We start from the raw sequence: 288,358 nt of genomic DNA on the forward strand, positions 1-288,358 counted from the left end.
CAGAGTCTCTTGGGATCTGCCAGTGACTGCCTGCATGGTCCTGGGAAAAATCACATTATTCTTCTGGGCCAAGCTGAACTGTGGTAATACCTCATCTGCAGCAGAGGATCTCCAAGCTGGCAGGAGAAAAGTCCTGTAATGAAACTCCATGTTTAAGCCACAACAAACAGCAAATCAGATTAACATGCCAGGGCACATTAGCACTGGACAAGCTTCGCTAGTTGCACTAGTTTATGTAAGTGCACAAGCACTTGTCAAGGGGCCCTGTTTCCTGGGGACATTTTAAAGTAGTCTGGAGAATTCAAGGGGCAAAGCAGAGTACGTGGCTCGGAAAGCACCTCTGCAGCCTTCTCTGGGGCAACTTTCTTTGGCCTTACTGGTTGTTGAGAAAGATTCTGCTTCTGCAGCTCGTTTCTCTGTCAGTTCCTCCTAGATGTTCCTCATTCAGCTGCTTGGCAGCTCCCTGCTTGAGCCTGTCATGATTTTTATTTGTCTGCATAGCTTCTTTCACTTTTTTCCTTTCACCTGGCCTTTATTTTCCTCTTGTGCAGGTTTTTAAAATCTGATTTTTGGTTCTGTCACTCTTTCTCCTCCTCTCTGTCACAGGCAGATGTGGTTTGAGGACAGGAGTGTCTTACAGACCCTCAGGCTGTGTGAGTTTGGAGTTCCTTCGAGTTTCCCACACTGCTCTCTTATTCACTACATTCAGGCAGAGGATAAAGGAAGTGTGCCATGCTACAAGCTGAATTAGAAATGGTGTTTGACTTCCCTTTGTACTTCATAGAAACCTTGCTCCGGGTAGACCATCTGCATAGCACTAACTGTGGCAAAAAACATTGATCAAGGCCTGTCCGCCCAGCTGGGGGAACTTGGGAAAGTAATTCCTTGTGCCACTTCAGTTCTTTAGGGCTTAACATCTGGCTGGAGGGGGAGGGGACAGCTGATGGTTTAACAATCTTGCTTCCTTTCAAGTTTGGGATGCTGTTTTGATCCCCTATAAGCCTTTCTGAAATCCTGATTTTAATAATGTGGAAAGCATCCAGAGGACCAGGAATAATACACTGGCTTTGCATTTTCAAAGTGCTTTACAAATACCAGCTAATGAATTCTCAGCGACCTCCTCTGTGAGATAACGGTATGATTATCAATGTTTTACAGAGGAAGAGGATGAGGCAGAGAGGAAAAAACCAAAATATTTCAAATGGCCTGTTGGTTGCAGTGCTCCTATTTCCAAGTGGCCCATTTGAAATATCTGGTTTGCAAAGATTCTCAGCACCCACTTTGGTTTTAATTAACTTTGTCATCTCCGAAAAGGAGCCAGCTCCCTAGCTTGTGGGAGAATTCAGAGTACCTGCCATTACACTTGCAGCCAGGCACCATTTAGATAAGCAGATGCAAAAGTAAAGCAAAGGCTTTATTCGTGCTCCTGGAGACCCACTAAGACCTCAGTCTTAAGCTGCAGCTGTCCTCRGTCCTCGTGCAGATCTGTCGGCACCATCTCATTTCGATCAGCTGCCTCGCAGCAGTTCCGGTTATTCTAAACCTGGAACTCCTCCGAGGAGAAGGTGCAGTGTGCCCTGAAGACATGAACTCTCTGTCAGAAACTGCTCTGAGATTACGAGGCAATTTCTGGCCCTAGAGACCTGGCCTGGATAAAACGAGTGACTTAGAAATGTAAGGATCTGTGTTGCTTTAGTTACCAAATCCAGTGCTATCTGCAGCCACAGAGTTGGGGGCTGATTGTTGGCTGTATGCAAAAGGTGTCTGCACAGTTTCCTGATGGCAGCTCCTGGGGACTTTGTGCCTGATTCCCAGTATCTGGTGTTGCAAAAGATTATAGGGCACCGTTTATGCTATCAACTATTAGGTGATGTTCTGGGGGTCCTGGTCCCACTCTTAATCTTCTCCTAGACTGTTTTCTTTAAAGAGTCTGTCTCCGCTTCTTGCATTAGATTCCCTCAATTCTGACATCTGACAATGTGCCAGATGCTACCCTATGGCATAGTGGTGAGGGATCCAGCTCTGCCTTGTATGCCATGTGTGGACCAAAGCTTTCAGTTCACTGTATGCGTCCTTGTGCTAGTCCTTTGCCTGGCTCAGGGTTATGTTATCTAGCTTTTGAAAAACCCTTTTGGCAAGGCAGCTGCCTGCTTTTAGCAGACATGATATCTTCATTCTTGTGCCAGTTGAACATGTCAAAGATGTTCCTCCACCCTGCAAAACCCACCTGTCCAGCAGGGTGGGATCTGACACTGAGCCCCAAGACACTTTCAGCAGACACACGTCCATTGTGCTCCCCAGCATGGTGACTGACAGCCACCGAGCATGAGAAAGCACAGGSAGCCAGGAGCTCACATCCCAAAACTCAGCCTGGGCTCAAGGGAGGGGGGAAGTCATGCCGGGGGGGCGTGTGGGGAAGGTGGGGGGAATTCATTGAGGCATAGGGAAGAATCAGCTTCAGGTTACAAACAAACTTGTTCCCAAGGTCAGAAACAATCAAATCAGGCTCACAGGATGCCAGGAAGGTCTGGGACTATCATCCCCCACCCCAGCTAAGGCTGAGTAATTTAATATCTGATACATTCACTGTTGCTCCTGTAAGGGGGGAGATGGCTACCTTCCTATCTGTCATGAACGTCTCATTCCCATCTTGGCAGCAAGCTGTTGTTGGGCACCAGCCTTAGCAATAGCCCTTCTGATTCTAAACCTGGTCATCTGAAATATTCTCTCTGAAGGATAACTTCTTCTCAAAATGCTTGCCAACACTGTTTGGTAAGTCTTGTGATTTTTATCATGAGACTTGCAATACTTACAGCCTTCAATAAGACCACCTCCAAGCAGCATGATTTTAAAAAGACAAAATTAATAGTGTGATCCAAACATAGTCCAAATGCTCAACAATCAAAAAACAAATAAAATATCTGTCAGAATACTTTTCTTTTGATAAGAAACATCAAAATGTTTTTCATAAATGTCTATGACTCTCAGCCCATTTCATGGTTTCTTGAAGCTGAAATTTTGACATTTGAAAGGCTGGCAATGATGCCAGATCCTCAGAGATGCTGAGCCCATTGTAAAAACTGAGTATCCCCAGCTTCCAAAAAAATGATGAAGGAAGTGCATGAACTTAGCAGGCTCTCTGCTCCATCCAGTCGTAGTCAAAAGCCGTTCTCCTTCCTTGGCCAGGGCTGAGAAGGTGATCGACTGATAGGGTCTGGGTATTTCAAAGTGCTTTTTGGGAGTTTGTGCTCCCACTGAAGTCATCACTATCTGGGGTGCTTTAGAGTCTCAAAACTGTTTGGTGGCATATGCAAGACAAATGCTGGGGTCTCAGCCCTGTTGCTGAGATGGGGAATACTTACGTTACTGAGACCACAGCTAACAGGGCACTGATTAACATAAATGTAGAGCAAGATGTAGCTGAGTTCCCTGACAGAGGCARGAGGATAGGTGTCATGCACAAAATATGCAAGAGTGGCCTTGCCCGCATAATCCTTGCATTAAACTTGGGCAGAACATGCACTCACATGCTCCATATGCGACCCTTTGCCAGCCTGGAGGCTGGAGGAAAATTTACCCTGCTGCTGCCTACGTGTCTATGGATGCCTACAGGAATTCAGTCCTTGGGGCTGGCAGTACGGCCCTGTCATGCAAACCACTTAAAAGTGCCGGAGAAAAAGGATATTTTCTGTGACTGTCTTTTTGGGGTTTTTGAAGGGGTACGGTGGTAAACACATTAACATGGTGGCTCTGGCAAACCCCTGCTCCCAGGGCAATGTGTTCCTTTGAGTCATAATTGATTCCTGCCATCAGGCACCAGCCTGCTCTCTCCCAGGGTCAGCACTTTCCCACATCCAACCCCATTATCCCACAGACCATGTCTTTTGTACAACACACTCCAGCTATTCATGTGCAAAGCAGCTGTAATCCCCAGACCTTTCAGAGTCAATATTCCAGGAAATAATAAATCCCTCTTGTGCACCCTGGAATATGCTGAGAGGTGACTTGTGGGAATTTCAGCTAGGCAGAAAAATAATAAATTCTTTTTAATTTTTAATTATTTGTAACACTTGCTGTAGGAAGACTGTGTCACTGGTGCATGACTATTTCAGGGTCACCCATGCAAGCAGCTACAGAAATTGCTTTTGCCTCTAACAGCCCTGAAAAGGAGGATCATAGTGTCTCGTATGTCCCTTAATAATCAAAGTCTGCTTTCCTTCCCTTAAGCACCTGGGAATGACAATGTATTAAGGATTCTGGATCTAAAGAAAACCTAAATGAAACAAAGTTAAACTTGTAAATAATGTACTTTACAGTAATAAAAGGTCTTTTTTGCCAGGGTTCTAATGTCTAAAGAAGGCAAAATAGTGCTATGCTAATGATAATTCATGAAATATTTTACATAATAGGTCTAATAACAACACAACCTTTTCCTCTGAAAGGGGCAGATTTCACTATACTTTCACTCTGTTGGTTCAGAGAGCAGAATTAAACTTGGCTTGTGAGAGTGGAAGAAGTAGCAAGTTTTGCAAGAGAAATCTGCAAAGTCTTTTTAAGTCTGTATATATTGTCTTCCATGCCAGACCATTTTTAAACTGTCATCTACTGTGTAGAATGTCGTATCACTGAAATGCCCTGAGCAGAATACAAAGGCAGGGTTATATGCACCTGCAGGCTTTGGGAGGAAGGATCTTCATCTATGACACCAAAGTAAGCAGTTGTCATAAATAAAAAAGTGTCAAAGGGTCATTGTGTCACCTCAAATAGACAGCACCCTGTCTCTTCATACCTTCTCCAAGAAACCTCCACAGAGTGAACCACATGATTCTTGAGAAGAGCAAGTGATGTGGTAATACTGCAGGGATTTGAACCTGTAGTGCTAAAATCTAGGGAGCTTAAACATTAGGATGTGTCCAGCCAGTAACAGTAAGTTGTGAGTGCAGCACAACAGACAGACCCAATAGTTTCATCCAGCATTCAGGGATAACAATTTTACCAAAGATGTATCAGCATAGCTCATTGCAACAAAAGCCTGCTTGAGATGTTGTGTTCTCATTGCTACTGTCTTCCTCGATGATACTGCCACTAGCACATTGCCTGTACAGATTAGATCAAAGCCAGCTTGGTCCTAGAAACCCTTTCATTTTTCCTGTGTAAACAAGCCTTCCCAAGGATGCTAACCATGGGCTGGCCTGAGGAAGAAACCAAAGCCCACTAAAGGTCAGGTTGCACATGGGACAGGTCCTGCCAGCTCCCTGCTTCCCAGGCAGCTGTGATGACAGAGGGGTATCCCCAGGGAAGAAGCATCTCTGACAGACTCACAGATTGCTGTAGATGACTCTCCTCCTCCCCAAGACAGTGAGAAGAGGCCACCCTTAGCATTTCCACCTGCAGAGAAGTACTATCCCCAGAGCTGTTCCTTCTCCACTTCTTCTCAGAGATGTTCAGCAGGATCTCCAAGTGGCGCCTCTTCCACCAATGCCAGAAAGACACGAGAGCCACATCAGCCCCGTCCCTACCCCATGCCAAAGGCACAGGCTCAGCTCTTGATTCTAGCAGGGGTCCATGAGAGAGTTTATCAGTACCACTCTCATTTCCCAGAAGAGCAAACTGAGACACAGCAAAACAAATAGACTAGCCAGCAGTCCCTAAGTCAGCCAGTGGTGCAGCCGAGCTCAGTATTCCCCATATCTCTTCCCCCTTGCCCCGCAATGCCCCTTTCCCTTAGTAAACACAGATCTCTGAAAAACTCCTTGCTGCATGGTAAACCAAGCGCCTCTCAGTTTCACTCGGTGAAAAAGCCAGTGAGTTCATGGTGCCTTGACAGAAGTGCAGGCTACACAAAGGAGTTATTAGCAGCAGGCTGTGTGGGTTTGAATTTCTCTGAGTTTCCCATACTTTTCCCCTATTGATAACATTTCTTGTTGGGACAATAGAAGTGTGCCTTGCAGCTACTCACAACATTAGTGACGGTGCTTGAACCTGAATGAATTAAAGGGAAAGAATCCAACTCCCAAAAGACCATCTGGCTAGCTGTTATAATACAGCAATAAAGGTCAGGGCTACTTCTCAGAAGTTGGGAAAAAGATGCTCTCTGACACCCAAGAGTCTCTTTAACCAGCTTGGTACATGTCTACCTGTCAGCTCCTAGCTTCAAGTTCTGCCATCACCACTCCCTTGCAAGGAAAGAGACTTATCTGCTGGTTTTCCCATAGCACAGGGAATAAAGGGCTCTGAAAACAACATCTGCCCTTAACAAAAAGCTAAGTCCATTTAGGCCCACATAATGAAAACCATGAAGCTGGCTATTTTAGTGAAACCTCCCTTCTTCCCGTCAATTGCCCATTAAACTCAGGCTTCACTTCAGGATTTCAAAGAAAGAAATGGTCTTTGGCTTTCTTACCTCACTGCACACTTCCCTCCACCATCTCCATTTCCAGCTCCTTAGCCATGCTTCCATGCACCAAGAGCACCCTGGGAGAAAACAAGGAAGCCTCTGCTTAAGAAACACTTACATCTGTTAAGATCTGTTGATCTGCTAAGAAATAGGCCAGACTTTCAGAAGGCAGGAAGCAGCACATTTTTTTCTGAGATAGATTCTGGGTTATTTTCAGTGCTGCCTTAAGGACTGAATCTGGACAGACATTTTTCCAGTCAGACAAAATCAGAACAGATCTGAAGTGTCCACACAGCTTCATTCTTTTTCCTTCCTTTAACACAAAAGAAATAACATTTTAAGTGAAATTTTCATGCAAATACAGGCAAGCATCATTACCCCCCATTTTCCAGATGAGGAAACTGAGTGGGGATGACATGCTAATGGTTGCACAGAGAGGTAATGATAGGGTCTCCTACATCTTATGTTCTGCAAACTACCTACCAGAAAGTCCAGTCTGCAGTGGGACAGTGTGATTCCCCTAGGTCAGATGAGAACAGGGTGTGCTGGAAATCTCGGGAGAGAAGCAGAACTAACTTCCTTGCTGAGGTATGATGATGGGCCTCAGCTGCTAAATCCCTTTCCTGACCTGCCTCTGGCCTTCCCAATGCCTGGGACTGCTGAGTTGAATCTGGTGCTATTCTTCAGGCCATCTCAACCACCACACTTGAAAATTTCTGTATGAAAGAGAGAGGGTAGAAAACAGAAAAGAAAGATCCACAGGGGTGACTTGGCATGGGCCCAGTTCTTCTGGCAGGTACATATGTGTCCTGAATGAAGGCAGCGGGACAGCACTGGTGCAACTGGCTCACGGATCCCAGTGTGTTTAGTGTAAACAGGAAAGAGGCAAGCTGAGGTTACAATTTCCATTTACTTCCCATTCCCTGCTTGTGAATCAAAGCCCACAGGGGTAGGTCTTTGGCTGGCCCAAACCAGAATGGCTATCCACCATCCTGCAGCTCTGACTGTAGATTTTCCACAGCATTTAGAATTGACATGCAAACCAACCTGCCATTTCACACTGATAACTCTTTGGCTCACCCATTATTGCTGGGAAAACTGTAAGAACTGTATGAACAAGCACAAACACACACACACACACACACACACACACACACACACACGTGCCATGGTAAAGTGGAGCTGGGAGGCTGGCTGTAAAGTGCCCGCTCTAGAAAGAGTAGAGAGATGTCCCTGATGCTATTGATTTTAACCCTTACAATGTTCCCCTCCTTCTTTTCCCACCTTCCCCCAAAAGTGTGCCTCCTCTGCACCACAAATGTGATCCAGACAGACAACCAGCTGTAGGGTCAGTGTTTTCCCAGATCCCTGGGCAGCCCTGCAGAGCCACACTGCACACTCCACCAGTTGGTTTGGGCAGAAGGTCATTCTCTCCAGGGCATTTGCAATCAATGTACCATGCACTAATAGATGCTTCCCCTATTGTTCAAGTGTGTGCCTGGATTGGCTGGACGACTGTGGGAAACACCAGCAATCCTGAGACTCACATATCTTATGAAACTCTGTGACGTATAAGTAGAGGCTGTCAGTAACAGTCAGAGCATAGTCTTATACTCAGCATAGGATCCCAGCCTGGAGGTCTGTGCCCAGGATTGAGAGCACTAAGAATGGCTCCCAGCAACACTCTCATGATCTACATGGAGGAGAAACTGCTGCCAAAAGAAAAGAATAAAGTAAGTAGAGCCCTTGTCAGAAAAGGCTGAAAGGCTGGTCTGGGCTCTATGCAATAAGCCTCCTAGTACACCTGATACAAAAATGTCAGTTGTCTGCCTCTACCAAACACATATTACACAGAAAAAATTGAGAGAAGGGAAAAAGTGATCTGGGAGAAGACAAATAGATTAAAGAGAGATAAAGGAGAATACATAGATTTAAAAAAATGAAGTTGGGTGGGCAGTATCTCAAAGCTCTCCTATCAAAGGAAAGCATCTTTGAACATCTGCGTGTATAGGGGCATGTGTCAGAATGGGAGAGTAGGTCAGCTCTCCACACATCCCTAACAAACTGCTATGTCTCTTTTACAGCTCAGGAAGCCAGTGGTGGAAAAGATGCGCCGTGATCGGATTAACAGCAGCATCGAGCAGCTGAAACTGCTCTTGGAGAAGGAGTTCCAGAGACTCCAGCCCAACTCCAAGCTGGAGAAAGCCGACATCCTGGAAGTGACTGTCAGCTACCTGAAACAGCAGAGCCAGCTGCAGGACCAAAGTGAGTGCAGAGCATGAGTACACACCATTAAGAGCCTGTTCCCGCATGCCTTTGCTCTCCTGCATAGCCCTGGCCCTTGAGGGATGCAAGGGATATAACACACCAGGTCTAAGCAAGGCTCTACTGGATCAGGCTCTTGAAAGAAACCTTACACACAAATTCTCACAGCCCCACGATTTGGTCATGACATTAACCCATTGGATTTGCTTCCTTCTTTCCTGTCTAGCATTCATTCACAAGAATCCAGAGCAGGACTTTAACAGTGGATACCTGAGGTGTCTCAAGGAAGCTCTGCATTTTCTGTCCTACTATGAACCTAAGAAGGAAACTCAGGCCCAGCTAATCAAGCATTTCTGCAAAGTTCAGATGGGTCCAGAYGTCATGTACTCTTCTGCTCCACGTAGTCTACCTCTGTCGCCCTGTCTGTTTGCCAGAAAGCACCCTGCCCAGAAAACTGTGGCTGCTGCTCCTACCATCTGGAGACCATGGTAGACCTGCTAATGGACTTTGCTTTATTACTGTGTGTTTTGCTACAAAAACTAGAGGGACCTCTGATATACTAGTTCCTCTTTAAAGTAGGAAACATAGCTTTCCAAAGGTGGGAGGGGGGAGGTTATTGTTTTTCTGTCATGAGAAATGAGGGTCACTAATTAGTTTCCCTTCATAGTGAAGGATTTCGTTTGTATCTTGCAGCAAAGTTGCTGCTCTTATGGGTGGCTCCTAGCCAAAGGGAGGACCAAGTCCTGTGGGGATTTAGAAAGCAAATGTCCTTTGGCTTCCATCACACTTTTGCTTGACAAGGCTGTCGAGCCTGTGGCTGTGGCTGTCAATGGAAAACTTTCAACTGACTCCCTGGGTCACTGCTTCAAGTGCTCTTTTGTCTCTAGATAATGTATTGACCTTTCTAAAGAAGGGGCATTTTGGAGGATGTATTTTGTATCATAAAGAGAGCATTGAGCCTTTTACCTTTTAAGTGAAAGATGTTATTCGGAAATGCTGATTCTTCTAAAGTTCCTGTCCTATTTTTAGTATACCTTCTTACAGAAAGTTATTATGATAACAGATTACTGTAGGAAAATTCTCTTAATGTCCAGCATGTGCTGCTCTCAGTTGAGGGATAACTGATGCCTTTTGTAAAGGAAGTACTTTTGATACATCTTAAGGAAAAGGGAGAGGAGGGGAGGCAATGAGTACTGTACAGTCATTCACTAAACATGCTGAAGAGCTTAAAAAGCTTTTATAAAGTTGCGATGTATCCATCCTGCGTGATGTTCAACTTTGGCTTCTTCACCGTACGAGTCCATAAAAATGTTCTTAGTCATTAATGCTTTTGTATGAAATGAATAAAATGAATAATACTTCTGGGTTAAGTGTTGCATGTGGACTTCTGCAGTGGGGAAGCTATCAAGAGATGTCATGTTTCTGAGCCTTCATCCCAGTGCATAGTTTCATATTTGTGAATTCCATTTGGCAGAATGGGATTTGAGATACTGCAAAATAGTAACCCTTGGAAAAGCTACCAAAAGTAAAAATAGGGGTGAAATTAAGAGAAATACTGAGTGGTGTGACCCCAGATATTTAACAGCAACCTATTCGGACTTCAGCAAATCACCAGTTTCACAGCCAGTTTATTTCCCTCTCTCCCCCGTTAATTTGCCCGACAACTACTATTTCTCAATTATCTTCTTTTCTTGGAATTTTTTATTCTCTCTCTCTGACATCCACCTAAGTGTCCAAAACACAAAGATGATCACCAGTGAATACAGCTTGCACCTTGGAACTGTCTGTTCCTAACTCTGCTACCAGTCTGCTGAGTGATGCAAAGCAGATCTCTCCCCCATCTGTAAGAGCTGGATAGTAATATTGCCTTACCCTTTGTAAAGCTCTTTTGCCTATATATAAAAAGATGCTAAATGCCAGATAGTAGGAGTGTTATGCCTTCACAGCACGTCAGATATTTCTACCTGTGGCTAATTTTCCTCAGAGATGTTCAGCCACACTCCACCAGGCTTTAGAGTTTTTTCTACCCAGCCTGTTGCAGAGATGGTCTTGCTGTCAGGTATCTTTTAAACAACTCTCCCTTGATTTTTTTGCACCATTTCAACTTAGAAAACAAATCCAACATATCCTCTTAAATGGAGATTTATAGCAGCCTGCCTACCGTGCTTGCCCTGGCTGAGTGGCACAAGCGAAGCAAATGCTGGCCTTCCYGCGATTCGCAACGAGAGGCATTGAAGCACCCGTGTGCAGTCTCAGCCCTAGCCCTGTTAGGCTGCTTGCCAGTTCTCTACCATACAGGCCCCATGTTGCCCTCTCCTGAGGATTAAGTCAGCCACACTCCGACGATGTGAGGAAAATTAGCAGCTGCAGTAGAGGAACATGCTTGTCCTTCTACTGCCCAGCTACACACAGAGAGCTTGCAAAGAAATAAACAGAGAAAAAAGGATTCAGAAGGCATTTTTGGAGGCAGGAAGAAGAGCACAAAAGGGGAATCCTAAAGCCAGCCTTGGAGCACCTTAATCACCAACAGTCTCTCCAAAACACAGCATTTTCCACAATCAATCATACTCACTCAGTTTTCCCTTGAAGAGTTCCCATTCCTTGGTCCGTGAGGATGATTCACCTTTTACTCTCCCTTCTTTTCAAAGTAAAATAAATCTGCACAATCAGTTCACAATATTATTATTATCTAACCACAATAACACATTGATTTGCATATATGACAGAGACACCTCTCATTCTTTCAGAGATATATTAATAGCATGAAACACCTCTGATCAGCCACCCCCCTTCCCTTCAGATTCCCTAGGAGAAGTACACTTGAAAAACTTCATTTCTAGCATATGCTTTTTCCCTTAAACCCAAAGAAACCTAATACATCCGGTCCTGTCAAACAGCTCCTTAGCTAAGCACTAAACAAACTCAGATCTGCTTAGCTGGCAAGAACAAACTTGATTCAAACGGTCCTGGCTGCTCCTGGCCAATCTTCACGTGACTTATGGTGAAATCCTTTGTTATACATATGGAAAGGACCAAAAAGCCAGCCAGCCAGCTGGCTCAAGAACCTTATGCTCTACCTCACTGAGGTTACATGGATCCCTTTGGTTATTATAGCACCCTGAATGCACAAGCTGTTTGAGTGCTCTTCATCTGACTGGGAATGCAATACATTTAAGATTTTGTACAGTTCTGCAATTCGCCAGGGGCTGATCCCAATGCTGCAGATAGATTAGCTCTTCCTAACTTCCTACTAAATAATTCAGAGGAGATATCTGTAGATTTAGTGGTTGCTTAGCGATCAGGAAAAAGCCACTCCACCTTGCTGCACTCAACTTGTCTTTGTCAACTAGTGCACGCTTCTGAATTCTAGTGAAATTCAAGCTGTTCATCCATGTCTATGTATTTTTAACTCAAACCTAATTAATGTAGTATACAGATGGGGGGAACAAATTCTTTTGGGGCAGTTCAGACTCAGTAGAAATGCAGTCTGCCCCAAAGCACACTTTCTTCTGACTATACACCACAGAGACAAGGAGTAGAGCCATGCACTGCATAATGGCATGGGGAAGTCTGCTGCTATTACGAGGGCAGGTATCTTATGCACCTAGTGTATTACAGCCGATGTAAACTATGCTGCAGAACCTTGCTAATATTATAATTGCAGCATCAGCAGTTTGTTTAAAATTCACCAAGTAAAAGGAAAAGAGGAAAGGAACCCAAAGAAGAGCCCCACACACTTCGAAGACAGTTAGATCTGAAGCCAGTCCCCCTAGTTCTAAGCTAAAAGAGGAACAAGGCAAAAAAAAAGACAACTCATGCGAGATCACAGTCAGGCCGTAAAGCCCAGGACCCCTGCCAGCCATTTTTGGCATAAATCCAGACAGACACTGCTGCTGACATTCAAACCTCAGGGTCTGATTCTTGTTTACACTGGGGCCATGTTACATTACTCTGGTTATAGTGGGGGAGTTGATTATGCTTAGCTGTTAGCGTACATGAGATTCAGACCTACTGTTTGCAGAATTGGTGTAAGGGAGAGAAACAGTAAGGTCCTGCTTTCTTGATGGAGAGGAGAATCCAGATCCCACTAGAAAGCCTCCCATTTGCTCCAGGCAGTCAGATCCATGGCTGGTGCAAGTGCAGCACTTCTGGTTTGGGCCAGCCAAAGACCTACCCCTGTGGGTTTTGACTCACCAATTACTTGTGAGCTAAAATCCAGACCTCCAGTTTCACCAGTCTTAGCAAAGCAAAGGTTATGTTTACAATTTATTAATTATTATCACTTATAATAATTGGATGCAAAGCTTCCTATGCTGCTCTCTCCCTTGGGGTGACTCTCCCCTGCTCCATCACATTCCCACCCTTAGGGAAGATGATGTTTATTATGCTGATCCCACAGCCCAGGAATACTCTCCTGACAAAGCCCCTATTAACCTCAGAGTGTGGGCCTGAGTTTCTCAGAGTTTCCCACACTTTCTTCCCTATTTATGACATTCAAATGGAGCACAAAGGAAGTGTGCCTCACAACAACCCACATTAGTGACGCTCTTTGGCTCCACATTGTGATGTCCAGCAATTCCTGTCCCGATAGACCATCTGGAGAGCTATTTTCCCAAGGAGCACATTGATCAATCAGTATTATCTGAGGCCTTTTAAAACTTGGGAATGCTATGGTCTTTGACACTAAATAGGTGTCCCAAGAGAGGTTGTCAGATAGATTTTAAACCATTTAAGGAAGGCAGAGAAAAAATAAAATCATAATTATTTCTTTAAAAACACCATCCAGAGTATTTGCAAGACAGGCTGAAATAAATGTAGGAAATGGTCTAAAATAAAAATGTTTTCAAAGTGACATAGAAAGGAAAGCTTTAAGCCATCAAATTGTGTGCAGCCCTAGATGCATATGAGCGCTGTTTTTTAAGTCTACAGAACTGAGACAGCGAAATGCTGGTTTCCTGTACTCTATCTGACAGTCCACCTTCCTCCAGACCCATTAGCCACATCACAACACACTGGGTCCACGTCCACAGAAAGCTAAGTATCAGATGGGTGAAGAAAGCTGCCAATTAGTATTACCAGTAGCAATAGCTTTTGTGATAGCAGCGTGTGCAGTAAGTCTGTACCTGGACTGAGACCACCACCTACAATCCACAGGCAGAGAGCTCCACAGCTCAGTATCAATTTCCAAGGCTAGAGTTCTTCCAGCTGTTTTGATTTATGGACTATAATGAATGCAAGCCTGCTGGTTACAGTCTTGGGGTTGGTTAGTTACCTTTACCGGATCCTTTGAGGTCACCCCTCAACTCAAAGCAAATGTTTGTGACACATCATGTAGTCAACTCTAAATGTTTGGCAAATTTAGTGACTTGCTTCTTTTAATACTTCATTCCAGAAACAAGGAAACCACCAATTCAGAGCCTCAGACAATCAGTCTTTCCTCTGGCACTGTAGGACAGTCAGTGAGAGTCACAAACTCCTCCCACAAATGTGAAGGACAGTGACAAGGATTGGATTTGGATCAGAAACGTGTTTCAGTGGGACAGACTATTGCTCTGACAGCTCTATTTCAAAAGAGCCAAAACTGAACAAACTAGTTACAGACTTTTTAATAAGGCGCAACAGAATTGCCTACAGCACAGGGTTGTTTTCCCTCACTGAAGTTCTTACAGAGAATGCATACTGCACCCACTTCCATAAAGACTGCATTCTAGGGGCAGCCTTAACCTCGAGAATTCAGTATCCTGAAACATTAGTTGAGAAATATCTTGTTGCCATTATGTTTTTAGGCCTCAATAAGGCAGTCGAAGCAAACTGGAAAATAATGATTTGTTTCTCTTTTATTCATTAACAGTATAGAGAGCGTAGGTGAAGCGGGCAAGGGAGGAGCTGAAGATTTGCTATCTTTTCAACTGGTGAGACAGAGGAAGAGAAGCTGGGAGTTTGTAAGCCCAGACGGCTGTTGTTTTGTGCACACACTGCAAGGCAGCTTGCCTGGTTTACTATTCACATCAGATGGTGTGAGTCCACAGTTCTGAGGGTTTCCCACACATCATCCCATTCACAGTGTTAAACTGTTGACAAAAGAAGTGTGCCTCTGCGGCTCCTCAGCAGAAAGCTAATGCCTGCTGCACCATCTGCCCAGCACTTGAAGGAAGGGATAATGCTTTAATCAGGGAGAGCGGGTTTAGCCCTTCGGAGTCCAGGAACATTGTGCCGGCGATGGGATGGCAGTGTTTAAAACCACTCATGTTGTATTTCCAGAACTGAAAATTGGGTTAAAGCTTTTCTCCCACTTCACCATGCCCTTTGCTGCTGCAGACATATCTCTTCCCATCCGGTGAGTGGCAGGACTTGCTGTCCGTTTCATCTGATGTGCTCCCTGAGACAGATGCACAAGTCCTGTGCTTGACTTCAAGGTCCAATAAAGTACCAGTATGTGCAGCCAGGGACTGCCTGGGATGCAAGTAATACTGCCAATTCCAAGCTGACAAAATAATTCAGGGAACAGTTTTTCAATAGGACTCATGCACTCTGCTCAGTTATAGGTTTTTGACAACCATTAACAGTTAAAATTGTTACACCCTAAATGAGCCATCTAAATGTAAAATGTCTTTGGGCTGGAAAAGAAGGAGGGGAGAATGGCTGACCTATGAAACTCACTGCCAGGAGTTAAAAAGGGCTTTGTAAGCTCCATTTTAATAACTAGTTATAAACTTTGCAGAATCATATCCTTTCATGCAACATATTGTCCTTGCAACAACCCGGTGGGCCCGGAACATGTTGCTATCCATGAACCCACAGATAAAGGCTTTGGCCTTGGCTTATAGAGAGGGATGCTGAGGGCAGGTGAGACAAGCTGATCCCAGCTGACACAGTGAAATGAAAGATTTCCTTTTCATTTTTGAAAGGCTGTCACAGGAACTAGGTAGGGCTTTCATAAATATAGTACTGAGAAACAGATACTCAAAAAACTAACATCCCCAACATGCCAGCCTGTTAGTGGTGATCTAGATTTACTCCCTGTCCTTGGAGCTAGCTTCTGACCATAGAAAATGTATTAAGGAAAAAAGAAAGTTATGTTTGTCCAGGACTCCCCTTAAGCCAATAGTGCTCTATAAACTACAGTTCAGACACATGTACCATAAAGCGTAACTGGGAAATTTGTCAATACAAGGCCTCACATTCCTGACTGACGGATCCTAAAGGAGACCAGCTAAGTACTGGATCGTGTTTGGGGGGCAGTAGACTTGAGTAGGCAACCTAGAACAGCCTGGAAAAACATCTCCAAAAATTAGCATTAGCCCTGAATCCAAACTGCTCCTTTCTACTTTATTACCTGCATTCAGTGCAATACACGTCAAATATACAGAGAAAGGCCCAGATAGAATGGAGTCACAGGATATCCTAGCACCTGTATTCCCATTCTACAAATGGGATAATGCAAGCAAAGTAATAGATAGGAACCACCTTCTCACTGGCTTTCAGTTGTCTGTTTGTAAAGGGAGAATATATCCAGGTGTTTTACTTGGATGCTCAGGACCAAGAGAACAGTGAGGTGTTGTTTGCAATGGCTTGGAAAGTGGCATGAGATTAAATAGAGAAAGTTTGGGAAAGGCATCATAATCAATACACATCACAGGCTGACATCAGAGGGCCTAGATGACCCAGACGAAAGCAAAAAAGAGTCACGTAAGTATTTAAACAAATGGAGAGGAAAATATTTCAAGCTACATCTCAGAGCAGATTGTTTTAAGGGTTTTTCCTCTTGATTTTAATCACTAGTTGCCTGAAAATTATCTGATGCTGTATTCATCTAAGCATGGCTTAATGTCAGTGAAAGGGTTTAGTCCCTCTCATTCTGCATCTTTTCCTTTTCACACTCTTTTCTGGTCATGGGGACAGACAATTTCTCTTCCTGAGATCTGTCTTCTGTGCTTAATTTCCCCACAGCCTGGGAAAAGGCAGCATATTGAGATGTTGACGTTCCCAGCTTCAGGCAGAAGTTTGATTATAATGATGGCAAACACTTTCCCACGTTCTTACCCCAGCACCATGAGACCAAGCCCTATTGTGTCACACACTCTCCAGTCCACCTGCTCCTTTGGGAGCAGGGCATTATCCCCAGGCAATTCACAGTCAATTTACCATGCTGTAATAGATGCTTTCTCTATTGTCCCAGGGCATGCAYGGATTGGCTATCAGCTGTGGGAAACTCCAAGTAGCTCAGGACCCATACATTTCTATGCAGCTACTGTGTATAAATAGAGGAGCTCTCAGCTCTCTTCACCAGCGGCTAACTTGCAAGCTCTGAATCAACACCAGCACTGAACACGTGGATAATGGCACCCAATGCTCTCTCCCTGGAAATCCTAACACCCAAAGAAAAGAACAGAGTAAGTATCCATCACTCCCTGTGACTGCAAGGGCAAATAGCTGAGGAGGGCTGAGTCTCTTTAGCAGAAGGTTAATAGAGATGGGAAGGAGAATGTCCTGTTCCTAACTGTCCTCTTCCTGCTTTGTGTTACAGCTCAGGAAGCCGATCGTAGAGAAACTGCGTCGTGACCGGATTAACAGCAGCATCGAGCAGCTGAAACTGCTCTTGGAGAAGGAGTTCCAGAGACACCAGCCCAACTCCAAGCTGGAGAAAGCTGACATCCTGGAAATGACTGTCAGCTACCTGAAATACAGCCAAGGTGAGTACAACCCCCTCGGGATCTGAGTAATTCACGTTTGCTGCCATTACTGTTAGGCTGTTACTCCAGCCTGGGTCTGCCTAACACTTCTCTTTTGCTCTTTCAGCATCTTCCAAAAGCCTACAGCAGGATTATAGCGAGGGCTATGCCTGGTGCCTCAAAGAAGCTCTGCAATTCCTGTCTCTTCATTCAGCAAACACAGAAACTCAAATGAAACTGCTCTGCCATTTCCAGAGGTCACAAGCAATACCCAAGGACTCTGGTTCACCTTCTGTGCTCACTTCCACCCACCAGCCCTCTGCAAAACAAGCAGCACTGAAACCCTCCTGCAACCTCTGGAGGCCTTGGTAGGCCAGGAGTACTCTTGCTGTGTTTCTGCACATATGCTTGTATTCCAGAGGAGCTTGTGACTTTCTGTAGAAGTCCCCTCACTCCTCTCACGAGTAGGGAAGAATGTTTTCCTTTTACAGAGAATCATTTTGCTTGGATGTCTGTGTCCCTTCTTCCAGGAGAGAAATGTTCCTACCACATGGAGAGAAAGTTATTCTTTTAGAATGTGTGACATAATCCTCTTGCTAGGCTGACTGAGAGTTGTTCAGAGAGGAACACTGATTGTTCTTAACCTTGGTGAGGTTGTATATGTACRTCTGTTTAGAAAGCAGTGACTTCTAAGATGTTCAGACTAGCATTTTCAAAGGTGTCCATTCAGTAGGAGCCCTTTCGTCTGGCCTGCCCCACTTGAGACTCCTGACTGTCCTAAACTATCCACACCTGTACTGCAAGGTTGCAGCTGTAGCCACAGGGGCCCAAGGTGTCTCAAGCAGAGCAGCCAGTCTAACTGGACACATTTGGGAATCTAGCTCTTCTATGGGTGCCATAGTGGGTTCTATAATATTTGTAGATTGTACTGAATGTGCTCAGAAAAAGGTTAAACTGTAACCCAAACTATGTAGAGGAAATTCCTCAGGATGTCTTGCTCGCAAAAGCTGAGTGTTGTTTGTGAGGTTCAGGATGTGTATGCCTTTTATAAAGGCAACAGCTCATTTTATATCCTTATAGGAAAGAAAGTTACGGCCTGTGCTGTTGATTTTACAAGAAATATTTATCAAAGTCTTTTATGAAAGGCAGGTGTACAAATTATATTTATTGTTTTGGTACCCCACCACTAGGGAAGAATGTAAATTCACTATTGTCCTTGGAGGATGCTGTGACATGTTATATGTGAGCTGCACCTATTGTATAACCTATGTCAGAAATTATCTTGAACTTCAGAAGTTGCAGAAACTTTTAACAGAACAAAATAAATAAAAATATAGTTAATAAATCCAGCAAGTTATTCTTTCTTGAGTAGTTTGCATAGCTGATGTCCCTGGGGTGCACGGTTTGCCCTCATCTTGTGGACTAGAGGACATAAGACAGAGATTGCAGTAAAAGAAAAAAGGTATTCAGAATTAGTGTCTAATTGCCTCATCTGTTTTTTGCCCAGTTTGAAATCCCTGCAACAGTGTTCTCCGAAGCAGAGAATTACACAGCTCAAAATATCACACCCTAGCTCTCTCCACACGAGATAAAACTTGTGGCACCTCAAACCACAAATTCTTTGGAAATTTAGAGCCAAGGAACTTGCCAAGAAAGGCCACAGCAAAGGTGAACTCAGGAAATTTTATGGCTCAGTCCCAAACACAGAAAACACTTTGGTTAATAGATGAAGTTTGTTAAGGCACTTCATGCTATATTTCATGTTCCCACGACATGCAGCTGAGCCACTAAAATGCCTGAAATGCAGAGAATTTAAATCTACAGTTTTCCATCTAAAGGGGAGATATTTATAGCTGCTCAGTGCACTTGTGTGTGTGTATATATATATGCATATGCATATATGGGACATGAGACAACACAACAGATGTTAAAAGCAGTGTTGCCCTTGGTAGTTGCAGGAATAACAGAAAGACTCTTAGGGGATCACAGACTTTAAAGCCTCTTGGCAGGTGGGATGCAGTCCAACTGCTAGAGCACGGAACTATAAAACAGTTCTCTTGCTGCCTCTGTCAGGTATTGTATAACTTTGGCAACGTCTTTTCACCCATCTGGGTCTCATTTCTCCACGTGTGACATGTTGAGTGACCTCTGCCTACAGAGTTCTATAAAACGCACTGATGGGAAAAATAAACCCTACGCATGCAGTACGTATTTTTAATCAAAAGGTAATGCTTTGCTCAGCAGTAGGTTGACACCTGTGAGCTCCTAGATCTGACAACACTTCTTCTATCGCCTGTATTTATTTTTGCTCCACACAAACCTGCTGCTGCTCCTTCTCATTGAAGTGCTGCGTATCCGAGATGCAGAATGACAAAAGGAGCTAAGCAGGAAGCTAGGCTTGCAGGATTGCACCACGGGCAGAGACACAAGACCGTCGGTCAGCCCTCATCAGCGAGCACCCAAGTGCTACTCGAACTCTCTGCACTGCATTTCTGGGGTGACTTGCAGCCAACCTCTTTTTTTCCCACTTGGAAATACCATTCACATTTCCAGTCATATTTGTGGTGTGACATTCAGCTGTGCACCCTGCTGCTGCAGCAGCGAGCCGCGCTGTGCTGCCTGGTGGGCCCCAAGAAGTCACGGAAGCATGCAAAAAGAAGAACCAAGGAAGGGCTTTGCGCTCTCGCACACTCACACATGCACACGCACAGGCACTCACACACACCCTCACATGCTCACACGGTCACACACACACACAGACTCACAAATGCACTCACACACAAACATGCACTTGCAGTCACATACACACCCCCATTCACACAGTCTCACACAGACACACTCACACACCCTCACCGAGGCACTTGTAAATGCACTCACAGTCGCACTCAGATACACACACAAATGCGCGCGCACACACACACGCCCTCACCTACTCCCACGAACACACACACGTGCGCGCACACTCACCTCCTCGCGCGCGCGCGCGCGCGCGCACGCGCACACAAGCGCGCACGCGCACTCACCTACTCACGCCCCCGCGCGCGCGCACACACGCGCACTCCCCACAGGAGTTTCCCTCACCTGCCCGGCGGCCACCGCCCCCTGCTCCCGCCTCATTCGCATAATCTATGCGCTGGCCTTATTAGTATGTAAATATATGCGCATACATTTGCATGCCGATGAGGCCAAGCAAAGAGTGGGTTGCGATCAAAATGGCGGAGCGGGGCGGGCGAGGTAGCGGCGGTCACGGCAGCCTGGACAAGAGCATCACCCTTCCGCCTGACGAAATCTTTCGCAATCTGGAGAACGCCAAGCGTTTCGCCATAGACATCGGTAACCGGGCGTGAATCGCGGGGCGGAGGAGGCAAGGAGGGAGGGGGCGACGGCCGAGGGACGGGCGGCGGCGGCTCTCGCCCGCTGAGGGGACTCGTCGGGGACTGGCAGCCTGCTGGAGTGCGGGGCACGCTGGGAAATGCAGTCCCTTGGGGCGCCTCGACCCTGCGCGGGGTGCTAGAGACTCACTACAGCTCCCGGCAGGCGCCGCGGCGGAATAGCGGCGCGGGGCACGGCGGGACTGGAAGTCCCGCAACCCTGCGGTGGCAAGGCGGAGGCGGGGAGCGGCACTACAAGCCCCAACATGCCGCTCGCGGCTGTTAACGGGCCGCTGAGGTAAGTAGATTAGAAACAGCCCGGGGCTGCCCTTGGCGGCGACGAGGGGAGAGAAAATCCCATGGGGCCGAGGCGGCCGCAGGGAGAGCGAGGCGGTGGGGTAGAGGGCTGCCATGCCCGCGAGGGGCTGCTGCTAGAGAAGACGCAGTGCCCGCGAGCAGGGGCGGCTCCCCTCTCAGTGGGGCCTTGAGGCGGCAGCCGCGCCTCCCCGGAGCTGGACAGCGCCCCGGGCGAGAGGGCGACGCCGCGGGGCTAGGCCCAGCCGGGGAGGAGCCCCGCGGAGCCCCCGGCCCCGCGGCTGAGCCTTGTTGCTGGCCGCGGTGAGGGCCTGGGGCGCAGGAGAGCGGTGTGCGGCGTGGGCTCCTCCGTGCCCCTGAAGCAGGCCTCAGAGAAGAAACGGGGCTAGGGCAAGGCTGCTGCTTGCCCTGCTCTGGCAGAGCAGAGTGGCTGCAGAGGAGAGGAGTGGGTTTGAGCTGGGTGGGGGGGCTATAGCAGCAGCAAGCTAGGCTTGCTTGCTGCAGTCATGTGCAGAAAGACCCTGTGTCCTATGCCTGGACCTGAGAATGTGGCAGACCTGGGGGGCCAACGGCCTGCACTAAGGGGTGGATACAGTAATGCACATCAGAAAGTGAGAGCTGAGTGCCACGGCCCCCCAGCAGAGAGTTATGCTCGTCTAGTGAGCCGTTTTAGGATGCGACTGAATGTGTTCCCATATCTGAGCAAAGCCAGTTGATGATACTTCAAGCTGTGCAAAGATGAGCGCTCATTCTGCTAGGGGGATCAGTGAAACCAAAAATGGCAGTTCACACATTTTGCTCCTGTTTTGCAATTAGTAGGTCAGTGAAACTACTTGGTAAGAACCCAGATCAACAGTTCTTTGCATTCAACACTGGCTGCTATATTGGCACATCACTGTGCCATATGATCATCCCGGTGCAAGCTTCCTTTAGTCCTCTGGTCCAGTTTGCTCTGTTGGGTGGTATGGACTTACTGTGTGTAAGGAGGACTATATGCACCATAATATATAACCTTGTTATTATATCACAAGTATACTTAGCTCCTTCAGAAGGTAGTCGCTTATTTCATGTTTGTGAAAATGAGAGTTAGACTTAGTCCTTTCAGTGGGTCAGAGTGGAATTAGAGCTGTAGGATTAATTATAAACCTTGGTTATATGTCTCAGCTGGTGTCCTGAATGGACTTTTAAGTCAAAAAACTGGGGGAGGGAGTGGAGAAAGTGTAAAGCGTAGCTAAATGGATGCATACTTTACATACCATTTATCTGATGATAAATTAACTGCTGAAGCACCTGCATTTAGTATTATAGGTGTTGTACAAACACTATTACATTTCAGGACAAGTTTGGCGATTCCTCTACTTAGAGGTTTGGAAAGAAGCTTTTAAAAAAAAAAATCTTTAAACAATGAACCAGCAGAACRTAGCAGAGTTTGAATTTTGTTTACTAGAAACTTTAATGTATTGGCTGGTGCACTGAAACAAATATCTGAGGTGAGGAATACTTTATTGCTTTTGTTTCTATAAATGTCTGTCAGTGATCATTTGCAACCAGCCTCAGGCAGATTTAGCTTAAAATTCCTGATGGAAGCCTCATATTTCTCCCCTAAACATTGCAAAAATTTTCATCTTTATTTGAGCATTATTGAAGAGATGACAGTACTGTTATATATATAAAATTATCTGGTGCCTATTGCTTTACTTTTCACTTGCCTACACTGCGTTTCTGGATTACACTTGTCTGTAAGGCAGCAGAGTTTAGAACCACTGAGCTTAGGTAGTATGTTATGACTTTGCCAACTTTTTACTTACTGTTGGGACTTTGGTTTTAACTGAGTAGCTGGTCATAATTGCATCCTGTTTTATATGCTGCATGTTCTGCGAGATGCATTGCAAATTTACTGAAAGGAGGTAATACGCCAAATCTTTGGCAAGAGGCAATTAATGCATGCAGATTTGAATTCAACTATATAGTAGAACTGAAGCACAGAAAGATATGGACCTTCTGACTGCCTTGTATTCATGTTCTGAGAAGGCAACATATGGATGCAAAGTTAAAGGTAACTTTTCTTATATGGATAAGGTTGTAGTTTGTAGCCCAAATTACTTTTTAATATGACTTAAAATAGATTCCTGTTTTCTATTTCTTAAGATTTTCTCTAACAGCCGAAGCAGCTTAGAGTTTTATGAACCAAACTGATACTTTAGAACAGGAGACATTGAAGTGTTCTTCAGAGATTGGAGGAAAAAAAAACAAAACTAGTTTTACAAAATAAAAAGCAGGGTCTTTGACAGTCCCCTGCTTTCAGAATCAAATCTCTACTTGATTCAAGATATCAAAGGTACCAAATGTGCCAGCAGATTTATTTCCTAAGGAAAATAAGTTAGTGAAATTAGTCTAGCTTCCTAAATTCACTTTTGCAGATCAGGTGCAAAGATAGCATATTTAGGGCAAGTGACTATGTACTGTTTCAAGATGAGTATTGAAAGCTTTGTCTTGACATAAGCATACTCATAGCCTGAAGAGAAGAGGCTGATGGGGTTGGTCTGCTGGGACTTGGGTGTTGGTAATTTTTGCTAACTGGTATGTTTAAGGAAGTCTTAGTTAAATCAAGTTCTTCTCAGTTCACATACAGGCAAAATTAAATCCTATGGTCAAAGTTGGTGTCATCATTTGCTTTTTTTGTTATCTGTTAAAGGATCTTAGTTTAGCCTTTGAAGAATTTGTGAAAATGTATACGTGTCTTAAGTTTTCTGCTGGAAGCTTAATTTTAAATGTTGTTTGCCCTAAAGCGAAGCATAATTTTGTAGTAGAGTTACTCAGTACTTAAATTCATCCTTTAAGGAGCTTTGAATTTGTAGCTTGTCCTTGAAACTGAGTTAGGAATATATTTACTTAAGTGTTCCTGGTGAAACACTTGTTGATTGTGCATAGGGCATGCCTTGCTCAATCACGGCAAACCTACTCATAAAATCCTTTTATAAGCATCAGATTTGGGGTTTTCCATAAAAAATTTTCAAACAAGATAACTAGCAGTGGCTGGCGTAAGCACTACACTAATGCACATTCTTTCCCTCCAGTCCTTCAACTCTTAGTTACCTATAGAGTGGGTAAACACATTAGTGGACTAGCTGACTAAGAACTCTTGTTTCTTTCACTTCTGCTTGTCTTCAGTCATCCCCACATCACTTGGGCATAAGTTCATCTTTAGTGCATTTGGAGTTAGCCATGTCAAATCAGTTTCCTGACAAGGGTTCTTTGGGTCACTGCTTTACGTGCTTAGCTTAATTATATTTGTCTTTAGCTGAGAAGGTCTTAAAACCAAGAACTGTGTTAGATTGTTTGCCCTAACTATGTTTTACATAAGTTAAGGTGAGGCATGAATCATAACTTGTGATCTTTTTGTTAATAGGTGGCTCATTAACCAAGTTGGCTTATTATTCAACTGTACAGCATAAAGTAGCAAGAGTGAGATCCTTTGATCATTCTGGAAAGGTAAGAATTGCATTATATGATGTATCAGTTGCATACGAATGACTTTGAGCAAAGATACAGCCAAACCCAGAAAGTCTGAATTACTGGACTGGCTTTTCACAGCTACCAAATAAAACTTCCATTATACTATTATAGTACCCTGCTCTTTATAGAACTTTGGCTACAACTTGCTCATAGTTTAAATATGACCTTCTGTAACATCTATGATTCTGAAATAAGTTGTCACAACTAAAATGTTTATTTTAAACACACATTCTAATACATACTGACATACTTAAGACTATCCCAAAGCATTTATACTGCAGCTTGGAAGAGTGTTTGGCTCCTGTTAATAACCTTTTGGTGTATTCCAGGGGAAACTAATCTTCACCTTGGGTCTGGCAATTGCTTTTGCTTTGCAAGCTTTATATAGCTCTAGATCCAAATTCACATGATATATGCATCATAGGTGTTCTCTTCACTGAAAGACTAGTAGCAAGATTTCTAAGTTGTGCAGTCCATACATGGGAAAACTCAGTTATGTTCCTCACCTCCTCCTATAGGTTCTGGGTGTTCAAATTGCCTGGATTGCTACAGCTGATGTTTGAAATAGTTATTTTATAGACAGATTGGTATGACACTTAGGTTTAAAAAACATAAATAACCACCCTCCTGTGTAAGCATAACTTTGTTTCACACATTGACATTTCTCACATATGTCTAATGCATGGGAGGGAATTGATTATATTCTTGGCTTCTTAAGGAATATTAGGATTTATTGGAATGGCATTCTTCTTTGAAAGCAGCTTGGGATGTTATGCTGTGGTAGCCTTAACACAGTTTCAAGGCAAAGGAAGCACAAGTATTCAGTTGTTTAGCATATACCCTTATTTCTCAGGGAAGGATTTTAAATAATGAAATCTATACTTTTTTTTTTTTTTTTTTAAGGACATAGAACATGAACCTTTATATGAAATATCAGTTCAGGAGGAGATTACAGCTCGACTTCACTTCATTAAATTTGAAAACACTTATATTGAAACCTGCCTAGATTTCATCAAAGACCATCTAGTCAATACAGAGACAAAAGTAATCAAAGCTACAGGTGGTGGCGCCTATAAATTTAAAGATCTTATTGAGAAGAAGTTGGGGTTGAAGTAAGTGGAACTGTTAAAACTTAATTATGGGAGTGTATTTCTTCTTTGTAAAAGTGATTCTTCATCATAGTCAGTTTTTATAGATTAACTTAATGTTAACCTTGTTTTCCACTTCGTTCTTCTGCCAGCAGTAGCCACCTACATAGCAAAAATGGAGCCAGAGAATGTGTACATTCATCTGGGTCAGATCAGGCTGGACTGTCTTGTTAGTGAACATAAGTTGCACAAAGATTATGAACTAGCATAGTAGAGGTCCGGGAGCAGAGCCAATGGAAAGGAATGCAGGTTCCAGCAGAAAGGCAGTAATAGAAAAAGTATGGTATTATCACAGCTTTTTCTATGAAAGGTTTAACTTGCACCCACTTCTTTTTAGCTTAAACTGCTGTGCATCATGATTATGATAAACCTTTTCACTTTTCACCTCACAAGCTACAGCATTTCAGCAGTGGTATCCCAGTTGTCAGTAATGTGCTTTGGACATGCTGTTGAACCACAAGGGCAGAGGTGCCACTAGGCAAAACCTACAGTGGTTATAAAGTGCAGTAATATTTGAACTACAGTAATTAGTAAATTCATTACTAACAGGGATTTTAACTGAGAAATTTTAATTCGGTTACTGTAATCAGGCATTTCTTTTATGAGACTTGATCTGTCTACTTAAAAGTCTAGGATTAAGTTCATGAAAGGAAGACTTTAGTATTAAAAAACAAAATCCTGTTGGTAAACAATTTTTATCCTGGATGTACTTAATATCTACAGTTGCCCAGCTTCTCAAGTTACAGTTCTAAAAGCTCCTGATGCTTTTCCGTGCATGTCCAGAAATGAGTAATTGATATGATACAGTAATTCATTGCATAGCTCCTGCCTAAACCTCATGTAGAAACATAGCCTTGCAGGAGAATGAAGGGACAGTCCCGTGAATTTACAGCCTAATTTTTTTACCATTCAAGCACCTATATCAAAAGGCGTGTGCCAAAAAGCTACTGTAAGTTTAGATAAACATATCTCTCATTTACACCAAAATAAAACACTACCTGATATCGTTGGCAAAAACTTCAAGACTTCTCGTGTGCTGTAATTCTAAAGAGCACCATCCTCAGTTTTTAAAGTACTATGGCCATCTCCCTTTATATTGCCTTTTCAAATTACTCTCTTTTTCTGATAGGTAGGGTTCTATTAACTTTTTTTTTTTTTTTTTTTCCAAACCAGCCTACATCACTGCCTTATTGGCTCTTACTAAGTTTTTGTTAATCAAGACCAGGAGGCATTTCTCCCCTTACTCTTGTGGTGCATCTGTTTTTTAATGGGTAAAGAATTTCGTACTTAATAGATCCACAGGCCCAGAAAGAAGCAGCAGCTTCTCCTCCCTGACATCTTAGTGTTCTGTGTTAATCGAGATGTACATTTGTACTTTGCTTATGTGTTTTCAAAAGGGCTTCTACTTCTGATATTTCATTCAAGAAATTTAGCATACATAATTTCAGTAACAATACATAAGATACAGAAGTTTACAGAAGCCATAAAGTGTTCGCTGACTGAACTACAGCTTGCATCTTACATGGGCTATGTATCATGTCCCTAGCCTCCCTACTCAGGATATGTACTGTTGTGAATTCTATTATTCTTATGAGGTGTCTCCTTTTCTCCTGTGTTTGGTAATCTCAGCAGTAGGCTCCTTGCAGTCATTTTAATCTGTCATAAATGAGTGCTGAAATGTTGAGATGGCCTTTTTGGAGGAGAGAAGGGAAGAGCGATAGAACACTGTTTTGTTCAGTTAATTTCCAGATAAGTTTCCTTTCCTACTGATTTATATATGTGTGGGTGCATATATACTGGTGCTGGCACTAGGGAGGCAGTGGAAACAAGCAAACTGGGGAGCACAATTATTTTTAATGACAGCATGATTAATGTAGATCAAAGTTACTGTGCAAGTACAGTCTGACTTTCGACCGTCTGTTCTGGCATGGAAATTGGACATCGGAACATATGCAGATCTGGGCCTCATCGTTTAAGAGATCTGGACTTTTGCCATGTGGTGTGGCTTACTAGCTCTTGTTTGTGAAGTTTTTAAAAACTAATGTCTAAAAGTACAGTTACTCATCCCTAGGACTGTGAATTTTATTTTATTTTTTTCTCTTTCACCTCTCTTCAGAGTAGATAAAGAAGATGTAATGACCTGCCTAATTAAAGGATGCAACTTTGTGCTAAAGAACATACCACATGAAGTGTTTGCATACCAGAAAGATTCAGATACAGAATTTCGATTTCAGACAAACCACCCAAATATTTTCCCGTATTTACTAGTCAATATTGGCTCTGGGGTTTCTATAGTGAAGGTGAGTGGTTGCTAAAATGTTTTCTCATCAAATTTGATAAAGGTGATCTGAAACATCTTACTATTTTAGGTTTATAATTGCTTTTTCTCAAGGGACATACAAAGTTTAGAAAAGGAAATCATGATTTTTTTTTTTGATCAGTTTTTTAATGAGTTAAATGCTTTTCCATTGACTCCTACAATCTCACTTCAATCGGATTTAATTCAGTGTTTAGAGAAGTTGCTGCATTAACTGCAGAGGACAAAGGCTCTCAGAGCAGAGTGGGGGTTTTTGCTATACTGTTTAGGGGATCAGATTTAATGTCCATATTTAAGATGTTGGCCTAGAAATAAATACAGAGATTTTGAAAGCTATTTGTGGTGTTCAGTTGAAAATTAAGCTTTAGCCATTAGTGACAAAAGCTTGGAGCAGCTAAACCTAACAGAACTTTGCCATAGAGGTTGCTATTTCTGTGTTGGAGAGTAGCAGCACTGCACATATGTTTATTTGATATGAATGGAAGGGAATGGGAAGTATTGTCTTGGACCTGTAAGCAAATCTCTCTCCTCACGGCAGATGCTGGGAAAGTGATTTCTACATAGAGCAGAAAGCTCTTAGGATTTTAAGTTTGTGGAATACCTCTGGAGAACTTCTCACCTGCTGTTTACACAGTTAAATAGTTCTGCCTGCACCAATCCCCCTGCTTAAAAAAAAAGTGTTGTCATGTTTAACTGTGTGTTTATAGTTACAATAGGACTTTCTAAGCAAAATCTGCCTTTATTGACAGGTAGAAACAGAAGACAAATTTGAATGGATTGGAGGGAGCTCAATTGGAGGCGGAACCTTCTGGGGTCTTGGAGCACTGCTCACAAAAACAAAGGTATCTTTCAAGGGGAATGAGAATAAATGAGATGCTGAGAGGAAGCTCAAAATGGTGCAATACCATACCCTTTCAATAGGGAGAAATAATGATTTTAAGTGATGTTTGTATGGGAGACCAGGAAGCTAAATTAGGCTGCTTGAAGATGAACAAAACTGTGTCCATCTCCTGTGGGTTTTTTATCTTGTATTTGAAGAACTGCTGCCCTTGTGCAAAAACAAACCAGGCAGTTTTGTGATGTTTGGGGTGGTTTTAGTACTCTCCACTAAGTGCTTATGCTCCTAGACTGTTAGATAACTAGGCTGAGTCCCTGAGTTATGCTCATATTTTCTATGGTATTAATGCATAAAGGCAAGCAAATTTGAAATGCAAAAAGACACTACTAGAATACATGGACAAAAAAAAGATGCTTGTCAGTGGCAAAATACTAATCCTACTTGGAGTTGTGGAGGTGGTCATCAAGGACAAGCTTATAGGAAGAGATGAACTCTTTTTTTCTCTCTTAAAACTGGATATAATTCAGAGAACAGCTTGCTCCAAGTGGCCTGTTAATTTTCTGTGCTGTTTCAACATGAATTGCCCACCTAATTCCTGCTGTAGTACCTGCAGAAGCAAAACAGAGAGAGACCAATTATTAGTCAGTATTGGGAGAATGCAGGTTACGTGCAAGTTTATTTTCAGTGACATTAATGCATTTCTACAGCTTAGTCTGTTGAATTTTGGACACTTTTTTCATATGCCTCAAGACATAGTTCTACTTGTTCTTAGTTACTGTGTTTCTTACTTCATTCCAAGAGGTGCATAAGGCTCCTGACTAGAATTCTGTATGTGCTAATCTGTATGAGAAGAAATATAACTAGGAGTACTTTTTGAAGTATTATGAAATCCAAGCTTTTTGGTGATGTTGGATCAACTTCTTTTTATTTATGCCTCTATAACCTAATTTCATGTTCTAACTTTTCACTGGGGTTGTATGCAGGGCAGAACTTGGTGAATTTTGTCTTATTTTATGCTCTGCTAGTCTTGGATAGCTGCATTCTGCCAGATGGTTTTCAGTTCTCCAAAGTACTGCAAAAGAGACAAGAAGATCAGTCTTGTGCTCCATCTCTAGTTTTCTGGGGAAATTTAGAAAACTGTTTGCAGATAACTATATGAGGTCTAGTTTTTAGAGCACTGGCTGTGCATTTCGTGGTTAAAGGAGCTCCAAGATCAGTCCATCTGATTAAGATACGGACTCCGGGTAAGTCTTTGTCACTAGAAATAATATGTCTTTTGCTGGTGAGGATGTTTCTAAAACAAGCCAAACCCCTCATTTATTATCAATAAAGATGCTGCAGAAGTCTGGGTTTATGGACAAAGTTCTCTGGCCATCCAGAAAACTTGGAGTAACACTGTTTGCTTCTCTTCCTCAGAAATTTGATGAATTGCTGCAGCTTGCTTCAAAGGGACAGCACACAAATGTAGACATGCTGGTGAAAGATGTGTATGGAGGGGCCTACCAGACCCTGGGGCTAAGCGGCAATCTAATAGCTAGCAGCTTCGGGAAATCTACTACAGCAGATAAAGGTACCAGTACAGAAAAGATCTACTCGAGATTTACTATACAGTTAATACTTTTTATTGCCGGTCAGCAGGGATTTCCTTCTTTTGAGAGCTTCCTGCTAACACTTAAAGGATGGAAATGTAGTTGCCAACTTCATCAGCATAAACATATCTTGCCATACCCATTTCCCTGTGTTATGTATGTTGGACTGGGAGGGAACATGAAGCACTGCCTGAGTTGCTCTGKTTATTTAGAGTTCTGCTTTGAAGCTAATGGGGAGAAGAAATGCAACCATCTCCTCTGACCCTTGGAAATCAAAGGTTGGTAATGGTCTCCAAGCAGCTAGAGTTGACAAATAACCACCAAATCTAATATTGCCTTGAAACTACCATAATCTGTTTTTCATGATCTTGCCTGCACGTGTTTTATCTGCACAGTAGTTTATTGATCTTGCCCATACAATATTTTATTGATTTAAAAATATTTATATAATACTGTCTTACAAGCAGGCATTCAAATTTTCAGTTTGGGATTATGTAAACCTAGGGAAAGTGAAATAGCTACCTAGTTAAGCCAACGTTAATTCATTCATGTGGGAAATAATGTGGCTTTCTTTGGTCCAGGAAAGGACATATGGCATGCTGGATACTTGGTGTAGTGATTTTGTTTGTTTGTTTGTTTGTTTTTATTATAATATTGCAAATAATAAAATTCCAAATTATTAAAGTGCTTGAAGTGCATCTCAGGTCAAGATGACTTGTCATCCATGGTTCCTAGAGAGAAGAAAAGGAGTTCATGCGAGGTTGGCCTTTCAACAAGGTTTTTCTCTAGCATTCTTTCACAGARGCTCAGTGCATTTTTTTTTCCACGGTACCTTCAGTCAAATAGATTTTCGCCTTGCTTGTTATTTGAAGGGTGTTTTTTGGTTTGTGTGTTTTTAATAAAAGATCTTTGGGGTAACACTTCTTACATGTATAAAGAAACTGGTCAAGCATAAAGAGCTCTCTCCATCCTTTTCCTGTGATGCTTTAGAATTCCTACTAATTATGAAGCATCACAGGAAAAAAATTTATATATTTGTATATATAAAAGCTGTCTGACTTTATCATAAAGCCAGGTAGACTGATCCCTAGAGCAGAGAGCTAGTAGTAAAAGGGAGGGCTGAATTTTTTGTTCTCTTAAGTTGTGTAATTGAATTCATCCCTTTTATTGCTAGTTGAAGAAATCGTTGAATCTACTCAAGGTATTTTTTTGCCAGCTGTAGGCCACCTGTTAGAAAAATATTGTCTCTTTGAGCATTCTTCAACTGTATTTAATTTCGCTTACTATTTCCTTTGTTTAAGAATTTTCCAAAGAAGATATGGCAAAAAGTTTACTACATATGATCAGCAACGACATTGGCCAACTTGCCTGCCTCTATGCCAAACTCCATAACTTAGATAAAATATATTTTGGAGGATTCTTTATTCGGGGTCACCCTGTTACCATGCGCACAATAACCTACAGCATCAACTTCTTCTCCAAGGTAAAGAAAGCAGAGAATTTCCTAATAGCAAAGTCATGCATTTAGGTATCTTTTCGTTGGCAATTCAGAGACTAAAATAAATGGATTAGCAAATTAAGTAAGCTTAAAGGGCTGCTGTTTACATAGGCACAGCTACAAAGATTGATTGCGGGAGGGATAAAATAAATATGAATGGCCTGGGAGTTCTGCCTCTCGCTTGCCTGTGCCCTCCCTGCCTCTCTCTCCCTCTCCCTCTCTCTCTCACACACACACACGCATGCACCCACCCTACCTCTCGCTCTCTCTCTTGCTCTCTATTGCTCTCACACGTGTGCCCACCCTGCTCCTCTCTCTCTCTCTTGCGCCCTCTCGCCCGCCCGCCTGCCCTGCCTGCCCCTCTTGCGCCCTCTCGCCCGCCCGCCTGCCCTGCCTGCCCCTCTTGCGCCCTCTCGCCCGCCCGCCTGCACTGCCTGCCCCTCTTGCGCCCTCTCACCCGCCCACCTGCCCTGCCTGCCCTGCCCGCCCCCTCTCTCCCACGCACGCACCTGTCCTGTCTCTCTCTCTCTCCATTCCTTTTTTGTTGTTTTTTTTTTGATTGACAGGCTCTCCTTTAGCTGTCATATAATGAATTTTCACTATCTTCCTAGATAGCTTCCATTGTTATTCAATTCCTCTTGCTGACTCTCATCTATTTCTTTCCTCCCCCAGGCTGTGCAATGTGGGATTGTTCTGCTGAGATAGTTAGCAGTTAATATCAGTGTTTAAAAACAAAACAAAACAAAAAATGCAAACTGTAATTCTTTCTTGGTTTTGAAGCTGTGGCAAAAATTAAAGTTTTTTCGGTAGAAATGTCATCAAGCCCAAAAGCTCACTTAGTGCTTGTTAGAGGTAGGTTAGTTCCTGCACCTTTACAATTTATATTGTAGTCTTACAGAACTGATGGTATATGGATATCTAGATGATTTTTTTTCATCTCAGTGCTTCAGCCAGGAGACTTCTGTATGCTGCTTTTATTTTCCTTTGTCTCACCATTGCAGTCCCTTTCTTTAAAACTTGGCTGGGTTTCAAGAAAACTATTACAAAACTACAGCTTTAGATTCTTGTAAGCACAGCTTTATCAGTGGTTCAGTCTATGCAAAATTTCTGAGAGCTCTAGTTGATCTTTTACTTTAGGTAACCCGAGCATTAAGTTTTCTTACATTTACTGTTCTAGACATAGCTGACTTTTCTTTAGAAAAGACAGTGTCTCGCCCAGCCTTGCCTAGGCAAGCTAAAGGACCCCGCTGCTAGGATGGGGGATGTTTCTGTTCTCCCTAGCTTTCTTGTATTTTATTAGCAATTTGATGGGGGGAATGCTTGCCTATGGATAATATACAGGGTGTCTGTATATTGTTGAATGTTAAATAGCAGTGTAATGAGATAAAGGAAATGACTAATGGCTTGAATGTGTTGGATGCACAGTGGCACACATTTATGTTGAAGACCTAGAAATCAGATGACCTTGTATTTCCAGCCATTTCAAGCAAGAGGAGTTGAATATTCATGGAATGATGTGGTGGTCTTTCTAGTGAAGTACTGGCTTCCTTATGCTTCTGTGGCTGCACAGGCTTAGAATACGCACCACTTCTGCATGTGTTTTTTCCCAGCTGTCTTATAACTGTGCAGTGATGTGTGTAAGCAGTACGTCCTGAAGTTGTGTTTCAGGAACACCATTTTTGCTGCATCACTGAAGTTACTGAATGTGTTAGAATGTAGCACAAATGAATACTACTATATTCTAGTCTTTTCTATTAAATTTAAGTGTAAAACTAGTGACAAAGAAGTGCATGTTAGCCATCAGGGACCATCCAATTGCAATGTTTCATATTGTGGCAGGGAGAGGTTCAGGCATTGTTCCTGAGACATGAAGGCTACCTGGGAGCCATTGGGGCATTTTTAAAAGGAGCTGAACAAGACAGTAAGTACAGCATTGCTATGTTCTGTATATGCTGTGTTCTGAAATGTCAGTGTAATGTCCAAGCTTCTCTTAAGAGGCTGCATGTGAATTGTTGCCTAAATAAATACATTTGGCACTAAAAACACAAATGCTGGGCTTTGCTTTTATATATTCTGGCAAGGACATCTTAATTTCTCACTGTTCTCCTGCTCTCCTTTGATAAGCCTGGAGGATTTGGCTATTTTCTTTTCCGCATTTTTGCAAAGAGCAGCTGTACCTCTAAATTTGGGGTTCTGAAAACTTTCTTCTTCAAAGAGGCCAGCTTCTGAATTCAGTTAATGTGCTTAAGAAGAATGGTATCTCAAAACTATATTGATTTGAGAGTGGAAAGCCTCACAGGTATTTATGAACAATGAGACACTTCTTTCTAGCATTTTGTGGGTATAGGTTGCTTTGGTTGAATTCTGCCTTTTATATAACTTTTTTTGTCTTGTTGCTATACAAGCAAGCCATTCAGTGCATTAGTTACAGCGGAACCAATAGTGAGATTTATTAATGCTACTTAATTTTAGTAAATATCAAATGCACTTCAGAACAATGGATTTAATTTCATACCCAATTTAGGGATTTTGGCAAGGAACCAGTTACTAAGGAATTAATCCAGTGCCCCTGAAGGCATGTTGCTTTTGTAGCATGTACTGTACATCAGGAAATTGACTGACATTCTTTCAAATGAAAGAAATTTCTAGAAGTAACTCTAGTGTTTATACAAAACATATCATGTACTTTGATTAAGATTTTTGTAGTGTATTGTGTTAATAATGGATCTAGATTTGGAAATAAGAAATGGTCTCTATGATAGTGATAGAAAAACTAACCAGCTGTAGTGCTTTGAAGACATCCTGCTCTTTATAGCACTTAATAATAAGGAAAGGGGGTAAAAAATAGAATGATTTTAGAACTTTAATTGTCTTGTGTCTCATTCAGTTTAGTATGAAGCTCTTTTGAGCTAGGTAATCTACTGAGTAGTAAAAACACTGCTGTGGAGGGTAGAGGGAAAAGTAGTCTTTATTTATAAAGACACAAGGAAAAATGGCTTTTGCAGTGAAGCAGCTTCTCTGAAGGGATGCTGTCTCTAGAATCACTCATGGGAGTATTTCCGGTTGTATTTTCAGATTATGTCTCTCTCTCTCTCTCTCTTTCCTAGATCCAAATCAGTATAGCTGGGGAGAGAATTATGCTGGGAGTTCTGGTCTTATGAGTACATCGCCTGATGTTTTCCCCATGCAGAGAACAAGGAGTGGTACGGTACGTTGTTGTATTTTCTAGAATTAAGTGCCCTCCCTTAGTGATGAAGATAGGAACCTAGATGATTATTCTCAAGCTAGTTGCGTCTTGCCCCGGGACTATGCTACTTACCAAAAGGAATGACTAATATGGTGTCTTAGGTTGTGTGTGAAGGTTTGATAATTTCATATAAGTCATCCCACGTTCTTAAAATGTGGATCAGTTCTTTTTTTGGTGTCTCATAAATAGAGATTGTGGCTTCTGCTTTGTCTTGTTTTGCCTCACAAAAGGAGGAAATGTTCTTCTCCTACCCTTTCTCTGAAATATCTGGGTTTTGCTACAGCTGAAATTTTGTGCCACAGAATTCTGAATCTGATCTTCCTCTGTCTTTAAGTAGTATTTATTTATCTTCTGTGAGGGGAGAACTATAAAACTGAACAGAGCATGAGCGCATCCATCTCAGATATACTGGCAGTACAGTAATTCCAATTTCACAGTGAAACTAGCATACAACAGACAATCAGAAAATACATTAAGGTTCATAAAATATTCCAATACTGCATCTCCTGAAGTGCTTTCGAAAAAAAGCTAGAATAGTGGCGCTCAGTGTCTTCATTTCACTATTGTTTTTGCTGGGCAGTGTTTTTCACGTCAAGTATGTTTGGGGAGTTTTTTTCTGTTTTATTTTATTTTATTTTTAATTTCTTCCATCACTGGTTTATCTGCTCACAGATTTCAGTGAGTAAAGTTCACAGTTTTCAGTGTTTTCAGTGAGTTGTTTTCTGTTGGTTACTAGAACTCTTACTGAATGTTTTCCTAGACCAACCGATTAATCACTCTGACGTGCAAATAATGAAATTTGTGAGTTTTGTCTATATACGAAAAAATCTAATTTTAAGGTTTGCTGTAACTTAAATGAATTATTGTAATGAAATTGTGGATTACAAGTATGACCAAAAAAATAATACTGTGATCTTTAGTTCTTACTCATAAAATAGGACAGATAAAAAAAAAAAGTGCAAATGTAATGATCTCCTCTTGTTTGTCAACACTTTAATCTGTGAAAAGATTTTTCATGTAGGCATTTGTACAGGCATCTTAAACCAGATGTAGCATACTGTCCACAGCTGCTTCATTTTGAATTCTTACATTGCTTGGCACTCACTTTATTTGTATAAAGTGAAATCTCTTTGCAGAAATCATAGTTTAGAAAAGTCCAGTCTTCAGCACTGAAATTAATACTGAAGGCTATCTTTATTTAGCAACTGCTTTGGTTTATTTACACAAGGTTTTGTCACACTGTAGGTTTTGATCTTTACTTAGTCTGAACTTTACTGGAACATTCTGTGTTTACAAATGCCATGTGAGCAAATAACTGTATAACATATAAAGATATACATGCACAATTTTTTTTGAAGAGATGCAGGAAATAAGGCACATCATATATACAGAGCTGTGTAACTATGCATATTTTGCATCCATTTAGTCTTTATCCTTAGAAATTTGGTCCTAAAGCTTGTTTTCACGAGGTACAAGCAAAATTTTGGAGACATAATCAGGAGCACAAAATGAAGCTGTAAAGCAGTGTAGCAACATTCCTTTCTGAACAAAGCCTGTGCTCAGCTCTTTCACTCCTGTCTTTGAACCTGATAACAGCAGATTCTGCACTAGAGGGGAGGCAGGGAAGGAAGATAATGAAAGCTTGCTATGAGGCAGTGATAACCTCTGTGAGGTGGGCAGGATAAATAATCCGTGCAGGGGAGTGTGTTATTTATAATAGCATAAACTCTAATGCAGTTGTCTACAAATCCATCAGTTTTAGTTATGGGTGGACTTCAGCAGACCTTTTACTAGTTTAATTTGCAATGGATCAATTTCTGAATAAATTCTAACAAACTCTTCTTCCAATTTTTCATCTAGTTTGACATGTTCGAAATGGATAGGTTGGAGAGACCACTTGTTAACCTGCCACTGCTGAAGGACCCATCCACCTATATTCCAGATACTGTTGACCTCACAGATGATGCCATGGCCAGAAAATACTGGCTAACTTGCTTTGAAGAGGCTTTGGATGGGGTAAGTTGTTGCAATGCAGTCATGTGTTTGAATGATGCAAAGATTTAGTGAATAAGTTTTCTGTGAACTGATGTGTTTAGCCTGCAAAATATACCTGCATGTGTCAAACCTATTGTATGCAAGTACAGTTCATCTTCCCCTTTTAACAGAGGCATCTGAATTTATCCAAGTCTCCTAGATCTGTGGTATCTTCAGAGACAGAAATGCTCTTCTCTTGTGGCTTGTTTTTGAGGTGTTTCCAAAGCATCTCTTAAACACCACATGTCATTTCTCTTTGCAGAGCTGGTGAGCATGATGATTACACAATGAAAGGCCAAAAAGGCAATGGTCAAAGATACTTCTATTGTTTTCTGCTCTTGGGAACAGTCTTGCTGACCTAGAGACACTTTTGCATCCAAAAAGCATGATTTAATCAGACCTGAATTATTTCTTTTTTACACTAAGTAACTGATTGTGTTTTCCCAAGTCAGACAGTGCATGCTAGCACTTAAGAGCTATGTATACTTAGTAAGCAAATCCAAATCAGAAAATCCATGACTTTGTGTGGGGGRAGGAGAAGGGCTGGGAAAAACACAGGGGCAACCTATTAACTTGACCTTACCATAATAAAGAAAAAAAAGAAACAAGGGTTTAATGTGGACTGTTTTAATTTGTTATGTAAACTTTCTCCTTTTTTCTTTCTTTTTTAATTTTTTCTGCTTTTCTTCCCCTCTCTCCCTCCAAGTAGTTAGAACTTGTGCTTCATTTCTGAAAGCACAGTGTTGAAAATAAACTTCAAATCTTTTGGGAGGGGAGGAGATACTTAGAATTGTTCTTTGGTGGCTAGAGAAGAGGAAAGATGGAAGATACTGTGTAGAAAGGACTAGCTAGTATGCAGACACTGAACAATATAGCAGATATTTTTCAGACTGAACTTCCAATTAGTTACATGGAGGAAGAATTCATTTAGTAATTTCAGTCTTGCCTCATTTCTCTACCAGGTAGCAAAGCGTGCTGCAGCCAGTCAACCAGACTCTATTGATGCGTCTGAGAGAGCTGAAAAGTTCCGACAGAAATACTGGAATAAGCTCCAGACACTCAGGCAGCAGCCTTTGTAAGGGTCTTTATTTTCCTGTTTTCAGCACTGGCTGCTTTTACTGAGCAGAGCAAACTGAAAGATAACTAAAAGCTAACTAGCCTGGAGGCTACAGCAAGTTGATGGTCCAAATATCAGGTCCTCTATGAACAGAACTTTGGGATCTCCTATATTAGAATTTAACTAAAAAAAAATTCCATCTCAACAGAAAAATGATCAATAGCCTACAATTTTTAAAAATGGTAACATACTAATTCAAGTATCTAGCATCTTTGGTGCTCCGAACATTTGCCCTCTCTCTATTTAAATAACCTGTTTAGTATGTTTACCACTTAAAACCAGTATTAAGTGCATGTGGCGTATAAAGACTTTTATCTAATGTGCATAAGTGACATGCTATGGCTTGTTGGAACTCATCCTAAGTTGGGAGAAAAGAGGGGGGAAAATAATTTTTCTCTGTTGTCTGAAGTAGTTAACCTTCTTTTTCCCTCTCCCTTTTTAAAGTGCATATGGTACCTTAACAGTTAGAAGTCTCTTGGATACAAGGGAACACTGTTTAAATGAATTCAATTTTCCAGATCCCTACTCAAAGGTAAGTTGTTCTTGCTTTACAGGGTGGACAACATGTAAGTTCAAGACTTTTTTTTTTTTTTTCTTAATACTCTGAAACTTTGTATAAGTAATGGCTTATGGGGGGGAGATAAGTAACTGGCTGTCTTGCAACATTATTACTCAGTTGGTGGTTGCTGCTCTGAGGAGGAACAGCAATAGCTAATGGGATATGGAGCCTTTGACCTCTGAAATGCTCGTCCCCCTCGAGGTGAGGATAGTGCTAACCTTTTGGGAACTTTTCAGAAGTGAATTGATGCTGCCAGTCCCTTTCCTGATGAGTGTCTCATGTCTGTCACCAGATACTATTGTAACTTGCTCCTTCAGTGAGGAGGTGCTTCCTTCCGTTTATAGCAGAGAAGGCTACATGGAGAAGCCTGTGCTTCTCCTGGGCAAGGAGTACCTTACCAGTGACCTGAGAATTTCTGTCTTGAGGACTGTCAGTCTACTTCCCCTATACCTAGGCTACTACTGCAGTCTGGCAGATTTTTAAGAATGTTTTTTTCGCTCTCTTTCTTGTAATTGTTTTCATGGGGTAGAAGCCGTTTTCAAATTTAAAGAAAGCTATGTGTAGCTACTTATGTACTTTCCAGTAAGCATGTAAGTGCAGACAATTGCAAAAAACACTTAGAGCAGTTAACAGTCTCAACAGCAGCAAGCAAAAGTCACCAATGCTGTGAACTTGCATTTCCGTACTTTTAATTACCTTGAAGTGCGTCCGTGGTGGGGTAGGGTGGTTGTTTTTGTTTTTAAAGGAAGGGGGGAGGCTCATGCATAGCGTGTTTGTGTTCTTTCCCCTTTACCCCTCCAAAAGGCCCGAAAAAAACCCTCCTCCACCCCTTCTGTTTCTTGCTGAGGCAGTCTCTCCTTAAACTAGCTATTGTCTCTGGATTAATTTCCTGCTGTGCTAAGAAAGGATTCTTGATTGCTTTTGTAATCATTCACATACTTAGCTAAGTTGGGTTGAGGTGTATGTAAATACATAATGTCTAACTTTTATTTTTAAAAATGTTTCTTGCTGTTGTGCAGCTGTTTACTCCTCCCTGTGGTTTATATGTAGCAGGGTTGGGGGAGAGGGTATTTGAAGTCAATAGTTCTCAAAAATAACTTCCTGTAGGCCTGATCCTTGCCACTTTTCAGTGTGAACATGCAAATGATAACTGCCAGCGTCTGGTTGGAGACTTTTTTTTGACTATTAACATATTTTGAAAAATACATAGAAGCTTCTCCCTGCTGTTTTGGATCTGTGGTGTCAAATGTTACATTCACTTCTAAGAACAAGACAAAAAAATGGGTGAGAGGTGGGTTTTATTTGTGTTTGCTTTTTTATAATTCAAACAAGATATTGCCAAGATAAGGTCTTGGTAATCATATTGAGTACCACCTTTACATCATCTTTAAATTTTTCAATGGACTAGTTATGTAGTATTGATCTTACTGGAGGTAGAAGGGGAGGAAAAAACTGAAAGATTTTAAGTTTCTGGGATGATGAACCTCTTGATGGCACAAAAAGAAAACCCACTGCCCCAAAACAACAAAAAAAACCCAACCCACCCTTCTCCAGTTTTTGCACAATGCTAGTGGTAAGCCTCCTCATGCTAATTATCTGCTTTTTGATAGATCGTGTTACTACTGAAGTTGTTTTTCTTGGGTCCACTCCCCGTTTTCCAGGCTGCCCAAAATCTGTTGCACCTCTGATTTATTTAGAAAAGTAATTCTTAAGCTATAGAATATATCCTATTAATAATGAAGCTTTCTGTTAGAATCCCAGGGAAAAAAAAAATTCTTGTTGATCCTAAGCATGCTGATAACAGTAACTTGTTGGTCCATTAGAGGCCATGAACCTAGAGGAGAATGCTTGGAGGTGGTCTTGGGACTGAGACAACCAATGATGGGTAAGAATTTTTCATCTGTAAATCCAATGTTTCGTGTCTTTTTTACAGGTAAAGCAGAAAGAAAATGGCATAGCCTTAAAATGTTTTCAAAGCGTAATCGAATCTTTGGATTCATTAGGCTGGGAGGAGAGACAGTTTGCTCTGGTGAAAGGACTTCTTGCGGGGAATGTCTTTGACTGGGGAGCAAAAGCGGTCTCAGAGTAGGTGTTAAATGTTTTAAAAGCACCCTTTTTAAGACACAGAATATCCCATTGTTTTTAAAAAAAATAAATAAGTGCACCAATCTAACTTTAATTGTAGTTTGTATTTCACCTTCATCCATTGCTGGTTGTCTATTTACAAGCATTGTTGTGGTGCAGCAAATTTCATATTTCCACCCTTTAAACTTGGAAAACATGTTAATGTGAATGTTTGAATTAAGTGGCACAGCATTTAATATTCAACAGTTTGGCTGCTTTGCTTGTAGCAGACATTGTTATTAGCACTGCTTTTGGGTATGTGTTCTATTTAATCTGATACTATGTTCCTGTAATATAGAAAATATGCTACTCTTTGTAACCCACAGTTGTCTTGATAACTTAAACCCCCTGAATATGTAATGTGGTAAGTTGGGTGGTCTCCTATAATGACTAAATATTGCTTTTGATTAACATACTTTTTTTTTTATTACCATTTGGAGAATTTTTTTTCCTTATAGATCCTGTCAGCAGTCATGAATTTATTTAAGGATATGAATACCAATAGTCTTGAAATATTTTTGATTTTTCAGCTCTAGAACTCCCACTTTCTTTTTTGCAGGCTGCTAATATAGATCCAAGGGTGTGGGGGAGGGGTGCTGTTTTGAAGCTGACATTCAGCACTTTCCCTTTCTATGCTTTTATTTGAGGCGTTTTCCTTCTGATTAAATCAACAAAGGTCCATTCAACATGAGATGATTGAAGGTTAGACGGGCATTTTTAAACTTGCATTGCTTCTGATGTTGCCCACAACCACAGAACCTTGAACTGACAGCAGTAAGGGTAGTTAGCGTAGTTGCCGCTCTTGGAAAGTGTGTCTCTCCCTCCCTTCAAGGAGGAGCTAAGAGATACAGCCTAAGTGAAATGTCACTTAATAGTAGGTCCAGGAAACTTTATCTTTTATGGGACTTGATTGGCAAGCGTTGTTCACAGAATGCAAGAGGAATAGTCTATTTATTTCATGAAGCAAAACAGCATGGTGTAATATTTTAACTGACAGCTAAGAATCCAGCCATCTCCTTATGTCTTCCTGCATTACCACCTAACTGTTCGAGGCTACTTTGTAATACATGTTGCCAGTAGCAGTACCTTTTAACATCCATATCTAGTTATTTTAATACCTTTTTTTCCCCCCACATAGGTACAGCTTTAAAAAAACTTCTATAGTCCAGTCTTCAAATTAGACTTTGTAAAGCACTGTTTTACCATGCAGATATTTCAGACCATGACTACATTTATGGTGGCCTGCAGATCAAAAAGGTTTCTTTTTTTGCCTACCGTTTAGTGCCTGCAAACAGTTGTATGTTGAAACTTTTTTATTTTGGCATAAAAACTCTCTGGTTCAATGTACATCTGAGCCTTTTCTTTTTAACATAAACATAAAAAGTATCGTGTGTTCAGTCATTGGGCTTATCCACACTCTGCACTACACCTGATGCAATAAAATTGCTGGCCATCTGCTAAAGAAATGATTGAATGATACATTTATATGCGATAAAGCTGCCTTAACTGTGTACTGTTTATTTCTCTTCTGATACAGTGTTCTGGAATCTGAGCCACAGTTTGGATTTGAAGAAGCCAAGTCAAAACTGCAAGGTATAGGGAAATATATTTGTTATTAGTACTTGCTAGGGTCACCTGAAATAAAGGTTGCAGAGTTTCACTGAAATGTTGCTCTTTGTGTTCCAAAAGAACTGAAATCTGAAAATCACTCTCCTAAGTCTTAGCCACCCAGATACTCAAAATATCTTGCCATGCTTGCTATTTTTAATAATTGTGCTAATCCTGTCAAGGAGATAATGTCCCCTGAGGTACAACATCAGCCCTCCTAGGATCAGTTATGATAAGTATCTTACATGATTCCATTACTTTATTATAAAAATTTCACTTCAAGACTGCTGTAACTGAGCTATTCCCGTAATTAGGAGCTTAGGACATCTTTGAATATGCAGGTTTAGCATTCGGAACCTGAGCTCAGATGCTTTAATGCTTAAGCATCTATAAAAAACAAAAAATACCCTCCCCATGCTTTTTTTCCCCATAGTGTACAGAATGACTGTTTGTCTAAAAAATAATGCTAACACAGTTTTGTCTGTGACACAGAACGTCCGTGGTTAGAAGATTCCTACAGTCAATGGCTAGAGCGACTGAAGGTACGGCTGTACTATTTTTACTAACCATTGAATAATTAAAGACATAATACATTACTTTTTTAAAAAAAAGAGTGCAAGATTAATAATGTTGTTTTATGACTAATGTATTTAACCGTTAGAACTTTGTTCAGGCAATTCAAAATGAATTCTAGTAACACACTACCAATAATTCAGCAGCCATACCAGAATGAAAGGAATAAAAGGAATTAGTCCAGCATTTCATTACTTGCTAAGCTCCTCAGCTCAATTCCCTCAGGAACTGCAGCATTTGGAACTGGGCTGCTTTCAAAGCTCTTCCAACATAACCATATTGTGTCCCTTCTTTATAAGGGCACTTATTTCTATGCAATTAGACCCACAATTCTGACAGCTTGGGCGCAAATGTATTTTTTAGGTTGTTCCTCCATCTGCGTAGCCAATCTCAAAACTACATTAATTTAGGAGCTTCCTGAAGATAATTAACTTGTCAATTAGCAAAGCTTTTTTTGGTCTGTGAGATGTCTATTACTATTTAATCAAGGTTCATAGAAAAGGTTAAAGCTTTTGATTGTTTTATAGGTCTGAAAATTTGTAGGAAATGGTACTGAAAAAGCTTGGTATGCTTTAATAATTTCTTTTTCTTTAAGATGTAATACTTGTAATGATTTTTATCAGCTAATTTCTAGTCAAATGCATCTTGTGTACCAGTGGTAATTAAGGAGGTTCAAGCACTATCCTGACGGGAATTTTTGATAGGAACTAAGCCCTGTTCACTATGAATATGCTTCTGCTAGTAGTGAACTGAGTTTCATAGCATCAGATTTGGAACAAATTAAAAGGTGAATGGAGAATAGAAACTGCCTTGTCATTTTAGGATGTCACTGCCCCCAGCAGTCCATCCTGCCTTTTCCTGGTAGAAGGCGCAATCCCTTTCACCATACAGCATGCTACCTTGACCCAGCCACAAAGGTAGACTTACCCTGATAACCAACCAGTTCATGTAAGACCTAGACAGCTGTCCCCTGCTGCTGCTGCTGCTGCTGCTGCTGCTGCTGCTGCTGCTGCTTCTATTTTAGAGAACTTCAGCTTCTTCAGCTAACAGCTGCATAGAGTAACAAGATGCTAGCCATAATCTAGCCCCCAAACAGTAGGAATATAGGCCTAGCTACCTGCTATTCAGAAGCCTCTGAAGTAAGTTCCTGTTCACAGCTGGTGGAATTTGGCATGTTGTTAGTTGGCAGTTTTAGGTTTAATTTAGCAATGTAGTTTGAAAGATCTTTCTCAAATGGAGGAAAGTAATTAAAGGCTTTAGACAACACAAATTATTCACTGAAATGAACTGTGAACTTAATCCTGAATGCACTGGTTTTCTCTTACAGGAGGGGCCTCCTCATAAATGTGCCTTAATTTTCGCAGATAACAGTGGCATAGACATAATTTTAGGAGTCTTTCCCTTTGTCAGAGAGCTCCTCTCTAGAGGGACAGAGGTAAGTGATTTCCATTGTGCATGCAATATGTAATAGATCTTTTGTAATTGGTGAAGGGTTTGCTAAATACCTATCAGCAATTCACTTGGCCAGTCTAGCATCTAATTTGGAAATAATCCCATTTAAGTCAATGAGCTTCAGGGTTTGGCCCCAAATCCTTGGGACTCCACAGTCTAATTTTGAGTAGTCCGTGAAAGCTAACAAGAAAAGGGAGCCTTTGTAAGACTTAAACTTGCTAAACAAAGGCCTATAATTTCAAAAGATATGAAATAACTGGTTAACTCAGGGAAAATGTGGTTTGGGCCTCCAGCCTTTCTCTTCTCTTGTCTGCTCATGTAAAATAAATCAGGAAATAAAGATGGTGATTTTAAACAAGCAGCTCTAATGCCATACTTGGCCTGCATTAATCAGGGGAATATTTTGACATTTTGCTTCAGGTTATATTGGCTTGTAACTCTGGCCCTGCCCTAAATGATGTTACCTACAGTGAATCCCTGATTGTTACTGAGAGAATAGCAGCAATGGATCCTGTCATTCAGTAAGTATATAACTGGTCTTCATTGTGTATCATACATAGACAGAAAAAGCAAGTTCCTTGTTACATATGTAGTTTGTATTTAATTGTTTGTGTCTGAAATACACAACCTGAAAGTAAGATCTGCGGGCTGATTTACTGTTGTTTTCATTAAGGTGAAACATTTAGAAATCAACTCTTTCTTGAACTTTCATAATTAGAAGCATATTATTTTTCTTGACTTTGCTTTCCCTGGTAACCTCTATATCCTGTAGAGGATAAGTAGCTGACTAAATCCTGTTACTCAAGAAAACACTAAATGTTTCTGGGAGAAGTCCTGGCAGGAAAAGACGACTTTGCAAGAACACTTAAATATTCACTGTCTGAACTGTCTGGCTTGTTACCAGATTTCCATGACCCTGTTGGGGTAGCAATGTAACTGTTGTTGTTTGTTTGTTTGTTTGTTTGTTTAAATAAAGATCTGCCTTGAGGGAAGAGAAGCTGCTGTTGGTCCAGACAGGTTCAAGTTCTCCATGTCTAGATCTAAGGTATATTGGCAAAGTACCAATTTGTTATTTGTCTCCATCAGATAAAGGTTGCCCAGGTACTCTGGAGTATCTCGGCTGCCCTTCCTGATATGTCCTGGTATGAATCACTTCCACAAAACTATTAGAGTTGCTCAGTCTGCAGTTACAGAATTGTAATATTGATCAAGCTTTACTGGTTGTTCTACATCTTACTTCTTATAATTTTGGTTTTCAGCAATTGCACATTGTCACTTTCATGAGCAGCTTAGTTATGATGAGGTGAAATCCTGCACGAGACCAAGAACTCAACTATAAAGAGTGTTTCATGTTGTTAGCCTATTTAGTTTTATTTAAGTTTCTCTACTGAAAGCAAAACTTACCTGTGTTTTGTGGGAAATCCCATTTCTGCATACATTTAATGAAGGTTTTTAAAGTTACATTTGAAGCCTGTTTTCTTCAGTTTAAGTGCTGCTGTTACATCAGTAATTCCATCAGAAATTCCATATTCCACCACATTTTCTATAAATGATAAAGCCCTTAGAACAGCCTGTCTTTCATTTTCACGTGTAAAAGGATGACTATTTCTAAGTCAAACCTCTCATTTCAGCCGCCTGGATAAAGGTTTGGCTGTGCTGGTCAGAGAACGGGAGACGGACTTGGTTATCATTGAAGGCATGGGTCGTGCTATCCACACAAATTATTATGCGGCATTGAAGTGCGAGAGCCTCAAGCTTGCTGTTATCAAAAACTCCTGGCTTGCTGATCGTCTTGGAGGGAAAATTTTCAGTGTCATTTTTAAGTATGAAGTGCCATGTAAATGATACAGTTCTGGCAAACTGTGTGAACAGGAGCAGCAGAATGGACTTGCACTAGTTTTACTTTAACTGTAAAGAATGTATTTTTATTACAACAGGGAAAAGAGTTCACAGGAAATTCCGTATTTATATTGTGCTTTTGTGACTTAAAAAGCAACAATATGATTCATTATATAGTATACACATTCAAATATATATATGTATATCACTCATTGTTTATTTTGGTAAGTGTTTATTTTAATGCTGCAGTATTTGTGATGAAAATACTTTATTTTTTGTTCTGTGAGACATTCATATAGAAATATATTTAAATGTCAATGAAACCTTTTATACATCTCTGCCTACTCTGCCAGCAATGACATGGCCTGTACCAAATAGTTTTTAAAGTGCTGAAAGAATTTGATGTTGCATTTGCCATGTTAGCTTTTAAAGCTATCTATCTAAATTGTTTCATACTCTTTGCAGTTAATTCGGTTAAAGGATTGGTCCACTTTCTAACCTAACAAATGTTGCTTAAGCTGTATTTAAAATAGAACTGTCATGATCTGAGAGCATGGTAGATATCTGAACAATGCTAGTTTACCAACATTTGGAAGAACTCCTAACTTTTACTACTTCCACTGTTTATTAACAATCAATCAAGGGTGGGGGGAGGAAAGCATTCTGCACCTAGACCCTCTTAAGTTCTAATCACTGCCGAGTAATTTAGTATATCTAAATTACCCTCAAAGTGAATCTGTACTGCTTTATTTAGGAATACCTAGCTATTTTGCTGTCACAGGCAAGTTAGTTTCTGTTACCTGCAGCTATTTAATGGTGGGACTGGTAGGAATTTTTTTGTTCATGCACTGCAGTTAAAACCACTTCTAAATAATTTGCCTTTTTTTTTTTTTTCCTCTCCCTTCCATCAGATGTAGAATACATAAATGCAGTGATTTAACTGTTAATTTGCAAACCAGCATGTGCATGCATCAGTCATTCCAGCTCTGGCATGATTTATTCCAAATGAAAAACAGCTTAATTGAAGAACTGTGTAATATGCAGTTGAGAGAACTGTTCTCCCTGATTTTCAAAGATTCTTCTTTGACAGCAAGAGAAGAATAATCCAAAGTGCTCATTGCTTCTCTTGCTGGTGGACTTGTATTTTTTTTTTTTTTTTTAATCAACAAATTACTAAACTTCATGCTCCAGTGCTGTTGGATTTTAACTATGACTCTCTTTTTCCTAAGTTACTGATCAGCTTAATTAGGACAAACTATCCTTTATAGCTAAACAGGGGAACTTCTCATCTTATGATCATAAATTGACAAAGGCTAAATGGCTTGCCTACTCAGAAAGGAGGTCCAGGTCTTGCATCTCTAAGTCCAGTACCTTGGACCATGTTCTCCTTTTCTCTGGTTTTAGGTGATTGAAGAGAGTGCAGTTAAGTCCCGCATTCTGGGCGTTTATGCAACTGCTATGTAACTATCTCTTCTGATTCAGAAGTGGCCTTCACAATGACCAGCGTGTTCCCCCAGGAGAAGGGAAGAGTACAGTCTGTTTGTAACTAAAACATTTAAGAGGCAGTTCTTGTTTAGAACAGTCAGGTGAGAGCTTTAATTTTCAGAATGTACCTCATACTGTAATCAGTAAGCAGAGGCTTCATATTAACCTATTCCAAGTCACTTCTACAGGCATTCATGTACTTATATAGTAAACTCTACACTAAATATGGATCCAGCACCTTAGCCATCTCAACTTTATTTTCTCTAGGTGTTAACTTCCATTAATTTTAACTATTGCACTCAGATTACCTTCTATCCCTTATCAATTTAGATTCCTCCAAGCCCCTAAATTCTGATCAAAAGTGGTGTGGGTGTGGGGGGGGTGTAGTTARGAAACTAACATTCTAGACTTGCAGAAAAACATCTTTCTATGGTGATGTAGTTCCTATAAAATATATAGGATAGAAAACTAATACATGCCCATTCCTTAAACAAAAAAACTTTAAGCATTTGCCTTCCCTGAAGTCTCTTGGCTTTGTCTTGTATTTTCTTTTATACGTAAACGAGTGCACATTTCTTCTGTGAAAATGGAGCAACAAGATTTCTGAAAAACAAAAGGGGAGGAACACAGAGATGAATTGTTCTGTATGATAGAATCTACATTTCAAACCCATGCACAAACACTTAAGAATAGCCATACTTGAGAATAAAGTTGTTATTGATGATTTACTCTCCTCTGTACATACTCAGCCTACATGCTCATACTTGGTGCTGCCTAGGAATTACAGTAAATGTTTCTACTTAATACTTCATTTGGGGGGATTTTTTTTTTTTTAAACCCTGTTCGCTATCACACATTCTAAACTATGAAATTTCAGCGCTTTAACAAATAAATACATGGCAGTTTTCCTGCCCCTCACCCTCCTTTTCCTTAGGAAAAGCAGGATCACTATGGTCAGAAGTCCAACATTTTCCACAGGGACACTGATGCCTAGCTTGCCTATGGTAAGCAGAAGGGATGCAAGGAGCAGGATAGAAGCTAATGACTGTCACCTACCTTTATGTGTCCAGCAGTATGTCTGCTCTTATTTGATAGCTCCACCACAGCTGCAATCACTCCCAATGCAAGGCCAATTGCAAGAGTAAGAAAGAGCCCGCCTAGAGCTTGGGGTTGCAGAGGACTCCATCTGTCTCGACTTTTGTGAAGGCAGCTGCTCTCCCACCACTTGTTACGCAGGTAGTCAAGATCACCTGATTCACGCAGTTTGAGGACAGCAATGGAAAGCTTCTTAGTCCATAGGGATGCTGGAAGCAGTAGAATGAAACAGAGTGAAGAATATAGGACAGGCCACATCTGCTTTAATGTTTTTAGCAATCTGCCTGCTACACTACCAGGCAGGATGCAGCTTCTCACCTTTCAGGTGGTCATTCTGCAAACGGAATGCCATGAAATAAGGGAAGTGCCTTTCTTATGTAGCAACCATTTCTATCCTATCCTATCCATATAAGTATGATAATGCTTGCAAAATAATGACAGAGTGACATGTCTATGAAAAAGACAAGCAGTCAGGCTCACAACAAAACAAAACAGTCTGCCCTGCTAAATACATTTGGAGCTCTTCTGCATTACTGGGACCCAGGGGGGGAAAATTACAGGAACCAATGATGCCAATGGTAGTTGGAATTTTTTGCATCTATTATAGTTCAAAGTACGAGTCAGTGAGCACTAGTGATAATTCATCCATCGAATGAAAACATTGGATAGCAGGGTTACAGATATGCTCATACTCTATTGTCTCAATGCATAGAAAAAATATCCTGAGTTTCATGACTTATCCATGCCAGGAATTTGTGTCTCTTTGCTCTGTCAATCTGCTACTACAAGGCCATGAAATCTAAGTGAAGAAGTGGGACAGAAGTTGTGCACAATGACTAACCCTTTGTAGTGGCAATGCCAAATCCTCTGGCTCCAATAACTTCAGGGGCCCTGATCAAATTGCAGTGCCTGGCTGCTGCAAGGTCTTGAGAGATTGATTCACCAATGAAGGCATAGTTTGATTCCATCACACGTTGAACTGCTTCCTGGTAGGTTTTGACTAAAACATAGTCTCGTCTCTTGTCCATATATTCATAGATCAGCTGATGGATAGGATTCTTGGAGTTCTGCAGCCCAAAAATGCAAGTGTCAAACTGAAGTGTAAAATAATATCTGAAAAATGCATGTATGCGCAATGAGTGCAAACCAGTTTTGAGAACAAGAGAGCTTAAACCATTTCCCTTTGAGCCCTTTCTACTGAAGACTAGCATCTAGCTAGCACAAATTTCCTCTATAATACAGTGTTATAGTGATATAAATATTAAATATTGCCCCCTCCCCCCCCCAAAAAAAAAACTTTACAGGCATCCAGTTAATGTGTCCAGAAATCATCTTTTTGTGCAAGGTACACAAGGCTCACAGTAAAGCCCTGAAGACTAGCACCATTGTCTTAAAATAAAATGCACTATAAAAATACAGCCCTCTGCATGCTTTTCTCTCTGAGAAAAGGTGAAAGAAAGTAAACAAAACAGCAGATACCAATCATGTTATTTAAAATATAATAGGAAATGGATGCTGTCTACAGTGATGAGGGCAGTAAAAGAACCAATAAAGGTAAACTAAACAAGTTGGGTGCAGTTTAGCAGTTGTAAGGCATGTGTGTATGTTCACAATTAGATTCTCCGCACCTTGAAGAAGTAGAAGGTGGAGGAGCCATCCAGTGTCCCAAACTCAAGCTCCCTTTGCTTCACAAGATCTTCAAAAGTCTGGATTGGGAGCTGTTCGCTGCCAGAGCTCAGCAGAGCGGTGAAGTTGGCAATGTAAGCAGCCAGCAAGGCTATGGTGAACAGCCACCAGATGGCAGCAATGACCCGCACAGAGAGCGCTTTGGGCCGAGGGGTGATACCTGCACGACCAGAGGAGTCGATAAAAAGTGTAGGAGGTGATGCACAGTAAGAGAGAGCCCGAAAACTTTAGCTCCATGAGCCTGACTTCAGCCTTTTATGTAAGGGCCAAACTGCAAAACTTGCCCCGCAGATATTTAGGCAGTACACAAGCCTGAAAAGACCTACTGTGGCTGGTTGGAACAGCATCAATACTGCATGCAGAGTTGAAGCAACATCAGTGGCCAGAAACAAAGAGTCTGCTCTCTCAAGCACCAGTGCAATGGTTATCTTGACACCCACTAGAGCAATTGTTACAGCAAAAAATATCCAGCCCTCAGCTGAAGCCAGCCATCTGTACGCATCTAGCAAGCTCTAATCAAAAGACTCCCCAAACTGAGAGTTTTGGTGCTGCCAAGTGTCCCAATTAGAATGTCTTCTTCTTCAAAAGGACCCCAGCTCGACAGCACAGCATGCCAGTGTTACAAATGAGAGCTGGATATGCAATCATCTCACAGAAACGTACCACTCCCAGTGCCCATCTATTGCAGTCCTCCCAGCTCACCTTGCAACGCAAGTGCTCCTGCTCCAAACCAGAAGCTATTTAGGAAGGTGAAGTGGTTTTCTTCATTCTTTGGTTCATTCCACTCACAGGGGCTCAGTCTGTGGGAAAATGACAGGATAAAACCAGACACACAGGGAAAAAAAAAAAAATCCTGCAGTGTGACTGCAACAGTACAGATAGCCTGGAAATACCCTTTCCTTCCCTGGTAGGTCCTCCTTTGCCTGCGTTCCAGTTTAAGCAATGCAAAGTGTTCCTGCTCAATGGCTTAAGTACTTCACAACAGCTAAGGCTCAGGGGGCTCCTGTCACAGGTTTGCCAGATGCCTTTTTTCTGAACCATTGCATAATATGGCTCTGCTCCTTCATAACAGGCTGAAGATGGCTCCTTAGAGCAAATCTGTATACTATTATGACTGTGCCTAAAGCTAGAAAAGCAGCAACAGAGCATCTGTTCAAGGTTGTAGCTGCAGTGAGCTGCAATACAGCCTGATCAAGACAGGAGGAGAAGGCTGATTCTCCTCTTCCCTGCTCCATGGGAGGAGAGAGGGGAGGAGAGAGAATTTCTTCCATGAAAGTCAGTGCAGGATAGAGTGCATAAAAACACACCAGGAGGGAAAAACCACACATAGAAACACGGTCATACTTCAAGGCAAAGAAATTGACTCTAATGATGGTGAGAAAGAACAGTCAAAGTGTGAACACACAGCCCTTTTAGCAACCCTGGATATAATGCACATCAAGAGATTATGGTCCCACTTCTTTACTGTAAGAGGGGTTGATCACTGAACATTGGAACAGGTTGCCCAGAGAGGCTGTGGAGTCTCCATCTTTGGAGATATTCAAAACCTGACTGGATATGGTCCTGGGCAACCTGCTGTAAATGACTCTGCTTGAGCAGATGGAGTTGGATCAGATGATCTCCAGAGGTCCCTGCCAACTCCAACTGTTCTGTGATTCTGTGGTGCTCTCCATGGGGGAATCCTGCTCTTAATACTGTCTCTAATCTGATGTGACTTAAGCTTTATTAGCCCTGGTTCTGGACCTGTACAGAGGGTTCATCTATGCAAAGGGAACACTGGTACTTCAGAGCTGCGATTTCTTTGTAGCTGGGAAAGCAGTTGACTTGAGCAAAGGCTGTGAAAAAAATTTGTTTTTACCTGGCAACAAGAAAGAGGCAGAGGCATGTCAGCACATAAGCAAATAAGAGGCCTGTCCAGGTCTCCTTACTGAAGGGAGCCAGGAAGTGGAAGAGAGGCATCTCCTGAGAGACAGTATCTTTTCGAAGCAAGATTCCAATCCCAGTCTGCAGGAACGGTGTGGTGAAGGAGACCACCTCTTCTCTTGCTGATGTGACTGTCAAGGGAGCCACTGCAATGTCTGCTTCCTGTAAGACAGAGAAAAAAACAATCACCCATCCAATGTACTTGATTTCTGTAAGATACACAGATAGAATGCTTCCCAGGCTCARTGGGCAGATATCTACATTGCAAACCCCTTTCTCTGTCCCACTAAAGAGCTATCATCTTAGACAGTGAGCTCTGTGAAAGAGAATAACCATGTTTTGCATTGTTCACAGTAGGGTACTGATTAGTATGTGGAGCTTCTGGTTTCTTACAACACATGCAAGCAGTGTCACACACATAAGCTGAGGCTGTGCACTCTAAACCACATTGGTTTTGGTAAAAAAAGAACAACAGGTGTGCCCCTTCTGATTGCAGCAACTACATGAGTGACAGCTGGACACTGAATTCAGAGGAGCAAAGAGGGTTTAATATCAAATGTTACCAGCAGATGGCAGAATATTAGCAGTAGGGAACAGCAAATGATCAGATAAGATGCACATTTTTGAATCTCCTTGAACAGTCTAATGGATTACCTTTCTGAAAGAGGCCTGCTTTTTCCTATCATCAACAGGCTTTTCCTATTTCCATGGTTAAACTCCCTAAATGTGACCCTTTTCCTGGAACAACTGTATCAGTTCATGCAGGGAGATTATTGGAATGTGAAGAAGGTAACGAAAGGTTAACACTCTTTGGTTTATGATCAACACTGATGTAGACTTTTAAAAATTGTCAGACAAAAGCCACCACATCCTTTCACCTATCAGTAAGGAATGGAGCTCATCTCAAGCAAATTTCACCTAATCGTTAAATTGAAGGCAAGTTTTCCTTGAAGCCATTAGCTTTGGCTCATTAGAATCACAGAATCACAGAATCACTGAGGTTGGAAGGGACCTCTGGAGATCATCTAGTCCAACCCCCCTGCTCAAGCAGGGTCACCTAGAGCACATTGCACAGGATTGCATCCAGGCGCATTTTGAATATCTCCAGAGAAGGAGACTCCACAACCTCTCGGGGCAACCTGTTCCAGTGCTCTGTCACCCTCACAGTGAAAAAGTTTTTCCTCATGTTAAGATGGAAGTGTCTGTGTTTCAGTTTGTGCCCATTGCCTCGCGTCCTGTCGCTCRTCACCACCGAAAAGAGTCTGGCCCCATCCTCTCGACACCCTCCCTTCAGATACTTGTACACATTGATAAGATCTCCTCTCAGCCTTCTCTTCTCCAGGCTAAACAGGCCCAGCTCTCTCAGCCTTTCCTCATAAGAGAGATGCTCCAGTCCCCTAATCATCTTTGTGGCCCTTCGCTGGACTTGCTCCAGTAGTGCCACATCCCTCTTGTACTGGGGAGCCCAGAACTGGACGCAGTACTCTAGATGTGGCCTCACCAGGGCTGAGTAGAGGGGGAGAATCACCTCCCTCGACCTGCTGGCAACACTCTTTCTGATGCAGCCCAGGATACCATTGGCCTTCTTGGCCACAAGGGCACATTGCTGCCTCATACTTAACTTGGTGTCCACCAGCACTCCCAGGTCCTTCTCAGCAGAGCTGCTTTCCAGCAGGTCAACCCCCAACCTGTACTGCTGCATGGGGTTATTCCTCCCCAGGTGCAGGACCCTGCACTTCCCTTTGTTGAATTTCATGAGGTTCCTCTCTGCCCACCTCTCCAGCCTGTCCAAGTCTCTTTGAATGGCAGCACAGCCCTCTGGCGTATCGGCCACTCCTCCCAGTTTTGTATCGTCAGCAAACTTGCTGAGGGTGCACTCTGTGCCTTCATCCAGGTCATTGATGAAGAAGTTGAACAAGACTGGACCCAGGACTGACCCCTGGGGGACACCGCTAGCTACAGGCCTCCAACTAGACTCTGTGCCACTGAGCACAACTCTCTGAGCTCTGCCATTCAGCCAGTTCTCAATCCACCTCACTGTCCACTCATCTAACCCACACTTCCTGAGCTTGTCTATGAGGATGCTATGGGAGACAGTGTCAAAAGCCTTGCTGAAGTCTAGGTAGACAACATCCACTGCTCTCCCCTCATCTACCCAGCCAGTCATTCCATCATAGAAGGCTATCAGATTGGTTAGGCATGATTTCCCCTTGGTGAAGCCATGCTGACTACTCCTGATCACCTTCTTTTCCTCCACATGCGTGGAGATGGCTTCCAGGATGAGCTGCTCCATCACCTTTCCAGGGATGGAGGTGAGGCTGACTGGCCTGTAGTTCCCTGGGTCCTCCTTCTTGCCCTTTTTAAAGACTGGGGTGACATTGGCTTTCTTCCAGTCCTCGGGCACCTCTCCTGTTCTCCATGACCTTTCAAAGATGATGGAGAGTGGCTTAGCAATAATGTCCGCCAGCTCCCTCAGCACTCGTGGGTGCATCCCATCAGGGCCCATGGATTTGTGGGTGTCAAGTTTGCTTAAATGATCTCTAACCCACTCCTCCTCCACCAAGGGAAAGTCTTCCTCTCTCCAGACTTTCTCTCTTGCCTCCAGGGTCTGGGGTTCCTGAGGGCTGGCCTGACCAGTAAAGACTGAAGCAAAGAAGGCATTCAGTAACTCTGCCTTCTCTGCATCCTTCGTCACCAGGGCACCCACCCCATTCAGCAAAGGGCCCACATTTTCCCTAGTCTTCCTCTTGCTGCTGATGTATTTGAAGAAGCCCTTCTTGCTGTCCTTGACATCTCTAGCCAGATTTAATTCCAAACGGGCCTTAGCCTTCCTCGTCGCATCCCTGCATACTCTGACAACATTCCTATATTCATCCCAAGTGGCCTGTCCCCCTTTCCACTTTCTGTAGACTTCCTTCTTCTGGTTGAGTTTTGCCAGGAGCTCCTTGCTCATCCATGCAGGTCTCCTACCTCCTTTGCTTGACTTCCTACTCATAGGGATGCACCGCTCTTGAGCCTGGAGGAAGTGATGTTTGAATATTAACCAACTCTCTTGAACACTCCTTCCTTCCAGGGCCCTCACCCATGGGATTCCTCCAAGTAGGTCCCTGAAGAGGACAAAGTTTGCTCTCCTGAAGTCCAGGGTTGCGATCCTACTTGGTGCCCTGCTGCCTCCTCGCAGGATCCTGAACTCCACCATCTCATGGTCACTGCAGCCAAGGCAGCCCCCAACCTTCACATCTTCCACCAGTCCTTCTTTGTTTGTTAGTACGAGGTCCAGCAGCACACCTCTCCTTGTTGGCTCCTCCACCACCTGTGTCAAGAAGTTGTCACCAATGCTCTGCAGGAATCTCCAGGACTGTTTGTGCCTAGCTGTGTTGTCTTTCCAGCAGATATCGGGGTGGTTGAAGTCCCCCATGAGAACCAGGGCCTGGGAACCTGGGATTAGTGAACTAAGCTGTCTGTGCAGACTCTCAGACTGCAGAGAGACACAGGACAGTCTCTGAGACAGGACAAGCACCACACCAGGAGTGCCTTGTTGTAACGATTCTTGCCATGGCTATGGCATTTTTTTCTTTTTGTTCCTTAGCTTCCATGCTGGTAGGACAAAACTAACTACAAGCTCCTTGCTAGTCATCAGTTTTAAGCAAAAGACAGAATGACTCCAAATAGTCCAAATAGTCCCTGAGCAAATTCTACTGAAACCCAAGAGCCTACTGGCACAGTTCTTTCCTTCTTACAGCTGCAGTTCCTCAAACATGTAAGTTGAAAATTACCTGTCTCATGATCTCGCCAATCATGCCTGTCCAGTTGCCTTTGGAAGAGATGGCACCGTACTGCCCGTCTCCCACCACCTTCACCTTATAGCTGAAGTGAAGCATTGCAGCGAGTGCTTTCAGCAAGTCAATGCAGTATCCCTCCAGGTCTGCACTTCTCACCATGACATAGGGATCTTCCTGCATTTAGATGGAAACATATGGAACTACAAACTCTCAACAGTCTCCAGTGCAACTGATGGTAAATCAAACCGTTTTTTCGGCAAACCCTCCCCAAAGACCAGTCCTCATATTACCATGGGGACAACATTTCCAAACGTACAAGATATTCACTGGAGTCACACGTCACTATTAGTCCTCCAGCAGGGGAGCTGTATTCTGCAAGCCACATGCCAGAGAAGCAACCGATAATCTCTTCTCAGTCTAGAAGTCCAAATGCATTTCATTTGGTCCATCAGAGCATTAGCTGAGTCACCTGCAGGTGCAGGACCTTGACAGCAAAGTCAGAAAATTTACTGTGGAGACTTCTTCTGAATGGTCCTCCTTATTTGGTGCTTGTGGCAATGCATTTCCTTTCTTACAGCCTGCTTTTAACTCCTGCACGCTTGATCTTTAATTTATATTATAAATCTTTCTACTGTAGGACACAACAACTTACAGGTAACATGACAACTGTTAAACATAGCTAAACAGAGTAAAGAGGGCTGTCTTCACATAGCAGGCTTTTACAGAAGTGCATTCCCAGCCCCTTTTATGGGCTGAGCTTGCTAGTGCTCAAATCCTCCCATTGCAAACTACAGAGGGCTTGTACCTCCACACTATTGGGCAAGCACTCTRAAAATACTGTATGTGATGAACAGGGGTGTCAGTGTCAAAGTCAAAAAAAGCACCTGCAAATATGTGGGTGGAACATGAAAAGGGATGTATAATAATCCCAGCTATCTCCCTGCCACGCTTGGTGTTATGTCACTCTGCCTTACCAGGATTGTGGTGACAGTCAAAGTTGGAAGGTCCTCTTCTGGCCTTTCTGGGTCAGTGCCCTGCGGGTCAAAAAATGAAGGAGAAATAACTGGATTTTGAAAGTCCCAGAMAAGGCCCCACTGAGCTGGGGCTTACATTATTATCTGACTTCAGGGGCTTTTGTTTTAAACCAGCTATAAATCTGCCCCTGAAATCTGCAACAATTCATCTCACTGCTACTCTACCTGCTTCATGCATCACTGTTCCCTCACAGTAATTAACAACTCATGAGCATTTCATTTGATTGTGTGTTGCCAGCATACTTTATCCAAATAAAAATCACTTTAAATGTTGCCACATTTCTTCAATTACGCAGTGCATACAGTCTTCCAAGGAAATTAATTTATGTTGCAGACAAAACAGCTAGCAGCCAATTAAGGCCTCATTAGGGAGCAATTCCTGGAGACACAAAACATCAGGGAACCTGAGATGAGGAGGACAGGAAACGGACTCACTTCTGCATGGAATGCTGGATTAAAGAGTGTCTCATCCAACCTTGCAGAGTCACACAACTTCATGTGATAGTTTCTGATCAGAACAACTTCAGAACAATTCAAACTTTTATCAGTAAAGCTGTCTAATTCTGTAAGACTAGTTGGTTTTAAGTGTATCCCTTTCTTCTAAAACCATCAGATAGATTTCTAGACAGAATGAGAGAGCTTGTGTGCATACTACAAGATCTGCAAAAGAAGTTCTAGCTCTGGCATGAGCTGAACAAACATCTCAATACTCTCTTTGGAATGGAAGGACTTTGAGGGATGAGCTTTATCTTTAAAGCTGTGATCAGCAGTTAACTAATGCAGGGTGTTCTGGAAGCAGTATTGTTATTGTCAGAAGAGTCACAACTTGCTGTTAGACAAAAGCCAAAGTACCAGCAACATTTCTTTTCAGACCTGTTTAAAATATCTACATACACTGACCGAGAGGGTGAATAGAACAAAAGTGAAAAAAATCCTAGCCTCTCAGCTTGGTTTCCCCTATCAATTATTGAAGGTTCCAAAATGGTTCTTAAAAAATCTCAACAATGTACTACAATTTTTGTAAGTATATCAGAAAGGCAGCAGTATGGTTTGAGATTGAGAAATGAGCTGACATTTAGGAGATGCAAGTTCCATTTCTACCTAGGCCATTTGGACAATTCCATTCACCTCCCTACGCTACCATGACCCAGCCACCCATCATTTTTGATTGTAACATCTTTAGAATAGATACTATCCTGCCCTTTGTGAACATCTACATGTTAGAGAAGGTTAGATTTTAAATGACATGTGCCATCTTTCTTCTAAAGTCTGAGGAAGTTTCTCCCACAAATACCTCTTTAAGTTGAATGCAAATTTGGGGGAGTCAAAAACACATCTTAAGAACTAAAAATGGTACCTCTGCATGCTCATATGTGTCTGTGTGTCTTGTCAATGCTAAGGATTTTATACGGATCATAAGCAAAGGAATAATTCTGAGATTTAAATTCTACAGCCATGAAGCCAGGGCTAAAGGCAGATTCTTCCTTGGGGCATGACTGAATTTTGAAAATTGAAAAAAAATTCAAGTTAAAAAAAAAAAAATCCAGAGAGACACAGACAGACTTAGAAATAGCTGTGAAAAGTACATTCAAAAATCATAGCTCTTTACATGTTAGAGCATTTTAAAATGCAAGACTTCCTCACATACGCCTTCATTGATAGCTCTGCACCAATAAACTTGGACATACCTTACTCAGGGCATCATCATTCTTGCTAGTTCCTGAAAAAACAACAACAAAAATCAACTTCTTGCAACACTTACATTTACAGCTCCTTAAAAGTGAAGTTTCATAAACTCGTTTCATGTTGTATTTCCATAAACAGAATGATTATCCTTGACTCAAAAGCTCATAGTGCAGTTGACTCACAGCAATTTTGTCAGGTTTGTTTCCTCACTCACAGAACAGTATTAGTGTGAAGCAAACCAAAGCAGAAATACACATAGCCAAAATTTAGGCTGTGGAAGTTTCTAATTGCAACTCCATTATTATGGCTCTCACTCATACATTGAAGAATGGATTCTGGAGAATTGCACCCTTATTGCCCCCCAACAGGATGAAAAGCCAGCTGTCCTGCTACTTCACAACACCAAGATTCCCCCCTAACTCCTGCAACACCTTGCCTATACCCCTAGGGAAAAAGGTTCATCACYGTTAAATTCCATTACTGGCTTTTCTTGTTTTTCCCTTCCCCTACTGATGATAGGTTCCTATTGTCAAAGCAGCAAAAGGAGGCTGTCTTGCAACCACTGAGACAGAAATCCTTCTCCACCACATCCTATTGYACTCCTCCCCCAAAAATTCTAAGTACCCTGACTTTTCACTCCTGTGAGTAGGGAAAATTAAAGCCTCCAAAAGGACCATGACCAAAACCAGGAAAAACAGTGACGGCACTAAAGAAAGAGGGACCAGGAAGCCTGTCTTATGTTGCCTTTTCATTGTGCCCCATCAAGGAAAAGACAGCGAAGAGAGTAAATCAAACTGGCAAGGAGTTTAAGTGTGGTGAGAGACAGCACAGTCCTGTAGACAGCACTGGAGTGAAGAACATCAGGGACTCTGCTGTCAAATCTGCCACTGACCTATTCTGTATTACTTCTCCTTTCTGTACCTCAGTTTCCAATTTATAAAACATAGGGAATGATACCTTCCTTTTGGATAAAAACTCCATGATTCACCCGTAAAAGTATTATTATTGAGGTTAACCATGCTTCTGGTTCTATTCACTGCTCTGATGCATAACTTGTCATGGCAAATTATTTGATCCTCGGCCTCCCTTCTCATAACACTCAGGAGAGTACCTCACTTCCCATCCAAACTCCAGGAGAGCTATATTAAAATGATTGAGATGCAGAATTAAAACCAAAATTATGTCAATATATAATTCATTAACTGCCCAGAATGTTTTTTCTAGAACGTATGCATATATTACTCCTTAGAATCAAAGAATTAACTGTCTAAAAGCAAAAGCCCAAAATCCCTCAAGCAAAAGCTTTTAGAGTTTTTTCATTAAATCTAATAGCATAATCATTCATTATGTATTATTCATTCTTTGGTTCTGTATTTTCTGGTCTTTTGCTGAACTCTACTTTATTGTGAARCAAAACCTGCTTTTTTCCTCTTCAATACTGCTCTCCGTGGGAGCTGGAAACCTTCACAAAGGAGTTCTCTTGTCTGCCTTTGGAAACTCATCAGAGCCAGTAAAAGCTGGCTCCTTTCTGAAGACCTGCTAGGGTCTCTTGGAAGAAAACAGTTTGTACTGAGGGCTTCAGCTCCCCCACAGTGGCACTGGATGCAGCTGTTCAAAGCCCCATTGTAAGAACTACCAATTCCTGAAAGGACCATAAGTAATCAAGTTGCAGCACTAACTCAAAGTTCATGGCAGTGACACTGCTCAGAAGCCAAGTACATATCATGACAATCCTTTGTGAAAACCCACAAAAACATAACACAAAGAATAGGGGCTCATCCCTCCACTCTCATCCCCCAAAAGCCTGCGGCTGCAGGAAATAACTATGCTAGCAAAAAATCAGCCTTGTCCTTACCCCTTCTACGTGGGGGTTTGCCACACTACTGACTCTGAGCACAAACAGCCTTTTAATGGGAGATGACTCCTTGTTTGACATGATGTGAAAAAGCTTGTAGCACTGTTAAGAACTGGGCACCTCATCCCAATTTTCTACCCCCTTTTCCCTGTCTAGTCTAGTAGACTTGCCTTGATGTCCTTTGCCAATACTTCCTTTTTTGCAGCTGCTGACCAGGAGGATTAGCTGAATTAAAAGAAGAGGCAATAGGTCAGGTGAATTATAATTCTGGAGCACACTTGGACATTCAGGATAAGAGTATGAGAGAATTTGACCATGATCACTGAAGCAAAAGATTGAAGTATATGAAACCTGAGCAACCTAGGTGAACAGCCACTACCATAGCTATGCAATTACCAGCTTCAGCTAAACAGGAGGTGCATGGATGAGATCAACAGGTAAGCCAGCAGAGGAAGTGAAGGTGCTCTACCAGCCCTCTGAACAAAGAGCCAATTTCTGTCTCCCAATAATTCTGTAAGCCCAAGCTACTCCTTAGCCTGAGTTTGGACTCCAGGAATAAAATACCCAGAAGCCACAGTAGGATTGAAACAATAGCATTTGTTATTCTTTAGCCCACAGCAGCTGCAATCCCCAGAGAAAAGAGCAAGCCTGCCAACTCCTCACACTGACAGTAAAGTGTGATCCAGTTGGCTGATCACTGTGCACAAGTCCAGGCCAAGCTCCTACTACTGTCCCCTAGACACCTTAGGGGGAATGCAGTATTACCTTTTGGCTGCAAAAAGACTTGGGGCCTCACTGAGCTGACAAATTCAATGCACTAAATTCCCTCTCCTTCCAAAACACACCATGATCAGAGGGGCTAAACAAGTAACATGAAATCATTAACGACAGGAACAAGTTAATCAGCCTAACTTGCTGCAATTCAAGGGACCATAGACTCTAAAAGAGTATAGCTTAACCACAACAATTGTGTTCAAGGACATCTAACCTCCCTGTTCCAAAGCTTCTTCACCCTCACTGATCACTGTTATCTGGTTCACAACTAAAACCACAAAGACACTAGTAACAGCACTCATAACCTCACAGAGTCACAACCATCATTACAAGTTATAACAAGGTAGTTCCTGATGGTGTCTTAATAACCAAATCTAAAGCCAAATTCCTGCACTAAGACAGAGTCCGGTAGGCGCTAGCAATTAAAGAATGAAAGAATTAATACACTGCAAAGAAGAACAAAACCACATTGGGATGGAGCCAGCATTGCTGGATCTAATGTTGTTCTCACCTGTGTGGCTTGATTCTCTTAGGAGCAGCATGGTTATAATCACACAGAGCATGAAGTGAAGACCTTTGTCCATTGGAGCAGAAATAACTTGTGCCTGGAGGGAACTTCCTGCTAGAGATGAAAGGCAAGTAGTTAAAGCCAGTTTTATGGTTCATTAGTGCTGGGTAAATTGTCAGAATGTCTAGAATATTCTGCACTGCATTCTGAGGAGTCCCAATTCAAACAAAGGTCTCCAGGTGAAAGCACAGTCACTTCTGAGACCAGGCATAACAAATACCAAGGAATAGTTTCTGGGGAACATTCCACTGCACCAAAAAGGATGCCACAAACCTATAAAGTGGATTTATCCACTGGGTATTCTTGCACTGTTTCTCTTCCAGTCGGCTCTCCACAAAGGAGAGGCAAGGTCTCCTCAGGTGCCACACTCAGTGTGCTCTGGAGGTTCTGGAAGGAGGCAGCTGTAGATGTGTGCAGTAATGAGGGGCCAGAAGAGGCACACACTGATGGGTTAGCAGGGGAAGGGAAGGAAACAAGAGAAGTGGAGTGCTCCTGAGTAATAGGCTCCTGTGCTCTGAGCCATAGGAGAGTGCTATTACATTAAGTTTAGATGTAGCCAGTTTAGGCACTGGATAAAAGAAGCTCATTCAGGAGCTGCTGTTGAAGCCCAAGTGTTTTTGACTTCACTCAGAGTTGCAATACTCCTTTAGATCACACCCCAGTGTAGAAACAGTCACTTTTGGGGGGCTTAAAAACAAATGCTAATTGCACTTTAAGGTTGCAGGAAGCAGAAGTGTTCATTTCATTGTCACCAAAAGATCTGAATCAAAGCTGTTTCATCCTGCACCAATAGACATGAGAAACTATTTTTGAAGCCCTCTTTTGTCTCAGCCTCCTACTCCACTGAACAAAGATATAGAGGCGGAGGGAGAGGCTGAAAAACAGCATACTTTACTCAGATTACATACCGTTAACGTTTTTCATTTCAAACTGTATAACAGAATTTCTGTAGGGCTTGAAATAATTATGCATTTGTCATTGAAGAACACCAACAAAATTATGAAAGACAACAAATGCCACGTCTCAAACTAAGTCTCAGACTGCTGCAGTATTTTCCATTGTATTTGTCATCATAGTGCCAAACAYGGCTCGGGACACCATTACCCCAGCAACTATGAAAAATGTATTTTAAAACTGCCCTAGAGAACTCACCATTTAAGAGACTATTCAGGCAAAAAAGATGCTAGAGTATGGTATTACTTGCTTCTGTCTGATGTGTGCAAAAATAGCTGCCTAAGAGAAAGGATGCTTCAGTTAACCTTACCTATTCAACTTCTACGAAATTTTCCTCAAAACTGCACTCCTATGAAAACTCTTGACATTACAAAGCCTTAGTGGTTTCCCACACTCATTTTCTCTAGGTTTTCCACCTCCACATTAAGAAGAATAAGAGACACTGGATAACATTGACACAAAAGATTCTTTCAGGGATAAATTTAAATGAATTTTTTTTCCTTTTGTAAAAAAAATACTTCAAAATGGGGATATTATTGTTAAAAGATCAAAGGAGAGGACTTACATTTGAGCTATGTGTCAGCTTTGATTTTCTAAAAAGTAACTGTATCATACAGACAGACTGGTAGCTACTGTTAGCTGTTGCCAGAGCCGCACATGAACTGAACAGCTAAAGCAGCCACCAGTGCACATAAAAGAAAAAGTAGCAGTAATCTTCAGATTAAATCAGCCAAGAACTGCTTATTCTCTGACAGATTTAACCTGAATATTACTGCTGTTTTTGTCCTGACAGTTGGGCATATACAATAAAATGTTTTTTATTTCAAGTGACCTCCCCTGCAAGAAGCTAATCAGAGCTGGTAATAAATTGCTTGCATTACCTTGAAAAGAAATCAGTTTTTAACACACTGGCTGGCTGACTGTCAAGAGGAACAAATAGAACCTAAATAATATGTGGAAAAAAAGAAATTTTGCAAAGGCAAATACGCTTCCCTAACTCTAATTTAGTATTAGAATCATTTAAAGATAAACAGAACCAGTTAAAGAGAGAATAATGGGGGTGGGGGGCAGTGCCTCACAGTGTGCAAAGAGTTCCTTAGCTACTGCTTAAATTAATCATTGCAATCCCCATTCATCATCTCCCTGAGGAAGTACTAGAAAATTTTCTCATGTTGGCTTTGCAGCAAAACAAACTAAGGATTTAAAAAGTTAATTTGCTAGAACCAGCTCTCTCACTCTTGAAGCTTTTCACTCTTTCAAAATGTGAACAAAAAAGACCTGTCAATACTACTCCTCAACCAGTCTTCTGCACGCAGTGCTGAATGAAGGCATCAGTATTAAACAGAGCAGTGAAAAAGAAGAACAGTCATCAACCAGGAAGGGGACAGCTTGTTGCACACAGGATTTAATCCTGGTCAGCTAGAACAAGAACAACAATGATTCAAGGCAGCATCTCACTTACAGCGACTCCTTTAGCCTCTCCTAGTTTGGACTGGGTACCAGCAGAAGCAACTCGATGAACAGGCACAATGGGACTGCTGGAAGAGTGAATGTTCACGGGCATTCACACTGTTATAAAGATAAGAGAGGGAGGAGCCAGGCTAAGTGGCTCCTGCAGGAAGTACATGCCAGCTAGTACTGCAGACTCTAGGGGTACCTTGCGTTGTGGAAAAGAGGAGGAGAGCACTCCCAGCCAGAAGACAATGTATGGAAGCAATTTAGTTCAGCAGCCGAATACTACATTGAGACTCAGAAAATTTGAATTCTATTACTGACCTAGTGTGTGGTTCTGTAAAAGTCCTCTTTCTATAGCACTGTGTCTTACCTGCCTGCGCCTCTCTCTCCTGTCTATTGATACTATAAGCCACTTAAGGAAGAGGCTTTCTCCTCTCTGTGATTGTCACAGCAGATGGCTGGGGGATTCACTGATGACTATAACACCAAACAAAAACAAAAACAAAAACAGACAAACAAAAAAACCCCAAACCCCAAAACAAAACTCAACCAGCCAAACCCAAGAACTGGCACATATTAATCAAATATCAGCTCAAACTCACAAAATCATTCCAGCATTTCTCACAGTGCTTAGGGAGCTGAAGGAAGGCCTGAGCTTCAAGGCAAACCATTAAATCCCTGTTCTAGCTTGTACAGACCTCTTTAATATATAGGCACAGAATTAAGTGAAATTTTTGTTCCCATCTCCCTTGCATTTACTAGTTTCACTACAAAAGTAAGCTGAAGTACAACCCTGAGAGATGGCTGATTCTGTTGGGTCAGGTCGTTTATAAAAATACACTTTAAAGCACTGTAAGTACAAAGCAGTGCCTTCACAGGAACTCAGCACAGAGCAAACTATTACAGCTCATCCTGCAGGGGACATAGAACGTGTCCACACTCAAATAAGTAACAGAACTTTACTCCCCACCTGACTTCAAACACAGTTCAAGATGGAAAATTCCCCAGCAGCTTAAACAGCTTCATCTTCTTCCCAAAGCTTTTCCTATATCTGCTGGTGAGTAAATCAATATTAAACATTAACACAACTTGTCTTCTGTAGAGTCAAAAATTGCTCATATTCCAATAAAAAATGCTTAGAAGACTGCATGTGGTGATGCCTGCCCTAACAGAGTTCAAGGGCTTAGCCCAAAGCTTGCTGCAATTAAGGAGAATTCTTAGATCACTTTTAATGCACTTCAGAGCATGGTATAAATCATTCTGTCAATATAAATAATGACAAGATACTAAGATATATTATAAATAGAAGTATGGAAAGATAACTGTTCTCTCTACAGGACCAAATCAAAAAGAATCATGAAAGATCCATTCACCTTGGACTTCTCGAAGATACTTGGATCTCTTCATAGGTTCATTTCTAGGTGCTATCTTTAGTAGTTTGAATGTGACTTGTTTTTCCACATTCTTACAGGATAGGTATATTCTAGAGATTCTGGTAAAGGATTGCATGCAGGGGAGGTTAGTAAAAAAATCTGTCTGATCACCTGAGGTTTCCAGCTGTTTTTCATGAATATTTTCTAGGCTTTAATAAGATGCACGTTATGTACATGATTTTTCACAGCTGGCTGCTAATGAGGGCTATTCAAGTACTAAGTTCGCCTATAGGCRGCTGAAAGTATCTCAGCACTGGCAAAATCAGTTTTTAAAGATACAATCAAGCATCATCAGTGTTCTTAAGCACTAAATTGGAGGAATATAGACCATAAATCCTAAGTCCAACCATGTGTAATAGATTGCTTGTACTTTGGAAACCTCGATCTCCTAATCTTACAGTTTAACAAACTGAAAGAACAGATGGGACACGAGTCTGAGTCCGCACAGGAAGAACTCAGGACAAGTGAAGATATTTGCTGCTTCTATACAAGCAAGTAAGAATAGATACCAGATTGGCTTTCTGTAGGCAGCATTATGGATTTGATTGATGATTATTGTTCCCCACCAAACAGGTTTATGAGGACCAAATGCCTTGGTGTTAAACACCTTACAAAAGCAACCCATGCTTATTATGCAAATTTCACTTTATTGTTACCTATAGCTTTGGATGAGGTATAGCCAAAGAATTGTTCTCATGAGTTTGTAGAACCTCACTACCTGTGCTGCCTTTCACTCTATATCCTCTTTCAGCAGTTTCATTTTGAGACTACCAGATATCCATCGTTGTTCCAGTTCATGCCCCAGGAACAGAAAACATTATTAAAAATGCAGTTGCAAAGACAACTTTGTTTAAGGTTTGGGGGGATTTTTTGAAGAAAAATAACACCCTAAAATATATATGCTGTTGAGAATCTGATTGTGATGTCAGAATYAGAATGAATCTTCACATTTGTAAATCAAATGGTGTAAGATAGGAAATAGAATAAAATTATTGATCATGTCATTCTTCAGAGTAAAAGAACACTTTTAAATACCTCAGTAACTTTTTACTCAATTACTGACCTTCTTGCAAGAATGCTGATTTCAACTGCCCTTGTTGCTCCTTTCTCTGAACTCCTACTGTAGTTGTGCTTCTGCCATATGTTTTCTTCACATCCGCAGCCAGGCTCTTGTTCTGTTGCATGACATCCTGAATGGAGCACAACAAACCAATGCTTGTGCAGTGTTTGTAAGTGCTTCCGGCCCAAATTTGGATGCCTCCCTCCCATGGATCCCTGAGTACTGTACTACAGGAGTATAGTTATACTAAACATTTGCAGCTGCTGTAGGGCAACCAGTGATTGCTGCAAAGTGAAAGTTACTAGCTTAGCAGTTGGCATGCACCGACCATTGTGGTCTTATCCACACCTTGCACGTTCGTTGTATTCGTCTGCAATTTCAGGTGGTGGGGAGGGGATCTGCTTTTTCACCTTGGCTATCAGTGTTTGGATGGTACAGAAGATTTTCAAGAGAACAAGAGCAGAGAGGCATTTATAAAATGAAAATCCATGCTGCTAGGAGCCTTGACTTCCATTTCTGTTACTGATAATCTTCATCTCTTTCCTTACCTTTTTAGACAACACCCCGYACGCTGATCACATCTGAATAAGAAATGTCCCTCTTTCCCCATCAAGACTGGATGAATGAAGAGCAGAACTGCTTATTATTAAACTTCTGCTATTCGACAGTGTAGGCACCATGAAATAAATTCCATTTAGATGAATAAACGAACACATCATTAAAGGTCTTATGTGGTGAAACAAAACAAGTTGTTAAGGCAGTTTCTTTAACTTGTAAGCAGGAGGATGAAATTCATGTGTACCATAGTAAGTTAAATCCACACACTGATTTTCAAAAATGTGAACACAGATAAATGTTAAGTGCTGTGTGATACTGTCTTCTGTTGAGGTGCATTAATTTAATGAGTACTGCTAAATCAGTTGAAAAATGATCTGATTGTGAAACTTGGTCTTTTCAAAAGAGACAAATAGGCCTTTTAAACATTACCAGCCCTTTTACATGCTGATTTGACACAAAAAGCTTAAAACAAGCCCCTAACTTTCTAAAGCTGTCAAGTTGCATGTGCTTTCTAGCTTTAGGGATAAAAAAGCTGCAACACCCTCCAGCCCAAAACTAAAGTGTTACAGACTGACTTTGYGTCTAGAGAATGTTAATGAAATTTTATTTGTGTTAGACACAATGCAAGACTGATCTTGGCAGATCACACATTCTGCTTTGCTGATCTACCTTTTTTTCTTCAGAGATTCCAAAAATATTGTAGGGTTACTTCAGTGCATGTTCCAAACCTTTTTTTCACAAACCTCAAGGGCTTCTCATCGAAATTATGAAAATAAGCAGCGGAGATCAGAGCCAGGATGGAAAATTGAACAGTACTTTTAGACAAAACACACTGAAGATCATTTAAAAAGATTTAATCAGAAAAACTAAGCCCCCACCCCCAGTCCCCATTGCTATGTCAGGATCAATCATTAGCTATAATTAGCCTGATACTTTGATATTTCAGGGTTGAAATGCTTGTGGCCAAATGATACTAATATGAGAAGCCAAGAATGCCTTTTGGGCCCTGCAATCCACAAGTTAGCTTTCCAGGGGAGAGTATGCACTAAGTAACGCACACTTTCAGTGTGCACTTTGCTGGGAAAGGAAGAGAAGAAACTATATTTTTGAATGAGACCAGTCAAGAGCAAATTTTTGCTGCAGTATTTTCAGCAAGACTTTAAACAACCTCAGTCGTGAAGTAGGGCTATCTTACTTGGAAAAGTGTAGAGTTTACCTTTGTCTTGTTCTCTACAACATTCACTGCTTTGGCTGTAACAGAATGGATTAGGCATCTGTTCTGCTATTAATTATATGGATTCCCCCAAGAATTTTCATCTAGAGCTGTCACTGGCCCTGCCAAGCAAAGGCACCACTTCAAAACTATGCATGTACAGTGCATTACATAACCATAGGATGCCAGTCTCTACCCATGTTTTGGTGGACCTGAGAAAATTTGAGCAGGATCCAAAATGGCTACTACTTTGAAAAAGAGTAAAATTAAATGTTACCCACTAAAGAAATTTTAAAACAAGAAGGGATAGAATTAACCATGTTTGCACACCACAAACTTCTAGACAACATGAAAAAAGTGTTGTGTTACAGCTAAATAGTCAACAGCTGGAAGGTTAAATGTGTTTATTTTAGCAGTGTCAGGTGGTTTTACAAACAGATTTATAGGTTTTGCACTATACACAGAAGAATTATTATAAACGAAAGCAAAATATCCTCTCAGAAGGGACTCTATGCATCCTGAAAATAAAATTAAACCTCTGTTTCTCTTTAAAAGGCATCGTAGTAAACATTCTTCTCCATCATTGATAAAATGTGCATCTATAATAAATGACATAATTCTGGAAGTGGGGGAAACCAAAAATAAAAAGGTGAAAAATGGGGAGGAAAAATGATTATTTTGTTTAGGTTGGTACTTAATTCTAAATATGTTCATCTAAAAAATTTAAATATATCTTTTTAAAAACATATCATTGAAAATTTTGTACGGCAGTGCAATACAGAAAAAGTACAATTCATCCAAAAGGTGCTATGTACAGCAGCATTGTTAAAATACCATAAAGAAGAGGTGGTTCTGTTTTAAAGGAAAGACTAGCATACTTTTTAGCCACTTTGGAGTTGAAGTCAGAAGATATTTCCTGTCTGTTTTATTAATTCCCTTCTCTTTCTTGGCTCCTTTCCACAGATTAGATTTTGAAACAAGGAACAGTCACAGTTCATTTTAAGTGCCTGTATGTGTAATATATGGGCAGACATAGATACATGCATACACACACATATATATGTATATTTATAAATATAAACAAACTCAGTTAAAAAAAATCATTGTTTTGGAACATGGTGAGAGCTTTCTTCTTCAAAGAGTGAGGCAATGTAGATTCTTACTGAAATAAATAGGTCCAAGATAGAAGATGGACTTTATTTACTTTCATTTATATATTATTAATTCAGGAAATAATTACACTGCAATTTTGACTGTCTCCCAAAGAGGACACTCTCAGATGCCTCACATTCTTCCAAAAAACAAAACAGAACAGGGGACATGATTTTAACTCCAGCAAAATTTACCTTAGTTGTTGTTAACATCACAAAAATGTTTACCAACTATGGGAATCAGTCACTGAAATTAGTAAAGAATGTGAGTTTTGCACAGTGTAAATTGCAAGTGCAAAGCAGTGGTCACAGATAAAGGAGGCCAGATTGAAGGCTGGAAAAAATGTAAAAAAAAAAAAAAAAAGATGTCAGATCATTAAGACTGTAAAAATACAAGCCTTTGATTTCATTTGGTTGTTCTAATTCCACAGACTTGACAAGTCTAAAACATTCATCTATTCTTTTGGAGTCATGATCTTAAGTACCTTTACCATCAAGGGAGGACCAGGAAGTATTATGCCATATGAGGACATTCTGTGCCTCTTAGGTACTTTACATTTTGTCTTGACAGGAATGTAAACATCACCTTATTCAGTGCTTCTCAGAATTACAATTTCAGCATAAAAAAGACCTCTGTGTCAGTGTTACAATCAGTCTGGTTCTTAGGCTGGGATGCAAACACAGTAGGAGAAGCTACATCCATACAAACTCCTTTCACAACACTGCAGGCTCCCTCTGGATTTCCTCTCTCCTCAATGGGACTCCCACTGAGCTGGACCAGGCTTTGCAACCGCTGTCTCTCCTGAGCTTGTTTGGCCCTGTTGGCAATGTACCGCACCCTACTCTGACTCCGAGATGAAGACCTGCGAAGGAGTCCCAAGCTCTCCCCTTCCTCTTCTGATTCCGTTGGATCAAGACTGGTGGGGGAAGTGATATCATTTTCCTGCCGAAAGGCAGTCAGTTTCTTCAGCTGCTCAGTCAACTCATCCCGGGATTTGACTGAGGGTCTCAGACCTGAGGAGCGGCGCTGCTCCCGCATTGACCGAGTGACAAAACTCTTGCTGATGCTCCGGTATTTGCTTTCAAAAGTGCACACGATATCATCAGAGGTAAGGTCTCCAAGACTTTTGGATTTCGCCTGGCTATTCCCAACCTTATCTTGTGCTTTGGATTTGAGAGAAGACTGTCTGAGACTTTCCATGTACAGCCTGCTCCAGGTATGCCTTCTAGGGATGGATGAGAATGCATCTTGAGAACTCCTGGCAAGAGGCCGAGGGCATAATTCATCCACTGGCAGCTGGCCAGACCTCAGATTAGGATTGGATTTGCTCTTGCTCACCACTGGCATCTCATTAGCTGATGCTGTAGCAGATCGTGGGCGCATACCCTTTCTAACAGCAAGGGGCTCAAAATTTTCATGACGGATGCCAAGATCTGGGAGGCTTTTGCGAGCTAGATTGGGTAGAGAGAGATCTATCACAGTGTCATTGGAGGACATGCTGGAAGAGGAAGACATGCTGTCACGATGACTGCTGCAATCTAGTTTGCTCCAGATCCGGTCATTAACAGTGGCATCAAAATATACTTCTGCTGCTGGAGACAGGCTACTTGGATTTTTTATTAAGGCTGAGGAGTCTGACATCTTGTGACTTGCACTCTTTGACTTCCTTACTAACAAATAAGAGCTGGTTTGAGAAACAGAAACAGCTGGAGCCTGTGCAGCCTGGGCTTTCCAGAAAGCACCTGGAGGCAAAGCTAGCTGTGTGCTGTTAATCACATTCTTATGCTGCAGAGGGACAGCTACTGCACCAAGCTTTTGGCCTTTAGATTCAATGATGCTTTTCACATCTGTTAACACCTGACCTGGTTGGTCATTTTGCTTCTGGCAGTTTTCAGCAGCTTGGTCAGCAGTCTTACCCACTGCAACTAGCAGCCAGGCTTGTTGAGGATGCACTGCTAAACTAAACTGATCTTCAGCATTATTGTATGCCTGTGTCCAACCATCATCTTCTTTGAGACATCCTGCCATACTTGTTCTCTCATCCTCTTGGACTAATATACTTCTGTTAGCTGTTGCTGTGGTTACCTGCACTTGGTCTTCTGCAGTCACATTTGTTCTTTGTTCTTTAGTGTGTAGAGGTTCTTCAGGCTGATTGGATGGGCTACTTTCTTCTGATTGAGATTCAGTGGAACGATCAGATACAGACCCTTCTTCAGAATCACTGTATGGAGCAATGGGTAGAGGGAAGACGACGCTGGCATGTTGGTTTTCATTGGCAATACTGGGCTCTTCAGTGATAGTTTCTAGGCTGCATAACGAAGTGACTGACCTCTGTATTGAGAACTGGCAGACATCTAATTGGGAGATATGAAGGAGACAGGAAAAAGAAACAAACAAGAAAAACAGAGATACAAGGTTAATCAGTTATTACCAAATGCAGCTTAGCTGAAGATTTATCTTTACATAATATCCTTTTGTTTTTAAAGTAGCAGTGGAAATGTCAGTCATGGTTTTTTAAATAACTTTTATGATTTCAAATGCCAATACAGGCAGTAAAAATTTCTGCTCATTCAGTTTGAGCTATCCAACAGCCATGTTGCTTTTGAAAAATCTCAGTCCATGCTTACTAGCAACATATTGTTTTCTTGATTGTGCATATTCAAAGAATGGTACCAGCCAATTTCTTAGCGTCCTTGTATCCCTTCTCAGAACTTTTCTTCCTCCATCATCCAGCACCACTTGAATTGTTTTATTCCTTCCATCACTCAAAAATGGCAGCATATTAGATCATTATCAGAACATGCATAATCAGAACATCACTGATCAACCAACAGATGTGATTCCAATTATCAATTATGCAGAAGAGAAGTAGCATAGGACTTCTGAAGTGGATTACAAGTAAAATGATTTGTATATTTACAATGTACTGTAGTCAATGTGCCTTTTTTAAACTTTTAATAGAGTAACTTTATTTTCCTAAAAACGTTTGTTATTTCTCTTTCAAAAACTATACACAGATGCACACTCCATGAATACCAGGCTGGCAGTATCTTCCTGAAGAGTCAGTACAGCTGCCAAAAGGATACTCCAGCTGCAGTGTTTATACCATGTACCCTAAGACACAAAGCAATCATGCCAGAAGGACTACTTTCCACATCTCTAAACCACAATGCAAGCATGCTTCAAGAACTAGCAAAGCACCACAAAGAAGCCAGACAACAGCCTCAAGAATATAGGAGCAGATAATCATAAGAAGCCAGGAAACAAACAAACAAACAAACAAAAAGGCATACAGGCAACAAGGTGCTTGAATCAGTGACACTCAATAGACAGTTACCTTTTATTTGCTTGTCCTTTCAGTTCTTAACTAGACAGAGAGAGTGTGCATATAGAATAATAGGACAGAACAGAGGAAAAATTCCAGTTAATGTAGGGAAGGCAGGTGCAGATAACAGGATAAATTAATGGGGAGGGAGGGAAGGGAAACAGACAGAAATAGTCACACATTTCTTGTAGGATCCTAGGAATTTATGCATTTATTTAACCAAACAGAGCACTCAATGGAATCCATAAAAGGATTCGTATCAAGTCCATTTATTTTGTCATAGAATTAGAAAAATAAAAGACAATTTTTGCTAATTTTCAAGAAAATTTTCATAGCATTAGTTTGAAAATACCAGTGGTTTTGTCCCCACCTGCCACACAGAAACTGGTATAAAAGCTACAATTCAAGCTGCCCACAAATAAATTGTCCAAAATATATCCATCATCACTGGAGTTCACAAGGCATTACTGCTGCATAAAGCTGTACCACTCAAACGAGACAAAACAGAYATCCCACAAAAGAGATGGCACATTCATAAGTCATAGCAGGCATAAATATATCTGCTTCCCTTGAAGAGATGCTCATTATAGAAACTGATAGTCCACATTCACCTAGAGGACTGGTAACCACAGTAAGACCAGCCTGGTGACTTACTGCATGAAAGCAAAAGCTTTACCCAGATGGACAAATCAGAATCAGTCTTACTGACTACTAAAAGGATTAAGTATTCGAAATAGCGTCACTTCCTCTTTCTTAGCTCCTTTTCTCTCAGGTAAAATTCTTCCTCCCCTGAAATTAATGACAAACCTTCCACAGACTGTACTGTTTCAGAATCAAACATTTGTACGTTTTCTTTTTCGTTTGTTTTCCTGGGTGACTACCTGCTTGCATAACACCACAGCTGTAATAATAGAGAAGCAATACACTCCACAGGCAGGAGTGGGGGAAGGAAGCCATCCTCCTCTTCTCCACATCCCTTTTCTAATGCCCTGGACATTCGTCTACATTACAAAAATATGCTGAAAGCATACTTGGCCTTGCCTTTCACCACCGGTATTTCCAAACCAGTCTACTGACAGAAAGCCTAAAAATGGAGACAGCTATTTAGTGGCCTATATTCCATTAGCTGGAGTGTGAAAAGGGAAGAGAGCATCTTGATTGTTGAAGGCATATGTGCACATAAGCAAAATCCACCATTCACACAACAGCAACCTTTTCAATACCTGTATGAGTATTTGGAGGAGTCCAGAGCTGATCAGACTAATGAACTCTCCTTGTCCCCATCCAGGCTAGGTCATCAGTAAAGATGACAAGGCAAAATACTGGAAGCTGTAATGCTGTTGCCATAAAGGGGACAAACTAGAGGCTATAGTTTCCTGTCTCATAAATCTGGCACTTTCTTTCAATGGAATGTTAATTATGAAATGCATCCATATTAGGCTAACGTTATTGGTTTCCTTGGTGTCTTGGCCTAAGGCACTAAAATAGCAGGTGGATGGGGAAAGCAYGCTGTTTGCGCAAACACAGTGTTTGTCACTGGGATCATCAGTATCCAGTCCAATTGATTGTTTCACTATTTTTAAGGTTTGCTGATTCCATGCTTGAGAAGTCAGATGGATTTAATTAAATTTCAAGCATATCACAACATTTATTTAGCAACTTAGAGGGCTGGCAGGGGACCTGGCACTAATAATGGGAAATGGCTCCATATGTCACAATACTCAGAGCTTATGAAAAGCCTAATGCCAATAATCTAAGCGCAGGAAGGGTTCTGCTGCTTTGGTTTAATTTCAAGCCATGGGAATTGGCAAAATTCTTCCTCCTCTTCCCCTTACCCTAGTGTTTTCCTGAAAGCTCAAAGCAGATATTGGGAAAAGGATGTTTAAAAAAAAAAAAAAAAGATTTAAAAGGTGAAATAAAGAGGAATTGCAGACATCCAGTAAAATCAAATTGATTCAATATATAGAATGTTTCAAATTTCTGTATTGGGTAGTCAGAATCAACTACTAAAAAAGGAATTACATCTTCAGAAGCACTGAAGTGACTTGAGTGTTTCTGAAAATGTAACCATCAATGTCCAAATTCCTTAGACAACTAAAGTGSGGGGGGGGGGGGGGGRGAATTTGAAGAGAAGCTATTACAGTCATAGACAAAAGCTGTATTTCTTTATTCCCTCTTCACTGTTCTACAAAACAGAGAAAATGTAGTCAAATGCAACATCCCTCCTGCCCCCCAAATCAGGAATAAAACTAACTAACTAGGTTCCTTATTACAATATATACTTTGATTTCCTCTGTCCAACATGTAAGTTTCAAATATTCTAAAAAGGACTAGCTATAAGAAGTTCCTATTTTCCGTATTTGCAAACATATGGTTCATGAGTAAAGATACAATCACATGATCCAGGTGACCACACGCATACTCCTAGCTTGAAACAACTGTAAAATAGAATGTTTTAGCTTAAGCAGCCTTCCTTTAAATGGACACACATTACTTTGCAACTGGGAAATGCTAACAGCTTGCGTAGCTTGGCTGATGTCAAGTAACATTAGCTTGCATACCTTGCTTGATTTAGATTACGTAACTGTGCCCTCAGGTCACAGTCAAATCACAGTGCATGACTGGGGATTTATATATTTAAGACCAAAATGGTCTGCTATGTTCATAAAGTGTGATCTCTTGAATAAGACAGACCAGAGAATTCCATCCAGTAATTCCTGAACTGATGTCAGTAACTTAAACACTAAATGGCAAGTTCTCTGATGAAGGGACTGGTTTGACTGTTAGCAGAGCACGCACTTGATTTTAGTTCTGTTGTGGTTATAACTCAATGAAATATAAATACTGATAAAATAATGTTGTTTGTTAATATGGTTTTCCCACATTCAATCTCTACTTAATGCTCTGGTTTGGATCTTAAAATTTACTTAGTATCATACCATATTCACTAAAAAAAGAAGGAAACAAAAAACCTTCAACAAACAATCCAAACATTCATGGACTATTGACAGTTTTACTATTGGAGATGGTTGGCTAGGCATGGAAAGGACTCATCTAAACTAGACACATCTAGAAAAAAAATATGCTTATGCACAAAATGTTTCTCTTTCATTGCCAGGAAAAAAAAAAAAAAAAAGCTCGATACCAAAACAACACACAGAAGCTTCTAAGGAGAGATGACATGCGGAAGGTGAGGCAATGATGCGATCTACGGTGGAGAAGGGTGAAGAAAGTCTGTTCTTACCAGTAAAGAATATAGGGGATTTACTTCGAATTTCCTCCAATTTTTGAATGAACAAGGCATTCATTTCCCGCTGTAGGGTGCCCACTTGCCTTCGAGAAGTTTCAGACCAGCGCTTGGGGAATTCTGGGCTTCCAAGGCTTTCTAGACTGCTGGAATTGGAGGATATGGAGCCACTGCTGGCTGCAACCAAGTTCACAGTGCTTCCATACTTGCCACCTGATTGGCACTGCCACCGCTGCCGGGAATGAGCCTTCATTCCATGACATTTGGATTCAGCAATTTTCTTCCCTGAGGTCACCAAAGACTGGCTGCCCCTTATTAGATCACTGGCAGTTCCAAAGCTGCTGCAAGACTGCAAATCTGATTGCGGCCTTGGCTGATCTTTAATACCCCAGTTTTTTAGTTCTAACCTCTCTTCTCCAGTTATACTGCTATACTGATCATGGTGAAGCATGTCTTTAGCAATAGGCCTGGTAGGATGCTCACTCCACTTGCATTCTAGATCTGGGCTTTCTTGCGAACCAATCATGCATTTCATGCAATTGGTGGCCACTCCAATCCTACCAGAGCYGTTGATGGTGCAGCGTGCAAAGATACTCTGCTTCTCACTCTGGTGCTCCTGAAGACAGACCCTGTTGGACCTCCGTATGGGTTCACTGAAAGCAGCACCCCCTTGAGCACAACTTTGGCTTTTACCTTTGCCAGAACAATGGGCCTTACCTTTCAACCCTTTGCCATGTACCTCCCCATTGGCACCATCTCTGGGAGCTGGTGATAGACAAGCACTTTCTGGCATTTGCTCAAAGCGAGGCTGTGAGGTGTCTTCCACTTCACGGTCTTCACTGGCCCCTTCAGAGCTGTTATCTTTGGTGTCAAAAGCAGTTTCTGGAAACCCTTTCTTGTTCTTCTTCTGGCTTTTGGTGGGTGCACTCGCTGTGCGTCTCAAGATGTGGCCACTAAAGGAATGTTTGCGATGGAGCTGACCAGCAGCACGACTGTCCAGAGATGCCTGTTTTGGATTTCTGAGAAACAGGCCTTTTAGACCCAATGTTTGTTTGGCCTGGAAAATAATAAAAAAAATCCTTAATATAAAATGCAAGCCTCTTCCTTTGGGCAATACGTACATACACACACACGAGTTTCCTGCCATATTCCTACCATCAGCATGAGAACTAAACTGAAAATAGGGTAGAGATTAAAAAAGGGAAAAAAAAAATCAGTAACAGTTTTGCAAAATTTCACATCTGCTTTTTGCTGAACTATGGTTTTAGATAAAATTTTCCCCCAGGCTTATCCCTGTATTTGTCATCCTTTTCTTACTAGCACATAGCTACTTACAAGGAAAACACAAACATTAGATATTGAAAAAATAAAAAGGGAAATATTTCATTCTATAAGGATCTAATTCTGAAAGGTGAAGAGTTTTTCAAAGTGTGCTAAAAACAACAAAGCTTGGGATATTCATAATGTCACAGATTTCAGACTCTTACAACTACAGTTCAGGTAAGTTCTTTTTAGCAATACATCTTTCTGTTTTGTTTGTTTGTTTGTTTGTTTTAAAAGACACAAAGCCCTGTGAGGTATGGGTCAGTTTTCCAACACAATCCTGCCCCAACACTTTCTTCCTATGGATACGTAGCGGAAACCAGAGAAGGCATGGGAAACGAACTCACTACTGGAATCCAAGGATAAGTGGAGACTTACAGATTTGTTGCAAACTTAAGTCTTTATTCTTTAAAGAATGTAAGCTACTTGGAAATGAACATAAATCTACTACCAAAGCAAATCTCTAGAAAGTGAGCATTTACGTAACAGTCACACAAAATGTAAGCCAGCCCCTGAAACCCCATTAAGAGGCAAGTCTCCTGGACTCTGAAAGTACCCAGCTGGAATAATGATACTTCTCCAGAGGGCAATCTGGAATAGTTRAAAGAGGTCTGAAGGGATTGCCATTGACTGTATAGGCAGAATACAGAGATGAACTTTCTAATCTAGGCACTTAAAGCACTCACACAAAGTATGTAGTGTAAACGATCCCTAAGAATGGCCACAGAGGAATTGGTGCAACCTAGCTACTGCATTGTGAACTTGCATTCTAGCAAGTTGCACTCTACTAGGAAATCTTGAATGAGGCTTATGCCTTTAAATCATACCGTAATACAAATAATGCTACAAATACTACAACTCAATGTTATCTTAAATGGTCACTACATGTTTTCAATAAAATAAATCACCTGCAATTTCGGAGACTCAGATACATTAGAATTGGGCCAATTAGGATTGCTGAAGAATTAAATTAAATTAGAAACCATAGAGCTGAATTCTCTGGCTTGTGCAAGAAGTTATAGTTGTGCAGAGCTGGGCATCAGATACCATCAAATCTAATTTTTGCTGTCTCTTAAACTGGAGATAGTGACTAGCACTCACACTTTGCACAAGAAATTTGTAACATACACCAAAGGGCCCAGCTCTGGAACAAAACAGAATGCTCAGGGTAAATGAGGGGAAGAAACTGAAACCACCTGTGCCCTCCCCCCTCTCACCCCTCCAAAACACTCCAAGCTATAGAAATGGAGGCAATTTAGAAAAGATATTTTAAAATCATTTTAATTTTACCTGTCATGCAACATGAATTTTAAATGACAGTGGCCTTTTAAGCTAAAGAATATTCTTGACTTAAACAATACAGATAATAAATGTGATGTTCAAATGGAGCTCTACATTTTTTAGGAATTGTTGAGGAATACACAGTGGACGTAAGAGTACCATATTTTGTTTTTCAGTATAAAGGTGATTAGCACTTCAATTGAATAAATGCTATCATGAATAGCAGTTTAATCGTACACATCACAAATGATCTCTAAACATTTCTCTTTCTACCTGTGGGATTACATTTTGATCATTTCCTACACTTGATGACTTCCAACACTTATCCAAAGACCGTCATGTATGTTTTCATCACTGAAGAAACATATTATAAACAAGCAAAGTTAGTCAGGATGATAATACAGTACTTTATGTACTGAAGTATATACTTACTGAAATATTAAATATGCAGAATTACTGTCAGGAGTTTCCCACCATCATACAGTTGTTTAACATTTCAGTGAAATTGAGTTTCAGCATTCCTGTAAACATTCCAGGTGTACTTGCCAACTTTTAAAGCAATAAGCTGTTGCATAATAAAGAGTAGGCTTGTTTTACTCTGAGTGTAGAGCCTCATATACATATGTCGCATAAAGGAGAGAAACAGGTGTTCCCCTCCTGATCTGCTTCTCCTCCTTTGTTCCCTTTATGTCCCAATTAGATCAGACTCTTTAGCAGCTGTAGTTCTCTTCCCTATCTTGAGCATAATGAATGAATGAATGAAAACACTCTCCAAAGTATACAACCCTATGATTGAAATACATTGTAAGAAATACGTGATAAATTTGATCAACATCAGTGCTTGCTGGCATCCTGCTGTCAGTTCAATTCCTTTACCCTGTGATGTCACATGTGAGGTCACATTTCTGCAGTGCCAAAAAATGGCAAAGAAATGTCTCATTTAAATTACGGTGGTTTATCTTTCACTCCCAAATATTTGACCACATGCTCATGCATTTCATTTTTTGCTTTGTAGGACTTAATGGATAGAAATTAGTTGCACTGTACAGCGAGCCCAGGTTGAAAGCTGTTTTTATTCAGAAGTGTCCTGAGCAATCTGGTATATGGAATGACAGCTTATTGGTCTGATAGGAAGCCCAATGAAAGCATTCAGAATATTATTTCAGGCTCTAATTGACTGAAGCTTAGTTTTCCACATGCCATGATCCAGTGTGAGCAAGAAATGACTAAAAAGAGAACTAAAACAGCCTTTAAAAATATGTACAGGGTACRATAAAGAGGGTAGGGATTAATTTTTCCCATTAGCTGATGAAACAGTGCAAATAATGAAAGGCAGAGGTAGGTTAAATATTAATGTAGGTTAAATATTAATAAAATTTTTGTGAGAGCCAGGCTACTGAATAACCTGCTTGGATCATTCTGGATTCACTTTCACTAGAAAGCTTCAAAACCAGATTATGCATTTGTTAAGGAGTGAAGGAAAAAAACAACCTGGTCCAATTGAGACAAGTTGGCAAGTACACAGATTTATTCATATAAAATCATGCAATATAAATAATTGCAAAACATGAAAAAACAATTTCTCTCTCTCGCTGTTTCACACACACACAAATAATATCTAATAAAAATAAAAGAAAGAAAACCACTGACGGAATGGAGGATGAGCAGTGAAGGGCCCCAGGTATTACCGTTTGATGCACCTTTGTTAAGCCAGCCATTACTGCTTGAATCAATGGACTGATTCAAGAACCCAAATCAACTACAAATTTGGTTAACCTTACAAAAAAGGTTAAAAAAGAGAGCCAGTTAGAAGGAGATCCAGAATGTCTGCTTTCAGCCTCTACTCCAGCTTTTACAAACCACAAGGGCTACTTCATTCTTCAATCTTACAAATTCAAACACTTCAAAGACTTACAAATCAGCACAAGAGGCTTTCCCACAACTTAGCAAACAGTTCACTGTTATATGTTCTTTTCAGGTGGAGAAAGTATTTTCAATTACAGTATATCAGAGAAAAGACAGTAAGAGACTTAAGGAAGAACGAAAAGGAAGGTATAGAAGGACTTCTATCCTGGATCTGCTTCATAAATGGAGGGCTCTCTGGCTGATCAAAGACCCGACAGAACTGACYGAGTCAAACGTCACAGTACATGTTATACGATTTGAAGCGTATCAAAATGCTAATAAGGAAACATTGATGCTAATGAAGTAACTAGTTAGATGCATGCAGGTGTATGGTGGTCACTATGCCTCCCTGTGATAGGAGGGGGTACCTTCAAGGCGTCTAAAAATGCTCTGCTTCTAAAAGTAGACTTTTTTGACATAGAGAAGCCCACTGAAATCACAAACAGACAGAGTAAAAAGACAAGTAAGACACACAACAGCGAAGGAGGATCTCAGAGATACACACATCTAGAAAAACATGAGAAATTCCACAATACATGAATAGACTACAGAAGAGAGAGAAACAAAGAAGAGTGTCTTCAGGAAACGATACAATCTATAAAAAGAGATTTCAGATAAGTAGAAGTTAAGGTGAAAAAAATCTAAGATTCTGCCTTTGCGATTTCAAATTACTGTAGAGGGCAGAATATCTACATTTAGAAAAAAGCCCCAAAATGAAAAAAAAAAAGCCCTCTTCATTGACAAAAGTCTTAAATATATGCTACTCCAGCTGCCACTAATATAGAAGTGCACAACACTTTTGGCTGAGGTAAGCCAGTAACCAAGTCTAGGAGCTCATAATAAGACTAAAGTTGTCCCGTTCACTCTGTTCTTTAAAATCAGCTGGGAGCTGTGTGGGAATATACTGTGATTCATATTCTGCCATTCTTGTCCGTGCTGGGTATCAAAGTATTTCACCTGCAGCCTTCACTGATTTTATAAATCTACATGCACAAAAGAACTTCTGACCAAGAATAGCTGAATGTGATCCAGAGAGACCAGAAGAGAAAGCGTTGTGTAATATTTTGTTTCAYGTTTTTTGTAGTGTTCGCAGAGGTAGGACTGTCCGTGGATTTATTAAAAATAATAATAAATAAACCCACATACAAACTTCCCTTCCAAATCCTTTTGCTTTAATGAGGTTAGTGCACAGCACCACCATCTTAACATCAGCAAAGACCAAGAGACTGCAATGATAGTGAGAAGCAACACGGGATGTATAATAGAAAGAGAACATGAAAAGTGAATAAAGCACTCAAAATCCAGATCAGTACTGTAGACCGGAAGCTAGTAGATAAGGACAGGGAGGAGACAGCATGATACAGCAAGAGTCTTTCAGTGTGCATAAAGCTTTGCTTAAAAAGCATACTAAGAAAATCTAATAACCCCAAAATTGCTGCCAAAGTTTAAATGTGCATGTTATTTTACTGCAAATTATAACTATCACTGGCAAGATACTCATGAAGAAGACAATAAGAGCAAATAATTATGAAAAGCTAGGTAAAGGAARGATTAACAGAGAGAGAATGCTTTCAAATAAAATAGATTAATTTGAAGGTAAGAAGTTGTTTCCTGGAATCAAAAATAGCAAGGAAGAGTTGAGGTGAAAATTCTTCAGTGAAAACGTTCACAAAGATTATGAACATCCTTCCTTTCTTGAATCACTGCAATCAAGAACAGTGACTTGGAAGCTGATGAACTTAACCTATCGGTAATTAAGGCAGGCAGACCCAGTCTTTATCTAAAAATCCTATTTTCCAGTGGATACTAAGTTACAAACTGTGACTTCCGATGAAGGAGAGTGAAATATTTGCTATCCTTACAACAGCACCAAGAGAGCAGCACAGAGAGCATCACCTGAAAGCAGTACACAATGGGAGCAGCATGGACACACTTGGCAATGGCAGGAACAAGAGATTCTGCCTATTTTTCACCATTTTGACTAGGAACAAAATATAAAAGAATTCACAAAAACAGTCAGTTGGGGTGGTCAGGCCATCATCTCTGCTGGATTCAAACAGAAAATGGATGCTTGTTTTCATTAAAAGACATAGGGGTGGGACATGGTCACTAATCAGACCAATTCAATTCTCACTGGCTTCATGCCCAGGACCGAGTTCTCTATCATTCTTGTTACAAGCCTGGAGGGTTTGATAGGACTATGCAAGAAAGAGGCAATAGACCTGAACACAGGAATTCCAAGAAAGTTAAAGACAAAATTCAAAGCTGCTTGAATCAGTGCCAATGCATGCATCCAGCAAGTGTCTCTAAGGTCACTGATACAACTTCATCCCTACCCATGGCCAAACCAGGTAGGACTTAAGCCCTATACAGTTTCCTTGAACTCAGAAACATAGCCAGAAAAGATCTTATCATTGAAATGCTCAGCCTGCCATCGCTTTTCCCTGAAGACTGGAATTAGCTGGCCTTTTATCACAACCTGAGTTTTAGCCATTTATCTGTGACAGGTCCTACAGTCAGAAACTAAACACTGCTCATCTGCTTTCTATCTTACTCAGACCAACATCAACCAACTCTCTTTCACCCAAAGCTTTAAAAGTCTCTTTTTCCTTAGAGCTAAATTCAAACAGATTCATAAATGCCATCACAAGGGATTTCAGACAAGACTCCTAGTCCTGTCAGGAAGAAGCTATATCTGCCCAAAGGCTTTCAGGTTAGCCATCAGACAAAAAGGCAGGAACTCAGCTTGACTTCTCATTCCTTTTACAGACGTTAACTGAAAAGTCTAACATGACATTCTTTCCATAAACAGCCCATCTTCCCATAAGTATACAACGAAACTTTCCTGGGAGTTATCTCAGTTTCATCCCATAAATGTTTTGATTRAAATCTAGCAGTTTAAAAAGCTGCTTTCATTTTTAATTAAAAAAAAAAAATTCTCCCAATATAAGCAGCAACACAAAAAAAGAAATTAGAATTCCCAGCCTGTTCAATGCCGCCTCCTGCTGTCAGGATGCTGGTATGTCAGCTTGCTACTACAGAAAGCTCAGTCTGCCATTGCGCCTGGATCTAAACTCATTCTCTGATTCTTAAAGGACTTAGCCACCTGACTGTCAATGAAATTAATACCACAGAAGTAACTAAATCCAGTGCACTGGAAGAAAGAAGTTTTCTCATTTTCAGCTGGCCCTAGGAAAAGTTTGAAGCTGGAGCTTTACTTTCAGTTTAGGAGTTATGTGAATTCAGACATGGCATCCAGATGGTTCTATTTTTCCTGCATATGAAACAAGCACACCACTCTTAGCAGAGAAACAGTGAATAATAAGCACCAATAATAATTACAGGGATCATCCTTCCCCTGCACTTTAAATGTTATTATGGAAAAGTCCCTAAGCAAATAATCCCTAAGAATTTTATTAAAATTAAAAAATCTCAGGCAGACAGGGCCTTCATAGAATAAGCTTTGCAGGCAGAAAGCGCTCAGTGGCTGAGGTGTATAAGCATTTGTTGAGTAAGGTGCACTTAATGTATTGGACAGAAGCAAACTCATTGTATCTATGTGTATATGCTGCAATGGAATAATCTTTCCCTATGCCTCCCTCAAAAAGGTACAGCAAGAATCTCTTTTTATAATATTCCTTATGATCTGCCTTTGTATCTTTGTGTGCTTAGAAAGATCTCAGGCTACTATGACAATCACAGCAAAGCAATTTATTCTAGTTTGATAAATAGGTTAGCTTGGACCTTTACCTGCTGGGCTTCCCTGGTGTGATACAAAATCCTGTCAGCACATTTACACAGGCAAAATTCATTACTCTGCACCAAAGGCACTCACCTTACCACAGATGTCATTAATAGCCACATGAACAAAGATGGATGCCTCTTCTATACCTTCCAGGTATACATGCCGGTAGCCTGAAACACAGAGTAAGCAAAGCTGTCAAGGAGTAATGGATGATAGAAAGAGCATCTAGAGACTTCCCTTTTGTAAACAGCAAAAGAAATTAATAAGCTTTCTCTCAACTGCTCCCCATACTAAGCATCCAGATTTGTTCTTTACCTAGCCACACTCAATTTATTTGAGAGCCACAGCACTTATAAATTTAACTGATATTTCTTCTTGTCCCTTTTATATTAAAAAAGAAATTTTGTCCTGTTTTTCCTAGTGTTCATTATTGCAGCTGTCAATCTTTGACTGAAACTTGACTTTCTTGCAGATTTACAGTCCCTTACTAATACTGCAGATGTTTCGACCAAGTTTATTTTATTGAGATTGGGTGTTTGTTTTCAGTCTCAATCAACAAACCACAAAATACTTTTAATTTCCTTTGCTTTGAAAGAAAATGAAAAATATACACACAAATGAAATGAGATTGGGCTGAAAACAAAATCAAGAAATAGACAGAAAATAGTCTAATTTGGATCCCACCATTAGAATAGGTAAATGCCTACCATATGTTAAACTGTTACTGATAGTAGTAACTCCAGTCAAGACTAGCGACTTTCAAAAACCAGTGGGAAGAAAAGAGGGAAAAAAGCAGTATGAAATAACACAGGGAAAGATTATGTACAGTAGTCTTTCAAGTTCACTATATTTAGCCATCCTGCTTTACAATCTTATGCATCTTTTTGAAAATCTAGTCCCACACAGTTAGTTGATGTAGTTTTGTCATCTGGTAAGTCAGTAGTAGACCTGGATAGAGAACTCAGGAGTTCAAACGCCTAGTCTCTTGGGAGAACTTCCTGCTGCAGACAGATGCACACACAGTAATACAGCCTTCTGCAGTTTCATTCACCACAGGAAGAAGTCCTAGCCAAGTGATTTGTTATTTCACAATTTCTGTCTTACCTGGCATCATACTGCTAAAAGCTATTGTTCTCTGTCCAATAAAATCACGCCCGATTGGATCATGATCCCACACAAGGAACCGAATCAGTGCAATCTCTGGCATGTGCACTGTGAACATCAATGTTTCCTCCCACATTGGGTTAAAACCTGGGAATGAAAGATATTGACATAGCTTTGATATTTTGTTTGTTTTAGGTGTTTTGTTCATGAGACATGAAGCAAGACGACTGCCTATAAAAGGAAAGTCTAAACTGCAGTGGTCATTCTAGTTTTCCTAATAGTTTGATCATTGTTTTTAAAAATTCAGTACTCTTACTCATTTCAGCAGGAGCCACAATAGCACAAGATTTTGCAAAAAACATAAATGAATCTCACTTAAAGTTGACCCTGCTTTCAGCAGGTGGTTGGACAAGCTGACCTCCAGAAGTCTTTTCTAATCTAGATTTTATGATTATAATTTCCTTATTAACATTTCTATACTCCCTGAAGCGTAAGGGTAGGCTTCAGAAGTTGATGGCTTCTTGTCCCTTCTTTTTATCACTGCTATAGCTCTGAATACCCTTCTATCATAAAGAAAGAGAAGTCAGATAAATGGCTCATTTTACACCAAGACCTTCACAACACTATACCAACTCACTTGGGTAATTCAAGACCCAAGTCTGATTAACACCAAGAATCCTTAAATGGATTTTTCAGTGTTTTGCCATAATAGGCACCAAATTTCATTTATTTGTCTCTTTAAGAACAAAACTTCTAAAATGATTCCTCAAAAGCTTTCCTGAATGAGGATGTTTCAGATAGCTGTATAAAAGCAAAAAACCCCATGATCTTACCATTATCATCAACTACTCTAGTTTGTTCTTTGACGCAATCAACTGGTAAGCCTATAACTTCTACTTCTACAAATGGATCTATGATCTGGAAAAGAGGAAGTAATAAATATTGAAAAGAAAGAGCGACAAAGACAAAATTGAAGCACAATGCTAACCTTTACAATGTGAACATTGTATATTATTTTCCCAATAATTTTTCATCATAAGCCTTTCTGTAAATGATTATTATGCTGATCAGAGACCTATGGCCAAATCACTGTAAAGGCATAAYTTAAGATGATCATGTTGTATGGACTTGTGATCATTTCTCTGCTCTATTCTATGCTAATCTAAAACGAAATTTAAACACTGGTCTTTATATGAATGTTTTCTAATTCAGCGGATATTTGAGCGAAAGCTTTAAGATACATTCACAACAGTCATTATGACAAATATGTTCTAAAGCAGTAAAATGAAAACAATCCCAATGAGAATCATCTGTTAAAAGTCTTAGTGTCTATAAAACCATCGTGGCACAACGAAAAAGGCAATGGTCAAGGTACAGGAGATTGAGACCTGTTGAGACCTCTTCAACTAAACGGTAATCTCAACTGAATTACAAATTCCCTGAAGGCAACAGTGGGATGGACATTCTGGGGATCATAGAGAAAGACTATTCTTGCACAAAGTCTTTACCTTCTACTGGCTAGCCAGAGAGATTCCTCTGTTTGGCCTGTTTGACCTCTACCTTTTTCGTTAGTCTATAAATATCTCTTGGGTTCTCAGAAAGAATGACCTTAAATTTTCACAGAGCTGATTCGCAGAGTGATACCTCTTATCCCTATTCACAAAGGGTCGGAAAAGTCAGGAAGCTTTAAAACATTAACCTGTGTTCCAGCCTGGGATACAGACTAGGTGATGCAAATCATATAAAATCTATGCTAGACCCATTCAAACACATCATTTGAAATGGCAACCTGATACTGAAATCCACCATCCATCTCCCTGTCAGCAACACTGATGATAGAGTACCTCTCATCACCTATTAGATCTTTGGAAAGCTTGTTACTGCTTTCAAATACCAAGAACATAAACAGGCAATGTGGTCTCAGCAGGAAAGAAGAAGCTTTTTGATGCTTCACAGAAATGAATGTTCCTTGTGCCCATAAGCCCATAGAATACTTTGCCCCTAAAGTGCAAAATATCTTTTATCTGGTTTTTGTTACTCTTTGAAAGACACCTGAATTCTCAGTAGGAAAGACTGCATAACGTATTTGTCAAACATTTTATCTTGTTCATGTAGCTCTGTTCTACAAAAGGCTTAGGGCTTGGAATGCGTTTTTCATAACATAGTGGTCAGCACATGAAAGGTCTGATCTTTATCTGGTATAATTGTGTGCAAGTGAAATACAGATAAAATGAACATGGAATTGTAAACAGCACCTAACTTTCTGAAAGAAGCCAGTGTCTGTAGCTTTCAACAGGGCTGTTATTTCTGAGTCCACACTGGCTTACGCAGTGTAGACACTTGACTTAGCTCAAACACTGACAGCAATCAAACCAGGGCAGGGGGAGGGCACAGAAAATTGGCAGGATAAATTGGTGTTCCTTCTGATTTTGAGAAGCTCAGCAAGTGCTAACTAACCACAAGTTTGATATCTGGGTGCAGATTGCTTCCTAAGATTATTTGGGCATTTTATCTTAACAGTGTTAAGTTTCCTAAATATTGTTGGCTTCTGGCATGGGGAGTAAGTTTGTATGTTTTGCAGGTACTTCTGAAGTAAACACCAACAACGTGGCTGCATGCAGTTGTAGGAAATTAGATTCACATTCTCAGGAAATTTTCTTCCAGGATTATGTTCTGCATGAGCTAATTTACCCTTCTAATCAGGATAAACTGGAAGTACCACACAGATTATTCTTCATCTTCTGAAAGATGGTCTTAATTTGAATTATGACATATTCCAGACTGTTACACATGTGGTATTAATAGAAAGAAAGAAAGAAAGAAAGAAAGAAAGGAAGGAAGAAAGAAAGAAAGAAAGGAAGAAAGAAAGAAAGAAAGGAAGAAAGAAAGAAAAATGAAAATGCAAACAAATGATTGAAAACATAAATAGGCCTACTAGGGCCTTAGTATGACCCTATGTTTATCTTCTAGGGAAATTTACACAGTCTGACATAGTGGCCTACACAGTTCTGTGGAGAAAGGGTATTTAGAAGATAATTGCAACATTCATATAAAATCAAACCATCTAAAAACTCATTTCAGAGGTTTGATTCTGGTTCTAACAGGCAAAAGGCTAAAAGGAAATTTTTATTTTGACATAACTGCTTCATCCTAACATTAAGACTAATGTTTAATAAAGTCACACAGGTGTTATTACAACACCAACAGAAAGCACAAGAAACAAACAAAATCTTTTCAAAAAGCTGCCAAGGGGTTGCAGACTTGGCTCATTTTACTTCCATAAGTGAGTTGCCACGGGTTTTATAAAACAAAATGAGGCATCACAGAAAATCACGCAATAGAAGCCAAAATGAAGGAGAGAAAGAAAACCAGTAGTAATACTGTGTTGAATGGAACAGATTCACCAAAGCAGAGGGAGGGACTCCCAATTAACTCCATTTGTCTTGCCTGACAAGCTCAGCAGTTTTCTAACAGAATTTAAGAGATAAACTGATTCAGCTCTATATGCTGGGGTGTGGGGTGRAGGTTTAAGAGTCCTGTTGTGACTAGGACCCCATCATGATGACTGAGCTTCTTGGCCCTTTTGCTTGTCTCTGAGGCACTGTATTAACAATCAGAGGAAAATCAAACTGCTGCTGTGATGCTTAGAAGAGATGAAAACCACCTAAAGATCTAGGATGCTAATGACCTGCCTAATTTATTCATGTTCTACAATAACTGCACGAATTGAAACACTCATCCTTACCCCAGCCATTTGGAAATAAACAATCATCAATTGTCCCATACCTCTCCTCTGTCTCCCAACATGGAGTCCCGTGGTTTTGGGAGTTGTTGACCACTGATAATTCTTAGAACCAGCTGTTTCTTCAATTGACCAGGTAGTGGGTCTTCAGAATTTGGATTAAAGACACCTGTAGAAACAAGAAGCCATATAATCTGAAAGAAGTGCAATTTTAGGGATGGCATTGGATACCTTCTAGCTTATTTGCTTCTAGCATTAGCAATCCCGTTTTCTACAAACTACACTCGGGATCTATGCCTACTCTTCTCATGCAATAAGCATAAGAGCATGCATGCAACTTTTCTTCCTGCTTTTTCTTACCTTCACACATGCAGTTTGGTTTGAGGACATAGCCACAATTCCCATTGGCACTAAACTTGGCCCGGTTCAGTTGCAGCATTCTTCCCTCTGACTGGTAGTTTAATGCAACTGCTCAAAAAAAAGGTGATATCACTAACAGAGGATATTAATGACATTCTTGTTTGTACCTCCCAGATAAAGGAAGAACACCTAGAAATATTTTTAAATTTTATTTCTTGGAGTCAGAAACTCATATATGTTGAAAAAAAGAATTCTCTTATATCACATACATTACAGCTTCAGGGAGAGAAGCTCTCCAGAAGAGTTCTGAACTCTGAAGTCTTCCTGCATGTGATAAGAAGGAAGCTCATTTATCTCCATTTGTCAGACATTTGCTTATGCATAAGACATGTTTGAGAAAATCTATGTAGGTAACAATACGGAAAACAATAAGGAGGACTCAGATGTCAGTAAAGCTGAATGAACAGAGAACTCGGAAGTATTTTAACAGGTGATTCTGGAGCCTCTATTTAAACATTTCTCCGGAATTAAAACAAATAAAACAAAGCTTCTTTCTGCTCACCAAGCTGGCAGCCAGCATTCCAGAATGGCTGGGGATTGTAGTTGCTAGAGTCTACACGATAAGAAGATGGGTAGATGCGGGACAACTGGTGTTGGTTGAAATGCAGATACTGTGCTGGCTTTTGCTGCAGTATCTGGTGGGCTTTTGTTTCACTGAAAGATGAAACCTGCCAGCTGGAAGAGACTACAAAGAAGAGAGGAGGAAATTAGGGGTCATCTCCTTTTTTATTTATTTCTTTTTAAATAAAGCATTTCAAAATAGAGCACCAGTAACTCATAACTATCAAGTGTTATTGGAATACATTCTACTACAGAGGGAATCATCCTTTTTTCCATTACAGCAAAATCATCGTGTTTATTGGAGGAGTCATGGCTGGGACAATGAAGCCAAGTACAATAAGTGACCTGAATCATCTTTAGGAAGTTGAAAAAAAAATCTCTTAAGATTTTCTGAATCTGGTCAAGGAAAGTATGATTTCTGACCAGTCTCTCTTTCTGACCAGTCTCTCTTTCTGATTTTTTTTTACTAAAATCCTTGATTCCTGTCAAGATTAGATGCAGAAAACATAGAAAGAGGACTGAAATCTTCTAGCAATTTAATGCTGGTGTTTCATCAGATCTGAAGAAAAATCAAAACTTTAGGATATATACAGCTTTGGAGACACCTCTATTGATTTGTAAACATGAGGACCCTGAAACAATGAATGCTCTTCAGACCGTTCCACCTAAGAGCATATCCAAGTCCCATACTATTTCCCAGGATATAAGTGATGTGTAGCAAACTTTACACAAGCTAGCAAAAACTACATGTGTTACTACTACTTGTAGTAAATTTTATCTCCTTTAATGAAGCTGTCACACAACTCTAGACTCACTTCGTGGATTCTGAATAACAAGCGGTCAGCCACCTTGAAATAGTATAGTTTTACTGTATGCAAGTCTTCTGTCAAACTCTTCACAGGGTAGGAGGCAAAGAGACAAAAAAACAGCTTTTATAAAAATAGCTATAAGAACATAAGCCTTTCAATTTCTGTGCACAGCAATTATTTTTAGTAGACTTTTAGTTCAACCTACTTTCAGTTTCAACATCATGGATGCCAACAGACTTTGTATATTTCACCAGGTCAGACAGTGCCCGGGAAAGTTTCATTGTTTTCTTCTGTCGGTTTATCCTAGAAAGATAAAAGAAAACAATTTCCCATAAATTAAGAGAGAAACTTTCTCTTCTGAATTTAAAAAAAATCAGAGTGAAGAAATAAAAGGAGGTTTTCTTCTACCAAGGAGATATTAAATATTTTTACACCACATGGAGCCTCATTGTCAAGGCACAGAAGCTTTAGAGGGGAGAGCATGAAAGTATACAGAACAAGTCACTCTTGTTCTTACACATTAGTGGCAGACATGAGACCTGACAAGATCTGGTGGGGAGGACTCTAAATCGCTGAGACCAAAGGGTGGGATATCAATTTATTCACATATATTTGTACTTCTCAAGTTAACAGGATTTTATTTAGCACTAACAGAAATACTTCTTAAATCCCAACAAAGCAACAAAGGGATGCTCTGATCCTCCTCATTTGCATCAAGTTGTCACTCACAGCATACCTACCAATCTCCCCAGAGAAGGTGCCAAAGTATCCTATCCTTATACAGGATTCCTGTCACATGCCTGCAGACACCCTTCAACAAATTGGCTTGCAGAGCTGAAGTGTATCTATTTACTAGGTACATTCACATACGCATCTTTTTAGACACAAAATTGCCAAATCATGTGTTACAAACCTGCTGTAATGTACAGAGCCCCTGGCTAAATTTCCTTGAGAGTCCAAATCATCTTCACCCTCTTCCAGACTTGTTGCCTTTTTCAATTTGCTTCCTTTTTTCTGTGCCATAAGGAAATAAAACCATTATATACAATGGATATCAATATGCAAAAGAGAGTTGCTCTTTATTGCAGAAACTAGTGGAGAAGAAAAATAAACTCAGGCAGTTAAAATGGTCTATAATAAAAATTGAGGAAAAAAATWTCTGTGTGTGTTCTGAAGAAGGGTTTTCAATGAAAGAATCAAATAAATTACTGCCAAGTTTTATGGTGTAAGAAAAGCAACATAAGATACAGATTTGGGGAAGTCTTTCTGGTAACACAAAGTAGCTGTTATGATGTCCACAGCTTCCATATCGCTGGAACAATTGAATGTGTCTGTAAGTACATATCAGCAAAATTTCAGCATTTTGAGGGCAGTATTGATTTTAAGTATCTATTTTGAGATAATTTCTCCTATTTTGAGAATACATCCCGTTCCTCGCTCTGAAAAAAGCAGGATCCTTTAAAAGGCCCCAGTAGGGCACTGAAAAATCGGTATTCCTACTTGAAAAGCTTTGCACTGAGTATGAAATATCACAACTACCAACTGGTTTTTAATACCATGTCCATCTGATCAACATTTGAGCAGCCAGAAACAATCTTGCTGTGTTATGCCAAGAAGCAGCTTTTTTAATACCCTTCAGTTTAGCAGAATGATATGCATGCCCATGGGGAAGACTCAGCCTACAGTCAGAACCTTTTTATAACGGAATTGTAGATCCTCATATAAAAGGTGTTTTCTACAGTGCCACTGCTACTACTAGTACTGTGTCATGCAGAGAAAGTAGGATAAAAAAGGTTATTCTAGTTAGTTAAATTGCAACGCTAAGTTATTTTAAATGGAAAACGCAAATTAATTTGAATGTTTTTCCAGACTAGATCTTGGATAAATTTAGACTCTGATGTAAACTGAAACAAGCTGTTATGCACAATTAACCAGTTGTCCTGCTTATTTAATCAGTGAACAGTCTGATAGCAAGCCTCTGTCAGACAATGCAATTATGACATTCCTCCCCCACCACTGTGAACAGAGAAAGTTCTATCCAAGAGTCCACTCTTTAGTGTAGACCTAATCTACCGAGTGGCTTACCTTCCGTTTAGAAAAGCTGCCCATCAATGATCGGCTGTGCCGTTTGTTGGTATTGAAGTCTTGCCCAGATTCCACATCATCCTCAAGTTTATTCTAAGGTGACCAGACAGAAAGAATAATGAACGGCAGCAGATCAGAGTGCTGCGGACAGCACTTTTAAACACCATCACAAAGAGTTTGGAAAGCAATCCATCCTAAAGTGTCAACASAACTTGACCAGACTAAGGCAAACATTTTTTCTATAAGCTGAGTACAAAACCTTGTATCACAGATATAATTGACATTATATTTGCCCACAGGCACTTTCAGAGCAGACAGAAATGACACAAATACCTACCCTCCATGTGCTAGGAAATTTTACTTTGAATCCAAGCCACATACAGTCTTTGACACCAGACTGTTTCACAGCTTAGTATTTGCACAGCAAAGTTTAACAGGATTTTTTTTCTGCCAGGAGGTGTGACTGAAATCACATGGTTTTATGAGGATACTCCACGGTAAAACAGAATTCTTGTAGTGCCTAAAAATGTATATACTTCACTGAAAATGTATATACTTCACTGGTGCTACTGGACATACACATGACCCTACAATTTCACTGTTTTTCAGCCTAATAACACACAGACTACTCTGACTCACATCTACTCTGACTCACATCTACTCAGAAGGATTCTATAAGTCTTGGCCTTGCAATGGATCTTACAGTGATAACTCTCTGACACACTACATAAATCCTTAGGTTTAAAAGCATACAAAAAATTCTTGTACTAGAAAGTTTGGGAAGCTGAGTTCCAGCTCTAGTCTAGTTTTAATCCGCAGTTAGTAAAACTGTTTACTGGCAGGTCTCCAATATTTTTCATTTGTATGCAACAATCTTCCTAATCTTTTTGTGGCTTATTACAACCTCTAAAATGACAATGGCTCAAGTTCATGAACTGTAGCCTGTGGGCTAAGTACATTTTTATAAATAGCCATCAGYATAAAATTAACATACAAATGTAAATGCATAGAATATACACAGCCAAGAAAAAAATGCCCAGGTTTCACAGTGGAAAACAAATTCTTATGTTAAAAAGTCATCACTTGTGTATATTTCATGCTCCAATTGCTCTCTGAGCCAGAAAAAAGCCTTGCATATCTGACAGTGATCTTCACCTGGCATCATCGTTAACTGAATGAATTCAGCTATGAAATCTGAAGTTAATAAAAAACAATTTATTTAAAAAGCTAACAAAATACAAAAAAATGAACTGCTAAGCACTTCTTTCTCCAAAGTCCAATTCACATTTCCTAGGACTGCCACACTTCATTAYTCATCTGCAAGCATAAATCATAAAAACAGCTAACAAAAATCTAAGTATCTGCAAATTAAAAGGAGACTTCTACTGAATGGACATCAATGCAGAAAATATTATTCCTTATAACGTGGCTTTTATATAAACAATAGGAGGTACTAATAAGATGTCATGACATTATTAATAAGATATTAATAAGATAAAAAAGAAAACATATTCCCTTCTTACTAATACTTTATTAATATTTGCTGTCAAAATCTTATCTCACAATGATGCAAAAGTTAAATGATGCTAATAAATTTAATCTATGTTTGCACCAGGCTAACACTGTTCCAAGATTTATGATTTATCTTAGACAGTTAATCAGGGTGATACCAATAAATATGTTAAGATATCTAAAAAAAAAAAAGGTGAAAGTATTCCATTTTAATTTGATCTTGTAGAATTCTGTTTGAATCAAAAAGAATTCTTCGGGAACTTCCAAACCTAAGTTTTCTATTAAAATCTTTAGGTCAGTTTCTTAACAGAAGCCCATACCATCCTCATTCTGGATACAATGTGACATTTTCCAGACCAAAAGGTCTTTGCACCTCTAGATCGCAATGATCCTATAAATAGAAAGTCATGCTATTTATTGACTAGCAGTTGGCTAGAGCTGTTCGAGGAATTTTTAATTATTTTCTATGACATAATGGCATTTGCCAAGAACCATGTTTTTATAGGACATACACATTTCAAAAAACTTTAACTGAAAGAGGCTCCTCAGACCCATGACAGAATTTGTGAAAAGATATAAAACTCCCCCACCACACTGAAATAGCCAAATACAGTGCAGAGCCAGGGCAGTCATCTGSGAATGGGAAACAAAGGTTCAACTCCCAGTTCCACCTAATTCTGACTGCGGTCCTGACTCCAGAATCTCCCCATTCCAGGTGAGTGTTTTGGCTATCTGGTTATTCTTGATTCATTTGATCTTAGTTGACCTATTTTTTAGTACAAAATCTACAAGAAGTTGATTGCATTATGCCCCAAGATGTAACTATGTTTGAAATCTCCAAAATTTCAAAGGTTGGGAAAATGTTTCTCACTTAATTTAGTTATTAAGTTGGAGATTATCAGAAGGAAGAACTATTTAGTAAACATGACAAGGATGGGAATCATGGAGTGGAATAATCGCACAGGTCTGACCCACATTAGCTTCCCTACCTCATCCCTGCTATAAAATATCTCAAAGGCCTTCACCTATCAGATAAGAGACCTTTTCCAGATAAGGCAACAGATCTCCACATGTAGACATTCTGAGATAAAAATACTAGAATAGTTTTATTCTGAAATTAAAGGCATTTTTCCCTGTCTTAAAAAGTGATTTTTAGTTAAAAAAATATTTGCCAAGAAGTAGGCTAATTTAATAACTTGCAAAACCTTGTTATAATACTGGACAATTTATAAACTGTTGATTTCTGAGAGTCTGTCAGAACTAGTGTAGATGTGGTTAACTTCTATGCTCACGCATGCTGAATACATGAAAAGGGACTGTTCTAAACATGTTACACAATTGCCTACAGCTGAGAGAACAATATTGATCTGCCTTTTTATGAAGAGGAGGAAAGCCATCAAATTAAAAGTGATTGAAATGTTTAGCTCCTGAATGTATAATTTACCATATTTAATCTGTTTGGAGCCCTTTGTGCTCTTACAAAGGAAACAATTAGTAATGATTTCTATAACTTTAGTCACTAGCCCGTAAGTACACTGTATACCAGTTTCCAGGATGAGGAGATTTTTCTTCCAGATTAAAGGGGAAGTATTAGGAACAGCAAGGAGTTCTCTGTTTGCAGTACCTCCACTCTCTGAGAATTATTTCCTTCTCCAAAATGGATGTCAGAAGAATCTGTCCTTTCTGAGAGCTGGCTCTCACTTTTCAATCAGAAATCATTAGAGGTTGCAAACAGGGCCTGCCAAATGCTTTCCAAGTCCCCAGTGACACAACGTCACCTCAAGATTTTCAGGCCTGAGTTGGCAGATGTTTGTGATCCTAAAACCTTTTCAGTTTCTAAAGGATTCACACTTTAGCTTTTGACAGATAGAACCACTCAGGGCAGAGTTGGGCAGCAGCCTAAAAGAAATGAGACCCCTGCACAATGGCTCATTAACTATCACATATATGGCAACAGCTCTGAAAAAAAACTCATCCAAAACACATGGGTGCTTATTCCAGAAATCTGAGCTCCTTGAGGCATGAATGAACCACAAGAAGTTGAAAAGAGTAAAAGAGGACACTTCTATTTAACTGCTCATATAGAAAAACAAAGGGAAGGTCAATAAACCTAAAAAAAGTAAAACTTTGATACGGTTAGAATGAGCTATTCCCCATCTACAATGCTTTGGTAACCTGCAGAACTCACAGCTACCAGACTGTAATGGAGCAGGGGGAATAGCTCCTTTGCATCTGAAAGCTCATTTTCATCTTCAGGAACTGACACTTTAGAAGATAATTCACTGTAATCTTTAGAAAACTGCTGTGCCTTTATATCTATTTTAAGAACTATTTTGTGTCTAAATCCAAGTGCATTTCAAAGGCAAACACAGTAAAACATCCATGGCTTTTTTTTTTTTTTTTTTTTTTAATATGAGCCATAAAAGTCAGCAGGGTGGAAGGCATTTAATTTTCATGTTCTTCAAGGGTTCTTAGACCAAAACAGCAAGATTTCCTCTATTAGATTAAACAAATCACTTCACAAGCAGCTTTTTTGACTGAGAGATGCAAGAAAAAATAATTTATTTCCTTCCTTTCTTTCACTAATTGGACATAAGAGAAGAAATTTCAGGATAAGACAAGAACACCAGTATTAAGACTAAATTCGATACTGAGGATGGAACTAAAGGCAAAGAAGTTTGGGGTCTGCTTGAAAGAAACATTGCAAGAGGAAGAAAGGAAAGGTAGTCTTTGGCTAGGGAAACAAGTCTTAGGAGAGTCAAGAACTCATACAATCTGGCTTAAAAAGTCACTAGGTAAATTGGAAACCTACGTCATTCTGTCCCGTAATTTCCTATTTCTAATTAATAATCTTCCTTTATTCAGTAAATGTTTATAAAACACATTGTGCACAAACAGTCACTTCTCTGAGAATGGAAGAAGTATAATTTTAACTCTGTCCACCATGATGGATTGGTGCAAACAAACTCAATATGATGTTGTGTACTCAGTACCAATTTCCACTTGTTATGTCCTTATTGAGTGGGCTATACGAACTTCTCACTTCTCAAAGACAAGCTTAAATGTCTCCACGTCCCAACAGTAGGTAAGATATTCTTGTAGGCATGCCATTTTAAGTTAATAGTTTTCGSTGAAAGGAAGATCTTTGGCTCTAAAGCAGTCCACATGCTGGATTACCCCAGAGATGTAGATCCTGCTGCAAAGCCTGAAGCTTGCATGGCTTCTTGACCATACTTTCAGTGGTCTCTCAGAGAGAAGTAGACCAGATTCTTCAATAGGTAGACTACAGAAGAATCAAGGAGGCAGGCAAACTGACAGGAAGCAAGTCAAGTTTGCAGAATAAACTATTTAGGTTCCATCATTAGTCCATGAATCACTTCAGCAAATCACTATTTTCTGAAGGACAGATGTCCAATAGCATAGTTTTCTATCAACTGTATTGCCCTGTTGATGAGTCCTATGTCTTAGGTCAGCCTAGAAAGCTTTCAGACTTTTTTTCAGCTTTTAAGATAGAAACGAAGAAAAGACGACAAGCTGCCGCTTCGGGATCAAACAGCTTGAAGGCAAACCATTGATCCTAAAACAAGGACGTAGTTCTAACAAGACCTAAATCACTATTCTACAGACGGACTTACTACCAAACACCTCACAAAACTCTCTGTTCTAAAGGGTGAGATGGGAGGGTGGGAAGTAGTGGCAAATAGACRCTACAAAATTCATATCTCAGTGCTATGGCTAGGCCAGATTCTTTTCCTTAGCTTTTTAGCTGCTACAATTAACAAATCTCTGTGTAAGAAGCATTATTCTGAGCATGCAAGCTCATATTCAAATACATAGCCTGATGAAAATAAGAAAAGAAAGAGCAAAAGAAAGAGTGAGGTTGAACATTGTAACCGAGGGTACAGAAAGCCATTATTCCGTATCTGAACAACTTCATTTTCTGCTGCCAAGATGTGGAAAGAAGCTGTTTGCAATGATCTGATATGAAACCACAGCAGTGCAACATCACTGTGCTGTCTCCTGCAAAGCCACATTCCCAAAATATTTACAGCTGTCTTCTCTGCTGCTGGAATGCAGCTCCTAGCTTAAGGGCTATTGTTATTTTGCATTATGTAATGTATTATTCTATTTGTGCAAATCAGCACTGAGCCCTCCTAAATGCTTGAATGTTTAAATGATTACCAGTCAGTCTCTGCAAGCTGAGCCCTTCTGCAGTGTTTCTAGTGCCTCACTTCATTCTGGGACTTAATGATTTGCTGGAACAAAGTTATTGGTAGTTGGTGTCCTTCAAGGCAGATTCTCTTACCCCCTCTTCACCTACTACTACTGAACTGATGCAAAAAACAAACAAACAAACAAATGAATTAATTTGGCCATAACATTTTTTCCATACAAGAAGCTGCTAGGAAAAGAAAAAGCACACACACTTACTTATGCAAGACCTCTACCAAAAAAGGGATCACATTTCTGCTTACTACCAGGACTGCTTGTGCCATTCTTAAGGATTACATTCAGCCCTGGCAGTGTAGCCAGCATGAATGTACTATACCAAGAAAATCATGTGCTAGTCAAGACAAGTCTTTTTCCAGCTAATGGTTACAAGCCCAAATGGCACAGTTACTCACACCGAATCACAACAGCAGACCATTTTGCCAGGTACCTTACATGTCCTGCTTGTATCATCATGAATAATGAAGTCAGCTCTTTGGTGAGTATAGAACTTTCATGACTATGTACCTTTGTCTGAATTAAGATATTTACCTGACGCTAAGCTACTGTCATAACATATTGTATAAAATTGCTATATGCTGTCAAATGGCTGCTCTGTCCTGCCCTAGACACAGCTGCAGTTCAGAGGTAAGCGATTACAACCTCATCCACATGAACATGTGACTTGGTTCTGCAACCCTATATCTGCATCAATCTCCCTGATTTCAGTAATAAGACTCTGACACAAGGAATAATTCAACTAATGTGTTGAATCTGTGTTTTAAAATTTGTGTTTTAAAATTATACGTAACCCACATATTACTATAAAACTGTTTAGCAGAGACCTATATTCACTGTACCCTCACCACTAAAGCTAAGCAATGTGAGATTGTTCAGGGTGACAGGCAATGTATCCAGAAACAGAGACTGTGTGCTATGACTGCATCTATTAAAACAAACAAACAAACCAACCCGATGGCATCACACTTCATTCATTTCTTTTCCATAAGCAAAAGTCATAGGAAAGCATAGCATTTACCGATACCAAATCCTTCTGCACTTCTCAGGAGGCTGTTAACTCACACCAAATGCTTTCTCCTCATTGTTCCTGTTTAACAAGACAACTCTGCAACACTGCATTTATACCTCTTCTTAAAAGAAGAATAGAACTGGTGGAACATCTTGGTAGAATGTCCAATCCAGCCTCTTTTCTCCCTACTCCCACCAAACCATTCCAGAAGTGGCTTTGATCATTTCCAGTTTGTGGCTCCAAAAATAAGTTTCCACTAGCACCAAGTTGTCTGATGGATTAAATGAATCCCCTGAACTTCTCTAACGCAGGGAAGTACATTCCCTGTTTCTTTCCCAGTTTACTAATGATAGTTAAGTCTCCAGGAACACCTGCTAAAATTGATATTAATGGTTTATCATAGGAAAAAAAAAGATCCTATATTTCTCACTGCACACAATGTATCCAGTGCTGAACAGTGAATGTGAATCTGAACCAAAACACATATTTATGATAATTAAGATGAAAACTAGGAAGTCCCATTACTACTGTAACCTAAAGCTCCAGATTGGAAAAATCAAATCCTGATTCATTCAGGATTAATGTGACTATGCGTCTGGCTCCACCACTATAAAAATCCTCCAAATAGTAAAATGTGTACTCAAAAACTTACTGTAATTAAATTCTCCTCAGACTTGATCTGAGATAAGCTTTTAACTTTAGATGAATACGTATCACTTCTTATATAACAAGCTCTGCTTTGAAAGCCAAGCAGCCCCCTCTACAGTGACGATATGCACAGATATGACAAATATTTAATGAATAAGTCTGTTAGAAATCAAGCTAAAATATGCTTTGCTCAGCTTGCAATCAAATGAAATAAAGTTTCAGACCAAGAGCATCAGGAAGCCTTACAATCCATCCAGTTTATTATTATTATTATTCTCCCTGAAGTAAAATTTAACTTAGAGTTTTGTCATGAATGATCTGGCTTCTAGTTCTTAATGTTTATCTGATGAAACGACTTTGTTTACACAGAGAATAGCTAATTCTTGTGGTTAACTAGTGTGTAATAAGTTCAATATTATGTACTCCATAAGCAGCATGGTTTGTTACACTGGCAGTACCAATGTTTCTTTTAAACATTATAACCACATTGGGAGAGAAAAGAACTGAAGTCAAGAACTAAGGGGTTTCAGCCTTACCAGGAACTTTTCTCCTGCAGAATGTGCCATGGAACTGTATTTCTGAAACCGCAATGCTAAGTGATTAATCAGATTATTTTATACTCAGCATTTCTAACAAAAAGAAACACCATCACAGTCAACCGCGCCTTTTCAAACACCTTTATGATCTAAAAGGTAGGATAAGCATAAAGCCCACAGGATTCATCCACAACAAGACAATACTAGTCATTACAAAAGCATAGATTCCTTGAGCTGAAGTCTCACAGATTTGAAAAGCAAAATAAAGAAACAAACAAAAAAACCCAGCTACAGCAGAAGGGGCCATAACAGAAGAACAAATAGAACAGCAATCTTTTCCAGTCATCCACAGAATGATTTCTTGGTTTTCACTGAGGCCCACAGAAGGAGCGTGGATTAAAATTATACTTTCATAATTCCAGGTCCTTTAAAATTTTTGGCCAAAACTGTCAAAGCAGTCACTCTAATTTCACACTGATCTTGTGGCTCACAGCATCCTGTTTTAAGGGCAGTGCTGAGCATTCTTCACTTTCATTAGTACTATAATAGCTGCAGATGCCTCAGGTAAATTAACCTGTCTGTATTTGGGAGCCTCAAAATAGATTTAGAAACCCAACCTTAGACATCCACCTTTTAAAAAGCAAACGTTATTGTTATGAAATAATAGCACTAGCTAGCTATAGACACAAAAATACCCACCAGTCAACTCTACAAATGAGTGAAGCACAATAAAATATGTTCACCTTCTTAATATCTGATTTCTGACCAGCCTTCCCTGATGATGGCAGAGTGGTGACTGTAAAATTGTTCGGATCTTCACAGTCACGGATTTTTGATTCCTTTATGAGTAAGTCAAGTTTTTTCTTTGCTATATTCTCCACCCTCTTCCTATTAGTAGATGCCTACAAACAAAACAGAATCATTAGACAAGGTAGTGATGAAATAAGTCTTAGTAATTCCAGCCAGGATTAATACAAACTAAAATGCTATGAGCATGAAAAAGATGGAAAAGAAAAAAAAAAAGCCTAGCTGAAGGGTTTGCTCTAACTGACTATTAGTAACTACTTTGGAGAATGCCAAATAACCCAGCAATTTCTTCATTTGCATACTGTGAAACAATTACCTGCAGCTCAATACCAGACTTAACAGAAGATATGCAGACATGTGAAACCCTAAAGCAGATGTTAGATCTAAAGTGTAATCAGGTTATATGAAAACAGAGGAAGTAAAACTAAAATAGTTCTTCAATGGTTGAAAGGAACCAAGACTGACCATTAGCAAACCTATTCAGATGACACATGCTTCTGTTACAAGCCAAGGATGTGCTAACATAATTAATACTGAGATGACTCCTCCTACTGAACTGGATCAATATATGCTATGTTTTGCAATATCTATTTAGTAAAAAATTCATCTATTCCATTGTGCTGTTTAATAAGCAATTCTTCATTGAAATTTAATAGTTAAGGATATATATACAGAGTCTGAGTATCTCTCACACATTGGGGTTGATGGAAAGCATTCATATGCTATGTAAAGGCTGATTCTGCAACTACAATAGATGCAGGATTCAACTGGATGGAAGGGGAGTAGCTTTAGAATCTGGATTTCAGTAGTTCAAGGGCAAAATTTAGGAGAATTCCTGTTCCCTCCTTCTGGGTAGATCATAGCCTGTGTGAAGAAGAGAGGGAAATTAAAATAGAAACCTCTTTTCATCTTTGCAATTCTTTTTCATTCACGAGGCCTAAACTCACAATTCCAGGTCTTTTATAAGGTAAAAAATTTTATTTCTTCAGTAGGCCTTAAAAATTCCCAGTTAATTCTGCCAGGAAACAAGCTATGATCTTCTGAGCTCTTCAAAGTTTGGCTTATAAATAGAATCAGATGTAGCAAATCTCATATGTTAGACATCAGTAAACCTCACAGCAAAGTGAAACTGTTAGTAAAAAAGACAATGAGGTCAAAGTCTTTAGTGAAAGTAATACACCCAGCCATAAAGTTAGCTAGTAACAAGTTATTAGGAGGGATGACACTTTCTTCCTAGCATTCATCTCTCCACCCATTTAATAGAAGAAAAATAAATATCATTGGCYAGCTCTTTACTAATAGCATATGTGTGGGCTGAGTTAAAGAGGATCATGGCAAAAGTCATTTCTAGCAACGAAAGACACTCTAACATTTCTGTTTGTTCAAGCATTTGGATCTGGATCCTCTGGAACCAAATCTTCTTAAAACTAAAATTAGCTGGAAAACCTACAAAATCAGTATCTTAAGTACCATAATGTTTCTGATTTCAGCAGGGTTGTGACATCACCTCCTTTGTTTTCTCTGGTTATTTGAAACGCTCTACCATACCAGTGGACACAGACAAAAGAACTAGAAAATTCAGAAGAACAAGCTGAATGAACTTTGTCTATCATAGTAAAAAATTTCAAACTCAAGAAATGTCCAATTAATTCTGACTTTATTTAGCTTGCCTAGTTCTAGTTCCCCTGTACAGATAACTATGTTGGTAGCTCCTAAGTGGTTTGTAAAAGCTTTTGGTTTGACTTTCAGCTCATTTTTTCCCCTGTTCAGAATGGTCAGTCCTTGATACTATGACTGCTCTCAYAGTTGAAAGCCTGCTTTATCACCACGGGCTGTACAATACCTTTCACTTTGAAAAGGTTCATCATGCAAAGAGAGAAAGTCAAAAATCATAAAATATAGTATCAAAACAAYGCAGAATCTCAGAATTAAAACACTGAAAAGTGCTATGCTAAAATACAATCCATCAACACTATTTTCCTCCTTAGGCAGATTTACTCATAAAGCAGCTTCTCTTTTAGTTTTAAATCAAAAGGTTCATATCCATAATACAAAATGATGAAATAATCTGAAGGAGAGAGGATTGCAAATGCAATATATGTCCAGGATAGACAGGTTTATGTTATTAAATGGTTCCAATGTCTCTTTTAAATTGTTTCTCTAAGCTGCAATGTCACACTTATTGCATGCCAGAAAATTAAAGTGCCAGAAGAATTTTTCTTCTAAACAGGATGAAAGAATAAATATTTTCAGACTGAAGAAAGCAGAGATGAACATTCCCCTCCCTTTTTAGCACCTTCTTACAGTAAAAAAAAAAAAAACCCAAACCCAGCATTCAGCAAACTAAAGGACTGCTCTATAACAGCAACCAGTTTGACACAGGTAGATTTTTTTTTATTTTTATTTTTTTGCATTTGAGGGGAAGAACACTATGACGTGACAAAGAATTGTAAGAGACATTACTATTTCAAATATTAAAAGACAGACACAAAATTCCAGACTTCAAGCACTACCACTAGAACTGGTGCTGTCTAGTATGCATTTTTGTCAAATCTGTCCCCAGAAAGGCCTAAAACCTTAAAAAATTGTGATGAGTCCCAAAGATTATATCACATCCATATTCCAAAGATGACACACAAGGTTCCTTATCACTGTGATGGGAAATCTTAACATACATTTATATTCGAATGGTCACTTAACTTACATCTCCATTCATTAATTTACAGTCATCATCAATCTCATCAGCACTGTCCTCATCAGACACGTCACCTTCCTCTGCATCATCACTAATGTCGGCTGGAAGCTTCTTCCCCTAGAACATGGAATGTTTACACAGACAGGTTAGCATGCAACTCTTGCAATGACACAGAAATAAATGGCATCACCCATTACAAAAACAAGAGTAATTCCTAGGAAGAGTGGAAATGATAATATTCCAAGCAAACACTAAGGTTTAGTGTGTGCAAAGACACTGATCCAGGATTCTGTATAAAATAAACCTGTCATCTCTCATCCCCCACCAAAGAATACCCCAAAGTACCAAAGTCAACATCTCAAACTAATGGCTTGAAAAAATGTTAACCTACAAAAAATACATACAGAAGAACAAGAAAGAATGAAAGGGGAAAAAATGAGAGAGATGACATTTTCTAATTCATGGGAGAACAATCAAACATTTAGGATAGATATCTGTAAGCTTTGAGCAAAACTTAAGCGAATACAGAAAGCACAGCGCTTACAGTAAGAGCTGGCCAGACATTTACAGTAGCTTGGGTTCAAAGCAGAACTTCTCAAGTGAGAATAGGTATTTGCTAAAATCTCTTCTGTACCCAGCAGAATCAGAGCCAACAAAGGATTCTAAGAGCTAAGTGCTTTTAGAATCAAAATGACAAGGGAGAGAGAGAAGAATGGTACAGTAAGGCAGACTTAAGTCTTTTTTTAAACAAATCATTATCACAGATGTTAGGAGCTTTACTGACTATATTAGTGTGTAGGCAACTTCTTTAGCGAAAGTCCACACTAAAAAAGATCCCCCAAATGAACAAACCAAACAAAAAAACCTCTCTTGTTGGTGAGAGACAAAGGTGACAGTAAACTTCTCACTAAAACACTAGGTTGCATGACACAGCTGTATCTGTATAACCCCCTTATAGCAGGTAGAATTTGTAATCATCACAAAAAAGGAGGGAAGGAGCAAAAACAAATAGGTTTTTACCTTAACCAGTATCTTCCCTTTAAGACTCGCTGGTGAAGGGAGCTTGGCAGGATCTTCATTGTGCACTGAGGACAGGTCCAGTTTGTCTCCCAGGATTTCTATAAGATACTGTGCCATTTTCTTCTGCTGAACAACACTGCAATGGTTCTCAATTGACAAGATAACAGGGTACCTGGCAGAGACATAAGCAAGTATCATCAACTGCAAATTYAGCTTTTATAGCACTAAAGAGGGTAAGTATTATTATTGTCTGAGCCATGCCTGTAATAGGCACCACTACTAATGAAATTCAGTGGAGTTCAACAAATCAGTTTGGACACAGGACTGATATCCCACTATTCACCCCAAACTGAATAGTCCATTTTTGACAGTCACAGGGTAATTAAATTTCTGCATTCTGACTCGATGCATTTTTTCCAGAGCACACTTTTCACCTTCCTACACTACAGAGTCCTAACATCCACTTCCTATCAGATTTTAACAAGCCAACCTTGAGCAAAATGTAGTCAGTGCCTTCAACTCTCCTCCCTGAACTGTCCTTCACCCCTCTCCTACTTTCACAGGTAAAGTGAAGAAAGCTTCCAAGAATTGAAAAGATCCCCAAATGGGCTTTGTCTTTACCTTCCCACCTCCAACAACCAATGGAGAAACCTGTCGTATTAGCTTTTCTGTGAAAATCTTTCTAGCTGGCAAAAGGGCAGTGTCATACGAACAAACCTGCAGCTTTTGTCCATAAAGGTAGAGCCTCTTCTACAAAGACAGTAAACATTATTTCTAGATTTAGTTTTTTATTGTTGTCATTTATTCTTGATTCTTCAGGTTGAGGCCAAGGAATCACAATGCCTGATTTCAAAGGCATCAATATAAGACTCATAAAACTTCAATATGAGTGTGGGTGGTGTCACATATAAATACACTGAAGATGGATTCCTGTTAAGTTTAGAGATGATGCATTTTTAGGATGAGCACAAAAGCCAACATATAGTGTAATTTTGTAAGTATGAATTATGAACGATACATGAATTGCAAACCAATTATGAAGATTTCCATGGAGATACATCAGTTTATTTTTTTTTAAAAGGAGAAAAAGATAGATTAACACAAACATTTTGACTCTTGAGAGGTTGGTAGTACCGTCAGCTTTATAAAACTTCTCATTTTATAATTCTTTGATCTTCTGAGCAACATGCATGTAGAGAAAAATCCTGTTTCTCTTGAACAGTCTGCTTTCTCCACAACTGGGCTCCTATCTCTTTGTACTACTTTGCTGCCTGACTTGCCACCTATCCTTGGAGCAACCATCCGAGTATGATCTTGGCATCACTGGAATGCACATCCAGAGATAAGTGGCTGAACTGTCAGATATTTGCTAAAAATATTCACTGTCAAAACATGTTACAGTCTCGTCTTCTATGGATAGGATAAAAACAGCCCCACAACTATCTACCCAATCTCCCTGCTCAGTCAATTTTGCCTTGTTATTTCCTTCTACAGGCTTTCTCCCCATAGAAAATAATTCAGAATTCAAATGCCTGATTGGCTTATGCAGTAACAGGTTAGGTTTTCAAATTACTGCCTTTACAAGGATGCCTGAGAGCACTACAGTTTATAACCTTGAGACTTAGAAGGTGGCAGCCCRAATACATACTCATTCTTGACAAAGGCATATTTGTTGATAGTTTCAATCACATCTTTGAAGAGAATTTTGGAAGTCAAAGTATATCCATGGTGGACAATTGGTTCACCGTCTGGCCCATCCCAGCAGTCAACTGTAGAATAGAAACAATGATACCCATCAGACAACACCTGCAGCCACTATCTGTAGAAGACTTTGAGACCCTGCAGTCCCCTTCAGGAACCCAGCCACACAGCAAGGCATAGGTTCACTCCCACTCTGTATCTATCGCTGCACTGTGCTGAATGTCCTTTCTCTGAAGAAATTTCCTGGTCTTGAGATTCTACTGTGAATAGATGACTGTTCCCATTGGCTGAGAAAGCCCCAAATAAACAGATCTCCTTTAACAAGTGCTGAGGATTATTACTACAGGAAGAATTGTGGAAACCCTTTGATGGTCAGTACATTACAGATGGCTACAGACAGGTAAGGCCTCTGAAAGGCACTGTAAACTTCAGAAGGGATTTCACAGCAAGGCTCATTGGTGAGTACAGAAATTGCCAATATTTTGCATATGACCATACTTCCCTTAACAGAAATACCAGCTCTCCTGCTCTGTTTAGTTAGAACTCTGTCCTATTTGCCAGTTTGGTTGCCATATGCTTGCAACAAATTACATACACCAACAGATTCTACTAAATAGGAGTATCTTCTCTACAAATAAATTTTTATAATTTTTTTTTTCTCGATACCAGCAACACTACTCTTCATATGTCTTCCTTATTCCCACATTCAAGAAAATGTATCTGTTATATGGCACCATTATTCTGCTGTTGCTTATGAAGGGAAAACAACATTTTACCTGGCTTTTTCCTCTACCCAGTTACTGTGTCTTCTACAGAAGTCATGACTCTTCCTTTACAGAGGAGAGACAAAACTATGGAGCCTACTGATGATTACTTCTGATATTTACCTTCTACACAACGACAGCCAGATTGTAGCACCCATGCATACATGTCCATCCTAGACTGAGACATCAGTTGATCCCCCGTGAGGTAGGTATTATGTGAAGAGGTAATGAAATAGTGACTCAAAGGATAACTCATGTCCTGATTCACTTGGTAGTGTTCTGGGTTGAATATGTCCCCTGATGGACTCCGCAAGTAATTGGTGAAACCTGCAAATGAATAATACAACAGATAATACATTTTTTTTTCCACTTTGTTGCTGTAACCTTCCTAGAGCACAGCATCAAAATGAATCCCTACATTCACCAGCATGTTCATGAACATGTTCAGCAAAATGAACAAATAAATAACACTACTATATCCCAACAATTTGTCACAATGAGCATCTGTGATATTTGGTTTGGAGAACTACTATTTAGGAAAAAGAATCTGAGACTTGACATTATTACTAGTTGCTTTGTTCATTTCCCTGCTCTGCCCTTCTTGAAAAATAAAGACTGTTTAATCTGAACCTGACATTTTAGGTTTATAATTCAAAAGATTCTACTGGGACATTAAGTGACATGGTATATGAAAGCCTCCAGAGATCTGTGGTCATATCCTGGTATTGCTTATCAGTGAGATGAGTTGAAAGATGGATGTTATTGCACTGCCTGTAGATAGTTTCCACTGGCGAAACACAGCTTGAGGCAAGGAAGATTCTCTCCCCTTCTCTATTTCTCCTGAAACCATCAAAAGAATGTCAGTATACAAGGTAGACTGTGCACTGGGATCTTTGACCCACAGCATTCTGTATCTGGCTTGTACACGCAACAATCTCTAATTTTGATAAGACACCACATGCACACACATGCATATGGATGGGAGAGATCTGCACCTTTACATTACTATCTGTCACTTTATGAGGCTGAAGTTCACTGTAATAATCCAGATCTGGCACCAAAACGTTTGTTATCTGTGGTACATTCAGTAATGTTACCAGAAGAATTTATTTTTCAAAGTAGTGGGTTCTTTGCAGGTAATGCAGACTACATGGCTTGAACAACTGCTGTATTGCAGTTCATCACTCCTACTCAAACTGTAAGTATGAAGAAAAACAGTTGGAAGCAAAGTTTTAGCAAGTTACATTTTTCTGTTTGTCATGAAATTGCTGCTCTCACATCACATGTGTGCCCATACACATAGACACTTTCACAAGAGGGACTAAAATTAAAAAACTATAACCTCCATCCCAAGCCTCCCCAAAATTCTTTTCATTCACCACTACTGAAAGGCTAAGATTCCCATTCACATCCTGGCTTTAACACCTGTTGACAGTTATGATGCCTTTATTCATTAGGTTCTTTGCTTCAAAACTTAAAATGCTCCTGACATTTTGCTCATTATTCCATAAATAAAACAGAATAAAACTGCGCCTATACAAAAATGCTGTCAAGCTTCTAAAGACCTTAGGGTACTTCCTCCAGCTGTGACAGATGGGTGTATTGTTTCACTAAAGCTACACAAGGGAAAATAACCCCAGCCCTCAAAATCAGTCTTACAATATTGATCTACAGAATGCAGAGAAATTGAGATTAGACAGAACTTAAGATAAAAATTCACCTTTGTGATGGTTCTTATGTGCTTTATGTTTTGTGTAGATTAAAGTTTTACTAAAATAAACTGTTAAATACAAACCACAACCAAAACTTTTTGCATTTAAGTACTGAACAATACACTAAGAGAAAATGCTAGGGAACTTCAATCTACTCAGGTTCATTTCTTCTAGGGAGTGCCATGAACCAAAGCACATTAGCTCAGCTTCTGCTTAACTTCAAATGGGGAGACAATATCATATGCTTAACAGCTGTGCTGGAAAGAAGTTGTAAATCAAGCTTTTCTAGGCAGCTCTGCCCTGATCCCAAATCTTGGAAGTAAAAACAGTAAACTTCCATTCTTAAGAAAAAATTCCATAAGTGAAAAGTATGTGAAAAATAGCGCAGCTTTGTCCCCTTTAATATTTGTAAAAACACAGTCAATAACAAAAGTGAAAAAACTGTACTGTGAAGAGGGAGAAAGTTTGTTTCTTCTTAAGTATTTATCTTTATAGGAAAAAATCTACATATGCTATTTTAGGGCTGATTGTGTAAACGTTCTGGAATAAATTTTAAACAGAATAACTGTTCAGGAATAACTTTACGTGCAAACAATTCTGTAATAAGAGTATTGCTGCTTGAATCTGCTCCCTGGGTAGACAGAAAAAGTCATCCTTCCACCAGAATATGATTGCTCTTTTATGAAATTAGCCTTTAATAATTATATAAATATACATGTGTATAAGACCTCAAATGAAAATGTTTAAGACTCCATGCAAGCTTGTGAAACACATGATATAAATCCTGTCAGAAATCAGACTGGAGATCATCCAGTGTCACAGTATAGTACTAACTGCAAGCTAGTAGGACATCACTTTAAACCTGAAGTCTAATAAATCTTACAGCCTAACAAAAAATTGCAGCATTATGCCAGTCTCGGAGACTCAAATATCATGATCAGTGAGCAAACTATTAATGCAGCTTGAGTAAAAGCAAGAGACTAACCAAGTCAGATCAGATACAATGAAAAATTAATARGACACAGCATATGCCAGCAAAAATAGCATTAGTGGCTCTTAGCAAATTATTCATTTCTTCTTACTACAAGCCAATCAGCTGCTACAAGAGTGATTCCACACAGTGCTGTTACGGCATCCTCTGAAACAACACTGCCTTTGCTTTAAGCGCTCATTAAAATACAATATCAAAATTGATAAATTTATCAATGAGTTCATATTAACTGGATCCATCAGCCCGAGAATGAACAAAACTGAACTAATCAAGATACCATTGGCAGTGTGTACCAAAGACATCAAGCATTTAATTACACATTCACGGAAGGTTTTCCTCTGATCAACAGAGAGGTTTTCTGCAAGACCATTCTGAACGAGCTGGTTGTCTCAGGCCTGTCCTAGGTGCTTCATGATAAAAGCCACCATAGCTGAGGACACAAATTTGATCCTACAAGGCAATACAGACACATGAATGGGTATGAATGGGCAATAAAGGCTTTACTATTTCACTACTCCTAAAGAAGTTCCTCTAAGTGTGAACAATATGCTTTTGCCTGGGTTGTATCAATTCGAGAAATAAACACAAGTCTTTGGTTTCCACAGCTGTTGTATTTCAGCTTCTCTATGCAACTCCCTATTTGCTTTATGGRAAACAAGAGAGATCTAGAGTCTCAATTACACACAAAGATAAAAAATTGACTCTGTGTGTGTGTGTATACATATGTATGTATGCATGTATATACATATAATTTTGCGGGCAGAATTAAAAGATTGCTAAGAAATTAATGCTTACTCCACCTGGAGTTAACTGAGAAAGTATATGAGAGATTGTCAAAAAATATGTAGTCAGTTCATCTGGATTTTCTGGAAGCAGGAATCTTGTTACCTCATTTTCACCAAATCACACAGAATTACAGAATAGTTGCAATTGGAAGGGACCTCTGGAAATCATCTAGTCCAACCTCCCTCCTCAAAGCAGGGTCAACTTGAGTAGGTTGTTCAGGGGTTCAGGTTGTTCAGCTCGCCCAGTTGGGTTTTGAGTATCTCCAAGGATGGAGACTCCACAAGCTCTCTGGGCAACCTGTTCCAGTGTGCAACCACCCTCACGGTAAAAAAAGTTTTCTTATGTTTAAATGGAATTTCCTGTGTTACAATTTGTGCCCTTTGCCTCTTGCCCTTTCAGTGGGCACCAGTGAGAAGAGTCTGCTTCCTTTTTCTTTACTCCTTCCCATCAAGTATTTATACTGATTGATAAGATCCCCCCCGAGCCTTTTCTTTTCTGGGCTGAACAGTCGCAGCTCTATCAGTCTCTCCTCATAGGGAAGATGCTCCAGTCCCTTACTCATCTTCCTGGCCCTTTGCTGGACTTGCTCCAGTATGTTCATGTTTCATACTGGGGTGCCCAGAACCAGACACAGCTCTCCAGATGTAGTCTCATCAGCCCCGAGTAGAGGGGAATACACACCTCCCTTGACCTGATGACAACGTTCTTCCTAATGCAGTGCAGGATGCTGTTGGCYTTCTTTGATGCACGGCAAATTGTTGGTTCACGTTCACCTTATTGTCCACCCCAGGTCCTTCTCTGTAAAGCTGCTTTCCAGTCAGTCAGCCCCCAGGCTGTACTGGTGCATGGGGTTATTCCTCCCCAGGTGCAGGACTTCGCATTACCCTTTGTTGAATTTCAAGAGGTTCCCATATGCCCATTTCTCCAGCTTGTTGAGATCCCTCTAAATGCCAGCACAACCATCAGGTTCAAACACTCCTCCCAGTTTTGTACTGTCTGCAAATGTGCTGAGGTTGTACTCTGTCCCATTGTCAGGTCACTAAAGATGATGTTAAGCAGTGTTGGCCCCTGCTAAAGTTGAGATAAAAATCCACTGCTCTCCTTTCCTCCACCAAGGTAGTCATTTCATCACAGAAGGTTATCAGATTGGCCAGATATTACTTCCCCTTCATAAATCCATTCTGACTACTCCCAATTGCCTTCTTGGCCTTAATATGTTTGGAAATTGCTTCCAGGAGTTTGTTCCATCATCTTCCCAGGGATTCAGGTGAGGCTGACTGGCCTGCAGTTCCCGGATTCTCCTTCCTGCACTTTTTGAAGATAGGAGCGACTTTTGCTTTCTCCTAGTCCTCAGGAACCTCCCCTTATCATCATGACCTTTCAGAGATCATTGAGAGTGGCCTTGCAAAGACATTGGCCAGCTCCCTCAGCACTTATGGATGCATTCCATCAGGTTCCATGCACTTACGTATGTCCAGTTTGTTTAAATGTTCCCTAACCTGATCCTGTCCCACCTAGGGTAAGCGTTCACTGTTTTAGATTTTCCCACTGACCTCAGGAGCGTGGGATTTCTGAAGGCAAATCTTACCAGTAAAGACCGAGACAAAGGAGGCATTGAGTACCTTGGCTCGTTCCATGTCCTCTGTCACCAGGTCCCCTGCCTCATTCAGAAACGGGGCCACATTTTCCTTAGTCTTCCTTTTGCTGTTGATATACCTGTAGAAACTCTTCTTGTTACCCTTCATATCCTTTGCCAGATTGGGCTTTGAGGAGCCCTCACCTCCAAGTGGGCTTTGGCTTTCCTAATGCCATCCCTGCACACTCAGTGTTTCTATATTCCTCCTGGATAACCTAACCTTGCTTCCATCTCTCATATGCTTCCTCTTTATGTCTGAGTTCTGTCAGGAGCCTTGTTCATTGACGCAGGCCTCCTGCCACCTTTGCTGGATTTCCTGCACAGGGGAATAGACCGTTCTTGAACTTGGAAGAGGTGATCCTTGAAAATTAACCAGCTTTCTTGTACCTCTCTTCTTTCCAGGACTGTATCCCATGGGATTCTTCCAAGCAGGTCTCTGAATAGGCCAAAATCCACTCTTCTGAAGTCCAGGGTTGTTATCCTGCTATTTGCCTTGTTCCCATTTCTCAGAGTTCTGAACTCCACCATCCCATGGTCACTGCAGCCAAGACTTCCCCTGATCTTAACATCTCCAACCATTTCTTCCTGGTTTTCAGGTACCAGGTCTAGCAGAGCACCACCTTTAGTGAGCTCTTCAATCACTTCTGTTAGGAAGTTATCATCAACGCACTCTAGAAATCTCCTGGATTGCCTGTGCTCTGCTGTGTTGCCCTTCCAGCAGATATTGGTGTGGTTGAAGTCTCCCATGAAGACTAGACTCTGCACATGTAAGGCTTCTTCCAGTTCTCTCAAGATGACTTTATCTCCTACTTCTCCTTGATAAGGCAGTCTGTAGCTGACACCCACCACAAAGTCACCCATGTTGATCTGATCCCTAACCTAAACCATAAGCTCTCAGCTGGCTCATCATCCAAACCTAAGCAAAGCTTTTATAGATCGGGCTAGTTTTTTAAAGTTTTTCTTTCCGATATGAAAAGCCTAGCCTGATTATTTGAAATTGTTTGAAAAGACTAGCCTGATATTCCTAGGTATGAAGAAGGGAGGAGAGTGAATCTGAATCTTCGCTATTTATATGACTGCCAACTGCCTGTAAAGCACTACCAAATCAAAGCATGACTGTGTCAACTTCTACACTCACTTTGTACTAGTAAAAGCTTTAACATAAATTGAGAGCAACAGAGAATTTAATCTGAAAGTAGAAAAGACCTGAATCCACTCTAAGCAACCACCATCACTTGAAGGAAAAAAACCTAACATGACATACCAGAAACTACCCACTTCTTCAGGCAGTAAACCAAACTGAGCTTATATTTTGCCACTTTTCCACAATGCCAACACACCCACAAATGTACAAGGCTGATTTGTAAACACAGGACTAGGACTTCTGCACKCAATCTTAAGTCCTAAGTAATGTAACTCTGTCCTTGGAGTCAATAAGATCTGACTGAAGATTTACCATTTATGGGAAGGGATTTAGAATCAGCCCCCCAAAAAACAGGCACTGTCATGGTGGTACAGCATAATTATATTCAAAGTGAAGCCATCAGCACCAGAGGTCATGACAGCATGCTTCTGGAGAAACTTCACTTATTATCCTGCTTTACATGTTTACTCTGAAACAGGTAACTCATTTTATTAAAGATCCAATATGTGTGTATAGGCACACAAGAAGTATTTCCAAAGACACCTATGGTAATCATGGGACTAAATTCTATTGTATTTTCCAAAAGCACAAATGAGACACATCCAGGTCCTGTGGACCTCCAGTGACTACTACTTCATCATCATATGTACCCTTAAAAAACTTCTAAGGAGTACCAATTTCCCTTTAGGTTCTCCAGCAAATAATAGATATGCCAAAAAAATGAGAAAAAAAGCATTCTTTATACAACATGATAAACTACTTATGATGCAAACAAATGCTGTATTCTCACAAGCCTTTAATCTCTGTTATTCCTCTCCTACAACAGCTATGCCAGCCAGCTTACCATCAATTCCCAAAGCTCCCTCCTTCTTGTTCTCCAAGCACGGTTCAAACTTGCTGACGATTTCCAGGCAGTGTTCCTTAGTCACGCTGGTCATCTGTAAAAATTAAGTGGAGAACTTGTTAACTAGCAATTGCAGTTTCTCCTCACTCTTTTCCCTGCATACAGTTCAACAATGATCCAGATTACCCATAGTGACACTAGGATTTCCAGTTATCCAGTGAGATTCTCACTCCTGCCAATCAGTGTCAGGTCAGATAACGACTAAACTGCTCAGTGAAAAGTTTCTGTCCTATTGGCAGCTGTCTGATCACAGCCAAAAAACAGAGTTCTGCTTTGTAGGTCAAATCTGATTAGAGTGTTGTTAAGCACACAAAGCATCCAAATAGAACAAGCTTTGTCACAAACCAATAAAATTTCCTCTGTTGTAGGATTAAAGGATTCATTTGCATTGTCAAAGGGTTTTTACTTTAGAATAAAACAACAAAATGGTGGTACTTTATGCAATGGACAGAAGAATCATTTATAACTAGCAAGGTAACAGAGAGTCAGGAGACACTGCTCTCAGAAGGCTCCTTGAGGAAATCTGCTAACTTCATGATTGCTTTGCATTCTAAATTAGAAAGGGAAATATATGTTTGGAGATGTTAGGAAGAAAAGAAGAGCAGAGCAAAAAGAAGCCACTTACTGAACCTTTGTTAAAACTGAATTATAAAAACATTGCAAGGAAACAGTATTATTTAATATTCCTGTTATTTATTATTCATTTTTTATTTAATTATTACTTCTGCTATTATTTAATACTCCTGTCCTGAGTGGTCCAGCAGCTCCTTTCCACCAGGAACTGTACATGACACACATGAAGATACAGCCCTTGTTGCCAAAGGGGACTACCATTAAATTAGTTAAATTGATGATGGTTGGCAACACAGAATCTTTGCTAAGGGAGAAACTAAACCACCAGCATATTTGCTACAAGACCAATGCCTTTTCTGGTAGTAATTTAAAACCTAACAAATAAAAGTGAAAAAGAGGAAGAAAAGAACCCTAACCTTTTATTTGCCCCATACATTACAGATTGGCTGGGTCCAGAAGGACAAACTCTGAAATAACAAAAGGCTTTTCTGGTTCCATTAACATTTCAGCCCTACAGAACAAAATATAGGGATCACCTGGAAATCCATTTTCCATGAGATTTTGAATTCAAATTTCTCAGCAAGGTTTTTCCCAACTGCATCTCTATAACATTGCTGCCACAACATTCTTTAGTTCTGTTTTGCTGATAAGCTTCAAATGAACAAAATGAACACTCACTTTCCCTGTACGTATTATACAAGAAAGAAGAGCACCAGGCATGGGAGAGAAGCCCTACGGACATGTATTATCCATGTCAGTGATTAGATGAGCTAGTTTGTAGCTCTCTCACAGGGAAGATCGATAGACCACGGAAATGGAAACACAGCCCACTTATTTAAAAAGATGAGTGCAAGAGAAAGATGACTTTTTTATTCATTCATTTCTTAGAYAACTCTTAAAACTCTGATGTAAATTTATGACTACAGGCATGCAGTTTCAGAAAAGATCATGAGAGGGAAAAGGCAAAGACAAGCCAATGCATTGGTTCATGAGCTGACTGCATCTTGCTGTCCAGTTCTTTTTTTCCTCACTTCAGAAACTTCCACAAGTGTCTAGATGAGAGCTCGTAGCATTATAGGATAACTCGGGTTGGAAGCGACCTCATCTAGTCCAAACTCCTGCTCAAAGCAGAGTCAGTTATGAGGTCACAGCAAGTAGCTGAGGGCTTTATCGAGTCTGGTCTTGAAAACTGAGGATGGAGCCTCTCTGGGCAACCTATTCCACCGGCTGAATGTCCTCATGATACAGATACTATATGTCTAGATACCATTTTCTAGTCTGCCAAGTTACCATGAACCAGAAAGACCCAAACCTGTCCTGACCAAGAGGTATTTATGACAGAAGTGCAGGAGTAAAAGTGTTTGATTCCAGGTAGCTTGGTTACAAAGTTTCTTGTTTCCATAAAGGTTTGCATCAGTGATGCAGAATGCACCACACATGCAGAAAGAAGAAACCTTTACTTTCTGCCATTAAAAATAAGAATATATCAAGACTAGTTTCCTTTTCAGAGAAATGTGTATGAGCTGTCAGAAAATGGACTCCCATGACTTTGATGTGCAGCACTGATGGATGGACAAAATTACTAATGCGACTGAAGTAGGCTAGACTCCTTGTTAAGTACAGTAAAACAAGTGGATAGCATTTACTGCAACACAGTACATAGTTTGTTGGCATTTAGCTGAATGTGCATATACAACCTTACGCATGGTGTATAAGTGCACTTCAATATTTGAACAATAAGCTCAAAGCTATGAATTAATGTCTCTGAAGAGCAGTTATGTCTCAGATTCATGAGCAACTTTAGATATAATGCTTACCATTATCTACTGGCCCCTGTATAATAATACATTACGTGGTTGATAGACTAAAAATACTGTGACTGTTTCAGATAAGTGCAATGGGGAAAATACAGTCTTTAAGACYCATTCCAAAAATGAAATGTTAAGCACTAAGAGAATACCTACAATGCACTACCATATAGCCTCAAAATGCATTTCAAGACATGAAGAACTGTCAACAGCTCTTCAGAAAACCGAATCTCCCACTTYACAAATTGAGGAAGTGGGACAAAATTAATTCAGTGCCTTGTCATGAACAATGCATTCATAGTCAAAAGCAGAGCCACAAAGAGCATCTTTGCATTAGGCTGCTGAATACTGGAAGATAGGCTGATGCGAATTTTCTAAAAGAACATATAAGAAGAAAGAAACTGCAGAGACTATGTTCAGGGACACAATAAAAGATCCTACAGGAACAAGAGGTAGTGGGAGCAAAGTGATTCAAGAAATAGTCATACCAGCCCACAAGATTAAAATCTAATTGTTTTATTCACACTCTCCTGAGCAAAGCTGGTAAAATAAAAGTAGCTGCTCACTTTTCACATGCATGACTGAAGTTCCCTCTCCTTTAAAAAGGCAACACATCCTCAATGGCAAACAGAAAGATAACGTCAGAGAAACAACCAGCTCACTAATTACAAATCTTACAATGATGACCAATTACAGAGCTTTTGTTTGTCTTTCTCCTTTCCCAGTACAGCTTATCTACTCCAGTAAAAGCCATCAGAGAATAAACTAAGGATATCTAGGCAACAAGGCTTCGAGACTTTTCTCTTATTGTACAATAATCAAAGCAGCTGATAGGTTCAATATTGCAGACTGTTTCTGACATTTGCTGATTTACCACTCCAGAGTCAGTGAATCTTGAAACATCTTCACTAATTCAAATAGTTGAAAAGGAGTTTGATAGCCTGTTTCATTGAACTGTATGAAATCTGATCTGACTGGAATTATCTGGTCATGAGGCTGTTGATTTTGAAAACCTGGGATGCATTCAGAGTAAAGTGGGTAGAACAATTGTACAGTACTTACACATGTTCTGCCTGGTTCCAGCCAATTGCTTCATACACTAAATACATACAAAATGCTATGAGGAAAGGACTAAGGATCAAAACAAAATGCAGGCAGTCAGTACGTTTTGAATGATTTCTCTTAGTCATGAAAAGTTCAAAAGCCACTGCAAAAAACAAAAAAACCCCAAAACCTAAACCCACCCAAAACCCACCCAAAACACAAAACCACGAAGAACTCACCTGCTTAAAAATGAAATAAGAAGCTTTATTTAAAACCCAGTACCCCCGAGCATAGTAAGTTATGCACAATTTGATTAGGTGGACCATTTACAAGTATGAGGAGATTAATGTGCTAGGTGAGATACACAGGTGTAAGATACAACCCTGGTAATTGACGTTTATCCAATTTTTGCTTATTTAGTCTAAGCAGGATTTAAATTTCTCCAAAATAAATAGATGCATTATTGAGATGTGTCAATGGTGTTATATTTCATGCCAGGAACTCAGTAGAGTTCTTGTTTATCAAAAACTCTTCCTGTTTTGGGGCATAAAAACCCTGAACTCAGACAGAATAAAGCCTATTGCCACTCAGTATTACCAGAGTTTTTGCATACAGGTTTGGACTAGCCCCAAGATTACCTGTATGACCTTATTATAGCATAAGGTGCCAAGGTTTGTTACAATTTCAAGGAGCCTTAATCTGCTTCTGACCAAAATTCCCTTTCCTTGTTGTGTCTTTCGTTCTTTGCTTGAAAGCAAAGAAGGAAAAGGCCATTTGTGTTGCAATATCAGTGTTTCAGGTTTCTGGCATCCACATCCAGACTGCAAGTCTTTTCCTGGTTTTGGCCTACCTTTTGTTCAATCTCAAGAAAGCGTCTCAGGTCGTCTGTATCTAGGTAGTCCTTATGGTTGCTGTAGGTGAGCATTAGCAGGTACAAATCACGCCGTGTTGACATCATCTTGTAGAAGGCACAGAATTCATCAAAGCCCAGCACACCCTGGTTATCATCTGTATCAGCCTCCTGCATCACACAACAAGATGACAATGATATATCCAATTGCACAGCAATAGTCTGAAGAAGCTTTAAACAAACTCCTGCATCAGAATAAAACAACATTGGTTGGATGCTGGCTGACATGACTACTCGCTGTATGGTCTGCTAGAGCAGACTGATTAATCAGGCTGATGCTTGTCATATGAAAGCCTATGCCCTGGAAGATAGAAGAGAACATGCATGTCTGGAAGAAGCATCCATTCATATTTTCTTGCGAAGATCACTAGAACCCAAGTCATGCTAATTGAATTTTATGCCCATGACTTGGGAGGATACCTGTTAAATCCAAAGCCATAACTAAAAAGAGTTGTGAGTATAATAATTTGCTAGAATACAAAAACTAACTAAATAAAATCAGTAAATGACACTGTTACAACATATACATATTGGGACACTTTACTTCTTGGGGTCAGTTGCCCCAGCCTGTGATGCACACCACTTCAGCTCTAGTAGCAGTACTACCTACTGTCTGCACACAGTAGAGATGGAATTTCTCCCAAGAACTCTTGTGATAGCCTGACCACAATGGGATCCACCACAGGATATAGTTATTGCCACTCAGAGGAGAAATTTTGCAGTTACTGTGTTTCTTAAAAGCCTATTCCCAAAAGCATGAAAAAAAAATGAAGGAAAAAAAACCTGCCAGCAACAGCTGTTAAAAAGGAAAGCTGAAACTTTTCTCAAACAGGACAGACAATGTTTGAATACTTTCTGAAATAAGCTTCTCCAGCGTTCCCTACTTTGTTCTCAAAAACTGAGTCGTCAGCATATTGCTTTGCTCACCTTTGCTGTAGACAGGTTTAAGGACATTACAGGCCAGAAAATTAAAAAAAAAAAAAAAAAGGCAACTTTTTACTAACCAAATCTTCCTATTCTTCGCTGAATTTCTTTCACGTACTGCCATACAACTGCAGTTGTATCAGCTAGGGAAAACACCAAAAATAAGTTCTCAGCACCACGGACAGCAACACTAAGCATTTGTGGCCTGTATGCAAACAGCAATTCACAGTTATTTGCCCACGAACAAAGTGTTACCATAACCCTGCAATTTATTCTGAAGTACCCAGATTTAGACAAATGGAATTTCTGGATCAGGGATGATCCCTCTAAACAGTTTCCTGTAGAAGGTACCTTTGCTATTTTTGTCTTACAGAAGTAGCACAGAAAAACAAGTAATMCATTACACACCTACGGATATTATTAATTTTACATCATTTAGCTTGTCCTTAGTTTTTTTTATTTTGTTTCATTATCATATATACATAGGTGAAGGGAAAAGTAAAGTTTCTTTTTTTTAGATCAGTTGCTGTGGCTGAAATTCAAATAAGAAAAGTATCAGTAAACCAAGGCAACAAGGGAAAAATGTATCCAGTGTAAAGGGGTCTTCATCTCCAAACAAGAGAAACCTTATTTCCCTTGGAGAGGATGGACATACCCCCTATTATGAATAGTAATCATTATTAATAAATCACCAGCATATGATGCAATGCCTCTATATGTAACATAGAAAACATGTAAATGTGACTGGATATCTGCAAAAACATAGTATTTTGAATACTATGAAAAGAAAAAATGAATCAGTTAACATTTTTTTAACATGAACTTTTTTAAGTTATATACCTTTAGTGCAGCTTTACAATACTGGAACTGGGAAGACTGCATAGTTTTGAATATATTTTAAAACACCTATGTATAAACTGATGGCCTTTGGATGGGTAGAAAACCAAATGTTTCCCAATTATGGTGAAATCAAAACACTACATATGTGTAGGATATGTAATMATTTATCAGCGCAATGAAAAATTTGTTTTGTTATAAAGGAAACAAATAAGTGATTTTAGAAACACACAGCAGGAGTGTTTATGAGACTGGAGCCCTATACCAGCAGTGACACGTGGCCCAGCAAGGTGAAATGTCTGAGACCACCTTTTTGGAAGGATACCAGCAAGAAAATCACTTATGTGAATTAAATATGAGCGGATATCAGTTTTCAATCATCAGATCATTGTTTAGACCAAATTTTAACCAGATGTGAATATGAAATTTATCCTTTGGTTTCTAATGAGTCTGTAATCATTTATGTGGGATCCAGCTGTGTTTGTATGCATACCCAATATCAAGAGATGACTGAAATCACCTCAGTGTTTATAAGCTACCTGATAATACATAGGTATGTAATGCAACTTTAATTGAAAGGTATGATTCTATGAATAACAATTTATTCATTATGTGTTTCTAGAGCTCTCTCTAATTTACCAAATGTACCATGTAGCATCTCTCAGCAGAGTGGAAACAAATCAGCTGCAGTATTTACAATCTCCCCTATTAGGTTTTTTTGTTTGTTTGTTTAAAAGAAACAATACTTTTTCATTTCTTACCTTAAACATTTGCTTGACTTTTTGTCGGGGTAGGTTCACATTCAGTTTGTGCATTAGCTGGAGTACTTCATTAATACTCAGACTCCCATCACCATTTTTATCTGCTTCATCAAAGGTCTGCTTCAACCACATTGAACAGGAGTTAAGGAAATGTGTGGAATATCAAAGGGGTATTACTGAATATTATTAAAAAAAAAAAATCTTTTGAGACTTAAATCTACATAGGCAAATTTTCAGGTTAGAAACTAGAAAAACAAACATATTTAGGATCCGTGAAATAAGACAGCTTTACACCAGTATGAACTAAATTTGTCAGCAGGATTTCTTCCAGAATCAGGGTAAAATAAAACTCTGTATTCCAAAATGATGCAAACGTATCTCAAGTGCTCTTCAAGAACTTTCAGTGATTCCCAGAACCTCACCTTGCTGATACTCATTAATTACATTTTTTTTGTTGTTTTTGCCCRTTAAGAATTGAAGCTCTTGCAGTCTTCCTATCATATCACAGACTGACAGCATCTTACAAACCTTGTTTGAGTGATTTGCTTAGACCAGGATCTCAAATTACTTAATATTTTCAGGTTCTTACGCTCAAGATAGGGCCCTTGCAAAATACTATGATAGCTGATTATGCAAGTGATACAGAAAAGTACTTGCTGCAGAGCAGAAACTAATATATGCAGGGAAGTGAAAGCTTCTTATTGCTACACTTGAAAAAGTCAAACATTTTATACACTCATTACCTTTGATTTATGGTATCCAGTAACAGAGAGATCCTGCTGTTGGCTGCTGTTCAGCAGTGAGTGACCAGTGCAAAAACACTTTAAAAGTCTGAATAAAAAAGTAATACAGTTAACCAGCAACGTTTTCAGCATCTTAGCAGCACCTATGGACTATAATTCTCATAAGCAATATGAGCATGATATCACATTATGTATACGTGAATTTTTTCATGTTAGGGAAAAGTGCATATGAGGCTGGGGATGAAAAAGAGTTCAAGGTAATATACAGTACAACTCTACTCATATGTTATTTCAGCAGCAGTTTCTAGACTTTCTATGCTCAATATGCAACACATGCTAGTTACCCACACTTGCAGCACAGAATGAGCAAATTGAAATGTTGTGTCATATTTTTTTCTGTAAAACCAAATGAAATAGACAGCTTTATACAGGTGACAGAAAGTATACCTGTATATTTTTCAGTCCATTCTCCACTCATCTCTAAATCTTGCACATACCAATCCTCTTCAAGAACTCCTGTCTGTCTGGCATCAGGGAATGCAATGGAAACTACTTTGAAACTTCAAGCCTAGTGCACACTTTTAACAAAACAAATACTTAAAGGAATTTTTGGAATCTCTAATCACTGCACTGCTGGGAGACACTCTTTCAAATAGCATAGAAGGATATTGGTCTCTGGTCCTCTGACGTTTTGACAGGCTGTCTTCATCACTGATCCCTGCCATTAGATATTTTAGCCCTGTGATCCAGGTGCGTGCTTCCTCTCCACTGGAAGATACTAGATTAAGAGATTCCATATGGTCTCCATAGTAGATACTGAAGCAGCAGTTGGGATCAAAACTGCCATCAGCATAGCGCTGAAAGATCTCTGACTGCTTCCCCTCGCACACCTCCTGAATAGAGTCGATAGAGACTAGAATGATAAAGGTATGTGGCTCGTTAGTGACTGTGTGTAGAAGAATATTCATGCAGCCAGGTTTACAGTAAGACCCCAAAGAAAGGGAATCCCTTTTTGTTTGCTTGAAGAAAGTCATCTCCTCTGATCACACTGCTGAATCACACGGCTACTTGGCCAAAGACATAATGGATGAGCATACCTTACAATTCAAACAAAAAGAAAAAGCATCTATAACAAAATTAGCCTAGGTAAGCACCACACTTTATAGCCTGAGAAGGCAAAGAACCATGAGACAATCTGCATACTAATGTATAGCATCCTAATTTTAGTTTCCATTTTCTTAAGACTGTGTAATCTGTATTTTTAGTTTATTTACAGTTTCTTCCAACTACAAGCAAATCAGAGCATTTTCTTAGTTATTTCCCTAGACATGATCCACTGTCAACAGAATGTACATAATGYATTCGCTGATAAATCATAAGCAAAGAAATAAAAATATTGCTACTGACTGAGGCACCAAATCATTGGAATGATGGGGAAATCTATTTCACTGTTAAGCTCATGTACAATATTACCAGCTTTCTGCACTGCAGAAGCATTAAGGAGTCTCAATGAACATCGGAGCCCTCTGGTTCCAAGCACTATAATCATACCTAGCCAAACAGTGGGCACATCTGTCTACATGTGTGTCTTTCTAGTAAGCATTGTGCAGAGATCCTTGGCCTAGCACTGACATGAGCTTGTAGCTCAGTAGGGTTCACTCTGCAGAAATACTAGTTTGGTCCTCAAGGTAGCAGAGCTGTGTTAGTACAGACTGACCCTTTGTGCAAGTTAGCCTTTCTTTTAGCCTGGAATTGCCACATCTGCACAGATTCTGGAGCTCATGCGGTCTTTCCTTGTTTGAGGATCTCTGTGTTGTGCCCTGCTGTGCAACCACTGACTATTCCTAAATCTGCCGGGAAAGCATACAGTCAGACTAGGAAAGCGGCCAGGTTTTCAGTGGCTCAGTAATCTCCTATTGCTCTCAATATCAGTGACAATCTGTTCAAAAACTAAGGAAATGACAGAAGGAACTATTATTTCCATTTCACACAAGACATTGTTACAGAGAGACTGATTAAATACATTAAAAAGCTTGAATTTAGTGATTTGTCAGAGGTCATACAAGCAAGGCTGTAAGAGTGGTGGGATCAGAACTTGCAAGATCCAGCCTTAAGTTTAACCATAAAACTAGTGCACCTCTTAAAATATTAAATTACATCCCCTTTAGACAACAAACCCATGAATCATGTCCAGAGATAAAGATAAAACCAATAAGTGTTTATAAACGGAAAACTGTAAGAACAAGTTGGTCCCCTCAGCTTCTGGTGCCTTCTTCCTCCCACTGGTGCAATCGTTGCCAGACATCTCATCTCCTCTGGACTGTTCCCTTGCCAATGCAGTTTCACACATCTCTTTAAACAGCTTCTACTAAATAAATGGTTGAAGTCCTATTGTATTACAGGTTGTAATTTGTGAAATAATAATTCCTTCTCAAGCACTTATACTTTCTTTGGAGTGTACAAGTTAATATAAGGAAATAATTGCAAATAAGCTGAAAACTACTGCGACCTCCTTTTGCACTAGATCAGACAGCTGGAATAGGGAAAGCAAATCTCTGCATCTTGAAAAAACATAACTGATTGTGAACTGTCCTTTATTTTTATTATTATTATTTCAAGAGCGTAAGGGATTGCTTAAAATCTGTCTCAACAAACACAGGGAACTGATCTACATTTGACCTATGCGCATGCTTCTGACAGTTACAAAAAAAATACACAGTAAATTACTCTTTAGTCATATGCTAACTAATTATCTAAGCTACAGGGATGGAAAGGTAAAAGATAATACTGTAGAGAAATTTTCAAAAAGGGCCCAAAACTGAGATTGCAAGGTCTCATATTCACACAGGGTTTTTCCACAACTCATTTCCAAGTTATTACACTATTGTAGCCTGCATAGCTAACAGCAATTTAATCTTCATAAACTACTAATCTTCATAGAATCATATATTGCCCTTAAGTCCAAATACAATATTAATATTCCTCTTGATCACCTGCAAATGGAAATGAATCCATCATGCTGACCTGTTAATAAAAGGGCAAGACCCTGGGACAGACCGGAAAAAAAGCCTCTGCAGTTGACACTCACTTTTGGCTTTCTCATTCTTTCGAGAYGGTCTCCAGCGAATGCATGACTTGTGCTCATCCAAGTAATAAAAGCGTACCAGGCCTTTGGAACTGCCACGGAGTTTGATCATCTGCGTACCAGCTTGCATGGAACTCATACATCTTTCCACTGAAGAAAGAAATAAGGTGACATCAATAAGTCAGACTTCRCTCCTTTTCAAATTGCCTTCACAGGAAGAAGACATATCAAGCAGGCACTCAATTAACAATACATGACAAAGAGTAAGATTTTCTGTGCTGTCTAATGTATGTTACATAATGACACAGTCAGGAAGACCCTTGGCATCTGTGAACTCGTCTGTACCTGTGAAAATTTCCATTCCCATATTAAAGTACGAAACTTCCATACATTGGAGTTGGGCCAAGGCACACACGTTTCCCAAGACTATTTTGAGTGCTTAATTTGAGCTCCTGCAATATGTAAAACTCATACTGGCTCTTGACACAGAATTAAATTTCACCTGAATGTTCGGATCCTTGGCCAGTGAAAACTAGTACGATTCTATCCATGTCAGGAGAGTTGTTCTGATTTACGCCTCAACTATTTGCCTCTCAAACGTCCATGAACCTTGTGGCATAACTTCAATGCTTTTTTTCATATTCCTGTTTGTAAATCTGTAGTTCTTGTCAGCAGAATCACCATTTAGAAGTACAGTTGATTTCTATCAAGCAGTTTAGTTAGCTACCTGTCCAGAATTCAATTCCAAAAATGTTTAATTACCTGACTTGGTCATCAAAAATATTCCAGGAACCCTATAAATAATTCAAAGGCTTTTAAGTACAAACTACTTCAGAGTTAAACTATTTTCACTGCAGAGGGAAGCTTTAAAAAGTTGTTGTTAAAAAAACCCAAGAAGTTTATTAGAATACAGTGCATAACTTTATTTAATTTTTGAGATAGCTGCAAAGATGAAGCCATCTTCAAAGGCTTCATTCTTATAAGAAGGAACACAATTAGGGTACATAACATGGTAATGTTAACCCACAATACTTAGGGAAATGTATGCTGAACAAAAATCCCCAAAGTAGAAGGAAGCAATTTTTCATTTTGCCTCCTCTAATGTAAATAATATGTTGCTATGTTTAAAAAGAAAATTTTAAACTTTTCTTCTTGGGAAAAAGCTGAAAGAATAATACAGAGCAGATATTGTTTGCACTGATCAATGCACTGTGGAAGGCACTCAGATACTACAAGGATAAATATGTATAAAGAAACCTAGTATTTTCTTTCTGTCCTATAACATATATTATGAATAAATCTTCACATATGCTTTACCGCAGTCTGAAATATGAAAGAGTTAAATATAATTCTTTATGACTGAGTCAGAAATATCATTAAATGCTAAAATAGTTGTAGTTGTAACCTGTAACCTGGCGTTGCAGAAGACCTGCCATTTTCTCCTAAGCAACTTAAGTTCAGAAACCTGGTGCCATGAATATTTACCCAGATGAGATGCTCTCAGCATGCGAACAATCCTAATAGGCAAACCTAGAAAAACACCTCTACCTTCTACAGCAGTTGCAAGACTGGGACCTAAAAAGGCTACTGGACCCATATAATTTTATTTTTGCATTCAGTCCTAAATCAGAAACATTTAGCCACAGACTTGACTTCCTGGCTTAACCTCAGACCTGCTTCATCACTGCAGATTTGTCTGGCAATCTGGACTCTTGGCTGAACCTGTTTAGCATCAACGGACCTGCTCTGCTTGCCTTACTGAGGTGCTGCAGAACCATGCCCCTGGGCTGGTAAGGTCACTGCCTCTGCCTGCCTTGCTATCACACAGGGCTCCTGCCTCCTCCTAAGAGCTGCCTGTCCCTGCTGCTCTCTGACACTGATGCCAGGGCACCAGACAAAACACTGAAGACCATGAAGAGCTGAACTTTAAGGCATTAACAAGAAGGGAGGAAGTTTGCCTGGACTGTTGTCATAAACGACAGCGAACATATTACCATAAGGTGTTCTACAACAGGGAAAGGAGAATGAAAAACAGATGCTCAAACAGGAAGACAGGGCACAAGAATATAGCACACATTGTTCTCCTACATTTTCTAATAAATTTCTAATGAATTCAAATCAGGAGGTGTTCTTTTGAAATTGAGCTACTGCAAGGAACTAAGCGCGACATCAGTTTCAAATCATTAGAGGCTAGCTATTGCAGGAAGGAAGGCAGGACTCTCATATTTTTGCATCTCTCCCATTGACTTCCCATAATGACAGAGCTTAGCCTGTAACTTAATTCTCCTGTGGCTTGTCTGTCTGGCCTGTATAAGTAAAACTAAAACTATACCTTTGCCCAATAAATTTACATTGTTTTTCCAGACAGAGAGAGAGAAGTGTAAATTACTACTCTGAATCTGGTAGAAGGATGAAAACTAACATGTATAGAACATTCTAGTGAGTTCAGATTGATTTATAAATTACAGAAAATTCAGCGGTAAGGCAGAGATGTTGTCCTCAAAAATCAATCATGTATACAGCTTACAGATTAAACAGTGTCTAATCTAAAACACTCATTCCATATATTTCAGCATGTACACAAATCCACACAATTGGTTGAGGTGATTCAAATCTACCTCTCAGGGGCAAAYGCAAAAATACCCAAGAGAAGCAAGGCAGAGTAAAAAGAAATGGAAAAAATCGTGGAAGTTTCTGTGCCTTAGTGCTCATAATCACACAAGTTCAATTTATTTACTGAGGCAAAGAAGATTCACCAAAATAGATTAGTCTGAAAGCAAATCACTAATAATAAAAGAAAATTTAGACTTAAAACCACAATTTTGTAGAGTACGTTGTTCATGTTAGTAAAATATTTACACAGAGAAGGTGTTAAATTAAGAGCAAGATAATTCCTCATGTGATATTTTATTTCTTAAAGCTGACCCCTTGGCTTTAATCACAGATGCCCTTAGATGAAATCATGCGGTCTCCAGGTAAGAGTCATAAAAGCAAATGCTGTGCCACAGCGTAGAAGCATTACTGGAATTCAGCACCATATCCAAGGCAGATTCAAACTCAGTTCAACCACCTCCCAGGATAGTGCAGTATTTTTAATATCTGCTTTCATTCCAGTTCAGAAGATAAGTATTTTTCAAATTTACTGTGAGATAATAATTATGGAAGCTTGAAATGATTTTAATTTTACAACATTTATAGGTTTTGACAAYGATTTTGTCAAAATAGCTAACAAAAAAAGGTTTCTATTAGCGCTAACCATACAGACTTTCAAAACACATTAAATTTCCAATTTCCTCTCAGGATACAGTGAATATTATCAGTATTTATTTTGTTTATTGTACAGGAAATAAAAATTTTATAAAAGTGAGAAGAGCAGAAATGGGAGAAGTATCAAAGACAGCACCTGTTACAAAACAGAAAAAACACAGAAGAAGCACCACAATCAGCATACACATTATACAACACATATGCTTCGATTTGCTTTCCTTACATGAAGTTGGAATATACTCCTTAGCTGTTAAACTTTTTATAAGCATCCTTCAATAGCTTTTCTGAAATAGCCATTCATTTCTGCCACAAGATTGCTTACCCAGACCTACCCATAGCATACAGTACATGAACAGCCACTCTGTTGACCATTCCAACTGATCTGAAACATCGCACTGCTCGTTTGATGATTTGATGCACAATCGCAATTACTTTTTGCAGACACAAACCTGAGTTCAATTTTTTTTCAGTGTACCTGACAATTGAAAGGTCAGACCATACTGAATATTTGTTTTAAGTATCTGTGATTATCATTGTAGTCCATTAATTTTCATTTGTTTCTTTTTATATTCCTACATATTTGTGAGGTCTTTTCTTTCCTTTTAAACCATCTTCTTATTAGTAATGCAAGAACTTTCTCCCCCTTATTTGCTCTCACTGACTCAAGTCTCACTAAATTTCAAGACTCATTATCCTTCTCATTAGAAAAGAATCCTTAAAATATCTTTGGAAGAGAAAAGTTCTGTTTAAATCTGACAACAATGGTTGGGACAGGGCTTGCTGCATACAAGAGAGAATGTAAGACCGAATCTATCATTAAAGCATACAATCATTAGTGAATGAGAYGTTAATGGGAGAAAAGACACTAAATCCTGTGGAAAGTAGAGTGCTGAATTTGATGTCAGTCTCTCAGCTCTCCATCTCTCTTGGCTGAGACTAAATCAGCCATCTGGATACAGGGGAATGTAAAAGCAGAGCAGGATGGCATTTCTGAACCTCTGCAAGAGTTCCCATTAGTTTCTAAGCTATCTATACCTCAGACTTTCTTGTTAAAAAAAAGATCTTTGGTTGGTGAAGGTGGCAAACAAGTAGGACAAAAAAGTGCTTCCAAAGTAACAGGTGTTTCTGTCAAGGTCATGGAGGATACCTTACTGGAGATGAGAGCACAGAAAGACAGCAATTAAAATGCTTTTACTGGAACGGGAACATTGCATGTACCTAGCCATTGCCAATTAGGTTTGCTGTTTTTATCACCTATGAAAGAGAAAGGCTACTACGAAACAAAGATCTTTCTCAGTTAGCTAGTGAAGCTTAAATATTTTGCTATAGCCTATCAGTTTTTAGATAACAAATCCCCAAGAGAATCAAGTGATCTAACTATGGAAAAAGACAACAGACATATTTCTAAATGGTGATTTCAAAGACTGAAAACAAGACAAATGTTACATGAAAAAAAAAATCAAAGAATCGAGAGTTGTACAAATTCTGGTAACTAAGACCAGAGAGCCAACCTTTCTGTGAGTATGGAGAGGGAAGGAGAGGATAGAAAATTTCAAAAGGCCAGCATGTGTCAAGTTGTAAGACACTGCATTTGTATTTCCACAGGAAGGAAAATAAATCAACTTAAAAATGTAATTCAGAGGTTCTTGAAAAGCAAGATAACTGCACTGGCAACCAGTAAAACAGTGCAAAATAACAYAGGACTAGGGCTGTGTGTCAACTTCTTCCTTCTTTTCCTCTCCCCCACACTACTGCTAGACAAAGCTGTCACTAAATAAGACTTAAACATAAAAACTTTTAAGATGCTACTGTCTTGTGCATTTAAGTGTCAGGTATTCAGTCTGCATCTTACCAATATGACCAATTTTCCATCTCGGAGAAGCTACGATGCTGCCACCAACCCAGAAAAACTCTTCAGCCAGGCAGGCAACTGAAAACTTATTTTGAAGCAAGGGAGATTTTGAGGCATCCATATCTGAGACAAATGGCAGCTTTAAATTGAACACAAGCTCTGCAGGCCTTACCAGTGGTCAAGATTCTGTAGCTGCAAATTTTCAACTTAATAGCACAGAAATATTAGGAAAAAACACTTCAAGACAATCGATGATTTCAAAAATCCAGTAGTATTTTTCCGGTTGTTACAGAGCAGTTTCACAGTAAATTTAGGCCTTCTCCCACGTCCAGATTTAAACTATAAAAATACCAGCAAAATCCTTTTTATTCTATGTGAGGTACCAATGTGTCTATTTTGGAGGATGAGGTGGGCTACAGTTCAACATTTACAAGACAACAGATGATGGACACAGACAGTCCCATGAGGCAAGACAGCGTTTAGGTGAATCTAYTTCTGGTATACAGAGAGGCCTCCAGACGATATTCTTTTTCCTTTGCTACATCATCGGCTGCTGAGCAGCCACCAAGCCATTATATCAATTCACAGTTGGATTCTGCATGCTGCTTCCTCCTTCTGACAACCACTGTTACACAGGGGTACCCCTTGCATATATTTGATTCCTAACAAACTTGCAAGTCCCGCTCTTCCTGAGGGCTCTCCTTGCTCTTCAAAAATCATCAACATTATCTGTTGCTGTAAATAAGCACAAAGATAATAGAGTACAGACCATTCCCCTCTCCACCCTCCTGAGTCACCCCTGCCTTTCACTGCAAATCTGTCCAGATGCTTAAGCTCTTCACTCTCATTCCAGGTCTGTAAAAAAAAGACATTTTCTTCTTATACAGCTCTTCAGAAATCATTGTACACATCTTCATCTTTTCTCAGAAGGTTCTCCTCAATATTTTAATAGTCATCTCCAATAAAAGAAAGATCATTTCTCTCCAGGCAGAAAAAAATAGAAACAATGCAAACACAGCAACACATGTTTGCTTGAAATCCTAAATCCACCATAAGCACTAATCCTAAAGCTGTAGTTCTGGCCTATCCAGTCAAGGGATTTAGGTGACACATGTTATGGCTATAGAAAATAAGAAGGTTAAAACAACAACAACAACAGAAAAAAACACTTATTTTCCACCTAAATTAGCAGCCTCTTTCAACCTCACCGCTCATTTAGAGGCGAGCAAGAAGATGCTTGCTTAGGATACAAGACAGCCAGCCACACTGTACAGAACAAGTGCTGTTCATGGAAACCAGGAGCATTTAGAGTGCTTGAAAACTAGAGGAGGTCAAAGCAGGAAAGTATTAATTTTTAAAAAGTATGAAGTCACTATCTCACTCCCTTTGAAATGCACCCAATAAACTACAAATGTGTAAATCTATCATTTATGTTATCACAACCTCTGAATCTACAGTAAATTTTGGATATAATGTGCAGTCACTCTTGCTATCTGTGATCCATACAAGCACCCTAACACATTTCTAGGTTGATGAGTTAAACGCAAATTGCCCACATAAAGACACATTCATTAAATACATCCCACTCTTCCTTTCACAGTTTGAAAGGGCTTTAATTTTAGAAAAAATTGGCTCTCAAAGAGAAGTCATTTACTTCAGCATCTATGTCCAGAGTTCTTATATCAGACTGGCCTCAAATGCGAACCACAGAGTTACTCAAAAGAACAAACAAGCTGGATCTGGGCTAAGGGTCAACAACAGCAATATGCCTGCATACACTCTTGCCACTTTCTGCTACTTACACAAAGTCTTTAGCAGTAGCCTTCCATTCTCTTAATGCATCTTTCAAGAATAACTTAGTGAGATGGCTGCAAACTACTTAGTTTTCTGGCATGAGAGAAAGAGTGAATTCTTCTGTAAAATGCTAAGTGTATATCCATACAACAGAATACTGTTACACAGCAGGCAAGAACCTATTAAGTATGGTCTAAAGATGCTGATCCTTTTTCGGGGGAAGCATGATCTTGCGTACACCAGAATCAGACTTGAGAAAGGTAAGCTTAAATACCTGCTCTACCACACACTTCCATGAATTTCTTGAATAAATCAGTAAATGCCTTTGTGGGTAATATCCCTGCTATAGATAACAAGATCTTCGTGTCTTAAAATGGGAAGAACAACATTGTTGCACCTCACAAAGAAGGAGATACAAGTAAACTCCATGGCTCAAATATTAGAAGACAAAGTTACTGTAAACTTTTTCAATAAACCAAAAGGATTGTGGTTGTTCAGCTGCTATTCCCATCCTGATGGCACTTTTCTTCTCTAGCAGCACTAATCCAAAGGATTGCTTGCAGTCTTCCRGGTTATACATGCAACAAAATCTCAGTAGCTGGCACTCTGTGTGCCAGACAGCAAAAGGTACTGACTTTAAAATTCAGTATTAATTCTGCAAGGACATCCTAGATTCTGCATTAACCATTTATGTGAGATCAGTTGGAGACACATGGAAGGGAGGAAGAGTGAAACATAACTTTTATTGCAGCTATGTCCAAGGTATGTTCACAGCTCAGAGTTAGAATTCCACACAAGCAGGACTTTGAATATATGGATTACTTTTTATTCTAGTACAGAGAAATGTCAGTGATTTGTAACACTAGAAAAGAACTATTTTGATGTTCAAGTTAAAGTTAGATTTGTAAGGCAAGGCCCAGCCAAGAGGAAAGCTTTTATCATTTAAATCCTCTCRACACTATCAATCAATCCTTCAGGCCTCTTCAGAAGAGGATTGCATAAACAGAGAAAAATAATTAACATCTTTCAGAAAGCCCCTTTATTTTTCTAATCATGACTGGATACTCAGCAACTGTATGGGGAAGAAATAGGAAATAGCAAAGGGTTAAATGTGACACGCTCCCTCTTCCAACTGTTTTCCTTAAGCATATTGAGCTGAAGTTCTTAGGATATAAGCCTATTGAAGCAGGTTTCTATTCTAGGCTCACTTGACATCCTTAGAAAAATTTTGCTCATCTGACACAACATACAGATTAAAGACTTCTTTCTATGGCACTTTAGAAACTTATTATTATTCTCTGAGGGTACCAAAGGCTTTTCTTGCCACAAAAAAAATTAAAAAAACAACAGCGCTCAAGTTTGCAGGCTGGCATGTGGCTTAGCCAAAAGTGTAACTCAGAAGACTATGAATAATGTTGGACTGTTGAAAGTCTTGTTAGAGAAGATAACCACTTTAAGAGTGGAAAAAAAATTTTTTTAAAAAAGAGCATCTTGTACAAGATACAGGAGCAAAACACATACGCAAGTTAGGAAGATGGAGGGAAGTGAGCAAAATGGAGAACATCCTGAGGCAAACAGATTTATAATTAACCTCCCAGGACAGATTGATTAACCTCCAACTTGCATGTTTTATTGTTGAAGGAAGGAAAAAGTGTTATAATGGTCATTACAGTACATCAAGAAACAGCTGTAGTCCTTAAAGTAGGAAAGACAAACCTAGAAATTTCAGTACAGAAAATTTCAATACATATACCAGATTCTGATCTCTCTCATGCCCACTGTACATCAGGATTTACTCAGAAGACAATAAAAGAGAAGCAACAGAAAAGGTAAATTAGGCTCACGGTGTAGCAAGAAGTTTGAACATACCAGGTAACAGCATGCAGACACACTTCCTATACTTCAGCTGGCTACCAGTTGAATAGGTCATGGAAAACACATTGGAAATCAATGTATTGATCACCAGAGACATTAAATATTACAGACCTGATACTGTAATTCACTTGGAAATCCACAAGGATTATACTTGTAACTTCACAGCTATGCACTCATTTGTCCTTGAACAAACACACTTTACATTACAGACCAGTTTACTAGATTAGCAAACTAACCTCATCACAGGAGGCTGATCCTAAAATAAACACATGGGCAGCAATTAGTGGTACATGTATTAACTCTAATACAGATACCATTGTAGATAAAGTAGATATGTGCTTCCCATCCAGGGAACTCTTACTCCTAACGGCTGCAGAATAAAAAGAAACTGATTTTAAGAAGTCATAAAATAAAAGGAGGCAACAAAATTGTTAATGTCTTCTGGCACACTGCCATTTAGCTGTATCAGGATATGATCACTTTAGCTGTAGCTACAATGTTTGTTATCATAAAGGCATACAGTATCACTCTCTTATAATGCCTTCGGAGAAATTAGGAATAAAGCATTACAAGTTATTGGCCTCCCCCCCAACATGCACACTTTTATTCATTTGAAAAGTCACACATCATTGCACTTTCAGCTGTAAGCACCAGTCACAAAACCCTGGAAATACTGCAGAAATTACAGCTACAGCAGGTTATAAACATCTTAGATACCTCAGCCTAAGATCTTCATACGAGTCAGTTTGCCTGTCACTAACCATCGAAAGACTGGATGCTGAGGAGGTGTTTCCAAAAGGAAATAACAAAAAACCCCAACCAAATAAAAAAAAGCTGGTTGAAATGCACTTAGCTAAATACAGTTTTAGAAACACATCTGGAAACACATCTTAGAAACACATGCTGCCTATTCCTAAGGGCCTATAGCAACACTGTCTAGACAGCAAGTTTCAGTTTCTCCTCTGCTGGAGCCAGTTGCCTTTAGGTTTCCATGGCTCTCTATGTTCTTTTAGTGCTATGTATCTGCATGCAATAGCTGGCTATGCTTCTGGTATGACCATCTCACAAGAGGAGGGATATGGTGAGTATACAATGATGCAGTATAGACAACATTTGTATATTTTCTATTTTTTATGACAACTAAAAGCTTCTGCAGTAGTTATATTAAGAATTCACTAGAACCACCACTTTTAAATGGTTCTGCCAACTCCTAAGGAAGGAAAATGCTCAGATACATGCAGGATTATAACGAAGTTTCCTGCACCCACTCAAACACTAACGCACAGGCTCAAAAGGCCTGTGGACCACAGGAATGACCAGCTGGACTGCAACATTATCCCAACTGCTTATAAGCTGCCTTTTCCTTAATTCTAACATAACCATTCTAATGACCTTTGCCATGGATACAGTCAGAGCTGTAGTCTACTACACACAGCTAGACCATCTGGACAGCAACTCCAAGCACACTAATCCTCACTCAAGATTAAAGCTACACATCTTCTCTGTGGCAGGTGGGAGTCATGCTGTTCACTAGCTTCTGTTTCTCACCCAGTATGATCCAAAGTTTAACATTTTTACATTTGCTCAGAACAGACCTAAACGATTCAGTTTTATTGAAATATACATCCCTTTAGCGTGCATCAATTTACAAGGCCACTGATTCCATTTGGAGAAGTGCCAGCAGCTGCAACATGGCATGTTCTGTTCTGCCCTTTCAGAAATGGAATTTACAATAAAGAAGCCCTGAGAGGGCTGCTTTAGCTAAGGAATTGCAAATACAGACATTTCCAGGGCTTTCCAATGTTGGTGAAGAATTCATAGTTTTTAAATGTAGTACTGATCCTGAAATCTTTTAAGTTACTTTACTCACATGAATAAACATTTGTGGAATTGGGACGTATCAACAAGAACAGCACTAATGTAACAACAACAATTGGTTTGCCTCCTTCTACAGTGTTCAGACCTCTTGAGCTCTTCTGAAAATTTTGATGCAATTATTTTAATTAAATGAGTATTAGGCTTTCTTTTGAGCCTTCAAGTAGGTCGCGCCTTAAGGAAGACTGTTTAATAAATGTGTTAAGATTTTGATTCACATTTTACCAATGAAACATTAAGGTCTACAGTGGATTGATCCCTAAGCTATCAAACCAGAAATCACCACCACCACCACACACAAATGGGAGGCACAAGGCTTGGAATTTTTCAATGTCTTCAAATTCTGCTCTCACTGTAGAAATATTATTACCCATTTTCCATTTACAACATGCATTATCTTTGAAATATTAATACAGCTTTGCCTTCTGTGACTAAAAATAAAATAGCAGCCTACCAATGAACTCTACTAAAAATTCTGATGCTAGTCTTGGCAAAGAAAATTCAATTTTCAAGATATCTTTAGTAAAAAGATGTAAAAACTATGTTAGCAGCTTTGCAAGGAAAACTTGCAATGAAATTTTGTATGTAGAAAAATGTCAGCCTAAAATAAAGATTTTAAGTTTCCTCCAAAGACAGACTATATAAATGCTGCTCTAAGGTCACCTCATTTCCAGCCTCTGAACTTGTATAAGAAAATATCCCTGCACCCTTATTGAAGTAAGAGCTTAAACTCTTTACATTTAAACATCTTTCAGCACTTTACCATCTGTTCAGTGACATGGGTCACAAACAGTGAAAGGGAGATTAAGGCAGGTTGGGAGGGAAGAAATCCATCAATATTATTGAATGACTTCTATGAAAACACCTTTAAGAATTGAAGGCAAAGCTGGTGCAGGAAAACAAGACAGATTGAAAGAGGTTAAGAAAAGCCATCTGCTTCTGAAATGCAGTATACTGGTCTACCATCATCACAAACTGATTTTTACTCTCAACCTTTGCTTACGTATATGGTGTGAAATTCAATCTCTTCTACCTGTAAAAATTCAGGATTCTTCTAGACCTTCCTTTTGTGCCATGTACATTTAAAATATATGACAGACTCCTTATGTTTATTTCCTCAAATATAGACCAGTTTTGCGAAACACAGAGGCAAATAGAGATGTGTTGTCTCTAGGAGGAATCCAATGTCTGTCTTCATTCAGCACACTTCTCAACTCCTGTGTCATGCAAAAGACAGTCTTATGAGGGCTTACTACAGATCTAGAGACAACAGTGACACAAAGAAGATACTGCCAGACACTTACTCAGTTACAAGAGTTACTTTAGTGGGAGAAAGCTGATGGGTGAGAGTGCACAACTTCCCCTGGAGCCAACAGTTTAGTCCCTTTTGTCCCTGAAAAACTGCAACTGTGAACTTATCTCCCATTCTTCACAGCATACTGCAGATCAGTAATTACTGCATAGTATATTCAGCAGCTCCAGATTAAGATCCCACAGGTGAAGAAAGTACTTTACTTAATCACTCAAACAGGCAACTAGTAATGTTACTAATAAACAAAAGCAAAATACAGTGGAAGCCAAATGGGTTATACCGGTTAATTCCTTGTTAGAATAATGGTGAATATTACCTCAAAACGTTCAGATGTATTGAGAGATGGGAAGCTGAAATTTTCATATGAAGAAACTGGGAGATACGTGCTACTTCAATAGTTACTTCAGTTAGACTAGAAACTTTGAAGTTATGACAATGTAATGATGGGGACATAGTATACTGAGTATTGAAAACCAGGTCTACCTAAGAGTGAGAGGTAAAATGCAAGACTCAGATGCCAGAAGATGCAAGTGCTCTGGTTTGATTATCTTTGAATTGTGTTGTTTTCAAACATGAAAGTATAATTATGCACAGACTGTGAAGCCTTTATTCACAATGCAGTAGAATGTTTAATTTGATTGCTCCAGTGATTTTACCTGCACTGGCTGTGCAACTAACTAATTCTACATTAATAAAAGGCTTTAGAGTCTGACCCTATGAAAATTCTTGCTGGCTAAAAGGCTTAGTGTGTGACCCGCCAAAAATGAAGTCTCCTCTTTTTATCTACAGAAGGAGCATACCATGAACAGCACTTCATCTTCACTGCACTCTCTTAAAAGTGCAGTTCCTCCGTAACTAGGTAGTGGTAGTAGAGAATTACTGATCTCCAGGTTACCCCAGTCTCTCATTACACTGGATAACAATGATTGACTGTACTGTAAACAGTCAGTCTCCAGCTTCTGTGATGCTCTTGACAAAAGTGAAAATGTTAACAATGATCTCACAATAGAACTATTAAGTCCATCGTAACTAGGCAGATACACACCAGTTCCATCCCAAAATTCGTCAAAGAGCCGTCATCGAAGACTCAGAAAAACCAAGCTTGGGCTAGACTGCAATCAGTAGCTTACCGATACTAATAACAACCTTACCCAAAATTCTAAACTGTCACTGCCCTCTGTCTTTCAGTGGAACTGAGCTGGGGAGAGAGGATCAGCCTTTTAACTATTTAACATTGCTGAGGCCAAGACCACTGAATCAATGCACAATGACTTTGCCAATTTCATTTTCTTTCAGCAAAAGATGTTGCAGATGTTTTTTTCCCAAAGCACAAGGTCYGTCATCCTGAATCCAAAAAGTACTGTTGACTATGGTCCTCATCAATGTCTATTATACTGGATCCTCAGCTGCAGCAAATGCAGAAAACAGCTACTCTAATACAAATCTAACAATGATATTATAAAGACAGCAAAACCTTGATCAATATGGCTTTTCTGAGAAAAGAGACGTCTGTGAAGCAGGCAAATATCTGACACCCAGGATCTGGCAGGTGTAGCAAAGCAGGCAAAGAGAGAAACATTGAAACRTCACAAATTTCAGTCTCACTGAATTGGAGCAAGACAAAAGAATGGCTTCAACTGGCTCTTCCAGAGCACAGCGAGGTGTTACACCAGAGGAAGGTTGTCAACTGTCACACTCTTAACACACTTTCCCAGACAACATTCTTTACTGAATATGTGGCCCATTCTTCCCCCATGGTACTGACAGCCAATATGAATTGTTTCTTCAGCTAAAGCTGAACATTTCGGAATTACCTGGAGAAAGTAATTTTCTTAAATGATCAGATATGACTGACCAGCTTCTATGCAGCCAGAACCTCTTCAAAAAAACAAAAAACAAAAAACCCAAACCCCAAGAGCAGTGAGTCACTAGAATACTAAAGAATTGAGAGCTATTATGTTAGTACCTTTCACATTATAATTCTTTTAATAGGGATATCAGATGAATACTTTTAGAGGCATTCATGTACTTAAGGAATTACTGGCTTCAGTTGCATCACCACTGTTCTCTTCCTAAGTGAGAGGAGAATCACATTTCCTCTTAATACCATAAATGATAGCAGGAAGGTGGCTACCCTTTAGAAAGAAACTTCATTAAATGGCTTTGCCTGTAGCTTCAGCTCATGGAATCTCTGCTCTTTTAAATAATCCCATTTCTCTTTGTTTCAAGGTGCTTCCACTAGCTAGCTTAGAATGACACCCTCTGGCAGGAACACAGAGTTGGTGAACATCTTTAAATTTAAGTCTCAGGTTTTCCTAGCTGCAAACATGGAACTAAGCTAAGTAATTGGTACTTGGATGATTCTCCAGGGAGATAATCATGTGAGAGCCTCTCTCTCTGATACCTCTAAGTCTGTTCAGAAGTTGAAAGCTGAACTTAGCGGTAAGAAGTTGAAAGGACTTTGGGTGACAAAACAATGACCATTTCTGTTTACAACATTAGATTTTCTAGGTGATGCTCTCTGGACATCCTTTTTTATTACAATTATGCTTTTAGAATGAGACTCTTCCAAGTCAATTTGCAATAATTTTCACATTCACATTCTTCTTCAGTTACTGGAACAGCATTTACCGCAGTGAGGAGTGACTAAACAGCTCCAGTCACACCTGTCTGCCTTAGTTTTCCTTCCTGTCTGAACAAATAGCATTGCTTTGGCTTATTTTTAGTGTGCTAATTACAAAGATATGGAGGAGTCAAAACAGAGTTAATGGATACCACATTTGGATCCAACACCTAAGCATCATACTGGACCCAAACATTTTTTTTCACTTTGGGAAAGTTAATCCAGACATGAATTTTTGAACCACTGTTATAAAAAGGAAGTGAACTTCAATGAGTGCACCCTTCAACAGATGTGACAAGACATTCATGAACATGTGACTTTTAATATTCTATTAGTTGAAAATACAGGGAGTCAGGGCTACTGATATGCTTTCCCATGGACATGAAGGTGTTAAATAGAATAGTATCCAATGAACACAGAGGAACTTTTCTGAATACAGAGAAGTCATACCGCTTTACTTGCAGTATAATGATTGTAAAACTGCAAGGCTAATGGGCATAAAATACGGTGTTACAAAATGAGACAAGCAGCTAGGCATTTGATTCAATTAATATGTTATCATAATTAAGGGTGTCTGTCTTCGGGATTTCACCAAATAAATCAACCAAAAGATAAAACTTCTTAAAAATAAAAACAAGAGTTTTTTGAGAGTTCCTCTCTATTTTAATTTCTCAAGATGCCATCAGTACAGGAGATATGACCTCTAAGTTCAAGTTACAGATAACTTATACAGCATAGTTAAAACAGCTTTAGGCAGTTCATAGGGAGGACTGAATTCATCCATGGTACAACTTCACCAGGGACGAGTTCAACCTGAACTGTTTCTATGAACTCTTGTTTGAGAGTATAGCAGAAACTGTATCTAATTAAAAGCAAATCACACATTAAAAAATTTCAAAAACAACACAGCTGACTCACAAAAGTATTGGAGTCTCTTTTCTGTCTTACAATGTGGGCAGCAAAAGGTCTATGGTTAAAAATAGAAAGCCTTTCTTTACAGTGACAGCTAGCTACTTCAGCGAGCAAAACGAGGACATGGATATAACTGGTGCCTCCTTTTTCATGCAGGAAGAAGCCGCCATTGGAGATACATGTATTATTTAAGGTTTGCTGGTGACAGGAGACGAAGGTATGATACAGCAAAGGTTCCCTTAGGAAACTGCTTTATCTTTGTACTAAGTCTGAATAACAGAAAATAAGCAAGAACGAATGCTGTCTAAACTATACTTTTCTCTATAGTGTAACTCAATCTCCTCAAAAAGGTGGTTAAAATAAAATTTCACCTTACCTTTATCTGGGCTGATGCATCTAACGGTGTTTTTATCATCCATATTCCACTGACAGATTCAAGTGAAGGAAACACCAGAGGAAGCAGCAAAGACCACATATACATCACTGAGGTTTCAAAAGCCTCTTATAAATAATGATAAAAACAAGATTGGACCTTGATCTTTAATTCTGATGCTGAATTAATGCTGATTCTGCAGCACCAAAAAGTTCCTAAGGATGCTTGCTGCTTCTTCTGGCCTGAGCAAGCTCATTTTTATTCCCTGTATAGTATGTCAGGAGCTGCTGACAGGTAGAAACCAGCACAGGAGCTAAATGAATGTTACCAGCCTTTCACTGCAACTCAAGTGTTCAGCCACCTGGGATAATCATTTATTAACTCTTCATTCCCCACTCTCAGATGGAATATAGGCACGTATTTTGCTTCACTCCTTCACAAAAGTGCTCAAGGAAAATGTGGATGTTAGGAAATAAGTAAAAGACAGCTCACTTGTGATTCCTCTAGGATGTATTTCATTCAGTAGGCAGCTACCATCAATGGGGTGCTACTTCATTTATGAAGGAAAAAATAATAATAAAAAAAACCTCTCTTATATTTTAATGCCTCCCTGTGCCCATAGAGCATCCTACAGATTGTTAAGGTATCCTCTCAAACTTGCTCAGGTTAAGATAGCAAGCGTACAGTTACTGTTAAAAATATGCAAGCTGTTTTCTCTGGACTTTTGTCACACATTTTTTTCTTGGCAAACACCATATATTTCTCTCCTTTTTAACTTGCAAGAAAATATTACCTCAGAATTAGTGGGAAAACAGGTAGCAAATGATGCAAATTATTGGACACGTGTATGCTGTGTCCCGAAACATAACAGACGTAAAGGTAGATGCAGACCTTTGAGGCCTGGCTCAATTCCAGTGAAGAATTTCAGCATCTTTATAGGATGGCACTGTGTAAAGGTTCCAACCAGAAATAGTTCCTGCCTGTACTACATGCCATTTAAATACAAAGGCTGAGACAGTTTGTGCCTTTGAGAATTGGATGGAAAAATTATTCTGTCTCATAYAGAAAAGGAAAACTGAAGCCTAGTGATAGGGTGACAGGGATAGGAGTATCTTGCTCAAAACGTACAGTATATGAACCAGGCATTCATCTCACACAGACTTAACGGGTATTGCTGTTCTTGACCCTCTTCCCACCTTGACCGCAGTGAGCGAGGTCAATCCTTTTCTGCTCAAAATTGCTGTTTGACTTCGCTGTGTTGTCCTATAATACCTTATTTCAAGCTGAAATCTTGATCTACTGAAGTATGAGAGTTGCTGTGTAACGCTTACAGTTATCTTCCTCTCATTCCATTCAGTCTTTCCAAACTAGAAACTAGAGTCTCATTCATATTGTTTCCACTTGTTGCAGCTCGATTGCCCTGCTAGGTTTTCATTCTATCTCATCTCTGCATTTTAGACACCAGTCAGCATTCTACCCAGATCAAGAGTCTGCATGATCCAACATGAAAACCCTAAAATTTTCACTTCAGCATGAATCCTACTGTCATTATCATCTAGGAAGTGATTTCTGGATTTGGCCCAAACCTATTTTCAGCAAAACATTATTCTGTTTGCTTACTCTTTTTCAACACCAGCTATATCCCCTGAGAGATCATCTCCAGGGCAACCCAGTTCTTCAGGAGCACTTATTCCAAGAGTCTCATGGGGCATCATGCATTTATACTATGTTGCATTTGTTTTATTGCCTTTGTATTCATTGCATTTTTAATACATGCTTCTCAGGGCAAAGGCTGAGGACCTTTGCTGCTGTACTCCACTGTGCAAACTCAGGCTGACGTAACATACATGACAATGGCAAGGGTGAAGGGCACAAAGATACTGCATACATTATATCTGATATATAAATAAACCATACGCTGCATAGTAAGGTGAAGTTTGGCAGGCATCCTCCCCCAAGCTTTTGGAAAAGGTAATTATTTTGTGTATAGTCTGCTCAACTACTGTTACACCAGTTATTCACGGATAAACAGGGACAACTCTCTCCACAGAAAAGCAGTATAGATTTCATGTGCTGCTAAATTAAACGCTATTAAATGATGACAATCCTCACCAAAAGCAAGCCGAGAACTAAATTAGAGGGAAAGATTTCAAAAGTAAAAGATGTGCAGCAGCTCTATATATTCTGAATGCACATTATCAAATCCACACAGGACCTGCTCTTCCCTTCAGTCACCGTTTTCCATCCAAATTAGACTTGCACATTTAACCTAAGTAAACTAACCTTACAGACAAAAACCATCTACAAAGGATATAGTATTTTAATTCTCCTGTACCCATGAGGGAAACTGGTTTTCAGTAATGGAAACATCAATATTTAAAACAAAACGCTGAGAAAATAAGCATTCCAGAGGGTAACATTTTAGCTTTCAAAGCTAACAGATTTCTTTGTGGCTTGACAATTTTTTTCAAGTCCATAAGAAAGCCACTTTCAAAACTAATGACTTCAGACTTAATGAAAATGAATCAAATACCAGAGGACAAATATGATGAAATTTTGATCTGATCTTTTGGTATGTGGAAAAGTAATCCACATAAATTTTACGATTAATCTTGCTGGTTATTACCAGAGAAGAGTTTGTTGTGTTTTTTTAATTATGCTAGATATGGGAACATTTCCCACGAATTCCTCTCTCTCTCTCCCTCCCTTTCTCTCTTCTCTTCTTTCTTTCTCTCCTTTCTCTCTCTTGCTGTCTCTCTCTTCTTTCTCTGCATTGAAACCTATCTGTGTAAAACTATTTGCACATTGCCCTGAAACTTGAGAAAGTCAAAGAATCAGAAACAGAGGCAACAGCAATGAAAGGGACCAATTACCCTTACATCCAGACTCCTGTTGTCAAGGAGGACTGTTTTATAAAAAGCTCTTCCAAATTTAATTTCTCTTTATCCTCAAACAATTTAGGTTTCTTGTCCCTGTTGGTTAGTTATGGATAAAATACAGCCTTTACACTGTTTTATACAGGCTAGAGAGCTTGGGAAAAGACAGGGGATTTGCCCTTGTGGCCACAGTCCAATCTGCTGTAAGTGTCCGACTCTCTGGAATGCACGTGCCTGCAAAGTTGTACTATAGCCCAGCTACATACCTCTTATACCTGAAGCTATACTTGGTTGAGGTTCACGCCGTAAGGAAGCTTGTAGGAGGGAAGATGCTATTCTAAGAGACCAACTAAATTCACATTATCCACTCTTGCAAAATAAACAGAGCTGCTTTTCTCATAAGCCCCTGCAAAACCTACCCAGACCTTTGTCCTTGCACCCAAGCATATAACAGTAAAAAGGACCAATTACCAGCTTCCTCTCACCATGAAACCAGTGGGCAGGGAAAGGACAAAGAATGGCAAATAAATTTGGGTTCTTTCCCTCTTGTCAACTGCCACAAGCAGAAGAGTATAGGAACATAGGAACAAATGGACTCACAGGACCAATAACCCTCTCAACACTGTCAACTATATGACACAATGCACTTAACAGAATGCTCCAGTTTTATCTTAAAAGCAATTAGCGGTTCTGTGCCCATTGTTTTTATTTCCTATAGGCAAGTACAGGTTATCAACAAATCACTGTCTTGTATCATAAGGGAGAAGCAGGACATGTGTTGAGGCTCAGAGCATGTCTCTAAGACACAACATCTCAGGAGACTACTTCCAGGACAGTGAAACTTTCATGCTACACCTAGCTTAATACAATGCCTAAAGATACAAATCTCCAGTTCAACACAATCTAGTCTTCACAAATTTATCAAGAGACAGAGCAAATTAAAAGATAACAGCTAAGACTGATGGACTAATTCACTGATTAGCTTTCAAACTCAAATTGATCAAAGCTTGTTCTTTACTGGGGTTTGCGTGTTTGATTTGAAATGGTAACTAATCACATCTGAGAATATAACATATTCAAAATCAGTATTTGGTTACTATACACTGTACCTATTTAATAAAATAAAATGCTTTATCTCTTCAGGAGTATTTTGCCATGTAGTTAAAACAGGGTCACAAGCCAAGCATCAGCAAAACATTTGCATGAAAACAAAAATAAAGGTGATTTTTTTTTAAGTATAGAAAACACAGATTATGCTATCATAGAGACATAAGTATTTTACAACTAAAGATACTCTCACTGAGAGCAAGATGTAGTTTTAAGCACAGAAGATTTGTATATGAAAAGCCAATCCACTGCCTCTTGAAATCAACGAGAAATTTTCAACTGGCTTTGATGAAATGTGAATCAGACCCAAAAGTGCACATGACACGGGAAGGTCACTGGAACTCCAACTTGGAAAGCACAACGCTAACATAGAACAAATTTAAGCCATCCTTAGTTCCACATTTTACAAAGCATAGCATTCACTGGTTCCTTTATTCTCCATCTGTCTAGTCCCTCTAATCAGAGTGAAAGTGTGACTTGTGGGACACAGAACACAGTCCTGCTGTGTTCTCAAGCAGTATATGAGTGATCACGTGGAGTTAGTTTGCTATGACGACTGTTCTACCTAGTATATGAAGCACTGGCAATAATGGCAGTTAATTGGTTCATGACCAGCCTCTACTCAGCTTTGTTTAAACCACAGACATTTTTACTCAAAAGAATTTTACAGTATTCCCTTTACAAACAACTGCCCATAGCTTTTCATTCACCAAACTGTGCTTCTACATGTTGCTGTAATAAACTATTTTTATGAAAAATGTCTTGACAACACAGATGCCACCTCTTATATGTTTACATGACAATATCCTACCTGAACTGCCCTGAATGCCATGCCTGCCTCTGATAAGCTACTTGGTAGAACATTTCTTGTCATGGTCATGGGCAGAATTGTCAAATAGGAAAAGTTTGTAGCAAGAAGGCATACTTAGGCTCAGCGAGGCACAACAGGCCAAACTCTGTTCTTAAATTCCACCAGCCTAAATCCAAAGTAGCTTGACTGATTTTGATTTCTACCATCAGCTCTTCAGGTGAAGCAACAATACTTTACACCACCATAATGGCTGCAGTGCCTTTATGTCAACATTCAGTATTTTCCAAATTACTCATCATGCCTTTCCATCTGAAGTGCGAGTATCTACTTGAAGCAGGTCTGGATTTTTTCTGGAACCCCAATATCTTTATTACTGAACAGGTTCTAATGTTCTGGACTCATACTGAGATGGTCTTTAAAAAAAAAAAAAAATTGGTTCCATGTTCTGCTGATCTTAGGACACAGTTTGCCCCTCTTGTCAAGTAAGACAAAATAGAAAGCAATTCTTAATGAATCCTGCTACAAGGGTATTTTCCTCATTATACTAGCTGATGTCAAAATTAATCTTTCTAAAACCACAGGTTACCCATTGCAGGCCACAGGGCAGCTTTTAAATTTAATTTTAGGTCACTAGCAAAATCCTGGATTAGCTACCAATTTCAATAGAAAAATTTTACAGTTACAGTAAACATCCAGTCTCCAGCAGCTTCTCAGAATCCCCACTGCTGTGCTGGCAGTGGCAACCTGATGTGGAGTATGAAATCCACAAAGCAAATAAAAGACAACATGGGCAGAGAGAGATCAGGTGCTGAGGCAGGGAAGAGAGAAAAATTACAATGCGAGGAGCTAGCAGGGTAGGAACCCTATAAGAAAAGGAGGTTTTACAAAATAATAATAAAAAAAGCCATCTAACTTAGTATCATATTAATATCATATTGTGCCCCTCAATGGCACAACGCACAAGTTTATATAGGAATACAAACTGCTGATGCAATGGTCTGTGGGTTAGAAAATAGCCGTTGTCTCCAGGCAAGGAAATGGACTACTAATCTAAAGCACAATCTTTCTGTAATTGGTACTGAGAGCAAAACTTGCTCATTTCAACAGTAGTTATGGTGGGTTTACTGCTCTTTCAATTAATTATATTTCTACTCACAGTCCAACAAGTAAAATCTCCGTTAAAGACTAGAATGTAAAAGAACACCGAGAAGGCTGTCTTGACTGAGTCATTTTAGCCTGATTTTTTTCACTACAGCATGTTCTGAATAAAGAGCATGCACAGTATTTATTATTTCAGTCCTACTTTCTTTTCTAATTCAGAGATGAACTCTAAAGAACTTAAGAAGAACTTAAGAAGAATTTAAATACTTTACTGGCATCTTTTCTTCAAAGACCCACAAATGATCTTGTCCACTCAAGGTTTTCAGGGAATCCACATTCTTTCAAGTAAGGTTGGAAGAAGCTTGCATGTAGCCAAGAAGGGGAAGAGGCAATAAAGAAAGAGGGTAAAGACAGCTTCAAATAGATCTTGGGGTCTTAGAAAGTCTTAAAAACTAAAGATGAACTAACTATCTACCGCAGTGAATCAGAACTGATGAGTTTTCAGCCACTTTGATCAGAAGCATACTCCATATTGTTACAACCTTTGCAACAAATACATCATAAGCCTTTATGCTATTTCCTGTGGTGTTTTATAAACAGAGTTCCAAAATGTTTTCAAACTTACTACTAAGAATCTAGAAATGAGAGAAAGACAGTCATCTGGGTCATCGTGCTGAAGCAATGAAACACTTTGGTAAATAGTTTACACTGTTTGCAGGAGATAAGGAATCTGCTCCAGTGACAGCTGCAGACAGACAGATACAAGGTTCAGGCTGTTTTTTGCCACAATGCGTGCTACTTCAAGACTGTTGGAAGCAAGACATAAAAATCCATTGGCTTGCTCCTTTTTGTGCTTCGGACATCCCTTCCAGTTTTATAATTAACAAATCAAATATAGTGTTACATCTTGCTGAACAATCGCTCTTAGACTACCATCATTAAATATCCATCCACAAACTACAATCAGCCTATACTTAACAGTAAAAATGAATCTTTGGGAACTTTAGGAGGGACAGGGATTGGGCAGATGCTTCTGACGCCATCGTCTCCAAACACAGCTGTTTCTAAAAATGCAGTAAATTTGTACAAACAGTTCTCAGGCAAATATTTATCTGCTTTTAGGAACCAGACACTCAAGGGAAGACAGATCTTAAAGGTATACTAACAAGAAGTCAACTGTTTGAAGTACTGCTCTGCACTATGATATTCCTAATGTTTGTTTGTTTGTTTATTTTTAGGAAAAAAGGGGAAGCAAAATATTTTTATTCCACAGAAAGAGGAAGTCCCTATCAGAAGTTACACAGCCAAGCTGAAGCATACAGACAGGAACACTCCCATTGTTACTACTTCCAAAGAAACACTAGTGCCCTCCTGGTATCAAGATGCATTTTACAAGACAGAATGCATCAGCCACTGAAAATCTGATGCCTCTGCTATTTATATTAGACATGTATTTGGGAATACAAATAATTTTAAAACCTTGTCAGCTGTAAAACAGGGATTTTTAAATTCCTACCTCTTAGAAGCACTGCAAAGCATTCAGTTATCAAAGCAGTAAGGGCCCCTTACATACTTTTCTGAAAGCTGCATTGACTGAATTTCAAATTCACATTAACCAAAAACAAGGCAAACTTTACTGTAACAGTTGTATTACCTTCCCACTTTGGGACTGAAACACTGACACCCGTTCTTTGAATGTCTCCCCCTTGGGTTATTATCTGCTCTTTAAATCCAAAGGGCCAGGAGCAGCACAAAAAGTATTAAAATATTGCTTCTTCAGAAGAAACCACACCTACCTCCATAGTCACGTTTCAAAAACAGTCTTAAAAAGCAAGGCCAGAGTACATGGCATTTCTTGCTATTTGTGTGGAACTTCATGAGAGGACTATATTCAGCATCAGGGACATTGAATTACAGTCTGAGAAACAGTTCAGGGGACAACAGAAAATTCTGAAAGGACTGATTTTCCACATTCTCTACTCTGCTCTGAAAGGGTGTGTGAAACAAGCAATTAGGTTTAAGTCCTTGTTCAGCTGCTAAATGGAGGATGATTTCCCCTTTCAGTGACTCTGTCCCTCCTTCCTAATACATTCCTTGTCTTTTCTATTTAGATTTGTAAACACCTCAAGTGTATGGCTAAATCTTAGCTACTACAATGCCGGCCCGATTATTACAGATGCATCCAAGCAATACTATCAGATAGACATAGATCACAGAAATTAACACCAAATGACCTCAGACCCCTTTATTTCTCCACATAGCCCCCGTTCCCCCCCTTAAAAATATAAATGCGTTAAGATTCTTGCTTGAATGCAACACAGCACAATTACTTTACTCCATTTTTCCTCTGCTGGTAGTGGAAGGGAGCATGCTTACAGCTCCCTTCTCAGTACCTGTTTGCATTACCACTTTTGACAGCGTTTTACCCTAACAGCCTACTGTCTGCAAAGCTCAGTTTCCTCTAAGAAGCTAATGTCAGCACTATTACAGTGGTGTGGAAAAAGAGCAAAAACTACAACCAGAAAAGAATCATGGCTGCCAGAACTACATGAATTGTAGCTAAAAGCAGGTAATAACATGCTTCCTGATAACATATCTTTGTTGCATACTAGGGACAACACACATTTAAAACCCAAAGACAGGAATAGAACAATAACAGAAAAAGTTAATCTCCTAATTTTTCACAAAAAAGGGAAGACAGAGCACATAGCATACATGACAAAATGTGTATGTAATAAGATGCATTTAGAAATGAAACCTATTCTGAGCTAATTCTTTCCACAGCATCAAAATTCATACCCCCAGTCATGGCTGTGGCTTAAATTTCTGAACACATAGTTTTTATACAGTTGAGTCGAGCTGAGTAGAGTTTATAGAGTTGAAAGGTTGACAAAATACATAGAAGGGCAGTCCCAATTGCTCAGTTAAGTTATGGAAGACAACATATGCTTGCACATATACAAAGCAGCTGTGCTACACTCAGTTCCACTGCTCCAGACAAACTGGGGAATCAGAAATGCACTGATCTGTATGAGCACTAAGTAGACAGAGGCATTCATGCTTTGTTAAAGTTTCTAAACACTACARGGTGTTTAAAATTATGATGTGTGTTAGATTTAAGCAGATTTCTTATCCATGTGTTCTGAATATAATGAACACTTCACTGTCTTGCATTTCCTATTGAAAAACAAAAAATCTTTCCTAACCAAAAAAGCCACACATGTCTTATGTAGGTTTAACAGAAAACTAAAGCACTTTTAGTGATATGGTGATATTTTAAATATTTTCTCGCAGCCTTTTTATTTATGAACACACAATTTTGAGGATCTACAACAGTGACTACAACAAAACAGACTTTCAGAAGTGCTGGGTATTTGTAAATCAAAGGGAACTCTGAGTACTCAGCACCAGAACTCTTAAATAAAAAATCTCATCATGAGAATATTTTCAGCAGGAAAATTTTAGCCAACATGCCCAGATCAGTCTAGCTGCTAAAACAAGTCCAAAACCATTTGCACTATAAAGCCTTGTATTTAAATAGTCATAACTCTGATCCATTTGATTTTGAATAAACATTTTCCAAGACAGGTTTTTAAGTATGAAGCTTAAGCAGAGGATAAAGATGCAGCTACACAAGGAAATCAGCATAGAGTGTCAACTTGTATTTCACTAGCTATGCTGCACTAATTTGGACTCTGGACCCATATTAAGGATGAAATAACATACCTTTCAGCACAGTAAAAAGGCATTTCAAAACAAGAGTTACTACAGTGTACCTAGCATATAGTAAGTTCCTTACATCAACCCTGAAAATAAAATCCCTAACACAGTATGTAGTAAATTCTTTAGATCAGCCCTGAAATCCTGCACAATGATGCAAAACCAAAAATAATCTTTTGTGATTTCCAGGTAATTACTGTCAGATGAGCATTTATGTAGTTAGGTGTTTTGCACATGAGGTAGCATAAATCATGTGGGTGGTCATGCAGTCTGGATGAAATAAACTCTAAAGAAATACTATACACTCAAGCTACAAGTCAGGTTATATTCAGGCAGAGCAAGAGAGACTTTGGTTCTGATTCCAGTTTCACAGTTCTCCTTTGTTAATTGACAAACTGACAAATTTGAAACAAAATTTTGCAGTAACCTTACTAACTCAAATATGTGCTACTCAATTGTGCAGAAATTGATAGAATTTAGGTTAATAACAGAGTATCAATAATAGCAGCATAGAACTATGGTCATTCCACTGCGAAACATTTGTTAGGTTCCTGTATACAGAGACAAAAAAAAAAACCCTGTTTTTGCAATCCCATATTATCTGGGTTACAAAAACTTCTCATAACTTAAGACAAAAAAATATGGTAAACCTTAGCCAGACAAAAAGGAAATTTGATACATACAGGGAAAAACGTGAGTCCAGTGAAGTAGCACCAACTTCAAAACCAGAACAAGACTGGAAAGAAGAAGGTCTCTCTCCCCAACTATGTACCCAGATTATTCTGTGACTTTTATACAGTAAAGGAACATATAAACGTCTATAGCCAGTATCTACAATTACTTATAACAGAGCCAGTGACTTTTAACAACATATCTCAGCACATTTTGGCATCACAGAAATAAAACTATATAATTCAACAGATACTATGGGAAGAGGAGTGCAATTTCCAGAGTCAGATGTTCAGAGTATAGGTGAACACCCAAAGTGAGATACTCCAAGTCCTACCTGAAAATTCAGGGCTTCTTTACTTCTAAGCACTCTTTTCCGCAATGCTTGACTTTAAATTCCCCTGAGTACTTATGCAGAATTAAACAGGTCACTGAAAGATGATGACTATTCCTGGTTATTACACCTTTAAATACTCATTTCTGCTGTCAGCTCAACTGTTACTCCTCTATTTTTAAATTGCTCTCAAACTCTAGACCCATGGGGTGGGGGTAGGAGGAAGGGAGAGGGAAGAGACTCTCTTCCTCAAGAATGCCACTGACAAGAGGCCGATACCCTCAGCTCTTGAGCTTTTTCTTTTTTCTACAGCTTGTTTACTGCATTGCTTATATTTAAACATTTTGGCAGCAAATGGAAGGGGGTGGGGAGAAAGAAACACTGCCATATTTCTAAAATTAGCATATTCTGCCTCAGAGGAGCCTGTAGAGATTTTTAAAATTGGGTTTCTCTGCAAGAATTGAAGGATGTGGATTTATACTATGTTACATAGCTAAAATTTTAAGCTGTTTTATACCAGAAACCTAGTTCACCTCCCCGCTTTTTCCCCTCTGCTCCCAGCTGTCAGAGACTATTACCACAAAATGCCAAGTCTTTTTTATATAAAATTATATTCATTTGCCCTGTTACTCACAAGCAGCTCCACGACATCTTTTATGTCAGCTTGCCTACAAATTCACAAGTTCATTCCCTTTTACAGGTTACTCCTGCAGTGCTACCAACAAGGAATTGTGAGGATTGCAGCTGCCTGTTCACAGTATGTTTTCTTCCCCTCCACTGTATTTGTTGGTCCTCAGGTGTCAGGTAATGCACTGCTTACAGAATGTGTTATGACCATCTTCAGTCTTTAAAAGGCAAATGTTTATAATAGAAGCTACTACAGTTAAGCAATAATTGCTGTATTATGTATGTATATACAGATATAGCCATTACTGTACTAATTATAATCCCAAAGTAGAATTACAGAAGTGACACATTAGCTAAAGCTTTTAAATGCACATACTGTCATGAAGACAGAAATAAAAATGATACAATATGTTGACCTTTTTATATATTAATAAAACCCACCCCTCTAAAATACCCATGAAGTGATTAATAAATTTTCAAACCAGACACTTCACAATACAGCAACCTGTTACAGATAGCACACAAAATATGACTTCTTTATCTCCAGAAACAGAAAGTGGTCTTTAAAAATAAAAACAAGTTCTGCGAGAACATGGATGTTCTTTGCAGGAACTCATTTGAATGCCTGGCAATATTCCCATTAATTAAAATAAAATTGTAGATTGCAAGCTAAAAAACTGTATTAACAGCAAATAATTCTTCAGTCCACTTCCCCATACAACAGTTCTTGAAGTTAGGCAGTTCTAATCCACACAGAAAGTACCGTTTATATGATGCTTAACCCCGCCTGTGATTTGCCTGTGATTCTGATCTCATACACTGGCATGTAACAGCACCTGACTATCAGACACCAAAACATCAAGTCTTTACAGCAGCCGGTGAAACTTTCCCAAGGGGGCCTTCTGTAAAAACAGGAGCACATTCAAGCCCGAACTGATTTAGTCCTAGGTTATATGTTGAGGCTCCCGAAGAAGGTGAATTGCTAATGTGATGGTGATACAATCTTAAAATACACCAAGTCACCACAAGGACTGACAAAAACACCTTCCTCCCTGCCCTCAAGGGATAGTTGAAGTATATTTTGGCCTTCTTTGTATTCTATTGCCAATCCCCTTAATCACTGAATCTGTTGAGAGAGAAAATTCTCAAAATATTTCTCCCTTAGCCTTTTACCTGTGTACACATTTAGAGCCAGGCATGTTGAAGACATTTATTTCTTCTTATAAACTCAAATATATCATACAGGACAAAAGGAATGCTCTCTAAACAAAAATATTCATCACTTTGTGCAGCAGCACAATAAACAGATACTGCTGTAGTCCTGCATTTTATCATGTTGAATGACAGAATGAGAGCATTATTTTTTCTCTGGACTACTTCTACCTTGCCTTTTTTTTTTTTTTTTTTCCAGCTGCAATCTTTCTCCAAGGATAGCATGAGCATTCTTATTATTGAAGAAAATACCCCTTTCACACCTCAGTTCCCCATAGGTAAACTAGAGATGATAGCAACTATATATTCTAACTAAGGATATAAGATACCTAAGTTCTGTGGCCATGTCTAGCTATTTTGAAAGTCTGATATATATTTTATTGCATATTGGAACCAAATGAAATATGTACTAGGAGTAGAATTTGCTCCTTGTCTGCTTTATATGCAGCACCACACTGATCTCTCCTATAGCACCCCATGACAATGCAGCTTTCCCCAGCACTTCGCACAAAGCTACAATCACCTCACAGGCAGATACCAGATGCTTATGATCAATATGAATGGAAATAGGCAGGGTTTCCCACAACACCTTTACTACCTTTGAGTGAGGCTGGCCTTTTGAAGGGGCTAAACCCCTCCCTGATGCATGTGTACTGACTAATGTCAGCTTTGCATTCACAAACTTGACATGAAAGAGTATCCTGGTGATTAATAAAGTGCCTACTAACAGCATGTACTTTTACAGTTCCTTTCAGTCTTAATATTGCAGGATGCTCAAGCTGTTCAAATCTAACAGAGCTGGGAGGATGACGTGTCCTCTSTTTTAAAGAATTAAAGATTTAAAGCACTTAGCATCCAAAGTAAAATTGCTAGTACTATCACACTAACATTACTGACCTAGCTTGAGAGAAGCCAGCCATCCTAGCTATACCAAACAGAGTTCACAGGAGCTTGACTTCTTTGTGATTCCTTGCAGAGCTATATATTCAGTCTGTAATCCTCATGTTCTCCTCTGCCTTGGTCCTGGGGATTTTTACATGCCTGGGTTATCAGGTTCTTGACGTAGGTAAAGCATCAAGTAAAGACAAATCGTAGCATATGAAGAATTTAAGGATGACTTTCTACAATGTTATCACATGGTTATGTACGATTATGCAAAAAACAGGTCTGCATAAATCATGTATGTTTAATTGATACATACAACAAAGTGCCAGTGATTACAGATATAGTACAAGGCAAAATAAGCAAGCAAACGATTTACTTTTTCTCTTCTAAATGCCATCTTCCAGACTGGTGGCACAAGAAAGCATCTATCAGAGAAATTTGTCTTATTGCAGCATTATGTTGTATTACAAAATGAGTGTATCAATATTTCAATTTGACACTTGGCAAACAATGGTAACGTCACTAATTGAAAATAATAATTCAATATTTTGAATATTGAACATTCACAAAATATTCTAAATAGAACCTATGTATGTGTATATACACGCATATACACACACTCGCCCACGTATATATGTGTCTGCACGCACACATGTGCATGTACAAACAATAGCCTTTCACGAACAGAAATTGTGCTAGACAACAGAAGGCCCCAAATCAGAATAACAGTATTCTTGTGAAATTATCTTGTATCATTTTTGTTGATATTTGGATGGCTCTATTGACATTCTAGCAATCTTCACAAGGAAGAGAAAGATTAAAACACATGGACAAAGGATGCTAGAAGAGGAAAAACTAGTTAGACCTAAAGGAAAGACTAGGGGGGGGAAAAAACCCAACCACCAACTATGGAAACAGTAACGATGAAGTTAGCCATGAGGCTTTTTTGTCATTTAGGACAGGCAGAATATGACAGGATGGATATATTACAATCTTACCACATCTATAGCAATTTAACCAGTCTCTAATTAACCATGTCTACTCTAGTTCATAAGGCAAGGAGAGTTAAAAAATATTCCCTAGAAAGTGCCATGGCATCCAGAATCAATGCTACATTAGACAGACACAATAAGAAAGTCAGATGGATAGTCATACACAGGTGATAGATCAACTTCCTTGACAACCACATGCATTTTAATTGCTTTGTAGCAAAGGATCTTTAATTTTGGATTAAAAGGATTAATTAACCAATACTTAGGACACAATTCAGATATGACCTAATGTTTTGCCTTTAGACATACACATGTCCCTGCTTTACTGATTAGTCTTTTACTCCCAGTCCTTGGGTTGTCTTTTTTTTTAGCTTAAAACTAGGTAAAACGTTAGAGAACAAGAAGCCACTGCAAGCTGATATGAAATTTACTTTGATATTATTCTACTAGGTGAAGCCTAAGCTTCAGGTCACAATTAGAATGTTTCAGGAAAACCACCAATTCTGACATGTAGTATTATCAAATTAGGCTGCTTCTATGTAATACAATGCCTTGCCAAATAACAATGCTTCAGCAATACTCAGTTTGATTTTTCATCAAACCACTGGAATAGTTTGATGAATTGAAAATATAATAATTCTCAAACCACACAGGGCCCAAAATAATGTCCACAGAAGCATCAGTTGCTGTATTGCTGAAGATTAACCAGCCTCCGTCAAAGCAGCATTCTAAAAACTTCTTGCAAAACAGATGAATTACATTATCAAACTTTACCTCATTGTATGCCAAAACCCAGACTAAAGATGTAAGAGACTATTTGCAATAAAATGCTGCAATGGGACACATTAAATACAGAATAACAATTTCGCACTGTGGCATATTAGACTTCTAAAAAGAAAAAAAATATATAAAAGCAGTACAGTGAATTTCCATAAATAGATGATATCTTTCTTATAAATCACCATTGTATAAGATTTCAGACATGGAGATTTTTTTTTTTTAAACCTCTAGACTTGCAAAGTACTAAGGAAGTATGTACAACTATTTTATAGTTGTTCAAATGCATAAAACTTGCCATTGTAAAGTACTCAAAAATCAAGAATTAGGCCATCCCAAAATCATGTGATAGACTTAGACATTCAGATAAATTAGTCTTCTGATTATTTTTTTAAACATCAAAGATGAAGATTTTCCCAAACTTTCCTCCCTAACCTTGAGTACCTGAAAGAGTCTTACATTGCTTTCAAAACAATGCTGAGCTTCTTCTGTATCAGGACAAATAACAAAGACGCACTGCAAGAGTCATAATAAAGTTATAAGATTTAGCACCAATGATTTATGCTAATTTTACAGCTGTAGAAGTTGAGGCCTTGTATACAGTATAACCACTGTGGGAACTGCAGCATACAAAAATTTGCTGCTGTGAATATACAGACTTATCCATGCTAGTTTGAGTAGTATACATAGAGTAAGCTTAGCACCAAAAAGAGTTCAAAGACTAAACAACTTCTACATACTCGTTTATCTAAGTTACAGAAGGGAGACAGAATAAACAAGTAGGAGATCAGCATTTAGAATCAGTTTGCCTTAGTCCCAAAGCATTGCAATGCCACCACACTTTGTGAAGCACCACTGAAACCAATGGCAACCAAAAGTAATTGTTACTCACTACACAGTGTTGGAATCTAATCCATCGATAACACACTGAATATCCTGACAGTTAAAATACTGATTGCTTCTGCGAGGCCAGTCTTTGTTTCTTGACCTCCTAAATATCCTTCGTCATTCCATAAGAGTTATGTGTCTTGTATTTTTGAGAATCTGGCCATTTGTATCCCCTGTTATGTTGTGATTGAGGAACATTTTAATATACTTCATTTCTAGAGGAAAGTATATTCAGGTACTGAGACCTGTAGTTTGGTATCGCATAGCATGGATTCAATCTCTTTTCTGTAACAGACTCAGTGCAAGCGAGTCACTTAGGAAGAGATGTAACTCACGGAGCTTTAGATGTATACCTGTTAACCGTCTAAATTCAAACTTGCTGTCTGAACTCTCTTCATAGTTAGAGAAATTGTTCTCTGGAAGTCCATACTATCTCACACAACTATTACAAAATGGAATGAATGGTTCCCTGCAAGTACTCATTTCTATTCAACCACAGCACATTTTTAGGTTTTTTTTTCAAGATTCCTGATCTTTGTTTTATTTACTGAGCTATCAGAATACAACATACCCAAGTTTGAAAACTTCCCATAATACACATTTACACTTCTGCAGTTCCCCTCCCATCCAAAAAGTTAAGAGGCTCTGATCTTGTATATTAAAAAAAAAAAAAAAAAAGAGGGTGAGTTCAACTGAGAAAAAGGAACAAGGCTGTGCTGCTCCAGTGTTAATGTAAGAAAGTTACAAGTATTGCTGCATAAAGTTCTGGAAACTAAATGAAGAGCACTGGTAAGTGTTCTAGCTCCTTCCATCACTACAGATCTTGCATGAGTTTTCTTCATTATAGCCTGCAGTCCCTTTGCTTGATTTAGGAATTTTGATAATCATTAACAGTGAGCCTGCTAGGCATTTTCTTCTATTATGCATCTCATGTCAGGATATTTCTAAGAAAGCAGGCTCAGGATAACTGTTTTCATTTTACTTCTGGAAAACTGTACGTGTGTCTTAGGAGATGGGAAGGTAAGCAGTTACAAGCCACAGAAACAAGCAACATCCCCTATACAGCATGGAAGAAGCAGCAGGTGTTCAAATCAAAGGCAGGAAAAATAAGTGAAATCTTTTCCAGTTACCCAATCTTTAGTCAAAGCTAAGCAGAGCAGAGCATTTCACCCTGTCAAACATTCACCACCTCCAGGTACTGTTCTCTTAGCCCCAGCAGCTATTCTTAGCACCTCTCATTCAGCTCCCTGGCATAATGCATCTCCTTGCCTATGCCTGCTGGCAACCTAGCACAATTTCAGCATTAGGGCACAAACAGGCATTTCTTTTAATCAAGAGTACAAATCAAATTGGAAGTTTTGACATAAATGGCACTCTTAAGAATTCTATTGCACCAGTCTGTACATATCTTTTTTTTTTTACCCCAAATTATTCTTTTTTACTAATAAGATAAGCAAATGCGCTGTATTAAAAATAGAATAATATTCTTAGAACTGTAAGAATAAAAAATAACACTTGTAAAATTTGGTTACAGACGCAAAAGTAGTTCTGTCTAAACTGTCCCTTCTTGCTGAATATATTCAAAACCTATCTGGTTCCTAAGGTGTCAAGACTGGTTTCTTAAATACTGGCCTTTGAAAGGCATGACAGAAATCCAGATAATACTGTGGACCCATTAGCAGAGAAGGGAGCTGGAAAAGACATACCATAAACTTCTGCATAGCATTAGCATCAAGTATCAGTCTTTTCAATAAAGGCAGTTAACCACAAGGCAAGAGCAGGACTGTGTGGGATGGAGGTATATGTAGGCCTGAAATGAGTGGCATATTTAATGAAGTGTAACTGAGAGATAAACTCCTTCCTATGCTTCTCCTGAGTCACAATGTCTTAGGCAACTGACAACAATTTTCTCTTCTTGTCAGCATGCTAGAATTATAGAAACTGCCAGAGAACAAGTGGACACTAATCAACTCTGTCTTTGCCAGCAAAACTAACTCCATAACATGGAGGCTCATGGTTCAATCATCTTAAGTTAGAAGAAAGGAAAACTCACCGGCACTCTTGACAATCTTTTTGTTCACTCATCTCCTAGACTACTTTTAGGGAGTCTACTTATTCAGGCCTCTCTTTCCAGTGGCATCTCACTCTGCAGGAAGCAAGGAACCTACTGCCTGTTTTTTCCTATCACTTCCAGACAGACTTGTCTACATACAAGACAGAAAGAGCCCAAGTTGATTTCTCAGATACTAGACCTAGCAGACAAACATAAAAGCTTTGTTTTGCTTTCACAGTATATTTGTTCTGGAAATTGTCTAAGGAACACAGAAAGACGACACTGAGGCATCACTTGAATAGAGCTACTTTCTGACTTCAACCCAGCCCATCCAGGTTTGACAACAGAGGTTTCTAAATGTGACAAAAGATTATTGACAGGAGGGATAAGTGGCAAAAGGGTAAAAAGGGGATAATAAAATCAGGGGGGTGGGGGGAGAGGGGAGGAACAGGGACTTCAAATACCCCATCTGAATAGATCACAGGAGTCTACTGATTCTCCAGGAATTTACATATTTCACTTTCACATCTCGGCATATTTAAAAATTAGACTATAATCTGACAATTAAAACAAAAAAAMCCCACAACATCCCAAAGAGTACGCTGCTTTGCATTTTAGTGATCAGTAGTCCACTTTTTCATTTTTAGTGTCTGGACTGCCATAGCGGAATTCTATGGGGGCAATGGGGGAGGGGAGAAAGAGCTAAGGCTCTGTAGTCTAGATTTCTGAATTATTGGCAAATGGACAGGCATTTTGCTCCTGGCAGTGCACAAAGTGTACACACACCTTATTCAGCTGCACAAAATTTCTGTGTATCCACATATATGTATATTTATACATATATATAGATGGGTATGCAAATATACATCCTTGTGTGTGTGCATATGTCCAGCAATAGTCTAAGTTCATCACCCCAAATACACCTAGAYGCATGAAAACAAAAAAACAAAAAGCAAAAATCTGTTCCTGAGATCTGTTCCCCCCACCTAGTCATTACAATTTAACATCAGAGCTTCATAAAAACATCGTTTCTGAATGGTTGAGATGTGATGACTTCTCTTTTACTTGGCTAAATACAAACTGACTGCCCACCCAGCTGTCACAAAAAGGAGATACTAAAACTCTGAAAAGCCATGGACTAGCTGACCCAAAGTGTCCGTAGAAGAACTAAGCTGATGACCATCTGTGATCAACAGATGAACATAATGAAACACTTCTCCACGTTGAGGATGGTTGAATATTGGAACAGCATGCCTAGAGAGGTTGTGGAGTCTCCATCTTTGGAGATACTCAAAAGTCAACCAGACACAGCCCTGAGCAAGCTGCTCTAGCTGACTCTGCTTGAGGGGGGTTGGACCAGATGATCTCCAGAGGTCCCTTCCAAGCCCAACTATCTGGTGATTCTGTGATCTGTGACCACTACTACAAAATTACTGTGATAGAGAAAATTTTGCAGTGACATTACCAAGGTATCTGTGAGAAACAGCAAGCAACATTTCTTGGGTGAAATTTTTCTCAAGACATAAACATGGCATCCATTTGCTGCCTAAGATGGTGCCAAGACATTCATAACATAATCTGCCTTGTTGTTGTACAACATTTGGAAAGACTGTTAACTTTGATCACTTCAGCTCTATTAGAGGGGATGGATTTTCATTTTAACCTGAAATTATTAGGGCACTACATCTTCATCTGGAAAGCTATTTGCCTCCCCAAAGAAATCAATAATGTTCATGATGCATTTTCATAAAGAAATCAAAGCTTTTTTTCCTTAACTATGCAAAAGGTACCCCAAGTCAAAGTATTAAACAGTATCATTTTTAGAATGCACATTATTGTATTTCAGTTGTCAGCTTGTTTGCAATAAGATTCATTCACCATCACTGCAGAAATTCCAAACATATCCAATGACACCATATTTAAAAGATAGCTTTAGATATTGCTGATACATGCACAGAATTAATAGCATTTATATGGAAGCAAGCAGAATACACAAACAGCTCTCTTCACTTGTAAGCTGTCTCATTAGGTAAACAGAGCAATAGCAAATAATTTAGAGAGGCAATAGTGAAAATAGAAACATCTTTTTTGTTTCCGCTCTTCCAGTGGAATGCAATTGACCAGATTAGAAGGCTGCATTATCAAAGTTGTCTGTGAAACTACTCGTAGAATGCGTTAGTGTATCTTGCACATGCAAATAACTATTTGCATGTTTTCAAAAGTAGCTTTTATTTTTTATGCAAACAAGAGCTCATGCTATTATACTAAGGGGAAAAGACAGAATGCTTTCCATATGCAATACAATAAAATGCTGCTAGTGAAGAAACCTGAAACTCAAATTGCACAGCATCCTACCAGTCCGGTATATTTCTCCTCCACTGTAGAGAAAGCAAATTTAAGGACAAAAATCTGACCCAGTAGGCATGAGACTAGTCTGTGTGTAGCAGACAGTTGTAAAGTATGTCTATAATTAAGAGGCAAAATAGTTTCTAATTGCATGAGTATACAGCAAAAGATTTATAGCAAATCTAACAGTGCAGTTATTTTCACTGAACCACTCATATCTACCCCACACTTTATTGAGAAAAAGAAAACTGAGTTCTGGACCACCATCATTCCTTTCCAATTACCAATTACATTACATCTAAAAACTAAAAACATCTAAAAATATTACTCAGAAGAATTTGAAAGAAAGATTTTTGCCTATTCCTCCAGAGCAAAAGTTGCACAAAGTAACAGCCACTCAGGGTCTTACTCAAGGTTTACCTCCTGAAAGGAATCAAAAGACTCAGCTAGGAAACTAATTACATGCTAGCATAGACAGATGTAAAACACAGGTTTTGAGCTTTTGTTCCAAAATTCACATTACCTTTTAGCCATTATATTTATTTTACTCCTGTTAAAAATCTCAATTCACATCTTGTAACAAAAGCATTTGCTTAGATCATCTCTCACCACTTCTTTTAGATATCAGAAACATCAGTGGAGAAGCACTGCAGAAGAGAATTGTGTGAAGGACTGGAAAGGTTTTATGATTTCTATGAAGGAAAATGCCCCAATTACATGTGTATTTTGGATCAAAATGTTTTGTTTCATCAAAATAGTTATTGACTGAAAAAGCATATGATATAATAATATATACTAAACAAAATAACCCTAAATGTTACTTTAGGGTAAAATACTCAACACATTTTGTTCCGAAAATGAAGAAAATAGTTATTTCAACATTTTGCAAAATACATTTGTATTTTAATCCGAAATTAAAAAACAGAAAAGAAATCCAATTTTACAAAGCATTTCACATCTGGTGAAACTACATAGATCAAAAGTATTTGTGTTCATTCAAGTTGCTCTAGCCAGCTCTAGTTTGGATGTTTACTATGAACTTCTTTTGAACAGTTGGACCTACTTTGAGTCTTCACTGAAGATAGCAACAAAAGATAGTTTTTTCCAGTACTTCCTTACTGGAGTTAGAAAAATTTATATAAACCTGAACCAAAATCCAATAGAGATAATAAGAGGCTTCAGCAGACATTAGTTTAGGCCTTGTCACATCCTACATATTCCGACTGTCATACAAATCTCATAGAGATGCTCTAATTCATAATATGACATGAGGGAACTTGCTGCAGTTAGATCTCTACATATGTGTCACTGCTAAATTATGTCTACTGCCATCCTTTCTAGCTATTTCCTCCTAATTAATTAAAAGAAGCTATTTCTTCCTAATTAATTAAAAGCTGCCACAYGGTTCTGTTTATTAGGCAGACTGAGCATCAAAAAATAGGCAGTAAGGACCAATTTCACTGTTTTTCATGACACTTTGTATCCAGCTTACGTTTGCTCTGGCCTATCACATGTAGCCCTCAGACATCCCCAGGAACAGTCTTCGCTGCCACAAAGCTGAGCATACTTATTAAAAGCAGCCAACAGCCCTGAGGCATGAAAAAATCCTACTCTTTAATGAAAACCCCTCCCTCCAACAACCCAAAGAGTTTAGTCTGTCCTCACYATCCACAGGCCACTGTTTGCTCATCTTTGGCAATAAATTATGAATGCCCCCCTATACGCATCTGTTACTCAAAGCACCAGCTAAATAATGTATGAATAAATGAAGAGACTAATCTGAGGAGAGAGAACTGTGGGGGACTAAACTTTGAACCATGTGAACAGTAGCAAGCATCAAAGCTTTACTATCAGGTTTGACTCCAGCTGGGTCTTAGTTTTTGTTTATTTTTAAAAGGGCTAAAGCTAACCTTTTATGAACATGAATGGCTAAACAGCAGGAGCATGGCATGAAAGCTCACTCAGAAACTATATGGAAGAAATATGTCGAAAGAATGAAATCCCAAACAAAGAAACTTGGTAGAAGCATATGGTTATCAAAGGTCTTCACCACCTTATATCAGTCTTAATTGTGGCAGAAGCTTGAGAGTGAACTGATAGTTTTCACTGGAAATACATTAACAGTTAATTTCCAGTAACAAAGACAGTGTTCTGGTTCAAAAGAACTGATGCAATCTGAAAAGACAAAGCCTGCAAATAAAACAATAGGTGAACAATGAACTTCAAAGAAAGTTTCTAAGCTAAAGACAGTGACAGTCCTTGACAATATTCAGCTAGTCAAATTAACCATAGAGCTGCCCCTAGTAAAATCATTAATAAACTTCCTGTTAATCTTAGCAGCTTATTATGAGACATCATAAATTTATAAACACATGTGCACATAATTCATAGTTTCTATTATGCAGAGATCTTACTGCTGCTTCAGGTGAAAGAATCTGCATAAAAATGCATTTGCAAAACAGTAACTTTGGAAAGGGAAAAAAGCAAACCACTCTATATCGTGTTAGGCTGTACCTCAACATAAAACAGCTCTGAGGGATATTCCTTGAACATCCAAATGAAAGTTTGTTAGATTGAACCAAAATTTGCCTAACAGACTGAAGGATGAAGGAAGTATTCTAATGCCATGAATAAAAGGAAAGGGAAATTAGTCTCATTCTTACATGCCTTAGGTGATTATACTTTGTCTAAAACAAGTACTTCTAGATAGTACACTGGATACTCTGATTCCTTGGGTACAATTTCTGATGCATCATACAGATATCTGATCATGAGGTGGCTTGTTGAATTTCCTACCAACATTAAGGACGCAAGAAATTTTTCTTTCTTCTATTTAAGTTGGTTGAGCTTGGCAGCACTACTCTTAAGTTTCATCACATGGATGCATTAAAGCTTCATTTCATTTATGTATTTTGTCCTTGTAAAATATCTTTTGCCAAGAATCTTTAGAGAAGTTAACTGATCAAGCCCTGCCATCTACCACCAATGAAAGACATTCACACTACAGGAATCAGTTCCCCACAAGTAACACACAGGAATGCATCAAGGAAAAAGCACCTACCCCTTCAAGCATTTTGTCAGACAAAAGCAAAACCAAACATCATGTTACATCACACCCTTAGGAAGAGGATTTATTAGCAGACAAAGGAAAAGCTTATGAACGGTGAATATCTAGCATCCCTTCCAGAAAAATAGGAGGTAATCATGGAAGTCTCCCATCCTGCTTCTGCCCCTGCTTGGTTTGGAAAATCTGACCTTGCAACAGCAAAAGATCATGCTAAACTTGCTTGTGTACCTTATTTAGCCACAATAAACAAATCTTAGTAGATTAATAAAGCAAAACTCATTATTTCTCTGGGTTCTCAAAGAGAAGGAAAACAAAAATAGCTTTATTCTATTATCGTGTCACTGACAGAAGCCAAAGCTGCAGGTAGCTTTCTGAATGGTGCCACTGATGTGATAACTTGTTAATCCGAAATGTTTGCAGCCTGATAAAGATGTCTACCTTGTGTTTTGTTGTTGCAATTAAATCCATGTCATGAATTCTTGATGCTCTGGCTCCTGGACAACATACTAATTATCCATAAACTTCAGAATGTAATTTCCTGAGCCATCTTTGGGAGCTGCTTCCTCCCAGGCAATAGATACAAGACTAGGGAACCAAAAGACACCATAGCTCACATCTGTGGATAAAAATCACCTCGTTTAACCTCTGCTACAACAGACACAGTCTTTTTAATGGGCACTATTCCTAAGGCATATGCCCACTGCAATGCCTGTTTCAATACCAGCCCTAGAAAAGACATGTAAATGCTAAGCCTTCCTCTTCCTAGTTCAGCAAAGGTCACAAGGCTGAACACACAAGACATATGGTCAAGAGTGTTATCCCTGTTAAATTAGGAGCCTGAAAGAAAGAATGGTGAAAAAAAAATCATTTAAAAGTACTCAAAAAATACACACATTTTGGCAGGGTAAACATGAAAACAACTGTAGGATGTAAATTCATTCATTGGTGGAAAAGAAAAAAAAGATATTACTCTTCTCCTACTGTAAGATTGTAAAGCAGCAAAAGGCTGACATACCAACAAATATGGCAGGAGATAATTATGGAGCAAAAAAAACAGTTACAAAAAGGTAAAAATTGTTCAAACATAATAAACTTACTGCAATGAAATTACGCCATAAATGAGTGAAGGTTAAATAGAAGTTACATATTAACCAAGAGGAGGAAAATTAGGAAAGCTGCTCACACAAATTACTGATTAAACAGCAAAATTACATGGAAGTCAAAACTGTTAGCCAAACTATTTGTGAGCACAAGCAGGAACCCAACACAGCAAAAGAGCTTCTATTAACAAGCAACTTGCCCAGCGCTAGGTACAATATCAAACGAAAGATATTGCCAATCAGATATATTACATGAATTGTTTCGATCAAGTGGAATCATTTAAAGCTGTTCAAGGAATCAAGAGGAATTGTACATAAAAATGAAAAATAACAGATCAGAGCAATAACTCTAAGGGAAAGGGTTCCTAATGAGTGACCAATTATATGGCAYGAGATATCTCTACTGTCCGCCTGGCCCTTCCTCTAACTTTTGTTACTCTGCACAAGACACCTTCCATTCTCTGCTCTCTTTTTCCTTTCCTACTTTTTCTTTGCATCAGCTACTTAGAACATAAGTTCTTCAGGACAAGATCAATCTCTAAATATATGAACTATCACTCACACAAAGAATGAAGATTCTTGGTAGGAAGTTACTTGGTAGGAACCACTGTAACAAACAAACAAAAAAAATCCTTCTACAGTCTCAGTTTGATTCTAAGGAATTTGGTAGCACAGTAAATGACCAATAACAGTCTCACTTTCTCATTACTGAATTGCATCTTCCATTCAGGAATTCCAAAGCCAAACTCTCAACCCCTTTCCAAAAAAATTCTAATTATAATTTACAGCAATTTCTATTTCCAACAATACAGTTCTGAGTTTATTGTTAAATCTGTGTCTTTACTTTAGTAGTATGATCTGCTGCTGTGGAGGCATATTCACATGTAGTAAATGAACAGATGTGCCTTCAACCGTACAATTAAATATCTTTATGAAAAAACATGTAGTTCTGAAAAAACACACTACATAACACTGACACGAATACTCCCAATTGCAAATAAAGTGTGTTGCTGTTCTTTACAGAAAATCATGCACAATCCCCAGACAGACTCCGCAAAGTGTAAATACATATTTCAATATGTAATACATATTTCAAATGGTTGGTATGGGGGCTATAAGGCCATAATAGTGCTATCAGACATTCACATATTTAGAAGGCAGTGTAAATAATGTATAAGGAAAAGTGTGAAATGATATATGGAGCATTCTCAGGTGACAGAATTTCAGTGAAAGTACATGCTGTCACAGAAAACCTTCATGAATTATTTAGCCCAACAAATATATTCACTTACTTTATAGAAACTTTTATTTACTCCCATTCAAAGGTAAAACTGAAATCTGGAATATTATTATTAAAACAATGATGTTTTTTCAGTTTCATAACCAGTTTAGGAGTATTTTTCCATTAGTGTTTACAGAAACAAACTTGAGAGTCATTTTAATAGCAGCATTACGGGCTTAGAAATGAACACGCATCTCAGAGTTTCCCTGTGTTGGGAAATCTGACGTTCTTGCACCTGCAAATTATTGGTATTTTTTTCTATCTCACAAATACATCTGCTATTCCATTTGTACAAAGTCCTTCAATCACCATAGATGTTATGGAACGTTAAATAAGCACTCCTGACATAAAAGTTAGCATACCTTAGAGGAAGATGTAACAATTCCTGTTTCACAGTGTGTCAAGAGCTTCACAATCTGTTACAGTAAAAATCATTATCTAAATAAACTTAGGGTACTAATCAACATAACTGAGATTAGTTGTTTACTGTATTTAGTCTGAAAAGTAACAGGAAATGCTGAAAAGTAGGTGACTCCAGATTGTTCGTTTTTCACATAAGCCCATGAATACATAGTTAACTTTCTAAACGAGTTGGAGAACAGAGACATCTGGAATTGTTTGAGATCACCCCTGTGCCGCTTTTTGTTCTTACTGAAGTAGAACAGAATGACATCTGTGAATTTCCTGGGAACAGCTCTTTACAGCTTGGATCATGTGCATGCAGAGCAAGATATTCCACCATGCTCATCCTACATCTGAAGGCCTTCAAAGTTTAAGGACTGAAGGAGTTTGACTCCAACCTTGACTGCGTAAAACGGGATCCTTCAGAAAAGGTGAAATATCTGCTAGTCTTTTATCTTAGATCTTAGAAAATCTTAGAAATCAAATCTTAGAAACAAAACAAGCCTTGTTTCATTAGAATGGAAAGATGACTTTAAATCTAGGCACTAAAATGATACTGAGACAAAAAAAATCCTTTATTTGTCCTGCCATAGAGAAATGTATGATCTTAGTCTAGCCATTTAATGACAAACATTAATAGTCTCTGTTTAGAACAGGGATAGTTAAGTCTTCCAGCCTCATTCTCTTTGCTTTTAGTTTCTCCAAGCAGTAACCCTATAATACAGTAACTGTATAATGTCTCACTCCTAGTGATCCAGGGGGGACCACTAGGTAGCCATTTTCATAAATAACAATTAACCTTTCCCCCCTACTCTCCATACTAGTACTGGTAAAAATCACTGACTCCATGGCCTCAAATATAGGAAGAAAGGAGTTACGCCATCACATCTCTTGTACAGGGAGGCAGAAAACATCTTCCAAGTATCTAAGTATCTTGCAGGATGACTATTTTGCTAAGTTTTACAGCCCAAATTTCCCAGATCCTTCTGGGTTCACCTGATCATTTGTCACCACATAGTTTGCAAAAATATAACTAAATTTTCAGGATAATGTTGCCAGTACCATGCTGTCAAACTTGTTTCAGGGGAACATGACTACATGACTGATTTGCAAGAAATAGCAAAAGCAAAGCACTGTAAGATTAGCTGATGAAAAACAGCAATGCTATTACATCAAAGGAGTTTTTCATTTCAGTCTGGTAAGACAGAATGACAAATACTATGCCACAGAATTTGATAAGAAATGGTCAATCTGCATTTAAAAACAATTCAAAACACTCAGCATCCCAACAGAAAACACAACGGTATCTGCCAGTAACGCACTATAGGAGTTGAGGGGAATGTATAAATGACCTGTCATTCCGCAGAAGTGTGATCATATCACATTCTGCAGAATGCATACTTTTTTTTTTAATCAGTAGACTGCTTCTTTTATATTGATTTAATGAAAAGAAAACACAAAACATGCTCTGCAAGACTCATGCGCACTTTTTTTTTTAAACCTGATAAAAATCTATTAGTGTTGGAAGAGACAGGTAATCTTTATGTGAGCAAAATTATTTACAAATATGGGAATTATTAACAAATAATGAGACACTAAGCATGAAGCTTGAATAATATACTCTAGTGAATGACTCAAAACAGACTGAGATACAAACAAAAATTATATACACCATATGTCATATACACTGGCCTATACACGATTTAGAAAAGAGGAAAGCATAACAAACTGCATTGAAATATATGCAGGTGCACATATATACATGGACTTGAAAAGTTACCTCACAAGTTGAATACAGGGGAAAAAAAACAAAAAAACCTCCACATCTACATTCCTTTATGAGTTCAACCTCTTACCATACAACTTCATAGTAGTTAGGAATGAAGTTACACTGAAGAAAGCACCTATAGGATTTTAGATTCTAGATCTTACTCTGATTTTCATTTCTGTTGTAAGACTAACTTTGGGGTAAAAGTTAAATGTATCAGCTTTTACTATTGTTCTTCAGAAACAATAAAATAATAAAATTTAGTTTTAAAGGGACCTCTGGAGACAATCTAGTATAATCACCTGCTCAAAGCAGGACTAACTTCAGATCTAGGTTAGGTTGTGCAGAGTCTTGTCTGTTGAGTTTTGAAAATCTCTCCAGAACGGAGATTCCACAACCTCTCCAGGCAACCTGCTCTTAATCACTGTCACCATGAAAAAATTTTTTTTTTCTTATATCCAATTGAAATTTCCCTTGTTGCAACTTGTGATCTTTGCTTCTTGTCTTTTTGCTATGCRCCTCTGAGAAGAGGCTCTGAAAGTATGACCACAGACAAGGGCAGGAAGAGACAAGTCTGAGAATGGCACATCTACATATTGTTCCAACTTCAGAGAGACTGGATAGATACCTTCAATTGTTTCACTGTTTAGAAGGGCACAACTGACTTCATGAATTATAAATATTAGACATACAAAGCTGTGCCAGTGGAGGCTAGTTTGTTCCAGATAATTGCCAAAGCACTCTTACTGGTGTATCTCATCCACTGAGAACATAATTATCACCTGCTTAGGTGCAGAGCACACTTAACATCCTGTTGGTTTCTCTGTTACAAAAATGAAGTGGTAAAGAAATGACTTATTACTGCAGATCTGTTGTCTCTACCTTATCTAGCTGTGCTGCAAGAGTGTTTCACAACAGAAAAAATAGCACTGGACACACAACTTTCTTATACCTCTAATTTTTATTATCTCCACTTTATTTGTTCTGATTCACATGGGAAATCCGTATAGCTTAGATTTACTTGAAATCAGTTAACAATCTTTACTAAGAAGTAAACAGCAAATCCCTGCACACAGTGGAATCAGTCAAGTTACCTGAAAATAAAAACAGGTTCTAAATCAGACAGTAAAGTACTTACTGCAGACTCTCAGCTGATACTTATTGGCAATCTGATATCAGACCTGTATTTAAGGGACATCATGGCTATCATATATGATGCAGAGAACACGGACTTTATCCCTATCCTACCTCTCTGTAAGAAGCTCAAATCTATCACTTAGTACTTGCACTATTAAAGATCTCCCAGGGGAGGGTTGATCATAAGCATTTCAATATTCCTGTGGCCAATGCATGTTAGAAGACTAGAGCAAATTATATAAATCCTGTAAGGAGAAGAAAAACGCCTCTGGGAGGAAATCCATAAAATCACTATGCTTCTGTGGACATAGAAAGAACCGGAAGGTAGCAATACATCCTGCAAGACAGACAGCAAGTGCATATTTGACAGAGCTTGGAATAATCTCCTATCCCCCTATTCTACATTTTCTGAGGAGCTGGCATTATACAGCGCCTGAATGCCTGCAGGTGCTCTTACCAGTTAGATGTATTCCATGTGGTAGCTCTAATTTACTTGTTAGTCATTTCCTTGACTAATTATCTACTCAAAATGGCTCATTGCACAGTACACCTGACATTTTACAACCACCACTAAAGATGTGATAGATTTACCCTCAAACAGAACAAAGATACAAGTAACATCATCCTCTATACAAATATGCTATGTCACATAAAATGCAATTGACATATGCATATACAGAACCACAAAAACACACCACTGGCAAATAAATTTAAGATTTAAACACAGTTTAAACAAACTATGTACCACAGGCAAAGATAAGAGTGACTAGACAATCCAAACCAATGAGTATCATCTACAAGAGTAAAACTGTATCATCACTGAAAGAATGCAGGCATAGCTGAGCTCTGTTTGGCACTTAGTATAAAGGCTTCTATTCCAGATAGCAATGATTAATGCCATTAAGAAATGATATCTAGAGTGCATCACACTGCATTAGGGGATAGTCCCTCTTATTTAAAAGTCAACCTTTGTTTCCTCCATCGGTAAAGTTTTCAAGGTACAGTTAAATGTAATGTCTATAGCTAATGAAACTGCTCTGAAGCAAGCAAATTTGACAGAGAATTATGACTTGCCATATCTCTTTATCATTACTATCTCACTGAAGCAGTATATATTTTGTTTCCAATAAGTAGCATGGACTTTCTTTAATTTAACAGTCTTTTATTCATCTGGATACTATTGCCACAATTAATAAAAAATGCCTACTTAGAGGTAAAAGAGCTTTTGAATGACTGTGCTGATCAAATTTTAAAAATTACATCCTCTAAAGTAATAGGGTCACTGACAACTAAATTAATATCTCTGGACAAGTGAGAAAAAAGGGGAGAATAATCAGATGCTATCAGAGTACAACTAAAGAACAACTGTGCCCATAAGCACAAGTACAGTTTATCCTCTGGTTAAAATTCTGAAGTATGTGGTAGAAAGAATAAATCTACCTACTGTGCTTTTGCGGTAGGCTTCCTAAATCCATTGTCTTCTAGAAATAAGATTTTTTTTCAATGCTGAGTATATAAATACACTCAGCATTTTCCCCTCTTGCTCCCTCTTCTGCAAGTCTTTCTTTTCTGCTTGTGCTAGGAGGCAGTTTAAATTTCATCCCATTTACTAGCTCATCCACTGAGGAATCATTGTCAGTTTTCCGATGGTACAAGCTCCTCTGCTGCAGACAACACTGGAGGGAGTGAGGGAGAGAGAAAGGATAGGATTTTTATATAAATTACTTTCTGCTGGAAAGATTAACTCTTCATTGACTGACAACTCCTTCCTGGTAKCTTCAGTGTCAGCTGACACTGAAGTGTCAGTTCTTCCAAGGACATAGGGAATCTTTATGACAGCTATTTAATACTCCTGTTCCTTCTTTTAAGATTTCATCTGCTTTTCCTTTCCACCGCTTAACAAGGAACTACAATCACACACCACCACAGGCATGACTTTTTAATACCCATATGGGGTGCCCTTTTTCAATTGTATCAAAGTGATTATGGATCACAAATCCCATGAACTTTCTAACTTACTTGTGATCATAAGTCACTAATCACCACTAAAAATTCTATGCTTAGAGATTCAAGGTTTTCATAGGCAAAAGCAGTAAAGTATTTAAATCCTCTAACCCGGAATAGCCAAAATAACAGAACAAAATTATTTGCAAGGAAAACTCTGCCTCAAGAAAATAAAACATGGAAGCACTTGTATATCACCTTTATTCCAAAGCTCTTAAATTTTCAAGCTGACAGAATAGAATCATGTTAGTTGCACTGCTATGAATTTACACTGATGTAAGAAAATATGATTTTGCTCCACTTTTCTCAATCATTTATTATAGTAAAAAAGCCCCACAGACTAATTCAATGCTTTGGTAACCCTACCACTGGAATCTCCCCACGATCAGTTCATGCAATCAACCAGGACTGCATCAGCTTTCATAAATCTAATGTTTTCCTGGGAATACTATATGTTCAGTAGACAGCTGCATCTCTTAGGAGAGAGTTTTAGCTTTTTATCCCTGGCCACAGTAACACTTCTCCAATGCAAAGTTTTATATAGAGCTGCATGAGAAAAATGGGTCAAGAGAAACAGATTTTCCTGATTGACTGACCATTTTCCTCTGGGGAGAGCATGCTGAATTAAGCACTACATATATATTTTTTTCTTCTAACAGTACTTTGTTGTCCATCCATTCCTTATTTCAGCTAACAAATGATAAGAACAAAACCTGTTCTGCAGCTGTGCATCTGAATGGCAATGCTTCTAACAAATGCCCATTTTCAACTTTTATTAAGCTCCATTTCTTGTCTTTTAAAGCCTGATAGCAACACAGCTCCTACATCTCTCACTATTACAAAGATCTCCCTTGTGCTAGAGCAGATTCTTTCTCAGAACTATTTTCCTCTAAGTTTCACTAATGGTCTTGCATATTCTAAGCATCTGCATATGTAAGCTGAATGTTCATTCAATGTGAGACAAACCTGGGGCAGAGGGAGGGCTGGGGTTATTTGTTTGTTTTGGGGTGGGTTTTTTTGTTTTTTGTTTTTGTTTTTGTTTTTCTAAGTTTTGTTCTTCTTTAAATTTGACCACAAATCCTGCTAGTCTACTAGGAGCCAAAACACCCCCTTCTGGTTCAGTAAGAGATACACCAGAGTTAATGGGATGGGAATTGTCTCTATACATGCAGGAAATCTTTTGTTTTGCACTTCTTTACTGAGCCATTGTCTGGAACTTTACCCTTTCAGAGAGGGATTTATTACTCTAGAGAAATGTCTACAGCTCTGGCAAGTGGTAGAATATTGAATTCAGTTATTTCAACCACTGATTGTAGTTCAGTATCCTATGACTATCGAAAAATCAAACTATACTGAATGGTTTAAACAGTGGGACTTAATTTTCCATTAAATTTGGGAAGCTTAGACATGGTTAAATGCATGTTATTGAGAGATGATTGTTCTAATCAAATCATACTGGAAATGGTTAAAATTAACTTTTTGAAGGTCTGATTTATATCTATCTTATTATTTCAGCCTCCTCACAATTATATATTGCAATGCAATGCAGTACTTTAATTAACAACACTCAAATAGTTAAGAGCATGAAATAAAAAAGAGTTTTAAATACAAGGAAAAGGCACAGAGGCAGACTGACAAGATGATATTATCAGACAAAACTCAGTAAGATGCCAAAACACATTATTAGGAAGGATCAGAAGGATTCTTGGTGAGCGTATTACCTGAATCTTGGCTCTTTACCTTCTCCCAGAGAAGTGTCTCCCAAACTCCTCTCAGTATTGAAGGCAGGGGAAAATATTATAATAAAATGAAATAGGTGACTGAATTTGTTAAGACGCTTTTGTATTTAAAATATATGCTAAGGAACATGCATATTAGTAGGTACAGAAGCCTTATTTGTTATTTGAGATAAGGACTACGTAAAAAGCATTTATTTGAGACATCAGTGAAAAAGCCAAATATTTGCAGATGTAAGCTCCAGCCCCGTAATTACCAACTCAGGCACCTCATTTAAGTTCCTTAATAGAACCACTTAGATCCATCATTCACAGAGCCTCATACCATACAGTTGCATGGCACTATTCTTTCTCACCTAAGAGAACACTGTTCAGGCACTTTCCCAGGAATTACAGTACAGGAATAAAACCGCACACATTTGTAAGCAGAACACTCATCATTAGAAGTAACATTAGTGTCTCTTGGCACCAGCATCTGCACCAACACCTCAAAACAATATTCTTCTCAAAAAGATTTCTGTAGCCATTTAAGATATTTTTGGCTTGATACTACCAAATCTCAGTCACTCAAAGAAACAACATGGTTCCCCATCATTGCAAGCATGATCCTCAAGACTCATTCTGATTGCTAGCTGGGGAGTAACAAAAGTTTAAAACATTGCCAAAAATAGTCTCATTCACTCTTTTCTATGAACCATTCACAGCTTTTCTGTGAACTTTGTGCAGAGCATCTTCAGCATAAAACATCCATCATAGAACAGCTATGCCTTCACATTGGCTACACAGATCTACCTCATGTTTTGTTTCTCTGAGATCATGAGATATATACTACCGGAATTCAATATGCTCAAATCCTCGATCTGTTGCTATATAACCAATGATGTAATTGATGAATCCTGGATCCATCTAGGAGAGGGCAACAACCATCTGTAAAGCAGCTCAACATAGTTAGTTAATTACAGTAGAAAACCACTGTGATCTGTTTCAGAACACAGCCAGCCAGAAAGTTACTATTTCTCTCAAGAAACAAAGTATTCCTCTCTCTTAAATGAAGTATTTAACTTCACCTCTAATTGACAAATAAGATTCTGATACGAACAAAGACAAAAAGAAAACTCCTACTTGTAGATGATGAGCATTTAAACTTTTTGAGATGCAAGTGGTATCTAAAGCCAGACAGGTTTCACATTATCACACAGGTAAGGATGGCTTGCATCTTAAAAAGCCATTTACCAAACTGTAAGTGCAAATCAAAGCCAGACAATAGYCTATGTTGTAAGACACGATGGCCAAAAATGGCTTGGCTGCATCTTCATTCAGTGACTTTTACGGGATGAAATTTACCAGAACTATCAGCAGACACAAATAATTCATGTGTGAGAAAATGTACACAGGAAAGAGACTCAGCTTTCATTTACATCGCTTACAAGAACTGTATCCTTTTGCCAACTGAGATCGACAGATTTATTCACATCTAATGACCATATCTTAACAACTTCCCACAGATAATGCAAATATAGTAGAACTTTGTTAAAGAATACCATTTTTTTCCCTCCATCTTCGAAAAATGCACAGGCTAAGTAAATACCAGGAACATATTTTTCTCTCACAGAATTATATAGACCTGTTTTTTGATTGTTCCAGCACTACTTCAGCGAAACCAGAACTCAGTTCACTCCCTCTAAACATACCGCGCTTATTCTAGGTATATGACTGAACATTATTTTTCCCTATTTCATTAGTTTCTAAGAACCAAACTATAAAGAAATACAACCTCCCTGCTACCACATACTCTCACACACCAAGAACCCTTACTATGCCTTGCAAATATCAGCAGCTTTAAAGGAACAGCTGCCCTAGGTAATAATTCTCAAACAATGCCAGGTACAATAGCTCTGGAAATAACAGTGGTATTGACAGAACTGATTCCAAGGCTGCAAGAAACTTTCCAATTCTGCATTCTGGAAAGATGAAACAAATGCAAAATAGCAGCTGAATAAAGTTCTCAGTAAACTCATTTTAGGAGTTCACATAAATCCTTCCTTCTCCCTTAAGTAAAACATCCTGTTCTCCATTGTAATAATTGAAGACAAAATACTTCATTAAATCTTCATTATCTGCTCAGCATGCCATTCCGAAATGCATTTACAGCAAGGCACAGGCAGACAATAATGCAGAGGCAATGCTGGTAATATTTATTCCCCATGTAACACCAGTAGTAGTGAATTCTAGAAAATGTGAGGTTTAGATATTTTTCTCCTCTCAGTGGACTTGCCATTTTTGCCATCCATGCAGAAGAGTTACCTGCAAATATTTATAAACTCATTACATTAGCCTCCTTCAAAATGCTAAAACTTAACTATGCCTTAAGGCTTACGCAACACTGGATGACTAAGTAGAGCGTTTGCAGAGACTGCAGATTATTATACAACCCTGAGCACCTCCGAGCTCATTATATACTTGTTGTAGTCTCCTGTTTTCTCTGTCCTCACTTATAGGTGGATGTTGTTTGAGGCAGGGACTGCTTTGTTAGTGTACCACCAGCACACATTGTTCAACACCATACTATTGCAAATCCAGACATTAAGCATAGACCTAATTCTCTGCTGAGGCCTTGGAAGTCAGTTTCTTGTTGGGGAATTTATGGTGCAAATAATCCATTTACACTGTAAACAGCCTTTCAACTAACATGGTAACATACAATATGCGGGCCTCCCTTCCAGAATCTCAATCCTGACACTGGCATTTCCCGGGAAAAAAAAAAAAATCCACACCAAGAACCGATGAAGATCTAGAAACACTTTTTGCAACAATTCACCACAAAGCTCTTCCATCTCAGCTCTAGAGCAACAACCAGCATTTTCTCCCACAGACTACACACTACAATATGATAACAGTAGGGTTTGTTTACACTTCATGCAAATAGCATAGATACACGAATTAACCTAAAAAAAAAAAAAAAAAAAAAAGATAGATCTAGTAACACCAAACTCAGCACAGAATTTAGCACAGGCTAATTCCTCCCAAGAACCAGAAAAAATTAGTCTACAGGGAACTTCACGATACTTAAAGTTCTATCACTAAATTAGCCCTTTACAATTAGTGTGGGTATGTACAACTGATGACTTTTTCAATGTAATCAGAAGCTATGTGCAACTCTTGGAATAAAAAATGTATGCAAACAAGTATAACCATCTTTAAATTTATGTAAACCATTAATTCTTTCTTTGGTTGCTATTAGATGAGCAATTCTTGGAAGCTGAACTGGCTTTGGGGAGTAAGAGTTGATATCAGATTGGGGCATTTCTGTGGTGATTGGACTTACCTGTAACAAATGTAGGATTTGTTTCTGGCCTGAACTGACATATCCGTACTCTTCCAGCTCACCAGTAATTAGTTTTGAATGGAAACCCCATTTTACTAACTGCAAAGGACTTTAGAAGAATAATATGTAATATTAAGAGAGTAACAAAGTCATATATTTTGGGGGATTGCTATACCTGTTTACCAAAGATTAAAAATATTTTGTAATTCATTATTGTAAAACTTATGATCAATGAATTTAAATGCTGTGACAAATAGATAGAACGTAGCTGCTCACACTCTAGCTACAACTGCCAAATATAAGTAACAACTGTTCCTGTTGTGTTTCTGAAATTCTTTGCTGCATTTTCTTTTTTGGGAGGGTGAGGGAGGGAGGAGGGATAAATATTAATGTAATGCTGCATTTTATAATTTAGATGTTATTTTTTTATTTAACCTGAAAACTTCTAGGGGATGGAAATTTCTTTTTCACTTACAGTTATGAGTAGAAGATGATCCATAACTGGCAACATCACAGTAGAAAAAAAGAGTAAAAACCTGGTAAGTGAAAGCCTGATTTGAATTCCAGGGGAACTGAGACTATGCAAGAACTTAAAACCAAAAGTATGACGGCTTTTTACTTTCCAAGGAAGTTAATAAACAATTCAATTTTCAAAACTTTTCACTTCGGCTTTGTGAAAACATTTTTCTAGAGATAAATACAATCTTGCAGTTCATAAAACAATCTCTCCTGGAGTGAAATTTCATTGATTTCAATGAAATTAGATTATAAGGTTTGCCAAGGTATGTTGTAGGCAAGGAAGTGTTACCAGATTGCGTGGGAATATTTGCAAGAAACACCAGTTGAAAGTAGTGTACAACTACTAGCTGTAAGTATACAATCCAAAGATAAAAATTAACTTCTTCAGAAATGGTGAAAAAAGCATGAATAGTTTTCACATTTTACACTACTTTTAAAAGTTCCCAACCTTTTCTACTGCTGTTTGAAAAGTGGCAACATTTGCACRCATACAAAGAAAAAAAAATGAATTTGTTTTCTTTGTCCTCATGATCATTTCAGGAGTCAGAATCCACTCATTAAAACTCTCATTAAGATGGCATGTAATAACCACTATATCAGAATTGAATCAGAGTCAACAGCTCTAAATCTGTCCTTCTGCATAAGAGTAGCATGCAGATAGTCTTATACAACCCTTTCTTAGAGGCTATGTAAATATGAGCATGCATGCAGTGCAGTCTTCTGTGATTTCTCTTTCAGAGGAAGCCTGCACTGCACTGGTCAAGTTCCAAAACTCATATATTGTAGGAGAGCCATGTATACACATCATGCTTGTCACTCTGTTTGCAAGAACGGTTAGTAACCATGGAAATAACATATAGATCCTCCTGTTGCAAAGTCTGCTCTCTCCCCTTCCTTTCAGTTAGGAGCTTTGGGCTCACGATGCCAGCTGAGCAGTTGTGGTTTCATCCAGTAGATGGCAATAGTGATGCACACAAACCAAGACTTACCATATTAGCAATAGTCTTTATAACATGCTCTGGAATGCATATGTAAACAGAGTAGTATTTATTCTGCTTGAAATGTACCATTTCCCACCACACACTCCAAAACAATCTTTACATGCAGCAACATATATACAAAGGAGGGAGGGGAAGAAGGGGAAATTGTTGAGGAGGGAGAGGACCCAGAGAAGGTAAGAATCAGTTATCCAGTTTCTATTCCATGATCGACCGTAAAAGCCCTTTCTTAACACAGACTCATCAAAAATTTACCATGCCTCAGGCTTTACCTCAACAAAACAATTCCAATTTTTCCACAAGCAACATAAAAATAAATCCATTAACAGTTCTGCAGTGGCTTGGATTCATGATACTATGCTATTGAAAGTGTATTATCAGATATTGCGTCCTAAGCCTGAAATAAAGAGGGGTTTACTCAGTCTCCTCTCTAAGACTATTTCTGTGACGGTAGTACAACTTGTTCATAGATCCTCCAGAGCACTTTAAATTGTCCTAGGGTAATATATAATAGCCGATAGCACCCCCAAAAATAGAATTTCAGAGTCAAATTTTAGCTTGCTATGAAGATTTTACCCATCAAACTTGCCATTTATTACTATCCTTTTCAAACTTTAAAGTGAAGGCCTGATGAATTTTAAGTTACAGGAATGAAAATCTGACTGAGATGCAGATTTCTGCCACAATGCTGACATATGGTGATATTTACATATGTGTAGTGGTATGCTATTCTTTATAGAAAAACACACATTCTCCAACAGTCAGTAGCCTTTATCTTGTTTTCAGCAGTTAACTTCTACTGAAGAAATGGAGCTAGTGTAGAAGTTGATTGCATGTGCAAGTAGCTCTCCTTTTCTTAATTAATTTATTTATTTTAAACAGTTGCATATGACATCGACAGCACACAGAAAAGATAAAGGTGAGATCATGCTGCAAAATTGCTACTGACATTCGAGAATGACCAATAAACCGAACCTCTCTCTTAGGTACCCTTATGGCTCCCAATGCTATTTCTGGCAGTTGCACAGCCTTCTGTGGATTTAGCCTCACAAAACTCTAATAAGACAGAGAAAGATAGTTGTCAGTATTTTGCTACTCAAAAACTAAATCACTGTCCAAAGTCAAAGGCTGTCTGAATTGGAGACAACGAACTGTCTGTGCTTAATTTTGTGTGTCATATTCAATAGGAGTATCTAGGTCCCTTGCTTCCCACACATTTTAGTGGGAGTACCTGTGCCTAAAAAGGAGTCTGGAGACTAAATACCTTTACACATCTTGGCACAGAGCCTCTGAGAACTACATTATAATACTCTTTACTAAAACAGGCAAACAAAACACCAACTAAAGGAAAATGAGAAAGGAAACAATCAAGGAAGCTTCATAGATTTACCAAGCAATAAAAAGATATTTGGGCTAAATGGCAATGCTTGAAAAGCTCATCTGATCCAAACTTGTATCCTTAAGGAAAAAATATCTACTCCTCAGAGTCAATAGAAAGGAGTACATGAATGACATCAGCTGAAAACTGAGGTACCTCATACACTGCTTGATCTAGATTTACTACTGAGCTATGCCTTGCATTATCATTTATCCTACAGAACAAAGGATAGGAAATAGATAAGAACCAGAACATTACTATTTTAAGGCCACTCTGTAAGCAGGTAAAGGAATATAACAGCTGAGAACAAATCAAAGCTGTGGAGTGCTTGCATTGTGAAGCTGTGAAGTGCTTTCATATCATGGGAGCACAGATCAAGATCATTATACTGGACTGAAATATCCCCAATTTATTCTATGGCAATCTTGAAAGGTTTGTTCAGATGAATTTTGAATTCATCTCAGTTCACCACATATGTTAACAGCCTCGTGAAAGATATTTCTTCAGTGCAGTAAATCCAGAATACTTTCGAGTTCCATTGGACCCTTTTGAAGTTTAAGTGTTCTTGATACACCAAGATTAATTTTTAAACAAATATTTGAAATATGAATTACCTGCTTTACATTTCTTTGACTACCTCAAAACAAAACCCCCAACCTTGTCAGTATCAATCCAGACTTCCCATTTATTAAATTCTCTTAATGCTTTCATTAATTTCAGCTTCTACTTCCCTTTAGTTTCCGTTCTCATGCTGACTTCCTAGCGATTTAAATGCTCAGTTATGCTTCATCCAATGCCTCTTAAGCTATTCTTTTCATAGGAATCTCTATAACAATTCAGGCTCTTTAATAATGATAACTATTAATAGAATGACTGTGAGAACAGGAACTATTTTGTACAAAAGCAGGCCAAGTAATTCCAAAATTTTTGTTGCAAATTCTCACACTAAAATTCCTCAACCAACTGCAAAATAAAAATTATAAATCATGGATATTGATATAAAAATTTTAATCCAATTATTAGGTAATTATGACTCAACTTCTCTCTTACAGTTGGAGAGCTTGAGGCCCAATGATGAAAGAATTCAGGCAGAAGAGGCCAAGCAGGGGACCTAAGGTTCTTGATTTTAACAATAAAAATTAATTTTCTACTAAAAGCTAGTTTTTTCTCACTGCAGCATACAATTTCTTCTCCAAGGAAAATACTAAAAAGAGTGGTTACTTCCTGGACAACAAAAGCTGGCTGAAGAGGCACTGGAATGTCTATCAGCAAAACTGCTAATGGAAGCAAATACAATGCTAGAGGTTGATGTTCAAAAGCAATACAGATAGAGCATCGAAGCTGTTTGCCTTAAAGCAAGCTTTTATCACCTCATGGTTTAGAATACCATGCTATGAAAATACAACCAATATTAAGGATGCTTACGTGGAATTACTGCCTTTGTAAATAAGTGACGAAATGTAAATGAACATTACGTCTGTATGTCATCATCTATACCTTACTCATACAAATGTCAACCGACTTTATAAATCTTTTTTTTTTTTTTTGGAAGGCACTTAAGCAAATATTAAGGTCCCAGTGATTTTTCTCACTAATATCTATTAAAACAAAACAAAACAAAAAAGGATCAGGGAAATAATCTTCAAGAGAAACTAACCAACCATTAAGAATACAATTGTTCAAGTTTCTGTTAAGCTACCTTTTGCAGCTGGAAACAAATGCTCTGGCCTGTGATCAACTGGTTCAGTCCTGAGGTTTTTGCAGACCGGAGCCTTTTGCCCATCAGAGACTCAGCCCTTTTTGGGGGGTGGGGTGAGGGGATGGGAAGCAGGGACTGCATAATGAGCTAAATGTCCTCCTGGTATCTTCCATCATATATGGTTTGCAAATCTTTGCCCTATGTCAGATGTATGTAATGTATGTATGGAATATGTATGTATGTAATGCAATGAATGTATGGAACAAATGAAGAGCACCTCTGCCCTCTAGTGCTAAGTTACAGTCAAATATTATCTCCTGTAATGCAAAATGACCTGAGGACCAGAAGTTATTCCGTCAGGAAGSAATAAAAGATACTTTCTCCTTAACTACACACACTACATTACATAAATGGCACAGTTTCTTATAATTTTGTCACATCTTAATGGGAGATAAAACAACTCGGACTAAATTTCCTCTAATGATTTTGTTAAGGCTTTGTGCTCATGTAACATTTTGTAGTACTGTCAACAGAAAATGTTTTGTATTACAAATGGAAAATTGATTCAGTGTCATTGTTTTTATTTTGTGGATCCTTTCCAGACACAGCTGAGACAAAAATGCATCAGTTTGTGATCTCTCAGACAAAATAGCCACCTAAATTTTTTTTTGCTATTTGCATGTATGTGCCTGCAAATAGAACAAAATTAGTTTCAAAAAAACTCTGTCCAGAGATTGCCAGTAGCATTCTGAATCTGCATTAGGAAGTGTTAAAAGCCTAACCTCAGAGCACTGCTAGATAAAAATGGGCTCAAGCAATAAAGTAAAAAAATCCATCTTCATCTAGTTAGCTCTGCTGTTCCAAGCCTTAGAGTTCAGAGTACTGGGGTATACACAAAGCGCTAGAGTTGAAGATACTCACACCAGCTGCAGTTCACATCTCCCCTTTTGCAATGAAATTAATACTATCAATGTGTCACTCACCCAGTCGTCTCAAGAGAGGGATTCATCCAGTACAGTAAATCCAGAAACACTTTACAGCCCTCCATTTATATCCTTTTTTCAATTTAAATATTCTAGGACAAATTCTGCCCCTCAGAAATTTATTTTCACTTCCAAGGAAATCATCATCTTGTGTCCAGGGCACAGAACTTACATTACACAAATCCTCTAGGTGAAATGTTAGCGCAGGAGGGACAGCAGTGGCATTTTCTACCTAGACCAGRAAACATAGCTAATTATTAACTGAAGCATGCTTATATATTATACGACCGCTACACAGATAGTCTGTTATGAACCTCAATTTTAGTGTTATAGAAATAGAGGCACAGAGAAAATTCATCTCATCCAGGATACTGCAAGAAGCAAGTAGCAGAWTTTGGAAACTGCTGACTGCCATCCCCATTTCACAGACACACAGATCAACCAGCATTTCTCCTAGCTTTACTCTGAGTCTTTCTCCAGTATTTTAAAACATTAACTTGGCAAAACTAATAGCACCTTTTCCCTCCTATTTTTAGTATGTCACCCACTCACAGATTTAGATTAGGCATCTCTAAATGGAACTGTGTGTTACCTAGGATACATAATGATATTGCTAAAACAACTTTTGCCATATACAATAGACGCTTCACTTATTAAATAGGCCTTCCTCATAAAAGACATGCTTTTTTTTTTTTAATAGAAAACTATCTAAGTAAAAAAAAAAAATTCTGTCTACATGAAGCAGCTTGGTTTCATTTTTACTTTTTTCTTTGGCAAGAGAGGGAATAGATTGAATAAGTATCCTACTGAACTTATTCTGATCTAACTCAGCATTTCCAGCTAACCAAAACTTCTAGGGTTCAGACTTTTTTTGGGGGGGGGGGTGTTACAGATTGTATTTTGCAGCGCAGTTCTCAAGCAGCTGGCATCAGTCTCCACAGAGGTCACTGTCTGAGATCTTATCATGCTTATTTCATCTCTGAATTGTTTAGGTCAAGCATTATTATTATTTGTATTTCAGCACTGGTAATAGAGACCCAAACATGACTGGGACTTGTCTGTTGTACAGGCATAGCAGATYCCGTTTACAATCAAAACAGATGCACAACAGAAGCAGGAAGTGAAGTTGCCAAAAACAGTCAAACAGGAAATCAGTGACAGAATCAGAACTAGAACCTGGATCTGCTGACCAGACTAATAATATACCTTTAGATCCACATCTTTATTCCAGACGTCCACAGATTCATGACAGCTTTAAATCAATATAAGCGGACATTGCCAACATGGGAAACAACAGTGCCTTCTGCAAGCACCAGTTGTTCGTTTCTGCCTCTACACTCTACTTTGTGCCAGCAAAAAAGAGAGAAAATGGCCAAGACAGTCTGCAGCATTCATTATACTRTAGCCTTGGTCTCCACTCACAGAGGGAAAAAGGTATTGAAAACATAATTCTTTAAGTTGAGAGTAAGCTAAAACTTCAGGATTTGGTGTCAGAATTTTGTAGTATCCACTGTCTGTACAGTAGAAAAATCAAGGAGCCTTCTGTGTTTAAGTTGAAACAATGCATCTTTTCAGATTTTATTCAACAAACTGCAGCAACAACAAAAAAAAATCCAAACCAGCATCCTTTTTCTGCTCACTTGGTAATGCTTGCAAAACTAGCAGAGTCATAGCATCAGTTTTCATCTTATATCCCAAGAGACAGGCAGTTTCACAATGATCTAGCTTTAATTAATGTTACTTCCAGACAGTTCATGCCAATTCATATGATTTTACTTGTGTATCTGTTCTTCATCTAGACTTCGATTCTAGAAGTTTCCATGCCAGGAGCACTGCTCATGGGGACGTGCAGCATGCTAGATTCACAYGTCAAAGGCCATCTTACGTACTTCTCCGGGCTAATCTGGTGTACAGTATACCTAAGCAAATAGGATTTTGCATGTCTGCGCACAGGGCTCGTTCGTCACGTTACAGGGCAAAAGTGAGTCTGGACATGCCAGAACATATTTCAAAAATAGAGGATTGTTAAATTTGCCATATACCTCCTTGTTTTTGGACTTTCCTAATGCTGCAGTAATAAGGTTGAATCACTACTATACAGCAAAAAAATATTTAAAAGTTAATTGCAGCACTCCCTCCAGGTTTACTTTTTACATAGTAATCTTATTCCTCATCCATACACAACCTACACAGAAAATAGGAGTTTTGTTTCCAAAAGAAGCAACAAGTTTTGAAAACTGTTCTTGTCTCAGCTGTTTAAACAAATCGGAAAACCACAGATGAATGCTAAGAGTTTCAAGCCCTCTGAGATAAAAGTATATTGCAGTGAAGTAGATTATAAGTAGCTGTGATAATATGGGAGCAAACCATCAATTGATGAGCATTTAACTGCATGGTTTTATACTAACTGTGAATCTTACTCTCTAGCTCCTTTCTTTCCCAAATTTTCTTGCAGGTATATTCACCCAAATGAGAAACCTGAAATATCAGATTTGAAAGCATAGACTAGTCAGTCCATCAAGGCAACAGTCCAACAATATTATCACTTTACATAGATTGCTCTGCAATTATTACAACATGAAGGCGAAATAAGGGAAGAGAAATGAAGCTGTTGCTGCACTACTCAACAGTCAATCTGAGTCACATAAAGAGTTAATTACGGAGGTAAGATAAGAACAAACTCAAATGGGTATTGTGAACAGAGCTGCAAAGGAATTTCTTTGCAGAAGACCAGCTTTTGTTTGGGATCAGTCCCACTTGCAGTGGAATGCTGGAAGTGCTGCACAGGCACAATGAAGACACTATTTTCTTCCTCCAGCTRTTTCTGCCACCTCTTTGCACTCTGTCCTATTTACACATGCTTGACAGAGCTTTATGTACAGAAGTATATAAAGGACAGTTCTTGATCAAGAGGCACCAAAATACAATTCATCCTACAAATATAAAGTATTTCCCTAAAAGGTAGTTTATATAATATAGCAATAACCAGAACAGATCATCTTATTTCTGTGCTGCCTGAAAAAACATGGATGATRTAATACATTTATTACACCCCTAAATTTCTGCAATTCTCTTTTTCAAATTCCTTACAAGCCAATTTATGAGAAAGAGCTAGAAAAAAGAAAATGATCATTGTTGGTGTGATCTGCAGATGAGAGGAAGAGAATACATGCTTATGTAAATATTTCTCTTTTTCCAATGACACACTATAATAGGAGGACTGGGGCAACCTTTGTAACCTTACTAACTTTATATTAAAATCTTCATATGCTTAGGAACCACAAGATGTCAAACAGCCTGCAGAGATGAGGACAGGAGAGCTCAGGAATAGTGCAAAGGCAAGAGAGGAGAACGGATCCACAAAGATCCCACTTCAGGCCTTCGGTATTTTTTGAAAGATTCATCAATTAAGAAGAACACCGCTTAGAAAAGGTCCCAGTTTGGCAAAGTACTTTGGCGTATGCTTCCTTCCATTCCTGTTGATCAAGAAATTTAATGCTTCATTTAGTCAATTGCTGGGCATGCGCCTAAACTGCAATGAAGCAAAAAGGACTCTAACTGAAGTTCAACTGAGTTTTGAAAAAGTTGCCTAAAAAAAATCCTACAACAATGCTGGAAAAAAAAAAAAAAATCCATATGCATGTCTTCCCCTAATAACAAAACTGCATTTGCTGCATGCAGGAAATTTTAAATTTGTCCATTTCCTTTAGACTACTTGTCAATTAAGAATATGCTTTCTGGTTATTTAAAAAAATAAAAAAAGCCATCATTGGAATAACTTGTTTGTGGACAAGTGTTCCACTTAAATGCATCAAATTAAGAATAGATACAGAATATTTAAGTACTTACTACACACAGTGAACTCATGAAGTACACTTAGATGATGATCAAACATAGGATAATAGGTGGCTACCTCTACTAGAAAATGATTAGAATCTCTAAATATATGATAAGAATAAGATAATGTAGTGACAGTTAATCATGGGTTATATTTTCACTGATGTGCTATTTTTAATACAGCTATAATACAAAAACTTTCATTCCCATTAATTAGTAAAAAAAAACAAACAAACAAAAAAAAACCTATACATACCAGCCCAAATATTGAGCCATCACAAAGTTAACCTGACTTCCAAATTGCTGGAAATTTGGCCAGAATGATGAAACTCATTCCTGTGCAAGCTCAGCCAAAACATGAAGTGTTTGTCGTCTGCTTTGAGACTGTATGTAGCAAATGGGAATACACACAGTGATAAATTTACCATTAGTCATCAGTTTCAACTGAATGAGTCATGTGTTGAATTTATAGTCCTCACCAAAATTTTGGGCTAAATAGATTGKTTTTTTTTAATGCAACAAGCCACCTCTTCCTCCTTCAAATCCCTTCTTATAGCAAAAGTTCATCTGCCACAGACATCAGTTACACAACTGCCTTCCTCCTACCCAAGCTCCAGTCAACACCTGATGCACAAAATTGTATCTGTAATCTCAAAAGCTTCCTAAGATAAGAGCTCATTTTCCTCTGAGCAAGTTGTCACCACTGAAAAAAGACCAACAACAACCAGTAACATTTGTTCTTTGAGCTCTGCATCTCACAGCTCAACTCAGACAACTTCATGGCAAAGAGCCACAACCTGAGGCGGTATAAATCAGTGCTATTCCATCAACTTAAAGAAAGATTGTCAAGGAGTACTTGAAAGACTCAAAGAACAAAAGTTGCTATCATTTTCAGTTAACACTCTACACATTTTGACAGTCACACCCTATGATACTAATTCACATTTAAAAAAATATTTAAAATGTTTTGATTTCAGAAACAGCGTGAGTTCTCCTTGTTCTTATGGCCCTCATAGCTGCTGCATTCTACTGAAACCATTCCTTCCCATTTTCCCAGCATTCAGTGTTCCCTTTGGAATATATCTGTTAAAGATTAAAGAAGAAAACAGTTAAGAGCACTAGCTGCTGCTGAATAAGGAGCCTGGCTGATAGTCAAAGATAGTTGATAGGCAACTGCACTAGCGCCACCCATAAAAAAAGATAATGCTACATTCTAAACAAACTTATAGGACTACGATCATTTTTTTCTCATTGATATTAATTATTTTGACCAGAAAAATTATTTTTCCTCTCACAAAAAGCTTCAGCATACCTAACCACCCTTTTAAGAGGAGGTAAGAATTTTACAGGTGCTTGGCACATAACATCATGATCTGGTTGGTTCAGTTTCCTCCTTTTCTATGCACAACCTATTCTAAATATTCACCTCAACATTGAATGAGGATACAGTGACTGATACCACTTACTAGATGACAGATCTCATTCCTACCTACATTCCTGCTTTTGAAATAGTACTTCTTTTTGTCCATCTTCTGTCTTCCTGTCTTGCAAAGAAAAGTGATGCACAGTCCTCATGAATTCCAGTGCTTATTTCTTAATAGCCACAAAGACTTAAAGCCTTCCATTCCTTATTCTCTCTCATCTGTGTTTGTCTCAGCCTCATTTTTACATATATTGTTTCCAATCTCCAGTAATTAATTACCAAAAAGAGCTACAAGTCACCAAACTGCTATCCACTAAAGATGTTCCGATATTCCAGTTAATTCATCTGTCACGCATTTCTACTAACCGGCCTTCGGATGCAGTTAAGAAAGCAATGGTAAAATTTATAATGGACAGGTTAGTATTCTTTCAAAAAGTGTTAACATTTATTAGCCAGCTTTTCAAACTGAACCAGTTATCCATTATCAATTGGGGGCAAGACGGAAGAATAAGCAAACAGTCAAACATTGGGTTCCCATTGCCTCTTTTATCATTTATCATTATCTTTTATCATTTGGACATGAAAATCTAAAAACAGGAACACAGTAGTACTTTCTGTGTACAGCTGCTCATTTTTATACTTGAAAATCTGCTTATGCATGGAAACATGGGGGGGGAAGGGGGCACAAATAGCCCTTGCACTCTTACAGATGCAGTGAAAGGCACACAGCCAGGGACACAGATGCATGTGCTGGTTTCTGTAAAGGCACAGAGGTTACAATTTCTTGGTAACACATCATGGATGATATGCACATCTGTGCTTTTGAAAGCAGATAGGCCTGTATCTCTTAAACATGTTTATTGGTATTTGAAAAAATATATATAAACTTCATATATTTAGCAAACCAACAATTTAAACATTAACTGATCCCTCATGGCAGGGAAAGATGCAAATTTCCTATAAAATACAAATCCCATTCAGAAGTCAGATTATGATTCAGAGCCAATTTGCTACAGAAGCCAGCGCTCTTTGAAAATGTGGTAAATAATAGGAGTACTCTTATGCTGTCCTTCCAACCTGCCAGTGATTTTTGCCATGTCCCTTTTTTTTGCTATACTATTATCATTATTTATGGCCACAGAAGACAATACTATCAAGATTCTAATTACAGAACTACAATTAATTTGCATAATAGGTGGGGTTTCTATTTGTATTGTTAATTAACTCTGGAGTAGAAGTCAGTTTCCCATTATTCAAGAGAATCTTAGAAATACTACAACAGTTTATTGAAGCCTACATGTCCCATTTACATGAAAAGATTATGCTGCCTAGCATGTCTTGGGAAAACCTGGTAATGTTACAGTCATAATCTCTATGTTACAGCAAAAGGGTTCATAACACTATTCATAAGATACTTGTGAACACTAACAAAGCAAAAAGTTCCTTGATGCAAAATAGTATATAAAACACGGATTTAATTTTCACTCTCCATTAAAATCACCAAGGAAGAAACGTTTTTAAATGGAGAGAGGGATTATAATACAGAGGTCAGTTTAAATCACTGCGAGCCAAACAAAAGATGGGTTTTAATCATATCTGAAAGTGGACACACTACAACTTCAAGGAAGTGCCTTAATCTTCCTGCTTCTTAGCATCTTATAGTTCACCTATAATTAGGTGAACACAGCACTGTGCTGACACAGAAATCCAAGCAGCTGAACTTTCTTAAGACTGCAAACCTAAAGTCCATGATGAGAGACCTCCAACCTAAGGAAATGTGATGGGAAAATTATAGTGATTCTACATAGGAAAGTTCTTTTGTATGTGTCAGAAACATCACAGACAGCGTGTATGAGTGAGACTAAGAGACTGATTCAGATACACCTTTACTGTGCAACATAATATTACATCTTATCCAGACTTGGTACAATTTTTGCCCTCTAACAGCATTTCATTTCATTCCTGGCCATTCAGGCACCATTCAGGTACCATAGTCTCATATATGCCACCAACCCCTGGACACTACTGGAACAGGTTAAACACAGGTCAGAGATAGAGCAGTGATACTTTGCTTTTATATGCTTCACCCAATCCCTCCTCATCCCATGAACTACACAAAGAAAAAGGGGACCAAGAATTCAGCCTCCTAATTTGCAAGCACAATTCCTGCAAACAGTCTTAAGGAAACCTAAAGGTCCCATATGAAATTCCAATACCATAAAAATAAACTGGAAGAAAAAGAAAAATATTTTTAGTACCAAGCTGTAAAATGAAAGAATCATAACCTTTCACTTACCTACTGTGATGATGTTTGCAGAGAGGAAATGACAACAGTTTTCACTATGGAGCGTGAGTTCTTCTTTTTGTGCCAAATCCCCTACTGTAGAGTTTGGAGAGGTCAGAGCCATCTCAAGCTTTCAGAGTGGCCTTGCAAGAGTGTGCGCTCCACGTCAAACAACAAAGTATTTCAGAACGTATATCTGCCGAAAGATTCAGTTCCAGTAATAAAATTATCTGAAACCACAGAAAGTGTCTTCTCTGGAATCCCACATTCAGGAGACTGTCCTGGCTTAGTCCTGCTGACACATATTGCATGCACTGAAGAATAAAAGTTCTAGGATCACTGTGGAGAAAGAATTATCACTGAGTTCAGTCTTGGTAGAATGGATATGATGGCCCTTCTCAGCAGCAAAATAGTTACAAGTACACAGTATATCTTCCCAGGATTTCCTGCACGCTGCAAACCTGGAGAAGACAACATTTTTAATAATGGAATTTGCATTAACTGTTTATTATATAAGATTTACCACAGCAACATAGCTAGTTGAATGGACTGACTTCAGCAGCTGCTTATACCCAGATAGCTCCCTGCATGAGAAGGCATTGACTCCTCTCTCTCTCTCTCTCACCTCAGTGCTTTCTATAATCATAGAATAATATGCTTTTGCCAGCAGCAACTTCTCCAGAAATCAACAAACTGCTTTTGCTGAGTTTAGCAGTTATTTCTAACTCAATCATTTTCCAGAATAATTGAAAGTATCAGCTATACTACCAAAAGACAGCTTTGAGAGCTATTTGCCATGATGCTGACTTGTTCATTCAGTTCTGTTTCTTACCTTTCCAATCTTTTTTCTTCTCTTGCATGCTTGTACCTCTTCATCACTGTCCGGCATCCTCCTTTCCTTTTTCTACCTATCTCTTTCTCTGCTGGCTGCAGCAAGACTCACCTTTCCAAAACTTGCAGATGGATACCTTCTTCAGAAAAAGGAGGTCAAAGGCTCACTTCAAAACAGCAATCATACAAGGCAGAAACCTGGGATCTTACCTTATGCTGGTTACTGTTTGAATCTATGGGAGTCTCCTTCAGTTTGTAATTACAAGTTGAGCTCTGAAATGCTGTCCTAACATGTTTTGTTGTGAAAGCACAGATCCAGTTTGACATTATTTTAAGAGAGAGAGGGCAATGAGGCATTACTATTAATTTAAAGGAAGTAGAAACAGAGGGAGGCTATAACCTTTGAAGCAAAAATGGCTAAAGAGATGTCCCTGTTACAACATCTGCCAGACTGAAGTTGTATTTCTCTTCTTGTCTGTGGTCCCTCACTCAATTTCTTTAGGAAGTTGTCTCCTCTTGAGGACTGGTTTTTCACCACTCCCCATTTGTTGCGAGTTGCCTGCTAACCTTCTGTTAGAGGGTTGAATAATGAGCAGCACTTAACAGTGCCAAAGCGCTCTTTCGGGTATATCAAGTCTGTAACTCTTTGTATATATTACTATGGCTTTACTGGCTGTTTTAACATCAGGGACAAAAGAAACCCTTGCAACATTCTACTTGTATCCAGACACCAATCTCTATACACGTCTTACAGCACAGATAAACAGAAAACATCACCACCAAGTTACCCCCTTCTCACTCCCAGCTAACTCTCAGAAACAGAATTTTCAGAGCTCTCTAGAATTCAAAGAAGATACTGAACAGTCAGTCAAAAAAAAAAAAGAGAACTGTGTCTGCCTTTCAGTGTGAGAGCCAGAGTAGTTTCTGATATTTAAGTCTGATATTTTGTCTGATTTATTTTTCTAATATTTTGTGTTTCAACTGCAAGCGCACACATTTATACATACAAAAGTGAAAGATAATTTTAAACCATGTTTGTTTCCAGTTAACACATGTTCTCCAAACAATCATGTACCTTGCATACACTGTTCTCCTCCTTAAAAAAAAAAAAAAAAAAAAAAGAAAGAAAAAAGCCAGTTCTCCCTTTCTCTCTGTATCTATATGCTGCCTCTAAAATCCTATAGCTTAAACATAAGTGTCTTAGGAGTAAGACGGTCTTATTATCTCTCTTTAGAACACCTAGTCCAGGACTCACTGGAAAGGTTCCTGTGTGCAACTGAAACAAAACATGTTAAAAATATACATAACTTCAGCAAATGAATTGTGCTAGTTTTTACTCACAAATAAACAGCACTGTGGGAAGGTGAAAACAAACAGAAAACCCCTCACAGCCAGAAAAAAAAAAAGACTACACTGCACATGCCACTTAAATATTCGTGCATGTCAGTGACCAGAAGATACCAGCAAATACAGTTGCTGAAACTCAGCATGCAACTACGCACACAGTTTACCAAGAGTCAGATTCCTCATCTGAAGGGAGAGCCTGGACTGCACCCAGTGTTGACCCTGCTTTGACCAGAAGGTTAAACTAGGCCTACCTCCTGACGTCCTCTCAGATCTGAATTATTCTACAAACTGAAGTTATCACTCGAAGCAGAAATGACATTGTGTATGATGCTCATGATGAGTATTAATGACCCTGTTACCACCAGGCCCTCACTGGGATTAAAATGCCAGGAGAAATAATTTTTGTAAATAGCTTCTGAAGGAATGGCAAAGAACCCCAAGTTAACAGACAACAGTTAATCAGACTCCTCTAACAGCATCACCTTATCCAGTAGTGATGTCGTTAAAGCATGTGAATGCTGTAACAGTAAAGCAGTTCTCACATTGAGTGAACAGCATATTAAGACTAAACCATTACATTTGCTGGGACTGCTATTCCTATACATTGTTTATACTTTGCATTTATGCAAACTTTTTGCTGAAGACAGTAAATATGCTGAGACAGTGCACAGCTGAGGAAAGGCCTTAACATATCATTCTGCGTCTCTATCCCCTAGTCTATCTCTATCCCCTCTCCCCTAGTTTCACCTCACACCTAGCTTTGGTTTTGGAAAATAATAGATTTCTGTGTCTACCTTTCCCATCCTACTCAATAAGCATCTTCAAAAGTTTCCCAGGCATGACAAAATATGTTACAGGAAGAAAGGTTGAATGAACGTGGGAAAGTAGTGAAGTAGCTACAGTAAGATAGATAAATGTTCATTTGTTCTGTCGACTTGTGTTCAGTGCACCTGCTCCAGATTTACAATGAGGGAGAAAAGAAAAAGACCCAAGAATTTTTTTTAGAACTTTAGGAGAGAACCAAAAACTCAGGTTAAATGGTATCTCAGGAGTTAAATCAACAGTGGACATATTGGAAGTGTCCACTGAAAAAGCCAAAACAGCATTTAACTGCATTTCTGAAGAATTTCTGGCATATTACTCCAATGCACCCTCTGGAATGAGTACTTCTACAGAGGACAGGAAAGGTCTCAGAGCAGGCAAGTTATATGGCTGCTTCAATTACTTGGGCAACTTCTCTTCCTAACCACAATTTTATATCCACTAGCCACAAAGCACCATTTCTGTGGTACATCTGTATTAAATGTTTAACCTTGAGATTAATCCAGGAAGCCACAACTCATAGGATGGATGAAACTACTTAATACTGAGTCAAAATCTGTCCATTTCTTTTTCAGAAAGCTGAACTGCTTGGCAGTTATTTTGCCAAACTATATCACCTCTTTGCTTTAGAGTTTGTTTGAGAGATCATTTCCTTTGCAGGAAGTGCAGTCACTGTGACTCACCGTACACCAAAGAACAGGTCCATCAGAGCGAGGAAGACTTAATGGCAGAGATGTTCATGCTGGTATAAACTGGCATCATTTCAGATGAGCAATGGAACTGTAATATTTTACATTAGATAAAGATGTGGCTCACTGAATATTTTATTGTCTTATTTTGAGACATGTCACATTCACATTCTTTAGTTTCACTTTCAGATCAGAAAAAATAGAGTATTGTGACTCAGCTGATTTCTAAATGTCTTCTGGTTTCATGCAAAGACGCTCTTTCTTCACTCAGTCCTACCTGTACAGTCTTCTTCTGCACAGGTCTTCACCAGAAGCTTATTGTCACTGCCCCCTAGGCCCCTGAATCCTAGGCAACCAACAGAAAAGCACACAATTCATCTTTAAAAAGTAAAGCAGTATGCAAATTGATGTCTCAAAACAAGATTTAGAGGCCAGACTTCCTATGAAGATAAATGAAAGAAGCTCTTTTGACTTTCCTGGTAAGTTTGCTTGTGAAGATTGCTTGTGAAGATTGTATGATTAAAATATCAGTGATACACTCTGAAAACGTTTCACCTCTGTTACACCAGCAAACAGTCTGGCTTCTGAGAACAGCACTGCTCATTAACAAAAGCCACAGAACAGCCGAGAGAGAGGAACCGTACCTAGTCAGACCACATGAACAAGATTTAAACTGACAGCTTATGTTAAGAGCCATATGTAAGTATTGTGCCATGTTCCATATTCCCTTACACAACAGGATATAAAACCTAGTAGCAGGATAGGTATCTCTTGGAGACAAAAAGCTATCCTATTACCAATCTTTTAGCCATTTTTATATCACTGCAGCATTTAAAGTTTAACCCCAAAAGACATGCAGAAAGGTACCAAACAGCATCCACTGGCATTAAGATATGCTCTGTTATCCTTGCAGAATAAATACATTAATACAATGGATTAAACATAAAAAAACCTAAGTCATCAGTTCAGTCTGAATAGTTTGATCAGGAAGCAGATGAATAGGGTAAAAGATCAAAATATGTTCTCAAATAGGAGAAAAATAAAGCATTAATATCTGAGACTTGGGATTTGCTATTAAACTCTACTACAGTTCACTAAGACATGCTGTTCATTTTAAAGAATGCAGCTTCATTCACAGGGCAATTCCATTTGAGATAACTTGCACGCCCAGGCAAGTTACTTCACATCCAAAGCAAAAAGAAAGAAGTCTGTTTCAGTACTATAGATCAAGGGGGTAAGCCTACACCTCAGGGCGTGATGCAGCATTCTTTTTCCCTAAGGACAGGGCATGCACAGAACAAACTCACATCAGATAGTGTTCTCTGGCAAACAAAAGAAAAAATAAATATATAAGGAGGAGCAGTGGGAAGGCAATCAAGAAAAAAGGACACTGGAACATCTTTTGGATAGCCTGATTCACTCATACCTAAAACAGTCATCCCACATAAAGGCAACACTTTTAACATTTGTCAGCTTTTTTCCCTTATTGCAATTAGAGCTGCATATTCTGTAGCAGAGCCCTGCATTTTTGCTGAATGATGTAACTGGATATTATTTACACAAATAAGGAGAGTTATTATTTAATCCCAAGAATATTTATTCCAGGTTTTTATTAACTACACTATGCAACTTCAGCATTTACTCTACAAAACTAAAATTAAAATTGCAGCACTTTCTATAAGAAGATATGCAGGAGACTTATTTTTAATCTATTTTCCTATTAATCCAGAGCTGCCGAAAACCTTTCAGTTTCATAATCTTTACTTGTTGATAGCTATTTCCCAGATCTATCTGAAATTTGCAATGACATGGAAATACAGCACACAGCAGCTTCCTGCTTCCCAAGGAGTATCTACATTTGTAATTAAGAAGAGAGAGAGTGGGAAATTTGTATTAGAAGAGCAAAGGGAACTAATTAATTAGCAAGGATCTAAATCTCATCCACTAGCTTGGCTCAGAACTACTTCAAAACTACAAGTTTCATACTGTACAATGAAGGCCAAAATAGCCTCAGAGAAGAGAAAGATTTCCTTGTTAGTCTTTTAGGTTTCCAGTACAGGGACAGACAGGAAGTGACCACTGTAGGGAAGATTAAGCTGTTACTGCAATGGGAATTAGTGAGTTACATTAAAGAGGATAAACAGATTATGGGTTCCGATACCATTTGTATTCAAGAGACCTATAATACTGATAATATTCCTAAGTATGTTAGCAGTCTTGGCCACTCTCCAGAAGCCCAACAAAATTTTTTTTACAACTTCATCTAAGAAGAAAGGAGTTTAAGAATAGTGTGTCTGACCTTTAATCAAACCGTTTTAGTTCTGTACACCAGTTTACTGCTATACTGATCAATCTCTTAGATATTAAGGTATAATTTATTCTGCAGGAGGTAGAAAGGAGGTAGCAACATGTGTTCTCCTGTTGCAAGTCAGTGGTGGACATTCAGCTTTCTCCTGAGGGTGCTTAATAGGACCAGATACAAATGTTAAGCAAAGGAAGGAGGACAGGAAATAATAAAATGAATACATTTTATTACCTTATCATGAGGCAGAAAGGTAACAAATTATATATCATGAAGCATTTGCTAGTGAAGAGGAATGAGGATATTAATTAACCTAATCAGAAGCAAAGCTTTTATCCACCAGTCTTATTCCATCCATCTTTCAGCACATTTATTTACCATAATTTTCCACTACTTGTATCTTTATTGAGATAATAAATTCTACAGCAGAAACATACATATCTAACTTCCATTTGGAACAATCCAAAAGCCCAATCATGGCAAACAAAAATCTGTCAGATGCACAAAACAGATCCAGAGCATAGGTTTAATGATGCTGATACTGACTACATTTTCCCCAGCACAAAATGGCCATAATWGGGGAGGGTACATATATACTACAGGTGCTTTGATCTGTATTCTGTTTTCACTTTTCTAGTCTACTTTGGGAAACTGGAAAGGGGTAAAACTTTGCTGTGTTCAATGCAACTTAAAATTCAATAAGCAGGCTTCATATCACTAGAAAATATCAAACACGTACACAAACACTCAGAAAACTAGAGTTAATTATATGCAGCTTTGGGAGTAGAGCACATATTCCCATTCAGCAAAAGCTGCAAAGAGGAGGGCAATCTAGTAATTAAATTCTGCAAATGGAAATCAGGACTATTACCTTTAACTGTAACACAGCTCCCGCTTTATAACACTGTGCAAGTGCTCCACCACTCYGTACTACTTCTGAACATCTATTTTGTGGAAAGCTTTCAGGAGAATCAGAATTCAGTCATGACAAACTTCAAAACTAGGGATAATAGCAGGACACAGAAATACTAAAGTGACCTTCAGTGACAGGGAGAACAATGATGCACAGAAAGCATGGAATATCAATTCCAAGCACAGAAGAAAGAAGAGAGGCTTTGGAAGGATTGTGGGGTTTCAAATCCATTACAAGAGACACTCTCCAGCTCTCCTAACACTTTCATTGCTTTCAAGATTTCAGACCACAGATTTAAGTTAAGCGTAGATGCCCAACTTCCTCATCAATTTAATGTTGTGCACAGGCTCCTTCGAACAACTCAGGTGTAATCTATTTGCATTGTCATTAAGGCCAAATACTGCTGTTTGTTAAAATTAAAAAAGGATATGTATTTAAGCTCCTTCTATAACAAACACAATCTAGTTCAGGTGTTGAATTCTTATGATTTGCAATTCAAACTTCATTTCCAACAAATACTCCTGGAAAGGAGCTGATGATAGAATACTGCTCTGTGCGCGTTCTCCTAAAGTCATCTTCTCTAAAGACCATCTTTCAGACTTCTTTTGAAAACTCAGTAAGTCATCATGTTGGACGTAAGGCTGGACAAAGAGCTACATTAGGATTTTCACAGTTGGCAACATTTTCATTTACCATAATAAAGAACCCGAACAGAATCAAAAACATGTTCTCTTTTCAAGCTGGTTTTTCTTTGTACCATCCTACTATCAGACAGAAAATAAGCTGGTAAAAGTGACTGCTACATTCATAGACTGCGAGAAAAACATGGTCACACCTGGCAAACAGGAGTGAAGGCAGATTTTTTTCGTGCCAAACATCCAATTATCTAGCTAATGAATCTCCTTCCCCATTAGCAGGAAATGGTCTAGGACTCATTTGATCCATTCTCATTTTGTCCAACAGAGGGGAGTGACATACACAAACACTAATGAACTTGTCACAGGGTAGCAAGCTTTTGGACTAGTGGACTTCAGTACTTTATTATTCAATAAATAAGATTACCCCAATAACCTCCTATCTCATTCAGTAACTGTCTAAACTTTTAGGATGAGAAGATGTAGGATGGGACACTATAGACAGCAGGAGATAACAAAACTATTACCAGATTCAGCGCAAAAAGCGGTATCACAAGTTTCTGCATAAGGACTTTAGCAAACAACATCTGGAGGGGATGCGAACTGCAGTTTCTGCAGAACTTTTGATTTCTCCCAGGAATGTTAACATGTGAAACTCCATCACCTTACCACCCAATTTCTCTTTTAATTTCTGAGGTAGTCCAGAGCTCCATGACAGCTATGAAGATATCAGAAGATTCTCCAGGAGTCGTTCCTTAATTAAATGGAACCGAGTGAGGCTGTGACAAACGATAAAGAAATTCAGAGCCCGATCAGAACCAGAAACACAAAATTAATCTCTCCAGTTGTGTGCTAAATTTCTAATTCAAATGGGGTTCAAACCTCACTAAGCTTATATTTTCAGGTGCATGATAATGGGAAGCCACAGTTCTTAAAATAAGCATTAGAATCGCTTCAGACCTACCTCATGGTTGCTTGAAACCCAACCTCAGGTAGACCGAACTGTGAGCTCTTTAACAAATCAGATTCAAGGGCCTGCAGGCTAGTTTCAACCAATTAGAGGCTTAGCAACACAATACTGAGTTCTTACATAGCTCTTTTCCTCAATAGAGCCCAATGCACTTCACTCAAAAAATCTATTTTGTTGTGGCCATCTTGCATCTGGGGAAATGTTCATGATAACCCAGAACCTTATCCTACATTTTCCCATTTCATAAGTGAACACTTCTCAAAATTTTCATTCAGTTGTGAATCCTATTTGAAAACCACAGAATTTTGCAAGTGTGGACCGCAGCTCTAACTGTTCTTTTGGGAGCCAGTATGCCTCCTGCAGCACATCTCAAAAATACTGAAGCATTAGCCCTGCTTAGTTTGACATCTACACTCAAAATTTCTATTAATAATGCTCACAGACTCATATGCAGTCTACCACACAGCAATGTACAGAAAACCAGCAAGGAAAGACAGAGCTTTGTCTAAGCATGTGTAAAGATTTGTCACAGCCTGCAGTTTTGCAGGTACCTATCCAAAGACTTTACTGTGTACTATATGTGCTGAAGGCAAGCACCCCATCCCCAGAAAAAAAGGCAGATTACACAATGAATAAAAAGTTTGGAAATTCCCTGTAGATTTAAGGTCTGGGTTCTAAGCAGTAACCTGAAAGGCCAGAACCTTGTAATGACTTGCAGCAAACACTGGGCTGAGATGTTCTACAAAGGGGCCGCATACACTATGCTTAGTTCAGGGGCCAATAAGAGAGAACAGCTGTCCTGGAAGCAGACTTGGCTCACTATGCATGTTATACATGCCTTTTCTTCAGTGTCATCTGATAATAAACACATGGTCTGTACCTACTACTAACTTCACACACGCCATTAAGAGACATACAGGAAATAATATGAGAGACATACAGGAAAGTTTGCTGTCATATAGYGAGGCCAATGGTTTCAACGGGAGCAGAGGTAAAATCACAAATAGGGCCCGGATAGTAGAATTAAGTCAAAGGAAATTCAGGCTAAACATTGGAAGAGATATTTCAATAGTAAGACCAGATTAATTTAAATCTATCTAGGGAAGCAATGGGTCACTTTATAGATAACAAATGCAGAACAGTCCCCTGCTGCATACATACCAACCCAAACTACTGAAGAAATAGGCTCATCCACCTGAGAAATCCTGTAACTAAAGACTATAGGGGAAAAAAAAACTGACAGGCAGATCTCCTTTTCACTTATTTCTGTATACAAATCCTTAATCGTCTATGCCATCAACACATCAACTTTTAACTCTAATATCTATCTTTCACTTCTTTGGTTAAGACCGCTCTCCTGAAAATATTTTCTGTTGCTTAAATACAATGAACATTTGCTCGCAGAAGTAGACTGTACATCCATTTCAATAAATTTGACCCAAAGACTGTATCATCAAATGGCAAAAGAGGTCACTACCAACTACACACAAAAGCTTTGCTGGATCTAAATTATAATGCTTTCTAACAAAGACAGGGTGAAAAAAAATCTGTTTACCTGGCATTATATAAACTTCATAAAATTTGAAGCTCAGTATATTTTTTACCTGATTTTTTTTTCCATCACTGGAATACAAATGAGTTTGAATCAGATGATCCTGTACTTTAAACAGAGGGTTCTCTACTTCCCCAAATAGCTATTTATTATGTCTAGCTTCACTATAGAAAGAACAAACTGTTCTCAGCTATAATGCTGCAAAATTATAGCATTACTGTGTAACAAGCTTCCATACTGCAATCATTTTCTTAAAAAAAAAAAAAAAAAAAAAGAAAGAAAAAAGAAAAAAAAAGATCTTTTTGAGAGGGAGAGGTAAACAATGCAATTAGAATTTACAGTGAGGTTTACGTGGTGAGGTGACTGTTGATAAACATATAGATGCTCAGGAAAAGCAGATGACTTCTGTTATAACAACCTCCTGAATCATTACAAGAATGGAACAACAGTGCTTTGTTTTACCTTTGGAAACAAAGTGCACAGGGGCAAAGTTCATCCTCTGTGTAGAACCAAAGCAAAAAGCCTGTGCCCCAATTAATTTCATCATTGAAACATAATTAATACTTATGCCGCGTAGGTCTTTTGGAGAGTGGACAGCATCTTACTGAAAGAAGTTAACAGACTGCTAGTGCACATCATGACTTCACTTCTTTCATTTATTTCCAGATACAGGCCACAGACAAAATGCACCAGCTTAATAAGAAAAACCCCAAAATGCAAAGATAGAACATTTTAAACAATCTAGTCAGGCAAATCTTTCTATTTTGAAAGATTTCAAAATTACAAAAAAAGGGGCACATTTCACATGTAAGCAAAGAGAAGCACTAAGGTTCCCATAAGCACATATACTTATTAAAATGCAATTAAACTGCATCATAATAATAGATGGTTTCATCCAACCTGACATTTTTATATAATGATACATGAAATGCTAATCATTATACACACAGGTGACTACCAGAGTCTTGTAGAGCTCACAGAACAAAACAGATACATGAAATGAAGGTGACAGAAACTAGAGCAACCAAAATTCAGCTTTTGTGTACTCCATCAGCTTTTCTCCCTGTAATAACCTGTTCTAAGAATCTTCCACGTGAAAGTAATTCACAGACATTTCACTATAGAATAGGCGAACTTGGTGAACAAGCCCTATATACTCCTGCTGCAGACCACCCTACCTTATACTAAAACCTTTCTTTTATATTCACACTGCACTGTCATACAGGACAAGATCATAAAGAATCAGACCTTAGAGTGTAATTTATCCAAACTACAAAACCTAATCTGATTTATTTTCTCCATTGTGTAAAGGAATACTGTTCCACTCAATTTAGGATTGCACAACATACACATAGGCATTAAAAAGCTGTTACCAAGACTAAGCAACAACCACAAGGTCCATCCTGCATCCCAAACATAAGTTGTTCTAAGTTCATAACAATACAATAAAGCATAAAATTTGCCCTGTGCTGTCCATTAATACACCATATGCACTAGTCCATATTACTGCATCTTTCTTAGACAGGGTATTTATAGGCCGATTAGATTAGAAGGCACAGTTCAAACCACAGAATGATCTTTCAGGAAAAACAGAAAACAAATTCAGTTATCCAAAAAGCCTGCTTAGAAGAAATCAAATATCATTCATAAGGATCCATAAGGATTCAGGAGCCTTCCCATTCAACTGCCTCCACATTAATCAGTTGGATGTCTTCCTGGAGGATGACAAATGTATTGTAAATTCAGGTGATCCTTAGCAACTGAGAAATTCTACTGAAAGTCTCTTCAGCCTCATCCTATTTCCCACTCAGAAGTACTCATACAGTCATTTTCTTAGCTCCGGGTGAATTAACAGGACTAACAAAAACAAATTCCAGTGGCATTCACAAATAAGCAGCCACCTTTGAATTATATTTAGGAAATGAGTGCTTTGTACATTTTATTTTGAAACAAAGTAAATACTGCAGACAAAGAAATATAATTATTTTATATTAATCTGGAAGAAAAGTACCTTTGTGGTGCACCAAAACTGTGAATACAGAACTTAAGGAACCATACTCTCAATGCCTTTTATTCCTAGAAAAGATAAAAAAGATCCTTTTACAAAAGAATTTCAGTCTTTCACCTCTACAGCTCTTTACAATTTGTGGATGCTATCAATAAGCTCTCACAGTGGGAAGGACTTCTGGCAGCAATATTCACTTAGATGCTCTCTCAGATTCTTTAGGATGAGTATGGAGTAGTCTTTAATTCAGCATTGTCTACAGAAATGATGAATGTCACATGAGAAGAAAACAGAAGCCTTTTCAGATAACAGAAAAAGAATTTGGCCATGAGTTTTTATTATGTTTTCAAAACCAGAACAAAAATAAACCAAAAGCAAGGGATGACTGAAAATTGTGCAGTGGTCTGTAGAACATGAATTTAATAGGTTTGACACAAGTTTACATGCAAGRCATTCCATTAAAAAGTCACATTTACTTACCAATGACAAAACATGAATTAATTAAAAACTCCATGTAGTCTGCAGTCCTAGAAAACTTGTGGTCCCATAAGGTGAAAATCTCCATGAGTTGCAAGAACAAGCAGGAAAAATTAACCTTTGAGGACTAACATTATGATTAGACACACTAATAAAATTGTCAGATTAAAATTCTCCTGGCTTTAGACAGGAAGCCACACCATAGGCAGGTGATCAGAATCACAGATTCTTTAGGCTAAAAGACTAAAATATGATGCATTATAGGAACTAATCTTCCCAACATAATCATTGAATTTAAGAATTGGCAACCCGCTTTGTAAATGCGCTTTGGATCTGGTAAAATATTTAGCTTATTAAATAAAATACAAAAACCCACATGTAACTGGGCTGCAATCTCAAATGTATCTATATGTGGTCATGGTCTATACAGATAACCCCAGGGGCCCAGAAACACAACCTAGAAGTAGTAGCCCATCTAACAAAGAGCTCAGAACTGAGTCAGTGTTTACTCATCTGTTCTTCATGCACCAGTACTGAGGTCATTACAGTGCAGTTTTAGTGAGGATGCAGTAACTACGATTCTGCGCAATCTTCCCTGCATTTAGATAACAAGTACATTTCCTCAATAGTCACCGATTTTCTCTCGTAACACATTAAATTCCTGTCCTTCATCTGAACTAAACAGCTTCTTCATCCCTAATCTTACTAGACAAAAAAGAATTTTCCCCAGCTAAAGTTTTCTTCCTCAGTAAGAACAGGAAATCTGTTTTAATATACAAAACTTTGACCACTGTCTTTTGAACAACAATAATTAACTAACTTAACTTTGACCTAGATTCTGAAGATGGCATAAATCTCCAACCCAAAACTTCCAAGAGACTGCAGCAAATCTTACTCTACGTCTAACTACTTTATTTTTTAGCAGTTGAACCTACATCTACCATGGAACAAAACATGACTCTAGAACTTATCGCCCCCAGTACTTTGGCTATGTCAAGATCTACATCTAAGCTCTGGAGCCTGCGGCATTTAAAGCATAGGCAGCACAGGTTGGCTATCCCTGTCATTTGCCGTATCTCTGGAATCCTAACCCACATTTTTATGCCAGGAAAGAACTGAAAATTCCTTTTCCACAGCCCAAAACAACAAAAACAAACAAATAACGCATACACTTTCAAAGGGTCATGCCTGCCTTTCCTTCCAAGTCAAGACTTACCAACTGTTCAGTCACAGAATCAGCCAGGTTATTTTACTTATTTTTAACTGGTACTTTATTTAAATATCTTATGTTTATTTTAAAGTAAACTTCTCTTATTCAAGACAATTTTGGTTTTGGCTAACAATTTACCTGCAAAAGCTCAATGCTCAGGTTATTTCAGAATGTGGTAGACTTGTGTTGAAGAAAGCAGTTGTCCAGTTAGAAAAAAGTCTAAACTGTTATATCACAAATGTGGTTCTTTTGATCCCTACAAGCTCAGAGAATCTAAAAACCAAGGGCTTACAGGATTCCAAGGTGGTACGTGTTTTCCTGAACAAGAAACAGCATGACCAAAATAAAATAAGCAGTAGATATTATGCTCTTTCCATTCTCTCTTCCTTAGAAAAGAGAGAAGCAGAAGTAGCAGCAAATTCTGTTGCAATCATAAAGCTATATATATTCCTGTGCTAGCACATTATAAAATTTATTCCTAACTTCTAAGAGTGAGCAAAAGTGTTAAATGCACACCAGAAAGATTCCAGAAAGGGAAGGCAGCAAATAAAAACACACACCTTTGTTTCTTCTTTCTGGACACTGCAGTCGATCCGTCCTAGCTTCTTTGCACGCACATCGGGAGCTTCGTGAGCATGACAAAAAAAGGGGGGGGGGGTGCAAAATCTGACGGTGAAGGCTCCTCCCCTGCAATTTACATGTTAATGGCTCTCAGCTCACTGATCACAAAGCAACTCTTACAATCCTTGTTCAAACAGTTCAGCTCCAGGGTAACAAGTTCAAAGTGGGAGGAGGCAAAGGGAATCAGAGGGTGGTAACAGTCTTGGGCAGACGTTGAGTTCCTTTTATATAAGCAGAACCTGTTCTTCAGGTTGGAAACTGAAACATCTGTTTATTGCCCTGTTTGAAAGTTGCACTCCAAACTTATTCCATACTAACAAGTCTGTAGAGGTAAAACCATATTTAATAATGCATAGACAAGCAAAATGTGGGAGGGAAAGTTAATCATTACCGTGAGCTGAGTTTGTTTTACATTTTGGACTTCCTTATGTTAATACCAGTGAAGCAACTCCCTTATCAGGCCTGTTATAAGCAAGAGTAGAGAAGAATGCAAAGGCAGTGAAGTCTTCACAGAAATTTCCATCCTGCAAAACCTTAAGTCAAATACAGCTGCTAAATTTTAAGAGAGATGGCAATTTTCTGCAATTGCAGATATCAGTCRGGATACAAAGGAGAAGAAAGGTAAATTTTTCTTGCATTTCACAGTAAAACAACTAATATCAGTCTGTTCTTGCTGTATGTGACAGATGGAACAATTAGTCATATACATCCCTGGGCGTTTTACCTTTTCACTTCAGTATCAGCTGAGCCATCACACTGATAAAAGGATTCATAGTGGGCCATACTGTGATCTGCTGCTATTCCTAACAGAATCATTCTTAGGATACAGTGTATCCAAGAAGCTTCCATCAGGTTAGTAGGCAGTGTTTGAAATACGCTAGAATCTCAGGTCCTTTCAGCTTTACAGACTTAACTGCTCAGTATTCTGCTAGGAGAAAGTGTTGTTTTATTATTCTTGGTAAATATATTACATGTTTCTTATCATTACAATAAACACAGTATTTGCACAGTCTGCATTCAAATCAGACACTTCTTTCATGCTGATCTTCTAACTCATGATTTTGTTTTTGCCAGAGGATGGAATTTATGGTAGAAGTAGGTTTGGCCTGAACGTACAAGGAATAATCCAACACCGTATGCGCTTTTTTTTTTTTTTTTTTGGAATGATTCTAAATGTAGCATTTTCCTATACTGCTTCCCAGTACAAGTGGTAATTTTGTTGGGAAGTTTTTTTTTTTTTTGGGGGGGGGGAAGGGGGGAAGATTGTGTCCCCACACACAGGCAAATACGTATTCCTATTTGGCAGATTATATGTTCCTCATTGCACAAAATAATAGTACCTATAATTGTTGCAGTATTCACTAACTCAAATTCTATGCAGCAAACAGGGAAAATCTCAGTGTAGAGCAATAGAGAGGGGCAGAATCAAAAGATCTAAGCTTTCAACAGCATACAAGATCCAAAAAAATAAAAAAATAAAAAAATAAAAAACCAACCCAAAGAAACAACATCTGCAAATACACACTGATGCACTGATGAAACTTCCTTCAGGTGGGAGGTGAGGCCCAGCTACACCGCCATGTATAAATACTCTACAGCATTGGAACAAAAGCCACCTTATGTCACATGCATAGGACTGACAAGGAAGAATTACTTACTAATCTCTTTTCTGAAAACAACTTTGCTCTTTTAAAATTATTATTCTCCAAAGAGAAAGTATGAAAAAAGAGAAAAGGGAAGGAAGAAGAATTAAGATATAATTGACTGAATACTCAACACATCCCAAAAAATTTGCATTTGCTTTTGAAGAATTGGCCAGTGCCCTTCACTTCCACTTTATCACTGAACATTATCATCTTTACTGYGTGTATGTGCAGAACTTGAGAGTTCACAACCAGTGAACACCTTTGAGTTTCAGCACTACCAGGGAGTTTTCAGCTTCACTTCTAATCAGCAGTCACAAACCACTATGCAAAGTGACACTTTATAGTCCTTTTGGTTAGTAAGTCCAGCTCCACAAAATATTTTTTTTTCCCCAAAACTTCCTTACAGAAAGAAAGGGAAATTACCAGAAATATGCAGAACGAAAACAAGTTTGAGTTTAGACTGACACCTGCAGCATAACACTGACCCTCAACAGGCAGGCAAAGTCTGCCATTTTATGCCTTTGCTGATGTACTTATGGTAGAAGAGAGCTCATCTCACAACATATGGCAGCATTACTGCCAAAGCACTAACAGGAAGAACAAAGAGGAGAAAGCGAGAGTAAAGATAAATAAGGCAACACTACAAAGCAGACCAAATTAAAATGTTTCCTTTACTAGCCAAGTATCTTGAGATTCCCCAAGAAGTTGCAGGATTGGATGTTTCATATTAAATTATTTTACAGATTACCTAATAGCCCTGGATAATGCCTTCAAATTATTATTTGTTTAATTTGCCCATTTTATATTTTCCCTTTAATGTTCACAGGTTTGTTAGCTGTTACTGGTTTATGAATTAAGGACAAAAATCATAGACTATAAAATATCAACTTCCATTAATAAAGAATTACTCAGAAATAGTCTCTTCACTATAGAACTATTCATATGAGCAACTTCTTATCAGTAGCAACGGTTTATCCAGTTAAGAACAGAGGTCTTCACCTTTCAGGCTCAATAACTATTTTCTAGTCACCTCTCCCTATAAAATGTTAGTTTATTTTCTGCAAAATAAGGATGTGAAGATCTTAAGAGGAGGCAAGAAAACAGAGGCAACTAAAAAAATGCTACACCTATCCATATCTGAACTAGTGATGAAAGGTAAAACAAATTATTAAATATACATATAATACATATGTATACACAATACCTTTCCTAATATAGATTTGTTTAAGAGACATTTGGGAGTATGTGAATTTCAAATGATGCTTTATGTACTACAGCATTTACTCCTTTTTCCACAACATGTCAGATGCACAACACTGCATTTCTATTATACAAATCAGTGCTATCCTGCACTGCTCTTGCAAGCATTGTTTGCAAAGTAAACAAATATGATTTATCCTACACAGAACTATATTTCTTCATGATGCTGCAATCACATTAACTGCCCAAAAGCATATACAACTGCACATAACACATATGTGAACTTTCTCCAGAATACTTCACGAAGTATAACCCAATACTGCATGGGCAAAAACATCTGGTCCAGTAGACAAAGCTGGATTGAGACTAAAAATCTGGACTCTCTTTCCAACTTTTCCATTAGTCTCTAGATGTCATATCACCTTTTTGCTCCTTGATTTCTTCCATCTGCTAAGAAAGGTAATGATACTGATTTCTGATGTATGTTAGTGACAAAAAACAAAGTGTCAATATACCATTACTGCTATACACAAATGCCAATGCAACTTCTTCTCATGTGAAACACAGGAAGCTGCCTAAATAATTCACAATGCCAGAAATCAAGAAATGAAGAATGTGTTCCATTATTACAATAATCAGTTACAACACGCTGAAGGTGCAAAAAGAGTTCTATCACCCTTTCTTGCAATTTGCAGTACAAGAAYATAGCTAAATGGAACAGCAGTCAATTCTCCTTAACGGTATATACATGACAGCTGTCTGCCCATAACTAAGAGGCTATTTAGCATGATGCCATCGGAAGAAGAGGGGGACGAAAGAGTGGGAGGAAAGAGATATCTTGACTTGCTTTCTAGATTTGGATTATTTATTTATTTATTTTTTACAGAGAATGTATATTTATTGCCATACTTTATAGCACTCCCATCCTTCAAAACAGTATAAATAAGCTTAATTTTTAGAATATACCAAAATCTATTCAATTCATCAAGAATGTGCACATACTGAGAACTTAAAGATATGTTTTATTATTTGTGGGAACAATCTAGGCAGCCTAGAACCTTAACTGATGGTAAGGACCAGGTAAAGTGTGAATTCAAAATTAATAAAATAAATATTAATAAGCTGCACCCATAAAATATTGATGCAAAGAATAGACTGAATACACATAAAAACAAAGAAGTTACCATACATCACTCAGAACCAGTGATAATTTGGATTTTCAGATGCTATGAAGGTTGGCTTTCGTTTTCTACTGAAAAAAGTCATTTTGCACATAAAATAGGAATAGACCCCATAATCAGTTACACAAATAAACGTCTACTGGACTGTAAGAGTTTACTATGTCAATCTTCCTACAGCATTTAAATACAGTTTGACTATGCTGTTTATTTTAAAGCTATATTAAAAATAACTAGCTCTATTAACAAAAAAGCCAAAGAATATTATTTACCACATAATTCCACCAAAATAACAAATTTTTGAGGAATGGAAGTCTGTCCTTCAAAAGCCTGAACTTCTCCTTAGTTCTAAAAATGGTTTCTGATCTAATAATTAAGGGTTCGGTAGCCAGCATTTCAGCTGTCACACTAATTCCACAACTCTGCAAAAAAATTTCTTGAGCTTTTGCTTTGATTTCTTGACCTATGAAGCAAGAAAACCCTATTTACCCATTTCAATAAAATGGCAATAAATATTTACTCTGTATACTTAATAAAACATACATCTCTCAAAGAACACAAAACAGAAAGGTACTCAGCACTCTAACCAACTTTTCTAACAGTTGTTTACAACTAATCAGATATCACTCTAAGCTAAGTTAGCAGCTCTAACAAAATATCACTATTTGTTCCTAACTCCTCTAGCCTTCTTGTGTTTTCTCATGTGCAACTGACTCAAATGATATTAGTTTCTTGATTGCTGGAGGAAGTCATACACAACACAAGGAAATACTATCCATCTCAGACAGCACAAGGGCTAAACTCTGACTGGGATGCACTTGTTATACTGCTTGTGTGATGTTGAAATAGCAACAAATATTTTTATGGTGAGAATGGTATCAAGTCTTGTAATTTTATCCAAAGTCTTCTGATGTTCAGTATTTTTAACTGAGCTGTTGGACGCATGAGCTAGCATGGGAATCACGGTTCTCACTTTAAACAAAATCAAGTATGCGAGACTGTGAAGCGAACTGGCATTCTTCACAAAATGATCCAAAGGTTGGTCGATTGTTTTTTATTTCATATTTTTAGGACAACGCTATGATTTGGGGTACCAGCTTCAAGTTTAATAATTTGGGACGTACCAAATCACTATATGTCAAGATTTAAATCAGAAGTGTGGGCTAGGTGTGAAAATTAAGAAATATCATGGGATATATCTTACGCAAGTGCTCCCCCTACTGTTTTACTAAATAAAAGGTTCTAGTGTTTTTCTTACCTTGTTGATTTCATAGACACAGATTGTTCAATCTGCAATTTCTCGTATGTTATATACCCTTCCACACAGGACCAAATAAAAGTTTGGGATGCATCTGGAGCAAGGAGCGATGCAGTAGGGGAGTGTTATTTACACGTAAGACTCATCATTCCATTACTTATAATTTGCAGCTTTTGGTGCAGTAAAACAGATCAGAACTTTTGTGTCACAAGCAGTATTACTAATAAGGCTACTGAAAGCTAGAGGACTACAAATATCCAGTTTAGCTGTGTTCATGTTATATTGTTAATAACTTTTGCTTCTGTTTCAGCAGTGACAAGAAAAACAAGTACAAACTCTAATTCTTTCAGAGTACTCTCAGTTTCACTCTCAATTGCTACTATTGAAGTCTACAAACTCTTCTGGAAAACATTAATTTTAATCCAAACTGAGTCATTTCCTCAAGTCGATTACACTGTGGAAGTGTTTAACTTTCCCTTTGCTTATACATTTTGCAAAACTGAGTTTATAACTGAAGTGACATATTAAAATCTGCWAGGGCATATTTTGACAATGATTAATATATCAGATTTCAAGATACATATTGGTAGTAAGCATTTTCAAGATACTGTTAATTTTTACCTTTGTGAAAAAAGCTATTGTTTGTAGACAGCACACAGAAAAAAATATGCTAGCCATACCTGCAACAGCCTCAAAATGGCTAATATAATGTTAGCTGTCTCCACAGAGGCCAATAAACCTTACAACAACATGAGTTATTACACTCTGTCTAGAACCCACTCAAGCCTCTAGAGTAAATAAACTAGGGATTAGATGCAATTTCAAAGAGTAATTTATCAGAGACACTGGGATTTTAAGCTTTTAACATTGAGGTTCACTCATCTTTTTCTTTCCAAATCCCATCTTTCATGAATGAATCATCCATGAAAGGAATCACTTAGCTGACACACTATGTCAGTAAACACAAACAGCGCTGCTAGGAGAGACACTATGTTCTAGAAGGACGGATCCCTTTAGCATACCGGAAAACGCATCTTCCAGCTAAGGCACAGAAGAGGGCTCTGAAATACCGCACACGACCACTCCCAAACTTTTCTAGCAGTTCGTGCAGAGGAGAGCACCGCCACGTGCAGCAGCCCACAGTTTACCTCCACCAGAACCTGCCCTCACCCCTCAGAGCAGCCCCGCAGGGGGGAGGCGACGAGCCCGTGCTGGCCTGCTCTGCGGTCGCGTAAGAACCGCGCTCGGGAGACAGCCAGGGCCGCAGAGCTGCCGCTGGCCGGCGGCAGAGCCGTGCCAAGGCGCTGACCGGGTTTCTGGGCAGCCACCCTGTAGCACCGGAGGGGAGCGGAGCGGGACGTGATGCCGCGAACCTCGCCGCAGTGCCGCTCCCCCCGGCGGCCCCGGAGCGCGGGCGCGACTGCGCCTCAGCTAATGGCGGGAAGGCTGGCGCGCGACAGCGCCAACGGTCGCAGAGCAGCGCGCGAGCTGCAGCAAGGAGCAGAAAGAATAACAGCGATGAGGTGGAGGGAGAGGGGCCCCAGCCGCTTTAAGAAGCGTCTCCTCAGCCGCGCCCGCGCTCCCCCCCACCCTCCTCTTGGGAAGACTGCCGTGACGCAACGTCTTGCGCCTCGCGGCAGGGCGGGGTTTCCTCCTCCGCCCCGCTTCATGCGGGTGTCGTTTGAGGGAGGAGCTTCCGGTGCGTGACGGCTGCGTCTCCTTCCGCGCGCGATGCCGCCGGCGCCCGCCGGCCCGGCGCAGCTGGTGCGCTGCGGACAGAAGGACGAGCTGTACCGGAGCGGGCTGCGGAGCGGGGCTGGCGCCGCGCTGCACGGGCTCGCGGGTAACKCCTCCCGTGGGGGCTTCTCTCGGCGCCCGGCCCGGCCGAGGGGGCAGGCCCCGGGTTCGCTGTTGCGATGAGGTGACGTGGAACGGGAGGGCGGGACTGTGGCGACATCGTAAATACTGCGAAATCCGCCCCTAAAAGCATAATCGGCCCCCAGCTATGCGCCCGTTAGAGCTTCTCTCCTATCGGGCAGTGGGAGGGGCCGATCCTTTGTTTCAATCCAGCGCTGGAGTGTTTGGGCAAAATCATTCCCCAAGGAGGGCTTAGATCAATAGAAATTTATTTTAAATAACTATGACTCTGCCTCTTAGGTGCTAAGAGGTGGCTGGAATGGAGGAAAGAAATTGAACTGCTTTCTGATATAGCCTACTTCAGCCTCACCACTTTGTCAGGTAATGTGCATAGCAGCTTATTTAGGAGAAATGCTGAGGGTAATAGTAACAGTATGAAAAAAAGAGAGATTTCTGTCCTGGCTGGTTGCTACTTGTTTGTGACTGTCAACTGGCATGAGTTTGCTGCCTTTCTACAATGTAACAGTTGGTAAGTTTATGCTTCTCTGTGCCCGTTATTGCTCTATGTCTCTATGCTTCTAAAGGCCTGTTACTAAATATGATAACATGATATTGTCAGAAGCTTTATAAATCTGCTGTTCAAATGCAACAATTTATCACTCCTTATATGTATGTGTTCTTTTAAATGCAGAAGCTGCTTTTTAAAAAAAGGATGCATGACAGTATGAAAAAGTGTTCCTGCTTTAAAACYTAAATCCATTGCAGACAGTGAATTGAGATAATAAACATAGTACTCACCTCATTCAACACAAAAAATGCAACTACTCATGAAAACTCCAAAACTTGGCCCATGTTCTCACCTGAGCAGCCCGACACCACTGCTTACCCATACAGAGAATGATACTGCAATTGTTATCTTACCCTGCTTGTTTTCCATTACACACACTATTTAGGTTATCAGACTCTGGGTGAAGAGTATGTTAACATTGTTCAAGTTGACTCAAGCAAGAAAAGGGTGCCTTCTTTTCTTCGACGGGCCATCTTGATTTCTCTTCATACTATAGTACCTTATTGCTTAGAAAAAGGATTACTGCATCTGGAACATGAGTTACAGATAGAGGCTGATGGGTCTAGAACCCAGCAGAGCAACCCAGCACACAGCTTATTGGATAGGACCTTACTACGAAACTGGATACAGAAGCAAGTTGGGGAACTGCCATACAAGCAGAAGAAAACAGTCTTACAAATTGTGTATGTTCTTAAACAATGCATTCCTTTGCTTCGTCGACTACATCTGGCAATATTCTATATAAATGGCACTTTTTATCACCTGTCTAAAAGGATCACAGGAATCACATATGTAAGTGGATTTATTTCTTGTTTGAAAATAGTCTCCATTGCTGTATTTTGGCTTCTGTTGGTATGCTGTGTTTGTAAGACGAATATAGAATTTGGCCTTAGCTGATTACAATACAGGCAGTGCAGACTAGGTGAAGAGAGAAATTTTAAATACTATGTAGGGAGGTTATGAGTCCCTCCAGTTTAAAGGCTATGGCTATAAGTAATATTCTAAAATTATTTACTAAAATTATCTAGTCCAATCTGTCTTCTACAAATAAATAAAAACTGAGAAGTGGCTTAATAAATGCACGGAAAATACTTAAATACAGTTTGTAACAAAAATCAGTACACATTTAGATAGGATTTTTTCCACGTGAAAAGTTTAATTTCACATTGTCTTTCCAAAAAGCATCTTTCAAAACATCCTCAGCCACTGGCACAGAGCTGTGTATAGACACAAGACTCTTCAACACTTCCCTAATCAAAGATCTTGTCTATGTGGAAAAGAGGTGTTTGACTACTTGCTCAGAGCCACCTAACAACAATCTGATTACAGCAGTAGCTTTGATAGACAGACTGACAACTTAACTACTGTTTGTACATGGATCATTTGTCTTAAGTGTAGCCTGATGCATGCAGGACACATTAGATGTACAGAGAGACAGCCGAAGAACAGTTTGAKAGGTCCAAGAAATTTAATGTGTCAATTTTGGGGACAGAAGTGAGAATTCCCAARTCATTTTACTGATATGGGGGGCAGTTTCATGATAAACTGCAACAGCTTAACATCTTTATTTCTGTGAACTATGCAGCTGTATTTTGGAGGATTGCAAAGAGAAGATCAGAGCATTCGATCAAGTTACAAGTTTCTTGGAATAACTTCACTCCTTCATCTTCTTCTAACAATTGGTGTTCAGATATACAGCTTCAAACAGAAGCAGAGAGCAAGGCAGGAATGGAAACTACACCGCAATCTAGCTCACCAGAAGTATGATGATCTTTACTTACTAGGAAAGAGGTGGAAGCAATAATGGGAAATGTARTAGCTTTTATGAACAGGGAGAGCACTGGAGTTACATTTTGACTTAAGTTAGAGCCTGGTGTAATGTAACATTTGAGACACATTCTGTATTGATTTAAGTATCTCTTAGATTTCATGCTTTGCTTTTATATTTTTTAAATCTACACAAACTGGGTTAATACTTGAAGACAAGGTTTACTTTAGCATTCTGTATTACCAAATATTTCTTGCAAGCAGGCTACGTAAAAGTAAGTAATATATAACTATGTTAATTAGAAATGTGACTGAGGAAAAGACTACTGGGCGCCACTCCCGCTGCACTTTGTGTTTGGAAGAACGGAGACRTGCAACAGCCACGCCTTGTGGCCACCTGTTCTGCTGGGAATGCATTACCGAGTGGTGTAATACCAAAGTAAGTACAGAAGGACAAATACAGACTTGAAGGGGTAGACATGATGAAATTTCTACTTGTAAATACCTGTCAGCCTGGGTGTTGAAACAGTACCTTTTCCTTTACTGATGCACCCTAAATCCCTCCCTTGCCCTCCCCCCCAAAGAGTTCAGCAGAACCTAAAGATGAGGTAAATAAGGTGATCATTTTTCTGGCCCAACCATGGAAATGCGATTGGACTATCTATGCAAGTCAGGCATGAACATAATTCATTTATCTATAGACCTAGGCTCTAATTCTGTATGAAATGGGGCAAGAAAAATGATCTTCTGAAGCCTTCTTCTCATTTAAGACCAATTTCCAATAAAAATGAATAAATAAGTTACAACCAAACTGGGTCAAGTATTGTTATGCATGATATTTTAAAGTTGGATTTTGCTCTGGATTAATAAGTTACAACAGAATTTTTATCCAGTAAGGTTTTAATAGACAGCCTGGAATAAGACAAGGTGTTATTCATTCATTTTCTCTGCAGAGTGAACTGCTTGCCAGAAGAAAAAAGGCATGAAGGGCTACTTACAAATGAAAATTTTTACCACTGAGCCTATATCTGTGTTATAATTCAGATGTATTACTGCAGCTGTTTTAGACATGAGCAATCTACTTAAAATTTTCTGACACTGATACTAGTATAGCTGTGGTAGAACAGGATCAGGCAAATATTACTTGTCAGAATATTTCCAAAGATCCCAAATGGATCTTGACACTGAAATTAGTGTAGCCAAACTATCACTATCAAAGCCCTGTATTTAAATCCACCAAGGTTATACCTATATAGCCTGTTAAGTTCCAGGATAGATAGACCATACGAAGACAAAGTAGAATGCAGCTTGTGCAAGCTACTTCCTTTTTAACAATACCTTGGTACAAATTAGAAGACATCCAGTCATTTCAGATATGTTTGTAAAGATTTAGCCAGTGTATGTCAGTCTTACCTCAATACTGTCAGAAGCTGTCTCTAGCTGCAAGGAAAGGGTGGCAATCTACTGAACTACTCAGCCATTCTTTCCCAGGCTGTGAAAATAGATACTCTTCTTACTGGGTAGTCAGGTTCATTTAATCCTGTTTCAAAAAAAAAAATGTTAGTTTGCCTAACACAAACCAAACTATTCTTTTCCCCCCAAAATTAGCATTTTTCAGCACACCAGTGGTTTGTTTCTGAATGATAAATGTAATGGAGACAGCGAACATAAAGTTTCAGCTGAATGTGCAAGTTCACTACACATTGATACTGAACTGAAAGCTAGTGTGGGCTCCCTTCAGAAAACTATCTTACTAAACTGAGAATGAGTGTAACTGAAGCAGATACCTACATAGGGCCCCTTAGACTGAAACTATCCTGCTAGACTACAGAGTGTTTCAAACTGCTGTTTTTCTGCCTCAGTTATCAGAAGAAATCAGTTATTAGAAAAGTTGTTCCCTTACACAGGTTACCTATCACTTACACTGTTCAGGATAAGGTAATTGATGAAAACATGAGTAAGATTTGCTGAATACTAATATACACCTTTCATGCAAGGATATTAACTCCCGAGTACCGCACTTCCTTATGAAACTGAAATGAAAAAGCAAATGACTTAGCTGATTCTAAAAGCAAGTACAGACTGGGAAAAATTCAGCTAAGCTGATAAATAGCAAGCAGATGCTAACTTGCATTGGATTTGCATCTACCTCTGAAGACTTTAGTTTGGGCTCTTATTAAAGAGTTTCCAGTAGGAAGCCAAAACATCATGAACTTGTTTTCACACACATTTTCAAAACCAGTTTAGAACAATCTAGGTAGATGTTTCTTTAGTGTTGTAGCCCTGTTCAAGCTTGTTTGGTTTCTTATGGGTCTGGGCATCAATTAAAAAAAAAGTTGCTCTTGTAATCCAGAATGAAGATTAGTTCTCACTTCCCTAATATCTCTAACTGGAAATATAAGAGCTTCAACTGAGTTAGCATTAGAAATTGCCCTGTTGACTCCCTGCATGAAGTAGCTTATTTCCAATAAACTGGAGGTAATTGAAATTTGAATGTAACACAAGTATACTTGGCAGCCTACTGCCAATTTTAGTTGTCAGTTTTCAGTTTCAGCAGTAGCTGACAATACAGCTAAATCTATTAGAGGACATTTCTTTTTTGCATCTCTGTCCACTCTAAAGCTGTCCCAGATGCACGTGCCTGTAGGTGACATTTCAAATCTGAAAAAAATCTATTCATCATAATCATATCTTTGCTTGATTCTTTGCCCTAAAGACTTGGTGACTAATTTACCACTCTAATAGCAGTTCAAAGTCCACAGTTCAGAGTTGGCTTTTTTGGTTTAAGGTCCAGAGGCTTAAGTTTTTCGTCTTTTCTTAACATTGACAATTGTTACCTTTTTAGTAAGTTTTAGTCTTTTGAAACATGTGCTGACTTGATAAATCTTTTGACTCTCCTACAGGCTTCATCAACCAAAGACAGAAAATTGTAAAAGCTCTTATCTTGAGAACTAAAGAGCAGCTTGTACTTCACAGTTAAATATGTTTAAATGCTACTTCTAGCAAAAGTTAGTGTTTCCTCATACCAGCTTGAACTTCAGTTTTTCTGATTCCACATACATTAGCAAAATTAATCAAAGTAATAGTATATATTACAGGCTAGGTTTAAAAAAAAGACAAAAGAACTGTTAAGAATCAGTATAGTTCATTTTGGCTTACTGTTTTAGGAAATGCTTGTTAAATAGTAGCCCTGATGAAAGCTATGCAGAAGAAACTCAGAGGACAAAGGAACTAAAAAAAAAAAAAAAAACTGATTGCAAACTTAAGATAAACTCCTCAAAGAAAGCCATGGTTCTGGTTTACCAAGTATGTTATGTGACCAAATCTCTGCAGTGAAACTGGCCTTTAATACATTAAGTATAAACATGCATAATGCAACACTTGATTTTTCAGGTAATGATGGCAAAGAGGCTATCAGTCCTCTAGTTCTTTCAGCTGCAAGTAAAATAAGGGGAAGTATTTTTAGTATGAAGGTGGAAAAAGAAAAGAACCCATTACCTCCAAAATGAGTATACAGCAACATTTCTTAGCTTAACATATTCAAGGACAATAGAACATCCAAGTAACATCTTGAAATGACAACTGCTTGATTGACTTTGCTAGATGGACTTTCTTCCTTGGAGGTGAAAATCCTAGAAGTCACTTTTCTCTAAGACAATGATGTTACTTTAAGGCAAAGGTATTGTATACTGTGTATGACAACCATAAAACCATGGCTGTATTTCAAACACTCATGTCACCTCACACTGCATTTTAAATTAAGTGCAGCTAGCTTAAGAAGCTTTACACGGTTAAGTCTGCATTACAAATTGGTCTGAAAAATTTGTTTATAATTATAGATGCTCATTTTCTATAGTAGCTAAACAGTTGTATTTAGATTTTTTTAAAACTTTTTAAAATAGCAATTCGATACTTATATCTAATTTCTTTTCCTTTTGCAGGCAGAATGTCCACTGTGCAGAGAGAATTTTCATCCTCAGAAACTGATCTACCTACGTCATTATCAACAGTAAAGCAAAATCTTTTCTGTTTCATGACAAGGGCCTCAGCTCTCTTCCCTTTAGAAAGTGGCCATACAGCTTGAATTAGTCCAAGAACAAGGTTTTATTATAAAACTGATAACTGCCTGTACAAGGTGGCACTCATTCCTGTTTTACAAAATAAACGTGTTTCTGGCTCCAGCCCTTCTGTTTCTTGCAACATGGTTCTTGACCATATTAAGAACACCTCTTTCTAAGAGTGATTAGGACAAATGTAATTCTCTTCCTTCACTTTGGGCAATGAAAGATATACATCAAATTCTCATTCTCTAAATACAAGTGCGAACAGCGAATCTTCCAACCTTTCATTGCTTACTTAAGGTATGAGTAAAGTTCTAGGATTTGTAAGACTCACTTTTTCTTGTAACATTACAACAGTTCATGCTGTAGGCTTCAAGGGGAAAAACAGCAGCTGTACACAAATTCTTAGTTTAACTGCAGTGGAAGATCTGATGATAAATGTACATCAGGTACCATTCCATTTTCACAACAAAGTTAACAATAAAGCAGGTTTCCTTGATTTGACAAGCTACGTGACTTCCCTTAAATCAACAGAAGCAACAAATGCAAGGAGCCCCTTGAAATGCAGAATACAGGCTATTCTATATACTGATCTATTAACATTCAGCTTCCGAACTCAAAGCTTTTCTTTCCATCACTATTAAATATCAAGACTTTTCATCAAGTAGTCCAGACATTTAGACTATAGTTATGTAACAAGTGTTTCAAAAAAGCTCTAGTACCATATACTAATAGCAAACTAAGGTCARGGATAAAACACAGCTTATGTTTTGTCTGTGTTTTCTACAGTCTAACACAAAGAGGGAAAAGGCTTGCTTTAGACATGCGCCCCCTCCCTGCTTTATGGCAATAGGGACTATTTATTCTAAACCAATATTTTAAAGTATAAATGAGGAGGGATTCAGCAGCATCACCTCGTCAAGGTTTATTCCCATTTAATTCACTCATAGAAGTATTCAGAGCAGCAGGAAAAACGAAGATACTCAAATGTTAGCATATCTTCTTTTCATTATTGCATAATAGAAAACATACAAAACAGTTATTTATATTCTTTAAATTCAGATGGGGCAGGAAATCCAGATGATCCACTTTTTGTGGATCATAAGTTGCAGTTTCAGTAAGACTTTCACTAACGGCACTAAATTGGCACCAAGTATGGACGTGGGGGTGGGGGAATCTGACAGTAAGAGCACTTCTCAATTTTTTTTTTTTTTTTTTAAATACTGCAGGGATCCTGGTTAGCTAGATAACATTTAATATTAAAGTGTTACCATGAATTCTCCAATAAAATTGTTTAACTTTACATCATACAGATAAATGCAAGGGGGGGGGGGGAAAGAACAGTCGCTGATATACAACTTTGCCAGAATTTCAGTATTACTTTATGAAACAGTGATTTTCAGAGTTAAAATACCTTCCCTTTCTTGCACTAAAAAACTTTCAGTACTGCCCCGCATGCCTCAAACTGTCAAGGCACAATGGAAGAAAAATGGTCCACATCAGGACTCAAAACACGAGTAGCTAAGGGAATCACTGCCAGACATTTAACTGCACATAAAAACAAATGACTAGGAAATTGCTGTGAAGTTGCCCAGCCAAGTTTATCATGCATTCTGTAAGAATAATTTAATTTTTATCACTCATAAGTGATAAAAACTTATCAGTCATAAGCAGTAAGCCATAATGTGATAAAAATAGACCAAAGTTTAACAAAATGCCCTCCAACCTGTCCAGCCACTGCATGTTGAGAATCAACTAGGGAACTACACTCTGCCTTTGTCCCAACTTCAACTACAATTTGTATTTGAAAACTGTTAGTCCCACCGGATGTAGAACAGCTATGCCTACCTAAGAATGAGAAGGCATTCAACACAAGCTCCGACGGAAGAAAACAAGCAAATGGAAGAATTTGCAATGGCTATCCTAACACCCCATGGTTCAACGGGGGTCATCGCAGTTGCTAATTTTAACATCAATAAAAACAAACAATTTCAAATTTTCTCCCTGATTCACCCATATATTCAGGAATTCCAGCAAACCTAAAGACAGCTTCTCCAAGTCAGGGCTTTCAGATTTTAGGCAATGAACTGCAAGCATCCATGACTGGTATTTTTATAAGGCCCTTTCTAGCTACTGTATTTCCATAATTTTAAGGTTTCACACACATTACTAGTTTCCCTAATGCTAATAAGAAAATAGGCCAATGTTAACTAAAACTACCTTTCATTTTTTTCCAGGATTACTGAAGGCTGAATCACAGGGCTCCATAATGACTTCATTTGACAACATCAATTGAAACAGCTCTTAAGTACATTTTCCAATTAGCTGTCCGTTGAAGCTGCCACTACTCTCCATTCAGAATCTTCAAAGGGCTAATCTTTTCCTATCTTCTGCAAATACAATGTGAATGCTCCCCAAAGAGCTAAGAAAAAGTGTTATATAAAGACAAATTCTAAGGGTAACCATAACTGAAAAGGATCTATAAACCACCATTGGATTATTGTATGTATAAAAAGATTAATAAAGGACAAGAAAGGGGGACACTATCTTTTAATAAATTCTGGAATTAAAAAGTCACTTAATAAAACTGCAGTTGTATCACATCAAAAAAGTTTACATGCAGGTCATTTATCTCTAATTTTTTTCCATAGAAAATGAAAAGCTGTGTTAAAACTTGTAAAGTTTGTCTGCTATGGCCAATGTGGGTATGATCTGAAAGGGCTGCATAAAGTCAACTTAAATTAACCAAGAAATCCTTAAGTACGAAAGAAATGAGACAAAATATTCTCCAACTAATAACAATTAAAATATAATATATATTTATAATTCCAGGTCCTCAAAAGAAATCGTGACAAATTTTGAACAAGTTTTGAGTCATCATGGAAGAGCCCAATTCTAGCATCTGCTATGAGATGTCAGGGTGAAACTGGCATTAAAACCTTACACAAATGAGTTACCTTAGAAGTTRCACATATATTTTTCCCTGCTGCCAAACCCACACTTTAACAAAATTCTTATTTATATTTGTTTGGTTATAACTCAGTAATACCATGCATTTAGCAAACTGGCTTAAATTCTGCATCTATTAATGTCTACTGGACTTTTGTATGAAAATAGCACATATCCATGAAGCAGAAAACAGCATCATGTGTGCCACCTTACTTTTTTTCCTCCACATATGTGCACAGCACTTCGGGGTCATAGTGAGCAGGATAACTATGTAAAAATCTTCCCAATGTCATGGCAGCTGCAATGGATCTTAAAAGAAATACCTTATCCCAAATCCATGGGACTATCAAAAGTTTCTCCAACTCTTAGAAAAGATGCTAAACTCAATGCAATTTGGTTAGAATGCCAGTTTCTTCAAGAAACTGATAGTTCAGATAAAAATAGCAAGATTCTCGTAAAATGAAAATTCAACTGCTTTGTCACCACCCTCTTAATCACTTTATATGAAGAAAAAAGGCATTGTTACAATGGCTCAAAACCGTTCCTTTATGAATAAGCAGAACTTGTCAACAGGTTGATTGCATCTTCTAGCTAGCAAAGGTCTTTCCCACGTCTTCTTTCCCTTTGTATTTCCTCTTGCCATGTGTGAAGGGTATATATCTGTATTTTATCATATGCTGTAAAGAAAAAACATCAATTTTTAGAGGCAATAAACTTAGATAATGTTTACCAAAAAATGCTTTATAATATGCAATTTAAATTACAAAGTCCTCTAGAAAGACAATTCTTCAGTATTGTAAAATTGATGAAATAGCCAAACATATAGGATTTTACATTTAAGTAGGACTATCAGCCTAATCTTAACAATCTCAAATTTGGGTATACCCTCCCCAAAAACATGTGTAGTGCAGTGAAGATAACCGATTGGGAGATAGCAGGAATAGGGGAATAGCATAGAGATATTAATCCTTTACTACCCTTTAATCTTTAATTTACAATTTTGAAAACAGTACTTATCCAAAATTCTAATTGTTGTTTGAAAAAAAAAAACCCACCAAAAAACACTGGTTCTCTTTTTAAAAATGCCAGACTAAAAGTAATTTGTTAAAAATGGTTGGCATGACTTGCCTATGTTCTTCTCCTTCCCCTTTTCTCCAACCACTTTCTTGCACAAATGTGTCAAAACTCCCCTTTTCACTCATCAGAGATTCTGAAACACCTCTTCATTAAAAATAGCCACAAAGTTAACTGAAGAAAGAAAGTGGATGGGAAACTGACTCTTCCTACGTAAAAACAAAACAACCCCCCCCCCGATCTCCAAGTCTGAGATTGAAACCCTTTGAAAGCAAGCATCAAATTTTGTAACACAGTATGCAAACTTCTTTTTTCAAGAATTTTTATTTCCTATTACCAATATTTGCTCTAAGTTGCAAATATGCAGACATGTTTAGGTGTTCATGTTATCCAGTAAAAGAAATGCACACAATATATTAATACCTCTGAAGTGCTCATCTGGATGGCAGCTTGGAAAAATACTGTAAGTTTTGAAATCACAAGTGCTCCCATCTATTCTAAATAAGTTACCTTGATTTGCCTCTTCATAGTGATACAAAACAGCATAATGAAGTACATCACAAGGATTGGCCAAAAAACAGGAACATTGAAGGCCTCGAAGAATGTACATGCCATAGCAACCAGGATGCCTTTAGTGGCAGAGTGCCTTAAAAATAACATTAACAATTATTCTTTTAACCCAAGCCACCACCTATTTAACRTAGGTATTTAAATGTTTCAGAAACAGAGTATGGGCAGATGGATCTACTCACCAGAATTTAAACTCTGGGAGCCTTCTAATGAAAGGCCGAAATTCTTCATTTTGCTTTGTAGGTAAGGAAGGACCATCATCTGAGGGAGAGGGGAAAAAAACTCACACTGATTTTCACTGTATTCACTCCTCAGACTTTTTTTCACTCTTTCTGAAAAAAAGCTTTTACTGTTATACATAGACCCCAGTTCCAGTGGCTGTTTTAACATAACTTAATGTTCATTTCCCAAAAGAAAACAGAAAGATACAAGAAATGAGTGCCAGATGACTTGAGTTCTTATAAGGAGAACTTAAGCCACATGAACCTTATGTCAAAACACAAAAGAGTAATATAATACAGACTATATCCTTATCCTCAAAAAAAAATTTATTCTGAAGACAAATTTTATAGTGACCTCTAAAACCAGGTTGCATAGAGTTTTTGCAAGTTAAAAAAATATAATGTCATGCTAAAAGTGTGTATCTTCACAGTATTATATTAGACAAAATGAGCTGGAAGTTTGACTAAGTTCAAAATTATTGCCATGTGAACCGTTCCTCATACCTGAATCTTCCATTAAAGAAGGGTCTACCTTTGGCGACAAGAAAGCTATGAAGAGATTTAGATGGTAGATTCCCAAGGCATATGTCACAATGTACCAACCCTGAAGAGGGAGAGGAAAAAAGAAGCAAGACTAAAAACTTCCTGAAAACCACTTTCAGATACTTATTTTTCAACAAGATTAAACAATTTGGTTTTAGCTTCTTTAACAGATGCTTTTCTACATCGTCATGTTCACATGAAAAGTTTTCTGGACTCTGTTATTTTTTATATATTTTACACACACATATATATACACACATATATATACACACATATATATACACACATACACACACTTTTATATATAAATCAATCTACACTATAATAGCTCTTTGTCTTTCTTTCTATTAACACATTTATTTTCTTTTACAGCTATGCAAATACTGACCAAACTTATTAGAAACAAATAAGTAAAGCTGAAAAATCTATTAGCCTTTGTAAGCTAGATGTTTTACAAAGTGTACTGGGGTAAAACCTAATATATTAATTGAAACAAATCTTAAGACATAAAAGTAGTAAAATTCCCTCATATATTAGCAGATTTAATACAAACGCTTTCTTCAGGCATCCAGTTTCTACATTAAAAATACATAAAAGAAGTAAAGAGCATACATGCAACAAGTTTTTTATAGTTTTTACAGGCTTCAGAGTCTTAAATGTCTTTATTACTACAATCTTCTGGCTTTTCACATTTGATTTGTAATCGTTCAGTTTTCAGAAATAACAATTCTCAAGCTCTTAATTGGATTGTAGATTGTCACAAAATAGAGATACCTGATTAGTGGAGAAATAGTTTGCCACTGGCCTGCAGTGATAAAAGTGCCAGTTAAGAAATTCTTTATAGTTTGCACGACAGAAGGTAACTACTGGCTCCTGAACAAGTCATACAGCTTTAAAATGAAAGGTAAAACCTTAAGTGAAACAGATTTTTCAGAAGTTTATTTTGTAATTTCATCAGAATTTTAAGAGTGTTTTTCCACTTTCTGCTGCCATCAAATGAATATCATTAATCATTCATGCATTTTTCAGTCTGAGGCAGCAACTTTAGCACCAACTAGATGTGTTCTTTCTTCAGACTATCTGGTTCACTTTTTTAGCGTGTATGCTTGTGATACATTATGTAATTCCAAAGTAATATCATACTTCAGAAACACTCTTAACAAACAAACAAACAAACAAAAAGTGGTATCTAAAACAAACGTAGCAGTAAACCCAATTTTCTTACCTGCAGTAAATAAACTCTAATCATGTAGATAAAACTCAGGCCCAAAGTTACAATCCATCGCACTGCGGTATATGGAGTAGATTTATCTAACCAGGATTGGTAGATCTAGGAAGAAATATAAAGTGTATATCTGTAAAATACATGATATATAATGAATAATGTTTATTATAAGGTAGCATTAGAACTGGTAACTATTTTGAAGCTGTTTTGGAAAGCAGAGTAAGATTAAACATTTTTCTTCTTTAATACAGATATACTTAATAACTAATTATGAGCATCATAAAATACAAGTCCTATATTTCTACAAAGGCAAAAAAAAACCCCTTCCCCTCATGCTTGGGCGTTTTAGGGATTTAAATTTTCAATATTTCATGCTAGTTTGCTTTCCTTAAGATGTTTTCTGTCAGAGAATCTAGTCACTCATCATTTTTGACAATAAAGGCATACATTTTCACTAAGCAAAGTCAAATATACACAAATTAAGTATTTTGCTAAGCTATGTATTGTAATATTTGTTATCTATTTTTAAAACACTTTAGAAGAAATCTTTTGTACAGATTTTAGGATTTCAATAGCTCATCAAAAAAAAAAAAAAAAAGGTAAAAAAAGTTGCACTGAGACCTGTTTCTAATGGAGTCAGAAAAACCCTACAGAAAACCAACCTGTCCAAGCCTTGTGAAAAATCTATAGACCATGGACGGCTTTCCATGAACAGACTCACCAATACTGTCCCCTTCTGACATTCTTGCTGTGGAAACAAAACAGTTACAGAGACAACATTTAAAACCAAATCTAAGCTCAGTGAAGCTTTGAAGTACACTATCTGAACCAGCACTTATATATGATACTGTTTTGGATTGTCCTGTTTGAATCAAATTATCTTTACAGAAGTATTCTTAAAAAGAAGATATTTATTCCAAACATTCCCAAGAGAAACTGTCAGGAAAGTAAAGAGTAGAGTATTTTATAAAAGCAGGGAAAGAGGATCCAATCCATTTTAGGGAGGGGAAAAAAGTCCATACAGAAATCGAGGAGTGAGCCTTGTTAGACAAGATGTTAGACATCTTCACCTTGATAAGGCAGGAGCTGATTTCTAACATCTAAGCATTGAGATACGTACTGCAGCACCACCCTCCTGTCACCTCAGTTTCTAAAGGCAAAGAACAAAACCAAAATAAATAATTTTTTAAAATCGACTTAGGATTTCCAAATATTAAGTAACTAGAAGATAGTGAAGCAGTTTAAGTTCAGGACACCAGTGGTTCCAAACAAAAAACTTCACCATAACCACCTAATTCAAAACACTGCCTACTGCTAGAGCTATTGAGTGAGTTCATCTGTCTCAGGCACATGAAGACCTTAGCAGTCACAGAAAAGCTTTATACATGAGCAAAATCATGTATTTAAAAGACAGGGCCAGGATTCTGAATCAAGTAAAAAATATTAACCAAGGGAATTATTAAGTACATACTTCTGCTACCAATTTAGGATCTTCATTTTTTTTCCTCAGTTAAGCCCAACTAAGCTTTACAGTTCACTTCAAGATACAAAACAAACAAAATCAAATGGAATTTAAACAGCAAAATTTTTGCCACATCGCCAAAGGCAGTCCCTGGAGTCCCCATCTGCGGGTGGGACTACATAACTCTGTGGGATAATGGGAGTATTTTCAGCCCTATATTAATAACTCAAGAGCCTCAGGTGAAAAATAAAGGTCTGCAAAGCATTACTAAACCATAAAAGTGTAAATGTCTTGCACACTGCAATACAGTGACCACAAGAAAAATTTGAGATCAAAGACAAACTACACCCTATGGAATAAATGATAAGTAATAAAAAGGAGTCCTATTATACTGCAAAAAAATAATGGGATTCATTATGAGGCTTCAAGAGTTTCAGTCTGCCTTAATTCAAGTTACCTCAGAAAAGTTAAAAATTCCTAGAAACTCATACAATATAGACACGGACTTTTCCATTACAGGCAAAAGAGAAGTAATCTATTGTTTTCCCTATTCACTGCAGAAGAACAAAAATACTCAGCATTGTTAGATGAATATGATTTTGTGCTTTTTTGGTTCTTTTTGAAACCTCCTGAACTAATAAGCCTTTGAAAAAGATACTCAAACTATTGATCAGATAGCAGTTCTCTAAAGAGCACAGACAAATCCTGCAAATGCTAACCTAAGTAGATCAGTTGAAAAATCATGTATGTAAGGCTGTTGATGGTTTTCTGAAGAAGTAGAGATTTTGCTTGGTGACACAGGTAGCAAAAAAACATTAAATGTTATTATGCATGTCTACCATACATGCAGTTCTTCCATACAGGACTGAGAAATACAACCAGCTAACACTCTTATGTTTTACCAACAAGACACCTCTCACTGGCTCAGTTTAAGTAGCATAAACTAAATTTCATATTTATAATTTAAGAATTTTAGTTAATTGCTCATTTCTTTAAAACATTTACTTAAAGAACATCTGTAATTAGAACAGGATCAAGAAAAGCAGTCTTTGGCATTTGCTTTTAAGATGGTTTACAGTTAAGAACACAATTAAAACTATAGAATAATAACCTCTCTTTCATAATATAAAACTTTACTTTTCAGCTTAGTGTTAACAATTCATCCATTTGAATAAAGCCAATAATCAGAAAGATATATAAAGATTAGTARAAAAACAATTGAACAGTTTGCTACTAACAGAATATAGACTGCTACTAAAAACAGACCATACCAAGAAGTTTTTCCTCTGCTAAAAAATATCAAGTAGCTGAGTACATGACTTTCAACAATTAAGCTTCTTACCACAAATGCTATAGTGATATCATTACCAATACTACTACATCTTAGAATTCTGAAAAATGACAGGATTTGGGGCAGTAAAGACATTTCATTCATCTCTTTCAACAGCAAGTACAAAGACCTGCAGAATTTTTACGCAACTTTCTGACCATGACATAGATTTCCTTAAATGTAAAATACAAATGAAGCAAATAACTAGAAATAATTTATCACTTACATAAGTTTCCTCTTCTCATAAAATAAGCTTACTTTCAGAAGCAACAAACTGAAGAAAATTGTTATTAATAGGGTGAACAGACAACCACTGAAAAATATTGATCTTACAAAGTTTCTCTTCTACCCTAGAAAGAAAAGTTTAATTTTATACAGTACAACAGCTGCCTGGCCTGTCCAAATAGCAGCAGCAGTCTTGTGGCACCTGAGCGCCTTGTGCTTCTCAGGAAACACGGACTTCCACATCCCTTCAATACCATCTAAGACCAAACATTGTTCAACAAAAGCAATACAAGAAATTCAGGAAGAAAGCAATGAAAACAAACAAGCAAACAAAAAAGAAGATACTGTTTTGACAAAGAGGCCAGAAAGGGAAACCCCCGAGATAGGAGCAGAGGCCACTGAGGTCAGGCGGGCCGGGAACAGCACTGAGACAGACGGYGGTACGGCGAAAGGAAAAACAAACCGTCCAGCAGCCCTCGGGAGGCCTGGCCCGACGGGGCCCAGCAGCATCCCCACGGCCGAGAGCCAGTGCCCAGCAGCGCGACTCGCAGGGGCGCCCCGGCGCCAAGTGCGGCAGCGGCCACTGAGCCCGACGAGGCCCCTGCTCTCGCGGCGGGGCCTCTCGCCCGACACACCCCCGCCCCAAGGGACTGGCTCACCACCCTCGCCCCCAAGCTGCCAGCCCAGAGGCTCAGGTTTCCCACCGCTCCCACACTTGGCGGCCGGGCCGGGCCCAGCCCGGCCCCTCCGGCACTGAAGCGGCAGCACAAGCTACTCACAGACGCCCGAGCCGAGTTCTTCCTTCCGTTCCCCCCTCCCCCCTTGCTATCCACAAACCCAATATGGCGGCAGCCACGGAGAGAAATCGGCTTCCGCTTCCGGGGTTAGGATGGGCGGGAGAAAGACTCGCTATTCCCCTGCCATTGGTAACTGAGGGAGGAAGTGGGCGTTGCTATGGTGTTCTGACGTAGGAGGGAAATGGGTGGCTCGGCATCTGTGAAGACGGGCCGGGGAAGACAGGAAAGGATGGAAAGACAGTTGGCGTTACTGTTCCCAGTTATAGCGTTCCGCTGTGTTATCAGCACAAGAAGCGTCTGCTGAACCCCATGCCGTGGGGAGGAGAGCAGGCACCAGGAAGAGAGCGCGGGCGTGCCCTARCCTAGCCTAGCCTAGCCCAGCCCAGCCCAGCCCACGCCTGCGCAGGGGCACGCCCGCTAGCTGCTGCGCAGGCGCAGCCCCGCTCCGCGTCTGGGGGGCAGCCCCGCCCTGCCTCGCTCCCGCGAAGCCAATGAGCGCGAGCGTGCTGTTGCCATGGTCCGGCGTCCGCGGCGCCTGCGTGGCGCTGACGAAGGGCCGGCAGCGGGACGGCAAGAGCTGCGGCCATGTCGGCAGCGCCGAGCGAGCCTGTGCTTCAGCACGGGGTGGGGGGGTCTCCGTCCCAGAGTGGGAGTGGGGCGGGCTCTGTGGGGGCTCGGACCGTGTCTTCTCCCCTCACCCCGCTCCCTTCAGCGTGCTTGGTAACGAGCTTCGCTCGGGGTGGGGTCTGCAGGGTGCCGCCTCAGCCTGTTCGCCTCACCTGGAACGGCGAAGGTGAGACCCACAACGCCTGGGAAAGTTTGTCTCTCCTTAAGACAAAGAGACGCTAAGCTCGCACTCCTGCGCTTAGGCTAATTTAAATACAAGTGCTTTTTTCATCTTCTCKATGTGCTTTATTTTATGTGTTCGCATTCTTGTCTTAAGTAAGTGTAGCGTAATAGCTCTGCTACTTTCTCAATTTTAGCCTCCGACTGTTTTTATGTAGCCTGTATGTGACGGTTATAATGACCTTTAAGTATTTAGAGAGTCTAAGTTCCCATCTATGACACAAGGTGAATGTAAGTAGTAAGCAAAATAATAGGTTTATTTTTACATAAATATTGTTTATAGTGAAACTTTAAAATATGCATCTCTAAGTTAAAATAGCATTCTTATTACTTTTGTATTACTTATTACTCAATGTTGAACCTTCTCCATTTAAATAGTTCCAGTTATCTTTTCTTTTAACACTATTTTTTTTCCAGGATGTGGACTGTAAGGCTATTCTGATTCCTTTCTCAAGATGAAGGGGAATGGAAACAGGGGAAAGAACATGGTATGGAGGAAAAAAGGCCCACTAAGTAATAGTTAAGTGAATTCTTAATTCTTTTCTTTAACTTGCTTACTTTGAAGATTTTCTATATGAACTGTGCACTACAGCTAAATAAGATACTTAGCAATGGAAGACGTTGTAGCTCAGCAACTGAAGCAAGGAGAGTGAGACGCTGAGGTATTTTGTCATGGGAAGAAACTGGATAAATTATTTCGGGGAGATTATATGTGTTGTTTTGATGCTGTAGTTCCAGTAAGCTGTGTTCTAATGTCCTAATTTTTTAGGAATTTGAGTGAATTCTGTTCTCCCTTCAGAACCACTCAGACTCAGTAAGGTGATGTACTGTTATGCATTAAATTAATGTTTAATTTTTTTCCAGATCTGGAAACTAATCTTATTAATATCCAGTTGCCCTCTCCCTCACTCATGATTCATGTAGTTTCATGATTCTGTTAAGAAATTTGAAGTATAGTTGAATGTCCTCCTCTGTTTTCAGAAGACAGCTTGCAGAATAGGTCCAAGTTCTATAATTTCATCAAGCATTTCACTGATATTGCAGAGGAAAAGGTGACCGCAGCACGAATGGAGCAGTACTCTCACCAACTGTGGCACAGTCCCATAGCACTTCAACAGTATGGTCAGAGTAGGGATGTAGATAACAAGTTTCACTAACAGTCCTGAAGGTGGCAAGGGGGTTGATCAGGTCCGGAGACCACCCAGGGGATCCTGTTGGGAACATTGTAAGATGAGACTGGAGACAGAACTGGAAACAAGGCTAGAATATATGTCCAAAGTCTATCCAGAGAACAAGGCTGAACACAGGTAAACCAACAACATAGCTTGGGCAAGGACAGAGAGCCCAGGCCTGACCTTGAATGGAGCTCCTGGGCCCATGGGCAGAGGGTATGGGTGGAGGCCCAGATGAGGGTGGTTAGAGGAATTGGGGCTTACTGAGTGGGCTCAGGGGCCTGATACTAAGAGCATAAATGAACTGAGCTTGCAACAATCTTTTTATCTTCCTCTTTTTTTTTTGGTGTTATTTGTAGTCTTCAAAACCGTACTTATAGGCTATTAGACAGAACAAGAAGGCAAATGGATCTCTTCTTGTTTATAATTTTTTTTTTTTTCACAGATAGTGATCACTTACTGTACTGTGTAAAAACTAGCATAGTTGTAGAGGTTTCAGATTGCTGTGAATGTCAGATCCTTGACCTAAAAAGTTAAGAAACTGATTTCATTCTGATCCTATGGGAGCCAATGGGGAAAACATTTGTTTTCATGGGGATAGGATTTTGGCCTATATAAGGATCACCTTTGTGATTTAGAGGGTAGGGAAGAAGCTGTTATCAAGTTGACAGAATCTTATGTTTTAGGTTTAGAGTTCCTGTGTAGCCATGTGCCTCTTGTATGGCATCAGCAGACTTTACTGCAGGCAGGAAATTTTTCCTACCTCTGTCATTTTTTGTGTGCATGTCTGTCACAGATTCCAATTTATTATTACTTAGGTTATGGATGACTAATTGAAAAGGGTGGACAAACTTACCAAGGATTCCTTCACAAAAGTTTAAAAGGGGGGGGGGGGGAACACATGGAAGAGGGAAAATGAATATCAGATAAGTGTTGGTTTTGTCTCTTTTGCTTTGTTGACCTCTAATTTCCTCTGTTGTAGTAATTAGCATTTCATGTTTTATTGAAGGTATTGTGATAGCTACACTGAGATCTAGCAAATGTTTTAAAAATATTTTTAAATAGACCAAACTCAGGAATTTGTGTTTTTTTTTTTTTTTTAAGAAAGTTTTTAAGAAAGTCTTTAAGAAAGTGAAACACTTTAAACATTATGAACTGGCATTATGAACTTGTTTCAAACCATATATATTTTTAGAATTGAGAATTAAATTTCAAGTCTATCAATGGATGATGACATATACAGAGTAACTTACCCCAGAACAGATATGACTTTGGAGGCTTGAATTCTGGTTTGATGGACTGTAATATGTGGAAAGTGCTGACAGTCACATGGTAGAATTGCCACTTCCTTACAGTTTAGCAGAGGTGTAGAGATCATCAAAAAACTTGAATAGCATGGAGAGAATGGAAGAGAGATCAATTCTTGGCTGCCTCTCTCTTAGGAAAACTAGGGAGTATCTACTGAAACAGGTGTGAGACAGGTTCAGAACAAACATAAGAAAATAGTTCTTTGCACCTTGCGTAGTTGACTTTTGGAACTCTTTTTTCAAAGGATATTATGTATCATAAAAAGGAATGAAATTGGGTAAGGTCATTGTAGAAAAATCCACCAAGTTTCTAAATACCCGGAAACCACATTGGGCCTCTGAAAGTCCCTGAGCTGGAAAAATTTGTGGGTTTAGAAACTATTGGGGGAATTTGCTGTTGCTGCTCTCTTCTAGGCATATGCATGTGGCCACAGTTGGAAAGCAGGTAAATAGATGTCTGGACTTGGCTGGTACCTCTGTTCATACTTTTTGTGTTTTCATATCTTGCAGTTCACAAGTCATGATTGCTTTGCTGTGGTATGTGCTTCAACTGTACTCTTAACCAAGTCATGCTAGTACTTATAATTAGCTCTAGATAATTGCCCAGGCATCTGATTTTTAATTAAAAAAAATGTTTAGAGTATTGTGATGTAAATACAGTATAGTTAAAATGATGGCCGATCTCTCCAAAATGTTATGCTTAAACATGACCCGATGACGTCCTAGGGGATGAAAAATGCTAGATTAAGCTTAAATTTGCCCAGAATTTTGTCATTTCACTTGCAGAAGTCCTGTGAACCATTGATTCTCTAGAATTAAGACAGTAGTCTCCAAAAATTGTATAATAATCTTTAATCTTGTTTAAAACTAACACCAGCAAACATGACAGGCCACTAATTTAATCTGTGGTATAAGACTGTTATCTTGGTTTATTGTTGGTTRCAAAGGAAGTTGTGCTGGATTTTTGCTACTGACTCACAGATGGCTCTGATACAAACGTTGCTGAGTACTTACCAGAAATGATCAGGCTTAAAATGAATAAACAAGATCTTCATTTCTAGCTTGTTGAGGGAGCATATTGTTCTTTCTCCCAGATGACAGGTTAAAATGTCACAGTTAAAAAACTGARCTGTACTAGTCACTTGAAGCCCAAAGAAAAGGCCCTAAGATGACTGTGGACTAAATTTGATTGCCACAAATTTGTCTGCCACTGCTACTTATTGTTGCTGGCTCATTCCCAGCCCTCATTATCTCCAATAGTCTGATCTACCAAGTCACCAAACCTCTCTTTCATTAAGAATTTCCTATTTGTTGTTGACCATCTTAGGAACGAAGTTAAGCATGAAGGAGATTGGGTTCTAGACCAGTGTCAAGGTCATGGGGCATTGCATTGTGCTGATGCAACAATATATGAGGTATATAAAGAAGACTTATGAAAAACTGCACTGTCTTATCTAGAAATGTTCAAAGAATCATAGTACAGGATGCTCTAAGTAAGCTGACCAAAAAGTCCATGTTTAGAACTAGCGCTGCTAGTTCACGTAACAAGTTTAGTCCCCGTTCTTTAATCAAGTTATCTGTGAAGAGATTTTAATTTTTCCTTAACATATTCTACTAGTATTTTATACAGTTGAACTTGAGATTCAGTTTCAGTTTATGATTTTTCTTGAATGTGATCAGCAGTCTCCTTGGGAATTATTTCTTCTGACCATTATATGGAGTACTCTTTATTTGTAAAATATGAGTAAACAATTTTTTTAAAATTATTTTTTGGTGCGACTATTCAAGAACTCATCTTCATAACATCTTGAGTCTGCAGACATCTCGTGTGTGTGTTTATGTATATGTGTGTGTGTCCATACAGACCAAATATAAAAAAGAGAGTCACAAAATTAGGAGAACTTAAGCAACTGTAAGTTGCTACCTGCAAACAGTGCAATTAGAACACATTCTAGGAAGTGGTGCCTGGGTGTGTCTAGTCTTCTATCGCTTTCTACCAGCGTTTATATAAAATGCAACTAAATGAAACTGTACTACTTAAAACACATAGCATATTGTTCCTTATTTCGGCAAGACAGGAGAGTTGGACAAAGTCCCTGTGTAAACAACTGCAGTGTACACCAGGATGGCAGGGTGGTTAAGTTTGTCTGCTGTTTCTACTTTGTCAGAGATTATAATCTTGAGGTTTTGTGTTTTTGTTGATTAAAATAACGATAGCTAGATAAGAGGCACATGTTAAAAGATGCTTAGATCGCCTGTTTTCCTAATTAAATGGCACTCATAAGTTTATGAAAACAGTATGTAAAGTTAGAAGCATCAGAGAATGTGTTTTGAGTAAACTAAACAATGGGATACAGCATAGTGTGAATTATTTTCCAGCAAATCTGTGAGATGAATTGTGAGGCCTGAGACTAAGGACCAAATGGCATCATAGCATGTAGGTGTGAATTACTATATGACAAGTCAAGCATGGGTTTCTGTCATTGCAATCATAGTATCTGAAGGTTAAAAAATAAATTCCAAATTTTATTACTGAATTTCTGAGAAATTGTTTCTTAATTTGGTGTTATAGTTTTACTGCTAAGTTTGGATAGAGGAATTCTTGAAGTAGCAGCACTTCATACTTTGCTGATAGTAACTTTAGTATTTGAAAAATTAAAAAAAAATTTATGGTATAACTTCTTATTAATATTTAGAATGGTAGGCACTTCATAAACTATTTCATGACCCAGTTATAGTTAAGTTCAGAAACATACTGATTTCATCTTCTGAGTCTCTGTTCATCTCTGTTTCCTTACTGACATTGGTTGTCAGTCACTTTATTGTCAAAAAGAAGAGTCTCCCTGGGTTTGGTGAAAATTCAGAGGAATATGTGTTCAGAAGAGCCAAAAACTATAGGGAAGGCTGCTTGATATGAATTTACGATGTATCTCTAGCCAACTGCTGTTTTTTTCCCTCTGAGCATGAAATTGCAACCAAAACACTAACAAATACTGCTTGTGCAGTTAAAGCAGGATGTATAGCAGTTCAGTCTGCTATTGATATATGCATAAGTAGATACCTTGACTTTTCAGTTATGAGTTTTTTCCTACCTGTCAGCACCCTCAAATTTCTGTTAAACACATGTTAAAAACTTGTAATTAAATTTTTCTAGTCTAATCTAAATTTAATAAATATGGATTAAAAAAAAATCTGTATATATTATTTCCTTAACAGATGAAAGCTGGGGATTAAAATCAATAGGACGAGTCCCGGCTGCCTAATAAATGCTTAAATTAGGTGAAGAAACTGATGACAAAAATATACACAAGTGCTGTTGTGCATTGATTGTTTCATAATAAAGTAACAACTGTTAAAAATGGGGTTCTTATAGTAGCTTTTCAACTTCTTGACATTTTATGTATGTGTATTTGTGCGCATGCACACACACAGTTTTGTACCACTGGGTGTCTCTCTAGCATGTGTTTTGAGTTTGAATTACTAAATTCTTCAGGCTTGCACTTGTTCAGAAAGTGGTCTGTCTCTTCAGGGTTACATGTAGTACTGTAGTTAAATTTACACTGGGTATATGCTCAAAAGTGACAAGATAATTTGGCAAAAATAGAAGCAAATCCCTCACAGTCCTGTCAACAGTATCTTGTTGATTTGTTTTGCATTTATATTATGCAGAAAACAAACTTAAAAGACAGCAACTTGATATAAGTATTCACTCAACATACACTGTTTTCAAAATATCTAAATAAACATAAAACAATTAAAGCATATACATACTTTTTTTTAATGCTAAATAGTAGTTTAATATTCTTTTAACCTGTTACCACAGAATTATGAAAGACCAACAAGCATTTTGGAAATGTTCTGAAAGATCTAGGTCACAGGTATGACTTTCAGGTGAATGCAGTCTGCAAATGTAATCTTTTTCAGTGTGCTGCTCCTAGAGCCTCATTCCTGGGAGTGATAGAAAGCATAGTAACATTTATATTACTATCTTTTTGTCCAGAACACTTTCTTAGATCTTAACCATCTTCTTTGGCTCTGGCATTCTCTGATGATTTGCAGTGTGCCGAGTCACTTTAGTTTGGGAAGTTGACAGATAATATGTTTTGAGAATAGCATTCATGAATTTACAGATATAAAATTGCCAACACTGCTTGTTTTCTCAGGTAGTGGTCAGTTTTGACAGAAGTTGCAAATAACTAGCAGTTATAGCAATAACTTTCACTTGTTTTAATGATTTAACGTTGTCGGTGAAAATTTGACAAATACTAAGTGATGTGTTAATCCTTGGATTTGTGTACACGGTTTATTTCAGTACCTTCCTGACAGAACACTGCAAACAAAACGGTTAAGATAATTTTGGGAAAGCTTATATTAAAAAAAACCAAACAGATTTTACATTCAAGCTATTGTTATAAGTTTCAAGATAGTATCACGATATTGTAATAGATCAGCATATGCTACACTCCAAAAAAATCAAGGCAGAGTTACAACAAAAAGTGAGTCTTCCAACTATAGAAATGAGCAGGAAATATGTGAAAACTAATTGGAGGAATTGCTTATGCACAGCACAGGCAACTCAAACCCTGTCGTAACAAAAATGACAAGATTTGCTTGTGTCCAGAAAAAGGCAAGCTACCAAGGAAAATTTGAGCTGAGAATCTAGAAATTCAGTCTGCTTTGTCCACATAAGGTTTTGCAGATATAATTTCAAAGTTTGTTTTATATGGTTTTAGTATCAAACTTTTTTTATTGCTAATCAGTTAATGTACACACGCTTCATACAAATAGTTCTGTGCCTGTAGCATACTGCAGTTGTATCAATTTTGAAAAATTGGGGATTTTTTTCTTTAATGAAATAGTACTTTGGATATGCTGAAGTAGTCTGATAAAATGAAAAGAATATGGACAAATGTTTCAGGCTTTAGGATATACTTTTTTAGCTGTAAGAATGTGAAGGCTACATTTTTAGATCAACCTTTTGCAAATGATAAATTATTAGTAAGTGGATGTTGTCAATTACTAGCATGTTAGTCTCTGAACCTTCAGAGGTTCAGGTCAATTAAATGTCCAGTAAACAAGCAATAGTCGAAACAATATCGACAGAGGAATCTGATAATGACAAAATTCAGGTTTATCCACTGCATAACCGTAAAACTAATTTCACATTGAGGGAAAAATGTCAAGAAATGAAAATGCAGGAACTATAACTGAGTACTAGGAGATGTACATCAAAACAACACCACTGAAAGCTTCCAGTTAAAAAAAAAAAAAAAAAAAAAAAAAAGACCTGTGATGGCCTGCTATGTGCTGTTTGGTTTTAGTGCTTTTGTCTGTGCATGCATTTGAGAATGGAAGAAAGTGTAACAAAATGTAAATAAAGTTTGCAGAGGTTAATGAAGTGAAATACTTATTTTCATGAAACTGTTTCCTTTCTGTGATTTCTCCTTTTTGACTGCTGCCTAAGTCCCAGTAAGCAGATGCTGCGTTCCGTTCTGTCCCTGTTGCTGCTTCTTTGTGTGTGTTGGCTGTGTTTAGTTTGTCTTTCTTCCCAGAGGAAGGCCTGCTGTTTGATACACCTGTTAACTACAGTAAACAGGTGGCTAGCCTTATGGGCTTTTTTCACCTGCAGGTTTCTCCCCCTGCACTACCCCCCCCCCCCAAATCCATTTGGATTTTATTATCTGTTTGGAAGACTCATAGTTTCTATTATCATGCAAAATATTTAATTATTGGAACTTCAGCTACTCAGAATTATACTGCATGCTAGTGGATAACATGGAATTTGTAGATAYAAATTTCCAAATCTTGATTAAAATTACAATATAATGATAAATATGATACRAAAAAGTAGATAACGCTGTTGCTGATACAAAGATTGTGAATGAGACAAATAAATGTTGAGCTCAAATATTATTTTAATCCCTTGTGGATAGGATCACTGATGATTTCATCAGTCATAAAACTATTAACTTTTGAAAGTTATTGCATCCCAGCAGTGCCCTGGAAATGTGCTAAACACATTTCTGAATGCATATTCTGTGCACTGAATTGTGTTCTGTAGTTTTTTATGATCTTTAGCTGATACGTAGCTCTGTTGCTTGATATTATTATGTGACAAGAAGACAGTAGGAAGATGTAATTAGCAATATTGATGTAAGAATAAAGACCAGTAATTCAAAAAAGAGTCTTATTTCTGTAGTTTACTCAGATTTTGCCGTAATATACAACATCTTACACTGAGGATTTGCTGCAAAAATGCACGTTATGACAAGCTGTCTTGCTAAAGAGAAACAGAGGTGATTGCTTTCCTGACTCAACCTAACAGACAGATCAGCACGGCAGGGTTTCACTTGATATCTTCCCTCTAGAAAATAGGTAATGAAGGGCCTTCAGAGAAGGATAGGGTAAGGTTGTGATAAAGATGCTTAGCAGAATTAAACCCATGAAAAACCTAACGAGGGAGGAAGCTTGTGTTTATAAGGGGTGTTGAAGTACCAGCAGAATTACTATTTTGGTTGTACTTTGAAATGCAGGTTGAGAGTAGGTAAAGTCTGTCAGATCACACACACTCCTATATTTAAATATGCTAATAAAACATTATCCTCTAGTATGTCTCAAATTAAAATTATTTTAATACTTTAATATGTTTATTTTGCTCCGTACAAGGATCAAAAGCACTGAAACTTTACTGTTGTCTTTTACATAGATTTAAGCCAGTGTTTTTTACTTTATTGAGTAATGGAGTGTCAGTAACTTTCTGAAATGCTTTATAGAATCTATTTGAAGTTTGAGGTGGAAACCGTGCATGTCTCCTGACATAAACTGATGTATAGTCGAGATTGTAGTTCTTGAAACTGACATAGCTTCTGCCAAGTAGAGCTTTCCGAAAATGGGCTATTCAGCACAAACCATCTGAACATATTCAGCCAGATAACTAGTTGGGGTACACTGGAATGACTCCATGTATTTAAATATAGATGTTTATCTAAATTAATGTCAGCTGAGGCTCTACCCTGTAATGATAAACATTTTGTAAAGTAAAGCATCTTTCATTCATTACTCCAACCTGTCAAGTAATATTAACATGATATTTAAGATCAGGCCAAGACAAATAAATTTCTTCAATGGTTGAAGCCTGATAATGGAAATGATTGATAAAAAACGAACAAATTAGAACATGTGAAAATCATATGAAGCATGAAAGTTGAGTGTGAAGTAACTAAAGTTAATTATAATGAAAAGCATAATAGCTACTCATTGAGAAATGGAAACACTATCCATTAACTGGAAATAGCTTCCTTGGGGTSGGGGTGGGGAGTGGTAAGTACTTCTGACCTATTTACAACACCTTTTTCTTTATTCATGAACAGATGTCTTTGAACAACTTGCCACATGATGCTGGGAGTAGCTAACATTAAAAATTGTTTAATTCCTGAAAAAAGCCTGAAAAAAATTATAGCTGTCAAAGTTAGTATTTGATGAAAATCTTGTTTAATAAGAAACTACCCCAAATAAGGCCACATGTGAATGTTTATAGTTATTTACTGGTTAGTTATTTACTTGGAGCTAATTGTTTCAAAGTTGTCACTTAGGGGCCAAATTCCTAATATATATAAATTTTTTTAAGTACAAAATGAGTTGTGCTAACCTATTTAATAAGGCCATTGTAGAAATTAATATGATAATGCAGTCTTGTGAAATTATTACTGTTCATTTGCTACATGCTCTTATCTATGTATTACCCATAATATTTAATTGTTGTTTACATAAGTTCCACATAAACGCATTCAGTTTAGAGTTTAGAAACAATCATATTGTGCAGTTACCAGATTAAATTCCTTGTTACTTATCCTTAGGTTAAGAGGACTTCTCCAGCTGATACCTAACTGGCAAACAATTTTGCCTTCATCATTTACTATTGTTCAAGAGCTTCTTTATTGCTCTTCTGGTCTCCATGAGCAGATTGCAGTTGTTCCTATTTTCTGTATCTTTGAATTGCAGAAAGTACAGGTCTTTTCCACAGGGTTTTTTAATCAGAATTTCCTGTCTCATCTTTAATTAGTGGGGGGTGGGCATTATACCTCCCTCCCATCACTGGAAGCTTGTAGCTTTTTCTTTTTCTCTGCTTCCTGCTCCCCTATTTTGTTCTTTTTCTAACTGGTAGCTTTTTTTCTGGAGGCCCCTATGTCACTCTGGCTGTTCACATCTTTGTTTCTATGCATAACCATGTGATGTGTAGATAGTGTTTATGTGCATGTCAGCATTTCCAAACCTTGCACGTGTTGCATTGCTAAGCAACTTTTAGGAACACTTATCTCTCATCCTTATGCCATCTGGAAAAGAGGATTAGACAAGGAAATGTGTCAGAGAGGCAAAGGCAAATCAAAGTAAGAGGTGGCTTAATTACTTAGGAGAATGAGTGACATTAATAGCAGGCAATCATGAGAACTGACTGAATGTGAGCAAATGCCTTTACAGGTAGTGATAAGGAGCCATTGTGAAAGGTGGCATATTTTGTTATTTTCCTCCCCTTTTTTTCTTCCCTAGGTGATAGTGGCTGCAGTTCCTTCCACAGAAAACAGTACAGAACTGAATACTATTGTATACTTACAGTAGGGTAAGATGAAGGCCCCTACAATTTCACTACGCTGTTTATGTACAATTCCAGTTACAATGAGTTTTTTTTTCCTAGTGCTCTGCAGTTGTTAGGTGTATTCATGAGTGTAACTAGCTGACTAATGTTTTAAAGGTTTGCTCCAATAGACAGAGAAGACATTGTGAAAGTGCCAGTGCCAGCCTGAAGCTTGTGCACATTAGAGTTGCTGACGGTACTGCTATTGTTGGGAGAACTGCAGAAGATAGGATTGCATGCTTTAAATAGTAATGGAGGGAATAGACCAAAGCAGGTGGTATCAGAAGCTAATTTCCAAAGAACTGCTTTAATCATCTTTGCTCTTCTAGCTTGCCCCCCTAATTGCTATGGGTGTAAATAAAGTGTCAGAATTTTAGCTGCTAAATCTATCTGGAATTCAAACTGGGTTCACACAAACTCAGAATTGTAGTAGCACTTTATTTTGTACATCTGCTGTTATCGCACAAAAAGCCACAAATCCAACTTAATAGAAGATCATTTTAGATTTTCAGTATTCTTGTTCTCTAGTTTCTTATGTCCTCTAACTCTGAAAGAATTGTTGTCTGACAGCAGAACAGAGTTTAGTACTGCAGATAGCAAGTGGCATTTGTTACTGAGCTGTTTTACTTCCCATACCTGGGCTTTTGCCTATACGTTGGCCATTGTCTTATYAATTCCTTATCAGTTTCAGCACTAAATTATTTCCAAAATATGGGAATGATTCACACTAATTTTCAGTGCCAGCTGTACGCTTCAAGATGGTTTTTATGCAAATCTCAGTAAAAGATCAGCAGGAAAAAGTGAATAATCTGCAATCACAATAACATGCTCTTTTCTAACATTTGAAACTGAACACAGTGTTCCTGATTCTGACCTTCCCTGTGCTGTCAGCAAATACCCGTGAAATTTCTAACAATTTTTTTTATCCTCCCCTAGTACTGAAGCACAAAGGAGTCAGCTGACTCTGCTGTCCATTACTGGTAGCTGTGAACTGATCGTCTCAAGATTACACTATTTTCAGTAGGGAGGGATCCACTGGAAAAACAGCATGTAATCATACAATTTATTATTACATCATGATGAGTATATACCAATTTTGAGGTTGCTAGAAATCTGAGGTGTGACCAAATTAAGCTTTTTTTGGCGTTTGGCTTTGCAACATTAGGAATTTCTAAATTTTGTGTATTTTGCATAAAGAGGATGCAGCCCAGATTTAAATCACTGAGCTTTTCAGAATCGAGTTTGGTACACTGTGTTACTCTTTATGTTCTTTAAAAAGCAAAATAATGCATGATTCTGCATGTGAGAAAGCACTTATTACATGGTATTAAATGCCAGGAATGAATATAGGAACTGAAACACCTCACATAATAGTACCCCACTGTAACAAACCTTGGACAGGAAGTGCTTGATTCTCTCTCTTTTTTTTTTTTCTCCTCTCTCCCCTCTCTGTTTTAGAGGGTATACTGAGGAGTGCCACATAATACTTCCTTGTGGTGTGGTCTCCCATTCAACGTTTCACACAAATGTTGGAAGGGTGTTTATAAAGAGCCTTGAGGACCACCCACTTTGCTATTGAAAATCCTCTGAAATAATCCCTTCTTTATAATGTAGCTGTGTTGCAGTCCAAATTTCAAATCAGTGTGTATTTCTGTTTAAAGGGGCAGTGGAGAAATGATGTACTCAATGGATAGGGTACTATAATCCATTGTTTAGGTGTCATCTATGATGGACTGTGAATCAGTGGCTACCCTGCTGGTACATACATTCATTATACTCTCCAGTTACTATCAAGGCTTTGACATAATGATTTGGTTGTCCCTCTGTTGATTAATATGATCTGGCTATCGTGTTTAGCATCCTCTGAGTATTCAGTTCTAGAATGCATAGTTACGGGAGCAAAGAGGATAGCTACCTGAGTGAGACATTTGCTGGAGGGAGGAAGATATTCATTTGAGTTAAATCTAGAACCACCATGAGGTATCAAATGTTGTTGTAATGGTTTTTGTTACAGCAGGGAAAAATGTTTTTTGTTTTTACTAATGGGGGCCTTTTCATTTTAAAGTCAGAAAATGTTTTGGTATTAAAACCATTATCTTATTCACAAAAGTAACTTAAAAAATAGTATTCTATTGTCCTGCTCAGAAACAGAGGTACCAACATGAAAACATGTAAATGGCAAGTCATCACTTTAGCARTGAATTAGTCACCTTATCCGTGAGCTGCTCTTTATATTCTTGTACATACACCATAAGTGAAAATTAATTGTATGATTATGTTCTAAATTTCTATAAATTTAGGTAGCTTTTAGAACATAATGTTTGCTTTCTGAATTGACAAATGGTGGTTGTACTAGGTAAGGGGATTTATTTGCTGTAGTAGTAATATACTCTTGGGCTGACTGAAAGAATTTTAAAACTAAGGCCTCAGTTTTTTGAGAGATTTTTGTAAAGAAAAAAAAATTTTACCTTCCAAAATATGAGTAATCCACTGTATTTTTTCAGCTTAGAACTGGATGTAGGACGGATGATATTCATGCTCTAAGGCTTCCAGAAAGTTTCTGAAATCTTTCTGTGAATAAAAACTGTAAAATAAATAAAGGGGTAGGGGGGGGTGCAGGCAGGTAGGCTGACTGTAAATGAAATTCTTTCTTATAAATCATGGTTGCACCATCTTGGAGTTGTGGGAGAAAGGATAAGTGAGCTAAAGCAGTCTGTAAGATTAGTATTTCCTTTATTTTAGACTGACACTTTATATACGGAGTGCTGAACAAACACAAAAAATTGTTCTTTTTCTGGAAAGAGATACACTGTAAAATGAGACATCATGATAAACACGCCAAGTGCAAGGAAGCAATGAGTCAGTTTTAGTCAGCATGAGAATCAGCGGTCCAAACTTAACAATGTACTAACTTCTGTTAAGATTTTCACTGTGTTGGGTTTTTTTGTGTTGTTGCAAAGAAGAGTATTAAAGAGGCTTTTGAAGAAGAATAATGATATAACTTTGCAGATGTTCGCAAAGAGCTTCCCTCATGAGGGAAAGTATAAAGATTGAAAAAGTAACAAATGGATAGTGGTTGGCAATTGAAAGTTGGAACTAACATTTCAACAGTGGATGTAAAAAGCCAGGTCATGAATGGATGCAGAAATTAAGAAAGAAGGATGGCATGGTCAAGCAAACAAGGTTAATTGTTTGCGGAAGTATTTTGAATGGATGTGAGTTTAGAGAGATTCTTCAAGGCCAGAGGGAAGGGAGTAACAACAACAGACATGAAATGAGAGTAATAGTAGAAGATTATTAATAAAAGTATGTAACTAGACTGGGAAGTATGTATCTTAAAACAGTTTAGATAAAAAGATCTGCAAGATTTAGAAACGTTTTGGGTATAAGACCTAAAAATGGTTGCAATTTGAAAATAGTATCCAGGTTATGGGCTGGAGAAACAGGCAAGATGGTGGCAATATCTATCACAATCCAGATGAGAGGAAGAAGGAAGCCTTGGGGAAGAATTCTGTTTTGTCTGTTTTGAGCTTGTATTAGTTGATAGAAATGCTAGGTGAGGTAAACGGAGGGGTTATTTGGACGGAGTGAAGCAAGTTTGCAGTAGAATAGAAATTTTGCAGGTGTTAGTGTACAGGTGGTACATGGTTGTGTCTGTTTGTGAAAAGTTTTATCCAGAGGTTAGGTATTAGCTGGAAAAGAAAAGAAGCAAGGACAGTGGAGCTTCTGCACTAACTGGGAGGAGAATGATTACGCTTTGGAGATTTGGAGGGGGAGAAGAACTCAGAGGTGTGACTAATGGAAACCATGAGAGAACAATATTTTGGAAAGCATATAACTGACAATGTCAAAGGCAACTGTTAAATCAAAAGTGAGGATGTAATGTGTTGACATTTGGCACAGGAGACAAGTGAGAGATCCTTTGTTAGAGGGGAAGAAGGAAGAGAAGCAATTTGAGATGACTTGAACAGGAATTGGAGGAGACAGACTCTGAACCAATTATATACAACTTTAATGATTAGTCTGGATGTGAAAGGGAATAGGGAGCAGAAGCAGTTTGAATGGGAGACAGCAGAAAAGAAATGACATGAGGACAAGATCAAAGAAGAAATTGTCAGTTTAGGGAAAGACAATGAAAATCAACAGAAAAGTATTTACCTGCTATTGTAAATAGATAAGGGGAAGCCAGAGGAGGTATTCCAAGGAAGAATGAGCAGGCAAGGCTATTCTTAGCAAATCAATTTCCATAATCTACTTTCAAGAGAAGTGAACATTTAGACAAAGATATGGAAGAAGAGAACTAAAAAAAGATGAGGTTATGAAAATCAAATGCTAGAATCTGACTATGTGACTTTTCTACCCATCTCATAGAAGAGATTATCTCGAAACGTATACATTTCTGACTATTTCTTCCTCCATCATATTTCTAATGTTGTGTAAGAGGAGGAATAAAAAATGATTCCAAAGGTATGTAGCAGAGTGACACTTGAAATAGTCTTGTTTTGTGTGTTTTCCTGTAGCTGTGATAACAATAGGAGTTGTTTTCAATACTTGTAGCATCCTACACCTCCAAATTAATCCCATATTTTTTTCATTTGGGTTCAATGAAATTTACCAGATTAGTTAAATATTTAAAGTTAACAACTGGGAGGGAGAAAGGCATTTTCATAAAGTACTCAGTGTTAAATTGGACAACAAATTTTTTTTAATAGCTTCACAGTTGATGACTGATTAGTTCTTGTTCATGAATGTTTCCATGAAAGTTATGGTGTAAACATCAAGTCTGTACTATTAAGAATAGTCACTAATTCCTGCATAAGGGCAGCTTGTATGACATGGCTRCAAAGAGATGGCTAGAGAAACCAAGAGTGTCTGTGAATCGGAGTTCTCTGTTAGCAATGTTGTTTCTCGTGTTGCTGAAACAATAAGCAGTTACAGTCTGCAGTCTTCTCGGAAATTGATTACAAATACAGATTAATGACATCTAAAAACTGCCCTGGAAAAAGCTGATTCAGATGAACAAGAATTATGTAGACTTTCATTTTCAAAACAAAGCCAAAGATAGCTTTTATTTAGGCTATTACATTTTCAAAGCATAAATATTAACTAGTATAACTACTTAAACCAGAAACCTCAACTGTTTTTCTGTGAGATAATTCCTGGATCATCTCCTGTGTTTGTAGTCAATGCCTTCTTTACTTAAGATGGCTAAAGTCAAACTTTACACTTAACAGAGATCTTTGCAAAGGTTTCTTGTAGCTGTATTCCCTTTTCCAACATATTCAGTTTTTCCTGCTTTGCTTTACAACCAAAGAATCATAGTTTCCAAAATTTTTAAGTATTAAAACAAAAAATCTTTGTGCTTATCCAGTAGAGCGGTGATTTCTATAGAACTAACAATCCTGTTATACTCAATAGTATGTGAAAAGTAGAATGACTTCATGGGCAGTGCTGAGATGATCTATGTTCTCAAGTCCTTACTCCAACACGTACTTGCTTTTTGGCTTGGGAAAGCCAATTAAAGTTTGAATCTGAATGACTGACTGACTTTTCTTTGGTTTGTTTTTTTGGAGGGGGGGAGGGTTGTTTGTTTTGGTATGTAGCCACTAACAGGAATTCGTAATAAAAGCTTCTCTTGGCCACAAAAAGGAAGATCCAGAATGAAAATCTAGAACTTCTTAGGATATTGATGCCTGCAATTGTATAAAAATATTTCAGTAGTTAGATTGGAAGGAAAAAGATAAATCTACTGCAGTAGAATTTTTGTTTTTGTTAATTGTAGAAATACTAAAATATACTTAATATTGCAGCTAAAGCAAAGATTGTGATTTTAGGCCCCAAAATTATTGATGTGTTTCAGGGATCTCCTATCACTCTTCATCTTTAGCTGCAGAATGAAGAAGAGGTCTGTGAATGTGAGAATACATTCATAACTCATTCTGCTACGTAAAGAAAATGTTTCACAGATACAGTAGAGAATGAAAGTAACAAAATATGGCATTGAATTTTCTTTCAAAGGGATGGTAAATTTCATACTAGATCTTCTATGAGATCCGTTCCTTGAATTGGTCTGGCACTTCTGATTTACTTGAAATATAAATCTAAAATGGGCAGGTGGTTTCTGTTTTACCTACTAAAAATACCATTAAAACAGAACAGTTGCTCACGTGAGTGAACAACTAAATCAAGAGTCACCTTTTACAAAGTTCTAAAGTGTCTTAAATACATAATTGGAATTGTCATGAGGTGTCACCTATTGTTTTTTATATATGAGTTGAAGGTATTCAGCATATGGCAGAAAATACTGTGTTGATCCTGCTTTTTGCTATCTTTGTTATTGACTTGAGTACCAGCACTTCTCATTGTATCAAATAAGTGCAAGTGCAGTAAAAGTCAGAAAGACAGTAAAAGAAACAAACTCTGTGTATGTTTGTGTACGTACACATACTAAACCATAATTCCGGATAGTTTAACTTATGCCACTGGGAATAGTAAAGAATAGCTCAGCTGCTATTTAAGCACAGAGCAGAAATCATTTCTATCATAATGCAGGGATATGGTCTAGATGGCTTAATAGAGGGCTTTTCTAATCCACTTGACTTCTGCATGAGGAGACTGTCTGTCTACACAGAAGACAGTAGTTCCAATTTCAGAACAGTCAGTCAAGAGATGCTCATAAGCTTTTGCACTGCCTCACTCATATGTGAATGCATCACCTCAAGGGAAATGATCTGAAAAACTTTAAATACAGAATATATACATGTACCCTTGATGTCCTGAAGCAAAACTTAAGGCACAGAGCTCAGAAGAATAGATCTGTGCAACAGCTGTTTTACAAATATTTGTATGTCAGCAATCTCTACTGTAGGGATGTTAGCACTCTAAAAATGAAGTATTTARTCAAAAAAATCAGAAGAGTATCTTTCACCTTACTTCTGTCTGATTTCTATTCTTAATATTATAAATTCTTGTAATACTAGCTCATATTTTCAGATCCCAGGATGAAAATGTTTGTTAGAAGCATTTTCTATAAAAGAATAATTTTTTGTCGGTTTCATGAGGAAGTTTTTCACAGCAAAGTGCTGCTTTAATCCAATCAAAGTTGTAATGATAAAAATTCATGACCATGTTCAGATCCTATAAAATGTGTTGATGGGTCTCCATTTCATGATTAGTTAGCAGATGTTAACTTTAACAGGCCTTTTTTTCTGGCACTATCAGCTGAACAATAAGGAATTGAATAGGTCTTGAAGAAATCTCTACACAATCATAGAAGTATTCTCTTCAGATCACTATAAGGATATATTTGAAAAGAGAAAATTTGTTCTGCCCTTCAGTTTGGGTAGTTAGACTTAATTTTCCCTTTCCTCGGCAATGCAATCATTTACATTCTGTATTAAGAAAGGATGATATTCCTGTTTATAGTTAAGATTCATTCATATTTTTTTAATGCATTTATGTGAAAGTCAAGGTTATCCACAGTAGCTCAGTGTAAAATCGATGTATCTAGGTAAGTATTTCGGGAAAGATGATAGCTTGGGTTTTCCCTTCAAAAAATCAGAAAAAATTATTTAAAATGTAATATTTGGAAAAGTAAAAATGTCTGCTTTTTTTTTTCTTTGCAATTTGAGTAGAAAGTTTGTGAAGAAACTGAAATAGTCTATTCCAATGGCCTTCATGAAAAGGAATGAATGTATATCGTCTTTCCATCCTTCTGGGAAGGCAAGTTAGCTTTTGTGTCATGGTTGTCCAAGTCAAGTACAGACAACAGTGTTACTTCTGTGTTTGCAAGACATTCTGGAAGACACTTTGGAAGATTCACCTTCACAAGGATTGGAAATTGGATATCTTGGGCAGTAATAAATCTGTTCGTATTTACTGGCTTTATGTTGAAATTTTACAACATATTTTACCTGCCAAAGATTCCAGTGACTTTTAGCTATGTGAGTCAACTCTGTTTAGGCTGCATTTATATTGCTTTACCTTGAACGTTGCTTCCAATTTCACAGTAGTTATGTTAGGAGAGAGTCAGAATCTTAATTTTTATTTCCTTCACTTTTTCTTATTTCCTGAAACAACAAAAATGAGTGAATAAATTTTACAGATGATGGATGCAAGTACATACTGTTCTGAGTCCATTAACAAATAAGCAACATAAAGTTTAAGTTAAAATGATAAGCAAAAAATGTTTTTGTAGTGTTATTCTCTAGAATGAATATACAGTAATTGAAATACCTTTTAATGCAATGAAAGATATAACCCTAGTGTTAGTGTTAAGTAACTTAGTGTTACCTAAGTAACACTGGATCATTTCCTTTAGTTGATCCCAATTTCACTGAGATTCGTCTTTCATTTGAGTCCTAATTTTTAACATTCTTCTTAGTTTTAACCTTTATCATCATCAKCAGCAGCCATTAATTTTCCTCTTTTTAGTGCTGTTCTGTTGGCCAAAATAGCTCTATTGCCATTTTTAGTTACACATATGGCAAGAGTGCTTTATTCACTGACTATTTGAAAACTTTGCATAAACTTGTAAAATAATGTGGTATGGTAACAGTAAGAAATGTTTGATATATAATTGTGACGTGGGAACTTTGTTGCTCATTTGATGATAAGGTGAGAACAGTCGAGGTTTGGAGATCTGGACCGCCATCAGAAACCACCAAATTCTGTCAGGTTCTGCTGCCAGCTTACTTGAGTCAAGGGAAGAAAATTCCTTTGTACCTACTGTGTGTAAGAATCCTTTTCATTATGTATTTCCCTTGATTAATATGTGGATGCAATAATTAAAGATATTAGCAGTCGTTCATTTGTTGATGTATTCTTCTTCCCTGATATTAATCCTAGCTTTACTTGACAGTCGCTTGTTTGGATGAGTTTTTTGGTTTTCTTTTCCTGCAGTATTTTTCCTGAGCTCTTCCTGCTCCTCACAAGGCTGAATGCCATTCTTCTGGATGGCATGTTCCCTTAGAGCCAGTGTCAATAAAACTCTGAGTAAAATGGATTACAAAGGGCATTGAGTACCCTTCTGAAGATGCTGGGAGGAGTCCCATTAATTTCATTATTCATTAGGTTGGTGCAGTGCACATCTAGTCCAACTTCATTGCCTTGTATAGTAGTCCTCACTGACTTTTACATAGCAGTCTGGAGGCATCATTGCCTGTCATATCTGCATGATATTGCCAGTATTTCTTAATGTAGATTTTGGAATAAGTTGCTTTTCAACATTTATAAAATTATATAAATTTATAGTATAAAATCATAAAGTAAAATTAATGCTTAGTTAGAAAAAGATACTGACTAATATTTTCAGAGAGCTAACTCAGTGGAAAGAGGATTCTTTTAAAATATGACAGTATGTGACTTTAAATTTAAGCTCCTTAGAAGCTCATGAGAAGCCACATTTTTCAAAAATGAACTCTGTAGGTATACAATACTGGTAGTAAAAATGTCATGTAGTCAGATACATCTCCTTATCAGTGGTTGCTTTGCAATTGGGACTTCATTCACAATATTGCAGGAGTTGACCTTACTTCAGGGAATCATAGTTTTTCTCTTAGTCTGATTTAAAATATGTCTGTATTAAAGACTGCAGAATAATACTTATTAGTATGCCAAGTTCATTAATTACAGAAATATGTGCAAGTTATATACTTTAAAAATAATAGTAAATTCCTTTTAACGTGGAGGGTTTTTTTTGCGATTACCCGTACGTACTACTTTTGTAATGTAATGTTCAGCCTTTTAAAGAGTGTGAATGCCCTTGCCCTCTCTGCAACCTCTGTTTTCAAAAACAGGGCTGTAAAATCATCCTTCTAAATACTGATTTGCAATCCTAAGTTGATGAATGATTTCTCAAATACTGATAAATCTACTACAGTCCCTGGGAACTGCTGAATGCCTTAACAATTCTAAGAAGCCAAGGTAAAAAATTAAGCTTGGATTTTTAGAGGAGCCTAGTGAAGTCCGGCATTTAAATCTCACTGAAATTTCTCACCCAACATCTGGTTTCTCTACATATTTCTATAGTTAACAATTTTTCTCTGCCAAGGATAATAGCTGACATCAGAACTGTAGACACTTAACAATAACTATTTACAGCACTGTACCAGATGATAGAATCTACAGTAAAATGTGTATTCGAAGCTGTGGAACTTTATTCTTTGCTTATTAGGGAGGTCATTGCTGTAAGTTTGTGCAACAGTTCAACAGAACTTGAAAGACATGAAGAGCAACCTAAATAATGTATGCGAAGTCTAATATACCTAGTCTGACAAAATCCAGTAAACTTAAGTTATTGGAGAACTAGTTCTCAATATTATGCTTAATGTTGTATAGATGTCCAGCTGTTAAGTTTAATACACTGAGTACCTAATGTCTGTCATGGTGAGTTCCATATTATATTTGGACTTAATTAAGATTTTAAAGCCTTTGAGCACAAATAAATTAAAATGTCAAAACTATTTTCTTTCACAGTTGATTTGAGTATATAAGCTATCCTTTGACAGCTGCTTCATCTGGAAATTGGGAACTGAAATCTGCTGCTCCTGTAGTTAGCAATTCTCGATTTGAATTGGCTGATTCACCAGTCCCTATAGGAGATATATAGCCAGAAACTGGATCAGGCACCTTGTATGGAGCAGGAGATGCTTCTAGCAACCAGGATGATAAGTAAAGATAATGGATTAGAAAGATCAGCTTTCTAGATAACTGAAAAACAAAGCATATGTTTGCATTGCAGTAAAAAAAACTTCAGAATATAGGAAACTGCCTTTGTAATACAAACAGGTGGCTCTTAAAGCATTTTTAAACAAAGAAGGGATATCTGCTCAATTTCTCATAATAAATAGAAGCAAAACATTTTAATAAAATGTATTCCATTTTATAAGAGAGCTATCCCTTCCAGGCTTTCTTTTCAGTTATTTTCATTAGGCAAAACTACTGTTTTGCAATAAGATCAGGAAAGTTGAGGCAATAATTGGTACAGTCTTAATTAATTTACTAAGAATCAAATGGGGCCTAAAATTGAAATGCAGTGGAATCCAGATTTTATACTCTTCAACTAATGTTCAGAAATATTGTTGTTACCTCAGGTATTTCTAGTAACACCTTGGACTGTTAGGTGAGGTTGTTCCCATAAATGCAGCTTCAAGAAAGAACAGAAGTATTCAACCCATAGGCTCTGGCTGCATGCAAAAGCTATTTTAAATTGATATCAATTATTCAAACAGACTATTGAGGCAGAAATACTCATTTAATTTTTTCTGACTTAATATCTTTTCCTGGTTCCTATCATGTCTGATTTCTGATTCTCGCTGAATGAACTGCCAACAAACTTTAACCTGTGAATCATTTTGATGCTGCCAGTCCAAGCAGTGAAGTTATGATTCAAAAAACAGTACCTTTCCTCCAAGAAACCAACTACATGATTTGGCTTGCTGTATTAAGATTTTAAAGGTGGTAAATTTGGGGTAAGTTTGTTTGTATTGTGAGATTTGAAACATCAGAGTTGACCAAGTTTTACTGTGTATCCATAACACTAGCAAACAACATTTAATCCCAAATTTGCAACAAAGAAGTCTAAGACAAACGCAAAATACCACTAGACTTGTAATAAAATCAAAAGTGTTGGTGACGCAGTTGACCTGAAGTTCCGCATTTTATGTTTTTGAGAAGACTTTTGGTGACTATTTGATGGCTGGGACTGCAAAGTTAATTGTGATAGCTATGTGCTACTTTGAAATGCATCAAAAAAAGCCGTTGCTCTTGCAAACCATATGTAACTTTTGTCTGACTCGTGCAATTTAATCGAGTACAAAATTTTTTTTTTGTGATTGTAGATGGTATACCACGTGTTGCCACAAAAAAGGAGCACTTTAGAGGAGGCATTTCAGCATTTGGGAAAGATGGCACTGCAGAGAAAAGATAGAAAAGTGTTTTGCTTTAAATATTAAACTACAAAACACAAACAGCAATTCTTTTGCACAATTCACTAAGACAGCTACATTTAGTTTCCAGAGTTTCTAGGCATCCTGTTATAGCGTAGTGAATTGTTTTCTGGTTATACGGTATGTCACTACTTCAGTATGTGTGTTTGTTCGCACATGAGGTCAGAAGAAACAAATGTGTACCTTTTGTGCCTGATATTTTTCATTCTGAGGCTGTGCTTATCCACAGATCAACTTAGCCCAAAGCTACCCTATGTGTGCCTATTTGTGATGGTTCCTTAATGTGGCCATTGCTTCAGCGGGGATTCTTGGACCACAGAATTCTTCATATCTATTCTTAAACACCTCACTACTACAAATGTCCTCTGTATTTGTAGTTCAATGATTAGAAAATGTCGGCTGCAGGAGTGTATGAGGATCTTGCAATGGGTCCCCACTACTGTATTATTGGAATTGTATCAAAGGATATAAAGTTTTTCTGGTGCTGGGAATTTGAAGAATTAGGCTTTCATTTACAAATGAAACTGAATTTGTAAGTATTCTGGTGAGGTTATTGTCCAGAGTGGTTTCTTCATAGGACAGTGTTGTCTTTGAGTGTTCAGTGCAGACAAACAGTGAGACTTTTCAGTTAGCTAAACATCAGTGATTGTCACGAATGGGTGGTGTGATTGATCAGGGGCATGAGATTAATAGGTACAGAAAGGAAAGTTAGAGATGCAGTCAGGCAGTGGGAGGAGAACGAATAGGAAAAGATGGCTAAGGAGACTAGAAGAAACAGAAGGAGGGAAGAAGGGAAAAAGAAAAAGGAAGAAAAGGAAGAAGAGTAACACTTGAAGAGCTACTGAAAGATTCTTTTCCCTGGCCTTTGTTTTGTTTTGAGTCTTCTCAGTAGGTTTCAGCTCTGCTTTTTAAGAGAAATGTTGACTAACTCTCAAAATGCCTCGGAAATAGCTTCTGTTGATGGGTAGATTAGGGGATCCTCAAGGCTTTCGTGCACCACTGCCTATAGTATGGATATAATAATGCAATGATGGAAAATCATCCATTTTTATCCAGTATTGATGAACTGTCAGTAAAAATAGAATTCCAAAAGGTTCTGTTGTTCAGTAGTAACAAATATGTAACTTTCTTCAAATATGTTTTTTTTTCCAATATTTCAAATAGGTAGAGATCCACACCTATGGAAGATGAATTAGATATAATTTGACTGGAATGTCTCTCTAGTTACTATTTAGTAACATATATATCACACTTACAGATTCATTTCTAGTTGTTTCATGATGTTGGCTTTGTAAATGAGCTTAGTATTAATCCATCTTACTTTTTTCTTTTTCTTCTTACTACTAGTAATACATTTTTACAACATTTTTGAATTATGTTCCAGGACACTCTTTCCAAAAGATAATAATAACTGCTTAAAGTAGCATTAAATACATTACTAAGTGGACTCGTAGTAGCAACAAAATCTTGGTTATTTCACTTTGTTACAGTAGCAGAAATGATGAATGCATGCTAAAAAACAATGTTTTCTGCATTCTTGATGTTATTACAAGATGTCACAGTACAATGAAAAAGTTTCTAGACACTGGTAACAGTAATATGATATTGCTAGTCATCCAGCTTCTTTTAATTCCTGTTTTAAATTGCCTTCATATCATTGTATTTCTGCTGCATCAGCTAAAATATTTTTCGTATTTCTGAAGAACACTGTTGTGCTACATGTCTTAAACTTAAGGGAATTTACAAGACTGAGTAACAAGCTTTCAATTGAAACCAGGGCTAGGAATGTATAGAGCTTTTGTATTAGGCCAACTCAAACATCACTGATTGTTTAGAAGACTAGAGCTTTAAAAAGTTCAAATTTTGGCTCTCCTTGTTAGGTCACAAGTGCTTAGCTTTAAATATTCTACCATCTAGTTCAAGCTTATTATTATGAGATACTTTTTCTTGTTTTACCCACTTTCCACTAAAAGTACATTTAATACATAGATATTTTTGGAGGCTCTTTTATAACAACTCTTCCATGGATTCTATTCCCATTTCACCACTGASTATTCAACTGGTAGCATATTGAATGTGAATGAAGAACAAAATACTTAAGTGAAATACTAAATGAAGATTTTTGCTTGTTTAAGCAGAAAGGTCATAGTTCAGATAGCCAGTAATTTTAACGTAGCTCTAAGCAGGATACAAACCAACGAGTTTTCAAGATTGGAACTCACAGAATTCTTGACAGTTTGTTTTGTTTCATCAAAAGTAACAAGAAAGAACTATTCTTTACATAATAATGTCATAGCACTGAGCTAACACATGTGATTAACCTTATGCATATGATCAACTAATAAATGCTTTAATGGTTTAAAATAGTGCATGTTACTAAACCTGAGGGGGAAAAAAGTGCCACTTCATGTTTAAAACATTGTTTGTTTGTAATAGTGCTAAGTTTTCTTTATGGCCTGATAATTCAGGAGAATACATAGTAACTTGTATCAGAAAAAACTCAGCAATATACATACTTTGGGGTTGTCTTTATTTGGCAGTACTCAATTTGATTAACTGAAATTTTAAATTCATCAGTATTCAGAAAGTTGACATAGATCAGAGATTCTCTTTTACAAGTATTTATACCTCAAGGGTTGCATAGAAAGGGAGAGTAAATATGATGATTTAGCTTTTGAACACCCAGAAGGGCCACGCAAACCCTGCATCCTTCTGTGTGTAGTTGGACATGTTATAATATAAGGATTTGAAACTATTTCACCCCTGTCAAAACAGGGYGCCTAGGAAAAATGTCCCGTTTTGTCTTCCTATTTCTCTGTCCGTGCAGCCCTTGTTAGAATGTGAGTGAAAAAAGTGAGTATGTAGCTTAATTTGGGAGCAGCATCAGATGGCACACACAGTCACGTGTCAGTCTTTTTTAAAAAAAAAACAAAGTTACCGTAAATAACTCACCGCTTGTATTTCCAAGAAAGAATATCTTAAAAGAAATATGATAGGTCAGTTGCATGCATGTTAGTGTGTTTTCAGTGAAAAATCTGTAGAGAAAGAAACTTTTTCTTCCCACTGATGGCAAGACTGATTTTTTTTTTTAATTATTATTATTCAAGTAAGATTTTGATAATGAAAATAAGAAATTACGCTTCTTACATGTTCGTGTCTGTTATTAGAAGAAAGAGCAAATAAGTCTATTTAAAAGAACTAATAATAATCTGTGAATACTTGATTTCTAATCATATTAGGGAATCCCCTGTCTGGACAGCTAACTGGACAGAAGCTATATTGGACAATGGAATAGAAATATTGATCAGGCGCCTCTTTTTATGTGCTACCATTTTTTAACCTTCAAGATTCAGAACAACCTATTTTTACTTTCTACTCGTTGAGGACCTGATTATGCTCACATTTGAAGTCAATAGGAGTTTTACCTTTGACATCTGAGCTTACATAATCAAGCCTTAATCTTACTTTATACTTCATGTCAGCTTCTCTGAGCTAACGTCTAAGCCCACTTCTCCCCATCTGTGCTTCCAATTGATTTCTGAGGTCTAAAGAGTGCATTAGTCTTAGCATGCACGAGCTCTGTGAATGTAAACATACATATTTAACTCCCTTGAGACAGGTATCGGTACAAGGGATACCATATAATTACACAAAGAACAGTATCTCATGATTAGCTGTAGTATCTCAAGATATCTCTTTGGAGAGATGTGGTTATGTAATATTTTACAATTTTATAAAAAGTGTATTACAGATACTTTTTCCAGATCTTTGTATTCCCAGAGTTTTATGTGAATATAAAATAATTTAGGGATCAGAAGCAATACTAAAGGTACTTGTAGAAATTACCATATTTATTTTGAGTCTTTTTTTGTTTTATATGCGCAATAATCTGGGATAATTTTCATGACAAAACTATGTGCAAAAAAATTTTAACTATGGAAAGGAAAATTAAGGCGATATCCTACACATTTGATAAGAACAGATATAGAGGTACATTGACTTTGCTGTGGCCCTTTGTGCAACTGTATATAATCTGAGACTAGAACCAAGTTTCTTGAGCCCCATACAGGTCTCTTTAATATTATCCTTGTGTTTTAGGTATATGAGAATGTTTTGTAGGGKGTGTGTGTGTGTTTGTTCTTTTCTCATTTCTTGAGGGCCTGTCACTCCAGTGGAAAAATTTTTTATTTCCATATGTCAGAACAATTATTGTGTATTTCCCTAAAAATTGGAACAAATATAAAATAGAAACTACCACCACCACCCATAGTTATTCTTTAGCTATGAGGAGGAAGGAGGCAAATGAACCTGATTCATTGACAAATGTACTAACAGATGGACAAAGCAGGGGCAGGAACAACTAAAGCTGGGAATTTCAGTTGACAAATACCTTGGGGAAAATTTTCAATTAAAAAAAAGCAAAACCCTGATCTCCTAAACCCATGTGAAACTTTAGAATAATACATTTTTCAGGAGAATAATTAATGTGAATGTGGGTTTGTATAATCTGGTCTCAAAGATTATCCTCTGGCAGGTAGAACTTAAGTTTGTAGTTGGTATTTCAGTGCAGCAGAGTTTTTCACTGTATTTTAGATACTTAATCACATTTTTTCATGAGATGGATTTATGTTGCTGTAGACTTTGATTTCTTTGTTTTTCTATAGCTTTCTGGACCATGTTTTTGAATTTTGCTGAACTGTGTCCTGCAGCATTTCCTTGTATCAATCAGAGTACTGTATGCAAATATCTGACTTCAAGGAGTGAGTTCTGCACTCTCATTCAGCTGTATTGACTTCTTGATCTCGATTCAGCAACGCATTTCATAAACTAAGACATTTTAAAGACGATAGGTTTTAAACACTTTTACACTTTTTGTGTGTTATCTTGTGTGGATTAAATACCTCAAATTCTTACCTTAATCAAGGTTTATATTAACAAACAGTGAATGCTAAAATAAAGGATACGATAAGGTGGAGTACACTTTCTTATATTTTCATATGGAAAATGTTGAGAAAGAGTATAAGCCATTTATAGAGGAGGGTGCAGTCTAGCTGTGGGTAGGATACTAAGGAAAAGAGTTCTCAAGTGATTATTTTGCAGATTGTACCTTTAAGTATGGGTGGCTCCCCCCCCCCCCAAAAAAAAAAAAAAAAAAGAAAAAGGTAATGCAGACTTTGGGCAGGACTGGCATATTCTTTCTTACTTTATTAGCAGAAACAGTTGCAGACTATTTTTCAGGCATTTTGTATACAGAGAATCTAAAAAGAAACAAACTCTACTAGTTATTCACTTGATTGAATTCAGTGTGTTCCTTCCAGTCATTCCCATCTTGCAGCTTCCTTTACTTCATTCCAAACCAYGATCCTTTTGCAATGTAGTGCTTAAGCTTGTATTCAGAGTGGACAACACTCTTGGTAAACATCAACCTGTGCAGGTGATTTATTTTTCTCTTTTTTGTGAACATTTGAAATAATTAACAATGCTAATTTTTTCCCCTATTTTTTGGCAAATGAGGCAAGCTGGATTTGTGTATCGATACCCAGAGACAGTCCCTCTACCCTCTTCTCCTGTTTACTACTGTAACTTTTTCCATATTGGGGACAACCGAGCAGCAAATTAACACATTATATATGCAAGGCTTACTTTGTTTCTCCTCTTAAAGCAAGAGAGGATCTGTTCAGATGGGATTTTACAGTTTGTCTTGCATTTTTCTTCACAGTTGGCCCTCTCATCTTCCAGTGTGCACAGAACTACAGAGGCAGAACATAAATTGGAGAAGGACCAGAAACACAATTGTCTCTTATTCAAGAGGGATCCCCCTTCCATCACTTGGGTCCTCTCTTTTGCAGGGAGGTATGATCTAAATCTCTGTCAGGTAAAACATACCTGCCTGTAGCCTTTCATTTATCAGCACTGAGGAATGCATGCAGTAGTTGAGTGGAGGCATTTTTGTATTGACATGGAAGAGCTCAAGGTTCAATGCATGTTTTAACCTTCCCTGTAATGCCTTGAAGCTACTCATCAATTACTGTGGGGTACCTCTAACCACTTTTCCACTGACAGTAATTTGTGGATAATGACAGCTCTTGAATTGAGAGGGTTAACACTTTTCTGCATTGTATCTTCCACCCATACCCTCACTTCCCCTCCTTTTCCTGTCCTGCTCCACATACCCTTTTTTCCTTAAGAGTTTTGTGGTTAGGAGGTCACTTTCCATCTGTGGTTTTCTCAGTCTTAACATTCACTAAAAATAAATATGCTATAATATTGGGAAATCTTTTTGGCAGGCAAGCCATCTGTCAAAAAAAGGAAGGGAAATACTGTTTGTACAGGTTTGTACTGGAATGTATATAGTAGTTGGTAACCTGGTTCATCTTTTAGACATATGTTAGTATGCTGGTAACCTTATAGACATGTATCTAAAAAATAATAAGGAATAGTGTCTTATTAGTGTCATGTGATGCATCTTACCTCCATATTGAAATAATAGGCTAAATCAACTTGTGAGAGAATCCCGTTTGTGACCTCTAATAGACATCTGTAATCTCATTTCACAGCAACAATGGGGACTGTAAAGTGATGATTAATGTGTTTGCTGATTTTTGCAATTAGAAACCCTGGGCTAGTCCTAAACATGCTGATTCGATTAGACTGACAAGCAGTGCTGGAGATGTGGCACTAATTGTGATAAAAGGAGTCTCTGTGTGTCTCAAGCACATCCACATTAACTCAATTTAATGAGGCATCAATTTGGAGTTAAAAATCTAATTGTACTCATCTCTTATCTGCTTTGCTTTATTGCTGCTTCTATAACCTACAATATGTTTGCCATGTAATAATTTTATTCTGAGAATTGTTAATGATAAATAATTAGGTGATAAGAGGAGTTGAGGCTTTCTTTTTTTGACAAAGTTTTTACTTTGAGCCTGTCCAGATCCAGATTTCCTGCATGACCATTTATCAAATGTATCTTGTCAAAAAAAAAAAAACAACCCTGATAGAATTTTGAACTGCTATTATGTTTGTATTCTTTTACTGAAGATGCGTCTTGCTGATATCTATTCTACTTGATGTTTTCATAAATTTCAACATTTTGATTTAGTAATTTTAATGAGCAGAATTTAATTTCATTATTTTCATCAGTTCTGCTTATAACTTCAGTCTAAATAAAACAAAGCTGTGGTGCCAAGCATTACTAAAAACAGACTTTTAATTTTTCCTGGTAGCTACCCAAGAGTAGAAGCCACTTCTGAAAATGTATGTTGTTGTGATGTAGAGATGACCTGTGAGAAAACTAGTGTTAGAGCTGAGCTGAAGCCAGAAACTTCTAGCATTCTTTATTTAGACCACTAAAATTTATTTCCCTCTTCAAACTGTTCAGTAAAAAAGTTTGGGATTTTGACTCTGACCACATAAAAGGATCATTCTCAGTCCTGTTAGGAGTTGTCATTTAGTATTGAACTAAAGGAAATTAAAACAGTTGTTTAATATTATAAAACACTTTCATTTCTTAGAAGTTTTTGCTTGTTTTGTTTAAACTTTCAGATTGGCTGCTCTGCATTTTGCTTAAAAGAAAATCCAGGCTCACACACATGGATGATTGCCAGATACTCTAAACCCTATTTTGGTTAAATTACAGTACCCAGATTTTGGTAACAAAGCACATTGATTTTATATTCAGAAGGATTTTTATATTTAGTCTGTTAACCTTTTGTAATTCCCACCCACAGCTTTATACCGTAGAACATTTTTATGCTAATTGTTGTCAGTAGGGTATCTGCCATGGCCTGTTAGTAATTTAAGTCCATTGAATTGTAATGCAGGTGCTGATAATTGCAGAACTGTTATTGTCTGACTGGCTGCAGCATATATCTTTCAAACAATTCTTTGCAAATCGGATTTGAGAACGTTGGAAAAAAATCCCATCTTTAAAGATAACCTTACATTATATTTATAACAAAGAAAAACAAAGTGGCAGAGGTATTTTTTCCCTCTCATATCCAAGAAAGATAGTATAGTTTTTAAAATGTCTATGATAGTCCCATCATTCTTGGATATTTATAGGAATTTTTATCTAAGAGTTTCTGGAAAATATGATTGTTTGGTATAACACCATAATACAGTGAATATGACATGGGCGGGTGGAGGAGATTCTCTRTTCTGACCCCACATCTTCTGAGTGATTTGGGACAGATGACTTCCTCCTGCTCATGCTTCTTGTAGTATAAAATAATGGCACTGGGATTTTTTGTTGTTTCGTTTTTGTCTGTGAAGTGGTGGTGGTGGTGGTGGTGTTTAACATTTTCTCAGAACATTGGGCCTAATCTGAACAATGTTATAGCCAGTGGGAATCTGTCCTGTAATCTTAATGGGCTTCAGTTCTGTCCATAAAACTAAGTGCTCATTATTTTACTAGAATCTTCATTGCATTCAGCTGTGATTTRTGGCAGTGTTTACACTGGGAGTCTATATAATGGAGAGTTAATGATTATGCAATAACATTTTGTTAGGAATACACAATGTGCTAAAATGCTGCCTGGGCAAATATTTTAAATACAGAGTACTTTTATGTTCAGTAAGTAATAAGTCATTACTTTTAATAAGCAGTTATAATTTTAATACTTTTGATGGACCCTCGCTCTCACAGTGAAGTCTGTTTTCACAGAATTTTTTACTATAGATGAGACTCATTTCTCATGAGAAAATTCTCCAGTACAGTGAAGCTACTATACACAGGAAGAAGGTAAATCTGTGGTCAAAATTAGAAGCTTTTTATAGCCTTCACTGTAAGAAAATGCTTTATTTTTTCTTTTTCAAAAAAACTTTTTAAAATTCCATATTTATCTCCAAACAGCAAATTAAAAAAGTGTTCTGACAGTATAAAGGCTGCGATTGATAGTAATGACACTCCACTGCTGGAAGCAGGAGTTCCAGGTGTCCTTCCTGACAGGGCATGTGACTTTCTCAGTAGAACAGATTTCAGGATTCAGGAAGGGTTGGGTGGCTTTTGGCTCTGCATGTTGCTGTTGCTGTTTCACTGTGGAGACTGAGCTGTGTAACTGTTGGAGTATTTAGCAGTGGTAACAGAATGATTGACTCCAGTGGGTTTGCATTATGATACAGAAAGAAAATTTTACTGCTTTTCCTCTTGCACCTCTGTAGCTACTCATCTGGACCTAGTTACTGAAATTCCAGAGGTGAACTTTTTTTCAGCTTTGCCCTGAAATATTTAATTTGGCTTATTTTGAAGCAGGAGGAGTTAATTTTGCAAATACTGTAAAAGAACATTCTGCAGAGGCAAATTACCTAGAATGGAATATTTCACATCTGGTAGTGAATGTTCAGATTTAAGTGGCTAAAAACTTCAGTGGTGAGTAGCTGACTGGTGTGTAGCTTCTGCTCTACCTACTAGTCACTGCTCTTACTAGAAGACTGTTCACTTAATTCTCCTTCAGGTCTTGTTGTAACTCCTCAAAGCTGTCATCAAGTCAGCCCATTTGTGTGATCTTTTTCTTCCCCTCCACCACCACCCCCCCCCCCATCCCCTGCGCATAGCTTAGAATCACTTTTAAGAACGATAAAAAAATCTGATCTTGAATGATTCAACTAAATTTGTCCAAGGAACTTTAGAACCATAGTGAGATTATCTGTACTTTTGGTGAGTGGGTTTCATTCATCTAAGTTATTAGCCTGTTGAGATACATAGGCAGTTTTTTTGCCCCCCCCCCCCCAACCTGTCTTCTAACTCATATGGTACTTTAAATCCTTTCTAATGCATACTGCCTGTATATGAAAACTTAAAGGCAGTCATCAAGACATTAATTTTGGGCAACTCCTGACTGGACCTGGCCCCTTGCAATTTTTGTTGATTCAGCCTCCCCAGATCAGGTTTTTTAGGGTTCTGTTTACCTCCACTACAATTATACTTGTGCTAGTGACGGTTCTTTTTCCTTACCTTTCAAAGTCTTAAAATGCGTAAGTATGCTGAATAAGGTCTTTACCCTGTGGCAAGACAACTCATGCTCAACAGCATAAACTAAGGATAATACAGAAGCCTTAGCTCTTCACTTCTTTGGTTTTTTGTCAAATTGAACTACAGCCTTGCTTTGACATACTGTTGAGTTTTTTTGTGTTAATTAAAGTTTTTGCAAGATACCAACGGAACATAATTTTCGAAGTTAACAGTTGATTTCAATCTCTGCCTTCATGGTTTCATGTTTTTCAGCCAGCAGTGAAAGCAAACTAATTGTTAAATCTGTTGCCTGTGTTTTACATTAAGGAAGTTTGGGTTTTGCAATTGGAAACATGGTGTGTTTTCCTCATGAAAAATCTGGCAATTCAGCTCTGTATGGTTTATTTTTGTTATAGGTAATTCGAACACTATTTTCTAACATCTGCTGTATTTTTTTTAAGGCAGCATCAAGAGATAAATTCACCTAACTATTGTTTTAGAGTATGTGTCCGCATGTGTGTATGCATGTTTAAAAAAAAAAAAAAGTGTGATGAATTAATAGAATACCTGTTTTGGAATGTCAGCAACTTTTCAAACAGGATTTATAATGAAAAAGAAGCAAACCAGTTAAGCAGTTATTGGGAAGCAAGACATGGATCCTACCAAACAATACAGTACTAGTCCTGTGCAATTTACACCAGATGGAGTCCTCTCAAATGAAAGCAACAGACACTGGTTAGGCACTAAGGGATTTTTTGTGCCAGGTGCAAATTTTATTGTGGTGGCATCATATTAGATTGTTAAATGTTGTCTAGAAACTAAACTAGAAACAAACTTGTCATTCTGAAAGCTTATACTAACAAACTTGGTCAGTAAGTATCAAACAGTAATCAGTCTCAAAAGTAATCTACAGCTGAACCTGTAATTAGGATTTTGCGACTTCAAAACATTGGCAAAATGTAGTATGCTTAAAAAAAAATAATAGCTTAAACTTAAATGAATGTGTATTGTACATGCATTTTTTCAGTGTTTGACCCAAATGACAAYAGCCTCCTGTGTGTTAGCAACATGCGTTGCCACAGACATGGTTTAATAGTGCTTTAAGAAGGAATGTTTATATAAAATATGACTCACGGATCAATGTGCAAAATACTAAATTGGTCATCTCTTTTGATTTCTGATATGGTCTCTAGAGACTTGTTTTGCTGTTGTCTTTAATAATAATGCTTTTTCGGGTTTTCTTTGGCATTCTTTTCACCAAGCATATTTTGGAGTTGGGGGCTGTTTATTGGAAATACCAACTTAATCTAAAACTATTGGAATGTGATAAACAGTAACAGCTTAATTATATTATTATATATATATGTTTTATATATAGATATGTAATAAGACATTTGAAATGTGGCCCTAAGAAAAGAAAAGTTTTGAAACTGAAACAGAAGACCTAAAGCTAATATCACAAGTTGAGACTTGCTTTTGTTGGAAGAAAAAGAAAAATTGTTTCGCTTAATTGTAATAGTCATGGTATGCACTATGGAAACAAGGTTTTATAGTTCCACAGTTTTACTGTGTTTTGCTCATTCACTGAACACTGATAAATGGAATTTGGCAGTAGAGCTAATTTGCTCCTTTGAAAATGGCTGGCAGTAGAACACATTTTTCAGTGACAAACAGAGAATATATCTTAGAGAAAAGTATGTACATATGAGAAGGATGTGGCTATACGTGCTTTTCTGTAATGCTCATATGGTGCCTGACAATCTGAACTAAGTTTCTGTATTTTTCCCCTACCTTGCCTTGCAAGATCCAAGCAGGTCCTACAGTGTAACTGCTGAGTTGTCTTTAACTGCAACAGAAAATGAAGGTTGTCAACCTTTCTTGTCATGTCACATGGGAAAGACAATGTTAATCAGCTGTTCTCTTTAGGTGTTAATCCTGGAATGTGATCTAATAAACTTTTTCATTTTTAACCTTCTATTTTAGAGCAACAGTTAGTTCAGTAGCAACAGTTGGTTCCATTTGCAATAACAGCCCTTGGAGTACTACTAACACATCATAAAAATCATCCTGGCTTTGCACATTTGGGTGGTTAAAGAAGACACCTATACTTGTTCATAGAGATATTATCTCTGAATAGATCCCAAAATAAGTGTGATTAAGAAGTTGATTCTTACTGTGTACCAGATTCAAGAGGCTTGCTGGCAAAACCTTTTTCTGAAGTAAACTGAGTTGGTAGTTCATATATCAGAACTCTCTCCATAAAACAAACATCAGTATTCTATTAAGGCAGCAGAAAAAAATCTGAAGTGCAGAATAGTCTTGGAATAGAAAGTACTGGTAACTCTGCCTAAGGTGCAGTACAGAATGTACAAACCTGACTCGGAAAACAAGTCTTAAATAGCAGAATGCCTCTTAATAGGGACACTCGCAGAACAAACACTTGGCAGATGTTAGTCACATTTCTTAAAGCACTAGGGAAGATTTCTTAGGTACTGTAGCAGTGATTATGGTGTAAGAATGTATACAGAATAGACAAAATTAGARTAGAAGTTCTAGTAAGATGCTCTTTCATGCATTCATGAGTCTGCAGGTGGAACAAGCAGTGTTTTTATTTGAGAATATTTTTTAAAGAGCACTAGGCAATGACAAAGCTTCTCTTTAGAAACATCACATTGATGGTGTTGCAGAATAGGGTATAAAAAGATCTGCATTGGCTCCCCTATTTTGCTGTAGTATATTTTTATTTGAATTTGCAGAGCTAATATATATTTCCTGTGAGCCTGTTCCTTGCAAAGCACTGAGGAAGATCCATGAGAGTTACATACCTAGCGTCTCTGAAGCTCTCAGTCTATGCACTTTTGAGTGACACTGGTCACCTTGATTATGAATGACCTAAAATCCTAAACCCATAAAAGATTAGACTCTGTATTCTGTTTCTTGAATGCATGATGGAGTATATTCTTTAGTTCTAGAAATTAATCTGCAGTCCATAGCAGAATTTTCAGAGCTGTCTAGTTATTTAGGGGTATAAGTGCTAATGATTTCCAATATGCTATCTACAAAGAAACTGAATGTGTAATTGTAGCATAGATAGGTAGGTGTGTTTTAGCCTTAATCGGGCTGTATTAAAAATTATAGAAATGAGTCTGAGTCAGTATGGGCTAATAAACTGACAGTTTCCCTTGTAAATTCTTTCACCTTATGCATATGTCTTTGCTGCCAGGCCTTCACTGCTGTTGTTACCATATTGGCGAGAGTAGTTCTAGAAATTTTCTACTAAATGGAGCAAGACTCATACTAATTTAACAGAAATTCTTGTGAAAAGAGATCCTTTAACATACTCCATTCTGCCATTTTATTTAAAGAGTACTATAACTTTAACAGATTAAAATTTTGTTTTGTTTGCATACAATACACAATTCTTACATATACTAATTTGTTTATGCATGCTCTCATACCTTTTCCAAGTCTGGGCTATGCAGCAGCATTAATGAGATCATAAACTACAGTGTATATTTGCTTTGAGAAATGACCACACTAATGTATGTTCTGCTCAATACATTATTGTAACTATATTGCACTGGATCATCTTCTGTGGGATTAGTATAACAGTAAAGTGGTCCTATGTGTAACCTGAGTTAACATAAATAAACTTTTTTTTTTTTTTTTTTTGCTTTCTGCAGAACAGATCTTCCCTCCTCCCTTTTTTCCTTAATGAACAAAGCTTCTTGGTGAATTGACTCTCGCATTAAAGACTAATGCAGTGTGTCTGGTCACCTTTAAATGAGATGTATCTATTTCTCCTAGGACCAATAACTTTTTTTAAAATTCAGTTAAATGAAGAAGATATAACAGAACTTAGTCTGCCATAAGCAGCTAATAACCATTTGCATCCAGTTAATAAACATCACATCTGCAATTGTAGGGTAACTGCTTTGTTGTTCTTACTGGGGGTTGTTGACTTTCCTTCCTTTTGCCAGCCCCCTCACAACTGCTATCTTGGTGTCCTACACAGGTGATTAGTGTGCTGTAATTGAGTTGGTTGTAAAAAGATAATTAATTGACATTTCACTCCAGAGAGGTCAAGCTGCTGTGTCTTCAATGGTTGTTATGAAGGTAGTCATCCTGCTGGCACTCACCCCTCCAAGAGGGTAGGGTAACCTTTATCTTGCTGATCAAGTTATAATTGTTGTGATTAAAATTGACATGAAAGGAGTGTTTAAGAAGTGATTCTCCGGTTTGGATGATTTGGCTTCACTTTGCTGAAAGCATGTGAAACTGGAACTTGTAAACCTTATTAGATAGTTGTCTGTGTAGTATATTTTTAATATGTCTGGAACAATACTACCTCATTAGTAAGACTAACCTACTTGTTGTCTAAGTGTTCTGTGCCATATTACCAGTAATGTGGGACAAGAGAAATATGACTCTAGGTGTGTATAAATAAATGACATAGTGTTTCTCAAATGTCTAACATGTGCAATCCTGTCAGGCTGCTTAAAACCATTAATCTTAAACACCTTTCTTTGAACAGCTGATTATTTTGAGCTTATTTCAGCTGAAGATTCTAGAATTTTTTTGGCATGAAATATTTCTTAATAAATGGATTATCTAAATGTAGGAGTTCCACTGAGATTAAAGAGAGAGTTAWATAAGCAAGGGAGCAACAGATGAGGGACAATAGAAAAAGGCAAAAGACTCTTTTTAAGGAAAAGGTGGGATTTTTTTTAATAAATAAAATAGAGTTGATTCACATATTTCCTTGGAAAGGCATAGTTAATTATTTCAGTTTTGTCTACTTAGTACTGTATCAGAGAAGGGTTAGGTGACTCTAAGTCTTCTGTAGGTCTAACAGCTATAGCGCTTAATCTTTTAAAGTCTCTTCACTGCTGTAGACTTAATGAAAATTAAATAATCCTGCCATTAGTAGTGAGACAGCTGAATGCTGTTACTTCCCTCTGCATCAGTGTAAGATGACTTGCTTAAGGTCATACCAATGAATCGGGGTCTGCTTTCAGGAGTTCCTTGCTTTTAGTGCTTACTCAGACATGAGGCTGTAGCCATCACAGTCTTTAGTTAACAAAAGTATCTCAAAATTCACTATGAGAATAAATACATCATGGGGCAAGTCTCATGAAGGCATGTGTCAAACAGGAAAGAGTTGCATGTTTATCTAGAAACTTTCATCTCGTCTGTCTTCCCTAAAGGGTCACTGATGTTCACTATTTAAAAAAAAAAAAAAGGCAGGGGAGGAGAATTGAATGGAATCGCTTATTTTTACTGAACTTGATTTGTCATCCCTAATGGCAGTTATACCAGCCTTCCTGTTATAGTACACTACCAAAGATTTCTTTTCAGTATTAAATACTCCTTGGAAATTGTGTGGCACCACTGTTAGTGTATTAAGAACCTGGAATTACTCTGTAAGCAATAAGGTTCTCATTAATTGCCCAGAGCATAAATACTGCTATTACAGCAAAAGCTAATGGAGAGAAGGATGTTACTTAAAGAATGTCCTTGCAGAAGTGAAGACTTTTATCTTGCAATATAATGATAAAATTAAGGCACTGTGGTGTTAACTGCAGCACTTGCAGTTAGAAATTTATTTTAACATATTCTAGCTAGGATAAAGTATTACAGTTAGAATACTGTCTGCCTTTCACATTTCACCCCACAGAAGTTAAAAGAAATATTAATATTTTTTGGTTTTGTCCTGAATTATCCAACAACTGGTTTCCTATGCAAAATATTCCTGCCAGGATGGGATATTACATACCAAGCYGTTCCCCTGTCTCCTGAATTGCATTCTGAAATGCTCTTTGAAGGTTCTGCTCGTTAAGAATGTGACCAAAACAGCTGCCTTGCAGGTTTTGCAGGGAACAGCCGTGATCCAATCTGTAAATAAGCATGTTGATTTCCTGAAAGGACCTGAAGGATGTAGGGAAAAGTGTGGTTAAAGAAAATCTGATAGACCTGCTCCTCCACTAAACAAGGCATAGAATGCTTGAAGCCAGTAGCATAATGCAGAGTTGTTCCATTGAAGCTCCAATTCATGCTGAGAAAAGCAGCTTAAGAGTAAAAAGAAAACCAAGTTTCTGTCTTTGTCCAGCAGTCCTAATGACTAGATATGTTCCTGGTATTGTTGTATAACTTCTCCGTACCTCCATTTATTTATTGATTTGCTGTTGCTGTTACTTTATGTATACACTTCACTTTTTTAAAGGAAACTTAGTTTTTATTTCCAGAACATAATTGTATTTCAGAGTATGGTAATGAAATCAAACAAACAAAGTACTTTCTTTTAACCTGGTCCCCCATATGCACTCAGGATAGTGTCAGATGTAATCTTTTCTGACTTCTGTAATCTAGAATAGTTCACAAACATGATCTCGTTGTAGATTGAAAGATATGTCTACTGAGAGGATTATTGGACCTTAGTAGGACATTAAGTATAGAGATAAGGACAGATATTTTGCAGTGTTGTGAAAGAGTAACAACTTCATGTCTCCCAGCTAGCCTATCTGTAGTTCACTTATTACAGTACCTCCTGTAGGAACTTGCCAAATCTGGTTCACAGTGGGCCACTTAGTGGATGGGATATAGTGGTGGAAGGGAGGGATGAGGAGCAGGGAGCAGAAACAAAATTCTTATTGTATTTTCAATAGCCTGTTGGCAATTAAAATATGTTGCAGGTCACACACAAACTTTGTTGGTCTCTGACCTATAGTAAATTATTTTGCAGTGAGAATAACAGTGCTCAATTATATATTCTTGTTTACCTTTGTATAGTACCTTAACTCAGAAAGTGGTGAACTTAGTGATGGAGCGAACCATTTTGTTCATGGTTTCTTCACTGTGTTATCACTTGATAGTATTTGAAGGTGGAAGTTCTTATCTTCCAACCAGACAGAGGGTGGAATCCAACTCTGCAGTTTACAGAAACATCTTGCTTGCACCTCATCCTGCTAATTATGTACCCTTTCTTCTGGATGAAATAACTAAAGTAAGAAAATAATTTTATTAAAACATTTTAATTTGTCTTAAGAAAAATGGACATTTTGACCGTTAACTCTGAGTATTTTCCGCATGTCAACATTGCTGGTGTCTGCTTGCAAAAATCATCAGTAGCTATACAAACCTAGGCACAAAAATAATGATGCTGAAAAAAAATCAAATGTTCTCATAAATACACCCATGCATGCATGGACAGACATGGACAGGCACACAGAGATGCGCTATAACTAGTTCCTGGCAATTAGAAATTGACAAGACCAAACACTAATTTCTGCTGTTAGTTCTGGTTTCATTTGCTGGCAGGGTGGTTCCTCACCCCCAGGAGCCCACGTTAATCAGCAGCAACACATATGGCATATATGAATTTTTTTCAAGACCTGCAGAAGTTATTTTCCCCCGAATAGCTTTAATATAAACAAGCAAACAAGTAATGATATATTACTTCAGAGTGAAGGGAGATTCAGAGTTTGTCTCTAGTGAAACCTTCCAAATGGTAATGTTCTGCTTCTCTATCAACCACAGTTTCACTGAAACCCTTCAGGTGGTCCACTGTTTGCAGTCTTCTTTGAGAAGACTTCTGTTTATTTTCTTAAATGCCCACTGAATTTTCTGTGCAATTGTGCTGGGGTAACTAACTTGTAAATATTCTTCTTCTAGACTTTGGGAAAAGAAATTTTGCATGATGCCACAACTTTATATAGGTTATTACAAGATTAATAAGATGCATACTTTGTATATTCATCGCATAGCCAAGGCATTCATCCCTGTAGCTTCTAATGAGTGTTCCTTGGCTCAGGCATTTATGAGCTGGCTATAGAGCCAAAATAAAGAATCTGTAACACTTCCAGCATACTAATGATACGAAATGAGGGGTATGTCCCTTGGTCCATATATAGGAAACAAGTTTGGAGCTGAAGAGGTCTGAGTGTAGCCTACAGACCTGCCAAAGTGTCTGATAAGTCTCTTACTATTTCTGTACCTTGTGTTAGGGGATGGTTCTTTCCATTTAGCTAAGGCAAGCGGGGAGACTGATCAATTACAGTTTTTATTTTTGTTTTTAATTGCAAATGTTTATTGCCATTAACTAGTAGTGACAAAAGTATAGGTCTTAGGTAGTCTGAATTTACTTAATTGCAAAATTTATGAGTTCTTACAAGGCAGGTTGGTATAAAATTATCATAAATAATTGTAATATTATTTAATTGTTGACTATGTTCGTTGTGACAAATAATATACAAGTTAGTATCAATTCTCATACACTTGAATGAAAAGAGGAAAAAGGTTTAATTTGTTTAATGCTGCCAACATAATCTCTCAGGGTTTGCAGTATGCTGTATAGATGGATCCTAAAGAATACTTCAGAAAAAGAAGAAAAGTAAAACAAACTAAACTTCCATCAGTATCAAACTCAATGTAAATTACAGTATTTTCATGGCTATAATACATTGAAATATATAAAGCATGGTTTAGGCATTTAAAAATTCCAGAAAATAATCAGAAAACAATTGAAGGCTTAAAGTGAAATAAATGGAAAATTCAAGGGCAAAGCCTGGGTACTATTGTTCAAAGTGAGAAAGTGGTGTGACATGCTCACTCCAAAAGTTTGGGTATAGATAAGATAAAGCATTACTGGGAATGAAGTAAATAATTAATTCTAAAATACAAGAGCAGGTAAGAGGTTCAGATTAGACAAGGAGAGTTGTTTCAAATTCTTAAAACTGTTGTGTATTCTGTCTCTTATCTTTGTTATGAGCATCCCATACGCTAACCTGAACTGCTAGGTTAGCGACTAGGACCCAATTTTGTTTGCAGAAATAAGTAACAGGAAATCATGAGAGAATCTTAACATATATTTAAATCGAAACCCACCATATGCAAGTGTTGATGTATTTTGCATTAGTGGTTATTTTAGCTTATGAATGTAAAGGAGAACACTAGCATATTGTAAATTACAACTGCATTTCTGGCACTTTCCTTAAGCACTGTAGAAATATATATATATATATATATATATATATCTTTGTGTATATATATTTTTCCCTTTTCCTATAGGAAGGAGGCAAGAAGCCAAGTGGCAGGATATATGCTGACAAAGCTGAAAAGATGACAATCTCACAGAAGAAAATTGGAGACAGCAGGTACGTGTGAATCAGGATTCCTACTGCTCAGCTGGATAATGCTTTCTGCTGAAAGCAGTGTATATCTCTTTGCAATAAATCACCTCAAATTGGTGTTACTCTTTTGGGAATTCACCCTGTCATTTCTTAGTTGACCACTGTCATAATTTTCATATAATATTGCCTTTCGTGTTGTATGTGAATACATTTTTTGCTTCTTTAAAACATGGGCTTGTGCTTGCAAGAGCACAGTCCTTCAATTGGAGACTGTTGTTTTTTTGAAGGTTTTCTTGTTTTTTTAGGGCTCCCTTCCCCCCCCTTCAAATGCAGTAAGTGTGGGAGGCTTCACTAAACCTCTAAAATTGCCACCAGATTTACTATCCAGCTTTTCAGCTGAGTTTTGCAATCTACTCTGACTTCCATGTTACTGTGGCTACACTGATTAATGATACCTAACCTTGCTAGTTAAAACTAGATTTAGTGTGTTTAAATGAACCTCTATAATTGCATTGCAAATAATCCAGATACGCAGTTAGAAAGACAATTACGTAGAAGGGAAAAGCTTCTCTTCTGTTTACTAGGTAAGTAAAGTTTTGCAAGGGTGATTTGAACAACTGTAGCAACATATAGATTATATTTTATTTAAGCAAAKAAATTTCCTGTTCTGTGGAAAAATATGCTAGTTGGAGTTTACTATAAATCTAGAATTGAATTAAGCAAAGAAAGTAGTATGTTACCACCTTTTGTGGTCTTAAGGTATCAAAAAGGGAACAACTGTAGATCTTCAATGTATGATTGCCATGCTCTTTCTATACCTTCATTGGTTGAAAATAAAATAATAAACAGCATTAACATTACACTTCTCTTCTTGACAGAAAAGGGTCACCTTGCACTATTTCATAATTATTGCTTCAAGCAGGTATTGGTGTTTTAGTGTACATATACTTTATAGTTTCATATTATGCCAGAGGACTCAAAATATTTTAATTAAAATGGAAATATGGAAATTCTTGTTGCTGAACATATATCTTCAATAGTGGATGGACAAATGGCAAATTCCTTGATTCAGGAACCTGATAGAATTATCATAAAGGTAATTATGTTTTAATGCAAAAAAAAGCTCATAAAGCTGTACCCTTGTAGGTTAAAAGGAGAAGAGCAATTATTTTTAACTTCCAGAGGTGCAATTACTTACAAATTGCAGATTGCATAGGCATGATTCTTTTATCTATTATAATTGAAATTAACTGTTGAAAAGTGTCTGCGACTTATTTTGTAAAAGCTTTTGTGACCTCTTTTAGGTAGTTTACTATTTCAACCCCCAGTTGTATTGACTTTGTATACCGAGTATAGAAAAAGGTGTTGATCAGGACAACCTATGTAAATCAATGATTTTTAGTGCTGAAGATCAATCTCTAGCTCTGCAAAACAGAAATCTAACTGCAGTCTGTAATATCTTAGGTGGAGTAGGCCTCACTTGCTCAGTACCAAGGTCTTGACTAACTTTTAAATCCATTTACCCAGTTGCTGTAGGAAAGGATAAGGAGTATGCAATAGTCAGAGAAGCCTGACTTGGAGAAAGTCTCTGGTCTCCTTTGTCTTACTGGGAAGCTTACATTTGAAATTCTAGGACTCGGCTCTGACTGGTCCACTTAGCTGTTACTGGCTTCAGATRCTGATCACAAATTGCAATAAGCTCTAGTTTCATCTTTTCTACTGTTAAACTTTCAAATCTTAATTTTTTTAATTCCAATTGGAGGAAGAGAAGATGCTGGTTTTGTAGTTTTGCTAATGTAAAGATATGCTAGTCGGATAACTAAGGTCATAGGAGGCCTTTAGAAAGTCAAGGTATCTTTGAATAGCCTGGAAGAATGCAAAGCATTGGAGGGCCAGTCGGCCTGCATAGTTTGTCACACCAAGACAACAAAGGACGGTGAGATACCATTTCTCTGTGGCCTTCTGCATTCCCTTCAGGCATTGTTACCCCTTCCCACAGATTTGGTTCTTGTTTACATGAGGGAAGAAGGGAATTGGAGGCAATGCTTAAAGACGACCCAATACTTAGCACCAGCTATCACCTGTCATCAACTATCTCTTATCAAACCTGAGAATTACAAAATGTGTCCCAACTACAGTTGCTGTCCTGCTCAGATTTTCCTCAGTTTTTCCTACAGAAATCATTTTTCTAGCTTTGGCACTTTCAGACAGCCTTACAAGTGATTCTGACACAGCAGGAGGGTAGGTTACTCCTTGTACTGTTTCAATTTGAAGGCTACAGCTTTTGTTCTTCCACTGGCCACTCTCCCAAGCATTTGAGTTTTACAATGGCATGACTAGAATGTCAGAAAAAACAGAGAAAAGGAGTGAATATGCCACACTTAATAGGATACTGTTTAAGCAGTTTAGAGTCCTATTTCTCTGTGTCATTCATACTTCTTAGCCTTCTAATTCTACCATTGGAAGACTTTCTTCAGACAAGCCAATAAGAACTTTGCTGGTTATAACCACACCAATCTTTGTGTCTTTGTTCATATTTAAAAGTGGAATGCTACGCTTGTTTTTTCAGAAGCTAAATGTAACCTTCATTTATGCTTAGAATGTGAAAACTTATGCTTAGTCCTAAAGAACTGCTGTACTCTTACTGTGTATTAACAAAAAGTAATTTTATGTGTGAGAACCTGCAAATGTTGGGATATTTGTTTACAGAAATACTAGCTTTTTCCAAAGAAACGATGACATCTACCACTTCTTAGATTGAGGTGAGCCATCCTGATACAATTGAATTCTGGAGTCATACCAAAGACAAATTTGGCTCAGCATGTGTAAATTGCTTCATATGTGTGTTGAAAGGAAGAGAATAGTACAGTGTTTTTTTTTCTGAACTGCACTATTTCATCAAATTAAAAAGCAATAGATTTTTTTTCTTGATGTTGCTTTGATCTTAATTAAAAATATATGTTTAGTTTTGGGATAATTGTTTGCCTTTTAAATTGCTTTCTAGGAGAGAATGCATGTGCAAGTAGACTTCCTGGTCCTACTTTCTCTGTTCAGTAGTGTAATACAGTTATTCTTGTTAAATGACTAATTGGAGAAATAATATTTAAATACTTAATTTTAAGTAAATTGTTATTTGAGTACAGTGAATAAACCTTCCCTTTTATTTCAAACCTTTTGAAAACGTAGAGACAAGACTTTTGACTTGCTCATAACCATTTAATCCATATGCAGCTCTGAAGGAGATAGTCTCTTCCATGATCCAGCCACAGATGTGCTTGTATTAAGGCTGTAGAATGAGACAACAGTAAACAAAATTGCAGCTAAAGCAGCCAATATTAGGGGGAAATGAAAACTCCTGACTCAGAGGAGCAGGGCAATGACAGAAAGACTCTTCATTATAGATCTTTTCATATGGAGAAGAATGAGTGATAAATGAGGTTTCTGTGACATAAAGAGGATGGAAACAGTTGGACGTTCATGCAGAAATTATGCTCACTGTACGAAACAAACAGAAGAATAGGGGATATCTAATTTGCATTTCTTACCAACAAAATGAATATGGAGACATCCTCTGAAACAGATGGCAGAGTTGTCAACAGTGAGAGAAAGGTATAGTGTTTACCTTTTCCATTATTTGGGTTGTAGTGAAAAGTGACATTTACTATAACATGCTTACTGATAATTTTCCTGTTTGCTTCAATTTATTTACTGTACAAAAGGTTACAGATTTTTTTAAATACTGACTTGAGGAAATCTGCCACAATGAGTAATCCTCCAGCATTTTCTTTAGTTCAAATAGTAGCAAAGCATAAAATAATTACAACAGAAATTACTCTTAATCACATGGGTAGGCATAGTGACTTCAGTGTCTAATCAGGGTCGATCCCATTATGATTCGCTGCACCTTCTGTAGTGAATAAGATGATTTGTCATCTTTAACCAATATGAGAAGTTATGTTGATCTCGCAACGGACAGGGCAATGTACATTGGCTAACAAAAGCAATTCATGGTACCTAATTATTTACAACACTTTCAAAAATACTTTACTTACTGCATGCAACAACCGTCTGCCTCGTTTTTGCAACATGACCAGAAATTTAATGTAGACTGTATTTCTTTTATTAAATGGCTCTGCTTGGGGCTGCATTCCAGCTCCTTAGTGTGAAGCTGTTTTGTTCATCCTGTTAAGTGGCCTTGTAAGTTGCAAATGCCCAGACTCCTAGATCTAGGATAAACTGGAGGTACCTGTGCATAAGAAGCTGTCTCTCATCTCTGGTCCATGTCTTTGGACATGAGACAAGTTTAATTATTTTTAAGCTTTGAAGAAATAAAACTATTTTTAAAATGCTATTTAAAAAGAGAGAGAAGGTGGTCTTTCAGTCAAGCTATAGCTGTACTTTTATAGTGTGATGGTAGGGGCATGTATTTGTGTGCTGGGAAGGGCAACATGAGGTGCTTGAAACGCTTCACTTTGTTTTAGATTTTTTTATACTATCAAAGACAATGAATAACCTATATAATCAATGTATGCATAAAAAAGACAGTGCTGAAGTTTCAGACAATTAGGTCACTTAATGTACCTGCAGCTGTCTCGCACATTGATCTTCACCACTGTCTAGTAATTCCTCCAACCTACAGTAAGTCATGAAGTCACTTATTAGCTTCACCTAAAAATCAATCTCTGCCCACAATGGCAGCCACTCCGTTATCTAGTATATTTCAAACAAAAGAAATGATTGAAACAGGAACTCCTACATTTCTATGAAGATTAAGAATGGCACACCACCCTGTAATTTAGGTAGTTGTGCAATAGTTTTCATTTGCATTAGCAGGGTGATGCAGATTGTGCTGAATTATTCCATAAAAATATCTTCAGGTTTTGAAAGATATATTCTGATTTCTGTATATTGTTTATTTTGGTTTGTTTGTTGTTGTTGTTTTAAACTCGGACTCTCTTTAAGCCCAGAAAATGGCACATTTTTGAGTCTGAGTCATGGTTTTAATCCTTGAGAGCCACCTTAACAATCAATAACAGTTACAGAATAGCTGAATTTCATTTTAAATCTATCAAACAGTCAGTTCCATTCCCTTTATTTATTAGTAAAATGAACTTTCTTATGTGACGCTGACATTCATGGAAGCATACATTTGTTGTCACATTTTTGTTTTCTTCAGTTATATAGTAAGCTGGGTCAAGTTTGACTACATTTTGCATTCTAACTAATTCAAGCAAATTGAAATTTCTTTTTGCTTAGATTTGGATGAAGCCAGCTGATGTATCAAATTTCTCAAAAGGCTGAGGCTTTAATTCTTCACATGTWTTTTTCCTCTGACTTGCATGACTTTGAAAAGTTTAGAGAGGATAGCGTTTAATCATAGCAAAAATATAACTGGAAATTGTGTAGTCGAGACGGATTCTTTTCATCTTTTTTGTCCCTGTAGCTTCTCCATCCATATTTTGGGCACTATTTTTAATCCAACTGCGCATGCTCTAAAGCAGCACATACTGTCACAGGAGGATGTACATTTAAGAGTGTCTTTTCAGAGATCTTTTCTATCAGGATTGTTGGTCAGAATACTTCTATTTAGAAAGACAGAGGCAACTGTAGTTTGAGAAGAAATTTTAAATTCAGAATTAAAAGATGATTGATATAGTTATTTTAGAAGAACAAACTTATTTGGGGGCTAATTCTGTGGTTGTAATTCACACAAGTAGTGCACATTTGACTTCTGGGCTTTGAAGAAAAGTAATGTTTGCAGCATTGGACGCTTTGTGATGGTAGTGACATGTCTGTACCCAACTTACTTGTTTCCTTAAGATGAGCTTCACTTTGCATTAATTTTATCCAAACCTTTCTCTTCTACACAAGATATTGTCTTGTCACTTCTGATATTCAGAATAACTGTGACTAGTGATATGGCAGACTTTTACTGTAGCTGCAAATAAGGTTTGCAAGAAATTTTGATACAGTGGTCAGAGCAAATGATATATTTTGCTATTACAGTTTATACTTTGGACTCCTTTTCATTGGCACAGCAGTAGCGTTATATATGCAACATGTTTCATTAAAAAGCATAGATCCTAGGCACAAGTTACATGCAAGTGGAAATTTGGCTTAGTTAATGCTCAAGACATACCTTTCTTTATTCCACTACATATTTTAATACATTCTTTTACATAGATTGGACTCAGCTGTTGAGGCAGAAGCAACTTGTTATTTTTCCATAGCAAAGGTCACTAAGCCTCAGGGTAGTCAAGTGACTGGCCAATAAAATCTAAAAATCATCTTTTAATTATATACTGACATTTTTCTTAAAAGGGATTCTTTTTTTAATAAACTGGTCATTTGACTTGTGCAGAAAAATTCCTTGCACATTACAGGATTTCGTAATGTGAGAGAGATCAATGCCGGTTCATGAAGAATATTAGATTGTCAGCTGCTGAGGATGGGCTTGATTTAGTGTGAGGCATAGGACTTTACCAAACAACATATGAAAGTCCTGTAAGAATCTTGGGCTGGACTGGCTGGTTGGGAAGATGGAAGAGGAAATGTCAACCTCTTTTATTGCTTATTCTGAGCAATATTAATTATCTGTTTTGTGATAGAAAAATGCAGCCACATGCAGAACCTAGTCAAGCACCAAGGCCTAATCCAATCAGGCTGATGATATATGAAGAAAGTTTATAGAATGACCTTGTGCATAATTACTCATTTGATGGCTGTTAGTAAATGGCACAAATGGAATCTGACATACACTGTAACACATTAATGAACGCCTTCCCCCCTGCATCCTCTTTTGTACAGAAAAATGATTTTAATTAAGACTTCCGTGATTAGTTGTTTAATCAGTCATTAGACCAATACATATGGAGTCAATTAACTTTTTACATTTGAATAGACACTTGATGCTGCTACAAGCCAACCATTTTTTTTAAACAGTGTATCATGGGCAATTGATTTGAAGTCTGTCTAGCCAGTGTACGTTACTCTTGCGAAAACTAGGACTAGATAGTCCTTACAGCACATCAGTATTATGGCTACTCTAGGTGTGTTTCATTACATGCTATCAAGATTTTAATGAATCAGCTCAGTTATGAATTCAGCATCATGGTTATGGTGTCCTTTATTTCAATTAGAAATAGTGGGGTAGAGTTGCCTTTTAAAGCAAATATATTCAGAAACTAAACTCCTAATGTATTTTATTATTACAAATGGTATAATACTTTGCATTTCAGTGCTTTCATGCAAGAATTTCAGTTCTTTTCTGAAGTTAAGTGCCTGCTTCTTTTGATATAGGAAGACGTTATATCTGCTTGGCAGATATGAAAAACGAGGTGTATACAGCAATGAAATTATTTGCTAATAATCATAAAAGGTATTGAGTGATCCACTTGCCCATGTTAGATCAACATTTAAAGTGACTCACTAGCTGTAGATCAAAGGCACTGAGTCATTTGCAGAACCAGAAGAGAACAGAAGTCTCTTATATTTTAGAATAGGTCTTCACTTTACTGCTTGTGTTGTTGCTAGTTGCTATACCTTCTCTCTTCAGAAGACAGCCCTCCAAAGCAATATCAAAGCTTGTTTAAAAAGTGGGTAGGCAAAAAAAACCTTTAATGTCAATCCTGCCCAGCAGTTAAATACAGAGAAAATTAACTGATAGAACTTTTGTGATTTTTTTTTTTTAGTTGAATTTATGTTGTCTCACAAGAGATCATTGGCAGTTTCTAGTAGTGTGCATTTGTAGAGACCCTGTTGCCCAGGGCAGGGGAAAACTCAGAGATGTCTGGATTTTTCTCTTGAGCATACGTTATAGATAAAACTGACAATAAAATACAATATAAAAGATTAAAAGCAGTAGTAAGGTCCATTGGATCCTAGTATTGTCTTGAATCAGGACTCTYGCCTCTTGGAAGAAGTCAGTGATACAGTATATAATGAGCAAGACAAAATAAGACCAGCAATGAATTAAATCCAGGTTTGTGTCTGGGACGACAAAAGAGAGCACTCACTGGTAGAATGGCACATGAATGGATCACAAAGAAAGTTATCTGTGAAAAAAGAGCAAGAACCATAATTGGAAGTTTCCCAAGGAAAATGTTGTTATTGTGGAATGCTGGCATGGTGAATTTATGATGGTGTTTGAAAACAGGAATCCTGTATTCTTTAATCTTCAAGTTTGTATTTTTATTGTTTGTAATGTTACTTTTCACAAGAAAGAAGGATTTAGACTATTGAGAAGGGTGAACACGTACCGTGCTTTGTAGTGAACATACTGGGAATAGCAGTCAGAGTAAGATGTGAGGTAACATCTCAAGTATAGATATCATATCTAATCTACACAACTGTTCATAGATCTGTTCATAGGGAATGAATTGCCTTGTTTCTCTTTTCAGTTGATTCTTCAGAATGTTCTTTTACAGGGTTCATGCTATTGGCTGTTAGAATTTATGTAGACAAACACAGTAGGAGTCATGCAGAATGCTGAGGCAGCCTCCCAAGTGGTAAGAAAATCTGCTCAGAAGTTGTTAAAGATTTAAAGAGGGAGTTTCAGGGATGGCATATTGTAGAGACAGGTAAAGTAGCTTAGATGCTGAAGGTATTACGTTTGACTTTTTAGCAGACCTATGAAAGACAGGGTAGGAGCAGCAGTGTACTTACTGTTGAGTGATTTAATGAAAATGACTTCAGGGTCTGGAAAGATTGTGACACTAGAGAAGATAGTGAAAAGAATGACATAAGTCCCTATCTGAAAGATTCCTTGATAAGGAAAGACAACCAAATGCTGAGGCAGTGTAATCTCTTGATAGAGAATAGGAGAGCAATTGGATTGGACTGCCAACAAGCAGACCCTGGGGAGTGATAGCTTAAAATAAGTAAAAGTGGAAATCCCTGCTGCTTGAGGAAGTACCTGAATTAGAGTATGTTAAGTCACTATCACCCAAATCTCTTGAGTCCATTTCCAACATAAATTAAGAACATGGCAATTTGAATCTGTAGGAGTAAATGCAGTTAAGAGTCTATGCTAATAGCAGATTTTTGCAATTATAGTGTGTTTTTTTTTCTTTTTGTGATGTCCTCACCATGCTGGGAGATGGGGGAGCTGTCCAGCCTCAGTATTCAAATGACTTCCTGTTAGGTCAGATCTCACCAAGTCGGTAGTTTTGTTTTAATGTCTTCTTGGTGGGCTATTGCAAAGAGGCAAAAGAGAAAGAAATAGATTGTTTTCTTTGTGCGTTTTTTTTTTTTCCTTAAGAAAACTTGTAAAGATTGAAAAAGAGAGAGTCCTGTCTTGTCTAGCCAAGGAATAATAAATAAAAGCAGGTGTGAGGGGTTGGAATTGAAAACAGCTGGATAGGACGGGTGTGATCTGACTTCTCTGGAGCTTCAGTTTTTAATCCCTATGGCTCAGTGTGAATATTTCCCTCCTGATGCAATGCAGAAATAATAAATGGAACACAGCATATGGAAAGGTTCCTAGACTGACAAAGGAGGAAGGAACAAACCACAGTTAACTCTCTTTATGCTGACTTTTCACTCACTTGTATGTGTACCTCAGCAACCTTCTGTTATGCATGCTCAATGTTTGTGACAAGGCACATCTTGCTAAGATGAAAACTATAAGCCTTTGGAAATTGGAATGTTGTAATTGGAAGGTACCTTAATTCAGAGCTTTTATTTGAAGATGCGTAGTGATCCCCTCCCCGTTCTTGATGTTGCCTTTGCACATAAATGTGTCTTTCCAATTAAAGTAAACACTGAATCATCAGTATATATTGTGATAAAATTCCTCACTGTACCATTAAAATGATCTAATATTCAATTAAAATGTAGAATCATCTGGCCTTATTCTGTGTCTTGCATCTTGTCAAGTCCTGACTCTTGTCTGCCAGAGGACATGTTTGTCCACTGGAAAAACTCTGCTAACTAATCTAGAATTTCATATAAGGAACAGATAGGAAAGGCAATTTTGTAGATCCAAGCTAACATGGTAATTGAGATGACCTCAAGTATTCATTGCCCTTGTCTGTGACAACAGCTTTCAAAAGTAGGCACAGTCCTATTCTCTCCTGCCTGGTAATGGGTTTTRATGTAACCTGGGTTTAAAATGCTTTTGTATGTTGGAAGTAATAGTTTGGGGTGGATATGAAGTAGTATGCAACAGAAACAAAAGAAATTCCCACCTAAATAAGTAGTATGTATGTTCATTCTTTCATGTTTGTTCTGTTCCTAGAATAATGGTAAGATACACTTTGAAGCTATCTTGCAAAGTAGATCATTTAGAAGAACATTTTGGCACTCTGTGTGTGTGTGTGTGGGGGGGGGGTGTTTGTCATATATTCCAAGCAGGTTGTGCCAAAAGAAAATTGTGGGAACTGCTGCAAAAGTGCTACAAAATCATTGGTTTATAATAGGCAATGAGTGGCAAGAATTCCTTATACATTCACACAGCTGCAGATAAAGAGCACCTGAAACTGAAATTTTTATTCCACTCATCTGTGGTCCTGATATCCTTAGATATTAGGATCCTCCTATGCTAGGTTCTGGAATTGGAGCAGATACGAATTCCATCCTTTTTTTCATATAAGTCATTGTTTCTGTACAGTAACTGTATCCAGCACTTAAAACAGTAGTTCTGGATGCTGAGATTCTTGGTTTCTGTTATGTTGTATGTTCTTGATCTTCTATGTCACTTACCTTTTTGAATCCAATAATACATAAACCACTGAACTCATGAAGTTAAGCTATAAGTAATTATCTCTAGTACCTTTTTAAAGGTATATTCAACTTCTTCCATACTGTAATGCAAAAAGAGTAATCTTTGGGCAAAATTTTCCAGGCTTACCAGCTTCCTCACCCTACCACCAGGAAACCAAATTTTTGGTAAGATTAAGTGCAAACCATTTCAGCTACTAAGCCATATTATGAGGAATAAGGCAGACTGTTTGGATAGCAGTGATTGTTTTAATTGCTGTTTTGATAGTGGCTGTGATATCATTATTCTTGTCAGAAAACAAACTAACTGGGAACTTGCATTAGCTGAAGGGATTTAATGCCATGAAAGGAAAGGTTCATAAGTGTTTTCAAGTAAGTCGTCCCCTTGTCAAGTTCAAATTAGCTATTTTCCTGCCTGAACATATCCAGTCAAATATTCTCCATCAGCTAGGAACATGTCAACAATCTGCGTACTTAATTGTTTTGCAACAACAGCTAGAAGGCTTAGCTAAGAACAGGATGTAATGGAAGTAAGTGCTATCTGTGTGCATAAGATATACCTGTCTGTGGAGCTTGCAATTTAAGTAGAGAAGACAGACATGGGGAGGTGCAGTCGATTATCACTCTCATTCTTCTAGTGGATAACATGCATGACAATAGTAAAAGAATTGTTCAGCCAAGTGAGTCTATGCCAGAACCAGGAATTAAAGCCTGGTTTGTTATTGCCATCCATGCTTTCTTATTGCTTTAACTTTTCTATGATCACTCCTCATAAACGTGCAAAACTAAAAGCTAGATTTTCCCACTACACTGAATAGAAGGGCTTTCGTACTTCTAAAGTATATTGAATCACTTTATTAGGTTGTAGACATAAAACCATGTCATTACTTAAATTTGCTAATCGAGCTTCTTTTTTTTTTTTATTTGTAAATACATAGCTCTGGGTCAAAATATCATTTAAACAGTAAAACATACCTACTAAGACTAGGATATCCCCTTAAGCTCAAACCAACCTTAGGGGCCAAAATTCTCTGTTCAGCTGAAGATCGCGATTCTAATATCCTGATTCGGGAAATTCCTGCTGCCCAGCTTTAGAGATTAAACCTAAAATTCTACATATCCTTGTTCCTTTCCTTACCCTACAACAGAAGATATTAAGTTGCATTTGTACATGTTCATACAGAGATATTTCAAACAGAACTAAAAAATTTAGGCCAAATCTGTAGCCTAATAAAATAGTCATAGCCATATTGAAATCATTTTTACTGATTAATAATAGCTGAGTATTTGACCTGTTGGGTCTAGTTAAAGAAGAAAATTACTTGCTATGAAGAATGGTCACAGCCAATCAATTCTACATTTATAGGAGTTTGAGAGCTAAATATTCAAAGCAGTGTACAGGGAATTATTTGCACAGCTCCTGTTCCCTGCATATAGGCTGTAAATGTATCCAAAGCATTCCAGTAGCCATCATTTGTGACAACCTGTAGTGCCATAAAGAGAGGTCAGAACAAAATATGGTAAACACCTTCCATGTGAAAATTTTAATTTGCACACTGGGGAGAGTTAAAGGAATGCATGTTTTTGTCTGTTGTCATAAGGGATGGTTTACTCAGATGAATATTCTTCAAAGCTTTATAGGCAAGTATTGTACAAACATGATGATAGCAATTCAATATCTAATAGCAGTCCAATTAAGTTATTTTAATTACTAGATGATGAGATACTGGTAGAGTTTATTTGTAGGCAACAATTAAAGTATGTTGTAAAAATTACCGACTGTACAAGAGAGTCCACTAATCCAAGGTCCTGAAAACCATCATTGTAAATAATCATGTAGTCTTGGCGGTGTTTTAGCTTATGAACCCTGTAGTCAGCTAAGAATCAGCAGTGCACTGTATTTTTCTAATTTTTCAAAGCTGGTTTGTTTAATGCAAAATCCCAGCAAAATTATCATTAAAATTATGACTTGGTGAAGGGAATAAATTATTTCTGTCCTTTACAAGGTTCCACGAGAGTAGTTTATAATAGTGCACTGGTCTTATTCAGATAACATAATGACACTTGGTCATATTTCAATTTAATTTCTAAAAAAATTCACAACAAACTTTTTCTCCCCTGTTAACTTTTTCACCACAGAAATTAAGTTTTCTGAATTAATATTACCCCTTGTAATCTGTTCTAAATATAATTTTTGGATGGCAATAGCATTTTGGAAAACTGCTGAATACTGAGGATCCTCCATCATTCAACATGTTACTTCATAATTTCTTGTGATATAGCGCCTGGATAAAATTTCATCTACATCAACAGAGGTTTGGTTTGTTTAACAGTGATCACTAAGACATATGTCCAAATAAAAGCTGGTAGTTGTGTATACTTAGAACGTTATGGGAATCTGGAATGTTTTTGAAAGCCATCTTAAGATCATCTGCCTATCATTACAAACTGAAAACCTAATCTTGTAGCCTGGCCTCCAAGAGGACTAACTCTAAGTACATTCACACTGATCCAGGCAATTCCAGACAGGCTTCCTGACAAAAACCAATTAACAGTACTCAGAGTAAAAGCTTCCAATAAACTTCATTTACAGAGAAAAACATAGAGGTAACTTCCATATGTAGTATTACTAAATAATAATATCTGTCTGTAGACCACTACAGTGCGTCATTTTGAACAGTTTTTCTCTAGTAGCAGTGCAATTACAATTGTTTCCCATTAAAACAAATCTGTAAGTCAGTTAAAATATTACACATTGTTTTCTGTTCTCATGGATGCTTAAGTACAATTTCTAGTCTGATTTTTCATTGCTGTTTATTTTTACATTGTTTTTCCTCCAATATGAGTAGTATAATGAACATACAGACTAAATATAATAAAGTGAAGGTGTATATTCACAGGCAAATGCATGGATAATTGCACTTTCTGATGATTAATTGTAATGTTAAAGCCTGAGCATAGTATTTATGGTGATCTTGAACATACTGATGATTTCCTTTAAAACTCATTCTACACTGAAATGTAAATATTTAATCCTACATAAGAATATTAAAAAGTAAGGCAATAGAGCAAGAAATGATTTATTTGAAACCAGCATGGTTTTGATGGGAAATACAGAATATGAGCTAATTAATCAGAATTAATTCCACTTGATATAAAAAGACTGCACTTCCATACGAGTGTGTAGATGGTGTATTCATGTAGTCTACCTTAGTGTTTCTGATTTTTCTTCTGAACATTTAGAGAAATAAGCCTATAATAGTTGAATTACATGCTTTTCAAAAAGAATAAAATAAAATAAAACCAGTAGCATAGCACTAAGCAGCAGAAGTTGAACCCCAAATAGCTGTTTGTAATGAGTCATGCAAACTTACCATCATCTTTGTTTCCCAAAAGTCATGATACTGACAGGACAGTAGAAGAACAAGTGGTAGAATGCACTTCTGTAGAATGTAAAGATGCCTTTGATTTTCTGAGAGACTGACAGGAAATCATTATTACAGTTTTCAAAACAAAGGCAATTCAATTGCTACAAATAGAGATTCACTTAAATCATTTAAATCCATAACTTAAAGGAGAATCAGACTGGTTAGCCACAGAACTAAGAGAGATACGATCTGAAAAGGAAAGTTTTCCGCAGATACTGTTTTAGATTTGTACAAAGAGACAAAACACGATGCTAAAAATAGAATTTTATAGGTCTACATATTTAGTTACTTGGCTTCAAAATTCTGTTCACCAACTGGGAATCCTCCTGGAACACATAGAATTTATAGAATAGCATGTCATTAATATATCAGACACGTTTATCATTTTATCTACTTATGAAATATCTGTTAGTAGATGGAGATTTATTTTTCTGTGTACATTAGATGACTGGCAAGATTCGGTCATTTTTGCAAAGTGTTTATTGGCAAATATTTGCCAGATTTGACTTTTCAATTCTTTTTCAGCAAATACTTTTATTAAGTAGCTTGTAGTTAGAAGAAGCGTGTGCCTAGCCAGAGTTAACTGATTGAAAATCTGACAGAATCTGTGGAACAATTTGTGTGTTGCTTTCCTCCACATGCAGACAGGGACTTGAAGCAATAATGACCCTGTCTTCTGACTTTAATCTTGTGGCAGAGTCCAGCAAATAAAGTGTTCCTTTTTGAGAACTTTCTTAAGCAATGGTGAGTTGGAGTGCCTTCATACAGGTGAAACATACCTCCATTTTTCCCATCCCAGTTGCTCACTTGTACAGTTTTGAATGATTACTTATGAAGACTTTTTAAACAAATGTGATAGCAGATTCTACACCCTCTCCCATGATGTATTTGATCCATGGCTGCTGAAGTTCTAACAAAGAAAAAGGGAAATAATACTCCATTTCTAATTAAAGAAGTAATTTTCCTTTGCAAAATAGACTTTTTCTCTCAGCTACAGTGTTAAGGATCAATGGGCTGTCATATGCATGTCTTTTTAATAAATGCCAGCTTAGGTGACATTAAAGTGATAGACTGATCACTGTAATCAATGCAATTCAAAATTGCTTCATGACTTGTTTCCTTTCTGTGGTTCTCCTACAGTTAGCATTGTCTGAGCAACAAAGTACAAGGTTACATCTT

General features: G+C 38.2%; 6 protein-coding genes across 15 annotated transcripts; 3 read left to right on the forward strand and 3 right to left on the reverse strand.

Moving 5' to 3' along the window:
• The first annotated feature begins 8,056 nt into the window (after positions 1-8,056).
• Positions 8,057-18,829, forward strand: LOC112975466 (transcription factor HES-5-like). Its single transcript, XM_026085610.1, has 4 exons — positions 8,057-8,130; positions 8,482-8,662; positions 14,297-14,305; positions 17,462-18,829. The coding sequence occupies exons 1-4, from the start codon at positions 8,065-8,067 to the stop codon at positions 17,704-17,706; spliced, it is 501 nt and encodes a 166-aa protein (XP_025941395.1). The 5' UTR covers positions 8,057-8,064; the 3' UTR covers positions 17,707-18,829.
• A 1,597-nt stretch (positions 18,830-20,426) lies between these two features.
• PANK4 (pantothenate kinase 4) lies at positions 20,427-47,395 on the forward strand. Of its 3 annotated transcripts, none has more exons than XM_026085606.1 (19): positions 20,427-20,667; positions 24,430-24,512; positions 25,440-25,648; positions 27,801-27,984; positions 28,751-28,843; positions 30,256-30,409; positions 31,730-31,911; positions 33,766-33,847; positions 35,034-35,134; positions 37,034-37,189; positions 38,170-38,282; positions 38,769-38,856; positions 40,817-40,968; positions 42,545-42,600; positions 43,108-43,157; positions 44,516-44,623; positions 45,061-45,161; positions 45,617-45,685; positions 46,272-47,395. In XM_026085606.1, exons 1-19 carry the CDS (start codon positions 20,508-20,510, stop codon positions 46,483-46,485), a joined length of 2,355 nt encoding a protein of 784 aa, XP_025941391.1. In that variant the 5' UTR covers positions 20,427-20,507; the 3' UTR covers positions 46,486-47,395. The 3 variants fall into 3 exon arrangements, with proteins under 3 accessions (XP_025941391.1, XP_025941392.1, XP_025941393.1); XM_026085608.1 differs by lacking the exon at positions 20,427-20,667 and adding an exon at positions 21,033-23,076; XM_026085607.1 differs by lacking the exon at positions 45,617-45,685.
• Positions 47,396-47,611: 216 nt separating this feature from the next.
• On the reverse strand, positions 47,612-64,860 carry LOC112975464 (probable glutamate receptor). The gene is made up of 11 exons (XM_026085609.1): positions 64,784-64,860; positions 62,311-62,418; positions 59,173-59,204; positions 57,425-57,484; positions 56,445-56,624; positions 52,604-52,830; positions 51,448-51,545; positions 50,688-50,905; positions 49,901-50,126; positions 49,021-49,268; positions 47,612-48,567 (listed from the first exon to the last, which is right to left on the reverse strand). Exons 2-11 carry the CDS (start codon positions 62,381-62,383, stop codon positions 48,466-48,468), a joined length of 1,464 nt encoding a protein of 487 aa, XP_025941394.1. The 5' UTR covers positions 62,384-62,418; positions 64,784-64,860; the 3' UTR covers positions 47,612-48,465.
• A 5,278-nt stretch (positions 64,861-70,138) lies between these two features.
• PLCH2 (phospholipase C eta 2) lies at positions 70,139-221,960 on the reverse strand. Its single transcript, XM_026085468.1, has 24 exons — positions 221,872-221,960; positions 217,004-217,130; positions 191,755-192,203; positions 126,523-126,669; positions 124,104-124,347; positions 122,692-122,821; positions 120,110-120,280; positions 115,775-115,868; positions 108,785-108,988; positions 107,845-107,965; positions 106,197-106,368; positions 105,186-105,293; positions 102,418-102,576; positions 93,740-93,832; positions 92,568-92,668; positions 91,860-91,957; positions 90,787-90,969; positions 90,225-90,332; positions 89,909-90,033; positions 86,956-87,040; positions 86,123-86,269; positions 85,109-85,188; positions 77,482-77,821; positions 70,139-72,546 (listed from the first exon to the last, which is right to left on the reverse strand). The coding sequence occupies exons 3-24, from the start codon at positions 191,864-191,866 to the stop codon at positions 70,799-70,801; spliced, it is 4,770 nt and encodes a 1,589-aa protein (XP_025941253.1). The 5' UTR covers positions 191,867-192,203; positions 217,004-217,130; positions 221,872-221,960; the 3' UTR covers positions 70,139-70,798.
• PEX10 (peroxisomal biogenesis factor 10) lies at positions 213,087-223,167 on the forward strand. Of its 4 annotated transcripts, none has more exons than XM_026085456.1 (7): positions 213,087-213,241; positions 213,556-213,636; positions 214,209-214,615; positions 215,409-215,584; positions 215,894-216,029; positions 219,532-219,599; positions 221,889-223,167. In XM_026085456.1, exons 1-7 carry the CDS (start codon positions 213,130-213,132, stop codon positions 221,902-221,904), a joined length of 996 nt encoding a protein of 331 aa, XP_025941241.1. In that variant the 5' UTR covers positions 213,087-213,129; the 3' UTR covers positions 221,905-223,167. The 4 variants fall into 4 exon arrangements, with proteins under 4 accessions (XP_025941241.1, XP_025941244.1, XP_025941243.1 ...); XM_026085459.1 differs by having other exon boundaries at positions 213,224-213,241; positions 213,556-213,784; XM_026085458.1 differs by having other exon boundaries at positions 213,228-213,319; positions 213,556-213,784.
• On the reverse strand, positions 222,448-230,171 carry RER1 (retention in endoplasmic reticulum sorting receptor 1). 5 transcript variants are annotated; one of them, XM_026085462.1, is made up of 8 exons: positions 230,030-230,072; positions 227,304-227,383; positions 226,896-226,981; positions 226,234-226,338; positions 224,970-225,069; positions 224,427-224,505; positions 224,185-224,320; positions 222,448-223,277 (listed from the first exon to the last, which is right to left on the reverse strand). In XM_026085462.1, exons 3-8 carry the CDS (start codon positions 226,974-226,976, stop codon positions 223,188-223,190), a joined length of 591 nt encoding a protein of 196 aa, XP_025941247.1. In that variant the 5' UTR covers positions 226,977-226,981; positions 227,304-227,383; positions 230,030-230,072; the 3' UTR covers positions 222,448-223,187. The 5 variants fall into 5 exon arrangements, with proteins under 5 accessions (XP_025941247.1, XP_025941248.1, XP_025941250.1 ...); XM_026085463.1 differs by lacking the exon at positions 230,030-230,072 and adding an exon at positions 229,714-229,900; XM_026085465.1 differs by lacking the exons at positions 227,304-227,383; positions 230,030-230,072 and adding an exon at positions 230,088-230,171.
• Between the last annotated feature and the right edge of the window lie 58,187 nt (positions 230,172-288,358).

The sequence above is a fragment of the Apteryx rowi genome, unplaced genomic scaffold (assembly GCF_003343035.1).
Source record: "Apteryx rowi isolate R43461 unplaced genomic scaffold, aptRow1 scaffold_67, whole genome shotgun sequence".
NCBI classification, from domain to species: domain Eukaryota; kingdom Metazoa; phylum Chordata; class Aves; order Apterygiformes; family Apterygidae; genus Apteryx; species Apteryx rowi.

Coding starts and splice junctions, on each gene's coding strand:
- LOC112975466 (XM_026085610.1), top strand. CDS start 8,065: ATGGCTCCCAGCAACACTCTCATGATCTACATGGAGGAGAAACTGCTG. Junction 8,131..8,481: donor TGCCAAAAGAAAAGAATAAA/GTAAGTAGAGCC, acceptor TCTCTTTTACAG/CTCAGGAAGCCAGTGGTGGA.
- PANK4 (XM_026085606.1), top strand. CDS start 20,508: ATGCCGATGAGGCCAAGCAAAGAGTGGGTTGCGATCAAAATGGCGGAG. Junction 27,985..28,750: donor CTGGGGTTTCTATAGTGAAG/GTGAGTGGTTGC, acceptor CTTTATTGACAG/GTAGAAACAGAAGACAAATT. Junction 33,848..35,033: donor AAAAGGAGCTGAACAAGACA/GTAAGTACAGCA, acceptor TCTCTTTCCTAG/ATCCAAATCAGTATAGCTGG.
- LOC112975464 (XM_026085609.1), bottom strand. CDS start 62,383: ATGGACAAAGGTCTTCACTTCATGCTCTGTGTGATTATAACCATGCTG. Junction 57,485..59,172: donor ATGATGATGCCCTGAGTAAG/GTATGTCCAAGT, acceptor TTTGACCCGCAG/GGCACTGACCCAGAAAGGCC. Junction 51,546..52,603: donor TGCCTCTTTCTTGTTGCCAG/GTAAAAACAAAT, acceptor ATTTTCCCACAG/ACTGAGCCCCTGTGAGTGGA.
- RER1 (XM_026085465.1), bottom strand. CDS start 226,976: ATGTCAGAAGGGGACAGTATTGGTGAGTCTGTTCATGGAAAGCCGTCC. Junction 226,339..226,895: donor TTTTCACAAGGCTTGGACAG/GTTGGTTTTCTG, acceptor ATTTCTTCCTAG/ATCTACCAATCCTGGTTAGA. Junction 224,506..224,969: donor TTCTTTAATGGAAGATTCAG/GTATGAGGAACG, acceptor CCTCTCCCTCAG/ATGATGGTCCTTCCTTACCT.